The sequence below is a fragment of the Macaca fascicularis genome, chromosome 18, assembly GCF_037993035.2.
Source record: "Macaca fascicularis isolate 582-1 chromosome 18, T2T-MFA8v1.1".
In the NCBI taxonomy this organism is placed as follows: domain Eukaryota; kingdom Metazoa; phylum Chordata; class Mammalia; order Primates; family Cercopithecidae; genus Macaca; species Macaca fascicularis.
The window spans coordinates 12870383-13158740 of record NC_088392.1 but is presented as its reverse complement, the minus strand read 5'-3'; positions in this window follow the sequence as shown (position 1 = coordinate 13158740).

Genomic DNA, 288358 nt, shown 5'->3' with positions numbered 1-288358 from the left:
TCTCACCTCCACTTACTGGTTATTCTTAATGTTAGAAACTCACTTAGTCCTCCCGTAATGGTTCATAGGAAACTCCCCAAGCACCGGATTTAATTGAATCATTCTGTATGGGAGGTCTTGTAGCCACTGCCCTAATGAAAGTCTTACTTTAATTCTGCTGGCCAGTCAGCTGTAGCCAACTGGGCAAGGCTCTAATTGGTCAAAGCGCTATAATTTGTTTGAAGACCCCCCTTAAGACAGGCCTGTATGTGTGAGTCCCTTCCCTTCCAGGACTTGGGTTATACAGTAGCCCTAGCACTCTTGCTGATTCTTCATCCTCAAATTTAGAACAGGAAAGGACCTTAGTGGTAATGTAAACTAACTCCTCATTTTGTCCTGGAGAAAAGATCATTGTTTCACTTACTGATTTTAATCTTCTCATCGAATTCAAAAATTCTGAACTATTATTATTCCAAGGGCTCCCCTTAAAATATAAAGGATTAAAAAATTGTGAAAAATAGAAAACTTCAGGAATAATAGCCAACAGTAAACTTTTAGCTAAGCAACTATTAGGGATTAGGGAGAATCAGTACCTATACCATGTAAATAGCACATCACAGATCACTGGGATGGTAAGAGCAGAAAAGGAGAAAAGGACTCTTTAAGAGAAGGAATCTTATACCAGACCCTCTCATATCTCATCTATCCTTAAGTCAAAGCAAGCGTGCTGATGGAAAAAACCATGAACTAACTATGACATCTTTCATGGTTAATGTTATTAGGGATAATAAAGGCAAATCTATTATAGAAAATTGTTCCTTTGTAGTGAATTGAATTATAAAATGAGGTTATGTTGATTATTACTATATATGAAATTCCAGAATCATTGTGAAGGTGGTGACTTTTTTTTTTACAGCAGATCCATTTCTGAGCAAGGCAAATCAATTTGCTGTGTGAGATTAAAGAAGAAATTGTCATCTGATTGACACACCAGTATTTATTTTTATTTTTATCCTACCAGAACTACCTTTCGAAAAGAGACAAAAAGGAAGAAGACACTGGCAATTTTGCATCCACAATGGCAACTTTTTTTGTTTTTTCCCACCAAATTGACCAAGCGCTTTTGCATTCTAGAGAAACTATCTATATAACTGTGTATTCTAGTCAGATCAGTAAAAACAAAACTACAGTCTGCAAATGTCTGTTAGGGTGGCCCAAGGGCAGTTGACTGAGTTGATTTAACGAATTTTTATTATAGGCCTAAGATGCTCTAAATAACATTGTAAATTTGTTATTAATAGATTTAGAGGCAAGATTTTGCAAAATGAGTAAGTCATGGTTACTGTCCTTGAAAAAGTCACTATCTATTGAGGAAAGATAGAAATAATTGCAATATGTGGCAATGGTGTTATGTTAGAAAGCTAGAACTTGAAGTGTTGAGTTAATCATTGTGTTTAGGGACTGAATATAGGTATTATTGTACATGTGTAAGGATACAAAGATAGCAAATGCAAACACTGAAATTAGTAGTAACTTTTCTGCATTTTCAAGATATGAACAGATAACATCTATAATTGCTGTTAGAGAAAATTAAGTAACACATTCTTCAGGACAGAATGTGAGTTAGCCAAAGTAATGTATAGATAAAAGGAAAAAAATGATCAAAAATTATTATTTTGGGACAGAAAGCAGTTGACTAAGCATGATTTATTCACTAATTCATTTTTTTCATTCTTGATAAACCTCTTTAGAGACTTTACTTCCAGGGGCCAGATAAGTAAATGTTCTAAGTGCTAAGAGCAAATATCCCATAATCTTGTATTCTTTTCAAATACCCTGCTGGCCAAACTAGATGGCAATATTTTGCCAGTGAGCTGGCAGTTCTTATATTCTGATAACAGAATTAAAAAATTTAAATACTATAAATGCCATAAAACAAACTCTGACACAACGCCGTATGCAGAGATTCCACTTAGCTTTATCAACGGCAATAATGAAATAGGAGACATTGGTATGGACTAGTTCAATGTGTTTTAGGAAAAGTTGAAGTCTGGTTTCCATAGGAATGTTTACAATAATGTTAGATTGTGTGTTGAAAGACTATCACAGGGAATACCAAGTAAGGTATCAGATTAAATACAAATGTCTTATTTGTTCCCACCTGATATTTTATTGGAGTTTAGAAATGGGATTTTTAAAACCACAAGAGCAGAAGAACTGAAGAAAATGTAAGAAAAAAAACCAAATTTTGAAATATAGAAAATAAATGACTTACCATAGCTGAGAAAGCTGTCAAGTATTTGTCAGTGGAAAAATTGAAAACATATGATTACAGTGCAGTGTCCTGAAAATACCAAGGAATCTGAGCCACCAGATTCCGGAGGGAATGGAAATGAAAGTTTCAAGATGAGGAGGATGAATTATTTAGGATGTTGATTAGGTATTTAAGAAAGGTTAGTTGAAACCTTGTGTTTGTCAAATTGCCTTAGCAAATGGGAAATGGCATTTTGAAAAAAGACATCTATAGAATAGAACAACAACAAAACCCCACCCATTTAATTCAGTTCTGCAGTGAGTCAAAATGCTTCTTGGCTTCATTGAAGACCAAACAATTAATATGTCCCTGTCAACCAGTTTTCTAAAAGTATTATAAGTTTCTGTTATTTATGTTAAAATTTGGTATGGTGGCAATGATTTTACATATGTTAATAATTGGATTATGGATGAAATTATTTTGCAGGTATTCACAATGGTAGAAATACACAATAATTATTTTTTTTCTGTTTTTGGAAATTTGAAAGCACATTGCTTCACACATCCATTCTATAAATGTTTACTGTACAATATACTAGGAACTGGGTGATTTGGGGAGCTAATGAACTATGTAAACGTGGGCCAGCTTTTCAAATTTTTCTTAGCCTAACTGGGAAGTCAGATGCTAACAATAACTAATACAGTATGTGGGGGAAACGTCTATTTTGAGTGTGCACACATACTTCAGGAACACTGAGGAAGGAAAATTGTTTCTTCATGGGAAGGAATTTACAAGCATAGATTAGCAATGCCCTCCAGTCTCTATCCACATCTACCCACAGGCACCAGGCTTCGAACTATACCGGTGATTTACCTGAGAGCTTATCTTTGCTCATCCTGTTCCTATGCTTGCACTGAGCCTTTCACTTACCTCTTTATAGGATGATGTTACGAAGACTCAGGCTTAAGACTCAGATTAAATATGTGTTGAAAAAATAAAACAAATCAACCCAGAAACACACTGCAGTGAAACAAAGGTGTGCTATTTTGTATAAGTTAAATTGTTTTGACTATCAGTGTTCTAGAAATTATTTTTCTGCCTTTAGGGTGGAGATTAATGTTGAAGAGAAAAAGATTTGCCTGGATAGAGACTTTTAGGAGGCCCAAGACACTCATAGAGTGCTAGAATTCTAGAGTCCTTAGTGGTAAGGTCTTTTGTGTGGTAAAGAGCCATCCGTGGTACAGTAGGGGCATATATTCAAGAAAAACTTAAGAACGGTGATTTCTTCCCAGGGAGAGAAATGGTGCAAGTCAAAATTCTAGAATTCTGACAAAGATAACAAAGCAACGGATCATGACTATTAAGTGAAGAAAGTAATTTTAGAGGAAGAGCTGATTTCTGAGGAAAAATAAAAATTTAGTTTGCTGATAATATATGAAAAGGTTGATTATATAGATGAAAACATGTAAATTAAAATACTTTTTCAATTTTAAAAAGTGTATAAAGTATCTAGATTGGGTGCTTATATTCAGAGGAAAGAAATAATCCATGCTGCCTATTTATTTATTTATTTTGGAAAAAAAATCAGTGAGCATTTTGGGTGTGTTTGTGTGTATCAGATAATCAAATCAGATAAAATATATTATTGATGATAAACAGTACATTATTGAGCCCAGTAACCTTGCTAAACTGTGATGTCGAAGTCTGGGAGGAAAAAAAGCACAGGTTAAGAGGCAGATTTAGTACTATTGGTGTGTGCTTTTATGTACATAAATGGTAACTTCCCAGCAATTCCTCAAAAGTAGGTCTAATGGGTGTGATAAAGCGGGGAGGTAGAAATTGCTGAAAGCTACTTTGGTCCTTTGGTTTGCTGTGTTATTGGACCACTCCTATTTTACTTGTTTCGTACAAAATGTATCAAGGTTGTGAAAACATTAAGGGTATCAGTCCCCTGTGGACATGTCAGAAAGAAATGAACAGTGATCTCTCCCTCTCTCTTCTCCCCCTATATTGTGGTAAAGAAATATGAGGTCATAGATTCTGAAGGATTCAAAAATATATACTTACTGTCATTGCTTACCAAAATGCTAATAAATCAGTCCTTAAACATCTAGTCTTTAACAAATTTAATATGCATATTAGTGCTGAGTAGATGGCTAGGGTGGAGTAATTCCAAACATCATGTGCCTCTATATGTGTGTGTGTGTGTCTGTGTGTGTGTGTGTGTCTGTGTGTGTGTGTCTGTGTGTGTGTGTCTGTGTGTGTGTGTGTCTGTGTGTGTGTCTGTGTGTGTGTGTCTGTGTGTGTGTGTGTCTGTGTGTGTGTATCTGTCTGTGTGTGTGTGTCTGTGTGTCTGTGTGTGTATATATGACCAAAACGATTCCTGAAAGAGTGTGATTCAGTTTTCCTGATTTCTATCTTCTGGTACATTGGTTCGCTGGATCCGCAAAACTGAGAATAAGACTCGGGACCATGGTGCAGCCAGCTGCTCTCCTTAGATAAAATTTCTATCTTGTCTGTAACACAGCTTACATAATTTAATTTTTCTGACAGAGTATTTTTTCTTGATGTGATTTCCACAGAATGTTAAAGCAGAATGGAAATAAAAATGTTTAATGTTTATTCTTAAATTACATCTTCAAAATGAGTCATAATTGTTTTTGTTTACACATAGATCTTTGAGATTCGTTGAATTATTGAGGTCTAAAAGTAAATTACAATGCTTATACTAGAGAAGCTTGTTTTTCTGAACATCTCAGAGCTGACTCAGAGATACTAGGGATTGAGGAGGTAACAAACTTAGATATGAAAAAATTAAGAACAGGAAAAGAATCAGCTTGAATCACCAGATGAGAGAGAGAGGAAGTCACCAAGGGAGAAAACAGGAAAAAGGAGGTGATACCAAAGCAGAGATGCACTACGATGGACATACACAGAGAGAACAGGATCTAAGACCAGCCTAGCATCTTTTTTTTTAATTTTTTTTTTTAATTTCCATAGGTTTTTGGGAAACAGGTTCTGTTTTGTTACATGCATAAGTTTAGTGGTGATTTGTGAGATTTTGGTGCACCCATCACCCGAGCAGTATACCCTGTACCCAATTTGTAGTCTTTTATCACTTATCCCCCTCCCACCCCTTTCCCCAAGTCCCCAAAGTCCATTGTATTATTCTTATGCCTTTGCATCCTCACAACTGAGCTCCCACTTGTGAATGGGAACATACAATATTTGGTTTTCCATTCCTGGGTTGCTTCACTTAGAATAATGGTTTACAATTCCATCCAGGTTGCTGCAAATGCCATTATTTCGTTCCTTTTTATGGCTGAATAGTATGTGTATATATATACACACACATATATATACATATATATATACACTATATATACACATATATTTTATATATGTATATATACACACATATATACTATATATGTGCATATACTATATATGTATATATAGTATATATGCATATACTATATATACTATATATGTATTATATAGCATATACTATATATGTATATATGCATATATAAATATATAAACATGTATATGCCTTATATACTATATGTGTGTATACATACATGTGTATATATGTATATATACACACATATATACATGTGTATATATACATGTGTATATACATGTATATATGTGTGTATATATATGTGTGTGTATATACACCACAATTTCTTTATCCACTCATTGATTGATGGACATTTGAGCTGGTTCAATATTTTTTTTTGCAATTGCAAATTGTGCTGCTATAAACATGTGTGTGCAAGTATCTCTTTTGTATAATGATTTCTGTTCTTCTGGGTAGATACCCAGTAGTGTGATTGCTGGATCAAATGACAGCTCTACTTTTAGTTCTTTAAGGAATCTCCCCACTGTTTTCCACAGTAGTTGTACTAGTTTACATTTCCATCCACAGCGTGAAAGTGTTCCCTTTTCACTGCATCCTCACCAACATCTATTATTTTGTAGTTTTTTGATTATGGCCATTCTTTCATGAGTAAAGTGGTATCACTTTGTGGTTTTGATTTGCACATCCCTGGTAATTAGTGATGTTGAGCACGTTTTCATATGTTTCTTGGCCATTTGTGTATCTTGAAAGTTACAGAGAAATAGTAGCTTTCTCTTGATAGACAAAGACAGAGTGAAAGAGAGACTTGCTACTTAATTAGAATTACTGATTTTATCCTAATTATTATTTTTATTTTTTCCCTAAGAATACTATCTCTTATTCAGTATTTGTAGATATCTAGGTTGAGTGGTTTTTGACCAAGCAGTAATTGTGAGAAAGAGATAATACTGCATCTATGGAAGTTGGCAAGGACCTGAAGCACACCACTAACAATGTCAAAACTAGAATTTCTCCAGGGTTGGATAATCATGTATGTGAGGTGATTCTGCAGCTAAAAATTTAATATCTACTGATCTAAACACTGGTATTTTTAAAAAACAAGATTGCATTTGATAGGGAGTAATTAACTGCAAATAATAAAAATAAAACACGATCTCCAAAAAAGAATTGTCACGTTGCAGAAGTATACAGAACTTTGATTAGAAGATTAGATATATCTTCACTTCATACATTCCTACAGAATTATTTTATAGCTTTAAAAATTTTTATAACAGTTTGTAAAACATTTATTTTTATGCCCATAAGATTCAGAAATATGCTATAGATGCTCTGTGAATTTTTTTTTTCTCTTTAGGATGCCAAAGGTAAGAGGTACATGTATTAGTCTTAATTTCTATCAATATCTATTAAGCATCTACTAGGTGTCTTTAGTGTTGGGCTGGTGTATAAAATTACCCATGTTTGAAGATATTGAACTTGAAGTGCTGAATCACTTGATAAAAACATCCAGAAAGTTTCATGGAAGCTGGATACTCCAACTTTATTCTAGATGGGCTTCACTTACCTTGACTAAATTGATTCATTAATTTAAACTACCAATCTGTCTGAATTCTTTTCATTGTTGAATGGAAAGGATTTTGAATTAAGTAATTCTAACCATTCAATCATGCATAACAAGTGACATAAATTAGATTTTATATATATAGCATATTTTATTAAATTTTCAATTATAACTACTACTCAATCTAACTATTGCATTATTGATTGTTTTCTGATGTTTCAGAAACACCAGAGACAAGTTATGTCCAATGGCTAACTTTTATATTGATTTAACACTTTTTAAAATAAGATTTAAATGAATTGAATAAAAATATGTAGACCAATTTTGACTTACAAGACAAATTTAATTTGAAAACTATCTTTGAAAATCAGAATAGCCAGTTTTGTATTTAAAATGCATATTCATAATATATACAGACATTATTTATTCAATTCACTGTGACAGGACATTTATTTTACAACCATGATTATAAATATTAATTTTAAAATTAATGTACTCCTTAAACAAGATATATACTTGATAGACTTTGAATAGAAGATAGAGATTGCAATATATTAATCTTACATATCCCAGTAAGATCAAAGCAGTGATCTAATAAAAAAAAGTATTATAACTCTTTTGACTTGCCCTTTACTTATTTAGAAAAAAAAAAATCAGTGTTGAAATGCAAAAATAAATGTAGGTAAAACATTATTATAATCAACTTGCTTTTTGATAACACTGACATCTTGACTAAGAAGATAAAATGTTTCTTATGTCCATTTGGTAGCAATTTTACTCCTGTAGAAAAGAGCTGTGACTCACTGGTCATGCCATTATTGAGTATGCAGGGACTTGTTTTCTCAGCATCCTACAGAATCTTATACGTACCCACTACAGTGTATCATCTTGATATACTGATGATATATGCATGAAACATGAAATTTCAGGAACCTATTCAGGATCTGCTCTCCAAAGTTAAAGACAAAGTGCAAGTCCTTATGATTCTCACCACTTATAATGATGCATGAAGACTGGCAGGTCACACTGTGTGATTGTCCATTTGAGTTACTATAAAGGAACACCTGAGACTGGGTAATGTGTAAAGAAATATATTTGATTTACAGTTCTGCAGGCTGTACATGAAGCATACTGACAGCATCTGCTTCTGGTGAGGGCCTCAGAAGGATTATAATCATGGCAGAAGCCAAGGGGAACCAGCATATGACAGAGGGAGAAAAAGAGGGAAACGGGAGAGGTCTCATGCTCTTTCACCAGCCAGATCTTGCATGAACTAGCAGAGTGAGAATTCACTCATTACCATGGGGAGGGCACCAAGCCATTCAGGAGGGATCCACCCCCCATGACCCAAATACCTGGCCCCACCTCCAAAACTGGGGAATCACATTTCAACAAGAAATGTGATTTGGAGGGAACAAACATCCAAACTATATCACACTAAATCTTGGAGAAACATTATATCAGCATTTGATTGTACTACTACAACCCATTTATTGCCAAATTACTAAGCCTATCTATCAATAAGGCTAAGAGAAAGAGACGGCTCTTAAGCTGGTCCAAGCTGCAATGTAAGCAGCATAGACACTTGGGCCACTTACACTGGCGACCCCAGTGTTGCCTGGGGTATCTGTAGTTGCTCAGAAATGCTGCATGGAACCTGAAGCAAAGTAATAGGGTTGCTGCTATGCAATTGGGATAGGAAAGAGTATGCCATCAAATCAGGGAATTTTAAGGGTGCTTCTCAGTTTTGCTATGTTCAATGCTAACAGTTAATGTAAGACTACAATAACCTTATAAAGACTGGACAATCATGCACTAAAATATATTAGGGGTAATGAATCCAGGGAGTGGAAATATGGAATGATTGGTGGAAGAGTTAAATTACAAATCACAACCGTGATTTCCTAACCCATTGGAGAAATCAGAATGGTGGTTACTATTTATATTTTCTAATTGCTTTGCTGTATCATGTGTCTACCTATGTACATTAATTAACATCCACCTCACTTTCTCACCCTAATTATTTTACATATGGTATTTGTGAAGTTTATTTTGCCTGAGACTTCCCATATTTTGTACTTTCAAATAATATCAACCATGCTGTTATTATTTAAAAGTATACAATATGGGAATTTCGCGGGCAAAATAAAATTTCAAATTACTTTCATGTTACAGAATATCAAAGTGCTTATATAACTGAACTAGATGAGGAAGAAATATCATTAGAGATAGAATCTGATGATTTTGAGGACGTTTTGATTTGGCAAGAATGTGAACTTGTTTTCACATTTATAAGTAAAATCGTATTTTCCTGAGATGGGAAGGTGGACCCTATTTTTTCATTGTTAGAAAATTCAAGTATGGAAAAGGGCTGCTTGTTCATATTGAGAAATTTGTGACGGGATTATAAAGGCTGCAATGTTTAAAATATGCTCCAATCCTTTTTTCTACTGAGAAATTTCCATACATATCCTGCAGAGAATCTAATAAACTGCATTTCTCAGTTTGCTTTGTCACCAGAAATTACACATGTGACTTCGATTATGCTAAACCAATGTTCCCTTAAAAAACTCAGATTTGCTAGCAAGTTTATGAGGAAATAGGGCATGAGGCATCCTTCTTCTGGTATGAAGAAGGTTATCAAAGGTAGCAAGCTCCTGAGGTGGTGATGATAGCCACAGACCCTCCAGAGAGGCAGAGGCAGCAGCGTTCCCAGGTGAGTGACAGCCACAGTCTTTTCCCCAGGGGCAGTTATGTAGAATGGGCTTTTTTTTTCCCCCCTTAAAACTTCAGGTGAAAAGCTATTCCTTCAGTCCTTTAACAATCCAGTGAAATGATTTTCTTTTCTCTCCTTCCTTCCTTCCTTCTTTTCTTCCTCCCTTTCTTTCTTTCTTTCTTTCTTTCTTTCTTTCTTTCTTTCTTTCTTTCTTTCTTTCTTTCTTTCTTTCTTTCTTTCTTTCTTTCTCTTTCTTTCTTTCTTTCTCTTTCTTTCTTTCTTTCTCTCTCTTTCTCTTTCTCTCTTTCTCTCTCTCGTTCTCTTTCTCTTTCTTTCTCTCCTTCCTTCCTTCCTTCCTTCCTTCCTTCCTTCCTTCCTTCCTTCCTTCCTTCCTTCCTTCCTTCCTTTCTTCCTTCCTTCCCTTCTTTTTCTTTCTTTCTCCATTTCTTTGAGATGGAATTTAGCTCTTGTTGCCCAGGCTGGAGTGCAATGGCCCGATCTCGGCTCACCGCAACCTCCACCTCCCAGGTTCAAACGATTCTCCTGCTTCAGACTCCCGAGTAGCTGGAATTACAGGCATGCACCACCGTGCCCGGCTTATTTTGTATTTTTAGTAGAGACAGGGTTTCTCCATGTTGGTCAGGCTGGTCTCGAACTCCTGACCTCAAGTGATCTACCTGCCTCAGCCTCCCAAAGTGCTGGGATTACAGGGGTGAGCCACCATGCCCGGCCTAATCCAGTGAACTTTCTAAAATTCCTTTATAGACTTTATAGATTCCCTCTCACGTACACTAGCTTAGTCTACAATGATGCACCCTCAGTAGTGTACTGCTTATTAGTTACTGAACTTGGAGGCAATATTTTTGGTGTCTCTGAATTCCAGTTCCATCATCAGATAAGATGATACATAGCTTGGAATCTTGTGTTTTCAGCAGATGTGTGTGGAATTCTCCGGATGTACTTCTGTACATTGGTGATGTTGTATGATTCAGAATTCACAGGGCTCACCATTGTCCCTCAAAGTCTCCATTACTTGGTTATCATTATTTACCTAGGACCAAAATTAATGATGCATCTTCATCTTTCACATCCAAATTGTGTTAAATCATGTACAGATATAGAACATTAAGGTTAAAAACTTGGACAGAATTAGAGGAAAATTAATTTAGAAAGATAGATGGCTAAAGCAGTTTTCTGCTTTACCTACATTTGTAGATAAGGGCCTAAAGGCTATTGGGGTAGTTAGTGCCAAGCTAAGGATAGACGCATACATTTCTGGATGTTTTATTTATTTTTTCTTAAATAAGGTCAAATGAACAATTATGTTCCATCATGTACTTCACTCCCACAGATTCTGCTGTTACGGTCCCTTCCCTTGGATGTGCTTAAGGGTAACAGCAACTAAACTTTTTTTCTTTTTTATCAGTCAAATTGTAACTACTCTGTATAATCTATACTATCTAAAGAAAAGATTGAACTTTCTAGGACCATGCTGATATTATTTAAAAGTACAAAATATCAAATATTGCACAGGGAAAAAATAAAACTCAGATATTTAAAAAGTGCAGGCATCATGCTATATCACAGTGCAGTGGAAGCAAATGACTATAAATGACCTCCTGTGAGTTGTTTAACCTCCCTCAGACACGATTTTCTCTTCTGTGAAAATAGAGGGAGTCATCAATTAATACGTAGGGTAATTACATATGGTAAAGTATGAGAGGTGCTCAGCAATATTCTTGGCAATGAGTGAGCATTCTTCAAATGTTAGTTCCCTTATCTTACCTCCCAGAATCAATTAATAGTTTATACATCAATTATGGAAGATGTCAATGTACATAAATAATAACAAAACAAAAGGAAGAAATTGAAATCAGAATCTTGAAAAGATACCAGCACTCCCATGTTCTTTGCAGCATTATCTGCAATAGCTAAGATCTAGAAACAACCTAAATATCCATCAGTAAATGAATGGGTAAAGAAAATACGTGTGTGTGTTCACATAAATATAAAATGGAATATTATTCTACAATAAAAATGGCAATCCACCCATCTGAGACAACACAGATGGGCAGGGAGGACATTATGCTAGGTCAAATAAATCAGACACAGAAAATTAAATAGCAGATCATCTTGCTTACATGTAAAATCTAAAATAGTCAAACTCATAAAAGCAGAGAGTACAATGGTGGTTACCAGGAGATATGGGCGTCGGGGCGAGAATGAAGAAATGAGGGTCAAAGGGTACAAAGTTTCAGTTATGCAGGAAAATGAGGTTTGGATATATATTAATATACATATACAGTATATATTAATAGCATAGTGCTTATAGCTAATAATACTGTTAGGTTGGTGCAAAAGTAATTGTGATTTTACCATTGAAAGTAATATCAAAAACCTCAATTACTCCTAGGACAGTAGATTTTATGTTAAATATTCTTATCACAAACTAATAATAGTAAGGATGGGAGGAAACTTTTGGAGGTGATGGAAGTGTCTGTGAATTTGACGGTAGCAATACTTTCATGGGTGTGTATATGTGCTTATCCCCTAACTTGTCAAGTTGCAGATATTAAATATGTACAGTGTCTTACAAGGCAATCATGAGATTAACATGAGATATGAAAGACCATGAGATATGACATTTCTTCTGACCAAATGAAAGACGAAAAAGACTGCAGTACCAAAAGTCCTGGCTTTCCTATCAATGAACTGCATCATTTTTGCCAAGTCATATGCTACACATGCCCTTAATTAGCTTCCCCTTCTGAGAAGTGAAGAATTTGGGCCATATGATCTCAAAATCCCTTTCTGATTTATAGAATTATATTATTTAATAATATACATGCATTTCTCCATAGTTGTTTTGATTTACTTTTTAGCATACAAAGGTGTAATTTAATTCTTATAATTGTTTTATAATCTTTAACACCTAATTTTTGTGATTTGAGATTTTAAAAATTAAATTTACATGATGTAGCTCAGAAGTAGGTAACCATCTATTCTGTATGACTCCGAGTTAGCCTGAATTTCAAGTAAAAACATCCTCAGTTTTCTTACTTTTTATATACAGCAATATCATCATAGGGTCATTTTGTAATGATCTTTTCAGTTTTCTAGTGCGGTGAAATAATTAGAAATAGAATGAAATTGGCTGGTCATTGCTCACACATTCAAGTAGCTCTTCCTTCTGCAAGTACTATAAATGTAAACCACTGACACTCAGTCTTTTTTAGAGTTGAGGGACAGCCTTGCTTCTTCGGGGAAATTGCAGCTGGCAGACACAAAGTATTTTAACTTCCTGTCTAACTTCTTTTAAAACATGATCTGCATCTGTCCCTATCTTTATGCCATCTCTTCTTGTCCCAGAGAATCTTCCCTTCAGTATACACCTATATCTGCAATCTTGCTCAATCACATTTCCTCTGGGACTTCATCAATTTTCTCCTCTCTCTCTAGTGAGAAATTCCAGTGAGTGTGTTAAGAACCTGAATTTAGTCTACCTCCGCCACTGCTAGCTATGTGTACTTGGATATATTATTTAGAAGTCTGTGTCTGTCCCGGGAGGCAGAGGTTGCTGTGAGCCGAGACTGTGCCATTGCACTACAGCCTGGGCAACAAGAGCGAAATTCCATCTCAAAAAAAATAAGATAAAATAAAATAAAAATTAAAAAAAAGGCTGTGTCTGTGTTTCCTTGGCTGTAAAATAGGATAATAATATAACCTCCCTAGTAAGCACTTGGTGAGCCTTAAATGAAATACTTATAAAGTATTTAGAAGGAGACCTTAATAAATATTGGCTCTTATTTTATCTTTGACCTCTCTCTCTCTACCAGCTACTTATCCTGAACTTGTAAGCATAGAGCCTCTCTGAAAGGACACAAAGATAGATGTGTACCCGCCCCCCACCCGCTACACCCTTGTTCTGCTCTCTAATCTTTGCACATACCAGAGATTTCGTAAGTTCTGTGAGTACCTGGTTTTCTGCATGTACCAGAGATTTTGTTTTGCACATACCAGAGATTTTGTAAGTTCTGAGGCAAGGTCACAAGACGTGTTTAAGTAAGATAAACTCTTGCTGCCATAAACCTGCTCTCCCGCCTCAAAGTTTGAACCAAAATATCAGAAATGGCGGGAACCAATCATAGTTAGCCAAATCGCCTTGTTCAAACACTAGCCAATCATATATCTGATTTGTATAATAACTCTATGCCCACTTTTCTTAGACTATATAACACTGCTCGGAGCTCAGTGGGGGAGCTCTCCTGCCCGTCTCGTTTCATGAGCGAGGGAGAGTTCCAGGTTTGAACCTGTAATAAAGATCCTTGCTGCTTAGCTTTGACTCTGGACTCTGGTGGTCTTCTTTGGGGAATAAACGGTCTAGGCATAACACTCCCCCTGTAAAAATTCTCTTTTTTGCTCTTTTTTAATTCAAATACTACCTTATTTTTTTCTTTTATTTTCATCTGAGTGTATTAGTAGTTAGTTTACTTGCATTAGTTTCACCCCATCCATCACAAAATTCTACTAATTTTGCCACCTATTTCTAAAACAAATCCTCTCCTCTCTAGGCTATGGCCCTAACTCATACTTTTATTATCTCTCACCTGTCCTGTGCCAAAAACCTTATGCCTGCTTTGAAACAGACGAATGATTTCATTCCAAAGAAATATATAATTTAGTAAAAAAGAAGTCTTAACAAAATGAAGATACGGCAATACATACTTGCAATGTCAATATTTTAAAATGAATTTCAAGGTTTGATTATGTTCTTTGACTAGGAAATTTTAAAAGAAGAAACATGATGACAAATTCAAATACTGGGAAGCATTCCATGTGAATTGTTTATTTATTGAGCCAGAAGGCAAGCCTGGATGGCCTGATAGTGCTGCTTACTAGAGGGACACAGCCTTTCCAAACTTTTAATGCAATTTGCCCTTGGAACTACAGGAAAGCTTATTTTATTCTGATGTTCCCGCATCCTGTAATGTTTATTTGTTTAACAAACCGACCATGGGTTTGGAAACAAAATAATCTATACAATAGAACCCTGTGAACATATTTTGTGACTCTTCAGCCACAGCGTAAAAGTGCTGAAAAACACAGCATTAACCAGAGAAAGATTCACGAATAGATTAATTAATTCCGACATTGTTAATAGTTGTTATAAAGAATAATTTTAGTTTATTTTGAAGTGACATCTCTACATCTTTTATAATATTAATAGCTGTTTCAATATGAGATGTATATTTGGATTTGCAGGTCATCTTAAATTATTTATTAGACACACATTATATTCCTATTTATTGGTTCAGGAAAAAGTTTATCAAATTAGTGTTCTATATCCCCTGCCTCTGTTTTTCCCATGCATTAACACTTTGAAATATAGATTTATCTTCAAACACTTTAGTCAAATGGCTCTGTTTGTTAAAGTCAACCATTTAAATTATTGTGTTTTTTGTGTAATATGAGGCTAACTCTCCCTGAAATTATTCTATTTATCCTCTGACTACTTTTTGATTTGTTGATACTGGTTTATTTTCTTCTCATGTTCTCAAAATGAGAGGCAACTCACCAATTATTTTCTAACATAAAAATTAACATTTTAAAATTCATTTCATAATACATCGTACTAAATGCCATTTCATTCCAATTTTTCAATTAAAAAATTTCAATCCTGGAATCGCACACTACCACAAAATAGATATAAGATGATTAAATTATGAAATCCTAGTGGCTGCAGGCAAGGGTGGAGGGGCAATGAGCAATTTGTATACGTAGGAAGTAATCGAGAGTACATGGATTTCTGCTCAGTGCAACACCAAGGTCAGGCTCATTTTGGAAACTGTGCCTGACCAAAAGCCAAGAACCATAAAATTAGCCCACCAACCAAGTACCACTCAAGGACAATACTGAAGGAACTGAACCAAAGACAGTAAACAATGCAACGAAACAAAGAGAGGTATTTAGGAAGATGACACACTGCTGAAGAAGATGCAGAGCAGAAATGTGAACCACACTGCAAGCACAAAGGAGATCTTCCTTGGTAATGAGTAACTGTCAGTGGTCCCTGAAGTGTGGGCATTCCATTTGTGTTGTGTTTTTAAGGAGGGAAGCACTTACAGCTTAAAAGTGCCGCTGATGCCAACTAAAAAACTCATTTGCCTGATACAGCTGAAGACATGGAGAATTTCCAGTAATTAAAAATAAATATTCTTTTCCAAATATTCTTTTCATTCAGCATTCTCAGTTGGAAACAACAAAATCTACTTTAGTAAGATTGAAATGCAAGTTTTTATTAAACGAAATGAGGGAGTTCACAGAATTTTCAGGAGGAACAATGAACCAGGCTTGGTGCTATTCAACTGGAAACAATGGAGCCAGGAGCTGCACCCAAACACATAGTGAGAATGTTCTACTAAAAACACCAAAACTGCTATAGCTCACCACTGGACATTGACAAGGAGATTGATTGAACATCGGAAGTTCTGCTACAGCCTCAAAGAACCAGACAGCCCCACCACTGTGCTCATCCAAAGATCAGTCCACATGTTGGTGGCTATGATTTTATGCTGCCCCTTCCACATCTAGTTTTCATTTGAGTGTATCTAATTGGTATAACCTAGGCCATGCATCCACTTACTAGCAACTAGGAAGTGGGAGAAATTTAGTATTTGGAAATCTATTTTAGAAGGATGGGATGTGCAATATATTAAACTATCAAGATATTTAGGAGATGTTCAAAAGATGCCAGCCAGTAAGAATAACAGAAGGTCACCAAATTCCTGACATAAGAAAATGACCATTCCTGGAAAGTTTATCCATAAAGAAACATGAAAAGGTGGACCAGAAGACAACCTAGAATTGAAAGATCAGAGTAGTCATCATAAACTAGACTAGTGGTCTTCAAACCGGATTGCATGATGAACTAATTTGGAGGGCTTGTTAAAGCACAGATTGTTTGGCACAGGCCTGTAAGTTTCCATTTAGAGGACCTGGGGTTGGGCAGGAGATTCCACAGTTCTAACAAAGTCTCAGGTAACCTTGATAATGATAGTCCCAGAACCACACCCGACAACCCCTGGACTACTACACCATTAGCATTTCCTTGAGTAGCTGCTGGTTAAAGTTCTCACAAATTCAGTCTTGATGTATGTTGGATTGAGAGTTAGTTGATGTAAACTAGTTCAACCATTGTGGAAGACAGTGTGGCGATTCCTCAAGGATCTAGAGCTAGAAATACCATTTGACCCAGCCATCCCATTACTGGGTATATACCCAAAGGATTATAAATCATGCTGCTATAAAGACACACACACACACGTATGTTTACTGTGGCACTATTCACAACAGCAAAGACTTGGAACCAACCCAAATGCCCATCTATGACAGACTGGATTAAGAAAATATGGCATATATACACCTCGGAATACTATGCAGCCATAAAAAAGGATAAGCTAGTGTCCTTTGTAGGGACATGGATGCAGTTGGAAACCATCATTCTCAGCAAACTATCGCAAGAACAGAAAACCAAACACTGCATGTTCTCACTCATAGGTGGGAACTGAACAATGAGAACACTTGGACACAGGAAGGGGAATATCGCCTGTTGTGGGGTGGGGGGAGAAGGGAGGGATAGCATTAGGAGATATGCCTAATGCAAATGACGAATTAATGGATGCAGCACACCAACATGGCACGTGTATACATATGTAACAAACCTTCATGTTGTGCACATGTACCCTAGAACTTGAAGTATAATAAAAATAAAAATAAAAATAAAGTCAGTTGAAAAAGTACAGGATAAGAAATTCTGGTTTTTTTGTTGTGGTTGTTTGTTTTTTTTTGTTTTTTTTATTTTGAGACGGAGTCTCACTCTGTCGCCCAGGATGGAGTGCAGTGGCGCCATCTCGGCTCACTGCAAACTCCACCTCCCGGGTTCAGGCCATTCTCCTGCCTCAGCCTCCCGAGTAGCTGGGACTACAGGCGCCCGCCACCACGCCCGGCTAGTTTTTTGTATTTTTAGTAGAGACGAGGTTTCACCCTCTTAGCCAGGATGGTCTCGATCTCTTGACCTTGTGATCTGCCTGCCTCGGCCTCCCAAAGTGCTGGGATTACAGGCGAAATTCTGTATTTTTAAATAAATATACCTAACTGTGTATTACTTTTCAATTAAACCTTTTATTATTTATATAAATTCTTGGGTTACAGAATTCCTTCAAGGAATTCTGAAGTTATGTATATGAAACAGATGTGTCCAATCTCACAGTCGCTCTCAGAATTCAGAAGCATAGCAAGAACGGACCAGGAATGTTCCTATTGGGTGTATTACATGTCACAGTAACTAAAACTTTAAGATGATTTTATTATTTAGTGCAGGCTTCAGTAATTCCTAAGAGAAGAAATTGGAGTCTGCATACAGGTATTAATTTTACAAATTTCGTAATTTTTGGAAACTAATTTATGGTGACAGGAATAATATTTAAAAAGACACTGTACAGATAAAGATGAATATACCCTATTTTTATTTTTCGTAAATAATAGTTCATATATCTAAGTGAGATTCCCTAATGAAAATGAAACATTTCTATTGAAACACAATTTGCCTAGTAGATACGGAAACCTGTGTCTAGGGATTAAAATGAGGCTGTGTTATAACCTAAACTATACTCAGTAGTTGTTATCTTTTTTATTTTTTATGATTCGTATTCTTCTCTCTAGTTTGTGCAATTCTTCAGAAAAAAACAACATTATGGTAAGGCTCACTGCCCTGTATTCTGATTGACATTGTCACATATTGTTATAATTGCCTTCTCTATGTTCCCAAATAGTAATAAAGCTTCAAAGTCACACACGACCATATGCCAATGAAAACAATATTTAGTTTTTTCATAAAATTTATTTTTATGCCTTTAATTTTTTCTTGAGTCAAGTGCAATTGTTTTAAAGAAAAGACATTTTCCATTAAAAAATTTTTTTTCTCAGTACATTTTGAGGTTTAAAGTTATTTTGTTCACAAGTTTGAGAAAAATGTCGTTCCTCCAAACATAGCATTCTTGATTAACTGGAGTTCTAAATGGATATATTTGGGTTTTCAATTAGGTACATAAGCATGATAAATTATGCATTCATATTACCGATAATGCTGAATTTCTGTACCTTGGGATAATGGTTAGCCCCTGGTGATAATTACACAACAGATGGTTTTCCTGAAGCAGAACGACACATATCATGCAATTTAACCATGAAGGAAATGGAGAGGGCTTATAAAAATAAATAGAGGTAGACACCTGATAAGTGACTTAATACACAGCAATATGTTGAGTCAGACGCAAGCATTCATTTTCTCCCCATTAATTTGGCTGATTTTCATGGAAATCTCGTAGGAGAGGATTTAAACAATCCTATTCTGACTGTGCCCATCCTCACAGGCTATATGTACTTGTGAAAATGAAATATTTTGTTTTAATCTGCGTTTCCCATGGTTTTCAAAATACGATCTTAGCTCTTTTAGGTTACTGAAGCATGAACAGTAACTTACTGACGGAGGGGATTCAAAAGAGCTTTCTTTTGTTCATCTGGAAAAACCAAATGTCCTCTTTTTAAATAACTTTATTGAAATATAATGCATACATTATAAAAGTCAACATTTATAGTATATAATCCAGTGCTTTTAGTGGTTTCATACCAGTTGGTTTTATATTCACAGTGTTGTTCAATCATCCTTACTATCATTTTCAGCTTCCCAAAAAGAAACGCTATACCCATTTGTCGTTACTTCTCACGACCTCACTCCAATTCAATTCCTCTCTTCAGTTTTAAACAATCATATTCTTTCAATCTTTGTAGATTTGCCTTTTCTTGACACTACATATAAATAGAATCATATAATATATGCCCATTTTTACCTGGTTTCTTTCATTTAGCACCATATTTTCAAGGTTGATTCATGCTCTAGCATGTATCAATGCTTCATTTATTTTTATGGCCAAATTATACTCCATTATATGTATATACAAAATTTCAATGACCTATTCCTCAGTTAAAAGACCTTTTTGCTATTATAAATAGCACTGCTATAAACATTAGTGTACACACCTTTATAAATGTGGACTTCCACTTTCAATTCTCTTGTGTATATAGCAATGAGTAGAATTTCTGGGTCATATGGTAACCCTATGTTTAAAATTTAAAGAAACACTGAACTTTTTTTTCAAAGTCATGACATCATTTTATATTCTCCCATCAAGGTCCGAGGGTTCTAAGTTCTTCATGTCCTTGTTATTGACAACCTTTTGATTTTATCCATCTGCGTGCGTGTGAGGTGAGGTGATACTTCATTGTGGTTCTAATTTTCATTTCCCTAATGACTAATGATATTGAGCATGTGTCTATGTACTTATTGTATATCATGCTATACATTCTTTATAGTATATTGTGCTTATGTGTATAACTTGGACAACAGCCTTCAAATAATTTCCCCATTTTAAAAAATTAAGAAACTTTATTTTTTAGAGAAGTTTCAGATTTATAGCAAACTTATACAGCAAGTACAGAGAGTTCCCATACTTCCCATAATCTCCCCAACATCCCACACTAGAGTGGTATATTCGCGACATTTTTTACAATCAGTGAACCTATATTGACTAATATCCATAGGTTACTTTAGAGTTCATGCTTGGTATTTCACATCCTATAATTCTTGACACATGTATAATGACATGTGTTCACCATAGCAATGTATACTATATAACAGTTTAACTGGCCAGAAAATCTTCTCTGTTCCAGTTATCCATTCCTCCCTCACCCCAGTCACTCGCAACCACTTATATTTCTACTGTCTACACAGTTTGCAATTTCCAGAATGTCATACAGTTGGGATCATTCCGTATGTAAACTTTTCAGATTTGCTCCTTTCTTTTATTTTTTTTTGAGATGGAGTCTCACTCTGTCCCCAGGCTGCAGTGCAATGGTGTGATCTCAGCCAGTTGCAACCTTCACGTCCCAGGTTCCAGCAATTCTCCTGCCTCAGCCTCCTGAGTAGCTGGGATTAGTTGCGTACCACCATGCCCAGCTAATTTTTGTATAGTTAGTAGAGAAAAGATTTCACCACATTGGCCAGGCTGGTCTCAAATTCCTGACTTCAAGTGATCCACCTGCCTAGGCCTCCCAAAGTGCTGGGATTACAGGTGTGAGCCACTGCACCTGGCCATTGCTTCTTTCTTTTGGTATTACGCATTCACATTTCACCCACGTCTTTTCATAGCTTGATAGCTCGATTATTCTTAGCACTGAATAGTATTCTGTTTGTGTGTACCATAGTTTGTATGTACCATAGTTTATCCACTCACCAACTGTACGGCATCTTGGTTGTTTCCAAGTTTTGGTAATTACAAATGTAGCTGTTATAAACATCCAGGTGCAGATTTTTGTGTGAAAATAGGTTTTTGCTCATTTAGGTAAGTACCAAAGAGCACAATTGCTACATCTTAGGGTAAAAGTATCTTTAGTTTTGTAAGCAATTACCAAACTGTCTTCCACAGTTTTATACACTTTTCATTCCCACCAGCAATGACTGAGAATTCTTGTTTCTCTACATCCTCAATAGCATTTGGTGTTGTCAGTGGTTTGAATTTTGGACATTCTAATAGATGTGCAGAGGTATCTCCTTGTGGTTTCAATTTGCAATTCCGTAATGACATATGATATTGAACATGTGTTCATATGCTTACTTGCCATTTGTATATCTTTGGTGAGGTGTCTGTTCAGGTGTTTTGCCCATTTTAAAATGGGCTTGTCCATTTTCTCATTGTTGAGTTCCAAGTGTTCTTTGTATATTTTGGATAATGGTCCTTCATCAAATTTATCTTTTGTACATACTTTCTCCCAGTCTGTGGCTTGTCTTCTCATTGTCTTGACATTATCTTTTGCAGACAAGAAGGTTTTAATTTTAATGAAGTTCAGCTTATCAATTATTTCTTTTGTTGATCTGCCTTTGTTGTTCTATCTAAGAAGTCATCCTCATAGAAAAGATCTTCTAGGTTTTCTTCTATGTTACCTTTTAGAAGTTGTATAGTTTTGCATTTAACACAGTTTTGAATTAATTTTGGTGAAGGATGTAATGTCTGTGTCTAGATTCACTTCTTTATTCATGTGTATCCCATATCTAGGTGTTTCCACACCATTTGTTGAAGGGAATATATTTGTTCAATTGTGCTACCTTTGTTCCTTTGTCATATATCAGTTGACTATATTTATGTGGATTTATTTATGGGGTCTCTATTTTGTTCCATTGATCTGTTTGTCTGTTTTTTTTTTGTTTTTTTTTTTTTTTGCCAGTGTTACATTGTCTTGTTTACTGTAGAATTATAGTAAGTCCTAAAGTGAAGTAGCGTCAGTCCTCCAACTTTGTTGTTCTTCAATTGGTTTTTCTGGGTCTTTTGCTCCTTCATATAAATATTAGAATCAGTTTACTGATATTCACAAAAATAACTTGCTGGAATTTTAATTAGGATGGCATCAAATCTATACAAGATGAGAAGAACTGACATTTTGACAGCATTAGATCTTCTTACCCATCAATACAGACTATGTCTCTATTAGTTTTTTTAAAAATATTTTCATCAGAGCTTTATAGTTCTCCTCAGATGGTCTTTATTTTATTAGATTAATATCTAAATATTTTATTTTCCAGATGCTATTGGAAATGGCAAAGTGTTCTTAACTTCAAATTACACTTGTTCATTCCTGGTATATACAAAAATGATTGACTTTTGTATATTAACCACATATCTTGTGATCTTATTTTAATAACCTATTAGTTCCTGGAAGTTTTTCGTTCATTCTTTCAGATTTTCCACATAGATGTTTATGTCATTTGTGAACAAAAATGATTTTATTTCTTTCTTCCTAGTTTGTATAATTTTAAATTCCTTTTCATGTCTTATAGCATTAACTAGGACTTGTAGAATGGCTGAAAGTATGGTAAAAGGATATTCTTGCCTTATTCTTGATGTTAGCTGGAAAGTCTCTAGTTTTTTGTCATTAGGTATGTTGTTATTTGCAGGTATTTTGTAATTGTTTTATGTAAAAGTGGAAAAGTTTTATCTATTTCTAGTGTGCTGAGAGTTTTATCATGAATAGGTGTTGAATTTTATGAAATGTTTTTCTGCATCTATTGATATGATCATGTGATTTATTATCTTTAACCTGTTGATGTGATAGGTTGCATTAGTTAATTGTACTTGGTTGTGATGTATAATTCTGTTTATACATTGTTAGATATAATTTGCTGATATTTTGCTGAAAATTTTTCCATTTATGTTTATGAGAGAATATTTCTTTTAATGTCTTTGTCTGTTTTTGATAGTAAAGTAATGCTGACCACATAGGTTGAGTTAGGAAGTATTCCCTAGGATTCTCTCTTCTTTACTTATTCATTCTATGATATTCTTTCTTTATATAGCTCTCACTTTCTGACTTGTATCATTTTTCTCCTCTCTAAAGAATTTCTGTTCACATTTCTTGCAAGGCAGTTCTACTGGTAACAAACTCGTTTTTTGTTTGTTTGAGGAAGTCCTTATTTCTCCTTCATTTTTGAAGGATGATGCCACAGGGTACAAAATTCTAGGTTGGTGGGTTTTCTCCAAACACTTTGGATATTTTACTGTCTTCTTGCTTGTATGTTTTCTAAGAAGTCAGATATAATTCTTTGTTTCTATAGGTAATTTCTCATTTCTTTTGAAGATTTTAAATTTCATCTCTGATTTTCTGAAACTTGAATGTAATATGCCAAAGTATAGGTTTTTGGCATGTATTCTTGTTAGTGTTCTGTTAATTTTCTGAATCTGTGGTTTGGGAATTAATTTTGGGAAAATCTGAGTCATTATTGCTTCAAATATTGCTTCTCTTTCTTTTTTTCTTCTCCTTTAGGTATTCTCATTATGCATACATTATATATTCTGTTGTTGTTCCGTTCTTGGATATTCTGTTTTTGGTTTTTTAATTCATTTTTCTCTTTGCTTTTCAGTATTGAAAGTTTTTGTCATATCCTCAAGCCCAGAGAGTCTTTCCTCAGCCACATCCAGTCTATCAATAAGCCCATTAAAGCATTCTTTATTTCTGTAACAGTGTCTCTGATTTCTAGTACTGTGAATTTTCATTTACCTTCTTACATTATTTATGTACTTGCATGTTGTCTACTTTTTTCATTAAAGTCCTTAGCACAGTAGTCATAATTCTTTTTTAAAAAAATACTGGTCTAATAATTCAAACATTTCTTCCATACCTAACTCTGATTCTGATGCTTGTTCAGTTTTTTTTCAAAAAACCTTCTCTTTTCACTTTAGTATGCCTTTTAATTTTTGTTGAAAGGCAGACATAACGTAAAAGGAATTGTGGCAAATAGACCTTTATAATGCAGTAGCAATGTGAGGGGGAAGGGGAAGTATTCTGTAGACTTATGTTAAGATCTAGTCTTTTGGTGAGCTTGTGCTCTTGGACTGAGACCATCACCAATGCCTCTCAGTTTTTTCCCCTTTTGGAAAGATAGGATGGCTAGTGGGGGCAGGCGTGTTTAATTTCCCTTCCCCCACATAAAGCCTAGAGAGGGCTGGATTTGGGTATATTCCTTCTCCCAGGCCAGTTAGGCTTTAATAAAAACCCCAGCAAACTGGGTTATTTTGAAATACTTTCTCCTGAGGGCAGGTATTCTTAAGAACAGAGTGTTTTGGCAAATTTCAAAATGGTTTCTTTTTTCTTCCTCCTACCAGAAGCATGAGAGGATTTTTCTCCGATATTCACTGCCAAAACCAGGTCATGTTCCAGGAAGTAAAAACTCATAAAAGTGTAGACTTCCCGCAAGAGTTTTTAATTCTCAAACTTGTTCACACTAAGCCTCCAGCAAATCATCAATTACAATTCAGGTTTTCCTACCCCACCACCAGTTCCCAAGGAGGTTGCCACTCTTACATTTCTGCTCTGTAAAGTTCTGATTCTCTGTTTTCACCTGTCTGTGTCTCCAAATTTTATAGCAGTGGTTTTGCATTGTGACCTCACTTTCCTGCCCTACCTAAGAAGAGTTGTTAATTTTTCAGTTTGTTCTGCCTCTTTAATTGTTGGAATGCAGCAGTGACTTCTAAGTTCCTTACATGCTAGACTGGAAACCCAAAGTCTACCCATTTTTAAATTGGGTTATTTGTCTTTCTATTGCTAGGTTTTAAGAGGTCTTTCTATATTCTGGATACAATTCCCCTTATGATTACAAGTATTTGCTTTTATTCTGGTTGTTTTCTTTTCACTTTCTTGATGATATTCTTTGCAGCAAGCAGTTTTTCATCTTAATAGAAGCAAAGTATCTACTTGCTTTGTTGCTTGTGTCCTTCAGTGTTATATCTAAAATAAATCACCTAACCCAAGGGCACAAAGTCTTACTCCTATGTTTTCTTCTACAAATTGTATAATTTCAGGTTAATAGTCATTTTAAATTAGTTTTTTATGTGTAGTATAACACATGGATCCAACTTTATTTCTTGCATGTGGATATCCAGTTGTCTCAGCACCACTGTTAAAAGATGACTATTGAATTGACAATTGTCTCATGATAGACAGATGCATAAGACTTTTCTATAAGAATTTATATATAAGATAAATAATATGGAATCTAAGTAGCAAATATTAGGTTGGTGCAAATGTAATTGTGGTTTTTGCCATTAAAAGTATGTTGGACTGTCTTCAGTCTTGGCCTTTTTATTCTCAGATCTAGTCTTTTCTCCTGTATGTTAGCACTGCTAAACCTTAACATATGTGTTTCCCAGACTCCCATTGCTGAATATGGTAAAAGGCAACAACAGAAAACCCTAAAATGGGAGAAGGGGACTAGCTCCTCTCTGTCTTGGGCAGCATCTCTGGAAGCAGTTATATCTTCTTGCTGTTCTAGGCCTTGATGGACAGAGTTGCCTTTATGTCAACTTCTGCTTGGTTCTTGCGACATTAGACAACACCCTCTAAATTCCAGTATTACCTTTGCTTTTTAGTCCCGGGATGGCAACAGCTTTTTTGTTAATTTCTAGGCCATCTCCTTGTCTTAGTTTGCACTTTTAACTTTTTAATCACCTATGTAATTAATCCCTTGTATTGAAACACTTCTTCTTGAAAATGTAGAGTAGTTATCTTTTCTTGTTTATATCCTAATTATGCTGCCATCTACCAGTAGTAAAACCAGGGGATAAAGCTAGAAAGACAAGTTTCCTAATATGTCTTCTCTAATTTCTCATCCTACTTTGTATCTCTTTCTCAGGATGGGGCCATACAAATTTTATCTCAGACTCAATGAAACCTTCAGAATCTGTTGTCAATTCCATCCATGGTTTAGGGATTCAATGAAACCTACTTTAAGATAAAGAAAATTCATCTCTTTTCAAGTCCTAGTTTAATTTCAACTTCATATTCTTTCTTTTGTGTTTCTGATACGTGTCTTCCCCCAACTAACAGAACATCTACCCCACACCGTTCTATCCTGTGTGCCAGTTCTGATGACCAACTACTCTTCAAATTCATTGTCTGCTCTAGACCTGGAGTTTCATGAAGTTTGTCTGTTAGGGCAACACCTTGAAGCTGCCAGTACTTCTAATTCAATTCAAATTCATTTAATTTAGTTTAACTTAATACACATTTTAAAGCATTTAATATATGCCAGACTTTCTGCTTAGCTCTGGGAGGTGGGTAATTACTGCTCATAATGGAGAGCAAAGTAACGGAGGAGGTCAATGAAGTGAAACTTACAAAAATATCATAAATAAATACTATGGCAGCAATAAGCACATGATCTTACACTATAGGACATTTCAACATGTAGTGATAGCTACTTATCTCTTAACAGTCATGACCAATATGGATTTTCATCTTCCAATCTAGAGTTGGGTGACATTTCAAACCCCACAACACTTGTCCACATTGGTCTTCAAGGATTTTACAGTTAGATTGAAAATTGATATCTAATGTGTTTTAAGCCTATACACACACACACACACACATATATATGCCCTATACACACACACACGTATATGCAATTGCACATATATATTATACATGTATATGCAATTAAACTTCAGAATGTGCTTATCCCTCTGTGGAGAGAGGCCAAGGGCACCCACATTTAATTGAAAATGAATTCAGTGCACTGAGGCAGTATGTTAAGATCCCAACCATAATAACTGTTTTCTGCACTAGTTTGTGAAGACATCTAAATCTCTTTACTAAAGATTCATTTTTGTGTGTATTGAGTGAATCTGGGAATACTCATTCCATTTCAGTTTCTTATGCTAATTATCATTGTCTACTCTGTGTTAATTGTTAGTAACATTTCTTTCAGTTATTTAATAAGCACTTGATTGAATTATCACATACATATATCTAGACACATACATATAAATATGTGAAATTATTTTTATATGTAAAATAATTTGACTTATAGTTTTATAGCTACTGGTATCATGGTTTGCATAAAGTAGTATGCATTACTTATTTACTTAATTTCAAAGGTTTATTGAGAACATAATGTTTTTGAAATTGTACTAGGCACTGGGGTGACCATGAAACTGCATCTAATTGCAGGAGACACCCCCAGGATATGATGGGAACATTGATCAGGGACACAAAAGCCAGACTGGAGCATTGATGGGGCAATGATTCAGTGAAGGCTCTCTAGAAATTTGAGTTATATTTTACAGTTTAAATTAACGTGGCACATGAAAATCAAAATCAAGAGTCAAAAAACTTCTAGCAGAGGGTACAGATTCAGCCAAGAGTTGAATCCAAGAATAGCAATTTAGGGAACTGAAAGATTATCATGAGCAAATGTCAGCAAGAGGCTACACGCAGATCATGTGGGTGGGGACAAACAGTGAAAGCTCTTGAATGTAACCATAGAGCTTGCCACTCACCCTGTTAAAAAAGGCAACCCTTCGAATGAGGGAGAAATCAGAATAGTATTTTATAAAAAAATTATCAGGCAATGGACATTTAATGTGGTGAATGAATAAAAAGCTTTTCAATCTTCAAAACTCTTTTTATTATGCAAATATGAAGTAGGAAAGGTAACATCTAAACCATATTTGCAAATATTTTTTCGGAACTGACCTTCAAGTTTATTATGCACCTGATATTTGAAGTCATAAGCAGAGAGATGCAGAGTAATAAGGTTTTCCTCTGCAACAATTTGCTCAGAAAAGTTTATTATTATGTTTTTTAAAAAACCAACTAAGTCTTCCTGTGTAGTTTAGAAGAAAAAATATGGTTGAGCAAGATTTCTGTTTTTGTCCTAAATTATTTCAATAAAGAATGTGAAAATCAGGGAAATATACCTGCCAGATAAAGAAACCAAGTTTATGATTCTAAAATCCTAAAAGCATGGCCATGTTTAGCACCTACATTCATTATATCCCACATCAATCTATTAAGTAATTAGGATCACATAAAACATATACAACTGAAGACCTCAACCTTTCCAGGCCTGCTTCATTTGACAGTTTTAATGGAGTATCCATGTTTTTTGAAAGTGAACATTATATTGAATGAATATATCATGGAAAAAATTTTTTATTTTTAATCACTATTGAATTGCAGCTTCTTTAGGAATGAAACTTCAGTTTAACAGAAATATTTTTGACTTGATAAGGAGTATGTGTTCTTAACTTTGATATGTACATTTTTCATGTCAAAATATACTGGTTTTAAAACTTATGTTGCAACTATCTTTGTATATTTTATTTATAATATAAGTTTATAAAAAATACAAACTTTGAAAGCTAGCTAACTAACTCTTGGTTCTTTATTACAAATATAAAGTATATAAAATTATTTTCTTCACTTTTACTAATTTAACATATTTATGTCCTTTGTAAATTATTTCAGTTTTTTTACACTTCATTTCTACCTTCATTATCTTGAAGAATAAAAGTGAAAAATACTACAATTTGTTCACTATAACACTAGGCTTTTTGTATAAAAAATTTTAAAGGGGATAGTGATTGTTATAATTATTATCATAAATCACAGACTAAAATTGGGATTAAAGTTCAAATTGTAAAATTAAAATTTTATCCTAGGGCTATATAGTTTAATACAGGAAGCATCATTATGTTTTATTTCACATTTTGATACTTTTAATACTTCACAATTTTTGCCAATTAAAACTTAAAATATTGGTAGATTTTTCTCTCTTTCTCTCTCTCTTTCTGTATTTATTTCTTGGACATTGACAATTGATATACTAATTAATACTACCTCCAAATTATGCCTCTGAAAATATATTTAGCAAAAAATGATAATAAAAAATAGTATGTCTTTAAGTTTTTCATCAATCTACCCTGCTAAGATTTAGATAAACTGCTATTTTTAAAAAGATAGAAGTCTTTAAAACATTTAAATATATTTTATTTTATACATTTAAATGTAACTATTAAAAATATAAGCAAAGGAAAGTTAGCAGCAAGTCTTCCTAGTGTTTCCCTGGCTGGATTCTAAGTTTACCAATATCAGTACATTTGGAAAGCTTGCTACTTTTTTTTTTAATGGACCAAATGATCATTTAGCAATTGAATTTTTAGTTGATTAGAAATGCATTCAACTGTTTCTTTGGTGAATAAGCTCAGCAGATATCAGGTAATAAATGCTTTAAATGTGCTAGTAGACATTTCATTTATCTGAATAATAGGTTTGTAAGCCATTAATTTTGTAATTTGATCGAGTCTTAAAGATTCTCAAAGTCTTTAAAGAGGTGTTAACATCGCATTTAAGGTATATATACCCTTGCCACTACATGGCCACTTTCCTTCATCAAATATGTCATGTTTTGGTTCTCAATTGCCTTATCTTAAATGAAAGATTGTGCAAAGACTTCAATTTTTTTTTTTTTTTACAGTTTGAGCCCTTAGTTTTCCAGGATACTGTGATAAAAATTATCAGCTAAATAGATAAATCTCCAGAACAGAAACTGTTGAGGTGATTTTCCAAGCTGGGATGCTGAAATTCATACACTGACAAACATGAATAAAATCTATACTCGCTGACCTTTATTCCTCTGCCATATGCTTCAGATTCACTTCCCCATTCTGTGGTATGTGTCTATGAACAAGATTTCTCCTTTCTTTATTTTTAATTAGGTTTATCTGACCCTTGCACTAGCTTGAAATGGCAGTTCTTACTCTGACTAGAAATGTTTTACTTATCTCACTCCACTTAGAGTGTTGTACTTATTCTTTGAGCTATTTAGTCTTTCAAAAAAATTCACTTATCAAATATGCCTAAGACACTGGAAACAAAATTCTGAGATAAAATGTTGACAGTTTCTAGAGTCAGGGAAGTTTCAGCCTAATATTTGTGTAATTCATGAAACCATTAATTACACAATAGATCACTGAACCATCAGTAATGCTACAAGTGAGAATGCATGATACTTTAAGGTTATATTGCCTACTTTGGGAAGGTGAAGGACCAGATTCTCGAGGAGTAATCATTGAGTTAAGTTATAAGGAAAGAAGAGGAATTAACCAGAGAAGGAGGAAGGAAGGTCAATCCAGGAAGAGAACATGGAATCCAGAAGGCCAAGGACCTGAAATGCCCTGTGTTTTGGAGCAGGGGGAATGAGGATAATGTATATGATGATGCCCATAGTACAATCTGGCATCAGATCCTTTAGGAGATATCCAATATTTTGGCCTTTACACTGAAGAGTAATGCAAGTGACTATGTAAGGAGGCATTTGGTAAGACTTTCAAAACTTTGAAGACGTCCAAAATTTTCAAAAGCTCAGCCTGCCTAAGCTAGAATTGATGTGAGAGTGCTTCCCATAGCCTAGGTAGGAAATAATGGCCTTTAAAACCAGAATAGTGGCAGTTTACATGGATGCATGCAGATGAAGTCTAAGAATAATCAGGAAGTGCATTTTCAGGACTAGGTTTTTGAGTAGCTATCAGAGGACACTAAGATGGAGCTGTCAAACAGTGCCTGCTGCGTCCCAGCTTGATGAATGTCATTCGACGTAATAGTGCATGACAAGGAAGAGGGACAGAGTCGCATGAAACCAGTTCTCCCTTTGTGCTTCTTCAGAAAATGCTTCTTCTTTTATGTTTATTTCCATCTAATATTCTTAAGCTTGTATTGCTATGTACATTCAGATTAGAGCCATATAGCCATGTGCTGAACTATTATCTTACAGTTAGTTCAAGAAATACTTATAAAATCAGAGAGGCTGCTGGAAGTAAGAGTTAACAATTTTGGCCTTGGAATCTATGTGTATTAGTGACTTTCTAAAAGTAACACAACTAGTAAGAACTCTAAGTAGGATTTAAATATTGGCAGATAGGGTGTAGCCATTTTCTGTATTTTCTTCTATAGGCCGAAACATTTTGTAGCTCTTTGTGGAGCTACATGCTTTTTAAAAATCTGTACCAACGAATAGCTTTAGTTAGGAATTCTCTCCCTTTTCCAATCTCATCCTTAGAGCTGTCTGTTGGGCTCAATGGTGTGCTGAATAAAGGACCAACAGATATGTCCAGGACTCATAAATGATCCCTTACACGGTAAAAGAGACTTTAGAAATGTGATTAAGCTAGAAATCACGCAGTCGTGTGATTAACCTAGCTCATCAGATTTCTCTGATGTAATTACAATTTTTCTTATAAGACAGTAGCAAAGTTCATAGTAGGTCGTGTGACATAAAAAAGAAGCAGAAGTTTGAAGTGAGACAAGAAAGGAGCTATGAACCAAGTCAAGCAGGCAGCCTCTGGAGGCTGTAAAAGACTTGGAACAGATTCCTTCCCTAGAGCCTCCAGAAGGAATCAGCCATGTGTTTTCTCGATTTTAGTCCTATAAGACTCATTTAAGATTTCTGATCTCCAGACCTATAAGCTAATACATTTTTGTTATTTATTTATTTATTTATTTGTTTGTTTGTTTATTTAGAGACAGAGTCTCGCTCTGTTGCCCAGGCTGGAGTGCAGTGGCCGGATCTCAGCTCACTGCAAGCTCTGCCTCCTGGGTTCCCGCCATTCTCCTGCCTCAGTCTCCCGAGTAGCTGGGACTACAGGCGCCGCCGCCACCACGCCTGGCTAATTTTTTGTATTTTTAGTAGAGACGGCGTTTCACCATGTTAGTCAGGATGGTCTCGATCTCCTGACCTCGTATTCTGCCCGCCTTGGCCTCCCAAAGTGCTGGGATTACAGGCGTGAGCCACTGTGCCCGGCCTCATTTTTGCTATTTCAAGTTTCTAAGTTTGCAGTAAGTATTTGCAGCAACAATAAAAAAATCAATGTAGGGTCTACCAGATTTCTAACTTGTTAGTGCTTGCATATGGACATGTAAAACTAAATTTAGCACCCACCCCTTCCTACCCATCACCACTGCAAATTGCTAATCTTCTCAGTATCGTTGGTATCGTCAACGACACTAACTCTCTCAGTTGTGTTTATGCTTTCTGTTTCATTTACATTTCCAGCAAAAAGCCTTGAGACACTTTTGCTTTTTTTAAAAAAAGAAAAAAAATTATATATATATATAGTTCACCTCATATTCTCTACTCTAAAATATGTGAAGAGAGAACACAAATGACTGTCTTTTTATCCTTACATGGTGTTCAGGGCCAATATTAACCTGTTTCACAAAGATTTCCTTCTGAGTTCTTCTGTTGTAGCCATAATGGGCTTTGTATTGCTCCCATTATCTGCACTATTTGTTTCCCTTTTATTTTTTTTTCCCTGCTGATTTCACTCTATCTCCTCTTTAGCCATATTCATCATTATATTACATTCAGGGGACACATAATAAATAATTTGTTAAAAACATAAGTAAATGAAATGTTTTCAATAAAAGTTCAAGATTAATTTCTTCCAAGATGCTTCCTCTGACCCAATATATTATTTTATAACATCATTATTAGTATTATCGTATATATTTTATTATTTAATCTTTATTTATCTATATTCAACTGTTTGAAGAAGTTTTTCCTTTCTGTCCAACTCAGCTGTTTTTCCATAAAAGTAACATGCAGCAATACTCTATATTCATATTCACTTTCCTAAATACATTTATTAATCACATATTGTGTGCAAGGTGCTAACAATGTGCAATAAACAAGACAGATACCGTTCTTCTCCTCATGAAATTTGAAGTATGTGTTTTCCTTTGGTTCTATAACTCTAGAATTTATATAGTGGTGAATTTGTTTCCCAGGACTGCCTTCATAAATTACCACAAACTAGATGACTTGAAACAACAGAAATTTATTCTCTCACAGGTCAGGATGCTAGAGGATCAAAATACAGGCATCAGCAATCTCAGTGTCTTCGGAAAGCTCTGAGGGAGAGTCTCTTCCCTGCCTCTCTCCTGGCTTCTGTGGCTGCTGGCAGCACTTGGTGGTTCTTGGCTTACACCTGTACCACTTCAGTCTCTGCCTCTGTCATCGCACTGACTCTGCCTGTGTGTCTCTGTATTCAGGTACTGTTTTACTCTTCTTATAAGGACACCAGTCAAACTGGATTAGGGCTCACCCTAACTCAGCATGACCTCATCTTAACTTGAGTCCATCTGCAAAGACCTTATTTCTAAATAAGGTTCACAGATCCTGGGGTTTAGGACTTGAACGTATCTTTTGAGGGGACACAATTCAACCCACAACATATGTTTATAATCTTTAGTAAATAAGATATGTCAATGTTTGCTCAACTTCCAAGCACAAAATAAAAGTCTATGAGAACAAATATATTGCCAGAAATTATAGAAGCAACTATTTAGACAAAGCAGAAATGCAAATATTGAGGCCAACAGTACAGATTCTCACCTGCTATTTGATTGAACAATCTATTAGTAGTAGTTTGTTTTCCTGTGTAATAAATATACATTTGTTTTTTCTTTCTAACTGAGTGGATCATGTGGACCTCAGTTTTGTAAATCCCTATTTGAACAATTTCTACATCATCTATTTGTACAATATTTCTTTATTTTTTCTCAATATAAGCAGTTAAAATTGTTGTAAAAGCAAGTAAAATAAATGCATTTTTAAAAACATCAAACTCAATATTTGTTTATATATGCTAAACTTCCAGAAATATCAATTTAAATTTGCATAAGAAATTGAGCCAAAATTTACTAGAATGTCTGGTAACATTAAACAGTCTAAGAAAGAAAAAAATGCAATTAAAATATTTAAATATAGTAGATTATCAATAACAAATATGTATACATATATAGGAAAGTATATGCAACATTTGAAATGAAAAATGAAGCAAAACCATAGATACAGAATATATAGAATAATATAAAAATATTAGATATTACTCAAGGAAAATTAATTAGAAAACTGTTAACTGGAAGGCTATAAATTATTATAAGAAATCCACGAAGAAGTACTGAATAGAAAATAATATATAGAAATAATTGAAAAATTGACTAAAGGCCTAGCATTTAACACGAGTTTACTGTTGAGCTATATCTACCCTTAACAACAACTAAATGATAATTTAAAAATTCTAGATACTGGGAAAAGAGAAAAAAAACCCTAATTTATTTTTAGAAGTATAGTTTTAATAGGAAAGCCTGTAAAGAATAAAAAATAAAGGAAAGATATAGTCCTATCTTCCTAGAGTATGTATATCTCAAAGTCCAAATCGAATATAAGAAAACTCAATTCAAGCAGGAAAATAACAGAATACAATATTGTAATTTTGGTTGATTAGTGTGCTTTAATATCATAAAATATATTATATATTTAATTGTATCAAGTAAATTAAAATATATAAACCACATATTTATAACAATATATGCCGGTAATTGTTAACTAAATCTCAAGTGAGCTATAAATATAAAGATACTTTTTGAGTATGGTGAAAATCATTTCACAAAAAATAACAGCAAGCATCTTTCAAAACTGGGAAATGATAATTAAGAAAGTAATACCATTACCGTTTTCAAAGTAATTTCATGCACTATTGTTGTATGAGGTATGCAAAATAAATTGAGATCAAAATTTATTTCAATAAATATTAGAAAAAAGACTAATACTCTAAGGATAAATTGTATTAATGAGTACCTAGAAAAGCCAGAAGACTCTAGTAAAGATTAACAGAATTAATAAGTAGTTGTGATAAAGTGACAGAGCATAATACCCCCAAAATCATTAGCTGTAGTGGTATTAAAGAGTTGTACTAGTATTAACTAGCTGGAAATAGCTAGCTCAAAATAAAAGAAAAAAACAATAAAATATTTAAGAATAGGTTTAACATAAAATTAATAAACTCGAATTGAATAATATTATAGTACCTCATTGGAGCATATAAAACATGATCTTCAGAAATATATTATTGATTGGGATGTCATAATATAAAAACATCAACTGTTACAAAATCAATGTATTAATTTAGTACACTTCGAAGAAGTATCCTAAGGGTTTTGTTCTCATTGCATTTGTTCTTATTTTTGTTGTTTTGGCAATTGAACATTAGTTTACAGTGAATATGAAAGAAGATATATCCAAAAATATCCAGAAAATTTTGAAGAAGATTAATGAGGTTGGATTTGTCTTACTTGACATTAAAAAATAAACAATATGGTCTTACATGCCAAGAACAGACAGTGAATTAGACAGTAAGACAAGAAATAGATGCCATATGTTTAGGTGGGTGTTTGCATGTTTGTGTGTGTACGTAGTGTGTAGGGGAGAGAGGAGGCATTTAATTATATAGCTAACACAATATTTTATTTTATGACACTGCAAAGCCATCTTAAAGAAAATAAATATGAATTTCTATTTGTCTTCTTCCAGATGAGTAAACTCTATTCTCATTAATTCTTTATACATGTGAAATAAAATAGCATTTGTTTCCTTGGGTGCAAGTACCAGGTATCAGCATTGGCCTCACTATGGACAATCATGCTGGATGAAATATATGAAAATATATAAAATGTCTTCATAAGTGCATTAGAAGAATTGGAATAAGGCTTGAAAACTGCTGAGAGTGGATATTAAGTGTTCTTTCCACAAAAAATAATAATTATGTGAAGTAATTAGATAGATTTAACTATCCCACGCTTCAAAAAATCCTGTTGTACCTGAAAAATATATACAATTTTATCTGTCAATTAAATACTAAATAAAATTAAGCATTATTTTAAAAAGATGAAAAATAGCAGCTAAAAATAAGATAAAAACTGAAACCCCAGACATCAAAGCTGGTTTTGCACTGAAGACATTTGCTGAATTAAAAAACGTGAACTTTAACTTTTATTACTTTGTAAATTTCAGTGGCGAGAAGACAAGGCCAGAGCCAATTTAGATTACAGGAAGCCAAGAAATATACCCATGCAAAAACGGTAGTTAGGTGAAATTAAATATTCTTCAGTAAGCGACACCTGGCAATTACTTATCCACAAAGAGGAAAAAATATGAAAATGTTCCTGTGCCTTATATATTATGCTCAAATCTGTATTTCAAGTAGATTTCAGATTTATGCAGGAAAGAAAAAACTATAAAAACCTTGGGTTAAGATACAGAAAATTTTAGGATCACATGGAATGAAAGTATTAAAAGTCAGGTTGTAAGAAAAGTAGTCAAATTAGATTGAATTTAATTTAAGAGCTTCTATACATCAAAATACACTGAAGAGTGAAAGATGAAAGAAAAAAAAAAGAAGGAAGGAAGGAGGAAAGGAGAGAGGAAGGAAGGAGAGAGGAATGAAGGAGAGAGGAAGAAAGAAAGGAAGGAAGGAAGGAAGGAAGGAAGGAAGGAAGGAAGGAAGGAAGGAAGGAAGGAAGGAGGGAGGGAGGGAGGGAGGGAGGGAAGGGAGGAAGGAAGGAAGGAAGGAAGGAAGGAAGGAAGGAAGGAAGGAAGGAAGGAAGGAAGGAAGGAAGGAATAAAAGGAGGAAGGAAGGAAGGCAAACAATACAAATCAAGAAGATGGAGACACACTTTTTACTAAAATATGTCCCAAATTCATGCGGTACTTTACAGATGAGAAACAGAAAAATTAATTGTGGGAATACTCTCATCTGCTAATCCACCCTTGGTCAGTTCCTTCCCAGGCGCTCTGGCTGCCTCTTCACTGTTGGAACATTCTTGTTAGGTGTCAAGGCCGTTTTAAGTAAGTCAGTAAGACTCAAGCTATAAAGGAATCTGTAGATACCTTTGACTGCTCAACATGATTGAATAAAGGAATAAATACATGAATAAATCAATGAGTGCAAAAATATAACACAAACTCAAAAAACAAATGGAAGATTGGAATATTTGTAAATCAATTTAAGATAAAGTATTAATGTCATTAAATACAGAGGACTATTATAACATAAAAGAACATCTATCAAATAGCAAAATGAGTAAAAAGTATGCTTACTCAACTTTCACATATGCAAGTCCAAAGAGGAAATTAAAAAAAGAAAATTATGCTCAACCTTCCATGTATCTTGTGAAATGCAAATGCAGGTAAGAATAAAATGCAATTTCTCTACAGGTAGATGGACAAGATCAAATAGGGTAATATTCCTTGCTCTTTCAAATTTGGGGTGCGTGGCATTGATATAAGGTAGAAATATGAATTATTTTAACTTGTTTTGGGGGGAGGGAAGCAAGCCAGAAATATGTATTTACATAAAACATATCATTTCATCCAGATTCCTTGTCAGAGTAATGCTTCTCATAGAAATAGAAATTCAGGATATATGAATAGTGTCCGTAAGAATTGTGGCATTATTTGTGGATGCAAAAAAATTTAAAGTTATATAAGGGTGCATTATTAAATCTGTTGAATAAATGTGGCCCAGTTAGACAATGGAAGATTAATCAGTCATTAAAAATAATGCATTAGAAGTATGATCGTTGTGGAAATTCCATAACATATTGAGAAAAATGAAAGGTAGTGAGGTGTACATGCAGTATATTCTCATAATTACAAAACAATAACAAAAGAATAACATTCATACACAAGTAAGTGATTTGCACGTGTATGGGGAAAATAATGAAAGACAGAAAAAATAGTTTTATTTTTTGTCTTTTTAAAAATTGATTAGGTGTTTGACACAAAGCAGGGTGGCTGCAAATAGACAGGCAGGTGGTAGAACAGATTAAAAGAAGATCAGACTTTTCTTGTAGTTTCCACAGCATCTAACATGCAGTCAAATGGATAACGCAAACATAAAGTATTTAAGTTAACTGCAGAAGGGAAAATGCTATCAACAGTAATATAATGTCTACATACTGAATATACACATAGGAGGGAATCAGTTTACACAAGTTTAAACTAAGTTTAAAATATAAAATTCCATAAAATGTGTCATTGTATTTTGGTTATCTCAAATGAGCATCTATAAAGATTTGTTTTATTAAAAATATTTTGCCAGATAATGTAGCTGTGAAAAAGAAATCCCTTAGGGGCCAATTACCTTTGATCTATTCGTTCTATGATGAAAAATTTTGCTGTAAGACTGAGACAGTCTCAACTATGTCACAACCATATGATCTAGGCATAAAGGAGAATTCATGAGGGCATAAGATGCAAAACCAATCCTTTACTACAAGATGAAGAAGGCAAGAAAGACAAGGAGGAAAGAGAGGAAGGAAAACAAAATAAAAGCAATCCACCATGATAACAATAAGAGGCAATGATCGATGAGTTTTTGGTATGATAGCAAGTGTCTTTAAGAGCAAAATATCTATTACCTGATCCTTTTTCCAAAGAAAAGTTTGAATTGATACTGTTACCTATATTACAATATTCAATACAAGTAATTTGTCTTACATTACAGTCAATAAAGGGTAGAACAGGATTCCCAGGCTGTTGACTCTAAAGCTGGTGAATTTAGTCCCTATGCCACAGCCATGACACAACAATACTGCCTGCTTTCCTTTCGTATGTTTTCAAAGCTGCTCTAGTATTTTCTTAAACTAACTTACTTGATTTTTAAGTTTGTGCTTTTGAACTTCCCCATGGCTCCCATGGCATACACTTGTGTGTATGCACAGGAGGCATGCACAAATACACACACACACACACACACACACACACACACACACACACAGGTTCTATTCCCCACTACCCCAGCAATAACCACCCTTAACCTTTTGAGATATATTCTTTTAGTCTTTTTAAAAACAATCAGTGAGTGGTTAAACTTGATGGGCTTTCCTTGTAATTAACTGTCATTGCACAGGAAGCCAGGCCCTGGAAGTCTGGAAGAGCACTAGACACTTGTTGATGGAGACCTGTACTTAGTAAAAGTCCAGAGCAGTAAGTCTTCAAGGGGAATACAGGACAAAAAGAACCCTGGAAAGAAGGGGGCTGGGTAACCAAAGGACAGCTTGAGAGCCCACAGTGTTGGTGGGCAGTTGGACATCAATATCTGGAAGTAAAGAAATTGCAGAAAAAGGAGCACGGTAACTCCGGATGCTTTCCAAAAGCAACCCTCACTTTTACACAGACTGAAGTTTAACCTACTATTAAGTCACTGAATTAACAGACCCAAACATGAAAACCAATGAAACAACAAAACTGGATAGTATCTTTGTCTAAGAGTCATTTTGATAATATTTTGAAGATTAGAATTTCTCTTTAAAAGGGAAATCAAACTTTCCTTTTCCATACCCATGCCATCTCATATTTAAAAATGTATGAAGAATTATGTCTATTTTCTAATGTCAGAAAACCAAAGATAAGAAACATTACAAATAGGGCTCTTATTTCCTTGTTAAAAAGCAACAATGAATTTTTGGAAAATGTAGTATAATCCTTATATCAAGTTTCTCGGTGACATAATGGATCTCATTTATCTTCCAGGAATATTACACTTCTTTTGACTGAATCTGTTGCTTCTACAAATGCCTCTTGGAGTGCAGCTTTGTCATCTGTTAGTTATCATCTTTCAAAATTTTATTTTAGTCCCATTTCTGTTCACTGGTGAGATATTTGTTCTACATTCACAGTGTCTGTTACTCATCTACTAACTACTCACCCTCCCTTCTGCCACTGTCCTGTTAACTGTCAAGAACTCTGGGAAGCTACAGTAGTCTCCCCATAATTTTCCTTAGCTCTCATCTTTCCCTGCCTTGAGTACACTCTGAGTGTACTGCTGGAGCTACCAGATCAATTGACTGCCAGATCAATTTCCTGAAGACCAGTACTTATTATATCACTTCTCTATTTGAGAAGAGCCAAAAATACTTAATGACTACCCATTGCCTATAGAATGATGCTCACATATGTCAGTCATATTTCCATGCTCTGGAATCAACAACCTATTGAATTTTTTTCTCATTATTTGCTATTACATGGAACAGACACTGGTCATACTCAACTGTAAAATATCCCAGCTCAAAGGTGAAATTTTTCTGTGTGATTTTTGATCCAATGTTCTATATGTCTGAAATATCTTTTTAAAAAATAAAACTGTTATGCAAACACTTCTCCCTAACTCAAATTCCACGTGAAACATAAATCTGAATTTATATTTCTAAACTGAAAACTATAGAATCCTCCTTTAAATTCCTGCACATTTTAATCTGTACTCATTATATTACATAGATCTACTATTATAATTAGTATATATTCCTGCATGTATTATTCAAAAATACATTATAATTTTTATGTTTATATATTACCTTCTGAGAGTTTGAATACAAAAACAATTTATATATCGCTTTATTTATGTATCCCTTAGAATCAGCAGCAAAATTTCTTGCACATATAATCAGTAAATATTTGCTGGGTAATTGAATGAATCAAGCAGGTGAACACCCCTCCTCATAACTATACTGGTTGCTATAGACCAAATAGTTTAAATGTAAAGAAAACCAATTTGCATCGGCCTATATATAATAGGCAAGAAACAAAAGTTCACTGTTCTGTACTGTATTAGGCTTTCAACCCTATGCGTCAGCCCTGGAAGAGTAATAACATCAAACAAGAACCTATGAGTTTTTACCTCAGCCCTTTCCTAGTGTGGCTGCTTGCATGAAGTACAGGACCACATTCCCAGGTTGACTGAAATCCCTCCCGAGAGAGCTGCAGAGGCCGTGACTCTGATGTTGTGAAGTCTGATGCTCCTGATTCTGATCACTGTTTCACTCCTGCTTCATCAAATTTGCCTCTTACGTGCATGCTCTGATCCATAGTGCTGCCTAGGTTTGGTACTTGCAGATCTATTTTCTAGTTCTTGTTTGTAATAGGAAGGCAATGATTATCTGTGTTTGTAATAGGAAGGCAATGATTATCTATGAGACATTCATAGAGCACATTGTACCTTTTATGGAACTATTAGGTTGGTGCAAAAGTAATTGTGGTTTTAATAGAAAACTTAGTAAGGCTGTTTTAGAGTTTATATTACGCATTTACAATGTTAATTGGTCAAACCTCAAGTCACAGTGAGGAGAGAAATATAAAGAAAGACAGATGGGGATTTGGAAGTATGGTGTGTGGAAGTGGAAGATGTTGATGATAGGGTTAGGAATGTATTCTTACAGAGAAGAGATTATTTTTCCCCTTAATTAGCTTAAGTTCTTTTTTATAATCAATGAGGAAAATTATTGATTCTGATATTATATTTTCTCTCTCCTCACCTGTGTCACAAGAGTCTGGGACAAAAGTCTGAACAAAAGTCTGCAATTATTGGGGACGTCATATGGCATTGTTTGATTGCTTTTCCTCAAGTTTAGGTTTATCCTAGTCTAGGGCCTAGTAGGGATTTATGTCAGATGGGCCTTGACTAGAGACAGACGACCTGAAGGTCTGTAACCTGCTTCCATTTCTTGCTTTCTGCCTCTCCAATTTCCTTCTTTCTCTCAATTAAAATGTGTGTTTCCATCATACGCACTTAGTCCTTTGCTATTCATGTGGAACATATTATAAAAAGGAAGAGACTGTCTTTGATCTTAAAAAAGAACAGCCTGGAAGGAAAAAATGTTACCAGGCAATTACCTGGTAAAAATAAGTTATAGTTAGGTTGTTGACTTCCCAAGAGAAGGCGTTGTCTAAGAAACATTCCCTGGGGCTTGAACTTATTTACCAAATGTGAACAATGGGAAAAGGTAAGAGTTCACAATTTATTTCTAGCTGAGGTTACATTAAGATCATTTGGGATATAGATATGGATATATAGTTATATATTTAGCATATATATGCATGTAATGTATGCGTATATATATGAAGTCACATACTCCTATATGTACATGTGGCTTTAAATATGTATGTAATATGTGTTTGTTTGTGTGTGTACAAGCTATATGCACACTATATACACAAACTAAGTAGATTTGGCTGAAGCGTACCATCAAAGAAGAGCTGGATTTGCAGTTGATACTTTCCTGGTCAACTGTATTTTCAAATGTCATGCCTTTGCACAGCATATTACTATGAAAAGTCAACCGTGGTGATAAGTGTTTTCTCCTTGAAACAGGTGAGTTGTCATTGATAGTAGAAATTTCTTTACTCTGTTTCAATAACACAGAGGACCTGCGTGGAATTGTGATGCTAATATGAATGTAGAGGCCAGACTTGGTAGCTCACGCCTGTAATCTCAGCACTTTGGGAGGCCAAGGTGGAAGGATTGCTTGAGGCCAGGAGTTCAAGACCAGGCAAACCAGCCTGGGTAACATAGTGAGACGAAAGAAAGAGAGAAAGAGAGAAAGAAAGAGAGAAAGAGAAAAGGGAGAGAGAGAGAGAGATAGGAAACATTTTCCTCTTCCTATTGTAATTCAAAAGTTTTGTATTTTTGGTTCTCACTGAGAAATCCTCCCAGAATCCACATATAACATCAGAGGGACGAGGGATGTGGGACCATCTTTGCTGCACCGTTTGTTGCCCACTGGTTATTAGCTTCGATGTGACCGCTTCAGTTGATCTTCCTTCCTTCATCATCCCCAGCCTCCCTCACAAGCTGAAATAGCTGTGAATTAAAATAGCTTTCTCAATTACAGGAGGGCTATTATTTGAGCAAGCCTATCTCATTGCATGATCCATCTTGAATTTGATTTTGTTTCACTTTATTCTCATTTGTATTTGATTCATAAATTGATGATCTTCTACAATGGGCTAAGATTTTATCATGTTATTTATAGTCCTGTCTCTTTTTATTTTGGGGGCTTTTTTATTACTCTTTAAAGTAGCAGTTACCCTGGATTTTCCAATTAAATGTGTTTCAATTTCAAATCCTTTTCTAGTTCTTGAAAACATAAGGGACCCCAAACCTAACATATGTAACCAAATCATGCTATGATTTGCCAAAAGGAATATATCATCTTGCAGGAATTTAGCTGCTATGGCCAAGATGTGTACTCCCTTTTTATAACATAATTTCCTTTTATGGTTTTATATCCACTTTTTTTTTCTTAAATCATACAAGCAGTCTTTTTATAATTGTTAAAAAAAACCAATATAATTCTTCATTTCGTCAAGCTTAAGATTGTGCTATAAATTTGACATATTACTTTCTAAGTAGGAGTTTGCTTGGTTAACTCAATTATAGTCTGTTTTATAACACCTGTATCGTAGGACAGGTGTTGTTATGATTACTGGTACAAAGAAAATTATCACCTTCAAAAAAGTAAATTATTAAGACGGTACAGTGCCATGAACCTCTTCTGTAGTCCCGCCTACTCAGGAGATTAAGGTAGGAGGATCCCCTGAACCCAGGGGTTCAAGACCACCCTTGGCCACACAGGGAGACCCTGCATCTAAAAAGAAAACAAAATTAAGAAGGTAAATTTTTTTGTTTATACTTTTCAGTGAGATCTCATAGATCTAGTCTCAGAGAGTTCTCACAACACAGTGGTTGCTGGATAATAAGCGTTTATCAGGCTGCACAAATCACAAACAACAGTAATTTTATATACTGAAAAAGATTATTGGAGAACAAAAATAGATCTAATAAAATGTTGTTTCATGAAACCCAATATATTTACTCACTCGTCACTTTAAGTAGCTCCTAAAAATTTTGAATGCAATAAACGAATCACATTTGTATGAAGCCTAAATTACCAATAGAAGTTGCATTGTTACAGTACATTTTTTAAAATTATACACATTTTACAATAAATTTTATATTAAAAAAAGTTCTTCTTGGTCTTATAATTATTTTTTAGTAATTATTACCTTTAAAAATGCCACGGAAACAAAAACAGTGATCTTTGAAACATAATCTGCTTTTTATATATAATAGTAAATACGGAGGTGGCTTTAAAACCAGTTAAATTTGAAATATGCTTCACTTATGCAGATTAGCTCCTTCAATACATTTTTGCTTTGGTCATGTTGCAATAGTACTGAAATTTTGAAAATACTCAGAAACAGTCAAAATTTGATTGACCCCGCTAACTTTTCAAAAGCCTTTGACCAATAATCAGGTAATATACAATTTGTTTTGATCCCTAAATGGAACTAAATGGCACCAAAGGCAGGTTACTTTCCTTTATGGAGTGTTAAAAAGTGTATTAATATTTGCATGTATGTATGTACACATATACATGTAAGTATGTGTTTCTACTTATTTTACTATCTTAACTAATTATAAGATAAAATGAGCAAGAAGAATTTTAAAAATATCCTCATTAACAATATTTGTAACCATAATTTTACATACATCAGTAACCATGATTTTAACTACATTCTTTGCGATGTACCAGATGTTCAAACAGCACAATTTTGTATTTACTTAGGACTTTGTATTGTAAGACGTAAATTTTAAGTGCTTCTTTGATATCTTTAAGCACCACTGGGCCCCAGAGGCCTTGCCATGAGTTTTCCTGCTCTGGTTAGACATGCCCTCACACAACAGGGCAGACTCTCCACCCAGCTCAATCAACTGTATCTCACCTGGTCCTCAACAAAATGGGTTTCACTTCCTTGCCACCGTATAAAATTTTTTAAATAAACAAATTTCATTCTCCTAAGAGAATCAAAGGTCATTTCACCCTCTTGTTACTACAAAGACTGCCTCCCACAGCCCTCATGATTCATTCTGCATCTGAATGAACCTTGTGGCTCTGCATGGCATATAGCATCCGTCTCCCATAGCCTGTGAATATATGTTATTAATAAGACATCATCAGTCCCCTCTGACCACTGTTGGTTTCCTGTTTGGTCATCTCATACTATTTACCAATGTGGGATTCCTCCTTCACCAGTAGAGTGAATAGAAGATGATCAGAACAGGCTGATCGTTGGCTCCCCAGATATTTTTGAAAATGTAGGCATGAATAGAAGGCCACTTTATCTTCACGAGGAAGTCAGCAAAGCAAATGTTTACAGGTAATTCTAATTTTTGTTTTCCCTTCTGTTTCTATGATGGGAGTGACCTGTAAAATTGATGGTCAAAGTTCTAAGTTCCTATACTCTAAAACATGACCAAATGAAATGATTGCTTTGTAATCTGGAAAAAATTAACATAGGTTGATACTAATTATCTATCACGATCATAAAAATCATCTCCTTGGAGTACTCATTTACTATTCAAATTTTAGCCCAACAAACACAACGAGGAATTCTGTGAGGCAATTTGGGTGAACCATTAAGTCCCGTATGATTGTGTGTGATCACTTGATTTACGGGGTTGCTCGCTGCTGTGGTTTGAGTGTTTGTCCTATCTGAAACTCAAGTTAAACCTTCATCTCCAGTATGGCAGTATTGAAAGGTGGTGCCTGTAAGACGTGATTGGGTCATGAGGACTCTGCCCTCATGAATGGACTAATCCATTCATGGATTAACAGAATAATGGGTTGATGGATTAATGGATTATCATGGGAGTAGGACTGGTGTCTTTAAAAAACAAAGTAAGAGAGGCCAGAGCTCCAAGCTCAGCCGCCTCACTGTGTGATGACCTGTGCTGCCTTGGCCTTTGCAGAGTCCCCACCAGCAGGAAAGTTCTCACCTGATGCAGGCCCTGAATCTTGGGTTCTTCAGCCTCCCTATTTGTAAAAAATAATTTTGTTTTCTTTACAAATTATCCACTTTTAAGTATTCTATTATAAGCAACAGAAAATGGGCTAAGACACAATGTCAGTTAAATTTTGGATGATGTAAAAAACAGTGATAAAGTTATTTTAAAATAATTGATCAGAAGCCATTTTTCTTCTTATATTTCAGGTATTGGGAAAAATAAGTAAATACACGTAGAATCTTCTGTTAAGCCAGTGAATCTTGTAAACAAATGAATAAAAGAATCAAACAGGGTTTTTTAAAAAATCAAATTACCATTAACCAGACTGTGATGTACATAACAGGAAATCAACTCAGAGGTTAGGAAGAGAGAAATAAATTTCAATTTTTAAATAGCAAGGCAGATACAATTCATTTCATACACGTTCTCAAGGTAAAATACGATATCAAGTAGGAAGCATTGGCAGCACTATTGATATAGGTAATTTAGTCCAAATTCAGGTAGTAATCGGAATGGCCACCTGTGTGAGTTAATTGCTTTTATCTGAAGGAGAAACAAAATTTCCCACATCTCTCTAGAAAGCAGGCTGTTACAATGTGGAGCCAGGTGCCTGGGTTAAACTCCCTCAGAGACAGACAGGTTGGGATGCTGTTTCCCTTGATGTTTCCATTTCAAAGAGATGGCTCCAAGGTCTTCAAGAAAAAACATTACTGGGTTATAAGACTGCCGGAGGCTTATTTTGCTTTTTTAAAATGTTTATACACATCTCTACAGGAGAGAGAAAGAATTTACAATTACTAATTTTCAAAAGGAAATTAAGCAAAGAGAAAGGTGGTGAGTCTCCTCATTTGACACCAGGGAAAATGCATTTAAAAAAATATATATATTCTATATATTTATATATTTTTGATATACAAATAATGTATATATAAATGATACATATAAATTATATACAAATGATTTTTTATATATATATATACACACACACACTCTTATCCTTATTCAAGGCCATACAATAATATGGTTTCCTTTTATCGTGTCTTGAATATATATAGGGGAATGCTTCGTCTTTTTTTATAGCAGATGGCAAGGGAGAGCACATCCCAAAGTGGTAGCCAGTCAGAGACCACCTCTCCTTTGCCATCTGGAGACTGTTATCTGCTTTTCAAAGATACTATTTTTACCGATGCCAAGCTTGGTAAAATTCTTGAGATGTAATTCAGTCTAATCATAGATATCACTAGACAAGACTGGTCCTGTGCAGTTTACAACAGAAATGTGGCCATTATTTTAGTAAGGATGGTTGAGATAATGCTGCATTATAAAATTAATACTAGAGTTCTAGTAGATTAAAAGCAGTTTTTGTTTGTTTGTTTGTTCATTTGTTTTTCTAGTTCATGCTTCATTTGCCATTGCAATTGGCTTAAGGGCCTCATTTTGCACTAGCACTCAGGAACTCACGATCATGGAGACTCCCACAATATTGTAGCTGTACTAGCTGGAATATGTGACCTCTTTTGTTTACAGATCAGAAGAGATAAGTCTTTTCTTATACTATCTAGCTTAGAAGTGAAGTGAAGGCATCCCTTCTAACTGCAGTTCTTTGGCCAGTGCTAGCCGCATGGCCTCAGCTGAATTCTGCCTGGGAAATGTAATCGCACGTAGATGTGGAAGTCTCTTTTTCCCTTCTCAGGAAAAGAGCCACTTTTCCCAGGGACAAACCTCCATCCCTGCACAGCCTGTATACAGTGACTTGGGACAGCTTGATGAGAGGGAGGGTAAAAGATTCCAGCCTCTCAATTTAATTTCAACGTTTCTCAAGAGCCCTTATAGCTCCGGAGCTCCTCATAGGATGGCAGAGGCTGTTATGTATCCTCTCTCTCTGCTCACTCACCACTTCGACACAGGAATTGATCTGGACTGCATTTCCCAATAAATTCTTTATAAGTAAATCTTTAATCTAGAGTCTGGTTCCCAGGGATCTTGACCTGTGGGCTACCACCTATATCAAAATCACCAGATTGCTTGTTAAAAATGCAAATGACTTATCTTTATCCCAGGCCTATTGATTTAGAATATCTAGAAATGGAGGTTGGAAATCTGAGCTGTTAAAAAGCACCGCAGAAAATTATTTTTCTCATTAAAGTGACACTAACAATGACAGTTGTAATTACCAAGGGTATTCACAAAATTGAATAGTTGAAGTGGTGGGGGAAGATGTTCAGAGAATTAAAAAACCTTATGCAGGCTTTTGTGTCAAAATCATTTATGCTAACATAGAAACATGTTTACAAATGAATTTCATAAGGGATTGTCAAAGAAACCACTTGCAGCAACAAGGATTTGAGTCAACAGACCTTGCCATGTCTGTTGTCAATTACAGAAGCCAAATTAACATATTTAACATATTTTTGATGTCTCAGATCCCTGTCGCCTAAAACTTCCTGCCTTAGCCACTCATTTTCTTTGAGCTTCTGGGATTGTAAACCTGAATTGCCAATTGCCATTGCTGAGAAGGGAAATGAAGTTTCAAAGCTATTAGGCCACTTTGAGACTGGTACTATTGAAGTGGATATGGAACTGAAGTCTTCCTTTCACATTAGAGGTAAATTGCTTTTTCCCTTCTCTTTGTTCAGATCTTGGTAGAAACTCCAGAAGTCCTCTATCAAGAATTGAGCCATGAGACACTGCCTTGCAGGAAGCAAAAGGGAAAATGTGAGCCCGATATACATTTACCAGAATATCCTAAAATATGTTAAACCCAGTAGAAACGATCATGTAAGCTCTGTGATCAAAAGACATGACTATATATAAAGCCCCGTGTCTCTCAATCTGTTCATACACCACTGTCGACACTCATAACCCTGCCTAGCTGGGAACACAACAGTCATGTGGATCCAGGAACCAAGGGCTGGTTAAAAATGGTCCTATTGCATAAAACAAGGTCAAAAGACTGTTTGCACTGCACCGTAATGACTACTGTAAAACAAACAACCCGTACTTACTCAAAATTTTTAATATTTTATTCATCATTGATTTTTACATTAATTTTAACTTTCTAAAATATTGTCTTTAATTACTGCTTTCTTGATGATTCTGTTTTCTGTTACCCTCTGAAATTTTGTGCCCAAGGTGAGTACCTCACTTGCCTTACTTTAATCTTAGCCCTACCATGAGGTATCATTGCTTTTATATACTGGCACTCAATTATAGCTATGAGTAGCCACAGATTTCTCATGTTTGTCTTATTTAAAAGCCAGAGTGATGCAGTAGAAAGAACATTAAATTGGAAGTGACAAAACTTGGGTAATAGTTCCATCTCTGGAGCTTCTTAGTGATGTGAACTTGGAAAACCAGATTCATTTATCTTTAGCTTTTATTTGGAAAATGGAAATAAGTACAATGTAACGTGTTAGCTTCAATGTATCCTTGTGAGAATACAAAGAGTTAATGCATGTGAAAACACTCTGAAAAAGTAGAATCATTTTTAATGCATATAAAAAATGACATTGAAACCGTGTTTATTGCTATTTTTATATAATCTTTGGAATGTTTTGGATGAATATATGAGTGAAAGAAATGAATTCCAGTTAGATGACCCAGTTGTTGCTAATGAAAACATTTTCTCCTCATCTCAATTTTTATGCCTACCTCCCAATCCATGTGTTCCCAATTCTCCTAATGTCTTGGTACCATTGAAAGCTAGCGTTTGGGTGGCAGTATCAGAGCAATGATTTTCAAGTGAGGTTCCCTAACCAGCACATAAGTATCACCTGGATCTTGTTAGAAATGCAAATTTTCAGACAACATCCAATAAAGTCTGGGGCTTGAGCCAACAAATGTGCATTTTAACAAGCCCTCCAGGGGATTTGGAAGCCTGCTGGTGTTGAGAGCCACTAGATCAAATGAAAGGAACGGAAGAGTGGAAGATCAGTCTGCCAAGCGATTTCTCCAGAACCAGAAATTTTATTTTGTTGGTAGAATTCTCATAAAATCACCTTTTGCCTTTACCATTGTATCATTAATTTCTAGGCCACATCTTTTTTCTTCTATGTTTTTTTCTTACTGTGTAATTTAATGATCTTTCTCTCTCTTCCCTGCCCCCCCACCCATATAGAAATAGGTGTTACATAAGAATCACCTGGAGTGCTTGAGTGAAAATAATTATTACCGGCTCCTGCCTAAGATCATTAATTGGCATGGAATCTTTAACAGAAACACCCAAACTGATGACAATGAAGCCGTTTCCAGACCACAATTTGAATTGGGCAGTGATATGGTTTGGCTTTGTGTCCCCACCCAAATCTCATCTTGAATTGCAATCCCATAATCCCCAAGTGTAGTGAGAGGGACCCAGTGGGAGGTAATTGACTCATGGGGGTGGTTTCCACCATGCTCTTCTCCTGATAGTGAGTTCTCATGAGACTGATGGTTCTATAAGCACCTGGCATTTCCCTTGCTGGCACTCATTCTCCTGCCGCCTTGTGAAGAGGTGCCTTCTGCCATGATTGTAAGTTTCCTGAGGCCTCTCCAGCCATGTGGAACTGTAAGTCAATTAAACCTGTTTTCTTTATAAATTACCCAGTCTCAGGTATTTCTTCATAGTAGTATAAGAATGGAGTAATACATGCAGCTATTAGGGTAACGTTTCAAAAAGTCAGATACAGGTAGAACTTAATTAGCTGTAATTCATCAGTGCTTAATCAAACGCTAGTTTTTCTTAATGTGCTTGCTCCATAAGCATTGCAATTCTCAGGGACAAAATTGACAGGTTAAACTGAAGATTGAACATAAGCTACTATATTTACTTTCTTCCCAAACTTCACTTACATGAAAATAAGTGGATAACAGAGATGTACTTCCATAAAACAAAGTGTGATCTTGTGACATAATCAGCAATATATATTTGGTCTTCATCCTGGTTCCTCGCACAGAATTTCTAACATCCTTGAAGTTTTCTGACTGATAAGGGTGTGAGGAAGGTATTTTGGTATTCCCAATAAGCCACTTTTTTTCATCCCTATTTATGATAATGAGGTGACTCTTGGTGGGCTCTTTACACAGCTTCAAGATATCGGCTATGAGACTAGAGGTTTGGAATTTTCAGCCCTATTTCCGTCTTTCCCCTCTCCTAACCTCTCTGGGGGCAGAGGGGCTAGAGATTGAATTAATCACAAATGACCAATGATTTAATCAATCATGGCTACTGAATGAAGCTTCCGTTAAAAACCCCTAAACAATGGGGTTCGGAAAGCCTCAAGGTTGGTGAACACATTCATATGCTCAGACTCTGGTGGTGCACTGCAATTCATGGGGACAGACCAGGTGCTCCTATACTTCGGACACTTCTGGACCTCACCGTACTTACCTCTTCATCTGGCTGTTCATTTGTATTCTTTATAATAAATCTGTGATAGTAAATAGTATTTCCTTGAGTTCTTGAGCCATTCTAGCAAATTATCAAAACTGAGCAAGAAGTCACGGGGACCGTGACCCTGCAGCCAAGTGGGGCAGAAATGTAGTAACCTGGGCACCCACTACTTGCAACTGGTCTCTGAAGTCAGAGAAGTCTGTGGTCTGAGATTTTAATCATGTGGAGCCCAATGCTCACTCTGGGTAGTTAGTCAGAATTTAATTAAATTGTAGGACACTCAGTTGGTGTCAGAGAATTGATTGGTGTGAAGAAAAAAACCCCATATTTTTGGCACCAGAATTGGTGTTATAAAAAGACTTCAGAGAAGAAAAATGAAAAAAGGTGACTGGGTTTTGAAATATCAATTATATCTCTTCCTAACTGGAGTTCAGAACCGTTGAGGGAGAGTGGCAGGATGGGGGTTAGGTTCCTAACAGGAAAAGACACATCGGAGGAGAGGTTTTGGTAGTGCAAATTCATGAGCTTGCTAACTTTCCTTTGAATTGTGCTTAGCACCCAGATTGCTGCCTTCCAGGGTGCAGGGCAGACCCAGCTCCACTACATTTAACAAATCACAAAGAGAGCAGCCAGGAGTTCAACATCTCTGTAGTTAGGAAGTGAAGGCTGAGCCAGCCATTCTCACCAGATAAGTCACATCCTATTCTGAGGAGAGGTGTGAGGTTATTTCTAAGAAGGCTGTTGTAACTTGAATGAAGAGTGTTGATACCCTAATGGCAATAAGCCAACCTGAAGACTTAAACCAGGGGTAAGGAATCTGCTGAAAAAACACATTCCACAGAAAAATGTTTTGGCCTTTAACCAATGGCTTTGGCTATATATCTAAACAAAAGTCATTCAGAAGATGACTTTGTTCCTCATGGGAGACAATTGGTTCTGGGTCAAAACAGTCTTGCTTTTATCTTTCATGGGTTAGATCCATCACAGACAATCTTTCTCAGATAATGGGTGGATAATTAGATTTTGCTCAGAGAAGGCTCTGAAATGGGTCAGAAGAGTACTTTGAGTGCATACAATGCACATTAACTCCTAGGTTACTCTATTATCAGCCTGAAATTTTACTCACTGTTCTATTTCCATCATATTTAGCCATACTGCTAATATCATCAAAGTATCAAGGGCATTCCTTTAATAAAAGCCAACAACATTGGGCTGAGTGCAGTAGCTAGTGCCTGTAATCCCGGTACTTCGGGAGGTCAAGGTGGAGGATCACTTGAGTCCAGGAGTTGTAGACCAGCCTGAGCAACCTAGTGGGACTCTATGTCTACAAAAATAAATTTAAAAATAGCTCATTGTGATGGCACACGCCTGTAGTCCCAGCTACTCGGGAGGCTGAGGCAGGAGAATTCCTTGGGCCTGGGAATTTGAGGCTGCAGTGAGGCATGATTATCACTGCACTTCACCCTGGGCAAAAGAGCAAGGCCCATCTCAAAACAACAACAACAACAACATTCAAATGCCCTGTATCCCATATTTAAACATAAGTCCCTCTGTTATCAAATTCTAAGGAAGTGATTAAGTTCAAAGAGTAAATTCCTATGTACTAACTTACTTTGCTTAAGGCAACATGGTGTTGAATTGTTCAGTGAAGAATGAATATATTGAGCCTTCCATCTTGTACATGCCAATAATTCTGGTGGTGTGCCACTGCAGGATGCAGTATGTTCCTTTCCAACTCTGTCTCCAGTTTCATTACCTTGATAAAATCATTGAAAATGAGACTATTTACAGGATGGAAATTGTCAAATGCTATAAATTGGAGTTACTTTGTTTTTTATTCTTGAGATTGAGATTAACAGCACACAATTAATTTATAAAACTCTACATATAAAATTTCCTTTGCTGAAAAGTACTCCCTTTTTGTGGGGAGGGAATTGGATGCATAAAAATAGCCTAGGCGTTTCAGAGTACTATAAAAATAGCCTGTTTTTAAAAATATTCCTTTTTACAGATATTTCTTGTTGCTACTAGCCACAAGTAAGGTAAATGACATGCAATTGTTCCCTTCCACAATAGGGTGGTGGGGAGAAAGTATATGTTTAAAAGCAATAGCTGTAGCCAGAAAAAGTACAGCCTGTAAGCATTTCTACAGGCGGTGATGGGGAATGAAGATAGTGAGCATGAATGTGGCCAAGGCTAAGATGTCATTTCAAGAAAACTCCATTTTTGCAAACTCCTGGCATTCAACTGTCTCCTCACCTTAAATTGGTCTTTTCTTTTATAACTTAATCTTTTTCATTTCCTACATGCTGACATGCTTTCTTGAAATCATGAGAGTCAATAGTTATGACTTTATTTATTTTTGCTGCTTTATGAGATATTTTCTGAACACAACAAGCTCCAATGTGAACATTGGTGTCTATACAGAGCACTAACCAGCTAACCCTGCCTTTCTTTACTAATACAATGTGACAATTAAGAGATTAAATGATTAAGAACTTCCAGCATCCATGAAAAATTTCTAGTGCAATGATGATAGTGTGTATTCCACAGAATATTAATTTTGAGAAATATTAAAAGGAAGTGGAGATGCTGAGTTAAATTAATTGTTATAGAGGGTGTTTTGTATTACAAAAAAGCTACAACATATAAAACTTTGGAATATAAGTGATTTTAATTTGAAGACTTTATGAATTTCACCACCTTTCTTTATATTGTATAAATTAGAATTTTGTTCTACCACAATCTGGCAAAAATGTTTCTGTGTCACTCATGATCTTCTTCTGTGCTGCAGAATATTATGATGCATTCAATTTATTGAGAAAATACATTTTAAACACCATGTAGGCAGATGGGATTGTCTATGCATCTGTGCCTTATTCTTAGATTAATGGTTGGCATGCCTTGGTGTAGAAGAGCGTGTGCATGTATGTGTGCAGGGCTGGGGCACAGGATAGGTTTATGACGTTCATGCCTTCATGTTACATATATGATTGGAAGTGGATCATGTCTTCACGAGCTGTTTGTGATAACAGTAGCCATGCAGCCATACATATACATGGCAGTTCCTGTAAAGAAATTACTATTGCTTATCACACTTGCTCTTGGCAAGAAAACTCCCCTCTGTGTTTTTGTTTTTCTAACAAAGCTTTATGCAGAAGTCCATTTTGAAAACATTATAAATTTGTCCTCCTAAAAGCAAAATGATAGTCCATAGAATTTCTTACCTATTGTCAAACTTTCCCACCAATCTTTGGCATCTCCTAGCTCCTTAAATTCCTGGGGCTTAAGAGGTGTGATTTGTAATCTACAGATCTAGAGAAATCTCATTTTGAGAATGGGAGAAGGGAAACTCAATGAAGCAAAGAAATAAATAGAAAGTTTAAAAATATTTTTTCATTGCTAGTTGCTTTTTCCATTGCTATGGATTCTCATACATGGGGGTAAAGACGAGCTCTGACTCTGTTAATGACCAAGAAGGCCTTATCCTCTCACCTAGACTAAACTTGAGACAGCCTTCTTCCTGACTCTAGCCCTAACCTCCCTTTATCTTAGATAATTTACTTTAGAAAACATATAATTGTAAATCCTTTCTCTTCTTCTTTTTTAAAAGCAGCTTGCCAGTTTTGCAATCCAGGACTGGTCAAGAACCTGGGGGTCATCGCTTTGAAATAAAGTCATGTACCACATAATGACACTTTGGCTAATGACAGATCACATTTATGACAGTGGTCCTATAAGATTATAAGGGACATGAAAAATTTCTATCACCTGATGACATTGTACCTGTCATCATGTCATAGCACAATTTATCTCTTTATAAATTTAGTATAGCCTAAGTGTATAGTGTTTATAAAAGTCTACAATATTATAGAGTAATGTCCTGGGCCTTCACATTCACTCAACACTCACTCACTGACTCACCCTGAACAACTTCCGGTCCTGCAAGCTCCATTCATAAGAAGTATCCAATACCTGTGTACCATTTTTTATCCTTTATACCATATTTTTACTGTACATTTTCTATGTTTAGACATGTTCAAATATACAGATACTTGCCATTGTGTTATAATTGCCTGCAGTATTCACTACAGTAACATGGTGTATATGTTTGTAGCACGGGAGCAATAGGCTACACCATATAGCCTAGGTGTATAGTAGGCTATACCATCAGTGTTTGTGTAATTACACTCTATGATGTTTGCACAGAGACAAAATCACCTCATAATGCACTTCCCAGAATCTATCCCCATCATTAAGTGAGGCATGACTATATAATTATCCAAGAAGATAGAGCCCCTATCTCCCAGTTTTTTTTTTTGTTTGTTTTTGTTTTGTTTTTTTTTTTTGAGACGGAGTCTCGCTCTGTCGCCGGGGCTGGAGCGCAGTGGCCGGATCTCAGCTCACTGCAAGCTCCGCCTCCTGGGTTTACGCCATTCTCCTGCCTCAGCCTCCTGTGTAGCTGGGACTACAGGCGCCCGCCACCTTGCCCGGCTAGTTTTTTGTATTTTTTTAGTAGAGACGGGGTTTCACCGTGTTCGCCAGGATGGTCTCGATCTCCTGACCTTCCCGGTTTTTGTGACAAGGTAGAAGCCTAACTTCAGAGGTCTCCTTACTCTAAGTTGTAAAACTACCTATTGTCATGAAGTATGAGAAAGTTTACTTTTCCTTTGAGTACAGCCAATTAGAAAGCACAGTGGCCTAAGCTATGGTACCTTTCTCACCCCAATTCTTAAAAACCCGCCCACGCTTTGTTTTAGAGGAATTCAGTTTGACTTAGTTTTGGCATCCCTTACTGCAAGAGACTTAAATAAAGTGTTACCTCTTTAACTTTGTTTAGTGCAAATTTCAAGCTTGATTCTGCTACTTAAGTTGAAATTCTTATAGCTCTATAAAATTAGGTCTATAAATTGAATGACTGTAATAGTACCTAATTTCAGAATTATCCTAACAATCAAATGGGATAATACATAAAATGACTTTAGCATAGTACCTGGCTCAAAGTAAGTACTAGCAATAATAGTAATAGTACTGAATAATAAAGTAAGTATAATTATAATTAAGCACTATTATTAATAATTACTATTATTGTTGCAATATAATTTTAAGAGAAGACGATAAATGAACATTTTTTTCTCTATCTTGAAATGGCCCTATGTTCTACTATAATGATACTATCATTACAAATTTCTCTCCTTGCATTGTAATGCAAACATCTGAGATTCCTTACGCAATTAAGAAAATTCCTAACTATTTAGAGGCATTTAACTATCTTGTGAATGAATCTTTTCACCTTGTATGGTAGACTTTGTCCACACAAAGTTCCTTCACTGACAATCAGCACTTCTTCTGTTTAGACTACTATTGCCAGCTTGCCAGCACCTCTCCAAAGGAGACTGAGGAAAGGGAAAGAGATAAAATCTAAAACTCCAGGTTGCCAGAATTACTTTCAAAGCACTGAAATGAAGAGATGCTTAGGAAGGGGGATGGTTGAGTCTTTTGTCTCTTGATAGGTTGTCAGACTTTCTGCCCTGATACCTCCTGACTAGTCTAGTAGCTCTGACTCACAAATAAGTCAATTTTGGGGGATAGAGGGAGCTATTTCCTTTGAGTCAAGATCACTTGAAATCCAGTTTATTTCTGAAACCACGTGCTTTAAGAATTGCATAGATTGTCTCTAAAGTGGACCAGGCACCAAAGTTTGAATGAATATGCTTATTTGATGAGGTTTTTTCAAATGGTCCCAATGGAACAAATAAAGAGCAGTTTTTCAACTATGTCACAGTTCTGCTTCCTGGTTAAGACGCCATAAGAATGCATAGATAGACTTTATCAGGCTGGTTTCAACCTGTATTTTAACTATAACATTTTGCAATTGCTGAAATTAATGAAAAATATTTGCTTAAAAATCAATTTACATTGCTTTTTTTTTTTAATTATTATTGTTTTAAAGCCTTTTAGCAAACACTGCTAACCAGAACCTGATAGGAATGAGTAAGGTGTGTGGACATCCACGGGGAAGACTGAGATCCTGAAAACCATTTAAATATCTTCTGTACGCCATCTTTGTTCTAACTCCATATTTGAGTTTTATTGAAAAAGTCAGCCTGTCAGAGATTGAGACTGGAGACTAAGTAATCTATTTCAGCTTCACTATTTTTTTCCCTTCGGAAACATAAAAAATACATCAAAGAAGGATTTTTTATCACTGTTTTGCCTTTTGATCCTTCCTAGTCAACTACTAATATTAAAGTGCATTTCACTTGGTTGTGCTAGTAAGATAAAAAATAATCACATAATATACAGGAAAAGTGAAAAAAAACAAAAGACTAAGCAAAACACAGTGTTGAAAGCAAATACACTTCTCAACATATTGAACACAGTTCAAAAGAAGCAATGGATACTTCAGTCAGCCAGATAGGTCCTCAAGCGATTTCATTGCTGAGGTTTGGATTCTCAAGGGAGCTGGGAGAGAAGAGTGAGATTGTCTTCCCATTTCTCCTGGGAATTCTTATCGCTCATCCCCCAGAGCTGAAAATGACTTTCTAAAGGTTTTGAGCCCATGTCTTTCTTTGGAGAAACTTAATGTTCTTATGTAGTCTAAGGAAAAAGTTGTGATGAAATTTTAGTTATTTATTAACATGAGAATAACACAGTGGAGAAAAGTGAGATGTAATGAACCAAGGAATCTTTTGCTTAAAAATAAAATAAAATTTGCCTGTTGCAAGTCCTTACACAAAAGCCTCACTGACCTCTGTGAAGTCTTAAGCAAGTCTTTGTGGGATGAAAGAATATACTCTTCTTAAGTTGTACTTATAGAACCACTCAGGCTTAGAGGGGTGTAATTAAAGCTTATTCAATCATTTGTGCCAGTCAGAGCCAGGCTCCTTGTGGAACGTGAAAATGAATTCTGTATGGAGAGAGAATAATAACTGGCTAAAATTTGTGAAGTGTTAAACCTGTTTTAAACAGTTGTTAGAAGTTACCCAAATGAGAAATCATAGTTGGTCTCTGCTGATATAACCATCAGCTTAGGTTTTTTAGAAAGCAGATACATATGTTTTGAATATAATTATAAATTATGTCAATTCATTATTTAATATTAGTGATGTCATAATATCCCTTTGCAACTTTAGTTTTTTTGTGTGGATACATGTATAATTTAAATTATAACAATGTTTAGTGTTCAATTTACAAGGTTGAGAGCATGATCTCTGTATTGCAGGAAGTATTTTAAGATTACATCCAGTGGTACATTTGTTTAAAATAACCTTCTATATTCTTCTTCTGCATATCAGATGTTTAATTTTATTCATAAATCTGTGCTTATAATGTATCTTCTAAAAGTCTCTGAAGATACAAGAGTGAAGTCAAGAATAGTCAGCCAGAACAGTCAGCCATATTAAAATATTATTACTTTTTTTCTAAAAACGCACTAATAAAAACATTTTTATTCTATTATAATTACAATATTTCCTTTTTTCTTTGTGTCATTTGGCCATAAAACCCCTTGAAAGGCAAGACTCCACAACCCACTTTCTCCTGTTTTGTTCTTATTATCTGTATAGTTGGATATATCCATTTTTTTATTCAGTCAACATTTATTGGATGCCTATTGTTTGCCCGAGTTTATGCTACATGTTGGATATAACTAAATTATATAAATTCTTCAGCATTCTATTCTATAACTGATATGTAACTTCTTCCTTTTCAAATAATATTTACTTTTGAGCTTTCAGAAATCATTTTTATAAGCCTGTCAAGCCTATGTTCTTTATCTTAATCTCTACCAAATTTACATATTTACATTTGCAACTATTAACACAACTTTCTACAAGTATGAAGGGTAGTGCAAAGTAAATATTTTTTAAACCAAATTTATCACCTAATATAAGATCTCTCTTTCTTAAATTTAAGACACAGGGTCTACTGTTCTCTTAACATGAAGAACCTTGAAGGGATCTTTGATTTTTCTGCTTCATTGCCCTCAAAATTTTCTTTGTAAAGGCACTTAAATTCACTTCCACCTCTTTACCTCTTTTGTTCCATTCTTTGTTGTTGAGAGAGGCTTGGTTAACCCTCAAGTAATTTATGATCTGGGCCAAAGTGCCCTGTAGTTCTACCCAGCAATGCTCCTCTATTTCCCCATCTCATTTACTTTTACAACCTCCTGGACATCACCTTTTCCTGTCTTCTATCTTCAGAATGTTTAACTCTCATGTTTGGCTCTATGGTACGTTTCTTGTTTCAGCTAGTAAATGTGCTCTGCCCTCTACACAGTTGCTTAAATAAACAGCGCTCCTCAATGAACCCCTTCCTCCACTTGAGCATCAGATCTTTTCCTCTCTACTGAAATACAGTCCTTCAGAAACGTACTTATCTAGGCTGCAGTATCAAATTTTCCTTCTCTACATGAACATATCCATCAACACAAAGTACTTCAGTAGATTTTTCATCCCTAAAAGATAAACAAAAAGACTGTCTCTAGATCCAAGTCATCTCTAGCTATTTTCCTACTCTTCTTTTTCAAGAAAGCTTCTTCAAAAAGTCTTCTACATTTGCTATCTCCAATTTATTTTCTCCTGGTCTTTATTTAATAACTAAGTGCTGGCTTAACTCATTGGGTAATCAGGATATTATTGAGAATAAAAGGAAATGCTATTGATAGTGATTGAAGTTAAGTGCAAATCTAGACTGTCTTATGGAAACCAGATACACTACATACTCTTTTAACTTCATTTTCATTTTACTTTGCTAGAAAAAATTAATTATTTTGGATGGATATTAGTTGTAAATATTTGTGGGGTACATGTGATATTTTGATAGAAATATACAATGTGAAATGATTAAATCAGGGCAATTGGGATATCCAGCACTTCAAGTACTTATCATTTCTAAGTATTAGGAACATTCCAATTCCACCCTTTTATTTATTTTGAAATATACAATAAATTAAATTATCAACTATAGTTGCCCTATTATGCTACTGAAAACTAGATCTTATTCTTTCTATCTAACTGTACTTTTATACCTATACCATCACATATCTAACCCCTCTCTCTACTTCCCTCCCCAGCCTCTAGTGACCATCATTCTAGTCTCAATGAATTTGATTTTGTTTATTGCTCCCACATATGAGAGAGAACATGTGATATTTGTCTTTCTGTGCCTGACTTATTTCACATAACATAATGTCTTTCAGTTCCATCCATGTTATTTCAAATGAGAGGATTTCATTCATATAATGATGGCTGAGTAGTATTCCACTGTGTCTATGTACATTTTCTTTATTCATTCATCCACTGATTGACACTTAGGTTGACTCCATATACTGGCCATTGTGATATATGTATATATACACACATATATATGAGATATACATATATCACAATGGCCAGTATATATATATATATGTGTGTGTGTGTGTGTGTGTGTGTGTGTATATATATCTCCCCAGCAGTGGAATTGCTAGATCATATGATAGTTCTTTTTGTAGTATTTTGAGGACCCTTCATATTATTCTTCATACCACTGTACTAATTTACATCCCCATCAACAGTGTATGAGGGTTCCTCTTTCTCTACTTCCTCACAACATTTGTTATTGTCTGTCTTTTTGACAAAACACATTTTAACTGGGTGAGATGATACCTCATTGTAGTTTTAATTCACATTTGTCTGATGCACATTCTTTTATATACCTGCTGGCCATTTGTATGTGTTCTTTTGAGAAATATCTGTTCAGACTTTTGTCCATTTTTAAAGTCACATTATTTGTCTTTATTTTATTGAGTTGTTTGAGCTATTTGTAAATTTTTGTGATTAATCCTTTGTCAGATAGGTGGTTTGCAAATACTTTCTCCCATTCTACAGTTGTCTCTTCCCTTTCTTGACTATTTCTTTTGCTGTGCAGAAGGCTTTTAGCTAGTTGTGATCCCATTTGTACAATTTTGCTTTGGTTGCCTGTGCTTGTAGGGTATTACTAAAGAAATCTTTGTCCAGACTAATGTCCTGAAGAGTTTCCCCAGTGTTTTTTTTTTCTAGTAGTGTCATAGTTTCAGGTGTTAGATATAAGTATTTAATCCATTTTGATTTGATTTTTGTCTGGAGAGAGACAGGGTCTAGTTTTATTTTTCTGCATACAGAGATCCAGTTTTCCCAGCACAATTTACTGGAGAGACTGTCCTTTCCCCATTGTATACTTCTGTGGCCTTGCAAAAAATGTATACACTGTAAATGTGTGGATTCCTTTCTGGGTTCTCTATTTTGCTCCCTTGGTCTATATGTCTGTTTTTATGCCAATACCATGCTGTTTTGCTTACTATAGCTTTGTAGTATAATTTGAAGTCAGGTGATGCCTCCAGCTTTGTTCTTTTTGCTCAAGATTGCTTTGGCTATTTTGGGTCTTTGGTGGTTTCATATAAATTTTAGAATTATTATTTTTTATTTGTGTGGAGAGTATTGGAATTTTATATTTTTTAAATTGAAACTGTAAATTGCTTTGGATAGTATGGACATTTTAGCCATATTGATTCATATGATCCATGATCGGGTGTATTGTTCCAGTTCTTTGTGTCCTCTTTAATTTCTTTCATCAGTATTTTTTAGTTTTTATTGCAGAGATCTTTCCTTCTTTGGTTAAGTTTATGCTGAGTCATTTTATTTTATTTGTAGCTACTGTAAATGGAATTACTTTGTTAGTTTCTTTTTCCAATTGTTCACTGTTGACATATAGAAATGCTGCTAATTTTTGTATCCTGATATTGTATCCTAAAACTTTATTGAATTTGTTTATGAGTTCTATTTGTGTTTGGTGGAGTCTTTAGATTTTTCTAAATATAAGATCATATGGTCTGCAAACAAGGATAATTTGACATTTTTTTTTTTCAGTTAGGAAGTCTTTTATTGCTTTCTCTTGTCTACTTGCTCTCACTAGTATAACCACCCAAAGGGTTCATCTTGCCTGTTGCCAACATAGAGCCGATTTATCAAAACAGGGGGCTTGCAATAGAAAAAGAGCTTTATACATGTAGAGCTGGTTACAAGGGAGACTGGAGTTTTATTATTATTCAAATCAGGCTCCCCTAAAATGTGGAGGGTTTTTTAAAGATAGTTTGGCAGTGACCAGGGGTTGCCCAGGAATGCAATAAAATGGTCCTTGTGCTCTGAGTCCACTCCTGAGTTGGGGGCCACAGGACCAGTTAGTGGGTAATCCTGTTGTCAGAAATGCAAAAACCTGAAAAGACATATCAAAAGGCCAATCTTAGGTTCTGTAATAGTGATATCTACAGGAGTAATTGGGGAAGTCGCAAATCTTGTAACCTCCAGAATAATAGCTGGTAATCACTTATGACTACCTCTAAGCAGAATAGCTCCTCTCATTCTCTTAATCTGGTGATCTCTTTCATTAGTTTTACAAAAGTGATTTAGTTTTGGGAAAGGGCTATTATCATTTAAACTATAAACAAAATTTCTCCCAAAGTTATCTTGTCCCAGACCCAGGAATGACTAAGGGCAGTTTGGAGGTTAAAGGCAAGAGGAAGATTTCTTAGGTCAGATCTCTTTTACTGTCATAATTTTTGGAAAAGTAGTTTCACTAGGACTCCTAGTACTACTGAATCTTTTTAACCCAATTCAGTGAGGCCTTATCCCTATTTCTCCCCCAAAATGCTCTTGCATAATTAAATATAAACCTCTGCAGTGCTAAATATGATGATTAATTCTTGGGCCTCATCTTACTTGACCTATCAGCACCATTTGTCCATTGTATCACTCATTCCTCCTAGAAGCTCTTTTTTCCTTTGTTTACTTAGCTTGTAGGACATCACATGAATGTGGTTTTCCTCTTCCTTCGTTAGTCATTATTTCTCAGTCTCAATTGCTGGTCTCCTCTTCTTCTCTCCTACCACCTTAGCCTTGGAATATATCAGGGCTCAGTTCTTGAAACATTTCTCTTTTCTATTTACATTCACTCTGCTGGTAAGTCTTTTCTGTAAAATGAATTATCTCTATGCTATGACTAAGATTTTGAAAATATATATTCAAAACTTTTTTTTCAAATCCCTAAGGCACTTAACTATAGATTATAATACATAAACTAGAATAGTCTTACATTTATATGTCAGGAAAAGGTATTTCCCATAAACAATCTAAAAATACTGTATTTTCAAATTCAAGTGACATAAAAAAGACCTTGACTTGTTTAAAAAAATATTTAGGTACTCGAGTCAAGAGAATTCTTTTGAAGATATTTTTCTTGTTGAAAGTAGCTCAAAATAGATAAGATTTAATTTACCTCTCATGACATAATTTTATTGGTGTTCAACAATTGTGCAATATTTGTCAGAGAGCTGGGTTATGCCAGGAACGAATGCTTTAGGGCATGCAATCAGTCAGTGTCATCAGATATAGTGCACAGTCCCAGAGTGATGGTGCCAATCAAATTGGTGACTCCTGGGAGATGAAGGAAAGGAGGTAAACGAGTGCTCCTTAGTAGACACTTGCAGGAGACTTCCTCATGCTGCTTTTAGGCAACCACAGTATTGCTTTTCTGGCAATATTGCCTGTTTTCGTCTTCTTGAGCAGGTGTAACAAAATACCATATAGTAAGTGGCTTAAACAGACATTTATTTCTCACAGTTCTGGAGACTAGAAGACCATGATCTGCATGACAGTTTTGTTGGGTTCTCAGTGAGGGCTCCTTTCCTGGCTTTCAGAAGACCATCTTCCCACTGTATTCTCACTTGGTGGAGAGAGGAAGCTCTGGCGTCTCTTCCTCTTCTTATAAGGCCACTAATCCCATCATGTGAGTTCTACCCAATGACCTCATCTAAACCCAATTACCACCCAAAGACCCCATCTCCTAGTACTATCACATTGAGAGTTAGGGCATTAAGTTAAATTTTGGGACTTACATACTTTCAGTCTATAATTGCTGTTGCTTCTTTAAGGCAAACTTACTCCAGAATCCATAATTCATTGAGTGAAAGTTTTATGTAGTAGATAAGGGCTACCAGTGACCACCGAGATAGATTGAATCAACATAAAATTAAATATCTAAGTTCAGTTCTAGCACTTGCTCTCTGCTGTATGAGGAAGCCTCTTAACTTCTTGCCCCCAGTTTTTTAATAGGTAGAATAATGGAGTTGAGTCGCAGGAGCTTATGGTTTCTTTCTAGCTCTAAAACACCAAAATGTTCTGACAAAAGCAAGCTTGTTTTTTATTGAAAGAAACACCTTAATATTTAATAACTAGGAACTAGACTATCTTATAATACATTGCTTTGCCATTGAAAATCTTTGCACAAAAAAATCTGTAAAACACATTTGACTTCCCCTATAGAACAAATTTAGCAATGAGCAAATTCTTCGTCTATTTGCCTCATAGATTTCCTTCCTGAATATCACCTCATTTTATTCTGAGTATTTAGTGAAAGTCAAATTCCAACAGATGAGTCATCTTCCGTAGCTCTTGGTTCCCTCATGGCTTCTAATTTATGAATCTGTATTGGAATCTGTACTTGACTTGTATTTGTTGCCTATATTTAGCTCAAGTTCAATGTGGACTACAAAACCACATCTGGTCTCCAGAACTCCCAGATCTAACCACTGGCAAAAGTCTTTTCCAACTGATAAGGAACTTCACTTAAACACCTTCAGCTGGAAGCACTGTCCAAATGCTCTCAGCTGTCTGGCTTGGCACCTGGAACTGTCCCCATTGCATTTTGGTATGACGTGAGTGGGTGTCACTTTCTGAATACCTTGAAATGAAAGAAATCCTTGGATTCTAAAATGTGCCAGCATGTGTAGCATTTATAAAAGATAATAAATTTAATTTCTTATTTGTTACAGAAAGTAAGTAATGTAATAAAGTAATATTTAGAATTACATAGCACCATTAGAACCACACATTTTCAGGAAAATGAATATGATTTGGGATCCTCATTTTCACTGCAACAATCTGCGGGGAGTGTGTTAACCAGCTCCCATGCCAGTCTTGATTCTATCTGACCATAGTATTAACTGCTGTGCTTTGGGTATACTTGCTGAGTGTATGCACAAAATGTTTTATTTTTCATTTCCAAAAGAATTATGTTATTGAGTATAAGGCATAAAAGTGTGTGCAAATCAGTAGTAAGCATATAATATGTAAATAGTTTTGATTATGGGATTTTACACAATTAGGGTAAAAACATTGATGTCTTTGCCACCAAATCAACCATGTCTACAGTGATAAATATGGGAAAGTTGATTGCAATAGTTTGGGATCTGAAAAGCCTTAGAACCGAGTACTGCAGTTTTGACACAAACAAGTATCGAAGTTATTTTTATTTCAATGACAGCATTAGGATGTAATAGAAACCCTTGAAAGAGGAGGATGTATAGTGTGACAGGAGCACAGAGGATCCTTTCACTTGCCCTGCAGCATTTCACACAGAGTCCTATCTCCTGATTCAGAGGCCAGATGTGGGTATTAGTCAGGCATGTGTGGCTGTGTATGGTATGTCAGTTGTAATGTAATTGGTGGAGAAGAGATTTATTTTTATACTCCTCTCCCTAAAAGTCATTAATAATTAATTAAACTTTTGTGTCCTTCAGGGCAAATTCAAAGAGCAGTTGCGAAGGCGTACTGAAAACACCATGAAATTTAACTCATGGCAATCTCAAAACAGCTTATGTATGAGCTTCTTTTTATTTTGACACTATTTTCCATTAAAATTCATAGGGAGAAAGAGACAGACAAAATGTGGGTTTTTCTGAATGGAAATACCATTAGAGAATGATCTCAGCTATGGAAGAAACTACTCTAAAATTCTAGAAAAGTCATAAACATCATTTTTCCTTGTTTTTATTCCTCCAGCAAAAAATGGAAGGGTAGCCAAAATTTTCAAAGGTAGTCAGTGACAAAAAGCCTTTTTATTCTTGATGAATTGGAAAATTATCCTTTTAATTCCCTAAATGTTTTTGTAACAGTAGCTAAGCCATGTATCTCTGAGGTTTAAAAGAAATCCAGGCCGGGCGCGGTGGCTCAAGCCTGTAATCCCAGCACTTTGGGAGGCCGAGACGGGCGGATCACGAGGTCAGGAGATCAAGACCATACTGGCTAACACAGTGAAACCCCGTCTCTACTAAAAAATATAAAAAACTAGCCGGGCGAGGTGGCGGGCGTCTGTAGTCCCAGCTACTCGGGAGGCTGAGGCAGGAGAATGGAGTAGACCCGGGAGGCGGAGCTTGCAGTGAGCTGAGATCCGGCCACTGCACTCCAGCCTGGGCGACAGAGCGAGACTCCGTCTCCAAAAAAAAAAAAAAAAAAAAAAAAAAAAGAAATCCAGTGCTCACATAACCTTTAATGTTCTCCTCCAAGAAATTTTTGATGAGTAATTTAATTTCCAAGAAAAATGAGCCTTTTTTTTTTTTAGTAATTTCTTACCCTAAATACAGGCATACCTCATTTTATTGTGCTTCTCAGATATTGAATTCTTTACAAATTGAAGGTCTGTGGCAACCCTGCTTTGAGCAAGTATATTGGTGCCATTTTTTTTCAGCAGCATGTGCTTACTTGGTGTCTCTGTGTCACATTTTACTAATTCGTATGATATTCCAAACTGTTTCATTAATATTATATCTGTTATGGTGATCTGTGAATAGTGATCTTTGATGTTACTGTTGCAATTGTTTTGGGAGCACCATGAACTATACCTATATAAGACAGGGAACTTGATAAACGTGTGTATATTCTGATTGCTTCACCAACCAGCTGTTTCCTCATCTTCCTCTCCTCAGGCCTCCCTGTTGCCTAAGACACAGCAATACCAAATTTAGGCCAACTAATAACCCTACAATAGCCTCTAGGTATTCAAGTGACAGGAAGAGTTACATGTCTTTGACTTTAAAACTAGAAAAGATGAAACTTACTGCGAAAGTCATGTCAAAAGCTGAGATAGGCCAAAAGGTAGACCTCTTGTATAAAACAGGTAGGCAAGTTGAAAATGCAAAGGAGGCATTCTTAAAGGAAATTAAAAATGATACTCCAGTGATCACATACATGATAAGAAAGCAAAACAGGCTTATTGCTGATGGAGAAAACTTTAGTGATCTGGTCTGAAGATCTATTGAGCCATAAAATTCTCAAATACTAATCAAGAGCATAGCCCTAACTGTCTTCAATTTTATGAAGGCTGAAAAAGGTGAGGAAGCTGCAGAAGAACAGTTGGAACCCAGAAGAAGTTGTTTCATGCGATTTTAGGGAAGAAGTTTTCTCCATGACATAAAAGTACAAAGTGAAGCAGTGAGTGAGGATGTAGAAGCTGCAGCAAGTTACGCAGAACATCTAGCTAAGATAGTGATGAAAGTAGCTACACGGAGCAGCAGACTTTGAATGTCGACGAATCAGCTTTTTATCGGAAAATGATGCCATTTAGGAATTTCATAGATAGAGAGGAGAAGTCAAAGCCTGACTTGACAGTTTAAACGGACAGGATGACTCTTTTGTCAGGGGATAATGCAGTTGGTGAATTCTAAGTTAAAGCCAATGCTCATCTTATTGACTACTCTGAAGATCCTAGGGCCCTTAAGAATGATGCTAAATCTACATCTGAGGACTCAGATGATTACTAGTATTTTTCAGCAGTAAAAATATTTTTAAATTAAGGAGTTTGTATATTTTTATATACAATGCTATTGCACACTTAATATACCACTGAATAGTGTAAAGATAACTTGTATAAGCACTAGAAAACCAAAAAATTGTCTGACTTATGTTATTGCAATATTTACTTTATTGTAATGGGTATACCCTATTATTCATTTTGGAAGTGCTTCTAGTGCTTTGGAGGTGGGCGAAGTGTGGAAGGGAGATCGTGTGTGTGTGTGTGTGTGTGTGTGTGTGTGTGTGTGTGAAACAAAGGGAAACTGACCTCTCTTTTATGTGTGGTATAAGAAATGGATTTTTCATTTATTCCAGCAAGAGCTGTAAGTTCCGCAGCAAGTGTACCCCAACACTTGATATAATGAGATTGGGTACTTCTGGTCTCTTGATAAGATGTTTCAGGACTCAGCCTGAGAGGACTTGTACCATCATATGTCTTCACTGTCTCTCTCTTGGTCAGCTGAAGGCTGAATTTCAGCATGAAAATTCACTAATGACGCCTCTTCAGTTGCTGGAGGCTGAACTTTAACAGAGGCCTCTGCGATTGTAGTGGCTGTCTCAGCAGCAAGAGTCTCTTCAGGTGGCGGCTGAACTTGGGCATGGGTCTCCTCAGCAGGGCTGAGCTCTGCTTAAGCAGTGGCATCTTCAGCTAATGGAGAATGTATTTCAGCTGGGAGGTTTTTCTATTGGTGGAGGCTCTATTTCAGCAGAAGCCACATTATTATTATTGTTATTATTATTTTAAATAGCAGAACCTTCTGCTACAATAGGACTCGGCATCTTATCTTTCATTCCGGAAATCTCAGATGATTCAGCTCTCTCTCCCTCACTTGGTTCACATCTGTTATGGATTGAATTGTGTTTCCCCAAAAGGTGTGTTGGAGTCCCAGCTGCCAGTACCTGTGAATATGAGTTTCTTTGGAAACAGGGTCTTTGCCGATGTAATCAGATTAAGATGGTGACCTTATAAGAAGGAAAACAACTGGGCACAGACACAAAAGAAGGATGGGCATGCAAAGTTTGAGAGATCAGAGTTATGTTGCCACATAGTAAGGAATATCTGGGGTTACTAGAGGCTTCAGAGGAAGCTGGCCCTATCCCCACCTTGATTTGGGATTTCTAGCTCCAGAACTTTGAGGGAATAAATTTATTTTATTGTAACTCAAAAAAAAAAAAAAAAAAAAAAAGGATGAAAGGAAGGAAGAAAGGAAGAGCATTCTTGGTACTTATCTGGGTTGTAACACACTGTTGCAGAGTTCTGGATGGTTAGACGTGACCTTTATCTCATTAATTTCTAAGGCTTATATAGCCTCCTCACCATCCAAGGTGTAATGGTCTAAGTGATATCAATAGAAAATGAAATATTATCTTGTGATGGTTAATACTAAGTGTCAACTTGATTGGATTGAGGGATACAAAGTATTAATCCTGGGTATTTCTGTGTGGGTGTAGCCAAAACAGATTAACATTTAAGTCAGTGGGCTGGGGAAGGCAGATCCACCCTTAATCTGGTATGTAAAATCTTATCATCTTCCAGTGAATACAAACCAGGCAGAAAAACGTGAAAAGGAGAGACAGGCCTAGCATCCCAACATATATCTTTCTCCTGTGTTGGATGCTTCCCGCCGTTGAACACCAGACTCCAGGTTTGTCAGTTTTAGACTCAGCCTGGCTCTCCTTGCTTGCTGACAGCCTACTGTGGGATGTTGTAATCATGTAAGCTAATACTTAATAAACTCCTCTCTCTATACACACACACACACACACACACACACACACACACACACACACACACACCAACTTAACCTTTGTATTTTATGTCACATGTCCAAATCTCACCTTGTCTCTAATAGTTCACAGAACCATATGGTAGGTCCTATAATTGATGTCATTCATACAAGAGACTAAATGTCAGATACATATATACACACACACACACACATATGCACACACATATATATATCTCCTATTAGTTCGGTCCCTCTAAGAGAACTCTAATACATATCTGTACCCAGATACATCAGTAGTGATCTTGAAAGCCCTGACAGTTCGTAGAATGAAAGCACAATAAATCAAGAGAAACTTCCTCTCCTGGTAGCCTGCATTGAGAGTGCTATCAATGGCCTACCATCTTGTGCAAAAAGGCCAGGACAAAGGGATTGAATTGACAGTTGAAGCATCTAGAATGGACTTATATTTTAAAATTTTTCAGTGTTCCCGTTCTTAGAGCCTTCAACATCTGATTTAACCTCAATGTTCTAAATAGTTGATGATTCAAAGATTTTTACCAAGAGGACCTTTGTATTCTATGTCACATAGCCAAATCTCATCTTGCCTCTTACCAGTTCACAGAACCATGTTGTAGGTCCTATTATTGATGTCATTCATGTAAGAGACTAAATGCCAGATATATACATATGTATGAGTCCATTCTCACACTACTATAAGAACTGCCTGAGACTGAGTAATTTATAAAGAAAAGAGGCTAAATTGACTCACAGTTCCACATTACTGGGGAGGCCTCAGGAAACTTACAATCATGGGAGAAGGGGAAGCAGGCACATCCTTCATGGTGGCAGGCTACAGAGATCATGTGAAAGAAGAACTGTCAAACATAAAACCATCAGTTCTCATAAGAACTCATTCAGTATCATGAGAACAGAATGGGAAAAACTGCCCCATGATCCAATCACCTCCCTCCCTCAACACATGAGGATTACACTTTGAGATGAGATTTGGGTGGGGACACAGAGCCAAACAATATCAACATACATATTCTAATATTCTGACAACTTACCTGATGTTTCTCCTGACTTTTAGTAGCATATCTATGCACATTGCCATTAGTTAAAGGACAAACTATAGATATGAATACAACAAAAGTAGGTAAATAATAGATTGGAGTGGAGAGAGGGGAAGAGAGGGAGAATTTTACCTGAGTGATAGAAGTAGATGTATAAGTTCCACCCATTTACCGTGAAATTTATTATCTGGAAAAAAATCTATAAAAATTGTTTTCAAAGCATGATCTCATAATATATGTTACTCTTCAGATTGAATAAAGCTATTCTGTAAAAATTGAATATTGGTGATTCTTATCCTCCAATTAATAGATATAAAACAGTTTTTGTGTCAAAGTATTGTGAATTAAAATTCTGACTCTACCAATTAGCATTAAAGTTGACCTTGATTGAGCTGTTTAGTATTTCATTCTGAGCCCATTTCTTTGCCTGTCAACTGGTAACATAAATACATACCCTGTAATATTATGCTGAGGGTCAAAGGAAGATGTGTAATCACTAATACAGTATCTAGAATATAGTTGATATTCAAAAAGTAATACTTTTCTTCTGTCCTGCATTTCACATTGCACTGGACGGCAACATCCTTTTGTATTCAAAACCATTCAGCTAAATAACATTAATTAAAATTCTGCTGTAGATTAGCATCGTCATGGTAGCTGTTCAAATAAATTAACAGCAAAATAATAAATAACATGTTCGACTAAAGAAGCAGATATAATCTCATAAAATTATAAATATTTACAACATATTACAACTATGACAAACATATATTTTTGTGTTTATATTTATGAGAGAGACATTTACCAGAACTAGAGAGACTAGGTAGGAAGACAGAGGACACATCACGAAAAGAGAGTGGCCTGAATGTCTATTAATTTGGCAGCTCACTTTGCCCAGTGTCTCTGGTCATTTCTATTTATTGTATTAACCAGTAAAATTATAGGCCAGCTTTGGGAGTGGGTATGTATCTTCACTATTTTGTGTGCATGTGTATGTGTGTATCTGTACAATATTTAGAGCTGACAGTAAAAAGACATATAGATAAATCAGTGGCTGGGGTCTAGGTGGAATATAATTATACACTGCCAAAGGAGCAACCCCAGAAGAGACACTCAGAGATATGATGAATGAAAAATACATATTGATGCACTGTGCAGTTTCTTACTCAGGGATCATTCACAGAAATCTTTTTCTCCACAGGGACTTTATGATGCCTTGTAGCTAATTGCACCATTCATTTAGTGCTTGGGACAGCTGTCCTTTCTCTGTGTCAATGTCTGTATCCCCAGGAGAAGTTGAAATAGAATGTTTTTACCTTACTGTGATAAGTCTTTTATAAAATAAAGAAAAGGATCTATAATTTACACCATTATTATATTTTACCACCCATTCTAATTACTTAATATTAGGATCAAAATATAGATTCTCTTTCATTATTGTTGTATGCCATTCTGAAGCAATGTTTGTCTTTAATTGGGAGGGGGGCACATTTCCTATTGATTTATTGAAGAGAAAATTCTGCCTGGAATCTTTGAAAACTCTGCCTACCATCTTTGAATGCCTTATTTTTTATCTTTCTAGTAAAAAACAGAGTGTCTACATGTCTAGCTGTTAACTATCACTAGAAACTTGGAAGAGTAGTAAGTAAAAGTGTAAGTCAGAAATGAAAATTTCATAGACTTTGGCAGCAAATTTAAAAGCAATGCAAAATAAGATAATTTTGTTATTTTTTCCTCACTTCTTGGAAAATCACTGCAGAGCTCAAAATGTGGTGGCACCAAGAATTTCACATATAATTTTATTTTTAGCTTTTAATTACATTATCTTACCTTGTCTTCACTTTAATATATTTATATCCCAATGCAAATATTTTGAATAGATGCATAACCTTGCATTTTAAGAATTTCAGACAAAAAGAAGAATGGAAAATATCTCCAAGCGACACAATCTTTGCTTTTGTTGGATGTAGCCAATTGCACACAATCCAGATGACTCATATGTGGACTGCTAAAACACAAAATATTTCTCTCTCTCCTTGTCTTTATTCCTCTCATTCTATTATTATCTCTCCATCTTTCTTTTACTGTTTCTTCTTTCCTATTTTTTCCATACTCATAATTTATATATACCCAAAATACCTCACAATATCTGAGTAAATGCACAGGCCAAAGAGGCATGAGACAAGAATTTGAAGGCATCAATATGAGAGAATAATCAACAAGGAAGAGTTTTACTGCCAAGATTATTATTTTTATCCTTTAAGGCTTTTTTGTCAGATAGTTTAAACGAAGAGTTAAATTTCTTGTTGGGTTTCTGTCACTTTTGGAAATAATCCTTCAATCATGTGTATATAGGCTTACTAGAATATTTTTGCATAATGCTTAAAACAGCGTTAAAACTCAAATGAGTTTTGATACAATATTACTTTTATTTAAATTTTTATTCCTTGTTTCCAGACAACCCAACTTTTTCTTTAATTGATCTGCTGTTTTCATTACATTTCATTGCCACCATATCACTTATTATGACTGCTACAGGCCTAGATTTACCAACTGCCAAAATGAATATACTGAATTCAGCTACAGCAAATCTTTATTAAAACAAAACAAAACAAAACAAAAAACAACACTACATAAAATCCAAGACTTCTTCCTGATAATAGTAACAAAATGCTAATTAGAACTGTGGTTACAAAATATCTTCATTCACAGACCATTCTATTTCTGGTGAAATTTACTTTTGGAGTCTCAAGAATTCCAGGGATATCAATTGAGTGTTCATTTCTTTTTTCTCCCATTGATCTGGTGATATGCTAGAGCCAAGCAGTTTTAAACAAAAATTCCAAGCTTTTGTATTTAGAGTTGTATTACTGGTTGACTTTTTCTAGGTTAGGGGCAAGTTAAAGAGCATTAAATGTTTTAGAATGATGTTTAGAAATTGGATTATATAAGAAATTTCTCAACCTTGTCAATAGCAGCAATTCTAGACTTAGATTTATTTGATCTGGGACACATTCAAAACACATTGTGGTTTTGCTTCCCATGAGATTTAATTCAACAATTTATTGAGCTTCTATGTACCAGAGTCTTTGCTAAACGTAAGGAAACTTAAAGTAAGTCACAGTCAACATATTATTTGTGTTTAGAGCAGTGCTCATGGGCGCTTACTAGGAAACAATGTCCAGTATTGACTTACTGAAAGGCAGATCATTTTCTCTACCTGGAAATGTACTTGACTATAAGTCTTAAAAACTCTCTTCATTTGAAAAAAGAAATACAAGCAAAGTTATTGTGTAATTCTAAGAATCTTCTGTTGCTGTAAAATTATGTGACTCTAATGTGTAGAAAACATTAGAAATATCTAGGACAAAAGAAGCCCAGATGGTACATGGTCAAGACTATGTGACAATGAAACTATAATGAGGCAAAGAGGTCTTTTCTATTTTGTCATATGAGGTGTTGCATAGTTCTGCCTTTACTCATTCTAGAGTAATTATAAAATTTCTAAGAAAAAATTATCAGATTTTCTAGTCTTAGAAAGTCTGTCTAACTCAAATACTCCTTTGAGTTTACATAAACGTGTATATATTTATGAATATATATGTCTTTATATGTTATATAGAGACATTTATATTTAGTGTGTCATATATGTTATATATATTTATTATGGTATATATACATACAAAAATATTTAAATTTCATATACTCACATCCATTTCTTGTATTTCATTAAATATAATAAACAATGTTAAAACCCTGTATCTTATACCCTATTCAATAAATGGTGCTTGGACAATTGAATTACCAGATGCAGTATAATGAAACTGGACTTTACCTCTCACCATATAAAAAAATTAACTCAAGATGGATTAAAATCTTAAATAAAAAACTTCAAACTATAAAAAATCTTAGAAAAAAACCTTAGGAAATACTCTTCTGGACATTGGCCTAGGCAAGTAATTTATAACTAAGAATTCAAAAGCAAATGCAACAAAAACAAAAATGGACAATTGAGACCTAATCAAAGAGCTTCCACACAGCAAAAGAAACTATCAACAGGGTAAACAACAAGCTACAGAAGGGAGAAAATATTTGCATGCTATGCATCCAACACAGAACTAATATCCAGAATTATCAGGAACTTAAAAAACAAATAACCCTGTTAAAAAATTGGCAAAGGACATGAACAGACACTTCTCAAGAAAAGACATATGAGCAGCCAACAAATACACAAAAAAATGCCCAACATCGCTAATCATCAAAAAAATGCAGAACAAAACCAGATTGTGATAGCATCTCACACGTCAGAATGGCTGTTACAGAAAAATCAAAAAACCAGGAGATGCTGGTGAGGCTGAGGAGCAAAGGGAATGCTTACACACTGTTAGTAGGAATGTAAATTACTTCAGCCACTATGGAAGGTAGTTTGCAGATTTCTCAAAGAACTAAAAATAGAACTACCATTTGACACAGCAATCCCATTACTGGGCATATACCCAGAGGAAAATAAATAATTCTACCAAAAATGCACATGCACTCATGCATTTTATGCAGCACTGTTCACAATAGCAAACACATGGAATCAACCTAGGTGTCTATCAACAATGGATTGGATTAAAGAAATGTGGCATGTATACTCCATGGAATACTGTGCAGCGATAATAAGCAAACTCAAGTTCTTTGAAATAACTTGGATGCAGCTGGAGGCCATTTTCCTAAGTGAATTAACACAGAAACATAAAATCAAATGCCACATGTTCTCACTTTTAAGTGGAAGCTAAACATTGTCTACACTCACATATAAAGATGGAAACAATACATGCTGGAGAATCTAAAAAGGGAGAGATAGAGGAGGAAGAGTTGAAAATTACCTATTGGGTCCTATACTCACCATTTGGATGACTGATTCAGTAGAAGCCCAAACCACAGCATCACATTAATAAACCTATAAGTGTACTCCCTGAATATAAAATATATATATTGTCCAAATCGGTTTTCAATACAAGTCTCTTAATATTATTTTCCTTTAGTATGCTGAATAAAACTCATATTCAGCATGGGCTTTTAGTAAAAAGAGAAAAGATAGAAAAGTTAAATATCATATTTTGCTCCAGTATAAAGAAAGTAAAGCATTCATTATAGATTTTGAATACATTTTATTTTAATATATTCAAACATTTCAGATACTTCAATGTATTTGTGTACATTTTTAATATCCATTTTCATTTTGGATAATTTTCACTGGATTATAATTTTCATGAGCAGACTTTGTCTGCTTTATTTACAGACACAAGTACTGTGATTTGCACATACTATGTGATCAATGGATTTAATGAACTGAACAGTACATACATAGAATTCTAAACACTCACAGATTTATATATTTCCACACTCTGGGACAATGCATTTTCTTTTTGTAGCCCAAAAATCACTAATTAAGAGAATGATTAAACCTCTAAGAAAATGTACGTCAGTAAACTTTCATTTCTTAGTGATCTAGAATTATTCAACGTGCAGGAAAACAAAAACAAAAACAAAACCTCCATATGATGTGTGTGGTAGGCAGAAGAATGGTGCTTTCATGATGTTCACATTGTGAGACAAAGTAACCAATATAAAAAGCCATGTAATATGATTTGGGTGTATGTCCCCACCCAAATCTCATCTGGAATTGTAATCCCCTTGTGTCAGGGGAGGGGCCTGGGGAGGTGATTAGATTAGGGAGGCAGTTTTCCCCATGCTGTTCTTGTGACAGTGAGTCACACCACACCTAAAGGATAAAGGACCCTAGTACTTTTCTTTCTTTTCCTACGCATAAGTTGAAGTCTAACAGACTTAGCAATTATGCTTCTGTGATCTATAATCAGTTGTACTCTAGCACTCAAACTTTGATGTAATTTTGCCAACACTAAACATCCACCTCCTGTATATAAGCCGTGGGCTGAAAGACGGTGCTGCAGCAGTCTGCTAGAACCTCTTTAGGGGGCTACTCCAGGGGCGCAGGCCTCAGTCTATAGTCCTCAGTAAGACTTCTGGATAAAACTAACTTTAATTCTTTAAAAGCTTGATCTTTTCCTTTTGTCATCAACATTCCAATTGCCATAATTTATGAATATATGTTGTTACATGGCAAAGGTGAGTTAAGGTTGTAGGTGGAATTAAGTTTGCTAATTGGCATGTGAAAATTTTCCTGGATTATTAGGAAAGGCACAATCTAATAATGAGTCCTTAAAGTGAAAGAAGGGGCAAAAATGTAGATCAGAGAGACTGCAGTGTAAGAAGAGAGGTTGATCAATGGGTATGTCAAGCGCATTAATTATTTTTGAGTTTGCAAATGTTTTTCTCTGTGATTAGGCCACCTGTTTTTGCTAATTGGTGTTTACTGATGTCAGGCTCCTACTTTCTCACAGAGACTGGGAGATATAAGTGCTATTTTTCTTAATATTTACATTTCAAAGAGATAATTCCCAGGTCTTTGAGGAAGACACTTCTACATTGTAAAACTAGTAAGAGGCTTTTGAAAAGATTTGTATTTCAAAGGAACAGAGAAAGAATTTATAATCTTTATAAAGTAAATGCTGTAAGAAAAGAGGGGTCACGGCCTAGAGTCAGGAAGAAACCTACCTAAAATTCAGTCAAGCTGAAGAAAATATTAATGCAGCCTTGGTCAGTAGTCAGTAGATTTTCCAAATTCTATGCATCAGATGTAATTCACGTGGTACTCACTGATTTATGACCACTGTCAGGGTGCAGGGTGTCATACCCCAAAATGTGGTGCTTTAGCATGCAGAGTACTTTGAATTAAAAGAAATCAGAATGTTATAGAAGCTGCTTCAGAATAGAAACATTCTACCCGTCTTTTGCTTCTCTCCCTTCCCCCAGCTGCAGGGAGGAACTCTATCTGCAATTTCCTTATCTGCTAAAAAATCTTTCCAAAAGAAATGCAATTATCTCAAGAGTCTTGCTAGGAGTCTTGACAAATAAAGAAAGATTAACCACTAGATAAAACAAGAAACTAAAGACCCAGAAAGACATTTCCCTTGTTCTTCTGAGGGCAGGTCTGAGAGCTTACCTGGGAGACTATCTGCATAGTAAGACAACCTTTGTTCATGGTGAAGTTCTGCCTCTCACCTTGCTGCCACCTCCTCTAGAGATCAGAGCAACTCTGTCCCAGACCACTATTCCTTTTTATTTTTTAATTTCAATTTTTAAATACAATTTTATATGCAGGAGGTACATGTGCAGGTTTGTTACATATGTATACTGTACACAGGTAGTGAGCATAGTACCCAAAAGATAGGTAGTTTTTTAACCCATGTCCACATCCCTCATCCCTCCAGCAGTCCACAGTATCTTTTATTCCTATGTTTATGTCCATGGGTGCTTAATGTCTAGCTCTCACTTGTAAGTGATAACGTGTTGTATTTGGTTTTCTGTTCCTTCATTAGTTCACTTAGGATTATGCAGACTATTGTTCTTTGGTCTCATTCATGTCCCCTGAAAATCATCTGTGACTCCTAAAATTACCTACTTCCCCTCATTTACCTCCCACCCTATAAAAAAAGTGTAAACATTTAAAGTTCAACCATCTCGCCCTTCTTTAAGTCTCATATTTTCAAGATTCCTGTGTTCATATGCATGTAAATAAATTTGTATACCTTTTCTTCTATGAATCTGTCTATTGGCCAGGTACAATGGCTCATGCCTATAATCATAGCACTTTGGGAGGCTGATGTAGGAGGATCACTTGAGCCTTTTTCCCTTTGCTCCAGTCTTGATAAATAATCTACATAATCTGCTTAGAAAAGAGTAAAACTGGTATTTCTTTGCTTCATAATTTCTACATTTCTCATCTGGTACAGAGAAAAGCCAAAGTGATTAGAATCAACTGCAAGGTCCCACCTTCTGTACATACTTTCCTTTCCCTGGCATCCTTGCCTCCCATCTGTTCCTTAATCACTTTGCTCTACTCCAGTGAACTCCTTGATTCAATACAAATGATTCTGATTTGCTTTCACCTCGGTCTCTCTGCATTTGTTATTCCCAGACTGGCATGATTTTACCCAGATACACATGTGCTCACTTCCATAGTTCATGAATGTCCCTAATAAGATGTTGCTTATTAGAAATAACTTTTTGGACCCCTTTGTATAAAATGTATAACATACCCCTAAACTTTCTGTCTCCTTTTGCTGACTTTCTTTTTCTATCACATAATCACCATCTAACATACAATATATTTTATGTATTCATTTTGTCATTTTGTTAATTTGTCTGCTTCTTCCAACTTGAATTAAATTCCCAATTGAAATTTTTTTTATTAATTTTGTTCTCTGGTATTCATGACATTTGAAACAATGTCTTGTAATTATAGGTTTTCATGAAATATTTGATAAAGGAATGCATCCTTCAAGGACTTGAGACTATGCTTATGAATTACTCTCTAAAAAACCAGATGTTCGGGGCTTGTGAACATTGCCCAATGTGGATGTTCTATGTTTTTTTTGCTACAAGATCAGTTGGGATAAGTTACTAGTTTAACTTGAAAGGTGATTAATCTGGAAACTAACATAAAATCATTGAATGTCTTGAGAAACATGCCTTACCAACTTGGCTAACCTTTCACTAATATTATTATACCCATTGCCTGACACTTTGCATACTGCACTCATTGTCTTTCACCAAGAGACTGTTAATGTCAGACACTGGAGCCTATCTATCATGATGTCTTATTAAATTTCTTCAAATCCTTCTATATCAAAGTGATGGCAAATTCATCAATATACGCATAGATAATGGAGCTTTGGAATACAGTGATAACTTGCAGCAAGAGGAACACAGCAAAATGACATATTTAATATGCATAATATAATATTTAGCATAGTTAGGTGAATATGTCCACCATTGTTAGACATCTTTACCAACAGAAAACCAGTAGATATAACACCTATTTAAGTTAACTAAAGCCAGTATTGCAGAAGCAGGTTTCAGTTGCTCAAGAGACACTAATCCCTCTTCTTGTCCCGTGGTACATTCAGGCCTTCATCTCTGATGGCTTTTCCTACTCTCTTCAACTCTGCTCCATTTTTGAATTATTCTTGTGTGGATAGTAGTACAGATAGTGGATAGTAATTCTCTACTCATTTACTGTATTTCAATTCTTGTCTACTTTTCTCCCATATTCCTTTTTCTAACCACATTTGCGCAGTCTGACCCAGGATAGAAACTCATTTTTCGCCAGCACTGCTCCTATTTAATTTTTTTTTCACATAAACCAGTATTTCTTTTTATTATTATACCCTATGTTCTAGGGTACATGTGCACCACATGCAGGTTTGTTGCATATGTATACATGTGCCATGTTGGTATGTTACACCCATTAACTCATCATTTGCATTAGGTTTATCTCCTACTACTATCCCTTCCCTATCCCCCCACCCCACGACAGGCCCCAGTGTGTGATGTTCCCCCTCCTGTGTCCAAGTGTTCTCATTGTTCAATTCCCACCTATAAGTGAGAACATGCGGTGTTTGGTTTTCTGTTCTTGTGATAGTTTGCTGAGAATGATGGTTGCCAGCTGCATCCATGTCCCTACAAAGGACATGAACTCATCCTTTTTAAAGGCTGCATAGTATTCCATGGTGTATATGTGCCACATTTTTCTTAATCCAGACTGTCATTGATGGACATTTGGGTTGGTTCCAAGCCTTTGCTATTGTGAATAGTGCTGCAATAAACATATGTGTGCATGGGTATTTATAGCAGCATGACTTATAATCCTTTGGGTATATACCCAGTAATGGGATGGCTGGGTCAAATGGTATTTCTAGTTCTAGATCCTTGAGAAATCGCCACACTGTCTTCCATAATGGTTGAACTAGTTTACAGTCCCACCAACAATGTACAAGTGTTCCTATTTCTCCACATCCTCTCCAGCACCTGTTGTTTCCTGACTTTTTATTGATCGCCATTCTAACTAGTATGAGATGGTATCTCATTGCAGTTTTGATTTGCATTTCTCTGATAGTGATGATGAGCATTTCTTATGTGTCTGTTGGCTGCATAAATGTCTTCTTTTGAGAAGTGTCTGTTCATATCCTTTGCCCACTTTTTGATGGGGTTGTTTGTGTTTTTTTCTAGTAAATTTGTTTGAGTTCTTTGTAGGTTCTGGATATTAGCCCTTTGTCAGATGAGTAGATTGCAAAACTTTTCTCCCATTCTGTAGGTTGCCTGTTCACTCTGATGGTAGTTTCTTTTGTTGTGCAGAAGCTCTTCAGTTTAATTAGATCCCATTTGTCAATTTTGGCTTTTGTTGCCATTGCTTTTGGTGTTTTAGACATGAAGCCCTTGCCCATGCCTATGTCCTGAATGGTATTGCCTAAGTTTTCTTCTAGGGTTTTTATGGTTTAGGTCTAACATTTAAGTCTCTAATCCATCTTGAATTAATTTGTGTATAAGGTGTAAGAAAGGGATCCAGTTTCAGCTTTCTACTTATGGTTAGCCAGTTTTCCCAGTACCATTTATTAAATAGGGAATGCTTTCTCCATTTCTTGTTTTTATCACGTTTGTCAAAGATCAGATGCTTGTAGATGTGTGGTATTATTTCTGAGTGCTCTGTTCTGTTCCATTGGTCTATATCTCTGTTTTGGTACCAGTACCATGCTGTTTTGGTTACTGTAGCCTTGCAGTATAGTTTGAAGTCAGGTAGCGTGATGCCTCCAGGTTTGTTCTTTTGGCTTAGGATTGTCTTGGCAATGTGGGCTCTTTTTTGGTTCTATATGAACTTTAAAGTAGTTTTTTCCAATTCTGTGAAGAATGTCATTGGTAGCTTGATGGGGATGGCATTGAATCTATAAATTACCTTGAGTAGGATGGCCATTTTCACAATATTGATTCTTCCTATCCATGAGCATGAAATGTTCTTCCATTTGTTTGTGTCCTCTTTTATTTCACTGAGAAGTAGTTTGTAGTTCTTCTTGAAGAGGTCCTTCACATCCCTTGTAAGTTGGATTCCTACGTATTTTATTCTCTTTGAAGCAATAGTGAATGGGTGTTCACTCATGATTTGGCTCTCTGTGTGTCTGTTATTGGTGTATAAGAATACTTGTGATTTTTGCATGTTGATTTTGTATCCTGAGACTTTGCTGAAGTTGCTTATCAGCTTCAGAAGATTTTGGGCTGAGACGATGGGGTTTTCTAAATATACAATCATGTCATCTGCAAACAGGGACAATTTGACTTCTTCTTTTCCTAACTGAATACTCTTTATTTCTTTATCTTGCCTGATTGCTCTACTCAGAACTTCCAACACTATGTTAATAGGAGTGGTGAGAGAGGGCATCCCTGTCTTGTGCCAGTTTTTAAGGGGTATGCTTCCAGTTTTTGCCCATTCCGTATGATATTGGCTGTGGGTTTGTCATAAATAGCTCTTATTATTTTGAAATACATTCCATCAATTCTGAATTTATTGAGAGTTTTTAGCATGAAGCGCTGTTGAATTTTGTCGAAGGTCTTTTCTGCATCTATTGAGATAATCATGTGGTTTTGGCCTTTGGTTCTGTTTATATGCTGGATTACATTTATTGATTTGCATATATTGAATCAGAGTTGCATCCCAGGGATGAAGCCCACTTGATCATGGTGGATAAGCTTTTTGATGTGCTGCTGGATTTGCTTTGCCAGTATTTTACTGGGGATTTTTGCATCGATGTTCATCAGGGATATTGGTCTAAAATTCTCTTTTGTGTGCGTGTGTCTCTGCCAGGCTTTGGTATCAGGATGATGTTGGCCTCATAGAATGAGTTAGGGAGGATTCCCTCTTTTTCTATTGATTGGAATAGTTTCAGAAGGATTGGTACCAGCTCCTTCTTGTACCTCTGTTAGAATTTGGCTGTGAATCCATCTGGTCCTGGACTTTTTTTGGTTGGTGGGCTATTAATTATTGCCTCAATTTCAGAACCTGTTATTTGTCTATTCAGGGATTCAACTTCTTCCTGTTTGAGTCTTGGGAGAGTTATGTGTCCAGGAATTTATCCATTTCTTCTAGGTTTTCTAGTTTATTTGCATAGAGGTGTTTGCAGTATTCTCTGATGGTAGTTTGTATTTCTGTGGGATCGGTGGTGATATCCCCTTTATCATTTTTTATTGCATCTATCTGATTCTTCTCTCTTTTCTTCTTTATTAGTCTTGCTAGTGGTCTATCAATTTTGTTGGTCTTTTCAAAAAACCAACTCCTGGATTCACTGCTTTTTTGAAGGTTTTTTTGTCTCTATCTCCTTCAGTTCTGCTCTGATCTTAGTTATTTCTTGCCTTCTGCTAGCTTTTGAATGTGTTTGCTCTTGCTTCTCTAGTTCTTTTAATTGTGATATTAGGGTGTCAATTTTAGATCTTTCCTGCTTTCTCTTGTGGGCATTTAGTGCTATAAATTTCCCTCTACACACTGCTTTAAATGTGTCCCAGAGTTTCTGGTATGTTATATCTTTGTTCTCACTGGTTTCAAAAAACATCTTTATTTCTGCCTTCATTTTATTATGTACCCAGTAATCATTCAGGAGCAGGTTTTTCAGTTTCCATGTAGTTGAGCAGTTTTGAGTGAGTTTCTTAATCCTGAGTTCTAGTTTGATTGCACTGTGGTCTGAGAGACAGTTTGTTATAATTTCTGTTTTTTACAGTTGCTGAGGAGTGCTTTACTTCCAACTATGTGGTCAATTTTGGAATAAGTGTGATGTGGTCCTGAGAAGAATGTGTATTCTGTTGATTTGGGGTGGAGCATTCTGTAGATGTCTATTAAGTCCTCTTGGTGCAGAGTCAAGTTCAATTCCTGGATATCCTTTTTAACTTTCTGTCTGGTTGATCTGTTTAATGTTGATAGTGGGGTGTTAAAGTCTCCCATTATTATTGTGTGGGAGTCCAAGTCTCTTTGTAAGTCTCTAAGGACTTGCTTTATGAATCTGGGTGCTCCTGTATTGAGTGCGTATATATTTAGGATAGTTAGCTCTTCTTGTTGAATTGATCCCTTTACCATTATGTAATGGCCTTCTTTGCCTCTTTTGATCTTTGTTGGTTTAAAGTTTGTTTTAATCAGAGACTAGGATTGCAACCTCTGCCTTTTTTTGTTTTCCATTTGCTTGGTAGATCTTCTTCCACCTCTTTATTTTGAGCCTATGTGTGTCTCTGCATGTGAGATGGGTCTCTTGAATACAGCAAACTGATGGGTCTTGACTCTTTATCCAATTTGCCAGTCTGTGTCTTTTATTTGGAGCATTTAGCCCATTTACATTTAAGGCTAATATTGTTATGTGTGAACTTGATCCTGCCATTATGATGTTAGCTGGTTATTTTGCTCATTAGTTGATGCAGTTTCTTCCTAGTATCGAGGGTCTTTACATTTTGGCATGTTTTTGCAGTAGCAAACCAGTATTTTTGTAAAAAAAAAAAAAGTGTTGTAGAAGTGGAGATTCAATTGTCTATCATGAGACAGTTATAGGAATGTTAAGTTGTTGATCAAGGCAAGATAAAGGAGGTCAATAGAAGGAGAAGTTGATATACTCATATAAACTGAAAAACATGAAAAAAAGAAAAATCAAATTCTTAAATTTATTCTTCTTAATAATGTTAATATAGGAAACTTTGAAATCAGAAATGACCAACTCCTTCTTTATAACCAAGGCAGAAAAATTTAATTCAGCCTCTTGGAATTTTTAATTTCAGAAGTGTAAGACGCTACATGACTCTAACAAAAATAGTTTCGAGTATTATGAGTGAATTTTACTGTGAAGTTACAGCTCAATTAATTTAGTTTTACAACAATGTGAACTAAATAAAACTTTTGCATAAGAGAGAAATAAAATGAAAAAAAAATGTTCCTCCACTTAAGTGCATCAAAATGTTAGATCAAAGCCCGATCAATTTTAAGAAATCTTTAGAATAGTTGATTCTAAAGAAATATTCAATTGTGTAAAAGCTAGATGCCTCCTCTAACTAAATCCTATATTAAATACTAGTATAAAGAATAATACAAAGGCAGAACTCTTCTAAGACAAGTGTTTCTTCCAGTAAACACATACTCATCTGAAACATTGATATTAAAACCTGAAATCCTATGGCTTAATAGAACAACATTCGAAAGCCAGTGGTTCAACGTCATTCATTCTTTCTTTCTTACTTAATAAAAGAAACAATTTTCTCTTGAAGTAACTGAAAAAATGTAAATAGTCTTCAGGAATATGTGGGTGGGGAGTGGTACAAAGTCTATAGCGTTTTGGTCTTAGCTTTGAGTATGGTGAGTCATATACCTCCTATCAGCAGGCCTTCTCAGATGTCAGGTGTCAAGTAAGAAGGATCAGTTTTTTGCACAAATTCCAAAGCAACTAATCTGATGCATGCCTGATCCTTTTTCATACGTTTTGTAAACTGTACTATTGAACTTTGTTCTTATTTTTGGTCTTTTTTTCCCCCCATGCTTCTGTTCGCTTAAAATTCAGGCATTTTAAGTCAAAATGTTTATTAGTTACCTAAATCTAGATATGCCAGGAAAAACCAGGTACTCCAACAAGCTAACTCTATTACCATGGGCAGAAAATAGGATATGGGTGAAAAATCTCATGGGAGACAGTATACTTCTGTCAAATTTCCTAGAAAAAAGACCTCTAGGGCTTTGTCTTGATCAAACCATTCCTAGACTTTGGCATAGGACTGAGAAAATTAAAAGGATGTGGAAAGTCATACACATAATCATAAACATACCAAATGAAAATGTGAGATAATTAGATGATGATAGTAGTCTGTGGCTAATGATAACTTTAATTTCCCTCATAACAGTATGTTGACAAATAAATATATAGGAATAGATTCATAAAAAATGTCAACATGAGAAAAAATTTTTACAACATATGAAAATAATCCATATGAATTTTTAATTGGATTAAAAATTCAAGTTTTTCAACTCCCCATGCAAGTTTTGGGGAGAATAATTTGGCACATAGATTTAATTATAAACAGTTTATACAGACTCTTGAGGAAAAAGATACCATAATTTGCAACCTTATATTCAAAACACACCAACAGATTTGATAATGGGTCCATCAATTAATATGTGATGTGTCACATTGGGAAGTTCTTTACAAGCCTCATAGTATTTAGAAAACAAAACTGAGAAAACTGATGGAAATTACATTCATAATAAAGTGCAACAAGAAATCTTGCTCATGGTTCTTTCAGTCAGAACAGCCCACTTTTTTTGATAATAACAAACAGACATCTCAGGGGAGTTGTATATATGGGAGAATAAAGACGACACGCTATGATCAGTAGTCCTTTAAAATTGAATAATTATTTCCATCCTATACCCTGATATGTTAAATTATACACATACAAACATTTACAGAAATGTGCACACTTATAAATTAATTTGACTTGACAGAAGTTAAATTTCATTGATATGTCTATTAATATTTAATTGAGGGGTTAATGAATCAGCCAATCAGAATAATTTTGAGGTCTTTCTAGACCCAGAAACATCTTGGAAATGTTTTCTTTCTTTGTATCAGTATTATTTTTCATATGGATGGGGTCTTACTATGTTGCCAGACTGGTCGCAAACTCCTGTACTCAAGCAATCCTCCTGTTTCTGCCTCCCAAAGTGCTAGACTTACAGGCATGAGCCACTGCACCTGGCCTTGAAAATATTTTCAAGAAATGTAGCTACCCCAACAAAAATTTCTAGACATTGACATATGCTAATGGGCAGTTCTCCAGTAGCATATGGAATCGATTGGCTCAGTTCAAAATAGTGTTCCTACAATAGTAAAATTTCCAGAAGGTTCTCCAAGCAGAACTGGTACAGACATCTTTTTTTTTTTTTTAAACGACAAATTTGAAATGACATTAATTCAAATATAGCACAAACTGTGGGATGTTACTCAAATACCTTATCTCTGCAACCTAATTTTAATACTGATGTTAGTTTAAAACATAAATTTGCTTTCTTCCTAATAGCTCATGATGAGACGGGGGTGGGAGTTTGTATATATAATTTACATGGGCAAAGATTTATAGCATGCTGTTAAGTTTTTTTATGAGAATCTTTGGAATTGTAAGACTTACCAACATTTTTTCATGTAAAATGTGAAAAACTGTCAAAATAAAAACTTCAGAACTTATCTCCTCCCGGATCCTCCTAACCTAGATCCTAGACGCATGCTTGGTCATGTAACCAGTGCTGCAGGGATTTCTGTGAGAGGAGCTCAATATCCCAGAAGGTACTAGCTAATTTTGATTGGTTTTACATTTTTAATATTTTTTCTTTTTTTGAACCACACATTTATTCCATTTGTTTTCTATAGCTATAAAACATATATATACACGACGTATAGCATCACCCTCTGCGTTTCTTTAGTATTTTAATGCTTTCTTTAATTCTGGGATTTAGAATTAAAGATTCATACTGTTGCAGGTATGGTAAAATCTATTCATAATACAGTTCGACTGAGATTGTTTTTGGCACTTGTAATGGTTAACATTGGGTATCAACTTAATTGGATTGAAGGATGCAAATTATTGTTTCTGGGTGTGTCTGTAAAGGTGTTGCCAAAGGAGGTTATCATTTGAGTCAGTGGACTGGGAAAGTGTTGGGGTCCATGCCGGGGGTGGTGGAGAATGAAAGAACACACAAAAGACAAAGACACACAGAGAACATGGCGGCCGCGCTCAGAGCCTCCACCTCACTTTATTTATACTTTATAAACCCCACGTCAGCAGAAAGAATGCAATGCAAAACAAACTTTCTTTTCCCAGATGTAACCTTTTACTCAGTTTTTTGTTTCTATATTTTTCTTTATCTGCCCACTTTCTTGGTGCCTACGGGAGTTCATTAAAAGTTCAATTGGAGATACTGTCTTTGAGCCCTATTTATTCACAGCATATTGTTTTCAAAGGCCCCTGCAGGAAAGACAGACCCACCCCCAATCTGGGTGGGCACCATCTAATCAGCTGCCGGCATGGCCAGAATAGAAGGTAGAAGACTGTGGAAAGACTGGACTGTCTTAGTCTTCTGGCCTCCACCGTTCTGTTCCGAATGCTTCCTGCCCTCAAACATTGTATTCCAAGTTCTTCACCTTTGGGACTCTTGGACCTTTGACCACAGACTGAATGCTGCACTGTCAGCTTCCCTACTTTGGAGGTTTTAGCACTCAGATTGGCTTCCTTGCTCCTCAGCTTGTAAACGGCCTGTTGTGCGACCTCATCTTGTGACTCGATACTCCTTAAGAAACTCCTCTTGATACATACATCTGTGCTATTAGTTCTGTTCCTCTAGAGATCCCTGACTAATACAGCACTTCTCCGGACATACAATGAATTCTAGTTTTCTTAAACCCTAGGTAAGTTTAAGGATTATTATTATGAAAATAACTTGCCCTATGCTGGGTTAGGACAGTTGATTTTTCTATTAGATGTACTCTTCTCACCTATATTTTGGTTGTTTTCTGCCCTTTGTACCATTCTCTTATTCATTAACATGCATTTATTGATTGTCTTCACTGTATCAATAAAATATAAGCCAGCACCACAGTGGTGAGCAAGAAAAACACAGTCCTTGCTCTTGTAGCAATACATTCCTGGGTAGGGTGAGTATGGAATTTAACTGTGGTATCATTTAACAGAGGGCATTATTCAATCCAAATTTAATTCAAATACTACTGCCATAAAGAAATGCAGAACGGTTGTGAGGACCTCTGACAGGGGAAGTTCAGGAAGTTCTTAAAGTTTCAGAAGAGATACTCGAATATGTCATGAAGGATAGTTAGGCATTACCTAGGTGTGGGTGGCAGAAAAAGGATTCCAGCAAAATAAATTCCAGGCAGGAGCCCTAAGGCCATTAGGTGCACAGTGATTTTGAGTAATCAAAAAAAAAAAAAAAGTCTATTGTGACTTGCGTTCAGAAAACTGATGAAAATGGCATGTGTCATGTCATGTTGAACTTTGTGGCCATAGTTAAGGGGGCAAAGAAAATGCAATTGAAGGAACAGTGGAAGCCAGGAAATGAATTGAGGCATGGGAGGGAAAAGATTAGATTTGTATGTTGCACATGCACACAGACTACAGACACTGCCTCCCTTTAAAAAAAAAATCCCTTCATTGGTACAGTTTGCAGATCCTTCATTGAAAATAGATTTTTCTTTATTTTTCTCTTCCACGTATGTTCTATCAAAATTTTACCAGCATTAAGTCAACATGAAAAGTGTTTAACAGAATAAGGTTAAGAAAAGACTTTCAGGCTTGCCAAGAACCTTCTTTTCTCTAATAAAACTGGTCTAAAATTAAAGATGAAAGAAAAATATCCAGCCGCATTTCCCCCACTGTAGGCATGCTTTGCCAAAATTGCATTAAAACATTTACTTAAAGCTTTTCTTGGTTATTTGCAGTTCTATCTTTTTGTTATGTATATATAAAAAAAATCCCTAAACTGCTGGATGGCAAAAGAAAGCCTTCAGTGGGGTGGACGGGCTGCATCCATTATCTAAGCAGGCTTAGACTCCTTGTGAAGATTTCCACATTATTTCCATCACTACTTATTTTTCTATGCTGAAAAAAAGTATTTTATAAGTCTGTTTAGTGTTGCCATGAATCCGTGAGCCTAAACACTATATTTAGTATTTATATTTAGTGCTGCAATATATTTGTGAGCCTAAATTGATGCTCAAGGTTTTTCAATTTCCTCTACTTTGGTCATTTAAAGAGTTCAGGGCAACTCACTTTAAAACTAAATTGTTATCCATGTTTTTCTCAAAGTCAATGAAAAACTTCTGCCACATTTATCGTTTTGTCTTTGTGACTTATTACTAAACATTTTTAGGGTTATGGATGTTCGCCCTCCTTGTTCTACCTATGAGAACCCCAGAATCTGAAATCAGAAATGAAATGTGGATGAGTGAGAAAGCAGGTATATGTGTGTGTGTGTGCACGTGCACGTGTGTGTGAATCTAAATATATGAAATGAGTTCTGTAAGATAGATGATATACAGAAAAGAGGAAGGAGAGGAGTAATATGGAGGTATACATGATAGCTCTATGATCACTGCATATATGGTTTAATAATTGATGTCCATGATGATAATCTGAGATCGATAAGAAGATATGTAATTACATTTTGTACACTGTTTATGAAACCAGAAAACTATATAATAGATTTTTAGATTGAAGTACTTCAAAATTAGCATAAATGATTTTTTCTTAAACTCTTAACCATCTAGAAGTATACCTTTGGTCTTCAGAATGATTAATATTTGAAAATTTATTGTTACTCAAGGTTATATCTTATATGTAATCCAACATATAATTTGAAAAATAAAAACAACAGTAAATATACAATATTATAAATCATAAGTTCCCACTAAAATAAAATCATGCACCAAGTTTTAAGGGCGCTAATATGTAAAATTTTAAATACAGTGGCTGACAAAAATGGAGCCTGATCTTTTACAATTTCTGCTTTTTAAAATTAATGTGATGATGCAAGTTGCACTGGATAGCTGTTAGCATACCACTCTGTATTTGTCCGTCTCCCTACTTTTAATATGATGTTACTCAGTGCTGTGAATTCTAAAACCATTTAACCATGTCTAGATTGTGTTTAATATAAGAGTCAATGATAGTGTCTCTGTGAGACTTTTCATGGGTAGAGTATGTAAACTGTATAGATATTTTGTGACATATATTGTGACTGCTGAGAGGTATCTTGCTCTCCTTTCTTTTTCTTAAATGTTTTGTTTAATGATAGTGATGCAATGGGTGAGTTGCTGTATAGTTTATTTTTAAATAGGTACAGTAAGATTGTAGTCACTTTAAAGAATAAGCAAGAAAGAATGTTTAGTTTTAAGCTAACCACAATTCTATAGAAACTATTCACCTATTGCTTCTCTGAGAAACTTAACTAATTAAATTTTAAATATCATATATACAATCACTCCTAACTTAAAGTTTAACAGGTTCTTGCTATAATTATATCAGTTGCTGTCCCTAGGTATATTAGTTTGTTAGGGTTGCCACAGCGGAATACCACAGACTGGGTGCAGTGTTCTAAACAACGGAAATTTACTTTCTCACCATTCTGCAGGCTGGCAGTTGGAGATAAAGGTGCTGGCTGGGCTGGTTTCCTTGAAAGTCTGTCTGCTTAGCCTGCAGACAGCTGCCTTCTTGGTGTCCTCACATGGTTTTTTTTTCTGTGCATGTGCACCTCCGGTATCTCTCTGTGTGTTCTAGTATCTTCTTATAAGGATAGCAATCTGATTGGATTCGGGTAGACCCTTACAGCCTCATTTTAAGTTATTTACCTCTATAAAAGCCCTATCTCCAAATACAGTGACATTCTGAGGTAGTGGGTGTTAGCATTACAACATATGAATTTGGGAGGAGGCAAAATTCAATCCATAGCACGAGCTAAATAAACAGAAAAGCTTCAGTACTCAAGTCTCTTGAACTCAATCTTCCCAGAATAAAACTTTAGAGAATTGCAGTCTCTATATACAAAAATAAATAAATGAACATATAAATGTATAAATATAATCACACTTTTAAAATATTATAATTGTAACTAATTACTCCTGTAAGTTGCCCCAGAAATTTTGTTTTTGGGTAGAATTTATAGAGTACTAGCTTAGCTCCATACAGGTACTCTACCAGTGACTAACATCATTTCTTCAACCTTGAGGGTTTTGAGTTTCTTCATCTGCAAATCAGGAGAATTAATATGAAGAACTCTAATAATTACTTTGTCATTATTGCACTGTGATTATTTAAAAACGACTTTACCTAAAACCCAATGTCACAATAAAATACATTTTTAAGTAACAGATTTAAAAAATTTTATTATGAGGTCATAGGGAATTCCTTTGTAACTCACTAACACACATGTACGTAGGAAACATAAGTTTCAGAGGTTCTTCTTATGTCAACTTTTGGAAAAAAACTCATTTCAGACTAAGCCATCTTGTATGAACTAACCAATTTCAAATGAGAAGGACATAGATTCGATGTTTAAATTTCTGGGTATCTGGTAGTATTAAACTAAAACTCTGATAAAAGGATATTTATAGTTGTCATGTTTTTTGACTTTTAATAAAGTATACATATTCAAATAATATAAAATAACCTTAATGATTAATAAGTATAAACATATCTGTGAAAAATGTGTTTACCTTTTCTATATTGCAATGAAATAAAATAAATCCATCACAACCCTGGAAATCTGGGAATTGTGCTATTAATTAAAAAGGAAGAGTAAGGTGCTCTGTAAAATATATATCTAGTGGGATCAGACTGCTGACAAAACTCTAAGAACTATAGATTTTCTGATACTCACGGAGTATCAAAGAGAAATTTTGAAAACAGAAAATTTTCCTAGAAAATCTTGGGACTCATCCCACGAATGGCGTCTATATCAGGTGCTTAGCTACACCATTAAAGAGCTATGAGAATCTCTATATACCTCTTTGCAGAAAAAATGATACTGCATTTTAAATTCTAAATTAAAGCACCATAAGTACAGCTATCTAAATTAGAGTTTATTCACAGGAAATTTCCGAGTGAGTCCTTGAAGCAGTTTCCTCCTATCTTCACTCTTGTCATGGGCCATGATACTGGCAGCTGGAAGACAAGTTAACTGCATACCCTAAAGAAAATCCTACTGAGCCTAGTGTTTCCAATCCCTTGTTTCACTCTCCCTTTCCTGGGAAAATATCAATTTGCTGCCAGGGTAAAGAGATTTACACCTTGACTAAGGCAGGAGAGTCTGTCTATCAATACTGATCATATTGATAGTTGATCAATTGGGATGCCCAACTGTAAATGCGAACAGAAAGCCAGGCCTTTTAGAAACCCAGCAATGCTCTAAATTCAACAATAATGACCAAACAAAATAAGTAAAAACAGCTAACTTCACAGATCATATTGAGAACATAGAAAGTATAGATCCATATCTCAAGCATAAAATTATCATAAAAGAGAAGCAAGTGGATTTTTTGCAAATTAGAATATAGCATTCAAATATGTAAAATATATGTGGGCAGAATAATAGTTGAAAATTCAAGGCAATCGGCAATTCTGAAGATAGCACAGAAGGATGATTTCAGGAAGGATACAAGATGAATAAATAAATAATAAAAAGTGTATGTATATAAAATTAAGAGTCATGAAGTTTAAAGCTAGTAGTTCCATAATTACTAATAGTGTTTTCAGAGAGATTTATGGAGAGTTTACGATCAAATATTTAAAGAAGAAATTGCTAAGCTGAAAAAAAGTTTTCAGGTTGAAAATATTAACAGAATGCTAAACATGGATAAGAGAAGGATCAAAACAAAACAAACAAAGGAAACACATTTTAGAGAAAAATCAAGAAAATAAAAAAAATTTCAATTTTTTATGAAAGCATAAAAGTAAAACTAAAGGCAAACAAAAATGATTAGCTAAGGGAAGCAAATTAGACTAGGATCAGACTTTTAAAATGCAACATCATTTTCTAGAACAAAATAAAGTAACAAAAATTTAAGATAGAGTTATTTCAAATCAAAAGCTGAATATTATTAAAATGAAGTGAAAAGCTTTTTTGTTGCTTAAACATTGACCATTAATGAATTATTGACAAAATAAAAAGGTTAATCCCTCAAATGTATATTTATTTTCTAAAAAGTATTATTTTTTATTTTTCTTGCCTTGGGTCAACAATAATGTTTAAAAATGTGGAAAACTGTGAGGTAAAAGAAAAAGAAAGTGTGATTAATACAAAAGGAAAACTGTTTAAAGGAGAGTTTTTGATGGAGAGAAAGAGTGACAAAAACTTTAGTTACTAATTCCAATGTAACCACTCCAAAGAAAACGAAGATCAAATCTTACATTGTAAAACGGTATTATCAACAAAGCAGAGTTATTTTAAGAAAGAAAAAAATGCCAAGAAATAAAAACTTTCTAAATACTAAACCTTTTTCAGACTTTAAGAAATAGGCCACAGCTATTATTAATCTAGGAGAGGGAGCCCTTTGATTTGATAAAATCAGTGATAAAAGGAATGTAAAAGAAACCTAAATGCTCTCGCAACTTCTCTGTAAGTGTGAAGTTATAAACTTAATAATTTTTTTTTAAAGAGAACTAAGCAGAAACTACCCTACTGTTGAAATATTGAAAGTAGTTGCATTTCTTTTGATGATGGATATCTTAGACAAGTCTCTCACTCTCTGTGGTTATCAATAACACTTTTGAAACTTTATGTGCTAAACATTGAAAGTGGTTGCATTTCTCTTAATGCTGAATATCCTAGACAAGCCTATCAGCCTCAGTGGTTATTAATAACACTTATTAAAACTTCATGGCCAGGCGCAGTGGCTCACGCCTATAATTCCAACATTTTGGGAGGCTGAGGCGGGTGGATCACTTGAGGTTAGGAGTTCAGGATCAGCCTGGCCAACATGGTGAAACCTCGTCTCTACTAAAAATACAAAAATTAGCCGGGCATGGTTGTGGGTGCCTGTAGTCCCAGTTACTTGGGAGGCTGAGGCAGAAGAATAGCTTGAACCGGGAGGTGGAGGTTGCAGTGAGCTGAGATTGCACCACTGCACTCTAGCCTGAGAGAAAATACTGAGACTCAGTCTCAAAAAACAAAACAAGACAAAACAAACTTTATTATGTGTCAGACTGTATGAAGGGTTCATATGGAGGATTTTATTTTATCCTGTGGTAGTAGCTATTGCACATTTTCATTAATGGGAATATTGAAGCTTATAAAAGTTAAATAATTAGACCAAATCACAGAACTAGTAGATGGGAAAAACTGGGTTTGAACCTAAATAGTTAAACCACAGAAAGTTATAACTTAAAAATTTTTTAAAATACCAAGTAAAAATCACAAGTTGTGGACAAATACATTCAGTTATGCTGTTTTGTTAAATACATAGAAGTATATAAGGCACATATATATTTATATATGTACATATGTATATGTATGTATATGTGTATCTCATTGTCTTTCCTGTTTGCAGAGACAAGTAATTAACATGAGCAAGCCCATCTGGGATCAGTAAAGTTAGCAAAATTACCATCAAAGCCTGAGAAATATTTATTATTTTACCCCACTGTGTTTGGTAGTGGTTAATTACGCAGCAATAGTTACCTGATACAAGACAATTGCACTTAGTGATTGAAGGCCAGGAATTCTAAACAATGGAGAATTGTCCCATCCATGTACCTATAATATTCGTTGAAAAATAATGAATGCCTCCTATCTATGTCAAAGTGGTAAGAAAGAAGGTTTCCCTGATGGCTAATGGTTCACACTTGAATTCTAGAATTCACGATACATAATTTGCAGTTAGCACATGGTAATCTTTACTTAGGAATTGGCAACTGAGATTTTTCAAACCAAAGGGCACTTAAGGAACTCTTATTCCAAAGCTCAGGCCAATCTCTCTCTCTCTTTTTTTATTTTTTGTTTTCATTTTATTTTATTTTATTTTAGATGGAGTCTCTCAATGTCACCCAGGCTATAGTGTGGTGGTGCAATCTTGGCTCACTGCAACTTTCAACTCCTGGGTTCAAGTAAGTCTCCTGCGTCATCCTCCTGAGTAGCTGGGATTAGAGGCATGTGCCACCGCACCTAGCTAATTTTTGTATTTTTAGTAGAGATGGGGTTTCACCATGGTGGCCAGGCTGGTCTTGAACCCATGACCTCAAGTGATCCACCCGCCTCCACTCCCAAAGTGTTGTGATTACAGACGTGAGACACTGCACCCAGCCTCTCACGCTGTTCTCTAAAGAGGAAAAAATAAATAAACATGCTTCTCTGTTCTCCCCAGTTTTTAGTCACTAGCTAGTAGTAATTCAGGCTCAAGAAAACCCATTGGTTTAGAGCTGTGCAACTGTAATGCAATAAAGAAATAGTCATGGACTTGAAAAGGGCAAGGTGTCTGATAGCTAAGGCCTCATATTGGGTCTTCTGCAGCTGTCAGGAAATGTAATGACTGAGAGTAGATTGTAGACTTCCCACCAGAGCTTCAGTGGTAGAACCAGGTTCAGAATTTCAGAACTGACAATCCCCCTCCAACACACTCTGGCTTACTGGGTCTTTGGGCTGCATATTTTAAAGCCTTTTAAAGAGATAGTTAATTAAGGCCTCATAAGTATTTATAAGAAGAAGATAATAAAAGGAATATAAGGTTCCCATAGTTGAAAAAGAGAGGAGCAATATGCTGGTTATTATTACTACAATTTAAGGGTCCAAGGCTTGCAGATTGCTTTTACTCCACTGAGGAGAATCTTGTTTCTCAGCTCTACAGGTTTAGAAACTTTACGTTGTACAGATTGATTTGGTTTCCTCAAATGCACTGGTATTAAATTCACAGAAAACAGAAACACTAGAGAAGTAAATGGATTAAAGTACAATGAAGATATAACAAGGTCAAAAGGAATTAATCCCATCAATGGTCCGTGCATTTTTTTGTCCAGTAGAGAAATATATGTGGGAAACCAGAGTAATTCAAATAGGTTACTTGATTAATATGAAATACAGTGAATATTGTAAATGCTTGTTAGTTCCAGTCAGTGTTTTAATGCCCAACTTGTATACATCTAATCATTCCTCATAACAACACCATGAGCCAGGTTCTATTATTATTTTTAAAAATGAGAAAGTCAGGTTAAATACCTTGTCCAAAGTCACAGGGCTATGAAATGGCAAAGCTAGGGTCTTAACTCATAAGTCATATTCCTGAATCTGCACTTCTAACCATTCTTAAATGAGACTTAGTTGACATGGATAATTATTTAATTAGGTTAGACCAGCTCATGGAACTACTTTATTTTTGCTAGGTTCTTAAGGTGGTGATATGTGATGTGACAGAAACTGCTAGTTGTCTACGCACTATCAACTATCTCTATCTTATTAAAGTAAATCTAGTTATCTTTGCAATAGCACTGTGCCCAGCTGAAGCACTACATTCCCAGCATCCCTTGCAGCATCCCTTGCAGTGACACATTTTGACCAATGAGAATTAAATCTATATGCTGGGCCTTTTTCAGAAAGTTTTGCTTTCCTCATGTAGCTTCCTTTTCTTGTAATTCTTCTTTTTCTCCTACCTGAAATGGAGAAGTAAAATGGAAGTTGGAAAAGCTGTCTTAAGAAAATGAGAGTACTTCTTCAACTTGTCTGTCTTGAATAGTACTGCAATGAAGATAGGACTGCAGACACCTCCTGGATACAGACTTCAAGTCTTTGGGTAAATAGCCAGAAGTGGGATTGCTGGATCATATGGTAGTTCTATTTTTTGTTTTTGAGAAACCTTCACACAGTTTTCCATAATGGCTGTACTGATTTACATTCAATACAAGGGCCCCCTTCTCTCCATTTTTACACTAACTGGTATCTTTTTTTCTTTCTGACAATAGCCATTTTTATAGGCGTGAGGTAATATTTCATTGTGCTTTTAATTTACATTTTCCTACTGACTAGGGATATTGAACAGTGTTCTCATGTATCTGTTGGCCATTTGTATGTCTTCTTTGGGGAAATGTCTATTCAGGTTTCTTGCTTACTTTTTAATCAAAAAATTTTTTAATAGGATTGTTTGAGAACAGATGAATGAATAGAGAAAATGTGGTATATATACACAATGGATTAGTAGTCAGACTTAAAAAAAGAAAAAAAAATGTATAAATTGCAACAACATGTTTGGTATTGGAGAACATTATTCTAAATGAAATAAGCCAAATACTGCATGTTCTCAATTATATATGTGGAATCCAAAACAATCAAACTCAAGGAAGCAGAATAATGATTATCAGAGTCTGAGTGACTAGGGAAATTGGGGAGATGATTGTAAAAAGGTAAAAAGCCTCAGCTAGACAAGGTTGTTTTTTATTTGAGATATATTATACAGCATGATGAATATAGTAAACAATAATGAATTGTACATTTCTAAATCACTAAGTTTCAAATGTTCTCCCCACAGAAATGATAAGCATTTGAAGTAATGTGTATGATAATTAGCTTTATTTAATTATTGCACATTGTATTATAAATTATAACATCACTTTGTACCCCATAAATATACGCAACTATAATTTGTCAATTTATAATTAAAAATAAAAATAAACAAAATGAGGATAAAAACCATACTATAACAATGACATAGATGGAGAACAGGATGACCTGGGACATTAATGACAGGATAAACGTGCTATAAAGGCCTCTTCTGCTTTTGTTTTTGACTACCTGATATGTAAAAATTAAGTAACTTCAAATTTAGTTATTACTTTATAGGCAGATAACGTTGGCTCCCTCACCTGACTGTGAAGAGTTAGAACTCTGCTTGCTTTTATTACTATTGCATCTTCTGAATCTAAAACTCTACCAGAACAATAGAAATTGCTCAAATACATTTTGAGCATTTCAAGGTATAAATGAGTTTGAATGGAGATTGTCACAAAAAGAACCCAGTTCCACGAATACTGTGGTCGCTAAAAACAACCACTGACAGAGAAGGGGCACAGTTCTGCAAATCATTGATCCATTGCCAAGGTCAGCTGTGGTTACCATTGGGAGCCACCGTTATTGAGAGAACAATAGGGAAAGCCTGTTAGCAGTAAGCGGTAGCAAAAGACAGGGCTGTTGATTTTTAGTGGGAGGATCTTTTAGTGTTAAGCTGGATAGTACTTTTGTCTGGGATTTTTTTGGGGAGTTCTACTATTTCAAAAGCAGTCACCTTTGTCATTTAGAGGGAGGAACAGATATTTAATCCTTCAATATATTTCATACTTACTTAGGGTAAGAAAAACCACACTTTATTTTGCAACTAATATGCCTCATGCACTTTCCTTGTGTCCTCGTTTATAATCCTCCTAAGGCAGATTATGTACTTTTCAGTTTATTGATTAGGAATTTGAGGCTCCAAGTTAAGCTCATATGGCTAGTAGGAGGAGTGCCTTGATGTGAAACCCACACTGTGGGATTTAATACCCACATCCTAAAACAGTTTACCTTCATCCTCACAGTTCTTGTGAGATAATCTGTTAGGGCCAAAGGGCCATACACACAGGACATAGACTCAGGACAACCCAAAGGCCTACTTGCGCGAAGCCTGTTCAAGTTCTGTTTGTTTGAAATAGTAGGAGAAGACTCATGCACAGATGGCTGCATTTGCTTACCCTGACATACTCCTCTATACGTGAAGCACTGTCGGATTGCCAGGAATAATATGTTACACCCATATAGGTAGTCTTTTGTGGTATAGAGACTAATTGAAAACGATTGTGATTTTTCATCAGGGGACCTCTGGAATAATTCTGTCATATTTAATATTTTCCATGTTTTCATTTGATCACCACTACTTATTCTTCAAGTTAGTCTTGTAGTTTTTTTCCTTTGTATTTTGTCTTTAACTTTGTATTTAAATTGAATGCTTTCTCATGATATGTCCAAGTAGTCAGTTCTCCATTCTTTTCTCACTACATTTGGACATTTCAACACATCTGAAGATTTAGACTCTCACAAGGCTCTAGGCCAATCCTGACCTTAGAAAAAGAGGAAATAATGAACATCTTATTACAGGGACATCATGGTCAGGTTTCCATGCCTAATAACCATTCAAATTATTGTGACCCAAATTCCACACCTAGGAGACTCTCATATTCTCAAGACCTATTCTAATGTATATTCTACTTTTAATAACTGGACTCTTGCCTAGTTTGGTTTTTTTTTTTTTTTTTTTTTGTCTTTCGTTAATTATTGTGTCTAGGTCCCTACATATGTGTATTAGTAGCCTATTCTGTGATGATGTGGATCTTGTCTTTCTTCCTATTTTCAGTCTATTAGATGGGTGCCCAGGGCCCTGTTATCTGCTGACAGACTACCTAGTCACAGGCATTCGCTGGCTGGCTTGTCTCTCTAATTCTACCTTCTCTGAAGTTCTCCATTGCTTTGCCCTGCCTACCTGTCAAGTCAATCCTTTTCTTGTATTGAACCCTTCAAGATAATTAAGAACCAAACCACAAATGTGCCAGCAATAATAAAGATTAGAACATAAAACTATAGCAGGGTTCAATAATAACAACAGTGTCTCAAAGTACTGCTCTAATAGGAATCTCTGTTTTGTTTTATTTCATACTCCCTACTTCCAGATCACAAAAAGACAACAGCATAAAGTAAATTGAAAACTCTATTAGAGAAACACAGCACCTGGGGGAAAAACATGCCTTTAAAAGAACAGAGAAAAGGCCATTGAAGTCCATCTTGCTGACCCCTTTTAGATTATTAGTGTTGCACTTTATTTGAGGACTGTCTTGAGGATACAAAAGAAACATTCACTTTGCATGAGGGACTCTGGGAATTTAGGGGTGCCAAATCAGTCATAAAACCAAACAGTATTACCAAATTAAAGCATAAACATAAAATGAGATATAGTCCAACAGGGAACCCCAAGAAGGAATCTTGGAAATAATTGAAGCCAAACCAGAGGGAAACACAACATAATACCTCAAGTAGAACCGGTTATGTTGTCACTAATAAAATCTGATCAAAATAAAAAACAGAACAAATCACTAACAAGGGTAAAATGTGTTGGTGTTGTCAAATAGCAGGTTAAAGATATCTTAACTTAGGGAAGAAAACAGACTTAGTTCAGTTTTCATGACAAGACCTTTGCTGACGCAGCACTAAAGTAAATGAACAGAGGAGCACAGCAGAAGAAGAAAAGGGAAGGTACGTGTTGTTGGATGATAAAAGGTTGGAAATGGTCTATAGAATATCCCTTTTGTTCTTTGTAAATATATGCATTCATCTTCTAATTTTGTTAGTGCAAATTTATTGCTGGCTTAGTGGAAACCTAAGTTTCCTTAGAGATTAAATTGATGTACATATGAAAAACGTATTTTTGTGTATAATGTGCATCTCTTTTTATAATATTCATGGAAAAATCCATGACAACATGAAGAAAATTGTCTGATTTCTGTGTATTTCACAACAGGCTACATTTGCAAGTCACATTTATACTGCCTCATTCTTGGAAAAAATGGCATTTCCCCTCAACAAATATTATCTAGCAGAAACGTTCTCAGTACTTTAAGAGGTGTAGGAAAAGGCACAGTCAGGTTAAGTGGCAATAAGAAAACAATTCTGGGTATTTCAGGAAATGAAATCTCAGTTTCTTGGCTTCTGCCAGGTTTCTCAAGGGTAATGCTTTTTAGAAAAAAATTAAAGGAAGCTAATTTGAAAAGGTATCAAAACAGAAAACATCCTTGGGCTGAGAACTGGGACTCTACTCTGGTCTCAGCGTTGATTAGGGATGTGACCTTGGGCAAGTTACTGGCCTCTTCTCTCTGAGATTCCTAATTTGCAAAACAAGTGGGGCCATCTCTGAACACTCTGGGGGTTGAAAAGTGTTCCCTGCCTTCTATTCCCATGGAAACTGTCAATTTCATGTCTAGCTTACTATTAATATCTTTCTTAATAGTCTTGTTCCTTGCAAAATTATTTTCCCTGTACATTTTATACCAATTAAATTTCTCCCCATCCTAAATAGTGCCACATTCAATTCTTCTAGTACTGTTTTTATTGCATCGTTTCTCTATAAAGAAAAGCATTTAATAACTTCTCATTTCCTAAGTGCTGAAATACAAAGGACATCAACCTTACATTTCAAAGACTCTTCCCACGTGTTTGTACATTTCACCATTCCTACATATGAACACTCTTAAGTGTCAGCTATTGCTTTTTACTCTCTGCCTCTCAAATATGCAATGCAGTTATTAAAATTCTGCATAAGGCATCTGCAATTCCAACCTCCCATCAAATTTTCTCTTTTTTATTTGCCTATCCAAATCTTCTCTATCCTTCAATACCAGTTGAAAACTATCATAAGTGTCAACCTTTCATCACACTGATGTTTTTCTGAGCACCTAGAGCAATTGCCTATATATTTCATTCAAGGACTTAATCATGTTTTTCTGTGTGGCATATTATTATTTTATTGTTATTCAAATTATTTGCCATTAAATGAAATCTTTGCTTCTCAAAACCTTTAGGAAATAATCCTGCAAGCTAAGCTCTCTAGCTAACTGAAGATTTACTTTTTTAGTATTAAACTTTCTCTTATTTTATCCATTGTGGATAGATATATTAACAAAATAGTATATTTCTGCTGCTTTTGAAATAAGCAAATGATAACTTAATAGTTTTCTTGGTTGCTTAGTATAATCACTACTGATAAAAGTTTTTCTACTGTTAAATTACAGGGTGGCTCTAATAGTGTTAGATTTTTGTTGATAATAGGTTACCTAAAATGACAGTGCTCACCAAAAAATATTTGTCTGATTTGTAATTTTATATGTTGCTTCCATTTGGAGCATATTACTTGCCTCCCTTGAAGGATTTCTATAGATATTTACAGCCAAACAGGTTTGTGTTAGTATTTGCACCGTTTTCACTTCTGTTTTACCTTTCTGACTTTATCGTAAGTGTACATTCCTATAGTTAACTCTAAAAAATTTAGTGCAATGTGTTATACTTTTAAGAGAAACTCAAATAGGTCTTTAATTCAAGAATCTTATCACTTGCATAAAGATCTTTACCTGCTTAATCATTGATTTTTAAAAATAGATTGCATGTGAAAAATATTTCTTAGAAAGGTTAATTTAAGGGGAGAAAGAAATATAGTGGAAATATGAACAGTTTTTAGTGCTGTTCTTCATGTTTACTTTTGTATTGCTTTCAGGCTTTGTGTTTTTGTGTGTGTGTGTGTGTGTGTGTGTGTGTGTGTTTTTTTTTTTGTACTAGTAAAAATGTTTTCAAAGCACACGCTTTTAGATCTCCAATACTTTCCAATTCTGTATTCAAGGGGTGGATTTCTCCAACTACAAATTTAGCCTACTTAGTTGTCAGGCTTGATTTCAGTGCAGTCAAATCAGGCTATGATTGGTATACAATTTCACAACCACTACCTATTCACCTCAAACCTCTACATCAGATTCCTGTTTCCAGAAATCCTCTCACATTTTTCATCTCTGAAATGGGAAGATTTCCCTTATTCTCCTTACAAGGTGTGCAACAGGCATGTGGTTCCCTTCTTGGGAGCCCCACTGCTCAAACCCTTAGAGGGAGCTGGCAGACGGGCAGGTGGTGGGGAGCGTGGGCTCCGACGCCATGGGAGCCTCGAGGGTTGAGTGTTCACAGCTCCGGAAGCCCCAGTGGGCGTGTATTACAGTGTACTCTTTCAGCTTGGCCATCCGCAGGCGTCTTGTGTTAATCAGCTCAATTAGACCCTCTGTCCTGTTGTAAGGACAGTGGGCTTTCTGTATGCCAGGTTCTTGCCCTAGTGTACCGGAAAAATCGGATCACACGTGGGCTTGGAGGACGGGTGCAAGGTTGGACTGAGTGATGGAAGTCGCTCTCAGCCAGGTGGATGGGGGGCCCTAAGAGGAATGGAGTGGGAAGGTGGTCTTCCCCTGGAGTTGTGACGCCCAGCTGCGGGCCTGTCCTCTGACCGCCCGGACCAAATTCCACGTCATCTACATCATCCTGCTGTCGGTGGTCAGCCAGCCTCTGTCGGGGTGCTTTTCTGCTCTTCTGCTCCTCTGCTCCCCTCCATGTCCAGCCGCTTGTGCGTCTGTGCCCGCCAGCGTCCCTCGGGTTTATATGGGCACAATATGGGGGGCATGGCGGGCCAGAGTGGTCTTGGAAAACGCAACATATGGCCGTGAAAATAGGAGTGCCTGTCCTCACTTAGGTCCGTGGGCACAGGCTCGCCAGGGACCCCACGGTTCTCTACCCAGCACTTCCCTGCCCCTCTCCCGTATCAGTTCTATGGTATGCTATCATTATGACGATGTTTTCATGTTATTTGGAAGAGAATTAAACACTTTGACATATGAATTTCTTAGCCATTTTAACTCCTTAGCCATTGAGAGGAATCTTACCTTTGTCATCTCATTACCTGGGGCTTGGCTGTAGGTGGAGAGAAATGAGACATATCCGGGAACTTTGGATTGAATCACTTTAGAAGAGACAAGAGACCTACTGAGGTGATCAATGAATAGATGTGGAAGGTGATGAGGAAGTAAAGTCAATATCAATGCAAGTAGGATTTGGGAGAAAATTTAGAGTAAATGAAGAAAGACACTGTAGAACGAGAGAGAGATGAAAGAAATAGAACTGAATATTTGCTGTATTTTAAGAACATAACCTCCATTTACTTGCCAATTTTATTTGCTAGAAATTTGAAGAAGTTAGTTTGACTTTAAAAATTATTCGGAAATATGTTATACAAGTCAATGTTTTTGTTTGTTTGTTTGTTTGTTTTTGAGACAGAGTCTCTCTCTGTCACCCAGGCTGGAGTGCAGTGGTCTGATCTCGGCTCCTTGCAACCTCCACCTCCTGGGTTCAAGCGATTCTCCTGCCTCAGCCTCCAAGTAGCTGGGACTACAGGCCATGCCACCACACCTGGCTAATTTTTTGTATTTTTAGTAGAGATGGGGTTTCACCTTGTTAGCCAGGATGGTCTCGAACTCCTGACCTCATGATCTGCGTGCCTCGGCTTCCGAAAGTGCTGGGATTATCGGGGCGAGCCACCGCGCCCAACCAAACCAATATATCTTTATAGAGGAAAGACAATGACAACAACCAATAATAATAATAATAAGAAGAAGAAGAAGTAATAAAACATGTGTCCATCACCTAGGTAAAGTATGTAACTTTTCAGCATTACTATGATTGGGATGGGAGGAAGTTTCCTATAATGGAAAGTAACCAGAAGAAAAGAATGAATCACAATGAAATCTCAGGAAAAATATAATAGAAGTAAATAATTTGACAAGTGAAGAATATTGTATATGGAAACAGAGAGCAATATTCATTATAAAACAAAAGTTGGAAACAACTTAGATGTCTAGAAATAGGAAATTGGTTATTTAAATACCACAAGATTAATACAGTATAATAAACATAATAATAAAGAGCTCTATTAAAGACACAGCCTCAACAAAAGTAATATGGAGTATATAAAGGAGACTCATTTTTATAAAAATATATTTACTTTATATGTATATATTTGTACAAAAAAGTCTTGGAAGAAATGTAGGTTACTTCATTAGTTTCTTATAGAAGTTATTTTTGGCTGATAACATGATAATTTTTAGTAATTATAAATTTCTTTCTTACATGTTTGTTAACATTTTTCCAAAGATCATGCATTATTAATGTAAAAAATACAATTCTCGCATGCATTATGGATGTTTATAAATGCATAAGTCCCTCTCCAATAAAACCATATCTTTAGAAGTGGTGACTACCTCTACACTAGAAGTGCTTAGTTTCTGAATCTACCCCATAACAAAGAATTTTTGAACTAAGTGCAAGTATCAGCATTTAAAACTCCAGACAACTGTCCAATAATCATAGAAGTCTGGCATGCCAGTGAGTTATCAAGAGCAAGTCACCTAACTTCTCTGAGCCACATTTATATCATCTGTAAAGTGATACCTTCAAGTGGGTTGCTGAGGATTAACAGGGACATATGTCTTCTACATAGCGCAAATCAAGGAATTAACAGTGGTAATATTACTCAATTTTTATATACAAAATGCTCAGTTAATGTAAATGGAACAATACAAAATAATATACATTTAGTTAACAAACTCCACCTCTGATCATCATTTCCCAAAAATGTAATCTCTACCTCTTCTCATGCTATTTTGACAGATTTAGGAAAGGATAGCACTGTGGCAGTGTTCCAAGCAGGTAGGAAGTATTCAAGTTAAAGAAGTGTGCCTTGAAAGTCTACTCCTGAGACTATCATATGGCTTGCTTCCTCCTTGTTTAAATTATTTCCCATGCCACCTTTCAGAAGGACCTTGCCTTATCTTCCTAAGCTCCACCTCTGTCTTCTTTTTTTTTCTCTGCTTTTTTTCTCCTCTTTTTTTCACTTTGCATTTGCTAAAATATTGTATGCTTTATTTTTGTGATCTGTCTCCTATAAGGTCTTGCGTCTTGCGTCTTAGTGTTGCTCACCCATATGTCATCAAAATCTGGGCACATGGTAGGTGATGAAAAACTATTTATTGAAAAATGCATGAATGTAGATAGAATGATAATAGTTGATTCTAAAAAATGAAATTCAAGGCATGCCATTGTTTATTTCTATCGAAATTGTAAATCTTCTTTCATGTTTACTTATAGCTAGTAATTCTATTTTATTTCCAAAACCCTCATCCATCAGTAATACATCCTTTCCTGATAACACTAAAGACACATTCTTTTGCCATCAGTAGACCTGATAGGTAGGGAGTATGATAATTAGCAAAATCATTTTACTACTATATTAAAAAATAATATAATTTACTTTTGTGTTTTTGTTTGCTGAATGACTTTGTCACTCATAACCTCCACAAGTCAGAACTTCCACATCTATAAAGAGTGATTCCCACCCCATCTGCTCTGTCTGCCTAACTCATTGGGTATTGTGATGAACAAATAAAATAATGCAAGTGAATGTTTTCTGAGAAATGCAACCGGTATACAAACATAAAACATTCAGGAAAGAAATCTGTAAATTTGAAATATCGAAGTAGTGAAATGTCGATTGTATAATCACAGGCTACAACAATTGAAAACATCAACAGCATTGTACTATCAAACATTTTACATGATAAATAGCAGTGCTATGCCTGTGAAGTGTCTTTTCAGTGGGAAACATGGGGTAATCTTATTGAACAAAACAGAAACACTTGAAGAAATGTAAATTTATTATTCTGGGTGATATATAATCCCACTGTTGACAGAAAAGGACACATTGAAAACTGACAGGATTCAGAAATGAAGTATAAGTTGCAATCAGGTAAAACAGAAAAGAAATGTATGCAAAAGACTCTTGTTCCTCTGACAAGACTGAAAAGAAGGAAGGAAAATCTGAACTAATAGATAAAGAATGATTTGGAATTACCCAGCTAACTCATAGTGACAGGCAAAATGGGAAAGACATTGTCAGAAATCTGATTTCAGTTGAATGATGATGTATTTTCCAGAGATTTAGCATTAATAGGAACAAATGCAATATTCGGAGTCACTTTATACAGGAATGGTATCCCTGTGAAAAAAGAATGCAAGTCATTTACAATAAATCTAAATACATGGAACAAAATATGTGTGTGTAATTGACTATCTCCTAGTGACAGTGAATACTTTTAAGTTTAAAATACACATTCCCAAGAAATCAACTCCAAGGAAATAGATTAAGATTTATCATGGTATATCAAATGTGCAAAGAAACTCAGTGCTGGTCCTAAGCACTATCATTTGATAGGTCACCTGGCTCAGATTTCTCTGGGTAGCTGTCATGCAGTTTCTCCACCTCAAAAGTGGAAGAACTTCTGACTCCGATGACATGTATGATCTATGAGTAATGACATAAGTGAGCTAGGCTAGTGGAGCAGACATGTTCTCAGCCTAGGAGACGGGTGTGCTCTGGAATGGTTACATTGAGGAAAGGTAGGGTGTTTGTGACAAAATGAGCTCATGATGATTTGTCAACAGTCCTAGAAACTTAGGACAGTGAGAGAAAAGAACATGGAAAGTAGTTGTTTTCTCTCAGGAGAGGCTGGGTGATGGGGATAGTCTGTGTAGGTGCCCTTGTATCAGAAACATAATATAAATGGGTAGAAGTAGCCAGCTGTGTTTCTCTATCTCACAAGCTGAGGAGTGGGAAGAACTAGAACGATTTTTCCTTGGATGGTTAAAATAATCTTTGCTAACTGTGTTGCTGAAAAAGTGTGTCAGTAAAATCCAAAAAGGCAGAAAGAAAATCCGTAACAGACACTCTCTGACTATTCTTGTCATGGAAGCAGGCTTGACATGGCCTTGTAATTTAACAGTACCATCTTTTTTTTTTTTTTTTTTAAGTAAAATATTGAAACTTTTTCCCTTTTTCTTATATTTTAAGTTCAGGGGCACATGTGCACAAAGTGCAATTTTGTTACGTAGGTATACATGTGCCATCGTGGTTTGCTGCACGCATCAAACTGTCAATTTTCTTTCGATGCCAATTAAGATGATATTTATGGAAACTACAGCCTGGAATTGGTGAAAAAATCCCTTTCTGAAATCATGACAAAACAATGCAAACCTAATTGAATAAGATTAAAATTTTACTCTGGGTGTTTAATAACCGCAGCTCCAGCATTGGGTGCGTGCAGCAATAAGAAGACAGCACCAAAATGGTGAATTAATCAACAGAAGGAGTTTTTCATATGGAAAAATCTTTAGACCTCAGCCAGGAGAGGTTTTCTTCCTGAAGACTTTTTGGGTAGAAAGTAGGTGTTTCTTTCTAATACATTTTTACCCTGTTCATCCTACCATTTGTTAATTTCTATCAAATTAACATTCTATCAAATTCTACCAAAAATCTTCACAATTTTTATCAAAAGATATGAGAGAGAGAGAGAGAGAGAGAGAGAGAGAGAGAGAATGAATATCTGTGATGAGAAACTCACCTGAGAGAAAATGTTTGTCTTACAAACAATGGCATGGTTAATATGCATGAAGAAAAAATGTCTCAAGAGTAATATTAAAAATCTCGGAGAATGCCAAGGCAATCGAGGTAGTAACAACACTTATTTCTGGGAGCCAAAAAAATGAAAACAATGATGATTATCAGAGGCTGGGAATGTAGTGGGGAGCTGAGACAAGTGAGGATGGTTAATGGGTACAAAAATATTGTTAGAAAGAATAAATAAGATCTAGTATTTGATAGCTCAATAGATGACTATAGTCAACCATAATTTATTGCACATTTTAAAATAATAAAAAGAACATAATCTGAAAGGGTTATGAAAGGATAAATCTTTAGGTGATGGATACCCCATTTACCCTGATGAGATTTTTACACATTGTATGCCTGTATCCAAATATCTCATGTACTTCATAAATAAATATATTATACTACTATGTACCTAAAAAATAAAAATAAAAAACTAGCAGAAAATCCTTTTGTAATCTCTTATGCCTGGAGCTCTTCTTACTCTAGAGAAGATGATTTTAGAATAGCAAAGGCACATCGCTAAATTAATGTTTATGCATTTCTTCCAGAGACAACTGTATTTTATATGCTGTAGGTATATAGAAGCTATATCTACATATTTGTATATTTGTAGTTATAACTATTATTATCTAGCTATATTATAATGGAAAAGGTGGGAGAGAATAAAATTGGATGACATTTATGAAAACAAAATCTCTAGCGAATGAAACCAATTATAAATGTTTCATACACTTTTGTTTCGTGAGTATTTGTCAAGAGAGAAATATAGTCTCTATCAAAATTGTGATTAATCTAAGAAGATGAAAGCATAAACTATGGTGTAAGACAACTGGGTTCAAGATTCAAATTTGTATTTGAGTGTCTGTGATACATTACAAAGCTATTTCAATACCGTAAGCATCTGCTTCTGCATATGTGAAATTAAGTATAATAATAGTACCTATCTCATTAGGATTTTGAGATTTAATGAGAAAATGCATTTTAAACACTGAAAGGTAAGGGTGAGCTTGATTGAGACTGAACCCCTGCAACTTGACTGCTCAGAACACAAGCTGACCTCCTGCATATATATCTCCGGAAAGCAGCTCCCATCCAGCGCTTCAGGCATTCTAGTCTCTACTGCATGATATGGGTTCCATGATCCCCTCCCCTCCCCTCCCCTCCATACTCCAGCCTGGAAAACAGAGCCAGACTGGAAAGAAAGAAGAGGATCTCTTTCCAGTCTGGCTCTGTTGTCCAGGCTGGAGTATGTGATCTCCGCTCACTGTAACCTCCACCTCCCAGGTTCAAGTGATTCTCCTGCCTCAGCCTCCTGAGTAGCTGGGATTACAGGCACCCACCACCATGCCTGGCTAATTTTTGTATTTTTAGTAGAGATGGGGTTTCACCATGTTGGCTAGGCTGGTCTCAAACTCCTGATCTCAAGGGGGTGTAGGACCCCTCGGCCTCCCAAAGTGCTGGGTTTACAGACGTGAGCCTTCGTGTCTGGTCTGGGCTCCATGATTTTCTGGAGATGAACATATGTTCAGATGATATGGCAGGTGTGTTGTTTGCATAGCCAGCCCTTAACGCATTGCCTGATAAGGGGTAAAGCACTCAATAGAGGTTCATCACTATTATTGCTATTGTTAGTTTTGACATTTTAATGTATAAGCACTCAATTTATGTTACTATGGTTATTATATTTCATACTTTGGTTTATCTTTTTTTTTTGTCATGCCTGTACAGCAGGTCCTCAAATAACATTTTAAAATTATTATTATTCAATATCTTTTTGCTGAAAAAAAATGTGACTCTTGTCTGGGGGTCACTGTCTGTGTGGAGTTTGCATGTTCTCTCCAGGTCAGCCTGGGTTTTCTCCAGATACTCTGCTTCTTCCCATATCCCAAAGACATGCCGTTAGGGTCTTTAGTATATGTGCATGGTCCCAGTCTGAGTGACCCAGTCTGAGTAGGGGTGTTTGTGGGGTGGCCCTGCAAGGAATTGCAACCTGTCCAGAGCAGGTTCCTTCCTATCACCCTGAACTGCTGGGAGAGACTCCCACACCTGTGAACCTGAACTGGAATAAGGTTAGGAAATAGATTAATGCGATGTGTGTGGCAGCTCAGGCCTGTAATTCCAGCATTTTGAGAGGCTGAGACAGGAGGATCACTTGAGGCCAGGAATTCAAGACCAAACTGGGCAACATAGCAAGACCCTGTCTCAAAAAAAAAAGAAAAAAATAGCCAGGTGTGGTGGGGCATGCCTGTATTCCAAGCTGCTCAGGAGGCTGAAGTGGGAGGAGTACTTGAGCCCTGAGGTTGAGGCTGCAGTGAGCCAAGATTGCGCTGCTGCACTCCAGCTTGAGTGACAGAGCAAGACTCTGTCTCAAAAAAAAAAAAAAATTACTGTAAAATTAAAAAAAAAAAAAACCGTAAACATACAATCATTGTACATACACATGACAATAAACCATGCATTTGGGAAAGTTCTCAGTGAATCTACCCTATTTATTCTGTTTGTGTTTGAACTGTGTGGTGGCCTGAGGTGTTCCTGACAATCCTTGTATTGCACACATTAATTCCTTGATTTAACCCGTCACCATTACGACTGGCTTCACTCACTGATTCACCAAAAATTGCGCAGTTATCTTACTTGTTTTTATGGATTTTTCTTAAATGTATATGTAGCTTGCATTTATTTCAATGCCAATATTTAATATTAAAAGTGTTTGCATGTTTGATGCTTTTTGTGACCAGAAATATGCCATAGGAACTTAGCTTCTGTTTATGTCAATTAGCCTATGGTAAAATTAGTTTCATTATACATCACTTTGCTTAAAGTCACAGTTTCCAAGAACCTGTGAGAACTTATTTTATTGTTGAGAAAGACAGAAGTAATAACATTACACTTTTGTTGACTTTAGGTTATTTAAACCTTGCGATACTGTTCATTTAATACAAGGATAATGAAAACCCAGGAAATACCCTTCTCGACATCAGTCTGGGCAAAGAATTTAGGGCTAAGTTCTCAAAAGCAATTGCAGTTGGTATACGGTGGCTCACACCTGCAATCCCAGCACTTTGGGAGTTTGAGGTGGGTGGATCACTTGAAGCCAGGAGTTTGAGACTATCCTGGCCAACATGGTGAAACCCCATCCCTACTAAAAAGACAAAAAAATTAGCCAGGCATGGTGGCGCATGGGCCTGTACTCCCTGCTACTTGGGAGTGTGAGGCATAAGAATTATTTGAACCCAGGAGGTGGAGGTTGCAGTGAGCTGAGATCATGCCATTACACTCCAGCCTGGGCTGAGCAACAGAGCAAGACTGTCTCAAAAAAAAAAAAAAAAAAAAAAAAAGGAATTGCAAATTCAACAGAGTAAACAGACAACCTACAGAATGGGAGAAGATATTTGCAAACTATGACAAAGATCTAATATCCAGAATCTATGAGAAACCTAAGCAATTCAACAAGCAAAAAACAACCCCATTAAAAAGCAGGCAAAAGACATGAACAGACACCTTTCAAAAGAAGACATGCAAGTGTCCAACAAACATATGCAAAAATGTTCATCATCACTAATCATCAGAGAAATGCAAAGCAAAGCCACAATGAGATACCATCTCACATCAGTCAGACTGGCCATTATTAAAAAGTCAAAAAATAACAGGGGCTGCAAGAATGTGAAACAACAAGAATATTCATCCACTGTTTGTGGGAATGTAAACTAATTCAGCCCCTGTGGAAAGCAGTTTGGAGATTTCTCAAATAACTTTAGAGAGAACTACCATTTGACTCAGCAATCCCATAACTGAGTCTATTCCCAAAGGAAAATGAATTGTTCTGCAGTAAAGATACATGCACTTGTATGTTCATTGTAGCATTATTCACAAGGGCAAAGACATGAAATCAACCTTGCTTGGTTCTTATCAACAGTGTATTGGATAAAGAAAATGTAGTACACATACACCATGAAATACTACGCAGCCATAAAAACAACAAAATCATGTTATTTGCAGCAACATGGATACAACTGGAAACTGTTATTCTTATCAAATTAATGCAGGAACAGGGAACCACATTTTCACTTGTAAGTGTGAGTTAAATATTGGCTACACATTGTCATAAAGATAAAAATAAGAGCCACTGGGCACTACTAGATGTGAGAGAGAGGGAGGGGAAATGATTGAAAAATTACCTACTGGATACTATGCTCAATATCTGGGTGACAGGATCATTCATACCCCGAACCTCAGTGTCATTAAATAAACCCACATAACAAATCTACAAATGTGTTGCCTGAATCTAAAATAAAAGTAAAAATTATTTTTTTAAAACAATTGTGACTGATGGTCCTTGAAATTTGAAAATGGAAATATTGTGTCAGACAAACTTCTACAACAATGGAAGCAAAAAGCATTTTACTGAAGCCAGGCTTGGATTATAACTGGCCTGATGTAAGACAGAATCTTCTCTCAGATCTAAACCAGTACCCAGTTCTTTGCTCCCGGATAATGGCTATAGTTTCTCTGCATTTTGCTTTTGCCTAATTGTTCATAAGCTGAGAACACATTTGTAACCATTCTCAGCCTTCTTGAATCCAAAACAGCCTCTCCATTTTGGCTTCTGATGTCCTGCACACAAATGTCTTGGACTTTTCATTCCCTGGCCTACTTCAGTGTTTGCTGACTGTGTGGTGAGGTGCTGCTGTCGGTGTGTTTTTAATGGGTGATTTTTTTTTTTTATTCCAAAGTTCCATTCTTAGATTCATTGCTAGACCCCACACCTTTGCAGATGTTTTGTTTGAGTCAATATTTTGGTAAAACTTGAAACCACTGGACTGAATTGACCAAATTTGAAATGTACTCTAACTGCTCTTGGGCACAGACATTGAAAGAAGAATAAAGAGAACAATAAAACAACCTTTATATTATTTCAGATACAGTTTATTTTATAGAAAAAATTGCAACACATTTATGCCTTGAGAAGCAAATGTTTAAACATTCCCAGTAATACTCTTGACCTTAGATACTACAGATTCACTTAAATAATACAGTGACTCCACAGGCAACTATAATATTGAGATGATTTAATAGACAAAAAAACCCTAAAACATTAAAATGTGATTGATCTGGCCAAGATAAAGCAGCTAGTTAGGAGCAGAGCTGGGATAATAAACTAAGGCTAATGACTTTCAGTTTAGGGTTCTCTCTCAATAGGTTATGCTGCTTCATGGCACACACACACACACACACACAGATACATACACACACAGACACACACACACATACTTATTTTCAAGTTGAAATACAACCCATTAACAACACATATCACATAGAACAGTATTTTTCTCTACCTACCACAATGTTATTTTTAAAAGACTAAAGATACATAAATCTATATTATACATTACATATTAGGAAATGCTAATAAAACGCAAGCATAAAATTAATCTTAGCTATACAAAAATTAATTTTTATTAATTTTTATATATTTACCAGTCATTACAATTCAGACCAATATAAAGTGTAAATTTACTGTATATTGTCATATATAGCATATTTAGAATGAAAATCTAAGTGTATGTCTCAACAGATATGTTTTCCATATGCCATTTGTATTACAAAATGTAATTGTACCATTTACTACATTGTAATATTTTACATTAATACAATTATTTTTAATTGCCATATTCTTGCATAAACTGTCTGGTCTTCCTGTTTACAAGTGAAAAAATGCATTATTTCTTCCTGTTGTGAAGTCAGAGGAACTCAACATGGTAAAGCAGAGATCATAAGGGGTAAATGTGATACATATTGAGCATCCCTAATCTGAAAATCCAAAGTCTGGAATGCTCCAAAATCTGAAACTTTTTGAGCCCTTGGATGATGCCACAAATGGAAAATTCCACAGCTGGCTTTAGGTGATGGGTGTCAGCCAAAATGCAGTCAAAACTTTGTATCACACAAAAAGTTATTTAAAATATTTTATAAAATTACTCTCAGGCAATGTATATATAAGCAGCATAAGAAACATACTAATCTTAGTGTTTAGACTTTGGTTCTGTCCTCAAGATATCTCATTGTGTATATGCGAATATTCAAAATACACACACACAAAAATCCAAAATCCAAAATGCTACTAGTTTCAAGCATTTCAAATAAGGGTCACTAAACCTGTATATAACTACTACTTCACTATTAATGAGAACTAGGGATATTCGAATTTAATAATACCTGTTACATACTTTCTTTTTTTTTTCTTTTTTTTTTTTATTATACTTTATGTTCTAGGGTATATGTGCACGACGTGCAGGTTTGTTACATATGTATACATGTGCCATGTTGGTGTGCTGCAACCATTAACTCGTCATTTACATTAGGTATATCTCCTAACGCTATCCCTCCCTGCTGTCCCCTCCCCACAATAGGCCCCGGTGTGTGATGTTCCCCTTCCTGTGTCCAAGTGATCTCATTGTTCAGTTCCCACCTATGAGTGAGAACATGCGGTGTTGGGTTTTCTGTTCTTGCGTACTTTCTTAAAAGAATAAACTTAAAGTATTTGTAAAGAATCAGATTCTTCTGAATGTCATTGACCACTTTGACTCACAAAATTCACCAGCATACATAAGCAAAGTGGAAGTGAGTCCAGACTGCACCTTTAAAGACCATCAAGTCTCTCAGCTCTGTCTTCTAGGAATGCAACACTTCCTTACAACATATTTAGAAAATAAAAGGTTCTGTGCTACGGTTTTATATCTAGTCTATATTAGAAACACTTCCACATTTTTTACCTAGTATATAATTTTACAAGCAAAATTGACTGATAAAATACATAGTTTATGTAAAGTTATATTTATTAATGCACAGTGTGATTCCAAACATTTTCAATTATTCTTGGTATTTTTTAAATTCCCAAGTTAAAGACTCTATCAGATGTACTAAAGTGAACAAAGTGAGTACCAACTGGAAATGATTGCTAAGATTTTCATTGCTAGAGTGGGAAGATCACTAGATAAACAGCACTTTTTTTTGCTTTATTTTAAACTTCACTAGGTTTGCTGCATTATTTTTTTTTTTTTTTTTTTTTTGGGAGTTTGATTTCTTTTTTTTTTTTTTTTTTTTTTTAATTTATTTATTATTATTATACTTTAAGTTGTAGGGTACATGTGCATAACGTGCAGGTTTGTTACATATGTATACTTGTGCCATGTTGGTGTGCTGCACCCATCAACTCATCATTTACATCAGGTATAACTCCCAATGCAATCCCTCCCCCCTCCCCCCTCCCCATGATAGGGCCCTGTGTGTGATGTTCCCCTTCCTGAGTCCAAGTGATCTCATTGTTCAGTTCCCACCTATGAGTGAGAACATGCGGTGTTTGGTTTTCTGTTCCTGTGATAGCTTGCTAAGAATGATGGTTTCCAGCTGCATCCATGTCCCTACAAAGGACGCAAACTCATCCCTTTTGATGGCTGCATAGTATTCCATGGTGTATATGTGCCACATTTTCTTAATCCAATCTGTCACTGATGGACATTTGGGTTGATTCCAAGTCTTTGCTATTGTGAATAGTGCTGCAATAAACATACGTGTGCATGTGTCTTTATAGCAGCATAATTTATAATCCTTTGGGTATATACCCAGTAATGGGATGGCTGGGTCATATGGTACATCTAGTTCTAGATCCTTGAGGAATCGCCATACTGTTTTCCATAATGGTTGAACTAGTTTACAATCCCACCAACAGTGTAAAAGTGTTCCTATTTCTCCACATCCTCTCCAGCACCTGTTGTTTCCTGACTTTTTAATGATCGCCATTCTAACTGGTGTGAGATGGTATCTCATTGTGGTTTTGATTTGCATTTCTCTGATGGCCAGTGATGATGAACATTTTTTCATGTGTCTGTTGGCTGTATGAATGTCTTCTTTTGAGAAATGTCTGTTCATATCCTTTGCCCACTTTTTGATGGGGTTGTTTGTTTTTTTCTTGTAAATTTGTTTGAGTTCTCTGTAGGTTCTGGATATTAGCCCTTTGTCAGATGAGTAGATTGCAAAAATTTTCTCCCATTCTGTAGGTTGCCTGTTCACTCTGATGGTAGTTTCTTTTGCTGTGCAGAAGCTCTTTAGTTTAATGAGATCCCATTGGTCAATTTTGGCTTTTGCTGCCATTGCTTTTGGTGTTTTAGACATGAAGTCTTTGCCCATGCCTATGTCCTGAATGGTACTACCTAGGTTTTCCTCTAGGATTTTTATGGTATTAGGTCTAACATTTAAGTCTCTAATCCATCTTGAATTAATTTTCGTATAAGGAGTAAGGAAAGGATCCAGTTTCAGCTTTCTACTTATGGCTAGCCAATTTTCCCAGCACCATTTATTAAATAGGGAATCCTTTCCCCATTTCTTGTTTCTCTCAGGTTTGTCAAAGATCAGATGGCTGTAGATGTGTGGTATTATTATAGGAGCCGAAAGAATCACTGTTTTAATACATTGAACAGTGAAATCAAAAGTATCAACTAGATCAAAGGGCCTCTAATCACAATCACAAAAGTGAAACCAATTATGTGTTTTGTTTTTCATTCAGAATGAGTGTCATTCTGATGACATAGTTTTCATGGCTAAATCATATATTCCCAAAACTAATTAACTAGAGCTAGGTCTTACTGGGTGTTTAATAGTCTATATAGTATAATGTGTAGGTTACTTATAATCAAGCAAAATACCCTATTATTTACATCTGTTTTTTCTTTAAGATTCAGAATAAACATATAAAAACACTTTATCTGTAGGATGCAGCTACTCTGAATAAAAATGCATTCTTAATGCATTTTCTAAAAAGAAAAGGAACTTTTCCTTTTCTATGTCCCATTTGGTTAGCAAAACAAATGAAAAATGTTAATTAGCCTTAAAGACACTGACAAACAACATCATCTGTTTTAAAAGATAATGCACTTTGACAGATGAAAATAGTAATAACCCTGTTTATTTTACTCTATTTATACTCCATCCATTCAATAAACAAGATCATTTTGCAGAACTTATGCTGCAGATAAAACTCAAATTCCTTGAGTACAACTTAAGATGCACACTAGGGTGACAGCAATCTGCATTAATTTTCTAAGCAAATCACATCTATGAAGCAATGGGGCAGTCAGCCAGAAGTCAATAGGGACAGTGGGGCTATGGCTGATGAAAACACACTAAAATAAGGATAAAAATTTTGGTAAAATAGAAATAAAAAATCATAAGTTGAATCAATACGGACATAGACAATTTATGACTGCCAAGGCTTGTGCAAACTTCTCTGATGATGACTTGGGTGAGGGTTGGGGTAGGGCTACCTTTTGTAAAAATCATTGATGGGGGACCAGTTCTTTAAAGTTAGAATCCATCTGCTCTGGGTCACTCAGACATATGCCAATTTCATAGTTCTTATAAATATTGTTGAATAGAGAGTTTGTTAGTTCTTTTAGCACCTATATAGAATTAGAATATCTGAAAGCAGGCTGAGATCAGAAACTGAAAAAGCTCTTGTGTTAACAGAGCCTGGGTGGAGGAAGAGCCAATAATAGTTTGAGATTAGGGATTTAGGAAACTGTAACAAACCAAATATGAGTAGGGAGCCAGGAAATAAAGATTGAAGCAAATATTTACAAATTCTAACAAATAAGTTAAAAAAAAATCCTACAGTAACAAGCGTATCCTTAAATTCAGTCAAAAATTTGTGAATAATATCTGCGTGACAAGTACAATTCACTGGGGACTTGTAATCCGATCACCAGTAATGTTTCTCCTCTGTATTTTAGAGGAACAATATCCAATACCTAGTATCTAACACTGATCAGAAAATTGAACAAACACTCCGAAGAAATAGTTCAGAGGCATTATAACCCATCCACGTAGTCATATTTTAAGTCTTTGGACGTGAAATGTTTATCCCAGAAAAAGAAAATCAGCATTTTTCAGAACCTAATTGTTGGCTTTCCTACAAGTGCCTTATTGACCTACAGTTGGAGTTAATTAAAATGTCTGACCAGGGTGCTTCCTAAAACAGAAACAGCATGATTTATTCCAAAAAATTCTGGCAATTTCTTAATTGCTTTGGGACTAAAAAGATTGATTCCAACCTGATGATGTTTTACTGGTACTAAATTTTACCTGGGTGATGGGAAGGGGACTCTAAGTTAATGTGCTAAGATTTATTTCCGTAATTACATCAGTTGAATTTGACCCAAACCAGTTTATGATATTGAATCCCCTGATGGAGTATCGTAGATTTAGTTCCCATAAGGAAACTCTTTTGATCATTCTAGGAATTAGTGAAACTGGGAATCTAGCCACATCTGATTAGTTTGCCCAATTCTGATGTCAGTGCATTATAGCCATCCAATAAGCCAATGAAAAGTTGTGTCACACAAGATTCAGATAGCTACAAGTAATCTTCTTCCTCACATTAACTGTTTAATCTTTGTCCAGTTATTTGAACTTTGTAAATCCGAATTTCTCCTGTGTGAACTGAAGGTCATACCACTTGGCTACAAAGTGTGTCCAGTGTGTGGCAGACTCAGGGAGTGTCCTAGATTTTCAAGAGATTGGAGCTAAATCCAAGAAAGCCTATGGAAGCAGTGGGCTCTGTCTTTGGTTATGCCTGAGAGTGACCTGTGGGGGTGTGCTCATGCACCATTGCTCAGGCTCTCCCTCTGTTCCAACATCCTGGCTAGGAATGGTTCCTGCACATCAGCAATCATTCAAAAGCATGCTAGGCTAATGTCCTGCCACGAGCTACCTTAGGAAAGCATTTCATGTTAATACTAAAAGGGATCACAAGGACTTTCTCCTTAGTGTTTCTGAAATGGCTGTCTTTAGTCTCGCTGTGTCAGAATCACTTTGGAAGCACATTCAGAACATTCATTTTCTTACCTCACTTCAGTTACTGAATCAGCGTCCCCATGGGTTTGCTTTGGAACCTGTACAGTTAACAAGATCCTTGAGTAATTCTACTCAGCTATAGTTAAAAACCACTTAAGCAAAACTGGTTTCCTTGTCTATTAACATTCATACGTGAGAAAAGGCAGGCCTAGAGAGGAGAAATGACTTGAGCAAGGTCACCTAGCAGTTAACTCTGTAATGACAGAGTCATTACAGAAATCCAATTCTCCAGATGCTCATTCTAGTGCTATTGCCAAGACACAGCTTTTACTGCCATGGGGTAAAATAATAAGAGCTGGAAACCAACTCCTGATTTCATTAATATGATGTCATCAAGAAGCACGATTGTGGAAAATAAAGGGGGATCCTCGATATTCAACAAAGTTTAAAGTCCTGAAATAAAATAGTACTGGTTTAGAATTACATTTGGCAAGCTAATACATTCTTCTGAATCACAGCCTTCAACTTTACCGGGTCTCTCATAAGACATATGAAGAGACAAAATCACGTTTTCTTACTCTGTTGTGCTGAACAATAATTCTCTGTAATATCAGGATTTGGCAGGTGCAGGGGTAAGATTAAAATAAAGGTAGTTGCAGATCTCCTTTCAGTGATCAAAACAAAGTCTTTTGCTTCTTTGAGATCAGCACATCATACCCTCCAGCCAGCTTTGCTGGAAAGATTGACAGGTCACATCATTCAGACCTGCTGTTCAAGAGATAGCCTAATAGCAGTGTATATCAGATCATCTCCAGACTGCAAAGGAGAATAGAGAGTGACTGTGAGCCCTACTGCAATTTGCATTCATCACACATACCAAGGTGCTTAGGAGACAGACACTGGTAAATGAACAAAGATCAGAATATTTAAGATCAGAAGTAATTGCTGTTTGAAGTGTTTTTGTGGGAAAGACTAGAGAATTTTATATGTTATCTTACTCAGTATCATCTGCTGGATGAGTGATAATACATTAAAACCTTTTTCAGGATGCAGCAGAGTTACTTGGATTAGATTGTTCTCATAAATAACAGGAAGAACATAGTTTTCCTCACCTTTATTAAGACATAATTGACTAATAAGATTGTATTAATTGTAGTATATAATGTAACGTTTTGATATGTGATTACATTGTGAAATAATTACATAATCAACCTTCCATCACATCATGTTTGATATGGAAAGATAAACTTATAATTATCTAACTTGTCAGAAGGAAAAATCATTTCAGCAAAAGTTTAATTGATTGTTTTGTTTAAATTAATGCTAGAGAGATTCTATTTGTAGACAAGCAGACTGGACTATAGCTCCAGGTCTACAAAGGACAAACACAGTAACCTTTTCTGGTTGACAACAATTTCTCACAAAAAGATTATGATTTTGACTATATAATTATTTCCACCTCAAAATATTATTTTTTTATTAATGATGGACTCATCTTTTACATTAATTGTGATATGGACCATTTAGTTTATCTAGAAAAATCTTAAATATAATAGAACAGGATATTTATACCTTTGTAATTGAATTTCTGAAACATGAGTATATGAATAAGTGTGTGACTTGAAGACTCAATTTATAAAATAAAAATAAATTAGTGATATTTAGAAAAATGTTTATCTTTGTGTATCTATATGTATATACGTATGTATATATATATAGAAAAATATGTATGTCTTGGTGTATGCCTATACACGTGTGTGTATACATATGCCTATACCAAGAGACAGAAGAAAAAAGACAGCAAACTAAAAATATCTATATTACTATTACAAAATTGAATTATTGAGAAAACTAAAGCACAGAAACATTAAAAAAAACTCTCAATTAAGCATCTTAAATGCGTAAGAGACTGCCATCTAGAAAATAAGTGGATTGCCACTGCAGGCTTGGGCAGCCTGCTTTTATTCCCTTATTTAACCCCACCCACATCCTGCTGATTGGTCAATTTTAGCAGAGTACTGATTGGTGCGTTTACAAACCCTGAGCTAAACACAGAGTGCTGATTGGTGTGTTTACAATCCTTTAGCTAGACCCGGTGTGCTAGACAGAAAAGTTCTCCAAGTTGCCACTAGGTTAGCTAGATACAGAGCATTGATTGGTGTATTTACAAACCTTGAGCTAGACACAGGGTGCTGATTGGTGTATTTACAATCCCTTAGCTAGACATAAAGGTTCTCCAAGTTCCTACTAGACTCAGGAGCCCAGCAGGCTTCACCTACCGGATCCTGCATGAGGGCTGCAGGCGGAGCTGCCCGCCAGTCCCATGCAGTGCGTCAGCCCAGACTCCTCAGCCTTTGCGGGGTCAATGGGAACAGCCGCAGGTGAGGAGGTGGTGGGGGGCGGTGGGGGTCTGGTGGTCGGGGAGGCTCGGGCTGCGCAGGAGCCCGTGGCGCGGGCCGGAGAGGCTCAGGCATGGCGGTCCCAAGCCCTGCCCCGTGGGGAGGCAGCTGAGGCCCAGCGAGATTTCGAGCACAGGGCCGGCAGACAGGCACTGCTGGGGGATCCGGCACACCCTCTGCAGCTGCTGGCCCGGGTGCTAAGCCCCTCACTGCCCGGCGCGGTAGCGCTGGCCGCTCCGAGTGCAGGGCCCGCCGAGCCCAAGCCCACCCGGAACTCACGGTGGCCCGTGATTGCCGCACGCAGCCCTGGTTCCCGCCCGTGCCTCTCCCTCCACACCTCCCCTCAAGCGGAGGCTGCGGGCTCCGGCCTCGGCCAGCCCAGGGAAGGACTCCCACAGTGCCATGGCGGGCTGAAGGGCTCCTCAAGCGCCGCCAGAGTGGACACCGAGGCCGAGGAGGCGCCCAGAGCGAGGGCTGCTAGCATGTTGCCACCTCTCAATTGTATTATGAGAGATGCTTTGGATGGTAGGTATATACACGTGAATAGATGGGACAGAAAATGTTGAGTATGACAATTTCTGCGATAGTCTTCCTCAGGGTTCTGGGATTTGAGAGCAATGTTAAATTCTACTTTGCCAATAAGTTTTTGAATAGTGCATTTCTGGTGAACTGTCAAATGACAAGTGACACGAAGTTTCTTTCATGTCCCTATAAGAAGAGATTGTGTGGAACAGTCCAATAAAAGAAGGCAGTCCTGGGCAAGTGCACCCGGTTTTGATGATATAACATCAAGATTCCTTCTACTCTAAATTTAATGAGATACCCACAGAGCCAAAGAGTCAAAGAGGTTTGCAATATTGATGATTTTTATGCAGTCACTCATGGATGCATTTGCTTAATTCACTTTCAACAGAATAAGAATAATATAAAATGGTAATTGAAAACAAGCTCCTAGAGGCTGCAGAACTCATAAGCATTGAGATTTGGAGCTTTAATATACAACAAAGCACAGAACACTTGACAGTCTGGTGTCCACTAGTTTCCAAGAAAAGAGTCCAAAAAGCTTAAAAACCGTTTGATTTTATTAGTCTATTGTATTAAATTTTCATGTGAAAAAACACAGTTTATCAGTCAAAAATGCCATCAGTCCATTAAAATCTATTAATATATGGAGGAAAATTATAAAGTTTCCTTCAGCCAACACTTTTCTGCCCATTTTAAGACTCTAAATGCAGACTTTATGTTGTAATTGCTTGAAATTTGCTTAAAAAAAATAAAAGGAAAACAGAGAAGTTACATAAGACTTAAAAATATTTTCATGTATATTTTATTACTGTGATCTGGTCAGGAAATTACCATTGTGTAATGTAAGAATCTGAGATTTTCCTATTATCTTTTTCTAGATGCAAAATGCAGAAATCACCTTGGAATCTCAATAATCTAGTTAGCATAGTACTTAGAAGGTATAAGGCCAATAACATATTTTTAATATAAGCAAGAGTATTTTAATATGTTTAACACATATTATATAATGTATTCTTTATTCCATATTGATTATTATTGAAATTTAGTTAGATGAAAACCATAATATATATTTCAAAAATTCCAAAGTTCTGTTAAGTGGGTTGGATCTATTCCAATATCAAATCAACTCTTGTAATCTATAGTCTTTTCCATTATTAACAATAAGCAACATATTTCTAGCCCTGGATATTAGAATTTGTATGCATCCAATTCTTCCGAATTACCTATTTCCAGAAATTAGACCAGCGAATGCCTCTGTGCTCATAAACTAATCATACACCCATGTTAAGGGGTCCACTGTTGTTGAAGGTAACAAGGACTTCAGAGTGAAAGCAAGCTTGCTTGGAATTTTATTCTGCTGCTTACTGGCTGTAGGATTTCTCATGCCTAGTTTTTATTTGTTTGTTTGTTTTTCCCTGAAATCTATTTTTTCTCCCCAGTGTAAATGGTAATTCCATCATTAACACAAAAAATTCTTATTAACCCATGATTATATACCAGACACCATACTGAACTCTGAAGTACATTAGTTAAAGTCGCTATGTACATAGAATTAGGATTAAAAGAATCAGATAAACAAATAATAAATGGGAAAATGACTTGGTTTATTGAGAAAAAGGAGTGTTTCTATCCCTCAAAATATATTAAGGCTGAGACTTCAAAGCATGAATAAAGATAATCAGGAGTGGGAGTTTGAGAATCTGAAGGAATATAAGTGCAAGGGTTTAGAGGTTTAAGAAGGAATAACCATCTTTATGTTAGTTGGTGCATAGAATTCAGAGAATGATGGGAACATATGGGATGAAAAACATGGTTTCCTTTTATAGTTCTTGGCAGGATTGGATATAATATATAAAGTATTAACCATATAGTAAGAACTGATAAATAATTAATATGGTCATTATATAATCTATTGCCACGAAATCAGAGTTTAAACTAGATTTTCTAATATAATTTTAGAAAATCTATATAAATAATGAGCACTTAAACTCAATTTAATTTGGTCTTGTGACTACAAACCAACATAAATTTGCTTAATATTCTTCATCTATAATTAACTAAAATAACCATTTAAACTTATTTCCCACTTGGAATCACCTTCTTACAAATTAAAAAGGATGAATGAATATAAAACTGAGGAACTGTAATCACTCATTTTACTAATATGTGAATAAAATTATTCAATAGTTTTTATGAACTTCTTAGAACAAATGGCATTATAATTTTCATTTATATAAGAAAAGATGATTGAACTACCCATTAATTCCATTTAAGCAAACATGCAAATATGCAATTGCTGCTGGAACTAAATGAAATACAGCCAATCTGAAATTTTTAAGTGCTTATTTTTTAAAAATCCAGTATAAATGAATAAAACTGTGAGCTTCTTTCCTATACAACTGATTGTACTTTCTAATCTATGTTCATTTTTGTAGCACAGCCCAGGGCTCATAGATACGGATTAATTTGCTTATTTTTAAGAAGTACTTTTATTGACTCTCAGTGGAAACACATTTGAAAATTCCCTTTTGCATTGTAACATCACCTCTGTTTTTTAATTTGCTAACAAAACTGTTAAAAACAAAACAAAACACTCCTCACAGTATTTCTAACATTTTGGAGGTATTTATAAAGCTATTAATCTTTTAAAATTTCTCCCCATAAAGTGATACACTTTTATACATCCTTGCAAAAAAAGACATTTTTACAATTAACTTGATTGCCAACAAAGCATCAATACTAACTTAGGCTTTTATAACAGTTACAACTGAGATTACATGTTCTTAAAATAAAGAATTTCAGAAAGAAAATGGATTATTAGACCAGAATCTATTTTTAGTTGTAAACCAAAAAGTATGTGATTGAATTGAAGGAGTCATTTAAGTTGAAATTACTAGGAATGGCTGATTTTACATCTCAAAAAGTTTAGTTGGCGTAACTTTACATTGAAAGTGAAATAAATAATAAATAAAAAATATATTATCGACAACATAAATTATTAAAGTACTAAGCCTGAGAGAGACCAAAGATGTACAAAATGATACTATTTTATAAAAACTATATTCTGTAAACATGAGTAAAGCATAACTTTCAGAAATTAACCTACTTCCAAAAACATCAGCATTGATAGCTGACATCTTCCAGGCAAGAAGGAAATTTAGAGCAAAAATATTTCTATTAGAGCAGTACTGATTAAAATCTTAACTGAAGCAATTGACCTCTGCAAGAAATATTGCCAAGTAAAAAAAACAGTTTGATATATAAAATTGTTTTAACTCCCAAAAAGTAAATATAAACAGAATATATATACATACACATACACACATATAAAATGCATACATATTTATGCATAGATGCATTTATATATAAAAGAAATGCAAATTAGGGTGATGAATAATTTGAGACAACAAACATAGCTATATGTGATTTATATAAATTCATTGTTTTAGATCCTTTTGAATGAATTTTTAAAACTTTTTGTCTGGAAATAATTTCAAAGTTACAGAACAATTGCAAAAATAGGAATAGCCTAAGGACTTGTAATTTTCATGACCCAGAGTAAGTAAACCAAGAAAGAAAATAAGAAAAAAAGTAGACAAACTAGGTGGCCCAAAGTAAGAAAATGTAGGAAAAGAAAGAAGTGGGGCCGGGGGAGAAAGAATTGAAAGAAAGATCATTCATAAGAGACATATCTAGAAGTGTGAAATTCACCTTTTGTCTTGAACTGGAAAACTATAAAGCAAAATTAACTCTTTTTCTTTTAAACTATACTTCACTTTCGGGCCTTGGTTGCCCCTTCAGTAAAGATTTTTATCTTGAGTTGGACACACTCATAGAGATAGTAACCCTGTCATTGGTCCTCCTACAAAGGCTCTGGCTGCAGAAACATTGAGCCAATTTGATTATAACAAACCTGCCCCTCCTACCAAGACTTACTGCTCCAGCTTTCCTGTAGACAACTGACATTGGTTACGTGGGTTTGTGTTTTAGCTCTTTCAGTTGCTGATTTCCATTTAATTTAATTTAAATTAATTTCTCTTAAGATAAAAACATGGACAAAAAGAGTTAACATAAATGTTTGGAATTAGTTATGGACGTATAAAATTATTCTTAAATCCTTAAGGAGCAATTTATTATACAGGTATTGCCTGGGAGTTTTCTGGAAATATATTTGCTGGAGTATAGTTGCAATCCTTTGTATAATGAATGAAAGGAATTATGGAGGTTGCCCTATTTTTTCTCTATGGAATCTTTGAGGCTTCTTATTTGTCGATTTTGTTTTATTTTCCTTTGAAATTAATTAATTAATTGGTATCAGTGAAATAGGAACGTGAGAAATAGTCTGGTAAGAATCACTTGGCTGATTGGGCACAGAAAAATGAATACATACTCACATAAACATGTGCATAGATGTATTCCTAAATTTCACACACTTTAAATCACATTTTAAATCACTTTATTGATCAATTACTTTTTAAACCTTCACTTAGGTGTACATGCCTGCCATCTTACTCTGGTCACATGGGTCTACAAAGTTGACATACACAATTAGCAAAGCAGAAGTAGATGATATTCCCTAGAGTGAGCTAATTCTCAGTTCTTTCTCTGCTAACTGTGATGTGCATGTGTGTTTAGGCATGACATGGTTTGGCTGTGTCCCCACCCAAATCTTATCTTGAATTGTAGCTCCCATAATTCCCATGTGTTGTGGGAGGGACCCAGTGGAAGATAATCGAATCATGGAGGAGGTTTCCCCCATGCTGTTCTCTTGGTGGTGGGTAAGTCTCACGAGGTCTGATGGTTTTATATAGGGTTTCCCCTTTCACTTGGCTCTCACTCTCTCTTGCCTGCTATCATGTAAGATGTGCCTTTTGCCTTCTATCATGATTGTGAGGCTTCCCCAGCCACATGGAACTTGTTCCACTAAACCTCTTTTTCTTTGTAAATTATCCAGTCTCATGTATGTCTTTATCAGCAGTGTGAAAATGGACTAATATACAAATAGACAATGGATTTCTTGAGGACAGAGACTGTGTTCACTGTCCTTTTATGTGTGTGTGTGTATGTGTGTATGCGTGCATACTCTCTATAATAAGAGTACACTCTGTAGTGTGTAGAACCTGGGAAAAATTCATACTGTATGATTTCTTGTCTTCACAATTCCCGATATTTTTGGAAAGATTATACTGAATTAAAACAGGTGTCAAAGACAGGTTTGAAGACAAAGCTAGTTAAAAACAACTAGGAGGAGGGGGATTAAGATAAGGTCATTCGTGAAGTTCGTTTGCTTTTTGTCAGAGAGGATGGTGTTTGCGGTACAGGGCAAATTCAAGCTAAGATTCAGATACAACTCTTCCCTTTCATTTCATAAATGCCAGCAACTCAAGATCCCGCAATACTCAGGGAGTAGAACAATAGGCCTGATTTATCATATTCCAATGTCTTTAATACATGCTGCCTTGAAGTGAATAATTGTGATTTGAAGAGATAATGTGTGTGTATAGTTTAGCAATTCCAGTTGCTTATTTCTGTTTAACTTAATTTCTCTGAAGATAAAGACATGGACAAAAGGAATTGACACAAATGTTCAGAATTAATTATGGATTTATAAAATCATTTTTAAATCTTTAAAGAGCAATTCAATATACTCATTTGTACTAAAAGAGACAGGTAATTTTTCATTTGACGTATTTGTTGGGATTTTGCATACTTGTGCTCCAGGGAGTACATTTATCATAAAAGACAGTATAGTGGTAATCCCTGGATTAGTGTGACATGACAGCCCTGGGGTTTCCAGTGGAGTCAATAAAGAGTTCTTCATTTCCCTGCCTGAGTAATGAACTCATTATTAAGTAAGGAACGACAACAACAACAACAAAAATTATCAATAGATAGAAAATGAAAATTATGACTCATAACTTGTAAAGACTAAGATAAAAAATGTTACTTGAGGCAGAGTAGATATTCAAAATATTTAACAATCCTGTGGCAAAGTCTTAGAATATTCAAAATGGTAGCATCCAAGCATAACAATTTTAAGGCCATATGAGCATAATATCCACCCTGAGTGGTTTGGACAGAATGACCTCGGTCTCTCCTATCCACAAGAGAAGTCATGCTAAGACAAACCACTTAAAGAAAAGATTACAAAGCAATTATGTCTCACCCAATTACATCTTGGTTTTTGTAAAACTAGCTGAAAAAACAAATTAATCCTCCTGGAATGTTCAATACTATAACTCCACCACTCCACCCACTCACGAAGGAGGGTGGAAATTAACGCCACCCACTCACAAAGGAGGACTTTGATCAACTAACCAGGTAACAAATGTCACATCAATGGGAGGAATAAAGGCTGAGACATGATACAGGCTGAGTTTAGACAGGCTTAGTAAACAACTCTCCTAGAGGAAGAAATATCAAGAGAGGAAGGGAAACATTCCTTGCTGTAAATATCTCATCTTAAATGCCATAAGATATCCATAGCATGGATAAAACAAATAGAAAAGCTAGAGAAAAACTAAGTCAAATAAATGAAATATTGACCCATAATTATACTTGGCATTCTAAGTTCATCTGACATTTATTTTAAATGAACAAAAAATACTCTAGAAAAAAAAAAACAGGCTTTACATTTACTATCCTCAGAAATATACAATTTTATCCATAATTAAAATACCTGGAAATGTTATGCAGCTATAGATAGCTAGCTATGGATATACACATAGAATCTGGTAACTAACGTGAAATATACAATGTTCTTATATAAATAAGCTCCTGCTTTCTTTTGCATCAACATAGAAAGACCACTTTATATTATCCATACTTTTAACAATCAAGTTACTTGTATCTTTAAAAAGTTTTAATGACTTAGTGAAGGTCATCCAGCTAATATGAGGCAGAGTCAGGACTAGAAGACACAAGTCCTGTTACCAATAAATTTCAATAACTATAGGATATTTGATATGAGTGAGGTCCTGTACTGAGGGCTTTTATGTTGTTTATTACCCAGTTGGACATACGTGTTCTTCTTCTCTGCCTTCTAGATTTTGCAGATTCTAGCACTTTTTAATCTAGTTTCTAAATGTTGATGGACATGTCAGTCTTCTGATGAAGGGTACTGACACTGCATGTCCATTCATATATGCTAGCACCAAGAAGTGTGCCTATGGCCACAGAAGAGCAGAATAGTCATATATGATTAAAGTGAGCAAATGTCACAGTTTTCTCAGACAGTTCAAATCCATGCCTGTTATTTCAACTTTATTTGTATTTGCCTTGCTTTCAAAAATCTTCCTGCTTTGGTGTAAATCACTTGACCATCCCGGTAATTAATGTGAGTGTGTGGCTGGTTTATGAAGGATTACTGGAAGAAAGGCTAAGGCATATTGGAATCACTTTCATGAATAACCTTGTAGGTCATGCTACGGAGTTTAGACTTGTCTGTAGTTAATAGGAAACCACCAGGAATCTGAGGAGTATTTTTAAAAATCATATTGAAAGCTGTTTACCAATTCTGCCTGGATCAAAAGCATGCACTGTTCTGTATACTTGACCATATTATCTAAAGATGGCTGTATAGTTTAGGCTATATCAATGGATGTATCAACTTAAAAACATTAAAAACTATATCTTCCAGAATACGCTAATAGCTAGCAAAATTTATCCTCAGTAATTTCTTTTTCTTTTTTTTTCATTTTGTGCTGTGAAGTATCCACATAAACAGATAAGAAATCTTATTAGAAGTACATCATGCTTTTGGAGGTTTATTATATATTAATCCATGGTGCCATTTCAAAGTATTAATTTCACTAATGCTTATTTACTGTGGAAAAAAATTTGTAAAGTAGACGCCAAATGGACGCCTTCGAGTTACCTAGAAAATTCCCTTGCTGAGAAACAAAGTGTTACTTCTGTGGACTATATCAATTTGTGAACTTTACAAAAAGGTTTGGTTTGACAGGCAGAGTCCCTCTGAAGAGGCAGTAAACTGCTATACTGAGAAAGCAGCAAATAGCTGAAGTTGAGAGAAAGGTAACAGTCCACTAAACGGAAGGCCATCAGCTTTACTGTGACACCAGCATGATTCTGATCTCCCGAAGGAAAATTATATTGAAAACTCTCTAAAAATATAAAAGAAGTAATGTCAGAGTCTTTAGTTAAATGATAATTAAAAATCTAAACATACAGTATCAAATGCTGATGAGTATTGTTTCCATGGGAAATGTATTAGAAAGATGATGGAATGAATGAGTCTTCTAATTTTTTTGGATAAGTTGTATGATAGTGTTTACTAATTTAATTGAAGAAATTTACAATTGACAAATTATTCAATATTTATCTTGTTTTATTTTAAAAAACGAACATAAAAAGGGAACATTATAATTTAGTCGATGGACATTATATATATAAGCTTTTACAAAATATATTAATTCCTGCTACTAATTATATTTCATAGGAATAGCATCTATTTTCAACTAACAGAATCCATTTCAGAGGAAAAATTTTGTGATACACAAATGTTTTCTATATATTAATTGTCAACCAGATATCATTGCCAATGTAAGTGACACACATAGTGTTGTCTTTCTTTTCTTTCTTTCTTTCTTCTTTTCTTTCTTCCTTTTTCTTTCTTCCTTTCCTTCCTTCCTTCCCCCTTCCCTTCCCTTCCCTTCCCTCCCCTCCCCTCCCCTCCCCTCCCTTCCCTTCCCTTCCCTTCCCTCTTTCTTTCTCCTCCCGCTCCCCTCTTTTTGCCTTCTCTCCGCTCCTTTTCCCTTTCTTTTATCTGGAGGTCAGTGGTGCAGTCACTGCTCACTGAATGCTCAACCTCCTGGGCTCAAGCCATCCTCCCACCTCAGTCTCCCAAATAGCTGGGACTACAGGTGCATGCCACCGTGCCTGGTTAACTGTTCAATTTTTGGTAGAAACAGGGTCTCTCCATGTTACCCAGGCTGGTCTTGAACTCCTGACCTCAAGCACTCCTCCCCACCTTGGCCTCTCAAACTGCTGGGATGACAGGTGTGAGCCACTGTGCCTGGCCTGTGTTTTACAACATTCTAAAAAATCTGCATGTGGGCCACTTGCATAATGATTAGAGCCCCAAATTAATTCCGCTAATTACATTTGCCTTTGAAACCCTGAACTATGATTGGAATCATGTATTTTGTACCTCTTAACCCATCATCCAATTCAAATCAACTGCTTTGTTTTTAAAGATAATATATCTAAAACACTCATTTAGCTCAAAGGTAGGTATAAAAAGAAAAGAAAAAAGACATTTGGGGCATGCAAATGCATGCACATCAGTATGCTAATAGTCTGGAAATGACATCATTTAGTTTTATAAAAAAATAGAAGCACAGATTATTTATTTAATGTATGTGTGTATGTTTATATGTACAGGCAATTCTTGTTATAGGTGGTGTGTATGTTCTGCAAAGTTGCCACTGTTAACTGTTGCAGTGAACCATGGTCATGCCAGTGCACTCCAGCCTGGGCAACAGAACAAGACTCTGTCTCAAAATAATAATAATAATAACTCTCTTGGTCCCTCATCTCCTTTCAGAAACTCCTCTGCTTCTCTGCTACTACTCACTACAGAACTTCCTTAAAATAAGTGGGTTACAGTTTTAAAATATTTCCTCCCTTTCTGTGTGCTGTCTCTTCACTTTGTTTGTTGTTTCCTTTGATGTGCAGAAGCTTTTTAGTTTGATTTAATCCCATTTGTCTGTCTTTGCTTTTGTTGCCAGTGCTTTTGAGGTCATATAAAAAAATTATTGCACAGACCGATGTCATGAAGCTTTTCCCTTTCTGAAAAATCTAGTAGTTTCATGGTCGTGAGATATAAATTGAAGTTTTAAATTCATTTTGAATTGATTTTTGTATATAATGAGAGATGGAGTCTTAAAAACTCATAACTCTGTGAGGTAATGCATTTGTTTATTAGCTGGACTTAATCTTTCCATAAGATATATACTTGAAAACTTTACTTTGTACAAGATAAATAGGTATGATTTTACCAGTCAATTAGAAAAAAAAAAAATTAAAAGTGGATTAGACTCACTGTTTCCAATTTCTCTATCACTTTCTCTTTGGATTATTAGACCACTAAAGAGAAAATGATTGCTTTAATCAGTTTTTGCCCCTACCATTTCATTAAAACTCATCTTGACAAGACCCGCAATGACTTCCCCCTTGCTAAGTCAAATGATTTGTTCCCAGTCCTTATCTTATTTGACTTGTAAGTAGTATTTAAAACCATGAAATTCTGTCCTCTCAAAAATTCTTCCTTAATATGCATTTCCAAATACCATAGTTTAGTTTTTTTTTTTCTATATATACATTTATCTGAGTCTTCTTTGCTTTTTCCTCCCTTAGCTATGTTCACTAAACATCGAATTCCCAAGCCTACCCCTTATTTCCCATATACGCTTACTCTGTATATTATTTCATCCAATCTCATGGCTTTAATGTTTATGCCAATGACTGCTAAATGTTTAGTGCCTGGGCCCTCTCTCTTGAATTCCAAGCTCAAATATTCTCAACATCACTACTTGGATGGTATAAGAGATATGCCAAACATTTTTAAAAAATTGAATTAATCTCCCAATCCTCTGTCTCCTCTTTAAGACCAGATACTTAGTCTAAAGCCAAAGGTATTTTCATTCTCTTGTCTTTATTATCAAAAGAACAATCTTGCAACTTTTCCTCCACTGCCACCATTCTATGCTAAAGCTACAATGACCTCTTGTTTAATAGCTACTATTCCTGTCTCCCTTTTACTTTCCTATTGTCCATTCTCAATACATAAGCTAGAGTGATATTTTTTAAAACATACCAGACCCTGTCACTCCTCTGCTCACAACCCTCCCATGATTGTTCATCTCATCAAAAGTAAAAGTGAACTCTCTGGGATGGCTCAAAAAGTTCAGCGTTCCTGAACCTTTGTAAATTCCCGAGTCATTTGCTACTATTCACCCCCTTGCTCACTGCATTTGAACTACATGAGGCGTCTCTCTCATTCTCTCTCTCTTTTTTTTTTTTGTTGTTGTTTTTTGAGATGGAGTCTTGCTCTGTCACCAGGCTGGAGTGCAGTGGTATGATATTGGCTCACTGCAACCTCTGCCTCCTGGGTTCAAGCAATTCTCCTACCTCAGCCTCCTGAGTAGCTGGGATTACAGGTGTACACCACTATATCTGTCTAATTTTTGTATTTTTACTAGAGACAGGGTTTCACCATCTCGGCCAGGCTGGTCTCGAGCTCCTGGCCTCGTGATTCACCCGCCTCGGACTCCCAGAGTGCTGGGATTACAGGCATGCGCCACCATGCTCAGACACTTTTTTCTCTCCGATGCGTAGATCTTTGTTTCACAGATAATCTGCATGCCATCTGCTCCCTCACTTTCTTCAGGTCTTTCCTCTCAAGTTACCATTTCAATAAAACTTCATTTACCAACCAATTTACAATGGATAAACAAAACATCTACACTTTCTACAGTTCTTCCTGCTTTATAGTTGTCAACTGAAATTATCATCACCTGAAAAATATCAAATCACTTATTTACTTCATTGGCAACCTGCTGCCTTCAACAGAGTATAAGCTCTATGAGGTCAGAGATGTCTGTTTTGTTCTCTGCAATATATACAGCACTTAGTAAACATGTACTGGATGAAAGAATGAAAAGCAGTTGTTAAAATGATGGTGACTTTCATACTGGAGAGCACTTTGGAATGGAGGAAATAAAGTAAATCTCGCTTTAGAAATTATTATTTTTTTGAACAATTTGTGAACATACTGGCAAATATTCACATTACAGTAAAAACGGGTCTGGCTATAAGTAACTGTCTCTGATCTAGCTCAGTGCTCAATGGAATTGAAAATGTGTTCTATGACCTTAGTCACATCGCTATTCTTTCCCCAGAGCAGCTCTTCTTAATTTATGCTATTACTATTCACTTATGTCTCCTAAATCACCTCACTCTCAGTAGGTGATTGGGATTTAACTTCAAAAAGAAAACAGTTATTAAAAGTGAAAACACTCAATTTTGTAAAATCTCGACCTCCAAAATTAGTGATCCGAATTCATCTTTTGTGTTTTTCATTTCACAGTGCCTTCTCCTCTATTATTTTACCTAATAGAGGATCAGAAAGAAAGTCTTTTCTCCTCTCTAATCAGCAGGCTGTAATTATGATAGGCCAGATCTCCTGGTAATCTGAAGCTCTGTCTCAAAAAGGAGCTGGTTTGAAACATTAAAATCAACAGGGAGTTTGAAAAATATAGGCAATAAATATTGGCTTCATAGCACAATGCATGAGGTAGGTGCTATTATTTCCACTGTTTACAAACTTGCAAATTTAGACAGAGAGTCCTTAAGTAACCTGCTAGTAAGTTGTTGAGCTAAAGTTTGAACCCAGGCAGTCTGGCTCTAGAGTACATGTTTTTAACTGCCAAATTTATGCTGCAAGGTCATGAATGAGTTGCCATGCTTGTTTATATATTGGTGCTTTATAAGTCTGGAACCTCAACCATCTCTGAGTCAGAGCATATCAATATGGAATAACCATTGAGTTTCTGAGATATTATAGTAATTTACCCTCTTCTAGGAATCAAGAGACTTCACTGAAAGGCAGAAACCAAAGCTAAATGTGTAGAATAATTTCAGAATCCTAGATTATGGCTATTAGCATCCAGCAATTCAACTCTGATTTGACAGCAGGAGCCATCCCTTGGGGCCAGGATATGGACTGAAACCCAATCAGATGTTTTTCGTTCAAATAGTCCTACCTTCTTAACTGTGATCATTTCCTTCAGCTACATCTTGCCACAGATGCAGCAATCCTTACTTTGTTTTATCTTTTGGGCAGAATAGACACTAAACATCATTCCAATATAGCTTACAGTTTAAACACAGTACAATTCATACTTAATGCAATCTCATTTAATCTATGTCTATGCCCTTGTTTCTCCTGGCCACAGCATTTCAATATAGTTAGCACTAGGTAGCTTTTCCTGCCTATAATCGTAAAAAGCACAGGGTCTTTTGCAGAGCAGTGAGTAAGGTATTCAAGCTATTGAGGTTTCTCAGTGTTTCACTATTAAACTTTATCCCTATGTTTTAAGGAAAGCTGATAGCTCTCTGGCTGTCATAAGGACAATGTGTATAATAACCTCTTTTGCTTCCCCTGGGAGAGTCATGTTTTTCTTTCCCTCTTTAAAGACTATCATACAATATTATAATTTTATACATTTAAAATTTTAGTATAAAATTATGAGTTATTTTATTGCATAGATCTGTGAATATGATAAAGGCAGAATAATAGTCTATAAAATTCAGCAAAAAGCTTTTGGATACTAAATAGTCTAAACATTGATATGATTTATACTTGCAGTTACTTAAGTCAGCACTGCATTTTGCCAGAGTAAAGTTGAGCTTATCTACATAGATTCAATAAAAATTGTTTTTCAAAATGATTAGCTTATCCTTCTTTTCACTTATAAGCATATTTTTGATTATAGTAATCTTTCCAAGTAATTAATCTTTCTAAAGAAATCATTAAGTGAATCTACACAATATTGTGAATTCAAATGTGATTTTTAAAAATCGTTATGTCAGTATACTCTCTTTACCTGTTTAGTGTAATGCTGGGCTGATTTCTGCTCGAGAATCCTTGCTGTAAGAATTGTTTCCTCAGTTCCTTTTATATCTTTATCTCTCTCTCTGTCTCTGTCTCTCTGTGTGTGTGTGTGTGTGTGTAGATGCTATAGAAGGGAACTGGAAATCAGGATGATTTTTATTACCACCATTATCTCTCATTTGTCTTTTGAAAGGGTTTCTGTTACAAGTCAGTTTGACAAGTATTTATGGAGAAACTATTATGTATAAAGCACTGTGTTCAATCACACATTGTGGTATGAACTGAATTGTGCCCCCAGCCCTGAACTGAATTCATATATGGAAGCCTAATCCTCAGTGTGATAATAACTGGGGTTCAGGCCTTTGGGAGATAATTAGGTTTAGATTAGGTCATAAGGATGGGCCCATCATGATGGGACTGTAGTGCTCATACAAGAAGACACAACAGGAAGGTTGTTTGGTCTGTCCCCACTATATGAGGACACAGCAAGAAGGCTGCTGTCCACAGGCCAGGAAGAGAGGCTGTACAAAGTACCTAATTGGTGAGCACCTTGGTCTCAGCCCTCCTAGATCCCAGAACTATGAGAAATAAATTTCTGTTGTCTGCGCCCCCAAGTCTGTGGTTTTTGTTGTGGCAGCCTGAGCAGACTAATACAGGTGGGACACAACATGGCATGTAATCTACCTCTGTTCTCAAGGAGCTCATTGGAGCTGTAAGATAAGTGAAAAACATAATAGTATAGGGCTTAAAAATATATAGATAAGATGTTACTGGAATTTATAAATAAAATTAATGTTAGCAAAGGACTTTGAGAACTGGCAGGATTTCATAGGAAGATACAGAGTAAAGTCATTCAGAAAGGAACAGGTAAGTAAAAGCATTCGGATAGGAAAGTAGTGGAGTGCTTCCGTAGAAGTAAGTAATCCAAGCTGAGAGCACAATGTGGAGAAAAAAGTCAATATGAGGATTTTAAGACAAAATAGTGACGTTAAAGAATATTCCAAATGGAAATTACTTTTACTTAACTCTGCAGAAAAAAATATTATTGGAAGCTCATAGATGTGTATGTGATATGATTCAAGGTACAGTAGGCACTCATGAATTGATCAAAACATTGAACAAAACAGGAAGAATAAGAAGCAATAGTGCAGTAAGTAAAACGAGAATCTAACTTATGTCAATGACTGAAGATGCAAGGGAAGAAACATGTTAATAAACATCAAGACAAATAGACATATAAGACTTGGCAAAAAATTTTTTTTAAAGTGAGAAAAATAAACAAGTAAAGGTAATTTTGTATTTTAAGCCAGAATGTATCCATAATGTCACCATTCCTGTGCCATAAGGAGTGCGTCATCTACGGCCCACACAAGTGCACACATGCATGTATGTGCATGCACGTACGCATGTACACACACACACACACACACACACACACACACACACACACACCTTCCTCCCTAGAAGGTCAGGATAACAAGAGAAAGACATAGACAAGCCTGCACAAAAGGAACTTTGGAAATTAAATAACATCATAAGGCTTGATAAAGGAAGGAAACTGATATAGCATACCAAGCCCAGCTGTAGTTAATACACGGATCTCTGAAGCTTACATGATTCAGATTCTTCTTTCACAAAGTCATTCTGTTTTTTTTTTTGAGACGGAGTCTCGCTCTGTCGCCCAGGCTGGAGTGCAGTGGCGCGATCTCGGCTCACTGCAAGCTCCGCCTCCCGGGTTCACGCCATTCTCCGGCCTCAGCCTCCTGAGTAGTTGGGACTACAGGCGCCCGCCACTGCGCCCGGCTAATTTTTTGTATTTTTAGTAGAGACGGGGTTTCACCGTGGTCTCGATCTCCTGACGTTGTGATCCGCCCGCCTCGGCCTCCCAAAGTGCTGGGATTACAGGCGTGAGCCACCGCGCCCGGCCCAAAGTCATTCTTAAGTGGTGATTTCTTCTCTAAAACAACATACCTATCAGAATGGTTAAATAAGAAATAGTGATAAAACCAAATATTGGTAATGATGCAGACAAACTGGATTGTGCACACATTGGTGGTGGGGATGAAAAATGATTTAGCCAGTCTGGAAAATCATATGATTTTTCTTTAAAAAAACCAAACAGGTATTTTTCATACAATACAACAATTGCACTTTTATGATATTCAGCACTGAAAAGTGAAACCACATGTTCCCACAAAACTTTATATAAATATTCATAGCAGCTTTATTTATAATAACCCCAAACTGGAAACATTCCAAATTTCTTTTCACATGTTAATGGTTAACCAAACTGTGGTACATACATACCATGGAATACTACTCAGCAATAAAAAATAAATGAACTATTGATACACATAACAACTGGAATGGGTCTCCCAGGAATTGCACTGAGTGATAAAAGCTAGTCTCAAAAGGTTACATATTCAATGATTCTCTTATATAAAATTGTTGAAATGATAATCTTATAGAGCTGGAGAAGAGATTAATTATTATCAAGTATTAGGAAAAGGAGGAGGGAAAGAGGTAGTATAGCCATGTAGAGTGGTCTGAGGGATCCTTGTGATGATCTGTTTTGTATTTTGACTCTGGAGGTGATCTTGTGAGTCTACATGTGTGACACAATACATTTGCATAGAACTGAATACACATACAAATAAATACATGCATAAAACTGATAAAATTTTAGTACATTTGACAGGTTATATCAATGTTAATATACTGTTTGAATATTGCTTGATAGTTCTAAAATATGTTACTGTTAGGAGAACTAGGTACAGGGTACACTGGATCGCTATCTGGTACTTCTTACAAGGGCATGTGAATGTACAATGACCTTGAAATAAGGAGCAATTACATATACACATGCACACATATGTATGTATTTACACACACACATATACATGTGTGTGTATGTGTTTGTAAATCCTCAAAACAAACAAACAATCAAAGGAACAATCATCGTACAAGGCTCTGACATCTGGGAGTAGCAATTGTCAACATCTAATGCATCCCGAAATACCCGGCATCTTTTGCCGTGTAAACACTAGATACCTACCTACTTCTGGTCTCTCACAAAGGACATTTTTGTTTGTTTGTTTGGAGGGGACACCAAGTTCTTGAAGAACTTTACAACAATTTTGGATCAAAAATGAAAAAACAAACTTTAGATTGTTCTTTTCCTTCTATAAATGAAAGAAAGTGCTACAGAAGCAGAGTGTCTTAGTTTGGGCTGCTGTAACAAACTATCATAGATTGGGTGGCTTAAACAACAAACATTTATTTCCCATGGTTCTAGAGGCTGGAAAGTCCATGATCAAGGTACCCGCAGCCTTGGTGTCTGGTAAAGGCCTGTTTCCTGGTTCATAAACAGCTGTCTTCTTACTGTGTCCTCATATGGCAGAAGAGGCCTCTCTGTGTCCTCTTTTATAAGGGCACTAATCCCATTAATGAGGGCTCTACTCTCACAACCTTGTCACCTCGTAAAGGACCGCCTCCTAATACCATCACATCGGGGATTACGATTTCAACATATACATTCTGGGGAAACAAAAATCACTTAATCTATATAAGAGGGCAGAAAAGAGAAGAGGAAAAAAGTGTTATGGTAGATTTTAAAATTCCATGTCTTTTACAATTAGCTCATGTGTCATCATATACCAGTTGTTTGAGCATCTCTTTACTTCCAGATGTTGTTTCGTTTGAGGATGCATACATGTAAGTAAGGTAATTTCTGGATCTTCAATAGACTTACATTCTAGTGTGAGATAATCATTACCTAGGCCACTATATTAGTCCATTCTTGCTGTATTAGTCCATTCTACTATAAAGAAATACCCAAGACTGGGTAATCTATAAAGAAAAGAGACTTAATTGGCAAACGGTTCTTCAGGCTGTATAGGAAGCATAGTGGCTTCTGCTTCTGGGGAAGCCTCAGGAAGCTTCCAATCATGGCCGAAGGCAAAGACAAAGCAGGCACATCTTATATGATCACAGCAGGAGGAAGAGAGAATGGAGACATGTGCTACGTACTTTTAAGCAACCAGATCTTGTGAGAACTCACCCACTGTCAAGAGAACAGCACCAAGAGGATGCTGCTAAATCATTCATGAGAAATCCGCCCCCATGATCCAATCATCTCCGACCAGGCCCCACCTCCAACATTAGGGATTACAGTTCAACATGAGATTTGGGTAGGGACACAGATCCAAACCATATCAGTCACACACAGAGCTCTGTGGAAAGAACTACAACAGAAACTTGTGAAATGGAACACAAAGGCTTATAGAAAAGATTTATTATGGCTTTTGGAGGTTGAGAGAATTTATGCAAGATATATATTTTTTAATGTATCTTGAAGTATTCTTAGGAAATTTCCAGGGGATTGGGAACCAAAAACTTCATTTCAAGGAATATGAGCACCAGCGACTCATGAAAGGATGGGTTAGGGATTGAGCTCAATGTAGTCAAGGATACATAATCACTTCAAATTTGAAGGCGTTATGGAGAAACAAAGCAGTTTTCCCCTCAGCAATTCCAGTGCCTTCCCCTCAGAACTAGCGAGGAGCTGGCTCTGCACAGAAAGCTTCAAAGCTGCCAATGTGCAAATGTCCAGTGACTATTGTCTGAGCATGGGATGGATGTTTCTCTCCCCAGTGAGGATAAAACGCTCATCAAAGCTCGAATTTCCCAAGCATGGTCACAAGGATTCTGCTGCCTTTCAAGTCACAACATAGGAGTTGGCAGGGATGCTGTTACCTTCTGGAGCACACCCTCATGGGTCCAGCTGTTCTCAGCCCAAAGATACCTCTTCATGGGATGATGGGAATCTGAGGGATGACATGTTTCCTGATAACTGTGTGTACATTTTTGCTTTGAGCCTGCACCTTATGTTGTAACGGATGGTGTTTATTCTCACTTCTTGCTCAAAAGTCGGCACACAAAGTGGAACAAGCATCACTTACCCTGGAGCTTTTGTTTTATGGAAGCAGCACAAGGGTTATATGAGTTTTGCCCATTACTAAAGGCAGGTAAGCTGATATAGCTGGATGGGCTGTTGTCCAGGTTATCTCAATGCTAATGGCCACTGGAAACTGAAGCACTGGAGTGGTAGAAATGAAGCTTGATCATACGAGTATTCTTTTTTTTTTTTTTTTTTTGAGACGGAGTCTCGCGCTGTCACCCAGGCTGGAGTGCAGTGGCCGGATCTCAGCTCACTGCAAGCTCCGCCTCCCAGGTTCACGCCATTCTCCTGCCTCAGCCTCCCGAGTAGCTGGGACTACAGGTGTCCGCCACCTCGCCCGGCTAGTTTTTTGTATTTTTTTTTTAGTAGAGATGGGGTTTCACCATGTTAACCAGGATGGTCTCGATCTCCTGACCTCGTGATCCGCCCGTCTCGGCCTCCCAAAGTGCTGGGATTACAGGCTTGAGCCACCGCGCCCGGCCCATACGAGTATTCTTAATTATCTGCTACTGAAGCAAATGCTTACCATTTCCAGGGAAAGGAGAATGAGATAATGCTTTTATGATGGCATATGAGTCATCTCAAAAAATTAAGTGGAGATCCAGGACCCCAAGAGGTGGCTAGGTTGCCAGACATAATGAACGAAACAGAGAGAGAGAGAGAAAAAAAAAAAGGAATAACCAGGTGGCTGAACCCCTCAATGAGGCAGAACCTTGTGGTTATCGTTCATGGAAAATGTGAATGACAAGAAAAAGCGATACACTGTTAAAGCCTAACTGATGAAGTACAGGGAAGCTGCTGGAGCAACGTGGGGGAAATACTTAAAAAGACTGATAATAAGTCTTTAGGGGAGAACAGTTTGTGGAAGAAAAAAACAAATGGAGAAGGATGCTGAGAAGGTTGAAAGTCAGAAAAACTGGAAAAGAGATTCGAAGACCCCTGGGGAGGGTCTTTTAGGATCACTTGTTTTCCTTTCCACGTTTTCTCTGAAAAACGTTATACCTCTCTGAATCACTGGAATACAATTCTGGGTGAGGCTGTAGAGAATAGCCAAAGTCCTTGGCGTGGTTCTTTGAGACTGATCCTCCCTCCAAACCCAAAGAAGACCAGAGCGGCAGTGAAGCCTTTCTTAACTGCCTCCACTGCCAAGGTGGGCTGCCAGCCACCACCACCTCTGTGGGCACTCTATGGAGAGGTCTCTGGAGATATCTTCTGATGCAGACTATTATTTCAGGCTTTCCTATGGCAAGACTGTACTTTGGAGGATAATTTTAGGAAACAGTGTAATATAGAAATACAAAATCTTAAGACCATTTGCACTCAGATACCGGTTGGAAAGAATTCTTCACCCTAGCAGGTACGCATGCTGCATTGTTACACCACAGGATTGAGGTCGTGTAGCCTTAAGGATGAAACTGAGGTGAGGGGCTATGAGCTTGAGTGTGTTCAATTTTCTTTTCAAATATAATCTAAAATTTATTGATCAATTCTACCTTTATATTCTAATTTATTCCATCAATCTCCTTTTCTTCTATATTATTACCATCCAATATTCTGTAGCACGGTATTCTCCTCCACCACCCCTTTAAGGTTGAACTGAATGTTTAATCCATTATTTTTCAGTTTTATTGGTATGAGGAAGATCGCAATGAAAAACATGCTGGAAAATATTATGAGAATATTTTACAGAGAGAGTGCATACTGCTTTTAATTGTGCTTACATGCAAAACAGAAGAATATTGATGCAGATGCAGAAACGAAGGCATTTTTCTTGTTTTGCTTATGACAAGAAAAGTGATGGTAGCAAATCAACCCAAAGTATAATGTCTTTATTTCTTGTTCTTAACAATCCTTGTGGCTGGTTGGGTACCTCTTCTCAGAAAGATACTTGAAGAAACCAGTCTCCTTCATTATCATAGCCACGCCATCTTCTAGATCAGCAGTCCCCAACCTTTTTGCCACCAGGAACAGGTTTCGTGGAAGACAATTTTTCCACAGATGGGAGCAGAGACGGTTTCAGAATAACTCGAGTGCATTACGTTTATTGTGCACTTTATTTCTATTATTATTACATTGCAATATATAATAAAATAATTACACAACTCCCCATAATGTAGTATCAGTGGGAGCCATGAGATTGTTTTTCCGCAACTAGATAGTCCCATCTGGGAGTGATGGGAGACAGTGAGAGATCATCAGGCATTAGACTGTCATAGGGAGTGTGCAACTGAGATCCCTTGCACGTGCAGTTCACAATAGGGTTCGCACTGCTGAGAGAATCTAATGCCACCACTGATCTGACAGGAGGCAGAGCTCAGGCAGTAATGCAAGCGATGCGGAGTGGCTGTAAATACTGATAAAGCTTTGCTCGCTTGCCTGCTGCTAACGTCCTGTTGTGTGGCCAGGTTCCTAACAGACCATGGATCATTACTGGTCTGTGGCCCAGGGGTTGCGGACCCCTGCTCTAGATTCTTCTGTGCCTGGAGACATTTATCCTGTTGTTGATTGCCACTTTCCTAGGTAATTAGCACATCAAAGACTTTGCATCCCTTTCTGCTAAATCAGGTTGTTGCTAGACTAGCTAAGAGAGGATCCCTTGGATTATCCAGGACACAGCAAGGAATAAAGCAAACCAAAACATACCAATGATCAAAGTGTCTGTGTGTGTGTGTTTGTGTATATCCAATAATAATTACATTTAGCATTTTCCTATGCCATTGAAACTAGCAATAAATGAAATGGGCATTCAACTCAAGATAGCAAGGGAAGTATATCTTTTTGATGAAGGGAAAATTATGGATAAAACAAACGATTACATTAAAAGACAGAATATACAGATAGAATGGAAAAAGACTTTAAAGATCACGATTTTTGCAACAAAGTTTAATTGAGTACATTGAAATTCATGACTACTCCGTTGATTAACACTGTTGGAAGTTGGGTCATCCTGCATTTCCCAGATTCTGTGGTTTTCCTGTGCATGATGCATGCCCCTCAGGGAATAGCGTATCTTGCAAAGAGATACTTAATCATGGATAGTCTTTAAATCCTCTACTCCCACATGTACTAGTTCCTGAAACTAATCTACTAGAAAGATGATTGCAGTTATGGCCATTCTCCTGTCGCCTTCACAAACAGTCTTTTTTCCAACTTACAAAAGAAAGGCTTACCTCTCGCAAATCATAAATGTTAGTAGAGTGTAAAAACCTCTGGGAATCCAAACAAATTTATAGTTCAAGAATTGGTGTCAGGAGAGCCTTATCAAATAAAGAAATGGCATTAATAAAAAAATTGTCTTATAAACATTCCTTTTAAAAGCAACTCACAGCATCAGACACTGAACATTTTAGGTCATTTAAATAATGTTCCAAGTTTACTCTGATTCTAGAACTGGGTGAAGTGAGTGATAATATTTTATTTAGTGAAATTGCCTCTTCTATTCCCCGTTTATTGACATAGTTACTGGAAGACAAGTCCTGAGAGAACAAGCCAAGGGGACGTGCAGAGAAACCCTGCAGTCAGCCGTGCTGGTGTTCATATAAACTCACAGCCAGGCATCGAATTCACTTTCTACCTCAGAATTAGGGCATTCAGGAATTGTAAAAACTATGTTGAGAAATATCCGTCTGCGAAGAAGTTTTCCTCTCTGCAGCTCAGTAATGAGAAAAAGCTTGGAGAATGCACTCGTTCAACCCATGATTAAGCCTGTGTTGTAACTGCATATTTTTCACGATTTTTAAAAGGAGGTGAAACTTCCAGTAAGTCGGTGTTGCAATTTTGAAAAATAATGTATATTAGCCAGTTGTAAGTAATTATTTCATAGTTTCCAGAACAGTTATTCAAATGTTAGAAGGAACATTCCCTCTAACATTTACAAAAAATGTATTGTATAGTGGAAAATCTTACCCACTGATTTACTTGGATCTAAGCCTTCTGCTCACTCTCTCTCATTAGTTACTTCTCTCCTAGTTATTTAATTCCTATAGTAAGTACAATGTTGTGGCCTGCATTCAGAATAAAGCATTGTATGTTTATCTTTTGTAAGCTTCATTTATTAGACGCTCAACATATGTTTTTCTTCATGCTTTTAATTTTCAATGAAGGCTTTCTAATTCAGGCAGTAAGCAATCTTTATTCACAATGTAAATGAACTAATTGAAAAGAATAAACATCTAATTGGGATGCAGTTTCAGTAAATATTTGCTTTTGCTTAATGATTATTTTTTAAGTATAAAATACTTTTGTGTTTACTTTTTCAATTCTATAATAATAATAGTAATAAGTCCAGAAAATACTAGAAAAATATTTCCATTCTTATTAGAAGATTAGAACAGTTAGAACTTTATGGTCACAGGAGATAAATAAAATGCAATTCAAGTAATATATTTTATTTTTATAGAGAGATATGATGCAGTAGCAAACATAGAAAGAAAATACAAGTTCAAGGTATAAAAAGAAAAATGTTACTTTTTAATTGTTAAACATGACTATTCACATATTTTAAAAATAGCTATTTTCTTAGTCTTTTCTTCTAGTTCCTTCTAATCTCTCAATATCTAAATAGTGGTGTTTAAAAAATTTAACCACTGGATTGCTTCACTCCTCAGTCTTCACAAATTCATTGTGGACTTATCTAGTATAAATGTTAAAAAAATACCATAAAACATAAACTTAGGAACTTATGTCTCCAGCCTGAATCTCCTCTGTACGCCACATTTATTTACACAACTTGATTATTTACTTACATATCCAAGTAACTTGGAAGTCTAACACATACAACTTAACATGTCCCAAACTGAGTATAGTAAACATCTTATCCTGCCCCAGGTTTTCCCCAATTTTGCCTGTAATATGAACTTAATTCTTCCAGGAACTCAAGCCAAAATACTTGGGGTAATCTTTGAGTTATTTCTTTTTGTCACAGTCCATACCCAAACTATTAGAATGACTTATTGACTCTGCTTTGAAATATATTTAAATTTCAAACCTTTCAAACAACATTTGCACTATGACCATAGTCACAGCTAAGACCCCGATTCAAGGAACACACAATTTTACTTTGTTGTAATTTGTCCTGATTGGTCTCCCTACATCTGCCTTACCTTCCTATAGTCTAGTTTCAACAGAGTGACCAAAGCACTCCTTTTATGATATAAGTTGACTTATGTTTCTCTGTTCTAGTCCTTTTAATGATTATCTCCAAGTATTTCGAGTGAAATCCCTTAAGGTAATGTTATGCCCAGACTGTTTGTTCCCCAAAGAAGACCACCAGAGTCCAGAGTCAAAGCCAAGCGGCAAGGATCTTTACTACAAGTTCGAACTTGGTCCCTCCTTTACACAGTATACAAGAGGGCCCCGAACAATGCGAGTGTTTGCTTTTTATAGCCCGAAAGTTGTAGGGGAACAAAGAAATTCTTTTGGCTCCTGCGCTTTCAGTAACCTTGAACGGCTGTCCCCTTATCGGAGACTTTCCAGGTGGTGTTTATACTGGGCTCAGGGAGTTTGAGCCCGGGGCTGAGGAATGTGCCTAGCTCCTTTCATTAACTAGCAAATTCTAAAATCTAATATAGAGTAATATTAAGATTAGAAAAATGAACTGGGCTGGGCACGGTGGCTCATGCCTGTATTTCCAGCACTCTAGGAGGCGGAAGCTGGCAGATCATCTGAGGTCAGGAGTTCGAGACCAGCCTGGCCAACATGGTAAAACCCCATCTCTACTAAAAATACAAAAACTAGCCTGGTGTGGTGGCCAGCGCCTGTAATCCCAGCTACTCAGGAGGCTGAGGCAGGAGAATCACTTGAACCTGAGAGGCAGAAGTTACAGTGAGCAGAGACTGCGCCTTTGCACTCCAGCCTGGGCAACTAAAGTGAAACTCTGTCTCAAAAAAAGAAAAAATGAACTGGACCCTGTTTCTTTTCTGACTACATCTCCTGCAACTCTCACTGTTATTCTCTCTTGTGATTCTTCCTTGTTATTCCTCAATTGTGTCAGGAATGTTGCTCTCTCAGGGAATTTGAAACTTCTCATTCCTACTGCTCCTAGATAATCCCATCTTCCAACCTCATTTCTTACTGGTCTGTGTTATTTGACCAAAAGCCAAGGTTTTATGACAAGGATATCCTAAGTAAAATGCATTAAATGAAATAGGCATTTATATCTGCCTGTGTACATTCTTTCAGTCTAGGCTCCTGTAGTGACTTTGCTCCACAAGGTTTTTGATGGCTCCGTCTTCCATTTTAATTATCTTCCTTCCCTTTGAGCACTGTGGCCATCTGCATGAATGGATATGAATACAAAGAAAAGTCTAGGTCAAAGGTATTTCCTTTAAAATAAATTATATTTAAATTTTCACAGATTGCTTCCACTTGTATTTCACGGCAAACAGTTGAAAGGTGTTACCAGGGTAGTTAGGAAAGGTAGCGTATAGTTGGACAACCATGTGTGCAGAAATGAGGGAGAAATGAGTACAGGGAGCAGGTAAAAAGGAGCTGCCTGCCACAGGATCTTCATTTAAATGGTACCTTTGGGGTGAGGCTTTCTTTGACTATCCTATTTAAAATTAACACTTTTCCCTTACTCTTTCAATTTGTTTGTCATTGTGTGCTTACTCCCACGAGAATATAAGTTATCTTGTTGGAACCGAACTGTCGATTCCCTCCTGGGCAGGGGTCGCCGCGAAGGACCACCGACACAAGATTCACAGCAGAGAGTTATTTATTACTAGCGCGCTAGGGTCCCAAGCTCTAAGTTGGCCCTGGGACCCCGAGTGCTTGTTACAGGTTGTTTATATAGGCAAACACAAGTTCAAACACAGCTTAAGGCGCGAAATTCAAACAAAGCTTTAGGCGCGTGGTAATTGGGTCTAGCTATGGCCTGAGCAAGGTGTTTTGTTCTAATTGGTTAGAGCAGGACCTTATGAGGTTTTTTCTTGGAGTTGCTGATTCCGGGAACTTCGAGGCAGGGTGGGACCCCTGGAATTGGCAGGGTGGGACCCCATGGGGTTGTTTCCCGGAATTGGCAGGGTGGGACCCTATCAGGGTGGGACCCTATCGAGGCAGGGTGGGACCCTATCCAGAGCCACCTGGTGTTAACTTTTTTCTATGTGAGGCCTAGTTTCTAAGTTTTATGAGGCCTAGTTTCATTCCCTCCTCTTTTTGTGTCAGAGGCTCAATCTTGAGCCTCTTCTTCAGTCCTGAGGGTCTGGTATTGTTGGGTCAGAACCATAGCATGTACTATGTTTAATCTATTTTTAATAAGGGTGAGTAAGCGGTTGAGTATGCATGGCCCGAAAGTCAGGATGAGCGTGAGCAGGATGAGGGGTCCTAAGATGGTGGAGATTAGGGTGCTAAGCCAAGGGGATTGGTTGTACCAATTTTCAAACCAATTTTGCTGAGATTCTCTCTCTTTTTTTCTCTTGTCTAATCTTTCTCTCAGTTTTGCCATAGAATCTTTAACTACTCCTGAATGATCTGCATAAAAACAACATTGCTCTTTCAGGGCTGCACAGAGCCCTCCCTCTTTCAGAAAGACAATTTCTAGTCCTCGTCGGTTCTGTAATACAACTTCAGACAGAGAAGTCAAGGACTCTTCAAGTTTTGTGATAGATTGTTCTATGGCTCTAAGGTCTTCATCTATGGCTATTCTAAGTTGTTGCAGATGATGGTTACCATGCACTAGGGCTGCTGTCCCGGTCCCAACTCCAGCCGCTACCCCAATTCCTAACATTACGGCGAGGGTGAGGGAGATAGGTTCTCTCTTTGGTCTAGTATGAGTTTTTTGCTCATACCGGAGATCAAAGGAGTCTCCAGAGTGATAGTATACTCGGGGAACAACTTGTACCAACACGCAATAGTGGGTGCCACTGCTAAAAACGGCTGTGGATATACAGGGGGTGAGCCCAGTGTTGCAAGCCCACCAGTCCGTCTCGGAGGGGACCAGATAGTGATTGGAGCTGGGTACTGTCAAGGTTACATTACAAAGATGCTGATGACTAGGGGGCACCTGGCCTATGCAGGTTCCTGACCCAGAAACTTCAGCCAGGGTTAGTTTTCTTTGTTGTTCCCACGCACATCCAGTAGGATTGGCGGAGTTAGTGAAATTATTAGTGGAGGCGATGCCTTCATAGTAAGGGGGGCCTGTTGCCAGACATAGCCAGCAAGAGGAGGTAAATTCTGGCTTTGTCTGGTTTAAAGCGAAGTAGGAGCCTTTTATGAGATTTAGGAGCCTGTCACCTATTCCCAGGTCAAGGGGCCCGTGGGTGACGTTTTGGGCTGAAGGTGTGTATTTAGAGGAGGTGGAGATTGGAGGCGGGGAAGTGCTTTTAGGAGCTCTTGGTTGGGGCTCTCTCGATGCAGGAACCAGGGGCTTCCCTGTTTCTGATAAAACTTGGTTTGGTCCTACTGCGACAGGGGCTGTGATAGGGTTGACTATTAATTTGATTTGGATGGGGATTCCATACAGTGGCTTTTGGTATAAATATAGGCCCCATATTAACCCGGATATCCAACGGTTATCAGATTTTGCTGCATCTTCAAACTTGATGCGGACCAGATTACAAGTTTTTGAATATCGGGTTCTGGTGCAGCGCTGGACAAAGGACATGGTTATGTACCAGGGTTTCGTGGCCCATTTCCATTCTCCATCATTAGTAGTTATACAGGACCAACTAGCGCAAAACAGGGCATCTATTTCTCCACAAGTTTTTTTCATTTCTCCTGTCCTGAATCCGGGACAGGCATAGAACCCGTTCCGGCTTACAGACACCCTTCTAGCCTGTTTTCTCCATTCTCCCCCTTCCATGTCATCTATCTTTGCTATTTTGTCTAGGTTGAAATAGAGGTCAGGGAACCAAGTCCCCATAGGAGCAATTTTTGAGGTTTTATCTAAGACCTCATGAGTACTAAAATCAATCACCTGCCAGGTCAGGTTATATGGCCGGTGGGGGTTATTACTGCCAGCGACGCAGGGAAGGAGGGCTAGTAACAAGCAAGGGGCTAGATACGAGAGAGTCTTATCTTGAGCGGGTCCTCGGAGCGTCGGAGTTTCCATGTCTCAGGTGGTGTTGGTCCGGGCGTCCCTGGAGCAGCCTTGGCGTGAGATGCGTGGATCCAAGTGGAGATTCCGTCAACCTTTATGGCTGTGGGTGTGGTCAGGAGAACAATGTAGGGTCCTTTCCACCGAGGCTCTAGTCCTTGAGTGCGATGTCGTCTAACGTAGACAGAGTCTCCCACCTGGAAGGGGTGACTGGTCTGTGGATGTCCTGGTTGGTACAGTTCTGCCAAGGGGGCCCAGATTTGGGCCTGTACTGCTTGGAGTCCTTTTAGCCGGGCCTGTAGGTCAGTCTTAGGATCGGAGGGGGAGAAGGAATTAAGCAAGGTTGACAAAGGGGGAGGTCCTCCGTAGAGGATTTCATATGGAGTGAGCCCAAAACGGTTAGGTGTATTCCGGGCCCTTAACAGAGCTAAGGATAGGAGGCGTCTCCAATCTTTTAAACCAGTCTCTAAGGTCAATTTAGTAAGGGTCTCTTTTATTGTTCTATTCATTCTTTCTACCTGTCCTGAGCTCTGGGGTCTATAGGCACAATGTAATTTCCAATTAATCCCCAATATCCTGGCGAGCCCCTGACTTACCTGAGAAACGAAGGCCGGCCCGTTATCTGACCCAATTACCTTGGGAAGTCCGAATCTAGGAAAGATTTCTTCCAAAATTTTCTTGGCTACTATGTGTGCCGTTTCTTGCCGGGTGGGGTAGGCTTCTACCCATCCTGAAAAGGTATCTACAAACACTAGTAAGTACTTATATCCAGCATAGTGAGGTTTTACTTCAGTGAAGTCTATTTCCCAATAGACTCCTGGGCGGTTACCACGAGTTCGTTTTCCTTCTGGCACTCGGGTAGCCCCAGCGTTTACCTGCTGACAGACCTTACAGGCAGATGTCACTTGTTCTACGAGGGTACTTGCCTTTGGGATTAGAAAGTCAGTTTTTTCAATCAGTAATCTTAGCTTTCGATTACTCAAGTGTGTCCAGGCATGCATCTGCTGGATCATTGCCAGGGCCTCCTTTTGGGGAAGGACTATTTTCCCTCCTTTTTCCCAGTTTTTAGTGTCCTTGTTTTCTATAGCCCCTATGGCCTTTGCTTCTTCCTGGTCTTCTGGGGTATAAGTATGTTCAATAGTTATGTGGCTGCTTTCGTCAGGTTCTGTGGCTAGGGTCAGTACTTCCGCCATGGCGGCTTGCCTGGCTACTTGGTCAGCCTGTCTGTTTCCTACTGCGACTGGATCCTGTCCTTTCTGATGCCCGGGGCAGTGAATTATAGCCACTTCTTGAGGAAGAAAAAGGGCTTTCAATAAGGCAATTATTTCAGCTTTGTTCTTGATTTCCTTTCCTTCTGAGGTTAGGAGACCTCTTCTTTCATAGATACTTCCATGAGTATGAGCCGTTGCAAAGGCATACCGGCTATCAGTATAAATGTTAGCTTTCTTTCCCTTGGACAGCTCTAGGGCCTTGGTTAGTGCTATTAACTCAGCCTTCTGTGCAGACGTGCCAGGAGGTAGTGATTGTGCCCAAATGGTGTTGTGGCCATCTACTACCGCCGCTCCCGCCCTCCGGGTACCTGAGTCAAGGTAACTGCTGCCGTCTGTGTACCAGGTGTGATCCGCGTCTGGGAGTTCTTGGTCTTTAAGGTCTTCCCGTGTTCCATGGGTCTCAGCCAGTACTTGCCGACAATCGTGTGGGCTTGGTTGGTCTTCCGGTACCGGCAGCAGCGTAGCAGGGTTTAGGGTGACCGGAGGGCCAAACTGGACGCGGTCCGTGTCCAGTAGGAGGGCCTGGTAGTGGGTTAGGCGTGCGTTGGTTATCCACCGGTCCGGGGGCTGCCGCACTATGGCCTCTAGAGCATGCGGGGTAATAATAGTCAGTCGCTGCCCAAGGGTTAACTTAGCAGAGTCCTTGACCAGCATAGCGGTGGCTGCCATGATACGGAGACACGGGGGCCAGCCAGCCGCTACAGGGTCTAGCTTCTTAGACAGGTATGCTACCGGTCTTTTCCAAGGCCCTAATTTTTGGGTCAAGACCCCTTTGGCAATTCCTTGCCTCTCGTCCAGGAAGAGGGTAAAGGGCTTTGAGGTGTCCGGTAACCCAAGGGCCGGGGCAGACAAGAGTGCTTGTTTTAGTGCCTCAAAAGCCAATTGATGCTCTGTCTGCCAGGTGAAAGGGGTGCTCTCCTTGGTGAGTGCATAAAGGGGGGCGGCCAGTTCAGCAAAACCGGGTATCCACAAGCGACAGAACCCAGCAGTTCCCAAGAATTCACGTACCTCCCTGGGATTTCGTGGTGGTGGAAGGCGAGCCACTGTCTCTGTGCGCCCAGGGGTGAGCCACCTTTTCCCTTCACTCAGGATATACCCCAGATATGTTACCTTGGTCTGACAGAGCTGTGCCTTCTTGGCGGATGCCCGGTATCCTTTTTCACCCAGTGCCTGGAGTAGATGCCTGGTACCTTGTATACAGATTTCCTTTGTAGGAGCCGCCAAGAGGAGGTCATCCACATACTGGAGTAGAGTCACGTCTGGATTTTGGGTCCGGAAGTCAGTCAGGTCTCGATGAAGAGCCTCATCGAAGAGAGTGGGAGAGTTCTTGAATCCTTGGGGAAGCCGGGTCCAGGTCAATTGGCCTGAAATTCCTTTCTCAGGATCCTTCCACTCAAAGGCAAAGAGTTCTTGGCTTTGGGGGGCCAGAGGTAAACAGAAGAAAGCATCTTTTAAATCTAATACTGTATACCAGTCATAGCCTGGTTTTAAGGTGCTGAGTAAGTTGTAAGGATTAGGGACCGTGGGATGGATGTCCGTGGTTCTTTTGTTGATTTCTCTCAAGTCTTGGACAGGCCTGTAATCCTGAGTACCAGGCTTTTTTACTGGCAAAAGAGGAGTGTTCCAGGGCGAGTGACAAGGTCGCAACACTCCGAGTTCTAGAAATTTGTTAATGTGCTGCCGAATTCCTATATGAGCCTCTCGGCTCATGGGATATTGCTTGATAGACACGGGCACCGCCGTGGGCTTTAGATCAATTATGATTGGGGCTTGATACTTAGCTAGCCCGAGTCCTCCCGTTTCCGCCCAAGCTTGGGGAAAATCTTGCAACCAAATATCAGGGAGGCTAGTGATAACCGGAGCGTCGAAAAGCCGATGCTCATCTTGCAGAGACACAGTTAAGATTTGGATGGGCTGACCGTCCCGATTTAATACCTGGGCCCCTGTCTCGGAGAAATGGATTTGGGCTCCGAGCTTGGTCAGAAGATCTCGCCCTAGGAGGGGGTAGGGGCATTCAGGTACCACCAAGAAGGAATGTGTCACCATTCCTTGTCCAAGATTAACTGTCCGGTGGTTAGTCCACTTGTGCAATTTTCCCCCTGTTGCCCCCTGGACCCAGGATGTGCGGGAAGACAGGGGCCCGTCTGCCTTTGTCAAAACTGAATGTTGGGCGCCTGTGTCCACCAAGAAGGTGGTGGGTTGCCCCCCTACAGAGAGAGTTAGCCGGGGCTCGGGGGGGGCTCCAGAGCCTTGACACCCCTATTCGCTATCTTCACCTAGGGTGAGGACAGCGGCAGGTTTCTTTTGGTCTTTAGGACGCTTGGGGCAATCTTTAATCCAATGTCCCCGTTCTTTGCAGTAGGCACACTGGTCTTTTTCCACTTTTGGCCGCCTTCGCTTTTCTCCCTCTCTCCCTGGTCCTTTCTCTTTTACAACTGCCGCCAGGATTTTTGTTAAATGCTTATTTCTCACTCGGTCCCTACGATCCTCTCGCTCCATCTGTTCCTTTGCTAACCTGGCTTCCCTTTCCTCAGGGGTTTCTCTCTTATTATATACTTTTTCTGCTTCCCTAACCAATTCCTGTAATCCATAGGTTTGGATTCCATCTAGCCTTTGGAGTTTTCCTTTTATATCTAATGCAGCTTGGTCTATGAATGCCATAGCTACGGTAGCCTTATGTTCTAGGGCCTCTGGATCGAATGGGGTATACATTCGGAACCCTTCCAGAAGCCTTTCCATGAAGGCTGCCGGGCTTTCATCCCTTTCCTGAGTTATGGTCCTTACCTTGGCCAAATTTGTGGGGCGCTTTCCTGCCCCTTTGAGACCCGCCAACAGAGCCTGGCGATAGATTCGGAGACTCTCCCTACCTGGTGCCGTTTCATAGTCCCAGTCTGGGCGGGTGAGGGGAAATCCCTCGTCTATTTCATTGGGAAGTTGGGTTGGGAGGCCTCCTGGTCCTGGCACATTTTTCCGGGCCTCCAGGAGGACTCGCTGCCTTTCTTCAGTGGTTAGAAGGACCTGCAAGAGTTGCTGGCAATCATCCCAAGTGGGCTGGTGAGTGAGGAGAATGGATTCTATTAACGAGGTTAGGGCCTGGGGGTCTTGGGAAAAGGAAGGGTTATGGGTTTTCCAGTTGTAGAGGTCAGAGGCAGAGAAGGGCCAGTACTGGACCGTGCGATTGACAGTACGGAGGGGAAAAAGGGAGGATTGCCAAGTAGAAGGGCCCTCTGGGTCCTCAGTCCGCCGCAAGCGGAGACGAGGAGGTGTCGGCGGCGGCGTCCGAGGGGTGAGTTTGGGCGGGGCTGGAGAAGGAGACGGGGTGGAGGGAGGGGCCGAGGGAGAAGTTGGAGAAAGGGTAGGGGCCGAGGTGGTAGAGGAAAGAGCTGGGGACAAGACAGGGGGCAAGGGTGAAGCGTAAGGTGGAGGTCCCAGAAGGGGGTTCTGAGGTGGAGGAGGCAGGGGGTCAAGAAGGAGGAGATCCCTCTGGGGTTCATCTGGGAGGACTGGCTTAGGCGGGTCTAGATTCCGATTCTTTGGGGCTTCTAAGGCAAGGAGGGTAGATTGGGATGGGGAAGGGGGATGGAGGAAGGGTTTCACCCAAGAGGGAGGATTTCGGACCAGATCCTCCCAAATAATTATGTAGGCCACCTGGTCCGGGTGTCCGAGTGGCCCAGGATCCATCACTTTTGCTTTAACCTGCAAGATAATTGAGAGGTTAAATGTTCCGTCCCGGGGCCATTCCCCATGGAGGGTTGGCCATTCGGACGAGCAGAATGTTTTCCATCGTCCCTTACGGACTTCTACAGAGAGGTTGTGGGCTCGAGCCCGGACGTCAGGGAAGTGAGTCAGGGTTAGAGACAAAGGAGTCGTCAACGTCTGTCCCATTTCGTCCACGTATAATAAGGACAAAACAACAGAAACAAAAACAAAGACCAGACAAGTAAGGAGAAGCCGCGCGGCCAGAGAGTGGCGCCACAAGATCACAAAATATTCAGACGGCAGGGGTGGCCTGCCTACAGATTTGAAGAGGCTAACTGAGTCGTTAGCCTTCTCCCAGACTACCGCCAGGGCGTCCCCCAGGGTGCAAGTGGGAAGGTGCTGGACACGTCTGTCCCCCTTCCCCACTTAATTCAGAAGGAGTACTCCCCAGAGTTCAGAGTTAGCCGGCAAGACAGACAGAACAAAACGAAAGTACCTGGTAGGTCCGTTCAGTCAGCAGTCCGTGGCCCGGGCCAGATGGGTCTCCGCCGGATGGGTCGGGGGTCCTTGGACGACCCCACTTCCCGGCCAATGCACCAAATGTTGGAACCGAACTGTCGATTCCCTCCTGGGCAGGGGTCGCCGCGAAGGACCACCGACACAAGATTCACAGCAGAGAGTTATTTATTACTAGCGCGCTAGGGTCCCAAGCTCTAAGTTGGCCCTGGGACCCCGAGTGCTTGTTACAGGTTGTTTATATAGGCAAACACAAGTTCAAACACAGCTTAAGGCGCGAAATTCAAACAAAGCTTTAGGCGCGTGGTAATTGGGTCTAGCTATGGCCTGAGCAAGGTGTTTTGTTCTAATTGGTTAGAGCAGGACCTTATGAGGTTTTTTCTTGGAGTTGCTGATTCCGGGAACTTCGAGGCAGGGTGGGACCCCTGGAATTGGCAGGGTGGGACCCCATGGGGTTGTTTCCCGGAATTGGCAGGGTGGGACCCTATCAGGGTGGGACCCTATCGAGGCAGGGTGGGACCCTATCCAGAGCCACCTGGTGTTAACTTTTTTCTATGTGAGGCCTAGTTTCTAAGTTTTATGAGGCCTAGTTTCAATCTGAAGGCAGTGATTTTGTGATTTTAGAATCTCCTACGTGCCCCAAATGAATACATATAGGTAATCAGAGTAGATAAGTAATTTTTCAATAAAAAGAAAACTTAAACTATTACCTCAAAAAAGTTCAGTAGCCAAAAATTTTACACTGTTTTCTGTTAATACCAGATCATACTTATCTAAATGGAATTATTCTAGAGTTTCAACAATTTGAAATTTAGTAAAGTCAAAAATGCATGGTTACAAACTTGAAGATAACACAAATTCTACTATAGGCTATTTAATGAATAACAGGCACATAAGCACACTCCTTAAAAACTAAGAGGAGAGACTTACTTATTCAGTGGGAAGAAGGTACCTTGAATCCTCTTCACTTTCCCGATAATGTGGGATGTGGGGTCCTGCTGAGGGTGAGAGGGGGATCTGACTGCAGAGTGAGCAGTTGTATAAACCAGAGTAAGTCTAAAAGAATGTGGAGAGGAGGACTTAATGGATTTTTCTGGCAGCATCAACTTTGAATATAGAACTTTGTTGAATCATAGATACGTGATTCCTAGTATCTCCTCTGAAATATCAGAATTTGGATGATTCTTGTATCACTTTTGATTTGGCCTAACTCTACAAGCTAACGTACCACCTTCTGAAGAAGTGAGCAGCTTGTGACTTCATGCCAGATGAATGTGATTAATTACAAACTGGTTCAAGGGCAAGAGTGTGGGTACAACCTTAACATACAATTCAGAGCACCTACCCGTGCTTGAACTGTGTTATTCATTTATGAGCATTTTCTGTTGTAGTTAGAATTCTTGTATTAGCCTTGTTTTTAATAATGCAGGATTTGTTTAGGTCAGATAATTTAACATACTTGTCTTAAAAAGACAAAATTTTCCATTAACAATGTTAACGTTTTAAGTAAAAGGAACTATTAATAATTACATAATTTTAATCAATATTCCAATTGAAACAATATTCCAATTCAAAACAAAATGAATGAATTATAAACTTAGAATGGCAGAAACAAATCTACAACAATATCTATGCTTTTTCATATAGGAGTAATTGTTTTTAATATCTAAAATCTTAAAAGATTTTGATCCTTCCCTAACCCTTTCACTATTTTTGAAAAATTAATGATTTTCCAGCCATTACTTTTTTTTTCAGTTTAGCACTATGAATGGGATTATAAATACAGTGATACAGTGAAATAATGAATAAAACATGAAACAACAAAGAATAGTTTCTGTAGCCCATTTGACAGTTATACACAATTCTTAACTATTTTAGCTGGGCAATGTTACTGGGAAATACTTTAGAATATTTCCAAAAATCAGATGTTTAAGCTAAAAGGAGCAAACTAAAAATATGAAATAAAGATGGTGATGATAATGATGGTAATCATCATCATTATTTCCCAGTAAGCATTTGAAAATAATTTTAAATCTAATGTGCCCCCTCCCTCATGTTTGTATGCATTATACACAGAAGCCTGCTTGCAATGAGGATTGCAAACACATATGGTGCAAGGAAGTCCACTCTAGCTTAATGTTTCTAAAATTTGGCTGTGAGTGCAAATCTTTTAGGGAAGTTTTCTTTGTTATATGTTTTAATATTGGCCCCAGAGCCCTCTTTCAGATATTTTGAGTCAGTGAGCTTGAGAAGGAGCTGGGAAAATAAAATCTATAAAAACTGCTGAGAAGATTCAAAGTTGAATAGTCAGTTTTGGAAACCACTAACTTAGAACCACCTCTTCTGTAATCTGCAACTAAATCTCCTGTAAGTGTTTTATTCGGAATATAAATAAAAACATGATCAATCACACATAATAATTTGAATACAAACAACATGTAATGCAAGTTCATGGCCTCAGCTCTAGGACTTAAGATCACTAACTTGTACAAGAACTACTTTTATTGTAGTACAGTACTACCATATACAACATACAATACTACTACTACAAAAGTACGACATTATTTGATTAGTTGTATTTGATGGTATCTGCTTGCTGCCTCAAGAACTGTCCAAAGTACTTCAGATCCTACAAATCACCTCCTCCTACCTATGTGGCCATCCCAGACATCTTTCCTTGATTGATGCTGATCTAAATGATATAGTAAGATATCAAGGGAGTCAACATGTGCCCTACTTAGAATTTCTCATTGATGTTGAATATTTTCTCAGTGGCAATTGATAGTCACAATTCCAGATAACTGTTTTGTGTTTTATGCTGATACTTAAATCAGCATTTTAATATTTGTGTAAAATTTATATTATTTTGTAGCATTCAGTATTTTGGCAATGTCTAGGTGATTCTGGAAATGGAACATATTTATTTTAATCATGCCAGAAAAAAGGCAGTCAAATATCTTCTGCATCATACTGAAAACAAATAAATTACTTAAAGTTTTCTTCTTTAAATAAATTTTACTATTTTGAAAACATAATTAATCTTCTCTATGTGTTTTGCCTCAAAATTCTTTTAATATTTTAATTAATAGTTTATGCATATAGTTTGTGTCTTTTTAAATACATATATACATACATATATAGCTTCTACAGACATTGTCCAACCTTTGCATATTATTTCTAAGAATCTTATAGACTGACTCATAAAATATTTAAAATATCTTTACAGGTTCAATATATTTTAACAAAATCTTTTATGTTTGTTATTCAGAGTATGTATGCATATGCTAATGTCATTAAAGTAAGCCTTGATTGAAAATGTACTTGCTGTTTAGTTAGTGGAATAAAAATCCCAAGACATCTGATTTTACAATTGCAAAATTAGAAACAAGGAGTATTGATTTCATTTCAACACATTTAAATAAGCCTTACTTACTTTAATAAAATGCCACCCACTGAACTATTATCAGGCAGTGAGCTGTTCTAGAAGAAGAAAACTATATATATATATATATATATATATATATATATATATATATATCACGTTTAGATAAAATATTTTTCTTTCTTAAATTTATTTTATTCCTGGACAGATTTGTTTTTTCTTGTTTGTTTGTTTTGTTTTGTTTTACTTTTGTAAGTTGCCAGTGTTTCTTGAAAACAGCATATGTTTTCATATGCTCACAGATCAAAGTTAATATTGATTTGTGAGGTTCTTTCCTTATCCTAATGTTGTTACCTAGTTGCTTTGTAGTTTCAATTGTGTAATTGTTTAATGATTCCTGTGAATTTCATACTTTTTTGTGTTTATATGATGATAGTATTGACCTTTTATTTTCATATTTAGAGTTCCCTTGAGCATTTCTTCTAGTTCAGGTCTCATGATGATGAATTCCTTTAATGTTTGCTTATCTAGAAAATATTTTATTTCTCCTTCATTTCTGAAGCTTAGTTAAACCGTATACAAAATTCTGCATTGAGAGTTTTTTTCTTTAAGAGATCTGAAAATAGGACCACTATCTCTTCTGACTGGTAAGGATACTGCTTAGTAGTCCTCTGTTAGTTTAATGTGATTTTCTTTATAGATGATTAGACATTTTGGGTGATTTTGGAATTTTTTCCTTGAGGGTGACTTAATTAGTCTAATGACAATATGTCTTGGTGACAATTCTTCTTGCAAGGTATCTTTCTTGAGTTCTCTGACCTTCTTGTATCTTTAAGTCTAAATCTCTAGAAAGCCTAGGAAAGTTTTCCTCAATTATCTCCTCAAACAGATTTTTTCAAACATTTTACTCATTTTTCTCCCTTAGGAATACATACAACTTGCAGGTTTGTATGTTTTAAATATTACCATAATCCTCAAAGACTTTTTAAAAAATTTATCTAACTGGTCAGACACTTATAGACTAAAGGCTAAGGGGTGTTAAAGCTATTCCACTTAAACAGAAACAGACAGTGAACAGGTGTAGCTATACTTGTGCCAGAAAAAAAAAAGACTGGCTTTAAAATAATAATAGTAAAAAAAGATAAAGAAGTTCATTATTTAATGATAAAGAGATAAATTCAAAAAGAAAATATAACAACCCTCAATATATATTCACCCAACACTAAAGCACCTAGATTCATAAAACAAATACTACTGGAATCAAGAAAAAGAGACAAACAGCAAAACAAGAATAGTAGGGGACTTCAACATCCCACTCACAGCACTAGACAGATCATTGAGACAGAAAATGAACATAGAAACACTGTACTTAAATTGAACTCCAGAGCAAATGGACTTAACAGACATTTACAGAACATTCTACCCAACAACCACAGAATATGCATTTGTCTCATCAGTGAATGAAGCATTTTCCAAGATAGACAATATTTTAGGCCACAAAATAAGTCTCAATAATTTTTTTTTTTTTTTTGAGATGGAGTCTTACTCTGTTGCCAGGCTGGAGTGCAGTGGCTGCAGTGGCTCAATCTTGGCTCACTGCAACCTCTGCTTCCCAGGTTCAAGCATTCTCCTGCCTCAGCCTCTCGAGTAGCTGGGGTTATAGGCGCCCACCACCACACCCAGCTAATTTCTGTATTTTTAGTAGGGATGGGATTTCAGCATATTTGCCAGGATGGTCTCAAACTCCTGATGCCATGATCCACCCGCCCCTGCCTCCCAAAATGCTGGGATTACAGGCGTAAGCCACCACACCTGGCCAAGTCTCTATACATTTTTAAAAAATCAAATCATATTAAGTATCTTCTAGGACCACAGTAGGATAAAAATAAAAATAAATTCCAAGATGAACTAAGAAACTATAAAATTTTATGGAAGTGATATAATCTACTCCTGAATGATCCTTGGGTTAATGCAAAATTAAAATGGAAATTAAAAATATGTATTTTATAATTTTATATTTTAATATAATTTTATATTTTTTATAATTTTTTTATAATTTTATTCATTTTTGAAATGAATTAAAATAGAGACACAACATACCAGTCCTCTGAGATGTAGTAAAAGCAGTGCTGAGAGGGAAGTTAATAGCATTAAATGCCTATATAAAAAAGATAGATGTAAAATTAACACCCTAATGTCACATCCCAAGGAACTTGAAAAATAAGAACAAACCAAACACAAAGCTAGCAGAAGAAAAGAAATAACAAAGATCAGAGCAAAACTAAAATACATTTGTGACTAAGAAAATGATACAGAGAATCAATGAAATGAAAAGTTGGTTATTTGAAAAGATCAACAAAATTGATAGACCACTAGCTAGATTAATCAAGAAAAGATTCAAATAAGCACAGAAATTAAAAGGGAACTTTACAATTGACACCAAAGAAATATGAAAGATTAACAGAGACTGTATGAATCTCTATACTCAGAAACTAGAAAACCTAGAGGAAGTGTATAAATTTCTGGAAATATACAACCTCCCAAGATTTAATCAGGAAGAAATAGAAATTCTTAACAGACTAATAACAAGTAGTGATATTTAATCAGTAGTAATAATAATAAAAAATCCCTCCAAAAAGCAACCCAGAACCTGCAGGATTCAGAGCCAAATTCCACCAGCTGTATAAAGACAAACTGGTACCAGTTCTACTGAAATTAATCCAAAAAGTTGAGGAGAAATAAATTTTCCTAACTCATCCTATGAAGTCAGCATCAACCTCATACCAAAGCCAGGCAAAGACATAACAAAAAAAGAAAACAAATATTCTCAACAAAATTCTAACAAACCAAACCCAATATCACATTGAAAGATAATATGTCATGATTAGGCAGGTTTTGTTTCAGGGATTCAAGGATTATTTAACACACAAATCAATAAATGTGATTTACCACATAAACACAATTAAAAATGAAAACATTATGATCATCTCAATAGATACAGAAAAAAGCATTTGACAAAATTTAGTAACCCTTTATGATAAAAATTCTCAACAAACTAGACATAGAAGAAGTATATCCTAAGATCATAAAAGTCATATCTGACAAACTCACAGCCAATATCACACTGAATGAGGACTAGTTGAAAGCATTACCCCTGAGAACTGGAACAAGACAATGATTCCCACTTTCAACACTGCTATTCAGCATAGTACTGGAAGTCCTCTCCCGAACAATCTAGCAAGAGAAAGAAATAAAAGCCATCCAAATTGGGAGAGAGGAAGTCAAATTATTGTTGTTTCCTTATATGATCTTATACCTAGAAAACCTCAAAGATTCCCCAGAAGACTCCTATATTTAATAAGTGAATTTAGCAAAATTTTGGCATACAAAATCAATGTACAAAAATCAGTAACATTTGATCAATAATGATCAAGCTGAGAATCAAATTAAGAACTGAATCCCATTTACAGTAACTACCAAAACAAAACAATACAAAACCCTAGCAATCCATTTAACCAAGGAGTTGAGAGATCTCTACAAGGAATGCTATTAACTCCCATACTCATAGACTGGCAGAAGTAGCATCATTACAATACTATACTGCCCAAAGCAATCTAAAGATTCAATTCAGTTTCTATGAAAATACAAATGTCATATACTTATTTTTTTACATAACTAGAAAAACAATCCTAAAATGCACATGGAACAAAAACAAAAAGCACAAATAGCCAACTCAATTCTAAGCAAAAAGAACAAAGCTGGAGACATCACATTATGCGGTTTCAAATTATACTACAAGTTGATAGTAACCAAAACCGCATGGTAATGGTATAAAAATAGACATAGAGATCAATGAAACAGAACAGATAATCCAGAAATAAAGCCACATACCTGCAACCAACTGATCTGCAAAAAAGTTGATAAGAAAATAAAAAATAAAATAAAAACATGAGGAAAGGACACTCTATTGAATAAATAGTTCTGGAAAAATTGGATAGCTGTATTCAGAGAATAAAATTGGACCCATATCTCTCACCATATACCACAATTAACTCAAGATAGATTAAAGTCTTAAATGTAAATCCTAAAACTATAAAAACTCATAGAAAAAAAAACTAAGAAAAATTCTTCTGTACATTGGCCTTGGCAAATAATTTATGACTAAGAATACAAAAGCAAATTCAACAGCAATAAAAAAAATAGGCAAACCAGACTTTGTTAAATTCGAAACTTCTACACAGCAAAAGAAATAGCCAGTGGAGTAAACAGACAATCTACATTGCAAACTATGCATTTGACAAAGGACTAATAGTATCTTCAAGGAACTTAATGAGAAAAAAAAATAACCCTATTAAAAAGTGGGCAAAGGACATGAACACTTTTCAAAAGAAGACATATAAGCACCCAACAAACATAAAAAATTTGCTAAACATCACTAATCATTAGAGAAATGCAAATTAAAACCACGATGAGATACAATCTTACAACAGTCAGAATGGAAAAGTCAAAAAACAACACATGTTGAGAATACAAAAAGACACAAAAAATGCTTATACTGTTGGTGGAAATGTAAATTACTACAATCTCTATGGAAAGCAGTATGGAGATTTCTCAAATAATTGAGAATAGAACTACCATTCAATCCAGTAATTCCACTAGTGGGTATCCATCCAAAGGAAAAGAAAGCATTATATATATATACCTGCACTCATATGTTTATTGCAGCATTGTTTACAATAGCAAAGATATGGAATCAACCCAAGTGTCCATCATGACTAAGTAAAGAAAATGTGGGGGGTGTGTGTGTGTCCATATATATATATGTGTGTATATATATGTGTGTGTGTGTGTGTGTGTATATGTATATATATACTTAGCCATTAGAAAAGGATGAAATCATATATTTTGCAGCAACATGGGTAGAACTGGAGGACATTATATTAAGAAACTAACTCAGAAACAGAATGTAATCTACCACATAGTCTCACTTATAAGTGGGAGTTAAATAATTTGTAGATATGGACATGGACAGTGAAATAATAGACACTGGAAATTCAGAAAGGTGAGTGGGTGGAAGGAGGGTGAGGGATGAGAAATTACCCAGTGAATATGATGTATACTATTGGGGTGAGGGTTCTACTAAAAGCTCAGACTTCAGCACTACACAGTATATTCATGTTAGAAACCTGCACTTGTATCTCCTTCAATCTGTAAAAATTTTTTTAAAGTACTAGTGTTATGAAGTCTGCATGTTTTATCAGGAAATACAGCAGTAAAAATAGAAACTTTGTCTATATTCATTGTCTCCAACAACCCTTTGCTCCAAATTGCAATTTTGAAAAATTTATAACCTATGAAAATTGAAGAAATGTAAACATGTATAAATTGATAAAAGAAAATCTGATTTTACTGAGAGTACTAAGTGATATTTTTTTTTTTTTTGAGACAAGAGTTTCGCTCTTGTTGACCAGGCTGGAGTGCAATGGCACCATCTCGGCTCACAGCAACCTCCACCTCCTGGGTTCAAGCGATTCTCCTATCTCAGCCTCCCGAGTAGCTGGGACTACAGGAGCCCACCACCACGCCTGGCTAATTTTTTTGTATTTTTAGTAGAGACGGGGTTTCTCCATGTTGGTCAGGCTGGTCTCGAACTCCCAGCGTCTGGTTATCCACCCACCTCGGCCTCCCAAAGTGCTGGGATAACAGGCTTAAGCCACCGTCCCCGACTGGGATATTCCATTGAAAAAAATAAACTTTATTGTATATATTTAAGGCATAAAACATTATTTATAGGATTCATATAAATAGTAAAATGGTTACTGTAGTGAAACAAGTTAACATGTCCATGATCCCCCATAGTTAAACCATTTTCCCAAACCAGTGTCAAGATCAGCCATAATCTACTCATTTAGCAAAAATCCTGAAAATAAGACAGAGATGATTTTTAAGATATTGGGATTTAATAGAGTTTTACAGGTAATTCTTAATTAATCTTATATTAGTTTTGATTTACACACTGGTTTTAGAAATGTTCTCATGCCAGGGGTCTCCATTTTCCTTTGTAATTAGATAATTATATAAATTAGCTAGAACTAATAGAAAATTCAGTCTAACTGTACTTTTTTGGAAAAAAATATAAAAAAATACTTTGGGAAATTTTCTAAATGACTAAATTGTACTCTGAAATTATTAGACAATTGAGAACTGAAACTTTCTCATTGTTTCACAGTTAAATTACTGTTTTACTCTATGTTAGGATCTAGTTTTTTGTAACATTTCATGGCTCATAGATAAACAACTTAAGAATAATCTTCTTGGAAAAAAGAATCTCTAAGAAGACAACTGCTCAATTGCAGTTTGTCTAGTAAATATCACAGGAGACACTGTCTGTAGAAATTTATAGAATTCCTGCATATGATCTATTTGTATCAGGATGAATATTATCTCATATAACTTCAAAGTAAAAATGCTGTGAAGTGATTAACTTCCATTGTAACTTCAATTAGTATTGAGTAATATTCGTATTCAAAACTCAATTTTCTTCAAAGTTATTGCCCTAGTTTAAGTAATTTTTATATGGGAATTAATTAAATTTAGACACTAACAGTTAAGAGGCTATGGAGTTTTAAAAATTCTAACTAGATAAACTTTACTGCCCTAAATTAATGGGTGTGTGTGAGCCACTTATACCTCTACTTTTTTCTTATTAAAAATAATAAATGTTATTATGGAAAATTTCAAATATATGCAAAATTAAAGATAATTTTATCATAAAACCTTATGTACCCAAAACCATCTTAATTATCAGCTCTTGACAATTTAGTTCAATTCTTCTGCCAACCTTCTCCCATCTTTTTGACATATTTTGAGGTAAAACCACACATGTAATATTTTATTCTCACGTAATTCACTATGTATATTTTTAAATACACTTGTTTTTCTAGGCAGAATGGCTCACACCTGTAATTCTAGGGTTTTGGTAGGATAGTGCAGGAGGATCACTTGAGCCCAGGAGTTTGAGACCAGCCTGGGAAGCATAGTGAGACCTGGTACCTGTATTCCCAGCTACTTGAGAGGCTGAGGCAGGAGGATTGCTTGAGCATAGGAGCTAGAGGCTGCAAGTGAGCCATGATCAGGCCACTGCACTCTAGCCTAGGCAACAGAGTGAGACCCTCTTTCAATAAATAAATAAACTTGTTTTTATATTACTTAACCATATATATCACATAAAACTAACGTTAATTCCTTAATGATAACAAATATCCAGTAAATGCTGAAATTTCCTTGATTGAATAAGGATGTAAATTAGACATTCCAACTGGTTGATTTATCAATTGCTACTGAGCGACCCAGATCACCCACAACTTCTTCAGAGTGTATCCAAAATATCTAAATCCCATCCCCTTAGTCTTTGGGGACTTTCTCTTGCCACTGTGGTCCTTTACGCTGCCCATTTGGCCAGACCAATATTCGAGGAAATTAGAGCCCTTCGAAGAATTGTTTGGAAATTTAGTAGATTACCTCTGAGACACTTTTTTATCTGACTCTTAAGAGTTTCCCAGTGGAATTTATCTCCATTCATACAACCTAACAAAGAGCTTTAAAAACACATTATTAACTTCCTCTCCTTTTAATCTCACCTCTAAGTTTTCTAGCTTTACCTCCCAAATAAAGCACCTGCACTAGAATCCTAATATCAGAATGTGCTTTTGGGGAAATCCAACTAAGACAGTTGATTTTCAGAGTTCTTTTCATGTATATTTGTAAATTCTATTCATTGTATTCCAGAAAAAGAAAAGGAAAAGATCTTTCCCAGTTTATTTTTTGAAGTTGGTATTACCTTACATTAAAAACCAGACAAAGACAGTACAAAAAAATAATACTAAAGGCCAATATCTTTCATGAACACAAGCCCACTTTTTGATGGGATTATTTGCTTTTTTCTTGCTGATTCCTTTGAATTCGTTGTAGATTCTGGCTATGATTTTTGTATGCAGGTTATCAGGGAAGTGGGGGAAAGCTGGCAGTCACAGGCTTCACCCAGCTCCCATGTAAACCGAAGGGCCGGTCTCACTCCCACCATGCCCCCGACCCCCAACAACTATGAGTCTGTTTCCAGGTGGTGAGCGAGCTGGAGCTTGAGAACTTGCTCCAGGCTACCTGCATCCCAGCTGTGAAAGAAAAGGGCTTGGTTCTTCCCCTGCCTGGAGTGTGCACACCGGATTGGCACCCTCCCCCGAGTTCTGGCCAGGAGGCTTCTCACCCTGTTGAAATTGTTACCAAGTTCAGCTGAAGATTTCCTTCTGTCTGTCGTCTTTTTTCCCCAATTCCTCTGGCCACCCTCCCGATGGATCCCTGTTTACCCGGGAGAAATGACCTGCTTGGGGGCTCAGCTAGCTCCCAGGGCCTTTCTGCTGCTTCCTCTACCCCTGTATTCCTCTCGACCCTCTAAATTGACTCAGCTCCAGGTCAGGCTGGAAACTTCTTCCACAAATAGACCTTCAGTTTCTGCAGTGGGGGTATGTGTGCGGGAGAGGAGGCCCTCCCTTTCACACTTGTGCAGTTGGGGCACTCACAGTATTTGGGGTGTCTCCCCGGTCCTGTAGGAACAGTCTGAGAGTCTGTGGGTCCTCCTGAGTCCATTAAACCTCTTTCGTTTATAAATTACTCAGTCTTGGGTATGTCTTCATTAGCGTAAGAACAGACTAATACAGTGATGGAACTGTTGTCTATATCCTGATTGTAATGTGTATTTTACTCTTTTTTCTTTTTTGAGACAGTGTCTCAGTCTGATGTCCAGGCTGGAGTGCACTGGCACAATTACAGCTCACTGTAATTTTTTTTTTTTTTTTTTTTATATGGAGTCTTGCTCTGTCACCCAGGCTGGAGTGTAGTGGTGTGATCCTGGCTCACTGCAACCTCCACTTCCTAGGTTCAAGCAAGTCTCCTGCCTCAGTCTCCCGAGTAGCTGGGATTACAGGCATCCACTACCATGCCTGGCTAAATTTTGTATTTTAGTAGAGATGGGTTTCGCATTGTAGGCAAGGCTGGTCTCGAACTCCTGACCACAAGCAATCCATCCGCCTCAGCCTCCCAAAGTGCTGGGATTGCAGGTGTGAGCCACTGCAGCCAGCCTGTAATCTTCAACTTGTGGACTCAAGCGATCCTCCCACCTCCATCTCCTGAGGAGTTGAGACTATAGGCATTGGCCACCATGCCTAGCACATTTATTTAAAAAAAAATCACTTTGTATAGATGGAGTCTTGGCTATGTTGCCCTTGTCTCAAACTCTTGGCCTTGAATGTTTCTTTTACCTTGGCCTCCCAGTGTGCTGGGAATACAGGCATGAGCCACAGTGCCCTGCCTCCCTGGTTGTAATATTATACTATAGTTTTGTTAGATGTCACATTGTGAAATACTGAAAAGACTTCAAGGGTTCTCTCTGTATTCTTTCTTACAATTGCACGTGAACTTACAATGTTCTCAACATATAAAGCTTAATTAAAAAAATCAAGGCTATCAACCTTTTTTCATTGCAGGATATCCAGGCAAAGCTTGCTCAAGAAGAAGAGTCTCCCATCTTGTTAACTTAAACATACTAGAAAGCTATGCTGAAATGTGGAACTAAACAAAAGCAATCAATGCTAAAATGAACTTGTACTTTCTGAAGTTTGCCTCTCATGTTTCCTCTTTAACTTTTATATGGGCATTCACTTCTCTTTGCCCCTAATGCTTCTGTCTCTTTCAATTTATTTTCTACTCTTTGTACATATTGTTTTGTTTTCTTTCTTTGTTTTTTCATTTCAGGTTTTGCCTTAGAAGAAGGTTTGATTTCGGAGTATGCAAAATTCATAGGGCTCAGATTGCATCCTTTTCTTTCAAACTTTCAAAGACTTTCTTTATTCTCCCAGCAAATTGCATAGTGAAATTCTCTCCTACTTTTACTTGCTATTCCCAGAATAGCCAGCTATACTTTCAGACTGAGTTAAAATTTCTTCTATTTGGGGTACTTGCTTTGAATATTTGTTTTCTTAGTTCTCCAGGTCTTCAATTCACTTGTCTGCTCTCTACTTACTATAACATAGTTGCCAAAATTATGTGGTTTTGCCCTTGCTAGTTGTTTAACACTACCCACTCCTCTCCTCCAAACACATGTGCCTCACAGGTGGAGTTGGTGTGGATGTCTGGTAATGTCATTTTGGGATTAGGTACTGAATTTTTTCGTTCTCATGTCTCCATCTACATTCGAGGAAAAGCTGTTTGGAAAGATTCAAAACGATACTACTGCCATGACTGCCACCTTGTCTGATTTATAACTTGTGGCATTTTTCTATGATGCTTGCATTCTCTTTTGCTTGGTTAACATCCTATATGACTAAAAAATGAGATCAAGTATAATTTTCATCTGCCTTCAACACTGAGTTCAATTTTAAGATAAAGCTGAATCTGATATATTACGAGACCACCTGTTAGGAAAAGAATATACAGAGAGCCCAACACCATGAAAATACTGTATTCCTGATTTGTATACACTTTCAGCTCTAAGCTATCTAAAACATTTGAAAATCCTGATCCACATCATGGGGAAAATGGCTTTGGAGTTTGTTACCAAATACTGTTTTCTGAAAATAACACATTTTCAATCACCCTCTAATTTAATTGTTTGATAATATTAAGTCCTATAGAATAAAGCTGTGTTTCAAACATGCTAATCTATTCCTTGATTCTCTTACACCCATTAGGAGATTTAAATAGTGAACAGGGAATCTGAGTCAACAGGCTTATGTTGCTGTCCGTGTGAAGAAATTGTTACATTTTCAGAGTTGACTTCATGAAATGCAGAAAATTAGTTGAAGTTAGCCAAGAAGAAGAAATGAACACTTGACAAAAGGGATATTTCCAAGAAAAGTAAAATCCCAGAACAAATTACGGTACAGAAAGCATGGCAGCATGTTTCCCCCTTTTCATTTCACTTGCTGTCCCTTCCACATTATTTTTAACCAAAGTAAAATGTTTTGGAAAAAAAATCCTTCAAATAAAATGTTAAATATTACAACTAAAAGTGTAGACATCAAGAACAGTGGACTATTTGAACACAAAAGATTTTCCAAGCTGGTTCTGATTATATTTTGTCTGCTACCTTATAAATTTTTCTTTCTTTTCTGCCTGTTTCAGACTCAAATTCCCCAATACCACTGAACTATATCTCAAACAGTTCTGCCTAAGTGTAAACTTTCTTTTCCTTTACCTTCCAAATTCAACAAAATGCTATTGTCAAGTTTAAATTCTGAAACTTTTTAAAAGTTTGATAAGTCTGCCTCATTTTTTCCTGCACTGTGATAGTATAATGTACCATTGCTTACTATGAGGTACGTGTACTTATGAGTGAATAAGTATGTTCTATAAATAATGTTGTAAGTAAGATAAGATATTATGATGCCTTTCAGTGAATGTGTATCAGCTGACATTCTAACACACTGGTAGCTCAAGCAATTCTGTTTTTAGTAAGGCCTTACAACCTAAGTGGTGAAAAGTTTAAGTGGATATACGTATCCTTCTATGACACAGAGAAAGAAGCTAGAATTCTTTATTTTTATCCTTTTGTGCCAAGGTACAGATGCCTATAAGATTACCTGCTGTAGCGTTAGCATAATGTCTCCTGAAACCGGACAACATGTAAAATAATTAAATATATACAAGAAAATAACTGTTCCTCTTTAAACTTGGTAATTCACAGGGGTTAAGAGTGTTGCTATATAAATTAATTTCCGAATCATTTCCATTCCTCGGGATATTTTACCAAATACAGTTTTAAAATTTTCTCCTTATGTTAATGCACTATTGATGGAGTGCTTTTCTATTTAAATGTGGATTTTATTATTGGAAGGGAATAAGGAAAATTAATTTTTATGAAGTGCTTATTATGTGCCAAATACATTGCTATTATAATACTAACAAGCCTCTCAGGACAAGACTTTAATGTAAATATTATCTACTTTTCTCAGATGATAAAACTAGGGCTCAATGATTTTAAATAGCATAGTCTAATTCATCAAGCAGAATAAGAATTCAGAAGGCTATCCCTAAAAGTCATGCTTTTTCTGTTCTGCCATAGTATTTCATTTCATTCATAAGGTCTCAGAAAAAATAATCTGAAGTCAGGCAACTGAAAATTACCTTTGTGTCAATTACAATGTTTGAATATGATACAATGCAATACCTTGTTTCATGATTCTTAAATTATATGTGGAACAAAGTCCAAAGTCAGCAACATTTAAAGCATTTTGAACAGCACCATGATTAGTATATAGAAATGATTCAGAACTATTTTTGAGTCACACGCTTACATTATAAGTGGTGTAGCTATGTTACAGCACCGTAGATTTTTGCATAGTATATCAGTAGATACACTGCTTCAAAATTAAAGAACCTTGAAATAAATGAGTGGTGCCTGGAGGCCTTTTTAAAACATAAATTGCTAATTTATCTTGTCTTTCTTGAAAGATCAAGATCCTTCCTAGTCACAGTTTAAATACTCACTATATTCAGCACAATCTGTAGAAATATATATGTATATATCGCTCAACGTGTATTTTCTGCATGGTTCATCAACAGTCATTTATTTGTTTTTGGTTTGTCTTTGTTGTTCACCTTTGGTTCTTGATATTGTTTATTAATAGGCTGGGAAGGGAAGTGGGACTCTTCACCCACTGCTCAATAATAGTATTAAATAATTTTTGTGGTTTCTTGTGAAGTCGAGGTATAGGAGGTGGTTGAAACTAATGGTTAAGATAAAGTTTGACGGTTTCTCTGTGGATTTCATCAATCCCATATTTTAATGGCATTTGTACAGATAATTGGGGGCTGTATAAATATCCTTTTTTGTAAATGCATTTAAGTCGTAGAGTTTTTAGAGCTGTCAGGAATTACACACATCTTACAACCCACCAAGAGGTACTGAGGTCATAGAGGAAGGTGAGTTCATGGTTGCAAAATATTAAATAAAAGACAAAAAGGACAGTTTTTTCAGGCTTATGAAGATGCACTGCTGTTTGATTATTAGCATACTAAGTGAAATATTAACCCATCTCAAGTCTAAAAATACCATCACCATTATCACAGCTTGGACACATCTTCTGGCTTCTGCTGTAGTATCCAAACAGTTCCGCCAGTGCTGTCTTGGCTGGGCAGTACAGAGAAGCCGGGCGTAGGACAGACTCCGTAAATGAAGGCTACTGACTGCTCTCATGCTTTTCAGCACAATCTGTGGTCTCTCCATCAGGTAGAAATATGCCTGTGCTGTTTCTTTTGCCAGCTTCCTACTGACTATCACTAATATTTGATAATACATTTAACAACTTAATGAAGTATCTAGAACCTTATTTCTTAAACTATAGATACAAATGTTGAACCTTTTAAAAATGGTTTTAAAATTGAGTGTATTATACTGTTTTATAACTTACTGTTTCGTACTCTTTTCTTTTTTTCTTTCTTTTTTCTTTTTTTTGGACGGAGTTTCACTCTTGTTGCCCCGGCTGAAGTGCAACAGCAGCGTGATCTCGGCTCACCACAACCTCTGCCTCCCGGGTTCAAGCGATTCTCCTGCCTCAGCCTCCCAAGTAGCTGGGATTGCAGGCATGCGCCACCGTGCCCTGCTAATTTTTGTAGTTTTAGTAGAAACGAGATTTCTCCATGTTGGTCAGGCTGGTCTTGAACTCTTGACCTCAGATGATCTGCCCTCCTCGGCCTCCCAAAGTGCTGGGATTACAGGCGTGAGCCAACCACCCCGGGCCCATAACTTATTGTTTCTGTAAGTAGTTTGCATGTGTGGTGTTGTAGAACGACCTGATGACTTTTTTTTTTTTTTTGATACGGAGTTTTGCTCTGTCACCCAGGTTGGAGTGCGGTGGCCTGATCTCAACTCACTGCAAGCTCTGCCTCCCAGGTTCAAGCGATTCTCTGGCCTCAGCCTGCCAAGTAGCTGGGACTACCATGCCCAGCTAATTTTTTGTATTTTTAGTAGAGACAGGGTTTCACCATGTTAGCCAGGATGGTCTCGATCTCCTGACCTTGTGATCTGCCTGCCTTGGCCTCCCAAAGTGCTGGGATTACAGGCCTGAGGCACCGGGCCCGGCTGGAAAGACCTGATGATTCTGTGACTGATGGAAAGAATTTGACTTGTGGTAGATGTGTTCTTACTCTGCTATTAACATTTTCGTCTCTGTAATTCAGTGGAAGTATACTTATCAAGATTATAAAGCCCAAGTAGTACTGGAAGGCAAACTTTCGTTCACTTCTGGTTTTCCTTTTCTTTTCTTCTTTTTCTTGTGCTCTTAAAAAAATCATACAAATATAATATTTTAGGAAAAATAAGTGCAAAGAAAATCTTATCATACTCTATTTTTTTTGTGAAGAACAAAGTATTAATGAGACAAACAGCCATTTTTCTCTTTTTTCTTAAAACTTGATTGCCAGAGGTGACATTGTCCTGGTCTCTCTTCCACTTTAGTTTAGCATCACAGCTCCATGCTGTTTCATACGGATCATGGAGCATTTTATTTTTTTCCACATTCATTCGTTTCACATGATCTCATTCTATGTTCTAAATATTGATTAATTAACACTATCTGTTTTTTAAAAACAATAGACACGGTGATTTGAAGACCCTGCAAAAGGAGCTTTTTTTCCTTCAGAGAGAAGAGTAAAACACCATCCAGATTACACGACTTTATATCTACAGGGCCATATACTGAGAGTGAATGTACAAGGTGAATTAGCAAGATCTTGCAAATAAAGGAATAAGAGAAAAAAAAAATTGTAAAAATATCATGACTTGCTTATTATGGAAATTATTTCAGGGTCCATAAAATATTGTATGTAATATGAAGAAAACATAATTTATGTGGGGCCATGTTCTTTTATCTGAAGAAAAGCAAAATGCCCTTTACCTAAAAATATCTGTGTACCTAAAGTTAGTCAATTGTTGAATGCAAACATTTATCACTTTTGAAACTCAAGAAATGAAAACTGAAAAGGTTTCAAATGGCAATTTCAAGTTGTTTGCCGTTCACTAGGATTTTCCATCTCCTTTAACGTGGATATGAAGTGATACTTATATTTGGATATGAGAAAAAAGAGCCAAAACATTAATATATTTGAGTTTTAACAGCACTAAACAAAAGCATATATCCAGAGGTCGATCCAGCTTTCTTGGAACTTGGAGCTCATACATATCAGAGGCTCTCTTTAAGAAAAACAAAATAACGTGGAGATAAAATTATATTCAAAAGGGAATATATGTTTAAAAGAGAGAAGAAATTAAATAGTAAAAAGAAGACAACACAAATGTTACAAAATTAGAATGTACATGTAAATATATACAGCTCCATAAAACATTTTTTTCTTTTATCTTTTACTACATATACTTTGATTATCTCATTTTATAAATCTTTGTTTTTAATATAACGCCAGGCATGGTGGCTCATGCCTGTAATCTTAGCACTTTGGGGGGCTAAGGCAGGAAGATTACTTGAGACCAAGAGTTCAAGACCCTGTCTCTACAAAAAATACAATAAAATAAAATAGGTTGGCAAGGTGGCATGAACCTGTAGTCCCAGCTATTTGAGAGGCTGAGAGAGGAGGATCTTTTGAGCCCAGGATGTTGACGTTGTAGTAAGCTATGATCTCACCACTGCACTCCAGGCTGGGTGACAAAGTGAGACCTTGTCTCAAGAAAAATAAAGAAAAAATAAATAAGTAAAATAAAAGTTATTGTAAAGACAGTTTTAAAAATCCATTACTGTAGGCATTGTAAATTGAGTGTTCTATTTATTATTGTTAGCTGAAATTCTTAAAACATGAAACTATAAACCCGAAAGTACTTGGTGTTTGTAGGAATACTAAATATTTGTTTCCTAGAAATGTGAGAACTCTGATAAGTTCTATTTTGTATGGTTCTACTAAAAATAAATGAAGCAAATGCATAGTGTGTTTTTAAACAAAGATGTTGTGTTACTGTGTACATTCCTAACGAGAGGATTTCTGTTTTGACTAGGTGTCTGTAAGGACCAAATACTCTACGTAAGATTTTACATGTCTGTTGAATGGCAGAATATTCTACAAAATAGTTAACATTTCAAACATTATTTCTCCTATATTCTCCACCTACTTCTGATTCAGGTGCACCGTGAACTCACCTCTCCAAAATTCTAATTTAATGCATCACACATTCATCCACTATCTTTTGAGTTTCTTGATTATTCTGAATAACAAGCTTTTGGCATCACTCATTTCTTTAACAAATCACCACCTTTTCACTTTCCTTTACCTGTTTCAATTTCTTATTCATCTTTAACCAGCTTAAATGCCATAGTAGATATTTTAAATTATCCTTTTTTGTATGTCCTTGACTCATTTGCTCATTCCTTGCTTTGCTATATTCAATAGAATAACTTACATCAAAACTCTGCTAATTCCTCATCTACCCATTTAGCTGAACTTGAATAGAAAACAGAAAATCAGTGTCATTCATCTTTCTTTCAATTCTGATCTGGAATGCGAGGAATTCCAGTATGATGCCAGGCAATTACACTCTACTTCCCCAGGCTTTTACTCTTTCTGTGTAGTTGATAACCATTTTCCAAATTCTTTCTCCTCAAAATCCCAGCTCTTCAATATTAATGGATGCCTTTATTTTCTATATTGAAGAAAATTAAAGTTATTGATGGAAATGGTTCCCAAATTCTCACCGCCTTATCTACCCACCTAATAACATTTATATCTACATCCCTGCCTCCCTTCCTATGACTTTGGTGATGAACGTTTATGTTCCTGTGTAGTATACAGCCATGTTTTTCACCAAATCAATGACATTGCTCCAAATGCTTTTCTTTCCTCGTACAACTGTGTGTGTGTGTGTGTGTGTGTGTGTGTGTGTTTTGCTCTGTAATGCAACATTCCTATTAATTGTCATTTCTTCCTGCATAATGTCACCCATTATTGACAGTCTGCTTCCCCCCGACCTTTTTTTTTTGGCCAGGTACTGCCTATTTCTTTGCTACAAAACTTCTTATAAATATGTCAACAATGTCTCCAATTTCTTTCTTCCCATTATCTCAATCCCATTTCTATCACTTTTTTTTGTCTCCACAATTCCACAGAAGCTACTCTCATAAATGTCACCTATCACCTCATGCCATTAAATCCAACGGCAATGTTCAGTTCTCATCTTACATGACCTATCAACAATATTTGACAGATTTTCTCTTTCTCTCTTTTTGATTCATTTCTTGTCCTGGACATTGTGTGGTATTGTCTCCCCTCCTGCATCGCCCTTTATTTCTTTCCTTCTTTCTTTTATTCCCACATTCTTAATTTTGGAGAGCTCCATATCTCAACTTCTCTTAACTTTTGGTGATTGTATGTAATAACATCCTAGCTTTTAATAATGTTAATGTGCAGTTAGCTGCTACACATTTCCATTTGGATTTCCAGGAGACATATGACACTCAAAAGAGCAAAACTTGATTTTTAATATTTCTTTCACAATCTTGTTGTATTCACTGCCTTTGTCATCTTATTTGAATGGATTTCCATCATTTCAGTTTCTTAAACATATCTTCTGATATGGTTTTGATGTTTATCATCTCCAAAGCTTATATTGAAATGTGATCCCTAATGATGGAGGTGGGATCTGGTGGGAAATGTTTGGGTTAAGGGGGCAGCTCCATCGTGAATGGCTTGGTGCCCTCCCCATGGTGATGATTGAGTTCTTGCTCTGTGAGTTCAGTACAGCTGATCGTTTAAAAGACCCTGGTATCTTTCTTTTGCTTCCTATCTTCCCATGTGACATGCTGGCACCTCTGCTCTTCCATCATGACTAAAAGCTTCCTGAAGCCTCATCAGAATGTGAGCAGATGCTGATGCTATGTGGGTCAGCCTGCAGAACTGTAAGCCAAATAAACCTCTTTTACTTACAAATTACCCAGCCTCAGGTATTCCTGTATGGCCATACAAAATGGACTAACCACTTTCCAATCTTTCTCATGTTATACAACATCAAGATATCCTGTTGAGTCTACATTTTAAGGACATTCAGAACGTAGATACTTATCCCCATACAAATTCTTAACTCTCTTGTTTGACTCACCATCATCTTGTTAAATGAATTATTGCAATCTTCTCCTAAAAATGGTTTTTGATTTTTAAAATTTCACCCCCACAGTCTATACCCCCCACAAAGGAAGTAGTCCTTTAAAAACATAAATCAGACCAAGTCACTCTTTTGGTCCAATCTGTACAGCTTCTGCTTTAACTCCAAGTAAAAAGCAGATTTCTTACGTCGTCCTTGAAAGCCTAATGTGGAACCCCACACCTTTAACTTTTATCCTTATATCCTATTGTTATCTCTTTTCTCCCACTGTCTCAGCTACTCTGGTCAACTTGGAGTTCCTGATATATTCCAGCCTGGAAACACAGAGCATTGTTTTTCCCAGTGATTAGCTCCTGGAACTCCCCATTGCCTAACTTCCTCCATTATTTAAAGTATATTCTCAGATGTCACCTCAGTGAGTCCTACCCTCAACATCATTTTAATATCAAGATTTCACTCCATATTAACATAGCACATACCCAATCACCCTTATTCTACTCAATCTTCCACAGAATTAATTATTTCAAATATACTATATGTACTTACAATTTATTATAATATTTATTGTAAGTTTGCTGTTATTTTCCAGCATAACCTCACCAACTCTAATATAAGCTTCACAGGAGTAAAAGTTATTGTGTGTTTTGTATCCTGAGAACATTTAAGAGAGTTGGTATATAATACATGACTAAAACAATTTGTTGAATTACCATAATTGTTAGGAGTTTCCAATTTTTTCAAGGACCAATCTATATATTCAGTATTGGTTTCTTACATTTTTAAAGTAAAATTTGTGTATCTCTAGTAACCTCACCAACTCTAATATAAGCTTCACAGGAGTAACAGTTATTGTCTACTTTCCATCCTGAGAACGTTTAAGAGAACTGGTATATAATACATGACTAAAACAATTTGTTGAATTACCATAATTGTTAGGAGTTTCCCATTTTTTCAAAGACCAATCTATATATTCAGTATTGGTTTCTTACATTTTTAAAGTAAAATTTGTATACCTCTAGTCATATTTCATATCTTATTAACTTTAAAAGTCATTGATGAATAAAAAAATACTGGTAAGGCACAAGAGGAGAATCAAATTATTTTCAGCATCCAATGAGTAGAGTCAACTTTAAGAGACCCAAGCAGCATATGATGCTAGTCAGTTACACTGTATGTCCTAATTACAGAAGTTGAGAAATATTTAGCTCATATTTTTTTCCTTTGAAAGTCATACTTTAATTAAGTAGATGATAGTGATTGATGTTGAACTGTTTATAAACTCACATATTCTTTGGTTATTGAGAAGATAGCTATCTAAATCAATGTTGATATACACGTTTTAATTATTTGCATCAGTCTACCAAATCAGAAACATTTGAGATTGACAGAAATTCTTACCAGGTGTAAGTATATTTTCTTTCTCTGTTACCTTGATTAATAAAACCAATGAAAGATTTGAAGATGCTTGCATTTTGAGTGCTCTCTTGCCAAATAAATTATGACTTGGTATATATAAATTAATCTTAGACACTTTGTAATGAGTTTGTATTTTGTCTTCTTGTAGAGGGTAGGGTTGTTATTGGCAATGCATTTTTATAAAAATTGATATATTTATTTAAAATGTATTGTTGTAGATATGCATATATGTTCCATTGTTTTTCTGTGGCATAGAACATTACTTTTGTTTTCATCTTTTACTGCTTGAAAGCTAGAAAACTATAACCCATAATATGTATTTGATGGAGAGCTGTTATGCTAGTGAAGATTTAGGTAAGATGGTGTTTTATATTTATTATTATTCATCTTTCCGAACAGACTTACTAAACTTTTCTCAGTAAGCTTTGAGGATGATGTTCCAAATTTCTGTCATGTTTTTATGTGCAGCTATTTGAACTATAATATATATAATCAAGGTTACATGAATGGACTACACATTTGTTTTTGGCTAGGCATAGCATTTTACTGTACTAATTTTTCTTCAGTAAAATGTAAATGTACTTGGATTCATTCTGGACTTTCTCAGTGATTGCATATTTTTATGATTCTGGTGGAAATTAAGTTAGATTAGAATTACTCGGAAGAGTGATATTTGCAGATATTTTTCTTCTCTGAATACATAATTTTATACCCATAGCCTATCTGTATCTAAGTAGACATCCTTTCTTAATTAGGACACCATTTTCAGATTCTTAAAAATCTGGTCCATAGAGTCATCAAGACAAAAGTCAGTGAATAAAATAATTATTCTTTTATATAATCTCAGTTCTAAAAGTCGGTAATAAGTAATAATATAAATAAAATTATTAGTATGGAAAGTTTTAGCCACAGATAATTTTATATTTCCATTTATGTGCATTTCTTATTAAATTATCTAGGAATATTTTACTTCTTCCTATTAGTTCACAGAGGGAAACATATAAATATAATTTTTGAAGCAAGAGAAATATAGCAAATGTCAAGATTCAGCATTATTGTTAGACATATTATCATGAGACTCCACATTTGAAGTGACTAATTGATGACAAGAAGTTACTATGTAGAGAGATAAGTGGTGAAGGCAACAGAAGTACTGCAAACTGCACTGCCTTCCAGGTGGGACTGCCTAAAAAAAAATTTAAAACAAAAGTTTTGCTGGACAGTGGAACAGTGCTGGTATAATAGAATAGATTCCATTCTATATATCTATTAAGACTTCTAGAGTTTCATGGAGTATTTCTATTCTATGAGTGTACTCAGTCAACCATGTATAGTGGCTTCCAGCTAACTTTAAGGTCTAGGTCTAAATAAAATGACAAATCAAGTTCTGAAAATGTACTGAATTGTTTTAAAATTACCCCAACCTCATATTTATTCATCCACCAAGAAATAAGAACATGCTGGTTTGTTATTTTTTCAAATTTTATTTTATTTTTTCAGCTTCTATCATAGTTTCAGGGGGAAGATGTGCCAGGTGCGTTACATGAGGAAAGTGTGTGTTGCTGGTTTGGTGCACAAATGATCCAGTCATCCAGCTAGTGAGCATCGTACCCAATAAGTAGTTATTCAGTCGTTGCCCGGCTCACTCTGTCACCACCCTTGTATTCCCCAGTGTCTATTGTTCCCATCTTTATGTCTGCATATACTCATCATTTAGCACTCATTTGTAAGTGAGAATATGCAGTATTTGGTTTTCTGTTCCCACAGTAATTTGCTTAGGATGATGAATGCCTCAAAAAATAAAAATAAAAACCATTTAGGGTTTACATGGCATCAAATCAAGCACCCAATATATCAACTCTTGCAAAAATATGCATTTGACAGAATGAATTACATCCATAGAATTTTGGCAACGTACCTTGCAATTATGTGGCAAATAAAACTAATGCTCCTCTTCCTGATCCCTGTTGGTTTAGTCCAAAAGATTTAAAAATAGCAAAAGTTCTGCAAATCTTGGAATGATGGTTGGCCCACCAAAAACCTTAAGAAACATATGCTAGCATGCAGATGTAAGAGGGTTGAAGGAACTGATCCAGAGTCTACTAAGTATCTAAGAGAAAACAGTGTACAATTGTAGAAAATAAGCAAGTGGTTTCATATTGAACTCTATTACACATATGTATATTCTAGAAGCTGCTCTGATAAACCCTAGACTTATGAAACAATCACCCCAACACTACGATTTGCCTAGGGGGAAGGCTGGGCACTTCCGCAATCTATACGTAGCATGGAGACCATGTAAATAAGAATGCAATGTGAAGAATAATAACCCCTCCAGCACAGCTGTGACACCAAAGTTCAGACTCTCTCGCAGTATGCAAAATCAAAGACTGAAACAGCACAACTAAAAGAGCAATGGAAAAGGAAATGTAAGTTAAATATGAACAGAGACATTGCAGATTATAGATTGACTGATGCTCCTGAATGGAAGACCAGAATTATAATAAGAGATGTAACTAATAAAAACCATGTTAGTCTGAAAAAAGAATATTTAACAGCAGATCTAGAGACTTAACATATAGCAAAGCAAATTATTATTATTTTTGTACATGATCAATCCCTAGACCAGATCTTAAAAATCTGAAAATGGTGATCAAATTGTAAAAAGATATCCATTTAAATATAGATAGGTTATGGGTATACAGTTATATATTCAGAAAAGAAAAATGTTTTCAAATCTTCACTGTTCTCAGTAATTCCAATCTATCTTAATAATTCATAAAATTATTGAACGTCATGGATGCCACTGCCACCATCTGGAACAAATTGGTTGAACTGTAATGGAAGAAGTGGCTGGATGGCACTACACTTCATCATATCAAACGCAATGAGTTGATTTCTACAAAATACTGAGAAAAATAATAGCTTGTGATTCCTGAATTCTATATTCACATTTTATTTATGTGTGCAGGTAACAAATGTATTTTCCAATAATCAAGTATTCAGTAATTATGCATTACATACAATCTGCCTGAAATGTCTTCTATATAGTAAAATAATCTGAAGCTTTAGAGAAACCATTGTTAGAAATACATAGCGGAATGAAGAAAGAAGCAATCATGTTAAAGGTTTTCATCTCAGTCTCTCTTTGTTTTTACACATATGACAGGAGAAATTAAAGATAAAGTAAAATAATTTAACTATTTTGATTAATCATATACTCGTATATGTCATTGCCTATATAATATGCTATACATCTCACATAATTTATACAATTAAATCATTAAATATAACAAGCATTTTTCTAATAAATTTGAAAATCAGAATGATTATTAATTGATTTTCTAGGTTAACTATTATAATTATCTTAAGAAGCATAAAAGGGGGTCCAAGGACTTTTCATTTACTCAATAATTATTTATCAAGTACCTATTATGTCTTAGTCATGCTTCCAGGTGCACAGGACGCATCATTAAATAAGCAAAGACTATGCCATGGATCTTACATCTCATTGACAGGAAATTGACAGGAATGAATAGACATCTGAACAGAGTTTATAATGGCAGAAGGTTTTAAGTGATGTGGATTTAAAAAAGAAAATGTAAAAAAGTCTTAGAGGGTACAGTGAGAGGAAATGGGCATGAGTTTTCAGTATTAAGCATAGTCAAATTAGGACTTGCAGAGGAGATGAGATTTGTGCACACACTTGTAGTAAGTGGAAGAGTTAGCTAGGTGACAGATGAGGGATAACATTCTATGTAGGAAGAGCAGCTACAGTGAAGAGACTGCCTTGGGAGCTTGTCCGGCATGTTCCAGGTAGACCAAGGAGGCCAGTACAGTAGCAGCAGAGTTAGTAAGGAGGACACGAAGTGTAGAGGTAACAGAAAGCCAGACCATGTAAGGTCTGCTCAGCCATGGTAGGGGCTTTGCATTACTTTCAGTGAAATGCATAGGCTTTGCAGATTTGAGCAGGGGAGTGATATGATCTGGCTGGTTTAATAGGACAGATCTTTCTACTCCAGGAAAAATCAAGTGAAATGAGAGAAGCAAGAATGGAAACAGGGAGACTTACTCAAAAGCCTGCTACAGGAAGGCAAGCAAGAGGATGGTGGTCAGACCAGGGAAGTGGTGAGCAGTGATGGCTGCTGGATTAATACATACCATAAGACCTGTAGGGTTTCCTACATATGAAATATCAGGGGAGAATAGGCAGATCATTGTTAGTTTTTTTTTTAATCTCTGAAAGTCACTTTGTCAGATTTAAAAGTTTATTTTATATATATATATAATTTTCAAGAAATTAATCACCCCCATGCAACATATCCTATTTGAAGATGTGGAGAAAGTGATACTTCACAGTTCATTTTATGAAGAGTATAACCTTGAAAATAAATGTGAAGATGATAGAGTAGTTTTAGAAAATAACCAACTGACTGAATGCAGATTAAAACAATGCAATTAAGTGTTAGCAAATTTACCCTGGAGGTATAATATTGCATCTTAGCTAAGTGGTTTTTATTTCAGAGTGAAGAATTTGGTAAAATACTAGAAAATGAATGACTCAAATTCTTCCTATTACAGTATCAAAAGGGTTTATTTATTTTTTTACTTTTTTAAAAAATAAAATATAATAGGTAGTCTTTATTCTGTAGTTTAAATAAAATAGCCCCACACTCGACACTTGCTTTTTCTCTTCTGACCTTGTTATTCTTTAAATATTCATCAACAGAGCAAATTTCTCCCAATAGCGTATGCAGTTGGATCCTCATCGGGGGAGCTTGTAAGTCCTTAGAGATTCAGGCCCCCAAACACTTGGGCCCTCCCATTTGACTGCAACCAGGTCTGTTAGTACTGAGGCTGGGCTCTGGTCCTGTCACCCCTCAGGTGTCCTTAGGGCAGGATTGCCAGACAGGTTCCATGTGCTGTGGCAACTCAGTGTAAACATGAAAGGCTGCTTGGAGCCCCAAGCTGAGGGTTGAGACAAGCTGTGTCTGGGCTCCATTAGAAAGAAAGGTGTGACCAATTAGCTCTGTCTTCCATGGCAATACCCATTAGAAGTGTCTGGAAGGAGGATTTCCATGTAACAGACTCAGAAAGGAGTAAGATGAATATTCCATCCTCGCTTTAAGTGGTTGTTTTGCTACCCAGGCTGACCTGTCCACTGGCCAGGTGGCCGAGGAGGTAGTCTGAGGGCCACAGAGCCGCAGGTGCCTTCCCAGGACCTACAAGAAACAGCATAAACCCCAAGCTGGAGGGACAGTGGAAGGGCATTCACATGGGGTCTCAACGGGGTCTGCACATTATAGGCCGGGATGGCATTAGCTCCTTATTCTCAGGAGCCCCTCTCGTTCAGGCGAAGATAGCTGGCTGGCCTCAGACAGTTAGATGGGAATGGAGTTAAAGACAATGGCCTTTACCCCTATATAGACTTCGAAAACTTTTCATCTAAACTAAAATAGCGTATTTTCTATGAGTTACCAAGAACTCTAAACTGAGCAAAAGGACAGTCTTAATTTAATCAAGCTCCAGAATGAGGGGACACAGCTTCGAAAAATACTGTTGCAGCAGAAGATATAAAGGCCTGTAAAAAACCAATGTTTGCAGAAAATAAAGAAGGGAGGAAGCATAACCTGGACATGGCCTTCCGCTCCTGGTGCGTAAATGCCTCTCCACACCCAGGGTGAGGAGGGACTTGGTTCAAATGACTTGGAATTTCAAAGGCTCCCTGAGTATATCCAGCTGTCTGTTGAAGTCCTCCACACTTGCTGGTGCATGATGGCTGCTTTCTCCTGGAACCTTTCCATTTGCTGCTGCTTCTGCATTTTTTCCTAGGCCTCCCAGGTCCGTGTCCACTTGTCTAGGCCACGTCCCTGCTCCTCCTTGTTGTTTTTGCTCATCCCCACCATCTCAGATAGTTTCCCCACATGTTTGTCCTTCTTTTCTCTTCGCTTGGTCACACTGAGCTCTGCAATGTCTTTCAATTTCAGGGATACCTTTGGATCTGCTTGTGGGCTACCATGGAACTTCCTGCAGTTCGGTATGTAGATTGCAAAGGAGTGTTAACATTGGAAATGGATTTGATGAAATTCGAGACTTATTCATTATATCTGTGCAAATACAAATAGAATAATATGGTCAAATGTATAAAGCATACCCCTTTATGTGAACAGGAAGCAATGAATTACACTGAAGTTATTACAGAATTTTCAGAAAAATTGGATCAAAGCAAGAATATATGCTTGTTAGCATGAGAAATTCTATTCCCAGTAAGGAAGCAAGGGGAAAAATAACAACTATTGGAAGAAAAGATAAACTGTTTGCAAATATATGATTGTCTAACTGAAAAACTCAAGGAAATCAACTGAAAATTGTTCTTAGAATCAATAATAGAATCCAGTAAAATGAGAGAGCTTCAAACGGCATGGAAAAAATCAGTAGTCTGTAGACAAATGAGAATGTGATCTTGAAAAAAATAAATGATACTAAAAAGCACTTATAACTTTCAAAGTTTTATTTAGTTTAAACATTTATGGTTAAAAATGATTCATAAATTTGGAACTGACTTTCATTATAGCAGCTATTTAAAATATTACAAAGCAAACAATAAGACACATAAGCATTTTGCATGAAATGTTATTTTACATATAAGTCCACATAATTGCACAAAGTCCTAGAATATTGTGCTGATACCTTTTGAAAAACACCTAATTTTCTTTAATATTTACTGAGAATCCATTTTATACCTAGCATTTGAATCATCATTTATTTGAGAGGAAGTTGGATGAACTGTATTTTAACTGGTTTACTTACAAGAAATATGTTAACTTTAATAAAAAATAGATGCAACATTTTGCTAATTCTCGAGCTTTTTGATAAGCATCTAAATCCACATTATTTTGAAAGACAAATTATGTGGAAAAGGTCATACATTTACATATTTATTAATGGTATATAAATAAGTAATACTATAATGAAACACTTATGATACCACGCATAGCATGAAATTGTAACAATTGCTTTGCTTTCCTCAGTGAAGTAGAAATCAAGTTTACCAGGAGGCAGTGATAAAGGGTTGAGGAGTGGAGTATAGGTAATTTGAGAAGACGCAAGAAAACAAATATAATCATCTGGGAAGGAGGAGAAATAATAAACTGGCAACATATACTATTCTTCCCAAGCAGTATTAGAGACTCTTTGCAATCAGAAAATTTTTATTTGGTTAATTTTGGTTTTGTTTTATTTTGTTTCCCTAGCCAGATTCAGTTTCATGGTGTAGATATGGAACAAGAGGAAATTTCAAGTTAAAAAGTTTGCATTAGAACAAAATAAGGGTAACAAGAAAAACAGGGCAAAAATTTGAGAGTTTATGCAAGAAAGTGGCAAGAATGATTGTAAAAATTTAAGATGTTGGCCGGGCGCGGTGGCTCAAGCCTGTAATCCCAGCACTTTGGGAGGCCGAGGCGGGCGGATCACAAGGTCAGGAGATCGAGACCACAGTGAAACCCCGTCTCTACTAAAAATACAAAAAATTAGCCGGGCGCGGTGGCGGGCGCCTGTAGTCCCAGCTACTCAGGAGGCTGAGGCAGGAGAATGGCGGGAACCCGGGAGGCGGAGCTTGCAGTGGGCCGAGATCGCGCCAGTGCACTCCAGCCTGGGCAACAGCGTGAGACTCCGTCTCAAAAAAAAAAAAAAAAAAAAAAAAATTTTTAAGATGTTAAGAGTATATACGGGAGAGGGTGGGGAGATGAGAGATTGTAAGAATTACGTATAATAAAAAGATTTACATCCTGGTGGCACTGAAAGATTGTTGCAGCGAGAGAATCAGAGTGCCTGAGCTAGTAGAAACAGAAGAGAAAATTGGGAGTGCTGGGATCATGGCAGGTTACCTTGGATGTAAATTCCATGAGAATGGCACTGGCAGGGAAGGGCCACTGCATATTTGGAGACCCCATTATTGGAGAAGGGGTTGAAGAATTCATAGTGCAGGATACTAGGAGATCCTCGACATGGATATTAAAATCACCAAAAAATTATGAAAAGGGTCATATTGAAGAGAATCACAAAGAATCAGAACTAAAATCAAAGACAGATGAGAAACCTCCTGGGAATGTGATAGTTCACTGCATCAAAGAGAGACAATGAGGTTTGCTGAGGAAACCAGCCCTTCTTTAATTATTCCTATTTTATACCATTAAGTCTGAAAGCTAAAAATCTCCACTCACAAAAAGTTCTCTTATGTTTTAAATCCCCTGAACAAGCCTTTTGACATCCTTGTGGATCTTTAATATTTGATTTCCCTGGATACATACAAGTAATTCCTTTACAGGTCTTAAATGCTTTTTGTTTCAAGGCAAACACCATCGGTGTCAATGATCCTTTTGAATATTCTTATTGAAGTTGCCAGCTGATGGCGCTGAAGTCCACCCTCCAGCCTCTCCACCTCACTAATTACCACAGTGCCTCATCTTTCCTTTCACATCGCCGATGCCCACACCCTGGAGGCCATGGGAATATCACAGAAAGGGTCTTGGCAGGGCCAGCAAGAGCATCTACTACATTAGGGGACACAGTAAAAAGTAGTCAGGATGGACATGATGCTAATGGTTTCCAGAAAAAAAGTGATGTCCAGAGTCACGGGGAAATTGGAATGCCAAAACTTTCTTTGGTGCCTGAAAGGAGCATGGACAAAGGAACATAATTAGATATATCCTGATATCCTTAAAGAAGACAGAATTGGAGAGGCTATGATTCTGTGGGGAAGTAGAAGAGAAAGGACTGCCAGAAGCAGACGTTTTGGGGCTCCCCTGCGCTCCTGCTGACAAGAGTCTTGCAGAAGAGCAGCATTACTCCTAGTGCCTTATTGATCCCTGCTGCGTGGTGTCCTACTGGGTGTGACTCCTTCAGGCTTGTATTCCAAGCTCAACATTACCCTTTCTGGTGATGAACGGCATGGCAGCTTGTTTTCTTTGCACATTCTAGCACTCATTTAACTGATTTTAATAATTTAATGAAGTTGAATTAAATTATCTGGTGTTTGTAAAGATGTCTATATTATTTAGGGTCATCTAAACAGGTGTAATAAATATACCTCAAAATCAGAAAGTTCGCAAGAAATAGAAAGCTATTTCTCGCTCATATACCAGGACGGTTGTTGCTGGTTGAGGGTGGCTTTTTCCACCCCCTGTTTCAGGTACCCAGGTGTGGTGTTTCCTGCCATCTTTAAGAGATTACTTCTTAAAACCACACATCTACAACCATGTGATCTTCAACAATCCTGACAGAAACATGCAATGGGGAAAGGACTCCCTATTTAATAAATGGTGCTGCAAGAATTGGCTAACAATATGCGGAACACTGAAATTGGATTCCTTTCTTACACCTTATGCAAAAATTAACTCAAGATGGATTAAAGACTTAAATGTGAAACCCAAAACTGTAAAAACCCTAGAAGAAAATCTAGGCAATACCATTTAGGACATAGGCATGGGCAAAGATTTTACGATGAAATCGCCAAAAGCAATTGCAACAAAAGCAAAACTGGGAAAATGGTATCTAATTAAACTAAAGAGCTTCTGCTTAGCAAAAGGAACTGCCCTCAGAGCGGACAGACAACCTACAGAATGGGAGAATTTTTTGCAAGTTATCCATCTGAAAAAGGTCTAATATCCAGAATCTACAAGGAGCTTAAGCAAATTTGCAAGAAAAAAACAACCCTATTAAAAAGTGGGCAAAGGATATGAACAGACACTTCTCAAAAAAAGACATACATCTGGCCAAGAAACATACAAGAAAAGGCTCAATATCACTGATCATTAGAGAAATGCAAATCGAAACCACAATGAGATACCATCTCACACCAGTCAGAATGGCAATTATTAATTAAAAGTCAAGAAGCAACATGCTGGTGAGGTTGCGGAGAAATACAAATGCTTTTACACTGTTGGTGGGAATGTAAATTAGTTCAACCATTGTGGAAGACAGTGTGGCAATTCCTCAAAAATTTAGAACCAGAAATACCATTTGATCCAGCGATATGATAACTGGGTATACACCCAAAGGAATATAGATCATTCTATTATAAGTGTATATCCACGTGTATATTCATTGCAACACTGTTCACAATAGTAAAGACATGGAACCAACCCAAATGCCCATCAATGATAGACTGAATAAAGAAAATATGGCACATATACACCATCAAATACCATGCAGCCATAAAAAGGAATGAGATCATGTCCTTTGCAGGGACATGGATGAAGCTGAAAACCATTATCCTCAGCAAACTAATGCAGGAATAGAAAACCAAACACTGCGTGTTCTCTCTTACGAGTGGGAGCTGGACAATGAGAACACATGGATACTGGCAGGGGAAAAGCACTTATGGGGGCCTGTTGAGGGAGGGTGGGTGGGGAGAGAGCATTAGGGAAAAGAGCTAATGCCTGCTGGGCCTAATACCTAGGTGATGGGTTGATAGGTGCAGCAAACCACCATGGCATATATTTACCTATGTAACAAACCTGCACATCCTGCACACGTACCTCAGAACTTAAAAAAATATTAAACAATAAAATAATTTAAAAAATAATTATGAAACAAACAAACAAACAAAACCAGCTCATTTCTAAATTTTCCAGAGTCATCACACTTCCAGCCTGCACTAAGCAGGAAAAGTGCCGGGTAGAGGATGCTGGGAAAATTGTACAAGCATGTTTAGAAACAGCAATGTTTCTATCGCTGAATACATAGTTATATGGGTGTCTATGTCTAATTGTAGGGAAATCCGAATAATGTAGTCTAGCTCAAGGAGAAAGCCTTCAAGAAGAAAGAGAAATTTCTTTGGTGGAGAGCAATCTGCAAAGATATTTCTGAGAAGTTCTTATTAGCCTGTTTCATCATTTTCTTACCTAACTGAAATAATAAACCTGTTTAAATAATATAAAAAATGCCAGTCTACAATTAATACATTTCATCTTCACTATATTCTTTTGAAATGAATCTCTTTAGAGATTTACTGAATAAATGTAGATTTCATTTCTAACATCTACATTTTTTGTTTATTTTATTCAGAGGAAGGAACTGTAATGATGTTTCTTCAGCATATGCCTTTTCTTCTTAATATAATTAAGTGGCTTTTGAAAAGAAGATGATGTTAGTGATTTGAGAGTATTTATAATTCCTTGGTATCGTTTTGAACTTAAGATGCTTCTGGTGAAATTAGAATTTAACTCAGTGATCATCACAGAAAACGTTTCAGTCATTAAAACATTACTTTTAATAGAAATATTGCTACTGAAGGAATAAATCACAATGCAGCAGAAACAATTCAGTCATTAAAAGAATCAAATAACTGCATCGTAAAAAGTTGACTATGCTGTTAAGCTGAACAGTTTATTCTGAAACTTCGTAATGGATCCTGTGAAGTCCAGGGCAGAGATACTTGGACATGTCACATCTTGGCACACAGAGATGATAATATTTTCATGGAACTCTGGTGTAAATGGTAAAGCTCTTTATGTCCACCCCAAGTCTTGCCAAGGTGCCCTGAGGTTTGCATAGTCAACATTTTAGTAATGTAGATGGAAACCTGTGGTCTAGAGAACAGTTCTAAATCACTTTCTATTGTGATGCTGCATACATATCACCACAAGGATGCTTGGATGCTATTTCATAATTAAAAAAAAAAAAAACTTACACTGACATATATTGTCTTAGCTTGCTGAGTGAGTGATAATAATGGAGAAACAAATTCAACTCTATCTTTATATAGTAAGCCATAACATTTAATCATAGAATAAAATAAAACCTAAACTTAGTTTAAGTTAATTGTCATAGGATAATTTGATAACTATTAATAAATTATGGTCATGCTTTTGCATGAATTATTTGATAAAACGTCCCAGGCATAGTTTCACCATCCTAAAAATCCTCTGCTCTTTATGATACTGCAATGGTGGATACATATCATTTTACTTTTTCCAAATTCTAGAGTGTACAAAACCAAAAACGAACTCTAATGTAAACTGTGGGCTTTGAGTGATGATGATGTGTCAATGCAGTTCATCGATTGTAACAAGTGTACAGCCCTAGTAGAGAATATTGATAGCTGGGGAGGCTACGCATGTGTGAGGGCAGGGAGTATTTTGAAAATCTTTATTTTCAAACAGTGGGACTATATCAAACTAATACATTTCCGCACAGCAAAATAACACACAACAAAAGGCAAAGGCAAACTATGGAATGAGATAATATGTTTGCAAACCATATACCTGATAGGGGGTTAATATTCAGAGAACTCATACAACTCAGTAGCAAAAAGTGAAAATCCCACCTCAGCTCAATTTTGCTGTGAACCTAAAACTGCTGTGAAAAATAAAGCCCACTGTTTTTTAAAAAAGGTTGCAGGCATAATGATCAAGTTTAGGAAGATTTTTAAAAATGTAATTGTTGTCTTAGCAGAAATGAAGAGATAAGTTCAGATAATAAACAATACTGTTGGTGATAAAACAAATCTCCTTACTGAAAATATAAGTCACTTTAGCTAATGGTGTCATGCTGTTGACATGCTGGTTACGGGCTGGCACTGACACCAGATTAGATGCATGAGCCCCTGAGGGCTCCAGCTCAGGCTCTCCAGGACCTGAACATGTGAAAGCAGTAGATTTTCGGTATATGCAGTGGCCTTTTGGTGAGATGGGTGGACACCAGTCCCATCTCTTCTCCTGCCTTGAATCTCATGTTGGTCAAGAAGGAGGAAGCTATTGAAAGACTTGGTGCAGATCTCTGTGACAAACCAAAGCTCAGGAAGGGGTGTCATTAAGTTACTGGCAGTCACATCAAAGGAAAAGCGTATCAGCAATTCTTCCAGTTAGGTAAATTATACACAAATATTAGAATGGATTATGAATTATTTGCACGAAAATATATGCCTAACATTTGGGAAGCGATTTTGTAACATATATTTTAGTTTATATTGAGAACAAAAAGAAATATATATATATATCTTTATTTGATTATACCAGGCATAAAGGCATAATTAGGGATTTAAAGGGACAAATACCATCCCTGTGAATAAACGTGTATATATTAAATAAGATTATTCTATTTACATATTTTGCACATGAAAATTCAGCCTGCCTGTTCCCCTGAGTTAAAAAGTATAGACGTCATTAACTTTTGGAAGCATGGCATGATATGTCATTGTATAGACTGCATTCAGTCCATTCCTTTATTGAACAATATTTTACTTTTTTTTCTGTATTTTTATATTCTAGCACTTTTGTGTCTTTCAGTAAGCGTCTTCAAATAGAATGTACCGCTCCAGATTCTAATCAAGTATAGTTATCAGTCTTCGAAAAATTGTGGCAAGTTGGTCGATAAAAACATAATCTCATTTTTATTTTATTTTGAAGTATCCGTTTTATGTAAGGAAGCTAGGAACATTTTGTGTATGTATTATTTATTTTGATCAACTCTTAGGAGACTTACATAGTCAACAGCTTATTTTAAAAAATATCATTCTACTTTTTGGTAATATTTTTACAAACTTTCTGTAAAGAGGAATGTATAAGATGTGCTAGTCTAATGCATATTTTTTCTCTTTTACATTGTTTATAACATATTTTTCTCAATATATACTATAGTATAATTTGTGTTTATCACAATTTGGGGATTTTTTCTCCCTCTGATTGTTCTCTCACTTGTTTGGGATCCCCAGTCCCACAGTGTTATACAAATGTTCTTTTAAACAATTTTGGATTTTTGTTATAATTTTTATATTTAATCAATAGTCCACAGAAAACTTATTTTTTGAAAAATATTATTTACTGTTCAGGGCTATTGTTTCTTTTGCTTATTTTTTATCAGCTACTTTTAACCACATCTTTTATTTAATAACTTTTTCCCCCACTGAATTGAAATGCAACTTATCTTACATAATGTCTCTATACTATGTTTGGATCATTTTCCAGACTTTCTGTCCTTTTCAAATAATCCATGCATTATTATTAAAAATACCATCTGATTTAAATAAGGCACTTATAATATATTTTGATATCTTTAAAAAATACACATATTCCATTAAAAAATTGATGTGTCAGAGGATTCTGACTAGAATTTTAATAAATTTATAAGCACATGGAATTCATTAAAATCATGACTTTTCTATTCAGAACTTCTTTTGCTCTATACTCATTGCATAAGAGTGGATAGCTCTCTTTGTCTGCATATAGGTCCTGTATTTGTTCTGTTTAATTTGTTTAATGCTATTTCACATATATTTTTCCATTTTCATTAAAATGCATTTTTATTTGAAATTTAAATTTATTCTAGTTTATAAAAAATATTGATTTATATATGCATATAGTATTCAGCCATACTAAAAATATGGAATTCATCATAACATGTTTATAGCAAAATCTTTTCAAAATATGTAAACATAAAATGAAGCTAAACTTATTTTGCTGAACATTTAGTTTTTTAAATTTATTGTATTAGTTAGACCTCTCCAAGGCCATATTGAAAATGTCTACTTATAGTTTTATTTTTGATTTTAATGAAAATAGAAACGAGAAGTTATCATTTTAGTATGCTGACTTTTGAAAATTTTGACCAATAGTCTTCAGAGGGTTCCATTATTTTTTCTATATTCTGATTCTATCCATTTTTAATTAAGATTAACTTTTTTGTATACATGATGTAAATATTACTTTAATGTTCATATAAACAGATAATGTAGTTACATGAAAAGTTTAGAAGTTACATGGATGTGCATGTATAGAAAACTAATCAAAAGGAAATACATATAGGAGAAAAAAATTTTATACAACTTAAGCCAAACCTATTTAGATTTTAACTCAGGATGATAAATCTCTGAACAATCTAAGTGGATAAAGCTTTTGGTCTCCTCAGATGGTTTTTGTGTTGAGGTACAAAATCACTGAGCTTGTGAGTTATTTAAAACATTAAAAGCCACAATACGATTTAAAGTAAATAAAGGTTTATAACCTCATCCCACAAAATAACTCTTAGGTTTTGAGTAAATTTAAGCAGTATTCAACCTTCAGCAACCAGCAGAAGATTCGCCATGCTATTAAAAGGCATTGGAGAATTTTGCTAAGGTTTTAAAAATTTATTTTAGATTTGCTTCCATTATTCTGAGAAGATATTTTTGTATAAAATAATTGAATATTACTGTCTTACTTTCTGTGACAAAATATACTTCAATATATATGTACTTTTTAAAGGAAATTGATTACAAACTCAATATGTTTTTCAAAACTTTAAAACTTTTAACTTAAAATTGAAGGACCACGGAAGAATTGTCTCAGCAGAAGAGAGGTAGGTGCTTTTCTCCGTTAAATAGTTTTTTTTTTTTTCAATACCCAGTGTTCTGTCCTGTTTTAAGAATCCTTTCTTGAAACCCTTTCTCAAATTTTTATTACTTTTTCAAAAATGAGACTCTCTAAAGGTGGCTACATTTTAAGTCATACTTCAGCAGAGCAGACTTTAAATTAAAGTGTGAGCAGTTTCTCTGAAGAAAGCCCTGGACTCAGTGAAACCATTTTAGTGATCCCTCTGGATTGATACTTAGAGACTACAGCTGGATGGAGGAGGTCAAACTGTTTTTAACCCTGTTATACATATCTCTAAGTAAATCACTGATAAGAGCTTTATGAAAAAAATGAGCGCATTGCTATTGGCTAAGTACAATTTTCTTTATTAAGTATAATATAAATATTCAGGGTACTGTAGTTTCCTTAATGTTTAGCCTAATTCCCTGGCTAAGGAAACATGACAAGTTGCAATTTGAGATTTTGAAAACACTGTTTTCACTGGCTTAGGCCACTTTTGTGAACCAATTTTTCTTTTTTTTTTTTTTTTTGATTCAGCGGGTACATGGTCAGGGTTGTTACATTTATTCCTTATTTTATTTTATTTTTTTGGAGACAGGGTCTCCTCTGTGATATCCATATTTTCCACTAAGTGTGAAGTGTGTATTACAATAATTTTTCAAGAAAGAGAAAAAAAGTAATTAAGCACTTAAATGATTTTGTTTTTTCTAATTCACAGGTTTGGAAGTTGGAAGAAGAAAAATCAAAATCATTGTTAGTTGTGATGTTTAACAATTACCTAAACAAAATTGTTTACCTTGAGTTTTAACCTCCGTTTCCTGGTACACATAGCAAAGTCAATTACTCATGAACACTTCACATTATTTGATATTCACTCCTCAAAATCTTAACTCTGAATATTCTTCTTTAGAAATAAATGTAATGGCTGGGTGCAGTGATTTATGCCTGTAATCCCAGCACTTTGGGAGGCCGAGGTGGTCAGATCATTTGAGGTTAGGCGTTCGAGACCAGCCTGGCCAATATGGTGAAACCCCATCTCTACAAAAAGTAAAAAAATTAGCTGAGCGTGGTTATGTGCACCTGTAATCACAGGTACTCGCGAGGCTAAAGCAAGAGGATCATTTGAAACTGGGAAGCAGAGGTTGCTGTGAGTGGAGATTGCACCACTGCCTTCCATCCTGGGCAACAGAGTGAGACTCTGTGTCCAAAACAAACGAACAACAACAACAAAAAAAATGGAATAAATGTAACAACCCTACCTATGTACCCACTGAATGAAAAAAGAAGAAAAATTCATTCGAAAAAATGTCCGAAACCAGGGGAGCACCTTTTTTTTTTTTTGGTAGAACTATTAAAATGCTGTACTAAGTCAATTGAATAATGTAAAGATAATAGCATATTGCTACTATCATTTGTTACTCTAATTGTTCTACATTTACGGAGTTCTGCCCTGGGTATTTTTAATAGCAGTTGTTAACCATTGTCATTTATCAGCCATCTTATTACAGTTCAAAATGGAATTGTAATTGAAACACTTGAACAAGTTAAAATTGACAATAAACCTACAGTCCGATAGGATTTGCTTAATGAACTTGATGCAATAAAATTTTAATTGTTGTTAAGCATTTGTAGAATATATTGCCCAAAAGTTTTAAGTTTTATAATTAACACATAACAATTCAAGGGGGTAAGTTCACATGAAGAAGCAAGAGACAAGTGAAAATTAAACATAGCATTTTTCTTTAGATTATGGAAGTAGTAATGATTTTACTTTTCTTGGATTCTTTAACACTTTTTTTCCTTCCTCCCTGAATCTCTTCCTGTGAGATATAAAATATAGGACAAGAGTAAGTTTTGCTTAACCCAAAACATATTATTCCCTGGTCACCATACCTGAAGTTTTATGCTAACAAATTACATCCAGATCATTGGATAATGTATTGCATATATTTTACCACACACCACTTCCACATTTATTAACATATGTGGACTTCAGTTTCCTTGTCAATAAAGCAACAGAGGCTATTTATTATGTTGTTGTGAGAATTAAAGCAGTTAGTAGGCAGGTAATCTATGTTAATTGTTTATTTTCTTAATTTTTACAGTATCTATTAAACTCATTGAATCATTAACATTTATTAAATTGGAGTATGCATTTTCAGAATGATTGGCAAGAAACTAGTTAATTAACTGGGTAAGGATTTATGTTAGGTAGCTGATGACCAAGAAGGATTGAGAGATAAATTGTGAATCTAAATATTTTTTATCTTTAGAGTGTGAAGTATTAGGTTTGTCCATGTACAGCATTGCAAAATTGCTCCTTGTTAACTGGGTGGAAAGTGAAGTTAATAAGCAGCAGAAGTGTAAGGAATGGCTGTAAGTGAGACAAAAATGTCTGAAAATAAGGTAAATACTGAAAGTTAAAGATATTCATTGATCTGTTCACTCATTATTTAGCAATGCCCTCTACCTTCTTCGTGGAACACAAAAACTCATCTGGCCTTAATAATAAGGGAAACATAAATTTTCTTGGGCAAGAAAGGTAAAACAGATAAATACTCAGACTAAGATTTGGGATTATGTTTCTTAAGTACCTCGCTGAATTCTCCATAATCTAGAAAAAAAGACTTTCTTAGAAGGCCGTACTTAATATGTCACTTTTAATTTAATTTACGAAGTTAAATTATGCAAAGTATGCCTCTTCACAGAGATACATCTGTATCCTAGCTCCACCTCCTATGGCCAGTAGCAAATGTTGAGGGCTTGTTCAACAATGGACTTTCCATCTCAGTCATTTAGGAGATTCTTTCCATCTCTGACGTTGTCTGCATATGTACTAGTTTTTACTCTTAAACATATGCTTTGGGAAGCATTCATGTCAACACACCGTTTGTTTTTAATATGTTGTGTCTCTGCGTATTTATGTACGATATTGTGTAACTTAGTTTTTCAAAGCACTCCCATAGAGAAGGACACTAAGTCTGCTCTCACTTTTTTGGTTGCTACCGATTACTGTCTTTAAATATACATCTCTGAGTTCAGATGCAAACATTTCTGTAGGATAGACTTTCAGAAGCAGAAATGCTGCTTTCAAAGGTATTTATAGTTTAATTTTGACAGCTACAATCATATTCCGTTCAAAAGTTATTAGCAGTTCACAGTCCCACAAAGCATATCAGTGCTCATTTCACTAACAACAATATTACTTTAATAATTGCAATCCAATAAACAGAAAATGATTTTAATAGATGCTTAATTTGTGCTTTTGTAATTATCAGTGGCATTAAGCTTTTGTTCATATTTGTTGATTATTTTATTTAATCTTTCATAAATACTATTACAATCATATCCTATATTTTATTTTGCTTTTTTGTTCTTTTCTTGATATTTAGTACCTTTCTATATAGTTACATATATTATGAAAATATTTTTCTTTGTAAGTCAATAATTATTTTGCGATTTTTATTTTTATCCATTTAAAGCTTTTATGTTTAGATGTTTAATTTAATTCATCTAAAATTATACTTCTGGTTGCCGAAGATAGCATATTATTAGTCAACTGTGCCAGATTTGGTGATCAAATAATTCATTTTTCACCAATAAAAGAAAGGACACTTTCATCACGTACTAATTCCCATGGATTATGCATTATGCTACATCTCTTTAGACATTTATGAATAAAAATTATCTTAATTCATATAGATTTGTGGTTATTTCATAGGTAACTACTCTAGTTAATTTCTGTTTTCCAAGTTTTCATAGTCGTTAGTATTCATTATATATTTCTAGTGAATTTTAGTATAAACTTACTGAATTAGTGGTAAATTATTTTTGATTTATTTAACTTGTTTGGAAATAATCTCATCATTTCTGTGTGTGGGCTCAAAAGATTTGGAATTTTCTCTTGCAGTTAAGTGTGCAAAAGTATTTGCAGGTTTTGCCATTGAAAGTAAGCAAAACCCACAATTGCTTTTGCAGCAACCCAATAGTTTGAAACATATAAATTCTTAACTCTAGTCACCCAACTGTGTTATCCAACACTAGACCTTATTCCTCTTATCTAACTGTATTTCTCTACCCATTATTTCGCCCCTCTTTTCTTTTTCTCCCCACTACCCTTCCAAACCTCTGGTACCCACCTTTCTACTCACTAACTCTATGAGATCTTTTTTTCAAACTCCCATTTATAAGTGTGAATATACATTTGTCTTTCTGTGCTCGGCTTATTTCACTTCACATATCATCCTCCAGACTCATCCATGTTGCCACAAATGACAGAATTTCATTCTTTTTTATGGTTGAATAATATTCCATTGTATTCTTTATATTCATGTTTACTTCATTCATTTATTGATGAACATTTAGGTTGATTTCAAATCTTGGCTATTGTGAATAGTGCTGCAATAAACATGGAAGTGCAGGTATCTCTTCAATATTCTGATTTCCCTTCTTTTTAATATATTTATATATACCCAGTAGTGGGATTGCTGGATCATATGGTAGTTTTATTTTTAGTTTACTGAGGAACCTCCATTTTGTTTTCTATAATGGGTGTACTAATTTACATTCCCATTAACAGTGTATATGGGTTCCTTTTCCCCCATATCTTTGCAAACATTTATCATTTTACCTTTAGGTAGTATAGGTAGTAGCCATTTTCACCAGTAGAACATAGTATCTCATTGTGGTTTTGATTTGAATTTCCCTGATTGTTAGTGATGGTGAACATTTTTTCATGTATCTATTGTCTATTTGCATGCATTCTTTCGAGAAATGTCTAGTTACATCATTTTTAAATTGGATTATTGGTGGGATTTGTTTTGCTATTGAGTTGTTCAAGTTCCTTATATATGCTGGTTATTAATCTCTTGTTGGATAGGTAGTTTGCAAATACTTTCTTCACTTTCTTGATAGTTTCCTTTGCAGCACAGCTTTTTCGCTTAATATTATCCCATTTGTCAATGTTTGCTATTGTTGCCTGTGCTTTTAAAGTCTCACTGAAAAAATTCTTTGCCCAGACCAATTCTCTGAAGGATTTTTCCAATGTTTTCTTCTAGTAATTTCATAGTTTCAGGTCTTACATTTAAGTTTCTAATTCATTTTGATTTGATTTTTGTATATGGTGAGATATAGGTTCTAGTTTCATTCTTCTGCATATGAATATCCAGTATTCCCACTAGCATTTATTGAAGAGACTGCCCTTCCCCCAATGTACATCTCATGATTTTCAATGACACTTTATATTTAATTTCTATGGGTATTTCGCAGTTCTTGTGAGGCATGTTGCAAAGTACTAAAGAATGAGCTGTGTGCTACAGTGTCTCTTTCTCCTTAGAGGTTAGTTTTCTCATTTGTGGATATTTGCACCTTATTTTATGGCGTGTGTTTCCTCCCAACTATTAGATAGATTTTGATTGTTGGCTCATCTTTTCATTTATCTCTGTGTGAATATTGCTTCTATTTGTTTTATACTCACCCTGGTGATCGTAGGGGAGAGAAGTGATATTCTACTAGGTGAGATAATTGGATTACTTCATATTAGACATTTTTCCTACTACCAAAAATGTTTATTTGGACATGCATTTTAATTTTTTCTACATTATTTCTTAATAGATAGCTTTATTTTGCTTTCAAATGTTTTCTTTTATTCTCAATTTTGAAGCACATATAATGTAAAAACTACTTTTCATTTTCTTTAATGCTCATATAAGTACTCTACACAATTTATTCATTTTTTTTAAAGAAGATGCACTTCTTTATCTTTAATGCTATTTTTAATCCCTTCTATGTTTTGCAAAAAAAAAAAACATTTTTAAAAAAAATTACACTTTAAGTTCTGGGATACATGTGCTAACCATCATCTACATTAGGTATTTCTTTTAATGCTATCCCTCCCCTAATCCCCCAATCCTCACAGGCCCCAATGTGTGATGTTCCCCTCCCTGTGTCCATGTATTCTCATTGTTCAACTCCCACTTGTGAGTGAGAACATGCGGTATTTGGTTTTCTGTTCCTATGTTAGTTTGCTGAGAATGATGATTTCCAGCTTCATCCATGTCCCTGCAAAGGATATGAACTCATCCTTTTTATGGCTGCATAGTATTCTATGGTGTATATGTGTCACATTTTCTTTATCCAGGCTATCATTGATGAGCATTTGGGTTGGTTCCAAGCCTTTGCTATTGTGAACAGTGCTGCAATAAACATACGTGTGCATGTGTCTTTATAGTAGAATGATTTATAATCGTTTGGGTATATACCCAGTAATGGGATCGCTGGATCAAATGTTATTTCTCGTTCTAGATCCTCGAGGAATCGTCACATTGTCTTCCACAATGGTTGAACTAGTTTACACTCCCACCAACAGTGTAAAAGTGTTCCTATTTCTTCACATCCTCTCCAGCATCTGTTGTTTCCTGACTTTTTAATGATCACTATTCTAACTGTCATGAGATGGTATCTTATTTTGGTTTTAATTTGCATTTCTCTAAAGAACAGTGATGATGAGCTTTTTAAAAAATGTTTGTTGGCCACATAAATGTCTTATTTGAGAATATCTGTTCATATCCTTCGTTCACTTTTTGATGGGGTTGCTTTTTTCTAGTAAATTTGTTTAAGTTCCTTGTTAGCCCTTTGTCAGGTGGATTGATTGCAAACATTCTCTCCCATTCTGAAGGTTGACTGTTCACTCTGATGATAGTTTATTTTGCTGTGCAGAAGCTCTTTAGTTTAATTAGATCCCATTTGTCAATTTTGGCTTTTATTGTCATTGCTTTTGGTGTTTTAGTCATGAAGTCTTTGCCCATGCCTATGTCTTGAATGGTATTGCCTATGTTTTCTTGTAGGGTTTTTATGGTTTTAGGTCTTACATTTAAGGCTTTAATCTGTCTTGAGTTAATTTTTGTATAAGTTGTAAGGAAAGGGTCCAGTTTCAATTTTCTGCATATGGCTAGCCAGTTTTCCCAACACAATTTATTAAACAGGGAATCCTTTCCCCATTGCTTGTTTTTGTAAGGTTTGTCAAAAATCAGATGGTTGTATATTTGTGGCATTATTTCTGAGGCCTCTGTTATGTTCCATTGGTCTATATGTCTGTTTTGGTACCAGTATCATGCTGTTTTGGTTACTGTAGTATAGTTTCATCTGTTCCTTTTCTCATTTCAGAAATGAGATTCAAATTATACTTTAGTATGGTTTGAAGTCAGGTAGCGTGATGCCTCCATCTTTGTTCTTTTTGCTTAGAATTGTCTTGGCTATATGGGATCTTTTTTGGTTCCATATGAAATTTAAAGTCTTTTTTTCTAATTCTGTGAAGAAAGTCAATGATAGCTTGATGGGGATAGCATTGAATCTATAAATGACTTTGGGCAGTATGGCTATTTTCATGATTATTGATTCTTCCTATCCATGAGCATAGAATGTTTTTCTATTTTTTGCATCCTCTTTTATTTCCTTGAACAATGGGTTGTAGTTCTTCTTCAAGAGGTCTTTCACATCCCTTGTCCCAGAGGGGCACCTGCCAGATGCCAGGGAAATTTATAGCACTAAATGCCCACAAGAGAAAGCAAGAAAGATCTAAAATCAACACCCTAACATCACAATTAAAAGAACTAGAGAAACAAGAGCAAACAAATTAAAAAGCTAGCAGAAGACAAGAAATAACTAAGAACAGAGGAGAAATGAAGGAGATAGAGACAGGAAAAACCCTTCAAAAAAATCAATGAACCCAGGAGCTGGTTTTTTGAAAAGATCAACAAAATAGATAGACTGCTAGCTAGACTAATAAAGAAGAAACGAGAGAAGAATCAAATACAGCCCTGCTGGGAAGTGTCTACCAGTCAGGAGGCACAGGTGTCAGGGACCCACTTGCGGAGGCAGTCTGTCCCTTAGCAGAATTCAAGTGTTGTGCTGGGAGATCTGCTACTATCTTCAGAGCTGGCGGGCAGAAACTTTTAAGTCTGCTGAAGCTGCGTCCGCAGCTGTCCCTTTCCCCAGGTGTTCTGGCCCAGGGAGATGGGAGTTTTATCTATAAGCCCCTGACTGGGGCTGCTGCCTTTCTTTCAGAGATGCCCTGCCCAGAGAGGAGGAACCTAGAGAGGCAGTCTGGCTACAGTGGCTTTGTGTAGCTGCTGTGGGCTTCCCGCAGTTGGAACTTCTCAGTGTCTTTGTGAGGGGAAAACCACCTACTCAATCCTCAGTAATGGCGGATGCCTCTCCCCCCCCCCCGCACCAAGCTCAAGCCCTTCAGACGGCTGTGCTGGCAGTGAGAATTTCAAGCCCGTGGCTCTTAGCTTGCTGGGCTCCATGGGGGTGGGATCCACTGAGCTAGACCCCTTGGCTCCCTGGCTTCAGCCCCCTTTCCAGGGGAGTGAATGGTTCTATTTCACTGGCTTTCCAGGCACCACTGGGTATGAACAAAAACTCCTGCAGCTAGTTCGGTGTCTACCCAAACAGGTGCCGTGTTCTGTGCTTGACACCCAGGACCCTGGTGACATAGGCACCCAAGGAAATCTGGTCTGTGGGTTGAGAAGACCGTGGGAGAAGCATAGTATCTGGGCCGGAGTGAACCTTTCTTCATGGCAATCTCTCATGGCTTCCCTCAGCTAGGGGAGGGAGCTCCCCGACCCCTTGTACTTCCCAGGTGAGGTGATGCCCCAACTTGCTTCTACTCGCCCACTGTGGGCTGTACCCACTGTCTAATAAGTCCCAATGAGATGAGCTCGGTACCTTAGTTGGAAATGCAGAAATTACCTGCCTTCTGCATTGATCTCACTGGGAGCCTCAGACTGGAGCTGTTCCTATTCAGTCATCTTCAGAGCCACTAAAGGTTTAAAGGCTTCATGTTTTCTTTGGTTTATTTTGTACTGCTCTAAGTACATTTTAGCCTGAGTTTTTAATGCATATTTTGGACGACTTTTATTTAGATTCCATTTTATTTTACCCTTCATCATTACAGCTCTAACAACCGTTCACTATTTATCAGATGATATAAGAAACTTATTTCTCAGAGATGAGATTTGAGGACTGCATTATGTGGATTTTTATTGCCAATTTAGGCAATTAGTAGTGAGAAGAGAACTAACCCGGGTTTATGGGATATTCTGAGAAAGTCATTTACTATACAGTGAAACTGCTGTAGCAGAGGCAAATTTTGAATATGTTCTTTTTTTTTTTTCCTAGTCAAGGTATAGGCTTAGATGTTGTTATCCAATTTTGGCTTTTTAAAAATTGTATACTCAGGAAAATGAGTCGATGTATTGATATTTTACCCTCTGGCAACCAAAGCACTTCTGTGCTAGGATAAATGTGTGATAGCAGTCAGAAACTATAAATGAGAGTTTCTGTGCCTACAAGTTCTCTTTTGGTGGAGCTGCATACCCAGCAGAGCACATCTGTTACTGGTTTACAAAGTCAACATCACCACAAATGTGCTTTGTTTATCCTTCCTTTGTCTCCATCTGTCACACCTAAAAAAAGTTAAGATGTCCATCTTTGCGGGAAAGTGGTGTCCTTGACTGGAATAATCCAAGTGACATGACTACATTAGTTAGGTGCTGAGCTCTACTCTTCATTGGTTTAATACTTGTTGTGCTTATGCTTAGTTTTTCATACTTGACACAGTAAACTCTGAGAGCTTCTGATCTAAATAAAACAGTCTAAAAATAGATTCAGCTTTTATTTCCTTGATTCATCTTTTCCTCTACCTCTTGTTTCTCAAATAGCAGTCCTTAGAGTTATTCTGCATGAGTCTCTTTACTTTCTTCCACAGCACACTCAGGTATACACACTTTGTTTCTTGACTTAACCCTTTCAATCATATGCCATCTATAATGTATTTAGAAAATACACACATACACAAACACACACAGTAACAGGGAAATTGTCTAATAATAAAGGGCAATAAGTCAAAGGTGAGATAATGAATACGTTTTATATCACATGTGCACAAAAAAATAAAGAAAGGAAAAATGAATAAAGACATGTTTGTAAAGCAGAGATAGGGCCAGGTGCGGTAGCTCATGCATGTAATCCCAGCACTTTGGGAGGCTGAGGCGGGTGGATGATGAGGTCAGGAGATTGAGACCATCCTGGCTAACATGGTGAAACCCCGTCTCTACTAAAAATACAAAAAATTAGCCGGGCCAGATGGAGATCGCCTGTAGCCCCAGCTACTCGGGAGGCTGAGGCAGGAGAATGATGTGAACCTGGGCGTGGAGCTTGCAGTGAGCTGAGATTGTGCCACTGCACTCCAGCCTGGGCGACAGAGTGAGACTCCGTCTCAAAAAAAAAAAAAAAAAAAAAAAAAAAAGCAGAGATAGATACACAGATGACAGGGGATGAATGCAAATGGATTGGAAAAATCTTTGTGGGATGACTGAAATGTTCCAAAATTAGATTTCAGTGATATTTGCACATCACTGTAAATCGACTAAAAAGAATTAATGTTTATACTTAAAATGGCTGACCTTTATGGCATGCAAATTATTCCTTAATACATCTCTTTTTAAAAGATTATTTGACATCTTGCAATTAATATTTTAAAAATAATAAATCTATTCATTAAAGGCATTTATTGAATGCATAGTTCATGCCAAACCCTGTGCCAACAGTTTTAGTCTTAGATAAGAATAAAAGTGGTTATTGACTTAAAAGTTTTCAGTACAACAGAAGATTACTGATGAGCCTATCAAAAATATTCCCTAATTTTATTTTTATTTTTTTAATCAAGTATTTCAATTTACTTATTTTCACCTCTGGTGAAATTCCTCACATGTTGTACACGTTTTCCACATTTTCTATTACCTTTAACATATTAATCATCATTATTTTAAATTTCCTTGCTGATAGTTCCAGCATCTGAGTCATGTCTGAGTCAGGTCCTATTGATTGTTTTGTCTATTGATAGTAGATTTTCCTTTATGTTTTCCTCCTTGATTTTGTATCTCTCTGAAAATTTTTGTTGATAGTCAGATATTGTGTATATTTGTGCTTGAAAATGGACATGTCTTTTTTCTGCTATGTCTTTAAAAGGTGAGGCGTACAGATTTGAGTTCAATCATGAGTTGAGCTATGAGTTAGTTATGTTGTTTTGATGGGTTCCTCCAATAAACTAGTAGCTTTAAATTCTAACATTATATTGTTCCTGGAGTGGTATGTGTTTATCACATAATTTTTCTTTTTTTTTTTTTTTTTTTTAATAGCAAAAACAAATTTCTTGTTTTTCTTTTTCTTTTTTTTTAAATTTATTTATTATTATTATACTTTAAGTTGTAGGGTACATGTGCATAACGTGCAGGTTTGTTACATATGTATACTTGTGCCATGTTGCTGTGCTGCACACATCAACTTGTCATTTACATCAGGTATAACTCCCAGTGCAATCCCTCCCCTCTCCCCCCTCCCCATGATAGGCCCCGGTGTGTGATGTTCCCCTTCCTGAGTCCGAGTGATCTCATTGTTCAGTTCCCACCTATGAGTGAGAACATGCGGTGTTTGGTTTTCTGTTCTTGTGATAGTTTGCTAAGAATGATGGATTCCAGCTGCATCCAAGTCCCTACAAAGGACTCAAACTCATCCTTTTTTATGGCTGCATAGTATTCCATGGTGTATATGTGCCACATTTTCTTAATCCAATCTGTCACTGATGGACATTTGGGTTGATTCCAAGTCTTATAGTCACTTTCACCTTTAGCTTGTGACCATCCCTTTGAGCTTATAACTAAGAGAGAGTCTCTCTTTATGCTCTTGTCCCCTTTTTAGCAGTAAACTGTTGTTGCTTGTTTTTTCGGTGCTTGCTAGTATGGCAGGGTAAGACAAAGAGGCTCTCTGTTGTCATGCTTCAGCCTCAGGCTTAGGAAGGTCCTAAATCTTGGAAGAGATACTTTTTCAGTAATCTTGAGCGGCCCCCAGTGACAGGGTATCTCTAATAGTATCTACTTGATATGGTATTCTTTTTCTTACCCAGGGGTAGATACTTTTCTTCCCTGTTCTCTTTTTTGTTCCTGGAGGTGGTAATGTTTTCTTTTCTTCCCCAACAAAACTAAAACTTTTGATCTATATTCTACTAGTAGAAGAATATATGTAAGATATCTTATTTTTATCATTATGATATCCAATATTTTCTTCAAACTTCTTTATAGAGAGAAACGTTTTCTAATCTTTTTCTGTAAGTACAGTAATCTCTTGGATTCTCAGTCATTCAGGGTTGGCTCCAGGACCAACCCTGAATAAGTCTTGCTAGTGGTCTATCTCCAGCAAACTCAAACAGACCTGCAGCTGAGGGTCCTGACTGTTAGAAGAAAAACTAACAAACAGGAAGGACATCCACATAAAAATTCAATCTGTATGTCACCATCATCAAAGACCAAAGGTAGATAAAACCACAAAGATGGGGAGAAACCAGTCTAGAAAAGCTGAAAATTCTAAAAATCAGAGCACCTTTTGTCCTCCAAAGGAACTCACTCCTTGCCAGCAACGGAACAAAGCTGGATGGAGAATGACTTTGATGAGTTGAGAGAAGAGGCTTCAGACAATCAGTAATAACAAACTTCTCCAAGCTAAAGGAGGACGTTCAAACCCATTGCAAAGAAGCTGAAAACCTTAAAAAAAGATTAGACAAATGACTACCTAGAATAACCAGTGTAGAGAAGACCTTAAATAACCTGGTGGAGCTGAAAACCATGGCATGAGAACTATGTGACACATGCACAAGCTTCAGTAGCTGATTCGATCAACTGGAAGAAAGGGTATCACTGATTGAAGATTAAATGAATGAAATGAAGTGAGAAGAGAAGTGTAGAGAAAAAAGAGTACAAAGAAAGTAACAAAGCCTTCAAGAAATATGGGACTTTGTGAAAAGACCAAATCTACATCTAATTGGTGTACCTGAAAGTGACGGGGAGAATGGAACCAAGTTGGAAAACACACTGCAGGATATTATCCAGGAGAACTTCCTCAACCTAGCAAGGCAGGGCAACATTCAAATTCAGGGAATACATAGAATGCCACAAAGATACTCCTCGAGAAGAGCAACTCCAAGACACATAACTATCAGACTCACCAAAGTTGAAATGAAAGTAAAAATGTTAAGGGAAGCCAGAGAGAAAGGTTGGGTTACCCACAAAGGAAAGCCCATCAGACTAACAGCGGATCTCTCGGCAGAAACTCTACAAGCCAGAAGAGAGTGGGGGGCAATATTCAGCATTCTTAAAGAAAATAATTTTCAACCCAGAATTTCATATCTAGCCAAAGTAAGCTTCACAAGTGAAGGAGAAATAAAATCCTTTACAGACAAGCAAATGCTGAGAGATTTTGTCACCATCAGGCCTGCCTTACAAGAGCTCCTGAAGGAAGCACTAAACATGGAAAGAAACAACTGGTACCAGCCACTGCAAAAACATGCCAAATTGTAAAGATAATTGATGCTAGGAAGAAACTGCATAAACTAGTGAGCAAAATAACCAGCTAACATCATAATGACAGTATCAAATTCACACATGACAATATTAACCTTAAATATAAATGGGCTAAATACTCCAATTAAAAGACACAGACTGGCAAATTGGATAAAGAATCAAGACCCATCGGTGTGCTATATTCAGGAGACCCATCTCTGTGCAGAGACACACATAGGCTCAAAATAAAGGGATGGAGGAAGATCTACCAAGCAAATGGAAAAAAAAAAAAAAAAAGCAGGAGTTGCAATCCTAGTCTCTGATAAAACAAACTTTAAACCAACAAAGATCAGAAGAGACAAAGGCGGCCATTAAATAATGGTAAAGGAATCAATTCAACAAGAAGAGCTAACTATCCTAAGTATATACACACCCAATACAGGAGCACCCAGATTCATGAAGCAAGTCCTTAGAGACTTAGATTCCCACACAATAATTATGGGAGAGTTTAACACCCCACTGTCAACATTAGACAGATCAAGAGACAGAAAGTTAAAAATGATATCCAGGAATTGAACTCAGCTCTGCACCAAGCAGACCTAATAGATATCTACAGAACTCTCCACCCCAAATCAGCAGAATATACATTCTTCTCGGCACCACCTCACACTTATTCCAAAATTGACCACATAGTTGCACGCCTCAGCAAATGTAAAAGAACAGAAATTATAACAAAGTGTCTCTCAGACCACAGTGCAATCAAACTAGAACCCAGTACTAAGAAACTCACTCAAAACTGCTCAACTACATGGAAACTGAACAACCTGCTCCTGAATGACTACTGGGTACATAACAAAATGAAGGCAGAAATAAAGATGTTCTTTGAAAACAATGAGAACAAAGACACAACATACCAGAATCTCTGAGACACATTTAAAGCAGAGTGTAGAGGGAAATGTATAGCACTAAATGCCCACAAGAGAAAGCAGGAATGAGCTAAAATTGACATCCTAACATCACAATTAAAAGAACTAGAGAAGCAAGAGCAAGCACATTCAAAAACTAGCAGAAGGCAAGAAATAACTAAGACAAGAGCAGAACTGAAGGAGATAGAGACACAAAAAACCCGTGTAAAAATCAATGAATCCAGGAGCTATTTTTTTTGAAAAGATCTTTTTTGCCTCCTTCTATCGCATCTCTCCTGTCCCTCTGTTTTGGCAAACCCTAAAATCATATTTACTTAGCACACTCCTCTTTCAAGTAGACAACCTGTTCTGAGTCGTTTTGAAACTATTTTGTGGGGAAAAACTCAAACTCAAAACAAAACAAAAAAGGAAACAAAACAAAACAAAACAAAAAACACATGGACGCATCTCTGGTAAACCATTTTTTCAATCTGTTGTCTGAAAAGGGTTATGATATATCATACAGACTGAAGTACCTTGCTCTGAAAAAGTCTGCTAATTGCCTTTATACTAAAATAATTTTAAAAGACATTCAGATCATAAAATATGTATGCAGTTATATACCGTATAAAAATAAAACTTGGAAAATTCAGAGGACACTAACACATGTTCTGTGATTCTCCTGGATTTTTGATTCAAGTCCAGAATCTTTTTCTAATATCAGTTCTCCTCACTCTTGCCTTGCCCTCTATGCCTCAAACTATCCAAAATCTTGCAGCCGCTGATCTCTCCATTCTCTTTGCTTGGTGCTTTCACACAGCCCCTTTGCTTGGAACAACCCTTCTTGATTCTTTCTTAGGTTTTTTAATGATCTGTACTTCTCATTTGCAAGAAGAGTGTGTCGAAACTTTCCAAGTTTTAGAATACTTGTATAGGTCTTTTCAATAGGGAGGATAAGAGGAGATCCTATAGGCCACTCCCTCAGCTCTCTCCAAAGAAACCTCCCTACCAATCTCCAAGATTTGACCATTTTTGCCATCTTTATCTATTTGAGGGTTTCGGTAATCACATACGAGTAGTTTTCTTTCCTGTTGTAAAATCTGCATATTTTGGGTATTATGGGTATAATAGTTTCGTTTCGTAGTCAGGCGTTCATCTGCTATGTTTCATACTGGCACCTGAGTCAAAATAACTCAGGTAAGGTCACATCCTAATATGCTCTTGCATACATTGATTTTAGGAAGCTGGAATTTTATTATATCAATTCAGCCCATCTTAGAACATGGTGTACATGTCCTTTAGTTCAGATCTTGTTTCATCTCCTTCAATAGTGTTTTATAATTTTTCCATGTAAGGTTTAATTATTAAATATATATTTTAATTATATCTCTTCATATTCTAATTGTATTTCTCTCTCTCTCTCTCTCCCCATCACCCTAACCCCACCCTCTTTTTTTCTCTCTCTCTTTGCAGTTCTATGCTGTATCCATGGCTGACTTAAAACAAAACACTGTATTATATTGCTTTATGTTTCCTTTAAATAGCATATAGAATTTTTCCCTTTCGTTTCCTTAAAGTATTTTCCATTCACTTATGATTTTTCAAATAACATATAGGTCGATTTAATTTTCACCAAATCTTCACTTCTCTCCATTTGAGCTTTGTAAAAGAAAAATTCCATAGTACACTTGTTGAAAAGAGTAAGGAAAACTTAATTCAAAACTATGGCTGAAAATTCTGGGATTTTAATTGATTGTATTGAATCCATAGATTTATTTAGAAAAATATACTTTTCATAATATTGAATATTCCATACATAAATTTATCTCCTAAATTATTTTAATATTTTATATTTTTCTGTGCAGAATTCTTGCAGATCTCTTAATAAAATTATTTCCAAATATTGGCCTGCCTGTTTTGATGTTCTTGTAAATTTTGAATGTTTGAAGATTCTATTTTCTAATACTTTCTGGTTGGTGTATAGTAATACAATCAATTTCTCTGTGGTAATTTGAATAATTCATTTAGAGTTTGCTGGATATTTTAAATGCACTATCATGTTTTCTTTCAATGAGAAATTTGCTTTTATATCTCCAATCCTCAAAATTTTTTCTCACTCAATGAAACTTCTAGGGCCACCAGCACATTGCCATCTAGATGTAATAATATCATATCCTTGTCCTTTCAATATTTTGTAGTCAATTAAGATATTTCTATAGATTTTTCTGTGGATATCATTTAATAAATTAATTTTTTTCTAGTCCCACTATACTGATAGTTTTTTATTATTATAAAAATACTGCAATTTTATTAGTTTTTTATCTGATAATTCATTAGACTTTTATTTATTTTGTTGATATAATGATATGCATTAAATGCTTCCTAAATATTGAACAACCCTGCATTTCTGTAATGTATTCACCTTTGTGGTTATGTGAAGTCACAGAAAGCTCTGATTGCTAATATTTTTTGATCTTATCTATGTTCATGATGACATTGATCTGGGAATTTTCATTCTATTGACATTTGTGTCAAATTTTGGTGTTAAATTTATGCTGGCATCATGTATCAGTCTGCAAAATATCTCTTTTCATTGTTTTCTATGGAAGATCTAATTCATTTATTCCATAAATTATTTGTTAAAATTTACTTTTCAGGCTATCTGTGTTTGTAGACTGGTATGTTGTTATTCTATTCTTTTTCCTGATGTTTGGTATCCTCCCTCTTTTCCTTTTTATTATTCTTCTCAAATAATGTTCCCATGGTTTTATCAGTTATATTGGTCTATTTAAAGTAATAAATTTAGGTTTCATTGATTCTCTTTACTGTGTGTTTTATACAAAGAATTTCTACTGTTATTTCATTCTTCCATTATCTCTACTAATTTTGCCATTCTATATCTAGTCTCTAGAAAGAGAATTTTAGGTCACTGATTTTCAGACTATCCTTTCTAATTGTGTGTGTGTGTGTGTGTGTGTGTGTGTGTGTGTATGTGTGTGTGTATTCCTCTAATACAGATAGAGCTTCTTCTCACACATTTTCACATACTGTATTTTCATTGTAAATTGATTTCAATGTACTTTCTCATTTCCAATGCATTTTCTTCTTGATGCATGGGTTGTTTAATTTCCAAAGATATATTTTAATCTTTTGTTTTGTTTTAAATTGATTTCTGGCTTAATTTCAAGTCAGGAAGATAAATTACTGTGTATAATTGCAGTACTGGGAAACTCACTGACTTCCTTTAGGGCCTAACATAGGATTAATTTTTATAAACAGTCCATCTGAACTTGGAAAAGAAAACTGTGTGTTCTTCAGTTGTTGGGTTCAATGCTCTAAAGACCCATCCATTCATATTGTTAATTATGTTTTACAAATTTTTTACAAATTTACTGCTTATCACTATTTTTCTTTTATCCATCAATGAGAGAGAGATGTTAAAAATCTTCCATTATAATTGAGAGTATTCTATTTGTATTTTTAAGTCCTTTATTCTTACTTTATAACATTTTGGGTCATTTCATTATGCATATACACATAAAAATTGCTATTTCCTCATGGTAAATTGAGCATGTTATTAAAATATTTCTTTTTTATTTTTATTTTTATTTTTTTTGAGACAGAGTCTCGCTCTGTCCCCCAGGCTGGAGTGCACTGGCGCGATCTCGGCTCACTGAAAGCTCCACCTCCTGGGTTCATGTCATTCTCCTGCCTCAGCCTCCCGAGTAGCTGGGACTACAGGCGCCTGCCACCACGCCCAGCTAATTTTTTGTATTTTTTTTTTTTAAAGTAGAGACAGGGTTTCACCGTGTTAGCCAGGATGGTCTCAATCTCCTGACCTTGTGATCCGCCCACCTCAGGCCTCAGCCTCCCAAAGTGCTGGGATTACAGGCGTGAGCCACCGTGACCGGCCTAAAATATTTCTATTTATAATCTCTTACAATGCCTTTTACCTTATAATATAATGTTGTTGATATTTATAAAGTTATGCCTTTTCTTTTTATGAATGTTTTCTATCATTTTACTTTCAATATTTGTAATCTTCCTCACCCACTTTTTTATATGAGTCTTTTTAAATAAGTATACAGCTAAGTTTTATTTATTGAGATAATCTGGTAACTTTTGTATTTTAGAAACAATAAGGTGAATGCTCATTTGTTCACTGTCTATTGTCCATTTATCCTCACTTTTTAATATTTCTTTTCTTACCTTTCATGCCATCTTTTGCGTCAATTATTTTATTTATTGTATACATCTATTTCTTTGTTAGTCATATCTCATTATTTCCTTTTGTCATAGAGCTATAGATTATAACATGCATTAGTAATTAACTACATACTCTTTACATTATGATATTTATGACTTCTTGGTTAATTAATAGATCTATGCTTCTAAGGAAACTTTTTATTACAAATGCATCCCACCTCTGATTTCCTTGGAATTGTGGTTGAATATTTTAATTTTGTGTTTATTTATAATACTACAAGTTTTTTTTGTATTTTAGTATTAATTGTAGTAACACAAGATTTACTGTTACAATTTTTGTTTATTTCTTTCTGTATCTCTCCACTTCTATCTAGAAAAATTTCCCTTATTTTCTGATGATACCCTTTCATTTTTCCTCTATTGCAGTTTTTTAAATTTTTATTTTAAGTTCAGGGGTACATGTGCAGGATGTGCATCTTTGTAACACAGGTAAATACATGTCATGGGGGTTTGTTATACATATTATTTCATCACTTAGATATTAAACCTAGTATCCATTAGTTATTTTTCTTGATCCTCTCCCTCCTCCCATCTTCCACCTTCCAATAGGCCCTGGTGTGTGTTGTTCCCCTCCATGTGTTCTCATCTTTATTGCAGTTTTGCTGGCATATTCTCACAAGTAATTTTGTCTACAAACATATTCATTTCACTGAGAGGTAGGTGTTGTTTCGACACTATGTAGAATGGACTACCAGCAAAGTGTTAATGTCTGTAAAGCTGCATAGAAACTGTTTAAGGTCCAGTGTGAAGGCACCAATTTTGGCCAAACTCAGGCTTAGACTCAAACTTCTCTATCTAGCTAGAGTGCTTTGTGAACCATGAATGCTGATGATTTTTATGTAACAGAGTTGCAACCACATGACTTGAACATCCAAGCCTCTGTGGATAGCCAGGCAGGGATTGTGTTTAGCCCTACATATGAAAATTGAGCTACGACAATAGAGACACTATTGTAAGTTCTGTCCTATCATGTTCTTGTTGAACCCTGGACAGGAAGGATCCATACTTTCCTAATCATGCAATGCAAAGCCCCCAATCCAACACTGGGACAATACTCCTAGACTCTGACATCCGCTCCGTTAGATGCTACATGTTCCCTCTCAGTGTGCTAGGAAAATGAGGACCACGACCATGCCATTGGTTCTTTCTCTACAGTATTTCCTGATAAGCATGCTCTAGCTGCTTTAATGCATGTAGTGATGTGCTACTTAGGTAGCTGCGCTTGTCTTCATGATATTCGCTTTCATTGTTAAAGATTTTCCTGGTTATAGAATTCTGAGCTAGCAGTCATTTTCTTTCTACTTTAAAGATATTCTTCCATTATTTCTTGATACCCACTGTTTCTCTTGAGATATGTGCTCAAAGATATTGTTGTTCTTCTAAAGTTAATCTCTCTTTATCCTCTGTCTGCATTTATGATTTTCTTTTATTTACTTTTTGCTTTTTTTTTTCTTGCAGTTTGACTGAGATATGCCCAATTAAGGTTTTCTTTGAATTTGTCTTCCTTTTTGTAGATTTTGCTTTAAATCTCTGCCTTAATATTTTTCATCACTCTTGGAAAATTATCAATCATTTGTTCTTCAGATGTTACACTGACTTGCTTCTGTCCTTGCTGATCTATTTCGAGTAATCTCTTAATCCTAAGGTTTAACCACTGGGCTCCTAATTAAATGTCTGGGTTGTTGGAGAGAACTTATTGTGACCTTCTTGGTCCCTGATACCCAGTTTTCTTCTTAATAACCCTGGGCATAAAATGGCTTCATAACTTCTCACGTTCTCTGTTTATTTTCCTTTATTTGAAAAGTGGATTCAAAAGCTGAGTTCTTCCTCAGTTTACTTCTTTGTCAGATCACGTAACCTTTTAATATTGCCATACTAATTTTAAAACATCTTATTAAGAGTTGTTCTCTGGGGGAAGGGCCAAGATGGCTGAGTAGAAACAGCTCTGGTCTGCAGCTCCCAAGGAGATGAACGCAAAAGGCAAGGGATTTCTGCATTTCCAACTGAGACACCCAGATTTTCTAATTGGGAACTAACTAGGCGGTTGGCACGAACCATGAAGAGCAAGAAAGTGCAGGGTGGGGTGACGCTTCACCTGGGAGCTACACAGGGCAAATGGGCCTCCCTCCCCCAGCCAGGAGAGGCAGTGAGGGACTGTGCTAACTACCTGGGGTTCTACATTTTCCCCATGGTGTTTTGAATCTGCGGATCAGAAGATTCCCTTGTGTGCTTACATCACTAGGGACTTGGGTCTCAAGGACAAAACTGGACAGACCCACAACAGCTGCACAAGTTGGCAGCCGTTGGGGACAGGCACTGAGCTGCAGGAGTTTTAACGTGCTCCTGCGGCTCACAGAACTCCATAGCGGCAGGAAAGCCGTCCACTCCTGTGCAAAGGGGGCTGAAGCCAGGGATCCAAGCAACTTCACACAACAGGCCCCACCCCCATGGAACTGTGCAAGTTAAGACCCACTGGCTTGGAATCCCTGCAGGCCAGCACAATAGCCTGGAGTCTGCCTAAGACAACGGATTTCCCGGTGGGAGAGGTGACTGCCATTACTGCGGCGCTCGTCAGCAGTGTTCCCCTGCCAGTGCTAGGGAGGCTCAGTGGTTTAGACTGGGTAGTGTTACCCACAGCACAGCACAGTAGCTGTGGCAGATCATGGCCAGACTGCTTCTTTATGTGGGACCTGGATCCATCCCTCCTCAATGGGCACGGCCTCCCTGCAGGAATTCCCGCAACTCTAGCCACGGTTTTACAGACATAACTCTCATCTGTCTGGGACAGAGCACCTGTGGGGAGGGGCGGCCACTGTCTCAGGTTCAGTGGACTTAATATTTTCTACCAGTCAGCTCTGACGAGTTCGGTTGAGCTGGACGAGGGGGATTCCCCCAGCACAGCGCATGAGCTCCACTAAGGGGCAGCCAGACTGCTTCCCCCTGACACCCCGCCTTCTATCTGAATGAGACCTCCCAACAGGGGTCAGCAGACACCTCATACAGGACAGCTCCAGCTGGCATCAGGTAGTTGCCCTTATGGGAGGAAGCTTCAGGAGGAAGTAGCAGGCAGCAATCTTTACTGCTTGTCAGCCTCCACTGATGATACCCAGGCTAACGGGATCTGGAGTGGACCCCCAGCAAACTGTAGCAGACCTGCAGAAGAGAAGCCTGAAAAAAAAAAAAAAAACAAACAGAAAGCAACAACAACATCAACAAAAAAGGCCCCACAAAAAACCCATCCAAAGGTCAACATCCTCAAAGAGCAAAGGTAGATAAATCCATGAAGATGAGAAACAAACCAATGCAAACATGCTGAAAATTCCAAAAGCCAAAAAGCCTATTTTCCACCAAATGATTGCAACACCTCTCCAGCAAGGGCACAGAACTAGGATGAAGCTGAGATGGATGAACTAACAGAAGTAGGCTTCAGAACGTGGATAACAACAAATTTCACTGAGCTAAAGTATTATGTCCTAACCCAATCCAAAGAAGCTAAGAACCATGCTAAAAGGCTACAGGGGCTGTTAACTAGAAAAACAAAATGACCTGATGGAGCTGAAAAACACAGCACAAGAACTTCATGACAGAAACACAAGCATCAATAGCCGAATCAGTCAAGTGGAAGAATATCAGTGACTGAAGACTATCTTGCTGAAATAAGGCAGGCAGACAAGATTAGAGAAAAAAGAATGAAACAAAATGAACCAAACCTCAGAAAATTATGGAACTATATAAAAAGGCCAAACATATGACTGATTGGAGTACCTGTAAGAGATGTGGAGAAGGGAACCAAGTTGGAAAACACACTTCAGGATATAATGCAGGAGAACTTCTCCAACCTAACAGGACAAGCCAACATTCAAATTCAGGAAATCCAGAGAACCCCAATAAGATACTCCATGAGAAGATCAACCCTAAGACACGTGATCGTCAGATTCACAAAAGTCAAAATGAAGGAAAAAATGTTAAGGGCAGCTAGAGAGAAAGGCCAGGTCACCTACAAAGGGAAGTCCATCAGACTAACAGCAGACCTCTCACCAGAGAGCCTACAAGCCAGATGAGATTTGGGGCCAGTATTAAACATTCTTAAAGAAAATAATTTTCAAACCAAAATTTTATATCCAGCCAAACTAAGCTTCATAAGCAAAGGAGACAGAAAATCCTTTTCAGAAAAGCAAATGCTGAGGCATTTTATTACCATCATGCCTGCCTTGCAAGAGCTCCTGAAGGAAGCACTAAACATGGAAAGGAAAAACCATCATCAGCCAGTACAAAAACACACTGAAGTACACAGACCAATGACACTATGAAACACCTACATTAACAAGTCTGCAAAATTTACCAATCAACATTGTGATGAGAGTATCAAATTCACACATAACAATATAAACCTTAAATGTAAATGGGCTAAATGCCCCAATTAAAAGACACAGAATGGCAAACTAGATGAAAATACAAGACCCATCAGTGTGCTGTATTCAAACTACATATCTCATGGGCAAAGATACCCACAGGCTCAAAGTAAAGGAATGCAGGAAAATTACCAAGCAAATGGAAAGCAGGAAAAAGGAGGGTTTGCAATCCTAGTTTCTAACAAAATAGACTTTAAACCAACAAAGGTAAAAAAAGACAAAAAAGGGCATTATATAATGGTAAAGTTTTCAATTCAACAAGAAGAGCGGACTATCCTAAATATATATGCTCCCAATGCAGGAGCACCCAGATTTATAAAAGAAGTTCTTAGAGACCTATGAAGAGACTTAGACCCCCCCAACAATAATAGTGGGAGATTTTAATACCCACTGTCAGTATTAGACAGATCATTAAGACAGAAAATTAACAAAACTATTCAAGACTTGAACTCAGCTGTGGACCAAGTGGACCTGATAGTTATCTACAGAACTCTCCACCCTGAAACAACAGAATATACATTATTCTCAGAGCCACATGGCACTTACTCTGAAATTGACCACATCATTGGAAGTACAACACTCCTCAGCAAATGCAAAAAACTGAAATCATAACAGTCCCTCAGACCACAGTGCAATCAAATTAGAACTCAAGATTTAGAAACCTACTCAAAACCATGAAACAACATGGAAATTTAACAACTTTCTGCTGAATGACTTTTGATAAATTATCAAATTAAGGCAGAAATCGAGAAGTTCTTTGAAACTAATGAGAACAAAGAGACAATGTACCAGAATCTCCGGGATGCATCTTAAGCAGTGTTAAGAGGGAAATTTATAACACTAAATGTCCACATCAAAAATCTAGAAAGATCTCAAATGTGCACACCCTTACATCACAACTGAAAGAACTAGAAAACCAAGAGCAAATAAATCCCAGAGCTAGCAGAAGACAAGAAATAACCAAGCTCAGAGCAGAACTGAAAGAGATAGAGACACACACACACACACACACACACACACACACACACACACAACAACCCTTCAAAAAAAATCCACGAATCCAGGAGCAAGTTTTAAAAATTCAATAAAATAGATAGAATGCCAGCTAGACTAATAAGGAAGAAAAGAGCGAAGATTCAAATTAACACAATCAGAAATGATAAGGGGATAACACCACTGACCCCACAGGAATACAAACAACTATCAGAGAATACTATAAACACCTCTATGCAAATAAACTGAAAAGCCTATAAGAAATGGATAAATTCCTGGACACATACACCCTTCCAAGAATGAAACAGCAAGAAGTTGCAAACCTGAATAGACCAATAACAAGTTCTGAAATTAAGGCAGTAATAAATAGCATACCAACTAAAACAACAAAAATCCAAGACCAGATGGATTTATAGCTGAATTCTACCAGAAGTACAAAGAGGAGTTGGTACCATTTCTTCTGAAATTATTCCAAACAATTGAAAAATAACGACTCCTCCCTAAGTCATTTTATGAGGCCAGCATCATTCTGATATCAAAACTTGACAGAGATACAACAAAAAAAATAAACTTCAGACCAATATCCTTGATCACCAGCAATGCAAAAATCCCCAATAAAATACTGGCACACCGAATCCAGCAACACATCAAAAAGCTTATCTATCATGATCAAGTCAGCTTCATCCTAGGATTCAAGACTGGTTCAACCTATGCGAATCAATAGACATAATTCATCATATAAACAGAACTAAAGACCAAAACCACATGATTATCCCAATAGATGCAGAAAAGACCAACATTTTTTCACGTTAAAAACTGTCAATAAACTAGGTTTTGAAGGAACATAGATCAAAATAATAAGAGCCATTTATGACAAACCCACAGCCAATATCATACTGAATGGGCAAAAGCTGGAAGCATTCCCTTTGAAAACTGGCACAAGACAAGGATGCCTTCTCTCACCACCCTTATTCAACACAGTATTGGAAGTTCTGGCCAGGGCAATCAGGCAACATAAAGGAATAAAGGGTATTCAAATAGGAAGAGAGGAAGTCAAATTATTTTTGTTTGCAGATGACGTGATTCTATATCTGGAAAACTCCAAAAGCTTCTTAAGCTGATAGGCAACTTCAGCAAAGTCTCAGGATACAAAATAAATGTGCAGAAATTACATGCTTTCCTATATAACAACAACAGACAAGCAGAGAGCCAAATTATGAATGAACTCCTATTCACAAATGCCACAAAGAGAATAAAATACCTAGGAATACAGTTAATAAGGAAGGTAAAGGACCTCTTCAAGGAGAACTACAAACCACTGCTCAAGGAAATCAGAAAGGACACCAGCAGATGGAAAAACATTCCATGATCATGGATAGGAAGAATCAATATCATAAAAATGGCCATACCGCCCAAAGCAATTAATAGATTCAATGCTATTCCCATTAAACTACCACTGACATTCTTCACAGAATTAGAAAAAAAACTTTTAAAATTTATATGGAACCAAGAAAAATTTCATATAGCCAAGACAATCCTATGCAAAAAGAACAAAGCTGGAGGCATCTCAGTACCGAACTTCAAATTACAATGTAAGGCTACGGTAACCAAAACTGCAGGGTACTGATACAAAAACAAGCACATAGACCATTGTAACAGAATAGAGAACTCAGAAATAAAACCATGGATCTACAACCATCTGATCTTTGACAAGCCTGACAAAAACAAGTAATTGGGAAATGATTCCCTATTTAACAAATGATGTTGGGAGAACTGGCTAGTCATATGCAGAAGATTTAAACTGGACCCCTTCCTTACACCTTATACAAAAATTAGTTCAAGATGGATTAAAGACTTAAGTATAAAACTCAACACTATAAAAATCCTAGAGGAAAATCTAGGCAATATCATTCAGGACATAGGCATGGGCAAATAGTTTGTGAGGAAATTGCCAAAAGCAATTGCAATAAAAGCAAAAATTCACAAATGGGATCTAATTGAACTAAACACCTTGCGCACAGCAAAAGAAACTATCATGAGAGAGAACAGACAACCTACAGAATGGGAGAAAAGTTTTGCAATCTATCCATCTGACAAAGGTCTCATATCTAAAATCTACAAGGACTTAAGCAAATTTAGAAAAAAACAAAAACAAAACAAAACAAAACAAAAAAACAAGCCCATTAAAAAGTGATCAAAGTATATGAACAGTTTTCAAAAGAAGACATGCATGAGGCCAACTAACATATGAAAAAATGCTCAACATCACTGATTATTAGAGAAATCTAAATCAAAGCCAAAATGAGACAACATCTCACACCATTCAAAATGGTGATTATTAAAAAGTCAAGAAACAAAAGCTGCTGACGAGGTTGCGGAGGAATAGGAACACTTTTACACAGTTGATGGGAATGAAATTAGTTCAAACATTGTGGAAGACAGTGTGGCAATTTCTCAAAGATTTAGAAGCAGAAATACCATTTGACCCAGGAATTCCGTTACTGGGTATATACCCAAAAGAATATAAATCGTTCTATTATAAGGATACATGCACGTGTATGTTCATTGCAGCACTACTCACAATAGCAAAGACGTGAAATCAAACCAGATGCCCATCAATGATAGACTGGATAAAGAAAATGTGGTACACATACACCATGGAATGCTATGCAGCCACACAAAGGAAAAAGATCACATCCTTTTCAGGGACATGGATGGAGCTGGAAGCCATTATCCTCCTCAGCAAACTAACACAAGAACAGAAAACCAAACACTGCATTTTCTCATGTATATGTGGGAGCTGAATGATGAGAACACATGGACACAGGGAGGGGAACATCACAGACTGGGTGCTGTTGGGGGAGGCCCAGGGTGGGGCGGGGGAGACCATTAGGAAACAGAGTTAATGCATGCCAGGCTTAATACCTAGGTGATGGATTGATAGGTGCAGCAAACCACAGTGGCATTTGTGTACCTGTGTAACAAACCTGCACATGTACCTTGGAACTTAAAAAGTAAAATAATAATAATAATAAAAGAGTTGTTTTCAGTAGGTAATTTAGTTCAAATGAATTAGCATCCTAATACAAGCAACATATAGCCTTTTGGCTTTAATAATCTATAATTTGTACTTTACTATTCATTTCAAGATAATCTATTTATATTCCCTCAATCTAATAAACAAGATACATTTTTACCAGGACTGCATTTTCCTTCTCCTTGACAAAAGCATGATACCTAGTCTGTATGTAGTTTCCTGTGATTTTAGTTCTTTACTCCTAGTGGACAACAAGTGAAGTTATTGATTTGTCTTTGATATCCAAAGGCTGTACACAACACTAGTGGGAATGTTATCCTTTTTAAAATTTTGTTTTATATATTTCCTATTTGTTTTTAGATACCAGAAATTTTACAAAAGTACACCTAGGAGTATAACATTTCTTATTAATCTTTCTCTGAATACAAATGTGTAGACTCAGCTATTTCTTCAGCTAAAGGAAATAGTGTTCCGTGATTTATTTAATTATATACTGTCATCCATCTATTCTCTTTTTCAGGAATTTCTGCTATTTGAATGTTAAGTCTTCTGGATATGTCTTTTGAATCTCTTATCTTTTCCCTGATGACATCCTTCTGACGTATTTCTTCTATGTTTTCTTCCAAGACACTGATTCACTTCTTTTCATTGGACTTATGCTTCATCTATTTACTAAATTATTTATTTTAGTGATCATGTTTCATGTAGGTTCAGAAAATAACTTTTTGCTGCTCTTGAATCTCCTCAATTGGTCTTATTAAATGTTTACCCATAGGTTTCCTTTGTGTTTCTTTATTTTAAATAATCAACTATTTATCTGAATGCTGACCCATTTAAATGTATTTCATTTCCTATCATTTATTGGAGCATAGGTCTATATTGGAAGTGTGTATACACACACACAAGCATGATCTACTTCAGAGGACTTCAAAGATCTCTTTGGGTTACATCATTTCCAAGACATATCACTTTATTTTTTTTTTCAAGTCTTTATGCAAAGGACTTCAAGGTTAGTTTTCCTCTTATGGAATTTGGGGGAATGAGATATGCTCTAGCTTTCTGTAGAGAATCTCAAGAGATCCTCAATCCAAATTTTCACTGAACTACCCCAAATATTCCAGCTGTTATTTGTCAGAGATAAAAGCAAGAGAAACATGTAAATCAGAAGTGAAAATTGGGGAGGGGGGAGGGATTGCATTGGGAGTTATACCTGATGTAAATGATGAGTTGATGGGTGCAGCACACCAACATGGCACAAGTATACATATGTAACAAACCTGCACGTTATGCACATGTACCCTACAACTTAAAGTATAATAATAATAAATTAATTGAAAAAAAAAAAAAAGAAGTGAAAATTGAGGAGAACAAAATTCTACCATACCGCCATGTTTTCAGAATCTGCCATTTTAGTTTAAGAAGCAAAAGAACAAAACAGCAAAGTCAGGTTTTGTGACTGTATAATATAACTCATGCATATAATTAGATATAAGATACATTTACATAGTAGATAATTATGATGATGAAAACATTAGTAGCATAATTACTCAAGTCAAGAAATAATACATACTGAACACTACAGAAAGCTCCAAGATATATTTTCAACCACAATTACTATACTGACATAGATTCAATCACTTTTATTATTTTTAATTTTTGCTTTTTTAAAAAAAAATTGCAAATATTCCTTAATTTCACAGTTTACCTCTGCAGGTTTAGGTTTCTTTACATTTATCTTCTTTGGGGTTCACTGGTACTTTTGAATCTGTGGATCAATAACTTTAATTATTACTGGCAAATTTTCAGCCATTATCACCTCAAATATTCCCTCTGTCCCTTCACTTGTTCCATAGTACGAATTAGGAATTTACTGAATCACTTTTGGGTCTTAGACTCATTTTGATGTTTTCTATTTTTTAGGCTGTCTCTTAGGTATTCCAGAAAACTTCTTCCACTTATTTTCCAATCAACTAATTCACTCTTTATCCATGTTGGTTACTGTAAAGCTGCTAATTGAATTCTTAATTTTAGTTATTTTATTTATTGTTAGAAAATTTCAATTTTTTTCCTGAATCTACTGATGCCAACTTTTATATCTTCCAACCAAAATTGTAAACTTCATTTCTGTGCTGAAATTTGGTTGATTGCAGTAGATATGGGATAATTATAATGTCAGCTTAAATGGTGTGTGGACCTTGATAAGCATTTTCATTCCTGTTTCCCCAGTAAGCTGCCTAAACCTTGGCAGTGTTCACAGTTGTTTATCCAGTCAGTAAATGTGCTCTGGGCAAAAGTGTCTTTGAGTTCTGGGTTTACAGTTTTGAGTTCTTGCCTTCTCTCAGATTTTGCTGTGGTAAAAGTTGTCTCACCTACTTATTAGTTCTAAAAGACATTTTTATTTTATTCAGTAGTAAGACTGTTTGAGAGACCATGATTACTAAAAGTGAAATGTTTTCTTACTTTATATGCTTTTTTCCTAACTCTATTTTGTAGGCTATATTTCTAGAAGCAATCCCCGTAGATTAATTTTGAAATCTGAATCCTGAGACATTGGTATTTTGATCACAATGATAAGATCCAACTGTAAAACATATATTAAAAATACAACAGTCAAAAGGATATTAATTATATTAAAATATATTAGAATATTAATGATTGTCAATATAAACATCAATACTTTTATAGAAATATCTAATTAGCACTACAAGATGGATTATCTAACTTAATATTGCCTGTAGGGCTTTTTTCTTTTTCATACAATGTAGTATTTAAGCATAATGTAGATTAGACTGTTAGATATAGGTGGAACATAGAGTTGCTTTAATTGTCATTAACTTATTATTCACGGTCCTTCAGTTGTCCAAGCTTCTGTTGAGGACCTTAAGAAAATTTGTATATTTTTTTTCTCAAAGAGAATTCTCAAAAATTTGTACATCTCAATTCCCAAAAGATCTAGGCCATCTTGTATGTATTCAAATTATGTATGGAAACAAACATGTTAGTTTAATTATTCAACATTTAAGGCATGTAACTATGGACTATGTTACTATTTATATTTCTCATTATTTTGTTGTCATGGATAAAGATAGATAGTATGATTGTAAGTATACTTCTATCACTATGGGAGTATTTGAGTGGGGAGACTCTGATAGTGCATCAAGTGTTTAAAAATTAAGAGAAAAAAGGTGGATAAAGCAGTGTTTCTTTTTATACCTGCTTTCAACTAATTTTCATAACTGTATTTCTGAAACTATATTTATGTTATATAGTTGAATATCTGTGTGTGTGTGTGTGTGTGTGTGTGTGTGTGTGTATGAAAACATTAGCTTGGACACCTGTCTCTTTCACCTATTCTTAGAAAGGGATTCTTTCACTATCCAGCCTTATAGGGATTTGAAATATTCTCTGTTCTATTCTTCATCCCCACATGCCTGTCTGAACTGTATCTTATCACCCACTTCTCTTTCCTTGAACCATAGAAAGGCCCTGGGATTTTGTGGATTATATCTATAAAGCCAAGAGGATTTATAAAAATATATATTTGAATGTATCTAGAATATTAAATTTTAAAGTGACTATAATATTTAATTCAGAATTTATTCAGAAGCAAAAGTAATATCATAACGTGTATTAGAACATCAGTTTTTTGGAAATATGTCCATTAAATATTTAGATATCAACTAGACCAAATTATTGTCAGTGTTGCCAAGATTATTAAATTAAATGACCTAGTAAGAATATAACCTACTTGAGTCCCATTTCCTTTGCATTTCTTAATATTAGTCAAAATAATTGAATATAGTAAGAGAAGTTATGTAGGATGAAACCTATATTTAAAAAGTGAATATTAAAATATTTCCATATCTCAAATTTGAATTCATTATTCAGTTCAATGAGTTTTATTAATTTCTTAAGATACGACTGCTTTAAGTCATGATAAGCTGCTTTAATTCTAATTGTGCCACTTGGAATAGGTCTTTCCAGTTATTATTGAAATGATAGTAGATTAAAATACAATCACAACATTTTTATCTTCTTTATTTGAGCCTTTTTATTTATTTATTTTTCTATCTATTTATTTGTTTATTTATTTTTGAGACAGAGTTTTGCTCTTGTCACCCAGGCTGGAGTCCAGTAGCGCGATCTCGGCTCACTGCAACCTCCGCTTCCCCAGTTCAATGAATTCTTCTGCCTCAGCCTCCTGAGTAGCTGGGATTACAGGTGCCTGCCGCCACGCCTGGCTAGTTTTTCTATTTTTAGTAGAGACGGGGTTTCACCATGTTGACCAGGCTGGTCTCCATCTCCTGATCTCAGGTGATCTGCCGGCTGCGGCCTCCCAAAGTGCTGGGATTACAGGCGTGAGCCACCGTGCCTGGCCTATTTGAGCCATTTTAAATAGAATTTATATGCCAAATTAATATGCAGTCTCAAATTTAAAGATAATTGCATCACAATCTGCAATTTGTGAAAGAAAATGAAAGAAGTTAACGATTATTTGGAAAACTGCTGAGAAGGAATTAACCTAACCACAGCAAATATAAAATAATATTTTCACGACCCTTCTTGTAGACATTTGAAATCTAGATAGGTCAAGGTCATTAACCTTATAAATTCTAAATACATTATCTAAATTATTTGTTAGCAAATGAAAATTTGTTCTCAAAGAAGATTAGAATGTGCAGTTCAGATACACTTACACAGATTCAGTTTTGTAGGTTTTTAAAAAGAATTCATAGTTTAATATTAACTGTATTTATTTTAAAATTAGAAATTTTACTTAGGAATCTAATGATACCTTGTGCCTTGTAAATATAAGGGTATAATAATATATTCAAAGTCCTAGAAATCATAGAATCAGAAAAGTTGCATATGATAAACAATTTGTTTTCAATAATCATAGTTGTATAAATTACACAATTAACAGTGCTAATCACCTTATTCATTACTGATGTCTTCGGTGAAGCTTATAATGAATGTCCAGAAACATTGCACATCAATATTATTTGTGAGTATGGGAAAATAGTTGTTGTATCACTGGTCATTTTGCTGCAGAAAAGCAGCAAGTTGGAAAGACACTGTTGCTAATAGATATATCCAATAATAAATAACTTCTGTTATTTTTCTTTCCTCTGGTCTTAGGCCTCAATCAAAGATTTGACTCAAAAATTTACATACCGGCTGGGCCTGGTGGCTCACGTCTGTAATCCCAGCACTTTGGGAGGCCGCAGCCGGCCAACATGGGTTTTGGCCAACATGGCAAAACCCATCTCTCCTAAAAATAGAATCAGCTGGCATGGTGGCATGTGCCTGTAATCCCAGCTACATGGCAAGCTGAGGCAAGAGAATCATTTGAACCCGGGAGGCAGAGGTTGCACTGAGCCGAGACGGCACCACTGCACTCCAGCCTGGGCAACAGAGTGACATTGTTTTCAAAAAATATATATAAAAATAAAATAATAAAATAAAGTAATTTACATGACAACTTTGATCCAATGCATAGTTTATCCAGAATTTAGTTGTGGGTCCTGTGAATTTTCAGATAGTAAGCTGACTGTACGTATCCTTAATTTAAATAACATGAGACATTGGGATAGATATAGATGGGTTTTTCAAAAATAGGAGGTAAATGATAATAGCAAACAGTTACAAAATGTACACTATAAAACAGGTACTCTTTTAGGAGTCTACACATATTAACACATAATACAAATTGTTACTCGAAACGCTTTGATACAAAAATAATACCCCATTATAAGGGATTGTTTACTTACGCATAAATATAAGAACTTTGTACATCCATGAAAATTGATACCATTATTAAGCATCAAGTATGTGCAGAAATTGTACATGTAACTCTAATTATACAAAATAAACTCTTTAGGGAACCTTTGATTTCCGTTGTGGAGATTAAAAATATAATGTATATTAAAACAGTATGACTCAGTGAATACAATATTCCAGGTAAATTGTTTAAAATGATATTTCAGATATTTCAGGCTGAATCTCCAAACATCCTCTTTGCCTAGAATGTAATCAAGCTATATAGTGGTACTGTTAGTTCAGAAGCACGTGCAGAATTCCAGATAATCCAATTCAGTTGAAAACACTGATTACCTGATACATAACAAGAAATATATATCCCAAGTAAATAAATAGGTCATAATTCATATGCATTATGATCTGATTCTAGAGATAACTTAATACAGAGAAACAATTGGAAAATGTAATTAAAACCTAAGAATTTGGAGTAAGAAGAGATTTCTGGGTTCAGAGCAAGGAGAATAATGTTAGGGTGAATGAACACAACTCCTGTAAACAGGGAACATGTGGCAAGACCACCTGGGAAAGCTGAGTGGCTCAGTAAATATCCAAAGAAGCACTTGGAAGGATATACTGTGTTCCATGAAGATATGAGCGGTGGTTGCATATTTTTTGTTTGGTTTACAAATATTTTTAAATTTTTACATTGTTAATTTGTTATGCATATGTAATAGTTGTACATATTTATGGAGTACATGTGATATTTTGATGTAGGCTTACAATGTGTAATGATCAAATCTGAGTAAATGGGATATCGAATACCTCAAATATTTATTGTTTGTGTTGGGAACACTCCAACTCTACTCTTCTAGTTATTTTAAGATGTACAATAAATTATTAACTGTAGTTACCCTATCATGCTACTGACTACTGGATATTAATCCATTGATCTAACTGTATTTTGGTATTCATCCACCAATCTCTTTTTATCTCCACCTCCCTACTACCCTGCCCAGATGCATATTTTTAGCTAGCAATGCATTCTATGAAAAAAAATAAAGAAAATAAGAGTTATAGGAATTTTTTTTTTAAATCACAACACACAATTTTATTTGCTCTGACTCTTAAAATGCTAGGAAGGGAAACATCACACACCGGGGCCTATTGTGGGGAGTGGGGATGGGGGAGGGATAGTATTAGAAGATATACCTAATGTAAATGACGAGTCAATGGGTGCAGCACACCAACATGGCACAAGTATACATATGTAACAAACCTACATGTTGTGCACATGTACCCTAGAACTTAAAGTATAATTAAAAAAATAAATAAAATAATTTTAAAAAGCATTTAAAATTTTTATTGAGTGACAATTCTAAAAATGTGAAATAGTAAGACAATAATTTCTCATTTTGTTAAATTGAAGCCATCAAAGATGGCCTTTACAATTTTTACTTTGGGGTATTTGTGTAGGGATTGTTTTTTAGTTTCATATACAAATATAATCCTACATTCTACTGGAAAAAAAATGCTGCAGTTGATGTCTGGTAGATTTATTGTATATTTTATTAAATAATTGTAATATATTCTCCATGTTAGATTTATAGCTAGCATAATCTTCAAACCGAAAAGGGCAACATTTATTACCTCAGTCAGAGTTACCCAGCCTACCAAAACTTAGAATGGAGAAAGAATTTCAATCATTTTTTTTCCATTTAATTTTTATTGGACAAAAAAATAATCAAGACTCCTTGAAAGATTGTTAATTTTATCCTCTAAAAATGTGGTCTTTCTTTATATGTGATAAATGGTAACTCAAATCCCTGAGTGTTTTGGTTGTGAGAATATAATAGATAAGACACTTAAAAACTTCCCTGGAACTCTTCCTCGCCTCCTCTTTTATTAAAATGTAAGAAAATAGAAGAATGGAAAAAAATATCTACTACATCATAGCAAAACAGGGTGACTATAGTCAATAATAACTCTACATTTTCATATCAATTAAAGAGTGCAACTGGATTGTTTGCAATTCAATGAATAAATGCTTGGGGGATGAATACCCCATTTTTCATGATGTATTTTGTATTACATATCTGTATCAAAACATCTTATGTACCCCGTAAAGACATACACCTGCTATGTAACAAAAAATTAAAATTAAAAAACTGCAATCAGAAAAAAAAAGTAAGGTTCAATATAGCAAATGTACTTATGAGTGAGCTCATATAAATAAGGGAAATCCCACCGAGCCAAAAATAAAGGGAACACTAAACCTAAGGCCTTACAAGTTCTGTCATAGACGGATGTGATTTATAATGTTGATTATGCAGAAGCCATGAGTTTAAGGCACATATAGGGACAGAATATGAGGGTTCAGGGCAGCGCAGGGCTGTTTTGGAGGTGAGACCGAGGCACAAAAGCCAGACACTTGAAAAGCTATATCATTAGTAAAATGGCAAACTAAAAAATGTGAAAGAAATATTTCCAACTGTCAAAAGGAGAAAGCAAAGAAGACTTACTATTTTGTCTTGTTCTCTGTTATGGATTAAATTATGTCCCCCAAATCTCATATGTTGAAGTCCTAAGAGATAGTATCTCAGAAAATAACCTTAATTAAAGACATAATTTTTACAGTTAATAAAGTTAAAATTAAATTGCTAGTGTGGATCCCAATCTAATATGACTAGTGTCTTCTAAGAAGAAGAAATTTGTGTCAGAGGCATTAGAACCACTCCATCTTGAGTGATGGCGAGGAAAATGAGGCTGGGTCTTGGTGAGCTGCATTCCCAGAAAGTTAGGTTATTCCTAGCTTCTAGATGTTTACAGTTAAGGGAACAGATTGATAATGTTTTCTCAATAGACCCAGACTTGGGAGTGTCCAGATACCCCGATATCTTGAGAACAGAAGCATTCCTAATTTTTTTCAAAGAGAATAATATTGATTCTTGCAAAATATAATAATTGGAAAATTAATACTTTATCACAAACCACTGCAACAGAGCACATGTCCCTAAAAAGACATCCTTTTTTTATCCTATATATAAACAAGTTTTGTACCTAGGCCGCATTTCACCTCTTGCTTTTGGGAACGCCCTACTCTGTCTCTGAAGTAGCTATACTTTCATCACATTACTTTCTTAATAAACCTGCTTTTGCTTTGCACTGCGGACTCGCCCTGAATTATTTCCTGTGCAAAATCCAAGAACCCTCTCTTGGGGTCTGGATCAGAACCCCTGTCCTGTAACATTTGGACACTTTTATATATGGGGAAAATGCTATGGGAACATGAAGACAGCCATTTATAAGCCAGGAGAGAAAAGTGGAATAAATCTTCCCCTTGAACTCTTAGAAGAAACGAATCCTGCCAATACCTTGATTTCAACTTTTAGCCCTCAGGCTTGTGAGAAAATACATTTTTCTCATTTAAACTACTCGGCTTGTGGTACTTTGTTATGGCAGTCCTAAAAAACGTATACACCCTCCAAGAGGAAAACACTCATCCTCTGAGAATTTTTAATCATGGGCCTGCACCATGTGCAAATTTGACATTCAAGTTTACACCGTCCCTGTGATCTTGAAATCTATTATGTAAAATATTAGAATAAGATACAAATATAGTATTTTGATGCTTCTTGAATGAGATAGGATCTTACAAGTCTCACCGTAGTTTATAGCATTCCACAGATGAAGTCCTAACAACTATGAACTCACAATCCAAAAATGCAAACTCTAGTAGGAACAATCCTTCATGAGCAAAAGACATAAGCAAAAGAAACCACAAACAGAAAAATTAAATTCCCAAGGAATTAATGCATCAATATAAAAATAAGTTTAAAATGATTCAATAAATAAACACAGAGAGTAAAAACATAATAAATATACATGATATCAGAAGTCATTTTGAGAATAAAACAAATTTTCTATCAATAAGAAAACAGGAGGAACAGATTAAATTTTGTTAAACTTCATATTACATGTATTTGAATGATGAAGAGTAAACTTACCTTTACAATCTGTGTTAGGTTTGACAAATGGATTCCCAGATATGACTTCTTTTTCTTTTAAAAAACAATCTGAACTATAAAATAAGTTGTTTGCTCCAATCATACTCAACTGGCAATGCAAAGAAGTGTAAAGATGACTGCAATAGATTTTTATTCAAAAATGGGAAGAACAGAAAGCACGTGTCCATCACTAGTTCCAAAGGAGTGCTGAAATTCCATGGGGTAAAAAGTGACCAGTCCCCTACTTCTGAGGAGAAAAATTTTCCTTGATTATTTCCTGCTACTGAGCTTGGAAGTAGAAACCCAACGTAAGAGTAAAGATAAGAACAAACGTTAATTAAATACAGAAGAATTTCAATAGAGAAAATATGCAGATCTTTATTTGGAATTGAGTGGCTTTTTTAGCTTGCTTCAGGTCCCTACAAATTGGGGTGTAGCCTCTTTGAGATTTCATGTATCTTGCTCCCTTTTGTTTCATGTTGGTGGCCCTTTTGGTTTACAAGTGTATGTGTGTATCGGAACTTCTGGTTTTGAAAAGATGGAACAGATATAGTTTTCCCTTTTCTCCAGCTAAGTACAATGAAAGTTCCTAGACACTGTGTAGAAAACAAACATAGAATTCTGAAGGGTAGAGAGAAGGCTACCTGGGTAGAGACCTTGGGACTCCAGGAATGACAGTGAGATGACTTCTCAAATTTTCTTTTTAATTTCACACAATCTGAATTTGGAACTAAAGAACTTGATAACTTTGAAATGTCAGAAGGTTCAGACTCAAAAAGTCCCCAAAGGCCTACTCCTTGTAGCCAAAAAACCCCTTCCCTGCTCCAACCTGGCAGTAACAAGTATTCCTTCCCCTCAGTGTTGAAGAAGCAAAGTGGGGAACCTGGGCTTCTCCCTTTACTTGGCAGGAGCAAGGTGGCAGCCAGCCCACCAAACCCCTCTCAAAATGTTCAGATTTCAATCTCAAATCACTTATCACAACAGAAACCAGAAAATCACAATTTAAATGTGATTAGAGATGACTTAGCAAGACAGTACACATCTAAAAAATAAACCACCATGGTTAATCAATCCTCCAAAGACAAAATTGTGGCCCCATTCCTCCTCGCTCATGCAAGGGCCAAGAGGCCCACGATTTTGCTTCTTGCCAGACTATAACAAGTTGCAAGAAAAACCCATGCCTGGGTGGTCTTCAGAAAAGGCCAAAGAGAGAGCCCAGACATTCACTGTCATCCTCCCCGTTCCCTGCAGTGTCACCGAGCATGTGAGGATTCAGGACTTCCACCTCCACCAGGCAGTACTGAGGGTAATGAGGCTTCCCTTACCTGTCCTGCTGGGGTGGTGTCAGAGGAGGCAGACTGGATGTTCGAAACTTTCACCAACCCCAGCAGCAAGACATCCCCACTGTGGTGTCAGAAGAGGCCACATTAGGAGAAGTAAGTAGACGCGCCTCCTCATGCCACTCAGGTATGTGCAAAGGTCTAGAAGAAAGCTGCGAACCCCTGCCCTGCTTCAAACCAGCAGTAACAAGTATTCCTTCCCCTCAGTGTCAAAGACGTGAAGTGGGGAACCTGGGCTTCTCCCTTTACTTGGCAGGAGCAAGGTGGCAGCCCACCAAACCCCTCTCAAAATGTTTAGATTTCAATCGCAAATCACTTATCACAACAGAAACCAGAAAATCACAATTTAAAGGAAAATGGACAACTGTTGCACACCAACTCGGAGGGAACAGAGATGTTAGATTATCTGGAAAAGATTTCAAAGCAGCCATCATGAAAATCCTTCAATGAGTAATTAAAAAAAAACTAAACTTGAAACCAATTAAAAAATACCCAAGCTCAGCAAAGAAATAGAAGAGACATAAAGAATAACCAAGTGAAAATATTAGTACAAAATAAAACCTGAATAGAGGCTTCTCTTTCTGTTAGGGTTTCTCAAGTAACATCATTAGAGCCCATCAAGTTCATCAAAGTCAAAACCCAACTAATTCCTCTCCTTCACTGTACTTAATATGTTTTTTTATTTTAATTGGGAGTTTAAAAATATATATTTAAAACATAAACTTCTAGTGAAGTGTATCATTGATAGAAAAAACACCTAAATACTGTAGTTTGATAAATTATAACAAAAGGAACATATCTATGTACACAAGCAAACAAGTCTTGAAATTCGACATTATCAGACCCTAAGCATGATCACTTCTCTCTTTCCCCCAAATAACCAATATTCTGACTTCTCCCAAAAGGAATTAAATTTGTATTCTTTCTAAATAGACATATTGGGAGGTAAAGCATTATTCTTTTAATATAAACAAAATCTGGCCTGGCGCCGTGACTCACACCCAGTAATCCCAGCACTTTGGGAGGCCAAGGCAGGTGGATTACCTGAGATCAGGAGTTTGAGACCAGCCTGGCCACCATGGGGAAACCCTGTCTCTACTAAAAAAAACCACAAAAATTAGCCAGGCATGGAAGCACATGCTTGTAATCTCAGCTACTCGGGAGGCTGAGGCGGGAGAATCACTTGAAACCAGGAGGTGGAGGTTGCAGTGAGCCAAGATCGCGCCACTGCACTCCAGCCTGGGCAACAGAGCAAGACTTTATCTCTAAATATATTTAAAATTTATATATATGTGTGTGTGTGTGTGTGTATATAAATCAAAAGAAATATTTGTGAGATCAGTGTTATAGAACGGAGGAGTAGTTCATAATTTGTAATGCTTAATATTATTTTATTCTATAACACAAATTCATTTTTTTCTTTAATTGTTGGTGAAAATTTTATGGATACCAATTAAGGGTAATGTTGCCATCGTAACATGAAATTAAATATCTTAGAGTGCATACATTTTGGGGCACAGAACAAGAAAAGGAATCTCTTGGTCTTAGGTTGTGTTTTTATTCAACTTTGATAGACACTGGTAAAAATTTTCCGAACTATTTGTGCCAATTACCATATGCAAGGGCAGCGTCATTGCAGGGTCAAATAATGAGATATGCTTGCTCTTTTTAGTCTTTAAATTTAGCAATTCACTTTGGTGTGTATAGGCATCCGTTGCTTTATTGTTCTTCACATGACTGTGCTTCCCAGATACAGCACATTTTTACAAACTGGAGGTTTGTGGCAATGCTGCATTGAGTAAGACTATCAGCACCATTTCCTAAAAACATGTGCTCACTCTTGCCTGTATGTCCCATTTTGGTAATGTTCTCAGTATTTCAAACTTTTAAATTATTAATATATCTGTTATGGTGATCTGTGATCAGTGATCTTTGATGTTACTATTGTAACTGGGGGCACCATGAACCACTTCCAAGTAAAATGGCAAACTTAATTGACAAACGTGTGTGTTCCGACCGCTTCACTGATTAGTCATTCCTCCCATCTCTCCTTCCTCTCCTAGAACCTCCCTTTTCCCTCAGATACAACAATATACCTCCCTTTTCCCTCAGACACAACAATATTGCAATTAGGCCCATTTATAACCATACTGTGACCACCAAGTATTCAAGTGAAAAGAAGAATACCTCTCACTTTAAATCAAAATGATGAAGCTTAGTAAGGAAGGCAGGTCAAAAGCCAAGATAGGCTGAAAGCTGGGCCTGTTGTGCCAGTTAGCTAAGATGTGAATGCAAAAGAAAAGTTATTGAAGGAAATTAAAATGCTACTCCAGTGAACGCATGAATGAAAAGAAAGTGAAAGAGACTTATATATATTGCTGATATGCAGCAAGTTTGAGCAGTCTGGATAAAAGATGAAACCAGCAACAGCATTCCCTTAAACCAAAGTCTAATTCAGTGCAAGGTCCTAGCTCTCTTCAATTCTATCAAGGGTAAGAGAGGTGAGGAGGCTGCGGAAGAAAAGTGAAGCAATTACAGGTTGGTTCTTGAGGTTTAAATGCAGAAGCCATCTCCATAACATGTAAGTTCAAGGTAAAGCAGCAAGCACTGGAGAAACTGCAAGTCATCCAGAAGATCGAGCTAAGATCAATGATGAAGGTGACTGCACTAACCAACAGATTTTCAATGCGGAGGAAACAGTCTTATATTTGAAAAAGCTTCCGTCTAGGACTTTCGTAGCTGGAGGGAAAAGGGCAATGCTTGTCTTCAAAGCTTCAAAGAGAGGCCTACTGACTTGTTAGGGGTTGATGCAGCTGGTGACTTTTGCTTGAAGCCAATGCTCATTTACCATTGATGAAATCCTAGGATCTTGAAGAATTATGTCAAATCTACTCTGCCTATATCCTATAAATGGAATAACAGAACTTTGATGAAAGCACATCTGTTTATGAAGTGATTTACTGAATATTTTAAGACCACTGATGAGCTCTGCTGTCCAGAAAAAAAAAAAAAAAAGATTCCTCTCAAAATATTACCGCTCATTGGCAATGCATCTGGTCACCCAAGAGCTCTGATCGAGTTGTGTAAGGAGAGTCATGTTCTTTTCATCCCTGCTAACACAACATGAATTCTGCAGAATGTGGATCAAGGAGTCATTTAAACTCTCAAGTCTTAATATTTTAAGAATTCCATTTTGTAAGGTAGTAACTGCCATAGATAGTGATTAGTCTGGTGGATCTGGTCAAAGTAACTTGAAGGCCTTCTGGAAGAAATTCACCATTCTAGATGCCATTAGGAACATTTGTGATTCATGGGAGGATGTCAAAATATCGACAGTAACGGGAGTTTAGAAAACGTTGATTCCAATCCCTACAGTTGATTTTGAGTTTATTCCAGACTTCAGTGGAGAAAGCAGCTGCAGATGTGGTAGAAATAGCAAGAGAATTAGTATTAGAAGTCAGACCTGAAGATATGATTGAATTGCTGCAACCTCACTGTAAAATTTTAACAGATGAGGAGTTGCTTTTATGGATAAGCAAAGAAAGTGCTTCTTTGAGATGAAATCTACACTTGGTGAAGATGCTGTGAACATTGTTGAGATCATAAAGGATTTAGAATGTCACATAAACTTATTTGATAAAACAGTGTCCGAGTTTGAAAAGATTGACCCAAATTTTGAATGAAATTCTACTATGGGTAAAATGCTCTCCAACAGTACCATATTCTACCAAGAAATCATCCATGAAAGCAAGAGTGAATTGATGCAGCAAAATTCATTGTTGTCAATTTTATAAAATTATTGTTAATTCTAATAAATTGCCACAGCAACCTCAACCTAAAGCAAATACCACCCTGAATAATCAGCAGCCATCAGCATCTAGGAAAGACCTTCCATTAGCAAACTATATTAGTACTTGATGGAGATCCAGATGATCATTAGCATTTATTAGCAATAAATTATTTTTAAATTAAGACGTGCACTTTTTTTTAGACATAATGCTATGGCATACTTAAAAGACTCTAGAGTACAGTGTAAACATAATTTTATATGTCCTGGGAAATCAAAAAAGTTGTGTGACCTGCTTTATTGTGATATTTTCCTTATTGTGGTGGTCTCGAACTGAACCCCCAATATCTCCAAGGTAGGCCTGTAGTAATATTTCCTTGTGGTTGAATTTGCACTTCGTTGAAGACATACAAAGTTGAGCATACATTCATGTATTTTTCTGATTTTGTTCTAGTTTGAAGTGCTGTGTTTCCTTGATAATTTTTAAAGTAAATTATACCATTTGTAACTGATTTATAGAAGTTCTTCATATTTTATGGATATAAGCCCAGTATCAGGTATATAATTTTCTTTTTTTCTTTGTTAATATCACTTTTTTGATGAATGAATGTTATTAATATCAAAATAGTCCAATTTGTTATTCTTTTTATTATTGCTAAAGTATTTCAGGCCCTATTTTTGAATTATTTCTGTTCTTTAGGTTCATGAAGATATTGTACTGTTTTATAATGATACGTTATACTCTTAAATCATCCCAAAATGCACTTACAATTGATGTTTATGCAGGCTGTACAATAGGGATACATTTTTTAAAATTTTCCGTTTGGAAGTGTAATTTGACCACCACGTCCCCTTTCTTACAGAACTAAGTTTGAATAAAAAGCTTTGCTCCACTGCCTTGTACTGTGAGGGAACATCTCAGATAGGAGCTGCTTTTCAGCATAGCCCAAAAGCTCCACGGTTCTGCCCTAAAGACGATTTAAAACAATTGACAGCAGTCAACTCACAGTTGTCAACATGTTACAGCCACAAATAACATGGTATAAAAGCCATTGTATTAGGGTTCTCCAGAGAAACAAAACCAGTTGTGTGTGTGTGTGTGTGTGTGTGTGTGTGTGTGTGTGTGTGTGTTATTTATTGTAAGGAATTAGCTCGTGCATCATGTAGTCAGGGAAACTGAGAAGTCCCACAGTCAGCTACCTGAAACCTGGAGACCAAGGAATGCTGGCGGTTTAGTTCTAATAACTGAAGGGCATATAATGTAAGTCACAGTCAAGGACAGGGAAGACTGATGTTCTGGTTTTAGCAGCCAGGTAGAGAAAGCAAATTCTTTCATCTTTTGCTCTTTTGTTCTATTTAGGCTTGCAGTGGATTGGAGGATGCCCACTCAGATTGGGGAGGACAATCTATTTTGTGAATTCTATAGATTCAAATGGTAATCTCATCAGGAAATACCCTCGCAGACACACCCAGAAATAGTGTGTAATCTAGTCACCCATGTTTAATGTTTAATGTAGGTCCCAGCCAAGTTGACATATAAAATTGAACATCACATCCATTAAGGATTTTAGGTTGTTAAGCGGAATGCCTTAGTAAAAACTGCCTAATATTTAATTTGGGGTCTGCAGGTGTGGTGGTGTTGAGACGAAAATGTATGTCCTTAACTTCATGGCTGGCTGTTCAGCACCATGGAAGCTGTAAATATGGTAAAATATATTTGCAGTGGTGAAGCATTTGATGAAAGTCATTCTAATATTCTTGTAGCAAAATATTGTACAAAAAGTTTTCTAGTTTTAAAAAAGTGTTTATTAATATTGCTTGACTTGTAACTATGATTTCAGGTCTATGCATTTTCTTGTAAGACTATTTTCCTTGCATCCTATATTTAATATATAAGTATATAGTTTAAAGAAAAACTTCAGCTGAATTAAATTTAAAGGATTTTAATTGAGCAATGAAAGATTTACGAACAGGGCAGCCCCCAGAATCACAGAAGATTCAGACATTCCACCAGTCACGTGGTGGAAGAAGATTTATAGACGAAGAAAAGGGAGGTGATATACAGAAATGGGAAATGAGGTCCAGAAACAACTGGATTGGGTACAGCTCGGCATTTGCCTTACTTGAACACAGTTTGAACACTCAGCAATGTATGAGTGGTTGAAGTATGGCTGCTGAGATTGGCCAAGACTCAGCTATTGTTACAGGCACATGCTCCTAAGTTAAGTTTTCAGTCTTGTCTACCTATTAGGTAAGGTTGCAGTTCATGCACAACGACTCAAATACAGAGGTACTGAGTCCTTCTCAGGCCATATTTCGCTCACTTTGACAATATATACAGTCCTGCTTCACTTGGTGATGGGGGTAAGTCCTGAGAAATGTGCCGTTGGCCAATTTTGCCCTTTCATGAACATCACTGAGTGAACTTACACAAACCGTGATGGTAGAGCCTACTACACACCTGACTATAGGGTTTAGTCTATTGCTCCTTGGCTATAAACCTACACAGCATGTGACTGTACTGAATACTGTAGGCAATTGTAACGTAATAGTGTTCGTGAATCTAAACATGTCTAAACCTAGGAAAGGTAGAGTAAAAACAGGGTATAAAAGATTTTTTAAAAAATAGCACATATGTGTAGGGCATTTACCTTGAATAGGGTTTACAGGACTGGAAGTTGTTCTAGGTGAGTCAGGGAGTGAGTAGTGAATGCATGTGAAGGCCTAGGATGCTACCTCACACTACCATAGAATTTATAAGAACTGGTCTATATTTAGGCTACACTCAATTTAAAAAAACGATTTCTCTTTCTTCAATTATAAGTTAACCTTAATTTACTGTAGTGTTTTTACCATACAATTTTTTTTATTTTTTTTGAGATGGAGTCTCGCTGTGTCGCCCAGGCTGGAGTACAGTGGCGCGATCTTGGCCCACTGCAAGCTCCTCCCGGGTTCACGCCATTCTTCTGCCTCAGCCTCCCGAGTAGCTGGGACTACAGGCGCCCACCACCACGTCCTGCTAACTTTTTTTTTTCTTTTTCTTTTTTGTATTTTTTGGTAGAGACGGGGTTTCACCATGTTAGCCAGGATGGTCTCGATCTCCTGACCTCATGATCCACCCGCCTCGGCCTCCCAAAGTGCTGGGATTACAGGTCTGAGCCACCGCACCCAGCCAAGCTTTAATTTTTAACTTTCTGACTCTTTTTTTTTTTTTTTTAACAATGCTTAGCTTAAAACACGAGTATATTGTATAGTTGTGCAAAAATATTTTATTTTCATTTTTATTATATAAGACTTTGTCGATTTTTAATTCTTTTTCCTTTTAAACGTTTTCGTTAAAAACAAACACTAGACCTACACAGTGTCAGAATAACCAATTTCTCTGTCTTCCACCTCCATATCTTGTCCCAGTGGAAGGTCTTCAGGGACAATAACATTCATTGTCTCCTATGCTAACAATGCCTTCTGAAATACCTTCTGAAGGACCTGCCTGAGACTGATTTACAGTTAACTTTACACACACACATATATATGTATATAATTGATCTTATCTATGTGGCAGTGGTCCCATGAGATTATAATGAAGTTGAAAAATTCCTATAACTTTGTGAACTCATAGCCTTTGTAACATCGTATTGCGATGCATTACTTATGTGTTTGTAGTTATCTGGGTGTAAAAGGTAATATATATATATATAGAGAGAGAGAGAGAGAGCAAATACCTCACTTTTAGCATATACGTCATATTATTATTTTAGCATATACTTCATATATGCTAAAATAATCATAGTATATGCTAAAATAATCATAAAAGCATAGTACAATAAATACATAAACCAGTAAGAGTTACTTATTATTATCAAGTGTTACTCACTGTTCATAATGGTGTGCGCTCTCCTTTTATACAATGGGCAGCTCAGGTTTCTTTACACCAGCATCACTACAAACACATGAGTAATGCATTGCACTACAATGTTACAATGGCTATGAGGTCACTAAGCTATAGGAATTTTCAGCTTTATTATAATCCCATGAGACCACCATCAAGTAGGCAGACTGTATCTTATTCTCACTGGTACTCTTTTTCATTTAGCTTCTAATTTCTATTCTTACTACTCTGTGATCCAAGTGAAAACATCAAAGTGAAGAAATTCTTTTAGTGGGGAAGTGGTAAAAATTTTTATTATTTGCAGTGTTATTAGATGGTAAAAAGCACAATGTCAGCTATATGTTTTCTTCTATTTGGAATTTATTGAAATTTTAGTTGAGGACAAATAAATAGTCAATTAATAAATGAACTCTTAAAAACTCCATGTTTTTGGACATAGAGGGGAACAACACACACTGGGGCCTTTTGGAGGGTGGGTGATGAGAGGAAGGACAGGATTGTGAAAAATAACTAATGAGTACTAGGCTTAATACCTGAGTGACAACACAATCTGTACAACAAACCCCCATGACACCATATACCTGTGTAATAAACTTGTACCCTTGAACTTACAATAAAAGTTTTTTAAAAAAATCACAAAACTCCATGTTCTAATCTCAGCACTGTGAGTCCAAGAGCACTGCTTGAATGCAGGAGTTCAAGGTGGCAGTGAGCTATGGACAGGGCCATTGCATTCCAGCCTCTCAAAAAACAAACATACACACAAACAAACCTATTACATGTTCTTTCTTATATTTATAAGATACACATAATATGAATAATATACAAATATAGTAACCTATTAACTATGTTCTTAAAATAATTTATTTCTTCAACTATTTGTCTACTTAATCGGTTGGTATTTGAAAGTTATATAGAAGTTTTCAAATGTTATTATAGCTCATGACCTTTGCCTGCATATCTAATGTTTTTTGGTGCGTATATTTTGATCCTGGTTTTTAAGTACATATAAGATGATGGCCTTACATATTCTTGGAAACCACCATTTTCAACAAAATTCCTCTTTTACATGTTTAACATTTTGGATTAAATTCTGAATGAATATTTTCAGGCCAACTTAACCTATCACAGAAATTGTTTAGTACATCTTTGTCCCCTGCTTATTTTTCATCTTTATGTCTAGTTATATTTTGTGTTGGTCTCGCAGTTTTAGCTTATAACTGGTTCTGTGTTACTGTTATTTAATCTAAATTTTATACTGTTTACTTTTTAACAAGGAAATAGTCTTCATCCACATTCTTTGTACATATTATCATGTTAGAATTTTTCTGTCATCATTTTATAAAAGCTTTTTAGTAGTACGCTTTTTAAAATTTTGTATTTGTTTTTTCAATTTTTGTGGAATTGTGATTTATTTTGTTATATTTATCTTGAATAATACATTTAATAAATGCTTTTTACTGACTTTTAAAAAAGATTTATCAGGAATAATTAAACTAGTTTTATCTCAACTTTAAAAGTCAAGTGTAATTTTATTTATATATGTCCATACACACACATATTTAAAACTGCAGATGAATTTAGTGCATGTGTATGTGTTTGCGGTTTTTTGTATTTATTGCCTATCTAAGAGCAGAAGATGACAGTGAAATGTCATGGGATTGGGAAATAGAAATTGAGGTTGATTACATTTGCTGATTATTAATATAGTTGATAGGACTATCCATAAAATGTTTATTTAATAAGAAAGGAGAGACCACCATCAATTTGTAGCAGCTTTGAGTACCAATAATGATTTATTCTAATAAACATGTATGAGAAATGCATGGTCAATATCAATGGTTCACAAAATACAGAAAATTATCTATATGTAGATTTTGTTGATCATGTAAAATGTTGATTCATTTTACCTTCCAAAATAAATTATTGCTAAACATTCTGAATTTTAAAATATATTTTCTATTTTATTTTTAAAGAGTATACACAGTCTATTTCAATCTTCTTTTAATACTAATTGTACTTAAACCTCTTAAGTGTAATTAGCAGGAGATTATAACTTTAATAAATAAAACCACATTAATGTTTAGATAAGACAAAAATGATTTTACAAAATGTAAATATGTACCTAATTTAAATAAAATAATTTATATTTTTATTCTTAGAGAAAATAGTGTTGTAAATGTATTATGCAAAGTACGTGCTTCATAACACAGTAAAATCATGAACATTCTAAACACATTTAAGAATATTTAAAAAAGTAACCTTGAAGAAAACACAGTACAGTAAGCTTTCTTAAAATATAGTTAATAATATCTGTTATTTTCTCCAGGCTATTTTTTAAAGTTTTAAAAGGTCAATTTATCAGACTACCCATAAAATTTCATGGAATTTGGTGTTTCAAGGATTTGACAGTATTTTTTTTTCTTATTGAGCATGGCTGTATAAAATCTAAACTGACCTAAGCTATTTTGTCTCTGAATGAAGTTATTTTTTGCAAGTACTTTTCTCTTTTTTTGACATCTCTTTGCCTAACAGAAAAATCCACTCTACAGAAGTAATAGAAATAAACATTACTTCCAGAAAAATAATTATAAGCCATGGTTTAAATATAAACACCACGTTTGACCTGAAAAAAGATAGAAATCTAAAGTTGACCTTTAAAATAAGATTCAAATTATTTTAATATAACTAAAACACCAAAAATAGTTATTTTCTCACTAATTTTAAGTATAATTTTAATTTGTTAACATTTTTAATGCACCAAAGGAGATAGTTTATTTAATGAAAAGAGACAGTAGATACAGAGAAGACACAGATCTCGGAAGGTTATAAGGTGTGCAATTATTTAGTTTTCTTGAAAACTGTAATGTCATATCTCTAAAGGAAAAGAACAGCTCAGTACTCTATGTTTACTTAGAACATGCATTTCATCAAATAAAAATGTCACTATCACTTATCCCCAATTCTTTTGAAGTTGTAGAAATTATGTACTTATTTACAGTGAAAATGTTAGTAACAAAGCAAAATTTTAAGTGTAATGATCGTATTATAAATTTGTATTACTTACATAAAGTACCATAATTAATTAAACCAAAAAGTGTTTAGAAATTATGACAGCTGTGGATTCAGATGACATCCCCTCAGAAAATGCCAAAATATAAATTTTCATTAAAGTCACATTTGGATTCATATAAATATTTTCACACTGGAAGTTATGTCACTTTCTTGAAAACGATGAAAAAGATGTCTGCATATTTCTGTGTCCTCTTCATGAGCAGCTTTGTCCTTTGTGCTGAGTGCTGCATGACAACAATCTCCCTTTTTAGCAGGTCATTTGCCCCAATTTTGTGGTTTAGAGCAAGAGTCCCATTATTATATTACTTAAGTGTGGTTTATATCCTGTCATATCGTCTTTGCTTCCCCTTGAAATCAGAGCTGCGGAAATTGTGGGTTGAACCTTGGGGAGACAGGGACAGCATTTGTGGCAAAGGAGCAACTTATTAAAACAAACAAAAAAGATGTTCTTTTGTCCTTCAGGAAGATACACTTTGAAGTACTGCAAGGAATGTTAAAAACAAGCAAACAAACAAACTGGTCTGACATGTGGCTCACGCCTGTAATCCTAGCACTTTGGGAGACTGGGGCGGGCGGATTGCCTGAGCTCAGGAGTTCGAGACCAGCCTGGCCAACATGGTGAAACCCCGTCTTTACTGAAATACACACACACACACACACACACACACACACACACACACACACATTAGCTGGATGTTGGGGCATGTGCCTGTAGTCCCAGCTACTCGGAAGGCTGAGGAAGGAGAATTGCTTCAACCTAGGAGTTGGAGGTTGCATGAAGCCGAGATCATACCACTGCAATCCAGTCTGGGCAACAGAGCAACTGGATGCATCCCCACACAAAACTGGTCAGCGCAGGTGTGAGCTGCCCAATGCCCTCATGGTCCTAGGTGCCCATCACCTTGCGCAAGGGCCCTACAGAACTTCTCTGCAAATGTTAATCATAATGGGCTCTTTGTAAAATAGCTTACAACGTTCCTTTATCCTTAACAACGAACTCTACCGGAAGTGGGGAGGGAGATATTAATATGCATGGTATGACTATATACTAAGAGATGAAAGAAATGAATATAAACTCAGTCTACAGCTAACAATGACTCAGCACTCTCCTACAAGTGCTAGAAATACATTTATCATCATCATTGAATGGCATCTGAAAAACAGGCGTGGGTAATGATTTGAAAAAAATGTTTTCTCCACATTACACAACCATAACATTTCTTCGTATCCTTACCCTTTCTTTCATTCCCCAACTTCTATTACATTTACTATCAATACATTCTGTAATCACTGACTTCTTTCTCCACCCCCTCATCCCCTAATTCTGTTTCACTCATCTCTCTCACCCTGTGGACACTTCTGATTATCAAGACACTAAAGATTTTTCCTGAATTTTCTGTTTGTTTTGTTTTGTTTTGTTTTGTTTTCTTGTTGCAGGCAGCGATTGGCAACAATGTACCCACACTTGGCTGAAACTGGCTTTCTCCTGCTGGTCTCTTCCACAATGCCTTAGTTGAGATTCCTTCTTAACAGACCCTTCCAAGATACTTTTGTTGGGTTAATTTCCTCTTGCCAATTCTTAATAATAAAACTACTTTAAAGCTTGGTACTTAGTTATATATATATTTTTCTCAATTTATTATTGACTCTTCTAAAGAATATACAAACTATGATTTCAATTTTTTCAGGTCCTTTTGAATGAATATCCAAAATGCTTCTCTCATGCTTACTTCTGTTATGATTTTTAGCTATGTCTCAAACGTGTCTTTTTTGTTTGTTTGTTTTTCCTTTTTTAACTGTGGGAGTGACTTAGGGAGGAAATGTGGTAGAAAATAGATGTTACACTCACCTGTGGAACTTTTCAAATCAAATTTGAAATGTATAAAACTGAGTTGTAGTCACTTTTTTTGAGATTCAGCATGAACTTATCACCTCGGGTTTTCTCAAATACTTAAAAGAAGTACAAATGGCTTTATTAGAAGAACAGAAAGGATTTAAGGGTTCCTGTAGTGACTTCCATTAGCTGTATTTAAACATCACTTGCTAAAAGTTCTATTTCTCCATTGCAGGTGGTACTAAACATGAGACTATTCCATCATACTTTCTCTTTTTCTCTAAAAATACAAGTTTTCTGTATACCTTCAGAATATGATCCATGTTTCTAATAGTATAACCCTTCTAAATCATTCACACATTTCCATGAATATCTCCTGTTGTCACCTAACCAACCATGTATTTTATTGAATGAAGACTTTCCATTACAACAGACATTTGACTTCACTACCATTAAAGAATTTTTCCTCACATATCAGAACCTATGAAGTGATGTCTACATATAAAATAGTTCTTTTCAGTTTTTGTTTTTAAATTTTGCTTTTAAGTCTGATTACAATTAGATATCTTGTAGCATATACCCTAGGTAATAGCTGTCACTTTTACCATTTTTTATGTTGCAGTGATTTTTCATTCTTGCTTTTGTAATTACATGGCTTAAAATCCCCCAGCACCAGGGTTCCAGAAAGCTGATTACTCTTACTGGAGAAAGTGAAATCATTTTCCATCTCCTTGGGTGAATATAAATCAAATGGTGCTCTGGTTTTGAAGCTCTCTTGGCTTTTTTTTTTCTCTCTCCCTTTTAAACTGCTTGCCTTTTCTCTCTCTTGTTACAGGTCACCTTCTGCAATCAGATGTTTCATTCTCCAGAAATACATTCCGTATTATTCAAATACTGACTCGTTTTCACCTTGTTAGCCTTTGAGTCTAAATTCTTTAATATCAAGTATTTTTCTAAATAACATTGTTGTTTTTTACAGTAGTTTTTATACCTGAATATATGCGGTGATCACCTAGAAATCTTTAAGATATAGATAGATAGATAGATAGATAGATAGATAGATAGATAGATAGATGATAGATAGATAAACAGATAGATGGATAGATAGATAGATAGATTCCTAGAAAATACTCTAGGATTGTATTGAGACCTAGCAATCTGTATCTTTAGAAACCTTGGCCAGTGACATCAAATGAGAATCTGTCACAGTCCTAGGAATTTGGATCTATAAATTAAAGCTAGAGAAGATAATTGGTTCCCTATACATTACCAGTTTAAAGTGTTGAAACAGACAAACAAAGAGTATACGAGATACAAAATTTGACAATCAATACTAGCAAAAACTATTATATTTAGAACAATGCCTTTTCTCATTTTCCCAGCCTTGGATTTTGCAACTACTGCTACACACAAAATTGACATCCCTCCACATGCAGCTCTCTCCCTAAGTGAGATCTATCTAGGTTTGACGCAGGCAGTATCTAAACATATCTGGGAATTTCTGCAGCTGACCCTTGCCCTTCACTTGTAGGGCTCCTCAGACACTTAGTTATCCTCTCGGTCGAATTGCTGCTAGATTCAGTATTCTAGTGCTGACATTGAGATTTTGTGTTGGTTTCACAATTTTTAGTTCATTCTCCTAATGAACTACACTCATTCAACCTACACTCTAATAATTGTGGCCTCACTTTTAATTTAATTGCAGCCTTATTTAAAAAGCATGTGTTCCAGGTTGGGGATTTTCTGGTTCAACTTTGATCCATAATCTGTTTCTGGTCTAATATATACCTAAGTCTTTAATTCCACTTCAAAGTTTGAAACTTTTAGTTCCCTGTACAATTTTCCATCCTCAATCTTTATTTCTAATAATAACCTGCCTCTGCAACCCGTTGTTGTGTTTTTGTTTATAAATGTTCTGTCTGCCTGGGCTTAGAAAGTGTTTTGAAACAAATGTCTTGTCTTGTATTGGACCCTCACAATAAACACTGTCTAAACTGCCATTAGTTTAGGTAAACTCTTTGGCATTCTACCTTGCCTACTTAAAATAACCTCTGCTATGATTCTGCTCTGGCCAGCAAACACTGTCTTTGACCCGAAGATGATGTTAATGGTATTCACTATCTTTTTCTGGAGGTAAACTCTGATGCTCATTAGGCAGGCATGGTGGTGCATGCCTGTAATCTCAACTACTGGGGAGACTGACGCAGGAGAATTGCTTGAACCTAGGAGGTAGAGGTTGCAGTGAGCTGAGATCATGTCATTGCATTCCAGCCTGGGCAACAAGAGCAAAAATCCATCTCAAAACACACATACACACACACACAACAACAATAACAACAACAACAACAACAATGGTTTTTATTGACAACTGTGAACATATTAAGAAAACTTGAATGCAATATATATTATTTGTCTTTCACATTGCACAGCCTTATGACAAACATGATTCTAAGAGCTCCAAATTAAGTAGTTCTTAATCTAGATTATGAGATCCCTTAGGGAATGCAAATAGAGTGATCAGATTAATGGTAATATAGAGGGATCAGCTATAAACCAATCTCACGTATAAAGACAGGAAAGTACAATTCAAGGCAGTTTAGTAACAGATGTAAATGCCAACAATTTATTCCCTCATGAAATTATTAATAAAACTGCTCTTGCTTAGTGACCACATACACATCCTCAGTTTCAATGGGCTGAGTTTGCAACAGATACACACTGTGATAATGTAGGGTTGAGGCTGTGAATAGCCTTTTAAGGGGTTGTATGACAGCACAACCAATGACTTCATTATCTTTATTGCCATGTATTTCTCATGCATTTATTCACTTTTTATCTGGAATGTAAAAGAACATGGAATTTAAGCAATTACATCTCTCATAAAGACATTTAAAATGCTTTTTTTTTGTAAAGTCACTAAAGCAAATTGGTTTGCTGCTCAGCAACGAAGATTTAATACTTGATGAAATAACAGATGGCAGGCGATCATTTCAAAGGAGAAGGACATGACTAATAGCATAAAGATAATTGATTGCATGGATCTGAGCCTTTGATACTGTCATGGAAAACACTAATCATCTAAGAATTTTTATAAAGTATATTTTCTATTATGGTTCTATGTTGTGTTATAAAGCTGATAAAATTGAACAAGTAAACAGAACTCTTGTGGGAATATTATACCTTTAACTCCACGGTCCAAAGATACAGTAAAATATAGAATAAGGATATTGTAACATTAGCCAAACAATTTCTTATATGACTATAAGTAGGCCTTTGAATGGTAATGTCACTATTCTCAAACAGCATCATATTTATACCTAGTAAGGTTTAAGGGAAGTGGTATGCTACTGATTATGCACAGCCTTTTCCAAATCTCCATCATGTCAATAGTTTCAAATGAGCCCTGTGTATGTATTTATACCATGGAAATGAACCATGCTATAAAATAGTACACACACACGCACGCACACACACACAAAACACACACACATCTATCTATACCTACATCTATATCTATATCTATATCTATATCTTAAAGAGCACTTGCTAAACATTTACCGTGACACTATGTAAGGTGAGTAAGGTTATATGCACAGAATAAGGATTTCCTGATCCCAGTGTAAATGTGAACAAAGGATTAAATTTCTGCTCACTGTCTCCAAGCATTCATGCTATATGCTTACTAATTTGGCTCCTTGCAGATCTGAGAACAAGTTGGAGGAGTGTGAAATGGGTTAGCCATTTCTCGTTGCCTTCAATTGGTACTATGAGGGAGCAAATTTCTAGTCCCAGCTAGTGAACTTGAACATGTGTAAGAAACACAAAGCAAGCAGATAACTTCGCTAGAGGAAGCCCATTCTTTCTGTACTCAAATGACTGGAAAAAGTGTTGGATCAGTTAATTATGTATCCTGCTCTATTACAGAAGCTAAATTGCTTCTTAAATGCAGTGTGCTGATTAGCAAAATGTAGGATCCTGCATATTAGATATTAAAGTATAGAAGAGCAAGCATTCCAGAAGAATCTAAGAATCCGAACCCAACCTCCAAAACGTCTCTAGTTGCATGCCTCATGCCTGAAGATCCTAGATATTCATTGTAATGAAGGGTCTGTAATATATTGAAAATTGAAGGATAGCTCTTTAAGTATCCTAACTGATTTTATCAATTATTATATTTTTTGAGGTCATAAAATGAAACGCTGGTATAAATATGACTTAGGAGCAAAGTTGGATACAGTTTCTTCCATGAGTAAATGTCAAAAATATTTCGCAAAATGAAATTGGCAGCCAGCCAAGTTAATTTGAGGAGACACATATAGACAAGGAAGCTCTAAACCGGGAGCATATGAAACAAGATATTTTAACAATTAATGACTTGTTTGAGTTCAAGTGCTTGATCTAATATGAAGTGGAAGGCAAAGGTAAATGATTAAATCTAAATATTACTATTCAAGTATCTGTCAGAAGCAATTAAGTAGAAGCACCTTATTGAAGTAGGGTCTTTCATGATTGTTTAGCCCCATGAAATATTTTGGCTTTATTCCTTGTGTTAGTCTATTCAAGCATTAGTCTTCAGGTCTCCTTTTCAATATCCCTCTTTTTCATCTATTGTTCCTTTTGCTTACTATTGTGTGCTCATGTGATTATTCTGTACTTTTCTTCAAGTCACTTGAAGTTAAAGAATATTTTATAAAGACTTCAGCTAAAAAAGTTAAATATTTATTGAAAATTAAAATTTTTTAAGTCAAAGAATACCTTTTATTTCAGTAGTGGTGACGATAACTGAGGGAGATATACCTACCTGCCAATGTGCAAATGGTTTCCATTTTGTCAATTCATAATCCTATACTGTGCTTATCAATAGGGCTGTTTGTTCAACCTCTATGGTTACATTTTATTTTAAATTATTTCTTTACCTGTAATTAAGAAAGTAAACATATGTTTGTAAACATACATGATATATATGTTTCATCATATATGAAAGTAAATAAATATGATTTTTGAAAAAAATAAATGAATGAGCCTATAAAATAGTGAGACTAATAGCAAAAATAATTCAGAAAACAGTCTCTGCAGCTTGAGTTTCTCTGTGTATTTCAGAGTGTTAATAAGACTGAGGGTCAATGTGACTTTTCCAAGGTTTATTGCTTTCAGAAGTCAATGAGTTTCTTTTCTAAATCTAATTTTCTGAGTGATAAATTGATGGGTATTCCATGTACTTTTTCAGCATCTTGTTGGCTGTCTTTATACAGATTGAATATTTAATGAGTGATCAATACTTCCAAGGTACATTTTCTTTTACTTTCTTCACTTAGGAGTCTGTGTAGCTACCAAATCACAAATATCACCAAAACCACAATCTCCATCATCACTCAACCAACAGGAATCTCCTGAGAGCCTGCCTCATGCTCAGCACTGTGAAAATTGCATTGAAAAACAAAGGCACAAAAGAGAATAAAAATGATTTTATATTATTGGTAGGAGAGTTATTGACATAGCAAAGATTAATAGAGTATAATGTGATTGGTGTTTTACAGTCAGGGAATTTTAGAATTTTTGATCTGCCTCTAACAAGCTGGTTACTCAAACTCCCCAATTAATAAAGTCAGAGTTGCCAATTGGCACTGGAGAATTAAATGATATAATGCATTTAATTATGTAGATTGGTGCCTGATATATTTTAGGTGCATGCTTAATGGTAAGGTGATAATAATTACTTTGATTAACTGATATAAATATATACTGTAAAGATCACTAAATGCTGAGAGAGAAACACAACTCCTATATCTGATTACCATTTACAGGTTTGCTTATTGTTGTCATGGGCGAGTCATGTAGCATCTTAGATTCCCAATATTCCTACCTCTAAAGTCAGAAAGAGAAATAATTAGTTGACCTTTAATGTTCTACCTACATGTAATAGTCAGTGAAACATGCATACTCCATTACTTATAAACAAAAGCTTATAGGCATTAAAGACTTTAGATGGCTGTGTGTGTGTGTGTGTGTGTGTGTGTGTGCGCGCGCGCGCGTTTGCGTGTGTTTGTTATAATCCCTTTTGAGCTTCTATTCTAAGCTGTGAACTTGTCTCCAGGATAACACACATATGAATTTATGTGTCCTGATTTTGAATTGAATTTCAAGCCATTCTAATCTTTGTAGTTCACTTGTAGCCCTGGCTCTTAGGGCGAAGACCTGTCCTCTGTGTTAACTGTCTAGAAGTGACAAAAATCACTGGTGGCTGATGTCTGGAATCTGCATATGCCTTTTTAACATTAATTTTCTTTTCTTTCTTTTTTTTTTGAGACAGAGTCTTGCTCTGTCGCCCAGGCTGGAGTGCAGTGGCCCGATCTCGGCTCACTGCAAGCTCTGCCTCCCGGGTTCCCGCCATTCTCCTGCCTCAGCCTCCCGAGTATCTGGGACTACAGGCGCCGCCACCACACCTGGCTAATTTTTTGTATTTTTAGTAGAGACAGGGTTTCACCGTGTTAGCCAAGATGGTCTCGATCTGCTGACCTCGTGATCCGCCCGCCTTGGCCTCCCAAAGTGCTGGGATTACAGGCTTGAGCCACCGTGCCCGTCCTTTAACATTAATTTTCAAGGCAGTTTCTCAGACCAAAATATTCTGACTCCTGTTCTACTTTGTCTTTTAAGAATATGCCCAGGAGGCCATAAGTGCTTCATTTCTTTCTCTTTTTTAATATCACTATTTTGTATTCTAACACAGAGTGTCCCTCTTCTCCTGAATATCACAACTGAAAATAGAACAAGAAAGAATTCCTGCATGTTCCCTCTCTTTCAGTTTCTTAGATCTTATGTGTATGTTTATTTTGATGTAATTAATAAAAATATTGAAGAGGCTGGATATGAACATAACTAAAAGCATGAAATTATAAAACCCAAATTGATGAACTTCTCCACACTGGTGTATGTTATTGAAAACTTTTGGATTCTGTTTGTTTTTACTTAGGCTGGAGTTCACTAAATTGTCAGTCTTCTTTTGATTCCCTGACCTTCTCTAGATTATGTTAACCTCTTTTCTCAGTTAGTTACAAAGAATTAAAGTAAGATCTTCAATTACAAAGATTTAGTGTGTATGAATAAGGAAAGAGGGCATAATTCATGGCCAAATGTAAAATTTTACTTAAATATTCAAATTTAATTCTTTTTTAAGTTCTGTATTAAATCAGGTTAAATCAATGTTGAACCTGATACTGGCATACCTCTTTTGATCCATAAAGTACAAACTTATAGTTTTCTAGTGAAAACATTTGTATTTGTACTGCCCATCAAATACTCAGAGGGATAAACAAAAAAAGAAAAAAAGAAAAAGGAAAAGGAGTCAAGTATGGTTTCTTAAAGTTAAATGGTTGTTTTAAACATTTTATGATGACTTATTTTTGTCAATGGAAAAATGTGAACTTTTATTAATATTCTCTTTTCAAAATGCTTCTAACATATATTTGACTCATTTAATATAACTATTTTAGATCACTTTCTTAATTAATTGCCTATTTTCCACTACAAAAACTCGTGAGCATTTATCAATAGATGCAAAGCTCTATGGTGATCATTTCATTTGTAATTTCTCATTTAACTTTCACATCATCCACATAGGACATGTATTAATATTATCTCGCTTTGGATTGCTGGTAAATGTGACAGAGAAAGATGAGCCAACCTGAGAAGATCATGAAGTAGTAAAAGATGGGCCTGATGTTGAGCCCACCCCGTCTCTCCACATAATCATCACAAACACAATAACCTGTAACCAAAAGATTGAGACAGAGTTCTGCAAGGTGATGGTTTGCAAAAACCTGAATTCCAAATGTCTCTTTCCTTCCTTTCTTCCCTCCTTCCTTCCTTTAACTGTAAACTAACTGCATCCAGAATATACAACTGACATTTTAACTCATCCTCTAATTTTTATGTCTTCTATGTAGAGTAAAAATCAAATTCCTTTCAGGAAAAAATCATCAAAAACTGTACATTAAAATAAATATTTCCACTAAAATAAATGGCTATCACTGAATGCATCCAGTCTTCGCTTGTGTTTTAATTTCACAGTGACCCCTTTGCTTTTGTTTTCAAATTTAGGTTTCCTTGTTTTCATGATCGAATTTGAGCTCCAACATTTTCTTAGACTGAACAGCTATTAAATGTCTGTGTTTGCAGACCAAACAATTGTCACTAGACTGATTATATAGCCTATACAGTAAGAAGTAGGAAATGCTCAACAGAAATTAGTCTGACGCAACATTTCTGATGATTGTTTCCACCAGCCTCTCTCAGAATTTGTGTGACAGGTATGCAAAAATCAACTTCTAGCCATCAAACACATAAACTAAATAGATTCAAAAGGGAAAGTATAATCAATCTATCTCAAATAGAGTAAGTGGACTAATAAGCATGTCATCAGAGATGCATCTAAGATTCTTTAACATTCTTCTTTACTTCAGAATGCCAGCTTTACTGGGAATTAATATCCCAACATCAGGCAGCTATTGCCTCCAACAACAATAAAGCTGGTATGGCTTTCAGTTTAACATCCATGATGTGCTTCATTAAATATATTTCATTTTACTGTCAGATTTTTTAATATGTCTCTGAGCACACTTCATAATTTTTGAAAGATATTACAAACTAATTTGTTTCCCAGAAAGCATACTTTCCATGCATAATAAGAATCATGATGCATTTTTATGACTTTATGTGTATTAATCAAGAGCTTTTTTATAATGGAATTTTCCCTGTTCCCAATTCTGCTTCACATATGCTAAGACAATGACAATTTGAAGTCAACTTCTAACATTAACTTTAAACACAAAATACTTTAAGTGCATAAATATGTTAGCAACTTTTTATATTGTAGTAGAAAAGCTATTGAACTTGGTGGAGAAATAAAGACTTTCTCCCTCAATGTATCTATTAAGAAAAGTTTGGTTTCATGAAATTTAGTAATGAACTGTTACATGTTAAAAAAAAAATCTTTTAAGTATTTAAAAGGAAAAGCCACAAGTGTTCTTAAAATGTGAAAGAAAGGAAACATTCTTGATATCTTATGAAGATTATTATTTGGCTATAACCATAATATTCAGATGAGAGTTGCTGACTATATATGCGTATCTGTGGAGACTCTGCCTAAAAATTTGAACGTATTATAGATATTTAAGTAAACATTTTACTTTCTGATCCATTTCACCCATTGTCCTAAAGAAGCAGAAAGGTTAAAGACTTGCTCAGGTCAGGAAATGTTTGCCGGTCTATCAGAACTGTCACCAGCTCCCTATTACAACTCACTGTACCCTCTGAAAGCAATAGGTTTGCTGATTTTCTCTTTCTAAATCCACATGAGATAAGAAAACAAAACAAAACAAGACAGAGTCTTTGGAATCACAAAGGTTTCATGTAAAATTGATCATAGTCAATTTTAATTGTCACTCGAGCAATTTTCAAATCTGTCCCCTTCTTCAACTGGTATTATTGTTTGTTTATTGTTTACCCAACAAATACGATTATCATCTTTGTTATAGTCAGTAATTCTAAGTCTGCTGGCGGAACCTGGAAGCCATAACAAGCAAGTGCGAGAAGTCATTGAAGGGAAGAATAAAATTACACTCTTCTAGCTCTAGGATCATGGTGGGTAATAACAGAATTAGACATTTTTACTTCTCTAGGATCTACCTTTCACACCAAAATGTCTCTCTGAGTTTATAAAAATATAAATAAATGAACCATTCATATACCATTCTGAAATAAAACAAGCATGTTAACAAACACTGTTAAATGTAGAAAGCATTTTAATATCATTTTTAGGAAAAAGATGGAGGATATTTTGTGAGTTTGGGCTATAGAATTAATACTGCTTGGAAAATTTCCTCTCCATTTGAATGGATTAATTTTTATTTTAACGATTTTTTATTTTAAAAATACTTTGAGGTAAGCAACTACTGCAACATAAACTCTTAAAAAACAACACAGTCATTTAACTTTATTTTATTTTTCTTTATTCCAATAAGCCTTTTCACTCCTAACACAACTATTTTATAATTAAAATTAGTTACTTCTTTTTTTATTGAAAAAATATTCAGCTGTTTACAAAGAAGCTGTCGTGTATTTAAATTAATTTCACAGATTTAAATATAATTTACAAAGGGAGAAGCAAGAACATTGAAACTGAAATAATAATGCTTGGTAAGAAATGAATGGCAATTTTCTTTCAAACAAGAAATCTACGAGATGTTAGTGTTCACCTTTTGTTACTTTCTGATCTACACAAAATTCATTACATTTTTGTTTTCCGGTATTATATAGATAGGTTTCCATGCAGTTTTCTGCAATGGGAGTATCTTGGGAATATAATTCTTCATTACTTATCCCTAGATTTTCATTTAGGCACAGATTTTATTCCTACCTGCCCCTGAGGACTACTCTGATTAGCTCTGAGCTCATTTTTTAAAGAATATGGCAGGAAACCAACATGTAAAATCTTAAAATTGCTATGGCAATGCCTTTCCTTGGTCTTTCAAGGTTTACATTTTCTAAAGAAGGCTAAACACCAACAGTGACATCCACACTGATTTCAGATCACTTGTGTCAGTATTCAAAAAGAAGACTGATTTACCATGTGTGGGCCGTCCTTCCTTATGTTTCCACAATAAACCGTTAAAGAGTGGGATGGGTATTTTTAACACTATCCAATGAATGCCTTCCTTTAGTATGTTTACTGCAGAAAATAGACAGCCCCCATATACACAAAGCACTTTCAGAGCTCCTCCCTGCTCTATTTTGTATAAGAATTTGGAAGACTAGGTCCAAGACTCAGTTCTTTCATCAAAGAACAGTGAGGCTGTGAACAAAAGAATCAGCCTGCATATTTTAGTTTCTCATTGGCAAAAGAAGCAGAAAGGATGATATCGCTAAGGTCACTTCCCGTCTTACAACATTTTGAGACTTTTAACTGGAAAGATTTAATATGAGAAGCTTCTTTTTCCATCTCTTCCAAATCTTATCTTATTATCAACAGACTGTTTAATTGAATAGGATGAAGAGATCCATGAAAATTTTATGTCAAAGGGGGATATAATGGCAAACCCCTTTCCTTTGGTGTTGGTAGGTGGCAGTGATGAAATATGTAAATACCATCTTAGGGCTTTAAACCACCAACTGATCAAAATCAGTCTCTTGACTCCTCTTCTACTGTCTCCACGAGTCACTGCCCGTATTAGAGTCTGATGTAAGAATTAGTCACAGTGAGACATTCAAAGGATGTTAGAAAATGTAACCATACTAAGCACTGATTAATGAATATATACATGGTATATTTCCTTTATAAATTTAATGTAATTAATTGTTGAAAGACATAAAAAGGATTTAGATCTCATGAAAAGAAACCATGCCATTTTATAATAAATTTCTGAATCCAAGATGAACCCTTTATGTAATTATTGATATATGTTAGCAATTGAATGAAACAATATTTCTGTATTTTCCAATTTGCATTCTACGAAAGACTAAACTCTACCTGTAAGGATTACAGTGTCTACGTTTTAAAGTTAAACAAAAGGAGGGAGACGATGCAAGAGGATTTTCCTTGCAGACAGGAGTGGAGGATAGAAATGTAGAGGTGACAGTAATGGCAGGGATGAGAGAAGAAAATGATGATTGGATGTTGTGAGAGAGCAAAGAAATGGGAAGGAAAAGAAAAACACACAAGATGGGGGGCATACAATAGGGGATCCTAGTAAACTACAGAAATGGCTAAAACCAAAGTAAATTATCTGTGAGCCTTAAGCTATTCATAAGGATGCATTATTAAATTTATTTCCCTTGACTATGAAATGAATTCTCCTGCAGGGTCAATTTATTATGTATTTTGTCTTGTCAATTTTTAATCTAAGCATCTAGTAATTCTAATTATAATGATGTTATGCCTCTCCCCACCTCGCCAGTGAACATTCAAAGATATAAAGGTACTATGTTTATAACCAAATGCTGTTCAGTTATTTCAGTAATCTAAGTACAAAAGCACATATGCTGGTGGTTGATTTTACAGTATACCAAAGTAAAAATATGTATGAAACTCAGTAGGCACAACAATAAATGCCCAGGTGGGTGACTTAGTGAATAAATAAAACACATTTACATGACAATCAGTAGACAGAGCAAAATTCATAGAGAGATTCTTCAGATTAACTCTTCATGCTTTTCTATAACTTTGTGTAAACATGTTGTTAACGAATACTGAAATAAATTACCTGCATTTATCACCTGCCAATGATTCATTAGTTTAACTTGGAAATTGGCAAACCCAGCCTGTGGGCTCGATTTCTCCTGCCATCTGTTTTTGACAATTCTTTCCTCTACATCTGCAGTTTAGTAATTTTTAAGTATACAATTAATATCTGAACCACTTTTTATCTTGCTTTCTATTCTTTCCTAGAAAATGAGAGCCATCTGAATAAAATAAAATATGATGGTGGATGATTTTACAGTATGCCAAAATAGAAACATGTAAGAAACTTAGTAGTATGTGCAACAATAAATGCCCAGGTGGGTGATTTAATGAATAAATAAAGCATATCTACATGGCAATCAATAGACAGAGCAAAATTCATAGAGAGATTCTTCAGATTAACTCTTCATGCTTTTCTATAACTTTGTGTAAACATGTTATTAACGAATACCGAAATAAATTACCTGCATTTGTCAGCCGCCCATGATTCATTAGTTTAACTCAGAGATTGGCAAACCCAGCCTGTGAGCTCAATTTCTCCTGCCATCTGTTTTTGACAATTCTTTCCTCTACTTCTGCAATTTGGTAATTTTTAAGTGTACAATTAATGTCTGAACCACTTTTTATCTTGCTTTCTATTCTTTCATAGAAAATGAGAACCATCTGAATAAAATTTCGTTAAGATAAAATGACTAATAATAAGTTGTTTCTAAAAACCAAGTGGAAAAAACAGTTCACTATCTAGACCTTAAGGAGAATTGGAACTTTAAAGAAAGGCACATTTATTTATTTTGCTTTTGGCCAAAAATGACAATAATCATAACAGAGAATCCATATGGTTAATGGTAAAACACATAAAGAAGAACTGAAACATCTGATAAAGTTCAAATCTCAGCTCCCCTACCATTTATAACTTTTTGCCTTTGCTTTTAAATCTATAAAATAGGGATTTTAATATTATTTTCCTCATAGATATTTGTGCATATTACATTAATATAGAAAAGATGGTTAGAATATAATTTCATACATATTGCACTCTCAGGAATGTTATATATTATTCATCATATTGAAAGTCAACTATACTATAACATTTGATGATGATATTTGAACATTTTTGGAAGAAGGAAAATCAACTACAATCTCAAATCAATGTTTGATGTTGCAGAATTAAAATGATGATATTATTGGAACTATTTTTGCCTTCATAACACTTAGTGAAGACTTTGTGTCTGATTTCATACCAAGACAGCAAAATCAGTTAATTTCAGCTTAGTGGTTTCTTTCTCCTCTTAAATAAATATATTTAATAAAATTAAATTACAAAAAAGTAAAATCTCAACTTAGATTGGTGTTAAACTTATTTCTCTGGATGAAAAATATAAAGAAATACATAAGGGTAACGTCTTTCTTTTTCTCTAAGTCAATATTGTGACTTCTTCTCTGATTATATTAATTTTCTGACTGATCTAATATTGATAGTGGGGTGTTAAAGTCCCCTACTATTATTACTATTATTATGTGGGTGCCTAAGTCTCTCTGTAGGTCTCTAAAACTTGCTTTATTAATCTGGGTGCTCCTGTATTGGGTGCATATATATATTTAGGATAGTTAGCTCTTCTTGTTGCATTGATCCCTTTGCCCTTATGTAATGCCCTTCTGTGTCTTTTTTGATCGTTGAAGGTTTAAAGTCTGTTTTATCAGATACCAGGATTGCAAACCCTGCTTTTTTTTTTTTTTTTTTTTTTTTGCTTTGCATTTGCTTTATTTATGCTGTGACTATCGCCCACTGCAGCCTCATCCTCCTGGGCTCAAGTGGTCCTCCCACCCCAGACTCCCAAGTAGCTGAGACTACAGGCATGCACCAGAACATCCAGCTATTATCTATTTATTTATTTTTTTGGTAGAAACTGAGTCTTGCTATATTGTCCAGGCTGGTCTTGAATTCCTGGGCACAAGAAATCCTCCAGCCTCGACTTCCCAAAGTGCTGGGATGACAGGCATGCACCACCATGCCTGGCCTCTTACACCTATTTTATTCTAATCTAAGATTTTATTAGGTGCATATTGTTTTTAATATGTACACATAAAATGTGTTTTTCTTTTATTTCACTTGTCACTAAATTTTGGCAAGAAGGTTTTTAATGTTTTTACACTATACTGTGATAAACAGGAGTTGGAGTCACATGGTGTGGTTTAATTTTGATATGTTAGACTTTAAAAACATTTCCATCTTAATTTGTATTTTCTAGATAAAAATGTGAATTAAGCAAAATAAAATGATTTCCATTAATTATTTAGTGTATTGTCTGTACCTGCACAGAGAATAAACAACTGCTGCTTTGGCAAATTATAGGATGTCATAAAATGGACACAGTCTTCATTGCTATTCTTCTATTTTGACATGTCCTTTCAGAAAAAAAACTATGCATACAAACTGAATACATAATGAAAGGAAATAGACAAAATTCTTTTGGGTGCCTGTTCACTCTGATGACAGTTTCTTCTGCTGTGCAGAAGCCCTTTAGTTTAATTAGATCCCATTTATCAATTTTGGCTTTTGTTGCCATTGCTTCTGGTGTTTTAATCATGAAGTCTTTGCCCACATCTATGTCCTGAATGGTATTGCCTAGGTTTTCTTCTAGGGTTTTTATGGTTTTAGGTCTTAATGAGATACCATCTCATGACAATTAGAATGGCTATCATTAAAAAGTCAGGAAACAACAGATGCTGGAGAGGATGTGGAGAAATAGGAATGCTTTTACACTGTTGGTGGGAGCGTAAATTAGTTCAATCACTGTGGAAGACAGTGTGGCAATTCCTCAAGGATCTAGAACCAGAAATACCATTTGATCCAGCCATCCCATTACTGGGTATATATCCAAAGGTTTATAAATCATACAACTATAAAGACACATGCACACGTATGTTTACTGCAGCACTGTTCATAATAGCAAAGACTTGGAACCAACCCAAATGCCCATCAATGATAGACTGGAGTAAGAAAATGTGGCACATATATACTATGGAATACTATGTAGCCATAAAAATGGATGCGTTCATGTCCTTTTCAGGGACGTGGATGAAGCTGGAAACCATCATTCTCAGCAAACTAACACAAGAACAGAAAACCAAACACCGCGTGTTCTCACTCATAAGAGGGAGTTGAACAATGAGAACACATGGACATAGGGAGGGGAACATCACACATGGGGGCCTATCAGGGGGTGCAGAGTTAGGGGAGGGATAGCATTAAGAGAAATACCTAATATAGGTGATGGGTTGATGGGTGCAGCAAACCACCATGGCACGTGTAAACCTGTGTAACAAACCTGCGCGCCCTCCACATGTATCCCCGAACTTGAAGTATAATTAACAACAACAACAACAACAACAAAATCCTCCAACTATCCCCACATCTTTACTTTGAAAAGCTGTGTCTCCTGAGGAAGGCTTTTCCCCCACAGCCCTCATGCTCCGTCATCAGTATCCCTGCAGCCTCTGCTGTGTGGCTCCCTGCAGGACTGTGCTCTCACCTAGGGGGAGGGCATTCCCACGACCACCCCGGCAGGCAGGAGCTCAGTACCTGCTTTCTGCAAACTCGCTCACTTGGTTCGGCTATTCTGCTTCGGAGTGTGAGATTCCTTAGCAGCCAGGGTATTCTAACTACCATATTTTCCAGGGTTTTGCAGGTCCACAATGTGGTCACAAAGCCAAAGCTGCATCGCCAGCCCTTTAGAGATTTTCCCCAAAGTATCTGAGTGACCATTGGATGGGCTCGCAGCATGGAAGGCCTACAGGTGCTGCTTCACTTGCCCTTTTAGGCTAGTTAATTTCCACATTCAACAGTCATACCAAGTACATCAGGTCGATGAAGAACCAAGAAGAAGAAAAAGCACCAAAGCTGTTTCAAACCTTCTTATCTTTACCCCAAATACACAGACACACAGGGAATAACTCTCTTTTTATAAATTCAAGCTCATCACCTGGGAGGTTGAAGCCTTCAGGGATTCTTGTAGCTTTAGCGCAGATCAGTTGCTGACTTCCAGATGTTTTATTTCTAGAGTTCCATGCAGTGTGGTTCTTTTTTCTGTCTTCTGCAGAGCAGCTGGAGCCTTGTGCAATGGGCTGGAGGGGTTGAGGTCCCCTTGCACATTCTCTAGCCTGGCCTTCCACACCTGCCAGGCTCCATCCTCTGCTCTTGTGAAACTAGTCCAGGGCCCCATGGTAGCTGAAGATTCCCCACCAGGCTGACAGGATCCGCTTTCTTCAAACTCCTCGCAGAGCTTTGTGGTTGAGAGCAAACACAAAAGGAGTGCTCTGCTCTCAGGCCTCATCAATGGTGATGTGCACACTGTCCCCTAGCCCACCTTTCCTGTGCACCATCTCACATCTGGGAGAAACGATGCATTTCAACTTTTTCAGCCCCAGATGTTTGAAAACGTCTCTCAGTCCTTACACAAGTCAGCCTTTGGTCTTGGTTTGGCTGGATCTTTCTGGCACATACGGTCTAGGAAAGGAACCAGTTATTGAAGCAGGCGCAGTCACACAGGCTTCCATTTCCTCACCGAGCCTGTGGCTGCAGGGATCCTGAACCTGCAGCTCTGAATCTTGGCAAAGGCAGAGTGGTTGGGAGCAAGGAAGCTGCAGCGTCCCTCTGGAGTCCTGTGTCCCACTGCCCTTCTGTCCTGCCCTGGGCCACAGGAATGCAGGGGACAGAGATGTCTGTCCCCCTGGATCTGAGGGGTCCACCTCCTTGACTTTGTGCATTATAACTGGCAAAAGCTGGGCTCCTGGCATTTTCTTGGAGATGCTTCTGCTTTGTCTCGCTATTCTTGCAACATAATCTTTAGTGAGGTTGGCTTCTTGGCCTTGGGAGCCTCCCTCTGTTTCCCCTTCTTCTTCAAGGGGTTGCTGCGGTGCAAGGGCTTGTGTGGGGAGCCTCCCCACCTGACCCACACGGCTTCTCTGGAAAGGGCTCATAGGGCTCCGCTGAGAACACCACCGGTATGCACGCTGCGAGTGCTGCTGCTTTTTCATTGACCTCAGCATTTTCCCCAAACCCAGTCGTACTGAAATCTGGCTCTTCTTTAAACCATTTAAAAAATTATTCCATGGCTGCTGTTTAGATTGAAATTTGGTGACTCAACTCTCTCTTCTTTCAGATGTAGCTGTCAGGTTGGGAAACTCCTTGACATCTTCCATTTTTGGTGACTTTTGGGCTATCAGAAGTTGTAATGCGATTTAGACTTTCATATTTCGATTTAAAACTTGTCTTTCTTTTTTTTTTTTTTCTCCTTGAGGCTTCATTTTGTTCAAGGTTGCTAGCATGTGATGCTTCAGACATTTTCACATGGTGAATAATGTGTTTTCCTTTGTTATAGGAAGGAACTAAAGATAAAACTTGAAAAAATTATACACTAACAACTTTAGGATCTGCTGGTGAAGCAATTGTCTTCATAGGTTCCTGGGTTTAGCATGGAAGTACCATTTTTAGGGATTGGAGACAGTGCTATAAGTTATGTCTGCCAAATAGCATCACCACTGGTGTCCAGGATAACCCTTGTACAGGAAGGGGAGTTGGTAGCAGCATTGGAAGTTATAGATTCATTTGGATAATTGTTTTTCACCACTCTTTCACCCTCTAAGAACATGTCAGCTGATTTCACCACTTCTCTGAGAAGACAAACGTTGGTCCGGGTGGAGTAGCCCGATCCCCACTTGGGCTGCTTTTGTATTTCTGACATATTATTTTCTCTGGACCTTGAAGTTGAGGAAAATCCAACCTGATAAATTCAAATTCGGATTTGGTGGAAGACCTACTTTTTGCAGGGGTTCTGTATTTCCTGTTTGTTTTTTGCTGCCTAGGCTACAGGGTAGTGGTTAGATCATATCTCACTGCAGTCTCAACTTCCCAGGCTCAAGGGATCCTCCCGTCTCAGCCTCCTGAGTAGCTAAGACTACAGGCCTGCACCTCCATGCCCAGCTAATATTTTTATTTTTTTGTAGAGATGGAGTCTCACTATATTGCCCAGTTGGGTCTCTAACTCCTGGACTCAGATGATCTTACCGCCTCAGACTCTCAAAATGCTGTTATTAAAGGTATGAGCCATCATGACTGACTCCTGTCTGTTTGTTTATAATATTAACCATCTGATTTCAAACTATCCTTGGCATGAATGCACTAATGGTATGAATGTTTAGTTGATTTTGTCTCAGATGATATGGTTCCATCAGCCCTTTTACCGTCAGACTTTTGCTCATCACACTTTTTTTTTCCTCCTCATCATTTGTTTCTTAAACAGAGTTTTGTTTCTTGTGGAAATGGCACATGGAATCCTTTTGGAGCTTCACTGTTTGAAAACCTTGGTAACAACTGAGTTGGTTATACTCATACTGGGAGCAGGTGCTGAGCAAGCATTTTGTGTAGAGTCAGGGGTAAAAGAATAGGCATATGGATGAAGAGTTATCTCAGAAGACAAATTCTGAGGTGGGAAAGTTGAAGCTCCTAAGGCTATATCTTCTGAATATATTTTCTGCTCTGTCACTCCTGACTGGAACAAATAGACAGTGTGTGGCTGCACAGTTAGGGAAGACACATACTTCTGAGGACTCTGACCATGCCACCTTGAACCCAGCTAATCTGGGAACAAAGGGTTTGACATCTACTGATGACTTACAGCCTTGTCTTCTGGCTCATATGGTCCTCCAAGGAGCACCACGTAGGCTGTGTGTGGGTGGCCAGCAGCCAGCCTGTAGGCTGGTCCTGATTCTTTCTTGATATCTGATTTCCCCCTTTTTTTTTTTTTTTAAGATGGAGTCTCCTTCTGATTTTATTTTTAGTTTCACGATGTTCGGCAGGATGGTCTCGATCTCTTGACCTCGAGATTCACCCGCCTTGGCATCCCAAAGGGCTGGGATTACAGGCGTGAGCCACTGTGCAAGCTTCTTATCATCAGCCTCCCTTCTTTTCTCTACCCACTGCCACCTTCAAGGACAATCGTCACCTTCACCACCTACTTTGTTCTCTCTCCTCCAAAAGCAGCATCTTCCCAAGATTGCAACCATTGACTTCATTCTCTTCCCAAGTTCCTTCCCCCGACTCCCTGTTGCCAGTGTTGCGCTCTGTCATGTGTCAGATGTACTATGTCAGTTTCCACTCAGGATAAGCTCTTCTCTTCCTAATACTCTTATTAAGGTCATCTGGGCTCTAACACTGCTTGTACCCTTTCACATACCTTTGCTTTTGCAAAATCCTGCCAATTTCTCTACACTGGCATGGGATATAGCACCTATGTGAATGTTTTTACCTGCAGATCACTTGGAATTCATAGTTTTCACTGTTACACTGTAGGTAGAGATTATGGTTGATTTAATTGTTCTCCTCTATCAATAACACAGAGCAGAGCCAATTATTGAAATCAGGTCTGTTTGAATCCAGGATAAAGATCTTCCTTGTTTACTAGGCTGATTTTTCCAAGTAACTGATTGAATGCGACGCTTCTGCCCAAATTGTTTATGTTCAATTATGGTAACATTTTCGGTATGATTTGAAGATTCTTTAAAATATTTGGTTTAGTGTACTTATGGTTCCTAGTCTTCATTTTTCTAAATGATAAACATTGAACTGAATGGAAAGTTAGGAGGTAAGTTTTTTATTAAGTGATGCTGACTATTATTTAATATATTTATCATCTTTTTCACTTTAAGATTTTTTTATTGTACAATTATTGCCTTTAAACCCCGGAAATCAGCAAACATTTTAGGAATCCTTTTCTTTCCTAAGCCTTTTATTGTTTACTGCAGCATTTATAAGCTTTATTAATCAATTAATGAACCAAAATTTTCCATTAAACATTCATCACAATAATGCCATACACATAAACACCCCGCTACATTCCCTAAAAGTTGGGTTAAGTTATTGGCCCAAAATAGTAATAATAATTGTGTGTTGGGAGGGGAAATTACTACTCATAATTACCTCCATAACAGACCGACACTAGACTACCATCCACTACATCATCTGGTATCAAAAGAGCTGTGTGTTTTATTCTCTCTTAATAATTGATGCTAGATAGACCTTTAAATTTTCCTCTAACAACTTTTTCCTTACAGTGGCTTTATGACTTGAAAGCCATATAACAGGCACACTTAATATTTCCTTACATATATTTTTATTTTCAGAGTGATTCACACACACACACACACACACACACACGTTTTAGTACAATCTCAACTTCACAATTTCCATCAGAAAGCATTGCTAGCTAATCTTTGAATGTCTGAGGAATAGAAACTTATTGTTTTGTCTTTTAAACTTTCTCATGCGTAAGAAATCAATCACATTTTGTATGCTTAATTCAGTTACACCTTTATGTATTTCAATTTACTATTGTTTGCTCCAAATGTTTTGAATAGAAACACTTTCATAGAACTGTAAGGTTCATTTATTTTCTTAACAAGGTTTATCTTGCTCAAAGATGATATTGTCATTGCAATATAAGAGAAAATGATAATAATACATAGCATTTTTAATCGATGTAATCCAATTCAGAGTTTAAACTGTGACTGAAGCAGACTCCACATTTTCTCCCTTGAAATCACACATTAAAACATGTGTGTTGGCACAGAGATGAAAATACATGACAGCAGGTTTTTTATTTTGCTGGTGAATTTTAAGTAAAACTAGAATTGTCATAATAAGAAATAGTGAGTTCATGAAAATTCAGATAGTAATGGATACCTTTATCTCTCATTAATATTAATTAAAATTATATTTTAAATTATTTGTTTTTATGATTTTGTTTGATTTTAAAATAAAAGTATATAATTTATCGCAATGCATTAATAAAATATATAAAATGTATTTGCAACAAACTACAAAATGGCAAATTTCCCCCCAGCTTAGCACTTTAAAACAACCATTTTATTTTCCTCATGATGTTGTGTTCCAGGAATTTGAAATGTGCTTGGCAGGGAAGTTCTGCTCAGAAAGAATGTCTCATATAGCTGTAATCAGTCGTGGCCTTGGGCAGCAGTTCACTGAAGTTTCAACTTGGCTGAATGTTCAAGATCGCCCATTCAATCCTGGCATTTGAGGCTGGCTGGCTGCGGTAAGCTCCATAGTGTTGCTGACCAGATCACCCCCACTTTCCAACATGGCAGTTTGAAGGTAGTCAAATTGCTTTCATGTTGGCTGCTTTGACCTGATCAAATGTATAATCCAGACAGAAGTTGTCTGGACATAGTTGACCTAGCCTCAGAAGTCATACAGCATTATTTCTTTCTAACTTCATTGGTGGAAAAAGTATATCGAGATTCAAGAACAGAAAACGTAGACCCTGTTCTTCAATAGTCTTCAAGACATTGCTGTAAATTTCTTTGGAAGAATGGTCTCCCATATTAAATTCTATTGGTATATTTAATAGTATTATTGTGATTAAACACATTACCAGCTTTTTTTTTAAATTGAGAGAAAAATGCTAGTAAGTGTTTTTTCTTTAAAATTGTATCTGTACCTTGGTAGGCCTGGAGAACACTGATATTCTGCTTTGCTGTGTATATTGACTGCCCCCATAATTAGTTCACTTTTAACATGGCCGTGATTTTCCCCACATGGTTGGTGGGTTGGGCTACTATCATATATTTCTATCCCTTGCCAAAACTTTAACCACACAGATAGGTAAATAAATATAACAGTCAACATAATACAGGTAATTAGTTTTACTATAAAATAATGGCTTATTAATATTGCAAAGAGGTAGATGATTTATGTTTAATTTGGATACATGATTGCTTTCAGAGGAGTTTTTGGATCAGAACAGACAGTAATAAAATGTTATTCAATCTCATCTTAATGCATATTGCTTTTATTTAAAAAATAGGCAATGTAAATATGACAAAATGTCAACCTTCATACATTCTGGGTTATGAAGATATAATTTTAGTTTACTTTATCTGCTTTATGTAGCTTTAAAAATTCTCAATATTATATAGAATATTTATAATAGTTATAGATGTATATAATAAAATATTCTTTAACATGTAGAACTTCACTTTTAAAATACAAGGTATAATTTTAAATATACCTTATTTTAATTTTATATTTAAAAAATATATTGTGCATTTTTCATCTTAATCATTTCCACATATTAGAAATATGATATCGACAATTTAAACAAAATAAATGGTATTATATTTGTATTTAATTAAATATTGTACGTATCTTTACAGATCACTTATACCTAAATCACTGCAAGTACAACAATATTATTGTTCTGCGTTTATCATTCCAACCTAAGCAGTCATGGCTCCTTGTGTTTGAAAACATTTCTTCCTTCCAATCTGTAAGACTGCCAAAATCAGAAGAGAGCCAGACTAATGACAGCGACTAGACTCGTTGTGTCTGGAAGGCACTGATAATGTTCCGTGTGCATTAATGACATCTGTGTAACTGAAAACAGTGAGACTTAAATGGATCTTGGAATCATAAAAGAGTAGCAAACAATTTCCCATTTTTCTGCTGTGTGAAATGGTGCTACTTTGCTATGTCTAGCTTGCATTAGTCTCTGAAATCAATATGCATGGAAAAAGCTGATCATTTTTAATAAGGTCACTTTATTAACTTAAGAGCTAAAATGTTATCCTAACTGAATACTGATTTGTTCTCAAATATATAAATATAAATGACTTCCTTTAGAAGGGTCCTTTGGATCAATATTGAGTCTGCCATAGGGTCTTTTTGTAGAGGTAATAGGATAACGGTGAGAGGTGCCATGTGCTAAGAATTTAACTGAGTTCATGTTAACTAGTTCTTTAGAACCTAGAGAAAAATAGAACCTGACCTAGAGAAGGCAGGGCAAAATAAAATCAATTCCAAAATAAAGTCTAATTTGATAAACTACAATAGTTGTCTAATATTCACCCAATTTTATTTTACAATCTTTGTGCACTTTTCCACATGAGTTATTTTGGTAATATAATCTTGTGATCTATAACCCACCACTTATTTTAGACAAAGTATTAAGGGCAATTTTCTTAATGAGACAAAAGGGTTAGTTTTTGTTTTTGTTGTTGACTTTGCAGTGTCTAAGTCTCCCACCATCTAATAGTAATGGTAGATATTAAAGTCCTAATTATGTGCTAACATTTAGTCCCCAGTTCAACACATTAGGTAGACATTTTTGCCCACCCACTTAAAAATTGATTAGACAATTGTAACATGTATCAAGGTATACAACTGTCAATTGGTGCAGTGCAAACTCAAACTGAATTCCAAATCTAAACTCTAGGAACTGAAATATCGCTTCACATCACCTGTCTAATTTCATCAAATCTCAAATCCCACAATTAGGCATTTATCTCTTTGTCCTTCTCTTTCTATTCTCATTCCTAAAAGGGTCTATCAATACCATTATCTTCATATTTCACCATGAGCCTTTTGACAGCCTTATCTTCAATTCCAGTCCAGATCTCTCATTCCTAGGTCTGATCTCAGCTCCCTGTGTCCAAATGATATCATCCCTTGAATAACCTGCCGTTGTCTCAAAGTAAACACAATTCAGGTCAAACATATTTTTCCATCTGTAATATTGGTTTTTTTTTTTTCTCTATCCATTGCTTGTTTATGTTTAGCAAAGCCCTACAGTTTCAAGAATTTCTGCATGATTTCAAAATTGTTTAAGATGGAAAGCAATATGAAGAATTAATACTGGGTTCATTGATCAACTCTTGCCATTATTAGACTCATCATACATGTCAGGCAAAATTTCTGCTTGCATGGAGCGTAATACACTACAATTGGAGAAATCTATCTTAAACATTTAAATACACAAACAATTGCGTAATTAAAAACTTGTTATAATTGGTATGAGTTAACATTCTACATTTTTATTTAATAGCACAATAAGGGAGGAATTTAAAATGAAAATCAGGCGATAAGGAATAATAAGAGGGTTTACAACGAGGAGGAATCATACACATCATCTTAATGCAGTAATATATAAACTGAGACCTGAGTGATGCCTACAGATTTGATGAAGAGTGTGTGTGTGTGTGTGTGTGTGTGTGTGTGTGTGTGTGTAACTGGAAAAAATGGAAAGAGATTTGACGAGTAATTCCCTGGTATTTTCCTTGAACAATTAATTCCACAGATAGTGGTGTCTTTCACAGAGCACCGAAAGAGAATATGATTTTTGTGTTGTGATATCAGGCAACAATAATTCTTTCTTGAGATGATTTTTTCCCACATATGTTCCTATTATTAAAATTCTCACCTGGGGTCTCATCTTATGTATAAATAACTTCACTACCACAGCCAGCTCACTCTTGTCTTAATTTCAATTTCTCCTCATCTGCCATTTCCATATCCCTAAACACACAATCTGACATGATTTGACTTTAAGAAGCTATGGAAGATTCCTATTGTTTTAGTAGAATATACATTTTCTTTCAGTGTTTTTAACCAACTGATTCTACATGAGCTGTGCCTTCATGACCGTAGGGATTTATTTTTCCTTTGGTCGTGAGGCTGCAATTACACTGACATTTTTCACTTATGAATGTATACCAAACTTAACCTCATTTCCCAGAAACTGACCCAGGTTTTTAGTGCTGTAGACGGTTACAACTTCCCCCCCTTCTTTTCTTAGTAAATGTATATCCATTCTTCAGGTTTCAGTTTATATATCCTTGAGATGCTTTGCTTCATTCTGCCCAAACTAAATTATGTTCCCATATGATACCTTATATTTCTTTCACAGCAATCATTGTCATTTTAAATGATCCATTTATTTGCATGTTTTTGTATTTAATGTCCATGTGGATCATGAGGTCAGGAGTTCAAGACCACCCTGGCCATCGTGGTGAAGTCCCATCTCTACTAAAACTACAAAAAATGGCTGGCTGTGGTGGTGGATACCTATAATCCCAGCTACTCGAGAGGCTGAGGCAGAGAGAATTGCTTGAACCTGGGAGGCGGAGGTCGCAGTGAGCCTAGATTGCACCACTGCTCTCCAGCATCCAGCACAACCTAAATACTCAATAATAGAAGAAAAGACTTAAGGAAGGCATAATGTATGGGCTCTTCATGCCTACCACATGCTTATTCATATTTCTCCAAGTTTGTTTATATAAATCCTTTTGACAGAAATGCTCTCTTCCCCATTTGCCCATTTTACATTCTACCTATTCTTTAAATTCAAACCAAGTTTAGAGGCTACATCATGTCAAATACTATTTCAAATAAAAATTTTTATGCCAATTTCTATGGTGCTTGTAGAACATACTGTACAATTAAATAATCATTCATGTGATGTTTCCCAGGGTTGTTTGTGCCAAAACTATGGGTACTCAGTGGTTGATGCACTGTTTTCTGCTTTTACATATATCTCAACATCCAGAGAACTACTTAAGATAAATGGTGCTTTTTAAGAAATGGCTTGAGTTTTATAATTTGACTTAACCTAACATGTAATTTAAGATTTGAATAATAAGTCACAATTAGCCTATCCAATGGTTGTATTGATTCAGGTGTCTACAAGAAAAGTAATTAAATGCCCAACAGAGTAACGAGAAAAGTAAAACGATGAACTATTAATGAAATCAACAAGGAATGGAGAAACAGTCCACAACCAGCCTAGAAGCAAGGAGAGGGAAGAGTTACATTTACCGCTATTTGAAGTGAGAGCTGTGACTCCAGCAATGGGAGAGACACCTGATAGAAACTTTCATCTTCAAGAAAGAAATGGAACCACTGACATCCCTGAGTCCAGCAAGCAAGAGGTCAAGGGAACAAAGACACCATTCTCCTTCTCCTTTCCCCGACAACCTCTAGCTTGTATTTCTCATTGGCTGACCCCAAAGTAAAGACAGGACAAACATCCTTTTGTTTTCAAAATAGCCAGCAGCCCAGGAGATGAAGCAAAGTGAAGAAGACAGGTGAGCTGAAGGGACAGGTGAATCTCCAGGACCATGACAGTTTGTTGTAGTTCCAGTCTTCCTGCCATGACACAGAGGCCTGAATATACATTGGCAACAGCAAGACAGAAATGTTTCTCTCCTGTGTAAGTCTCCAAAAGTGGATAGTCCAGCACTGGTAAGTTTCCTCTGTTCCTCTAAACATAAAGCTTCCCCCTCTGCATCCAAAGAAGCTGCCAACACTCTTTATCCTAGGCAGCGGAAATGAGAAAAGCACGCACACTGCTTTGAATAGCTTGTCGTGAAAGGGACACGTGTCATTTCTCATGTGCCATTGTCCCAAACAAGGTCATCCATTGCACAAAGGGCCCAGCTAAGCCTTGGTGATTTTCATCATGAAGGCGGAGAGAACTGATGCTGGTGCAATACCATCAAAGGTGCTCCAGGGAGAAGAAAGAGCATGTATGAAAGCACTAAGATGTAAAGAAGCTTGTTTGGAAACATTTATGCGTGAAGAGAATGATGATTTCCAGTGTTTGTAAATACACATACACATAAACTTTTCCTGAAGTTTACACGTTATGTCATATATTGTGCACAATATTTCTCTTAAAGTGCCTTGTCTTGGACAGTCAACTTGCTACACGGGCCAATAAAATGTGTATGCTAAACATACAGATTGAGTTTATTGCTGCAATAAAATAAAACTCATGGCAAATTTAATAGGATATATTTCTAATGACATGCATAATTGTCTTTTTGCTACATGCTAATTATGTAGATATAAACGAAATGCCATTTCCAAATAATACTAACTGTAGTCACTTAAATGGAAAACCAAATCACGTATTTAATTCTCTGAGCTTCCTAATAGACATTTTCACTTGGAGTGTTTAATTCTCTCTCCTATGCATCCTTGTGAGGCAAAGTGAACAAACACCATTACCTGATGTTACCATCTTCTGGGGCAGTTGTATTTAACACTTTACTCTGAGACTCTCTGTGTTTATTTTCTATTAGCGACTGTCTCCTGTACATATCATATCTCTAAGGTATTATCACATTGCCCTGCCCTTTTATAAGGGCCAAGAGTGAAGTTATGGTACAGCAACGATGCACATTTAGAAAGAGGCAATACATTGTGAGGAGGTCAGTTCTCATTTCCTACTTTTACATTTCACCCCTTCTTTGACTCTAACAGCTCAAATTCAATTATCCTTCTCAGGCCTATCCTAAGGAACATAATAAATACAGGATATCTTCTCAAATCTATCTGCAGTAATTGTGCTGGGTTTTATATGTCAAATGACAGACCAAGTCATTCCCTACTCAGATATAAAATTCATAATATGCAATTTTTATAAAAATTAATAAATGTTGAAATAGAAGGAAATGTACCATGTAATTCACAAAATTTGAAACCTTTTTGAAAGAGGAGGGCATTAGAAAAAAAATCACTGAAACTTGGAGGGTGAGAGTCTTTTTTTTGGAGTAAAAGGAACAAGAAGACATTTAAATTAAAAAACAAATGACATATTTTATGTAGAGGACTATGTGCTCGCAAACGAGACATTCCCGGTAAGTCCTGCTCTTGCAAACGAAGCAGGGAGTTCCTTCCCTGTAAACAGGGAGGACAAAGGAGCCAGCTGCAAACAGCAGACCCTGGGGGCTTGTTTATGTGTAAACATCTTGAAAATCCAGAAAGTCAGGGAAAGGTCAGAAAAACAACAATGTGTCTTGTGACTTGGCAACATTCCACAAACGACTGTCTAAAATAAGGCAGAGCGTGCCATTCGAGGTGGCCGCCATGTTTGTCTTGTCTTGTGTTGTCTTGTGTGTTCATTCCTTTGTTTAGGAAACACGCGGACCCCAACAATTTTATAATTGATTTCTAAACTGTTTACATTTGTTCTGATATGGACGTGGATGCCTAGTTGTGTATACAGTCTTTTCTATTGGTTTATGTTTCTTGGCCACATATAATTTTAAATGCTGGACGTCAAATAATCTTTAAAATTCAGATTGCATCATATCAAGGTGATTTCACCAGCAAGCAGTAAGTGGCAAGCATTGTGCATATTTACATGCTTTACCGCATACCCCTTGTATGTGGCCATACAATTACCTCATGACTACAATTGCTATATTTCAGTTTCCTAGGTAATCATAATTGGCCACTCTATTTTAGTGTTTATATGAATATATTAGGTAAATATGGATGACAGCTGAGCTATGTAGTTTTTGCATCTACCATCTTGTGTTTGCATCTACCAACTTGGAAAACGTTTGTATTTTCCAGAGTTAATGACTGTATCATCTTTCTTTTCATTTCCTGTGTTCTTTTCAATATTACAACCTCCAAAATATCTAACAAAGTTATAGGAATCGATTTAATATGTTTGAACAAATCACCTCCTGTTAAAAATAATCACTTTTTCCTCATGTTTTGCAAAGTGCTTATTGCACCATTGTCTTCCTGGAAATTCCTTTTGCTATAAACCTAGGGATACTCATCATAGGTGCCATAGCTTCTGTCCTGAGTCCTAGTCCTGAGTCCTAAGTGTTTGTTTTTATTGGATAACAATCATTTTAATAAGAACATCTTCTTATATCAGTATGAAAGAGCCACATGAGAATAAATGATTTTTGACTTTACATTTAAAGCTGGCTTTATTCTACCCTTCCTCCAACACATGAAAATATACTACATTTGATAAATTAGCTGGATATTTTAAAGTGCTAAAGATAAAACTTCCTTGTGCCCAACGGCCTCTTGGCTTCCAAAACATATGTAAAGATATTTTATTTGCTGTACTTAAATGAATGCATAATTATGAAAACTAAAAGGCCTAAATAATTTATACATATTATAAGTATTTAAGTTGTGCAATAAATGTAAGTTGATATAAGCATGGTGGAAGTCACTTGGGAGTCTCAATTATGGGTCTCAATTTTGAAGAAAATATTGTGTAACATATTGACTGAAAACTATGTATCTATATCAAATATATTCCCAATATTCAATATTAAATATGCAATTTCTAGGACAAAAGTTCCTTATGACTTCAACAGGTAGTATACACATATTTAGTTAATTTGGAATAAACTGTACTCAGCATTTGAAGAATATATGTACCATGAAATTTAAAAAATATTTTGAAAAGTAAAAACAAATTTCAAAATTTGGTACTAAACTTTCCCAAACTTCACTAAAACTTGAAATTTGTCGAAACTGACTAATCTTCTAATTGTGTTAAGATAATCAGATTTCTTAAGTCCCACAGAAGTTAAATTTGTGCTAGTATATCCTATGAGCGCAAATGGAAAAATGACATTTGCAATGCAGTGATTTGTAATATGACAGATATAGTACGTTTTTATAATTAATGTTTGAGGTTCTCATCTTTAAGCAGCCTTTTCACTTTTTTTCCTGATAAAAGTCAATATTTCCTTCTTGGTATTTCTGTACTACTTTTTAGAATATTCCTTACAATTTGTTTATTAATCTGGACACATATCTAGAGAGAAAGAATATACTGTATTGCTGGACGAGAGACAGTATCGTGTCCAGCACAATATCCAGGTCATAATAGAAACTTAGCAAAATTAGTTTCCAGGCTGTGCCCATTAAGTTCCGTGCTTCCAGAATACAAGCACAGAATTAAGCTCATTGCAATTTCATTGTTAGTTGTTAGGAGAATTTGTCTTATATCTCATGCTTAGATGCATGTGTCACCAGTATTTCTGTGTGTTTTCATGGACACTATCTGGTCTTTCAGGAACTACAATTTAAAAAGCATACGGTCATAACTGGTGAATTATAAAACATAGTAACCTCAAATGTAAATGTTTGACCTCATAGGGGTATAAAAGACCATTTCTCAGAGAAGACGGCAGTTTCTCTATGACTGATATATTTCATGCACATATTGGTGGCTCACAAACAAAGATGAAGCCCATTCTTTGTAAGTATGAGAGATTACTGGGAACTTTGTTTGGATTTCTCCAACTGCTCTGTGCTTTCTTTTTTCTGTTATATTGTATCCTTCACTTTTATTAGAGTGTATGTGAATATACAGAAATAATTGTTGCAGTGAAAGTGGCAGAACTTTGGCAACAACTGCAGATTTAATTTGAATATGACTAATCCTTTGTTTTGGAGAAGTAAAGAGAAGAACAGGGAGAATGAATCCTCTCTAATGCCAGGTTGCCTCTTGAGCCACCCTGATTTGAGGTTGCCCAAGCACTGTGATCAGTTAAGGAAAATTGGATGTAGAGGTAATAAATCCAGTATCAGGGGAGACAGCAAAATTGGGAAAGAACAAGATATAAGCGAAGGGAAAATCACAATCCCCAAATTGTTCCTTGGCTGAAAAAAAAAAGGAAAGAAAAAAAACTATATTATTGAAAGTCAAAATATAGCCAAACGTGTTCAAAACTCTAGAATCTGTCTACTTGAAGCTAGTTAGGAACCAAGTTAGGAAATAAAATGTTGTCCTGATGAAATATTGTAAAAGTATCACAACTAATTCCACTTCTCATTACTCAAAGCATTCTAAAGATATTCTAAAGGGTTCTGAACAGGTAACTTTTGAGATTACAGGTTATTTTGTCAAAGAATTGACTCATATTGTGGACAGATACAGACAGCTCCCAGAGTATTTTTATTGCAAATAATTTTACATATTATTAACAGGGGTAAATTTCATTGGCTCTGCTCATGACTGAAAGAAGAGAGCTGTTTAAGTAAACACTAGATTCTTGGTAGGCAACTACATTCACCATTGTGTGTGTGAGAGATGACACGCTTAATCCTATCCCTAATTTACTAATCTATATTAAAGGAGGAGTTAGATCAAAGTATCGGGAGAAGGACAACTGCTTTGGTCTTGCTGAATAGAAATTGTAATAGCCCCACTGAGGCTGTAAATATTCTGAGACACAAGTATAAGCTACTTTGGATTGGTTATGTCAGGGATTCTCAACTGGGGCTGATTTTGCTCCTCAAAGGATAAACAATACTGTCTGAAAAGTGACTTAAACACTTTCTAAGTTGTTACAAAAACCTTTCAAATAAAAAATTAGGAAACCTATCAACAAGATTAAACCCAGTGGTAATTGTTAGAAGGTTCTTGAAAATGGAATGTAACAGGAGAACATGAATGATGTGGCTGCTTAGGTGCTGATGGTCACCATCAGAAAATAGGTGCCTCCAAAGTAAATCCCCTCTATCAACTCCTTGGACATTACAAGACCCTCAGTTGATCTGTTATATAAACACAACCTTGATAAATTTAACAAATCTAGGAAAAAGAAAACTGAATCTGTAGATTCTCACAGGTAAAACCAGTGAAATTGGTACAGGGTGAAAGAAGGCTACCATTCTGAATGAAAGGGAGGTCAAAGTCTCCTGGTAAAGCCCTAGGTGTGAACCCACAGCCATCAACATGAATGTGAAAAAATGGCATGCATGTGTAAGGAACCCTCATTGGCATCACTGAAAACCAGAGCACGGTGTGGAGACCCTAAACTCATGATAGAAATTTAAATGGCAATGCGATGATTTTTGAGGATGGTGATGTGGTGATACCTCTCCCTGAATTCTTCATTACAAAGCATATATGATACAGAACTGGGAGTGTCTCTCTTTACATAGGCTCTAGGAAAATCATCTTGCATGTCTGCTATTTGTGTGCTTTTAGTTGGACACTTTGGAAGGGAGCCTTTAGAATTACCTATGTCCACTCAATTAGAAAATTGAAAACAATGTAAGTTAGCTGGGGTAGATGGAGGTATCAAAAGGTTTTCTGCTCTTACTCATGTTGTGATAGATTACGTGTCAGCCTAGTATAACCTGCAAGAAAAGCTGTCAGATCTTGGAGGTTAACTACAGACTCTGGATGAGTAAACAGACTGATGTATCCAAAGGTGTCAGCTTTACTAGAAGTAGAGCTAAAAAGTCAAACTGTGCCACAAGTTGAAGTGTATTAGTATTCTGTTGAGATCAGTTTGGCTAATTGTATCTTTTGATTCCTACTTCATAAGAAAGTCAAAGTAAATTTGTATTCATGTGGTAGCTTACAATACATTTTTACTCTGCTGCCACAAAGATACTTATAAATTGGTTAAATAAAAGAATTAGGATAATTTTCATGATATAATGTTGACATCTCTAGGTGAAGGTCAAACTAACAATGAATTTCAAATGAGAATTAATCATATGACCCTCTGGGGATGACTGCTCAACAACACTACAATACAAGGTGTGATACAGATGGTAAACGTTTTAAGAATAGCTTGGACATGAGCTCATTACCAACCATTTCTCAAACAATCAAAAATAAATTATTTATGCTAGCACCAAAGTATGTAAAAGAGGCACAGACACTAAACTGATTCTTTTATTTTTGAAGAATAACTAGAGTTTCTACTACCCTCATTCACAAAGCTACACGAAAGAAAGTTGAACTTGAATAGGTTTCTGTTGTGAGTTGAATTGTGTTTCCCCTAAAAAAAAAAAGTGTTGATATACTAATCACCAAGACCTCAGCATGTGACTTGATTTGGAAAAAGAGTCATCGTAAATGCCATTAGTTAACATGAGGGCTTATGGAGGTAGTCTGGGCCCCTAATCCAATAGGACAGGTGTCCTTATAAGAAGATGGCCATGTGCTGAAAGAGACACAGGGAGAACACAATGTGCCAGTAAGGGTGGAGACTGGAGCTAGGTAACTGCAAGTTGGGAACACCAACGACTGCCAGCAAGCCATTGGAATCTAGGTGGATGAAAGGAGTTTGCAGGGGAAGCATGGCCCTGCTGAAGCCTTTGCCTCAGATCTCTATCCTCCATCACTGAGACAATAATTTATGTGATTTTAAGCCATCCAGTTTGTGCTATTTTGCCTTGACACACCTGGGAAATTAATTGAGGTTCTAAACAACACATTATATTGCAATTTGATTGCTCAGTTGACCTCTCTGGGTCTTCACTGTTAGATTGGGCAGACAGTATTATTAGAAATGTTAGCAATCCCTACTGAGTTAACAAACACGTTTATCAAAAGTCCTTTCTGCTACATTGCCACAGCCACAAGATTTTGGACTAATAAGTTACCTGAAATTGTTAATAAATATTCACTCCTTGGAAATAATAATTGTCCTATGATTGGGAACTCATTCAAACTATCTTTAATATTGAAAGGCATAATCCTATTTTTATTCTTAAAATACTCATGGTGACACAAGTAATGTATCAAAGCAACATTCTAAGAGGGAGGAAAATATATAGAAAAGCTTCCTCGTGAAATGTAAATGGTATATTTAGATGGGGAACCATAATAGATAGCCATCGCATAAATAAGCAGGTGGTAGTCAGTCTTCTGGGCAATACTTTAGAAGCTCCTGAGAAGCTACCTAATCCCACAGCTAAATGAGCACTGTCTTTTGGTAAATTGTTAGGTGATGCATAAAAGGCATCAGAGTTTACTTGTGGTGGTTTTCAGGTTGCTGGGAAATATTTGATCTAGAAGGCTGCTGCATTATGTCAAGATGATGGTCACATTCTGAAAAATGATATATATATTATATATATACACACACATATTACATATATATCCTCAATGATCAGAATTAATAGTGATATTATTTGCAGTATCAGGATAAATTAATAATAAAATTGGTAGCCATAACAATATTTCTATAGTATTGAATTATACCAATTATTAGGTAGTAGCCATTGGACTGAAAATATAGTCCAGAAAATAGGTGTTGAATGATTAAATAATAAAGTGCACTTTTATGGAGGATGCTATTGAATGCAAAGTCTTATATACATGGACAGAAATAGAATTAAGTGAAGCCATATTAATACCCATGAAAAATCTCTGCTGAATATGAAAGGGTATAGTAGAAACAAGTAATGTTCTCATCTGCCCTTGGATATTAGAATTCTGGGTACCTGAAATGACCATTCATGATATTCAAGCAATGTGCATGGACAGAAAAAGGTCATTTTCTATTATGTCTCTCAAAAGTAAGAAAATTGATGAACAATTTTCATCCTTCTCAACAGATACATCAGAAACTAAGGTATAATAAGCCATATTATGCAGCTGTGGACCGGTCCATAGTGGACAAATGGACGCATTGGTTCTGTTATTCAGAGATCTCTGTGGATAACTATGGGTCTTAACTGGGATATGGATTCATTCTGTATTTAGATTTGCTTGTCCAGCAACAAAAGCAAATGTCTCTAAATAACTACAGAATTAAAACATATTTGTTTTCTTACTTTTTTCTATTTTTTGTTCATTAATGCATTCAACACACTATCTAGTATAGGACCACACTAAATTTAAGCACTCAACATTCACACACTCAGAAACATAATCACCTTTATTTCAATCCTAATTGAATCAATGGTATTAATCAAATTGGCTAAGATCACTTATATTGCTTCCTTTACTGCCAAAACAGCATTTTCAATTTTCATGCTCCACATCAGGGAAAACAGTTTTCTTATTTAAAGAAATAAAACAAAACTCAGCCTTCAGATAAATGCTAGCTGTTGGTCCTGGTCAAAAATGACTCACTTATTTTGTTTTGTCAGATTTCCCAGCCTGTCTCCTACTCTTTCCTTATTTCCCATTTTCTCAACTGTGGGTCATAACCTTCTAACCTGGGACTGTTGTACTTGGAGCCATTCCACATGATCCTCCCCTCTACCAGGATTGGTTGGGTTAAGCTAGAAAAGAAAGTGTACCTAAGAAATTACTGAGAACTGAATAATTTGTCCAGGTGATTTTCTTTTGTCGATGTATTTTAATAGGCACCATAAACAAATACTGTTAATTTTCTTTTACCGACTGGCCACTAAAAAGTTCATGCCAAGTTTGTCAATGTCCTATGCCAAAATAAAGGCTCATATGAAAGGTCATCTATTTTTTTTCCTATATACTTTTTACTTTAAAAAGCACAATATTGGCTTTTATGATTTATCTTTTGGACCATTTTAAGTCATGCTTAACCTTTGGTGAGTGTATAAAAAATATGGAGGCAAGCATCTAGATGATAGTAACATGCATTTTTTTCACCTTGTCTTTTTGGGCACAGAAAGACATGAGCTGAGAAAGAGTCAGTTTTATGACTTCTTTTTAAGTTAAAAAAATGCATTATATATCTGTAGTTTATATTTTAAATTGTAACTCATATTAAGAGTAATCAGTAACTGAGAATATGCAACAAATAATAACAAAGAACCAGTTTGAAACAGTTTGCCTTGAAAAGGCTTAATAGCTGAATAGTAAAACTACTCAAATACACTATGTCTCATCCTCCCAACAATCATAACAGTAAGATAATTTAATTCTACGTTGGAGGAGAGATAATAGACATACAATAGCTTGTCAAAGATCAAATAGCTTACGAGTAAAGGAAAGGTACTTAAAACCTGATTTTATTTCAATGAAGTATGTGTGATAGAGAGGACTCTACCTCACTCAACTTCTGAAATAGGTACAGTAATCACGGAACAAAGTATTATGTTTTTCTTGGTTTATCAATTTCGTCTTTTTAAAAACATTTATTTGTCAGGATGAATATATAGCTTCTTGACCGCTCTGAATACCAAAATGCTACCTTCAAGCAACACATTAAATTAAGCACTAAGATTGATTTTCTTATTGTCTTCTTCCCCAGTGGCCATACTTTAGTCCTTCGGAAGTTCCTCTGTTTTCTGGAGCAATAAGAATATCCTTTATGGTAACTGGAATGATAGTTAAAGTTTTCAAATTGAAGAGAGATTATCTTGATCTTAAACTTTGCAGCAGATTATTAACTAAATTTAAAGAGAAAAAGGAAGGAAAAAAACTGTAACATTTATCTTATATCTTTAGCCAATAATACTGTTCTGTTGTTTCAGAATAGCCCAGTCCTTTTTTTTTTTTTTCCTGAACCGTGGGAATTTTCTTATTTTACCACTTTTTCCAAGAATTGAACAAAGCGTAGTAACTATCTAATATCTCACAATTTGCAAACCAATGTTTGAATAGGGTTTGCAGGGAGGGTGTGTATAACCACCTCTTATATCTTCTCAGTGGAAAAAATGCATATGTTCAAAAACACATACTGTGCTTATGGTTTCAGAGGATTCCGAAATTCTTTAAAAATCAATATTAAGGAATTACAAAATATAAAGAGGAATTTAAATGTTATGCAAAAGAGCCAATATTGAGTCCAAAGGAGGCTGACTCCAAAGCACAAACTTTTAAAACGTACAACAGAGAGGTGAGAAATAGCTTTCTCTGATAATGTGTAACTGCTATTTTTTTGATACCACATTAAAAAAAAATTTTTTATTATACTTTATGTTCTAGGGTACATGTGCACAACGTGCCAAGATGGTGTGCTGCACCCATTAACTTGTCATTTACATTAGGTATATCTCCTAATGCTATCCCTCCCCTCTCCCCCAACCTCACAACAGGCCCCGGTGTGTGATGTTCCCCTTCCTGTGTCCAAGTGTTCTCACTGTTCAATTCCCACCTATGAGTGAGAATATGCAGTGTTTGGTTTTCTGTTCCTGTGATAGTTTGCTGAGAATGATGGTTTCCAGCTTCATCCATGTCCCTACAAAGGACACGAACTCATCCTTTTTTATGGCTGCATAGTATTCCGTGGTGTATAGGTGCCACATTTTCTTAATCCAGTCTGTCATTGATGGACATTTGGGTTGGTTCCAAGTCTGTGCTATTGTGAATAGTGCTACAATAAACATACGTGTGCATGTGTCTTTATAGCAGCATGATTTATAATCCTTTAGGTATATACCCAGTAATGGGACGGCTGGGTCAAATGATATTTCTAGTTCTAGATACTTGAGGAATCTCCACACTGTCTTCCACAATGGTTGAACTAGTTTACAGTCCCACCAACAGTGTAAAAGTGTTCCTATTTCTCCACGTTCTCTCCAGCACCTGTTGTTTCCTGACTTTTTAATGATCGCCATTCTGACTGGTGTGAGATGTTATCTCATTGTTGTTTTGATCTGCATTTCTCTGATTGCTAATGATGATGGGCATTTTTTTCATGTGTCTGTTGGCTGCATAAATATCTTCTTTTGAGAAGTGTCTGTTCATATACTTTGCCCACTTTTTGATGGGGTTGTTTGTTTCTTTTCTTGTAAATTTGTTTGAGTTCTTTGTAGGTTCTGGATATTAGCCCTTTGTCAGATGAGTAGATTGCAAAAATTTTCTCCCATTCTGTAGGTTGCCTGTTCACTCTGATGGTAGTTTCTTTTGCTGCGCAGAAGCTCTTTAGTTTAATTAGATCTCATTTGTCAATTTTGGCTTTTGTTGCCATTGCTTTTGGTGTTTTAGATACCACATTTTAAATTAATTAAAATGAATTTGCTCACTGGCCACCTTGAAAATAGGAAAAATACTTGCCTATTTGTATGTACTTGTGACCATTAGCAAATGTGACCTGTTCTTATACATGAATGTAAGTATAATAGCTTAAGACAACTCTATATACAAGACTGTACTTTTGAAAACTAAATCTTTAAAAAATTAGTAGCCCATCTAGTTTTAAAGATTTTTCCGTTACATCAATTCATCAAAGGCTGCCTATTTAGCTTACGAATCAACTGAAGTTCAACATTTAGCCTAGGCTGATTGTGTCTGGCTATTGCCAAGTTTTTTGCAGCTAAACAGTTACAGCATGTGGTAGCTCAAGCTTCAGCAATTTGGTGGAATACTGTGGTTGTCTGGGGTCCAAACTAGCATGTTATAAATAACTGGGCCAGAAGGCAAAAATGCTGTATAGTTTGGAGTGCAAAAGTAAGGAATGTAAGTATATGATTTTGTCCATCTGTACAGGGAGATTAAATAGGGACACACAGCAAGTGCCCCTATAGGAACAAAATGGGCCCTTCTCCTGTGGCCAACACTGCTGGTGATCAGACAATATCAGCTCTTTTCTTCATTTATAATAATAGGACTCCAATTTTATCAGAGAAAAATGAACCAACACAACATGGAATTACCATATCACCTAGCAATTTCATTCCTGGACATATACCGCAAATTATTGAAAGTGTATGTTCAAACAAGTCATTGTATAAATGCCAATAGTAGCAATATATTCACAGTAGCCACAAAGTGAAAACAACTCAAATACTTGTCAAGAAAAGAAGTATTTATTCTTCTTTAAGCAAATATTGTGTATTTGCTTAATACACAAATAAGCAAAATATTGTGTATCCTTACAATGTAATATTATTCACCCATGAAACAGGAATGAACTATGGATACATGAAAAAACCTCTGAAACATTATGCTAAGTGAAAGAAATCACATAAAAAATAGATGATGCATTGTATAATTCTATTTATATGAAATATTTAGGATAGGTAAATCTATGGAGACAAAAAGCAGATTAGGTGTTTACAGGGAATGGGGACAGGGAGGAATAGAAGAAAACTTAATAAGTATGACGATGAAAATGTTCTAGAATTACATAGAGGTGAGCATTGTACAATATTATGAATGTGCTAAATGCCACTGAACTGTACACTATAAAAAGTTTAATTTATTCTTTATGAACTTTACCTTAAGTTAAAAGAAAAGCATTCTGGAAAATGAAGGTTATCTCCAGGGTCAGGGGAAAAAACATCCCAACTAAAACACCATAATTCCAGTTTTCTGCAACTATATGTGACTACCTGATTAAGTTGTTGACATTAAAATGTCAGTGGAAATGTTTTGAGGGATTTCAAAGAAAACATTTAAAAGGGGATAAATCTGCAGTTTGATGTATTTTGCTGCTTTCACTTTACTTTTTTTACCTTACCTGCTAAACAGTTGTATCTGGAGTGTCAGCAACTGTTTGGAACATGAGATAACCTTGAGATTGAAAGCCTTGTGAAAGCCTCTATTTCATATGACCCAGACTGTGAGAGAAAAACACATTTCTATTCTGTTAAAGACAGTGTATATCTTTTTTCTCTTTTCTTGTTATATGCAGCATGTCATAATTCCAAGGAAATATGTAATTCCTGTAACAAGGAAATTTTTCCACCTGGAAGAATGTCCAGAATAAAGTTCTTTTATGAGTATATTTTCTCTCATGATCTGAGTTTGCAACTAAGGGCAAATTCAAGTGGCTGTTACTGAAGGCAACATGAGCCATATGACAAAAGGAACTTTCGGTACCTCTCAAAAAAAACCACATAAAGGAAAGTGATAATTAGAAATGCCACTAAATAATGGTGCTTAAGCCATCAGCTCTAGTATGTACTTTTGAAAGCACAGGACATTTCAGAATGTGTTGTTCAGAACTTTACTATAAACTTTTCAGAGTATACTGAAATATTTCATTGGAACAATGAAAATTTGCTTTTAAGTATAATATGAATAAGAGAGTTTAATTGTAAATATGATAAGAATTTAACACAACGTGTTACTAAAATCCTAGGACAAAAAATGATAATACTTTGAAATAAAGTGAGACAAAATTACTTATAGAGGTGAGAAATATACTGCTTCAGTTGAAGAAATTCATGTTGATTAAATGTTCCACACCCTTTGGCAGAGTGTCTGAGGTGGGATTTTTCATATAATTTGATATGGGGGAATTACAATGTTACTATGCCGGATTTTTTTTTTCTTTTACTGCTAATCTATATTAGTAAAGGAATATGTGCAAAAAAGAAGACAAGATAAACAAAGATAGTGTAGACCCTGAATTGGCTCTTTTAAGGTATAATAAAAATATTTTTTTGAAAAGCACTTGTTAACAATTGAAATATTTTGAACATAGAGGACATTTCCAAAACTTAAATATTTAATATATCATATGTCATAGGGTATATTTGATTTATCATAATATTTTCAAGGCTACAATATGTAATACTTCTGTGCTTAAGTGTAAAGTTAAAGAATAATTGAAGTTAGAATATTAAGTCCCCAAACTGAAACTTTTTTCTGAGATAGTTTAGAATGGAAAATACAAAAGGCAACAAATATTTATATAATGCATTTACCAGGTGCAAGTGAGAAACCGCCACTCTATTCTTCATATTTCTATGACTATTACTTCAATTTTTCCAGTTGAGGAAACCAAAGCATGGAGAATATAAGTAAATAAAAATGGTATTATGTAATATAGGCTTTGTCAAATATGTAGATATAGAAAACATAGATGTTTGACATTAATATGCATAATGATGAACCTACTACACAAACATATATGTGTATTTGCTCTAATATAAGGCAAACCCCAATTAAAATGCAATATCCCATTTTTCTTTGAGATTTACAAGCCATTCAGCATCCTATATTATAATAAATTTGAGATATGTACATGACTCAACAAATATCTACTTATATCACTTCAAGTACATATTTTAAAAATAGCATATATGAATTATTTCAAAATATTTAAATATTGAAATTAAATATCAGCTTAGATTACTTCATGCACACATTTTTCAATAGCATATATAATTATTTAAAATATTTGAATATTTAAATTAAATATAGTATTATTTTAAAATGGCATGTGTATAGAAACATGGCTTCTTTCTTCACTTGTATTTTTTATAAATAGGTATTTAAGCCCTTCACATGTATCTTCAAAGTCAACCTAGCAGTCAATACCAGAGGCACCTTTTACGTCATTGAAGTTAGTTTATCAGACCTCAATAACATCCCTTCTGTCTAACTTGTTTAAATTTTGGAACTTTTAGAGTCGTGTATGATATGCCACCAAACCCTCTGTCAACCTTCCAGCACTCAGTCATAAGATATCATGGCAATTTATATTTAAATTTAACTTGTGGTATATATTTATGATATATTTAACAGGGATATTTACTGCACTGTTGTGTGTATGGAGGTATGAACTAGAAAAACTGAAGTAATGATCTGTAACACTTACCAAATGGAAAACCATTACCTGGGGATAATTTGAAATCCGAATCTGTTTAATAACTTTAAGATCTTTTCCTCTTTGTTTATCTTTTCTACGAGGTAGCTTCTAGAAGTACACCAAACATTGTTTTATTCTTTTGTAGTCTGTATTTTTTATTGTAAATGAACAATTTGGAATTGTATAGATTGACAGGTTCTGTGAAGAAGGAATAGTATGGCTAAAAAAATTGTGGAGTAAAAAATGATGTAATAATCTATGAATGCAATGTGAAATAATTAAATCAGGCTAGTTAACATATTGATCACCTCAAATACTTAACATTTTTTGTGGTGAGAACATTTAAAATGTACTTAGCAATTTTGAAATGTACAATACTCTATTAACTCTATTCACCATGCTGCTCAATAGAACTCAGAAAAAGAAAAAACATATTCTTCCTGTTTGAAATTTTATACCCTTTGACCATCACATCCCCATTTCTCCCATCCTCCAGCTTCTATCACCACCATTCTACTCTCTGCTTGTATAAGTTCGTTGTTTTATGTTCCATACATAAGTGAGAACATGTGGTATTTTGTCTTTCTGAGCCTGACTTATTTAACTTGGCATAATGTCTCCAGTTTCATCTATGTTGTCACAAAGGTCAAAATTTCCTTCTTTTTAAAGGCTGCAGAGTACTCCATTGTGTATATGCACTATATTTTTTTATCCATTCATCTGTTAGTGGGCATTGAGATTGATACTATTATAAATAGTGCAAATATTAAAAATTAAATATTGTAAATAGTTCTATTCAACTGAGGTTGAGGCTATTGTAAATAGTGCTGCAATAAACATAGGAATGCAGATATCCCTTTAGTAAACTGACTTCAAGTCTTTTGCATTAATACTTATTAGTGGAATTTCTGGATTATATGACAATTCTATTTTTAGTTTGTCAGGAAATCTCTATACTGTTTTCCATAATGGCAGCACAAACATACATTTCCACCAATAGTATACAAGTGTTTGCTTTTCTCTATAATCTTGCCAACATTTATCTTTTTTTTTATATAAACCATTCTGTTTTGAAATGAAGCATGAGATAAAAAATATAATAGTAAACATTTTAGAAGACATTCTGACAGGTGAGAGATGATATCTCATTGTGGTTTGAATTTGCATTTCTCTAACGATTATTAATGAACATTTTCCCAATGGCCATTTGGCACTATATATATCTGTTGGTATCTTTGTATATCTATATAGATGTATAGATAGAGATGTACGTGTAAGTTAAAAAGGTACCATTTTATCCATTTTTAAGTGTACACTTCTGTGGCATTAAGTACGTTCACAATGATGTGAAATCATCACCATCATCCACCTCCAAAGTTTTTCATCTTCCCTAACTGAACCTCTATACCCTTTAAACAATCATTCCCATTCTCCTCTCCATGCAGTCCCCGGCAAACACAATTCTACTTTCTATCTCTACTAATTTGACTACTTTGGGAATCTCTTAAAAAAGGAATAATACAGTTTTGTGTGTATTGGGGAGAGACCAGGCTTATTTCACTACTTACCTTATGACAGGTTTTTTGACAAAAATTTTGACAATTTTTTAAGGCTAAATGATGTTCTATTTTATGTATATATACTACATTTTGTTTATACATTAATTACTGATCGATAATGATGCTGCTTCCACCTTTTGTCTATAGTGAATAATACTGCTATAAATATGGGCATACAAATTTCTGTTTAAGTCCCTACTTTCAATTCTTTTGGGTTATACCCCTGAGTGAAATTACTGCAGATCATGTAGAAATTCTAAGTTTAATATTTTGAGTAACTGCATGCCATTTCACACCGGTTTGGATCGAGGTCTAACGATTTCATGCAGAAGATGTTTGCCCCAAACCTGTTTTATTATTCAAAATAATGCTGGTGAAAGGATGACATAAAACCTGCAATGACTAATTCACAATAATACCTTTTTAGGAGGATAATATTGAGAAAAAGGGAAAAAAATCCATTTTATATTCATTCCTACAAAGCAGTCAGCCTTGTTTCAAGTTAGAGACACAGGGAAAGGCACTTGGAATTGACTTAAGCATTTGCTGTTATTTAATGTATATCGTAATCTCCTGTGAAATTTACATTTCCCTCCTTGGTTGTTCTTTGTAGTACATGTTTTTATTAGAGCAGGTTTAAAAAATGCTTTGAAAAATGGCACGTAACAAGCCGGCTGGAGTATAATCTCTGTTTGTGCCCTCCACTATGTGGATTTCATTAAATAAGTATGGCATATTTTATTTTAAGAACACTGAATTGCTTTGCTTATCAAGATATATCAGCACAAGTTGGTTATGCTATTTGATTGCTTTGAAAAAGTACCTACTTAGCATACAGCTATGTAATAAACATTATTTGAGGTCATGTACAGTTTTCTATTAATATTTCATTATAAAGAACACAATAGTTTCTTTATAGCTGAGTTTTGTTGACTTTATTTTTCTATGCAAAAAAAAATCGTTGAAAGTTAAATTTATTTTATTCTGGAAAATTTACCGCCTCGATCTACGCAATAAATTTAAAATAGAGAATATAATTATTCTTTGACACTTTTTTCAATTTATTCTATGGTTTTTGAATTCACACTTTAAATTCTTCAACCACAAATTTGTCAGTCTTGCTTTGCAATTTTGCTGAGGTTTTCTAACTTACTTGTTTAGAAAAATTTAAGCCATTGTCTCTTTCATTCTCTATGTTTATTGATATATCTGCTTTTTTCTTTCTTCTTTAAGATATTGGCATTTTTTTCTTGCTTAAATATATCTGTTGTAGAACTGTTGAGTATTTTTCTTTCAGTCTAACTCTTTGATGTATTCTAATTTATATTTTTTCTGTTTTTGAAAAGTATTCTGATTTTATGATAATTATTTTCTTCTAATTTTCCATTAATTTGCTTTTATTATGGCATTACGTATCTTTCTCACACATGAATGATGAAAACAATTAAAGCATCCATGTGGTACATTTTATTACTGTTTAGCAATATCCATTTTTCTTTCCTGGTGATGATTATACTATTCTACCCCTTACAGTAAGACTGGGCTCTGGGATTTAAGGGGTATAATTTCCCCTGCCCTCTCTTTTCTCTGTGTTGTGTGCCAGAAATATGCTTGCATTAGCTTGATAACAGAATAGATTAGTCCCCAAAATACTATGTGGGGGAAAAAACCCC